Here is a 288,358-nt window from a genome sequence, read left to right on the forward strand (position 1 = left end):
TTCAAGAGTATATAGCAGGAGGGTCTGCAGGAGCTGGCATAGACATAATGCTGAGCCCTTCTCTCTCCATATAGCTTCTTAATCCAGCCAGGGTCAGCTAGTGGAAGCTAGTCCCTGTGAGCCTTAGCCACACTGTGGTTTTTAGCAGGAGAGGAGTTACAAGCCCACTTGGCCCCAGAATCCAAGTGAGGAGGCAGCAGCCTGAATCCAGCAGGGCAGGGACAGCTTAGGGGTGATTTGGATGTACATGGGAACAGTTTCCAGAATGAGAGAGCTGCTAGGCTAAGAGATGCTGAGAGAAAGCACACCAGACACATGCCACCAGCAGCATATCTCTAAGGTTAGGTCACCAACCTGGCCCTCAAACAGACAGGATGAGGGATGCTGAGGTCCAGGAAGAGAAGACAAGACCTTTCCCAACCTGTTCCTGTTTCACAGCAGTGAGAGGTATGAACTCTGTCTCTTCCCCCCTCCCTCTCTCTCTCACACACACACACACATACACATTTATTTGTATTTTACCTGTATGGGTGTTTTGCCTGTGTGTGGGGCTATGCACGGTGGCCACACAGTCCCTGCTGAGGCCAGAAGAGGATGTTGGTTTCCTGGAAGTGGAATTGCAGATGGTTGTGAGCTGTCTTGTGGGTGCTGGAAACAGACCAGAGTCCTCTGTAAGCAACAAGCACTCCTAAATGGCAGAGCGGTCTCTCCGGCCCCAACTTTTCTCTTCCCTATCTTCACTCTGTGTTCTTCATAAGCTCAGATTTGTGACCATCTAGAACATAATGGGTGTCGTGGATGTTTTGCTTTTTTGGTTTTTTGGGGGGTCCACCATCCAGCTCCCAAATAACTCACACATGGAGGCTTATTCTTAGTTAGGAATGCCCAGCCTTAGCTTGGCTTGTTTCTTGCAAGCTTTTCTTAAATTATCCCCAACTACCTTTTGCCTCTGGGCTTTTTCCTTTTCTTACCTCTGTAATCTTATTTTCTTTTTTTTTTTATACTTATTATTTTTTCTTATTTTACATACAGATCCCAGTTCCCTTTCCCTCCCTCTGTCCCATGCCCCCTGAACCCCCTCCCACCCCATTCCCCCCACACTCCACAGGGAGGGTGATGCCCTCCAGGATGGATCATCAAAATCTGTCAAGTCATTTGGAGCAGGGTCTAGGCCCTACCTCTTGCCTCTAGGTTAAGGGAGTATCCCTCCATGGGGAATGTGCTCCCGAAGTCCTTTCATGCACCAGGGATACATCCTGGTTCCACTGTCAGAGGCCCCTTAGACTGCCCAGGCCTTCTAACTGAGGCTCATGTTCAGGGGGTCTGAGTCGGTACAATGCTGGTTTCCCAGCTTTCAGTCTGGGGGTATCTATGAGCTCCCCTTGTTCAGGTCAGCTGTCTCTATGGGTTTCTGTAACCTGGTCTTGACCCCTTTTCTTATCACTCCTCCCTCTCTGCAACTGGATTCCAGGAGTTTGGCTCAGTGTTCAGCTGTGGGTGTCTGTTCCTGTTTCCATCAGCTACTAGATGAGGGCTCTATGATGGCATATAAGTTATTTACCAATCTCATTACCAGAGAAGGGCATTTAAGGTAGCCTTTCCACTGTTGCTCAGACTGTTAGTTGGGGGTCATCCTTGAGGTCTCTGGACACTTCGGACACTTCTCTATAGTCAAATTTCTTTTCAAACCTATAATGGTTCCCTCTATTATGGTATTTCTCTCTCTCTCTCTCTCTCTCTCTTTTTTTTTTTTTTTTTTTTTTTTTTTTTTTGCTCTTGTCTATTTATCCCCCAACTCAATCTTCCTGGCCCTACATGTTCTCCTCTCCTACCCTTCTCTTTCTCCTAACTCCTTCTCTACACACTGCTCCCCCCCATTCCTAATATGTTCAGGACCTCTGTTCCTTTGCCCTTCTGTGAGGGAGCTTGTATGAATCTCTTAGGTTCCTCCTCGTATCATAGTTTTTCTGGTGGTGTGAATTATAGGCTGGTGATCCTTTACTCTAGGTCTAAAATCCATATATGAGTGAGTACATACCATGTTCCTATTTTTGTGACTGGGTTACATCACTCAATATGGTTTCTTCAAGTTCCATCCATTTACTTGTGAATTTCAAGAGTCTATTGTTTTTTTTTCCCACTGAGTAGTATTTCATTGTGTAAATGTACCACATCTTCTTCATCCACCCTTCAGTTGAGGGGCATCTAGGTTGCTTCCTTCCACTCTTACTCTGTAGCTGGTTATTCGGCTGTGTGGCTGGCACCTGTCACCCTCCCCTTGTTCTCTCATTGTGCCTCTCTTTCTCATTTCTCCTTCTATTTATATTCTCTGCCTGCCAGCCTTTCTCCTGCCCTGCTATTGGCCATTCAGCTCTTTATTAGACCATCAGCCTGAGGAACTCCCTAAATCTTGTAGGTTCCTCGACTCAGATCAGCACCCATCCTTGGCCACACTAAACAGGATATCAGTCCAAGCCAGTGTGAGGTTGGATTGGGGTTATAAAAAGATGTTTTAGTGTCGATTTTAGGCCTGAGAGTTCAGAGGGAGAAGTAACCTAAAGGAAGAAAGACATACCCACTAGTGTGGGTTCACTGAGAACAGCTGCCCACCATGCATATACCGTTCGGTGTCTCTGGAGCGACACCTCAAAGAGTTTCTGAGAAGCTGTGTTCCTCTTTTTCAATAAGTCAAGATTATAGAATGTCCCTGGAGATTCTGATAAGATGAAACAGGGCAGGGTGCCAGGGTCTACACGGAAGGACAGCAGAGATTGGGCCCAAGTCAGTGTTGTTTGTGTGTCTCAGTAACATTTGCCGGCCACCCATTGCAGAAGCAGTTTTCAGAAAATTGGTGACTGATGAAAATGTTTCCGATAATTTGGCCATTGGCAGCAGCACTGCTTCTGACTGGAACGTGGGCTGGCCCCCAGACCCAAGAGCTGTCAGCTGCCTAAGAAATGATACATTAGCACAGCCCATAGGCAAGAAAGAGTACTAAAGAAGGCTTTGCCACATTCGATTATATACCATGTATGGATGAAAGCAATCTGAGAGATTTGAATAGGAAAAGTAATCAAGTTAAAAATTACAAAGCAAAAATTGAGCTACTTGGGAGCTAAGATCTGTGGATGTTAGTATCTGTCCTGCCTGTCCTGCAGCCATTCAGTACCAAATAAATAAACAGAGGCTTATATTAAGTATATACTGTTTGGCCTATTGCTCAGGCTTATTACTAACAAACTTTTACAACTTAAATTAACCCGTAATTCTATGTTTAGCCACCTGGCTTGGTGTCTTTTCTCAGTAAGTCATTCTCATCTTGCTTCCGCTGTATCTGGCTGGCAACTGTGTCTCTGCCTTCCTCTTCCCAGAATTCTCCTAGTCTGGTAGCCCTGCCTATACTTCCTGCCTGGCTACTGGCCAATCAGCATTTTATTAAACCACTATGAGTGATAAATCTTTACAGTGAATAAGAGCATTATCCCACATCATTTCCCCTTTTATTCTTTTCAAAACAAGAACTCTGAATCTAACCTCCTTTGTTTAGCTTTTTTTCCTGACCGTTATCCATAGCAACTCTTACCCAACTCAGTAAACAAAGACAAACATCTATAATCCATGTTTTGGGAATGTGGGCATAGTTTTCTAGGCTATTTCCTGCTGATTGGGGGCACTTGTGATCTTATGAGGACACAAAGAAAATTTAGGATTATGGTCAAGTCCTGACTAGAGTATTCTGTGAGGCTGTATCATCTCAGCCATCAGCCTTGAAGCCATTCTGGATGCAGAACTCAGAAGAACCTGCAACAGAGGTGCTCTGAAATGTTGGATTGTCTGGGCCATCCATTCCCTTTGTAGATTTTTCAGGGGGTCTTCCTCCATCAAACCTTATTTTTCTTAATGCAGTATAAATCCACAGCCTCTCATTTCCTCTGGAAACAAAAGCAAAACCTCTTCTCAAAAGTAACATCTTTTGACTTAAATTTTGAAGTCAAGACATTTTCAAAATATATAGGTTGGATTAATCCAGTAGCATTTATAATCAACTCTTTTAGCAGCTGTTTCTCCTTCGTCAGTAGTCAAACAATTTTAAGACAACAAAAAACACAGTATCCAGATTCTCTGTGTATTTTCCATCTCTATGTGGCTTTTATTACTCTATTTCTTTTATTTTTTATTCTTCCAAGACAAGGTTTCTCTGTGTATCTTTGTCTGTTCCCCATCAATGTTCCACAGAAGCAACTCATTATTGAAGATCCTTATTATGGCACTGACTCCAACTTGGAGTTGGTGTACACCAGCAATGCCTCAGGTGCTGCAAGTCTTCCTGGAGAAGACTCACTAGATGGTCCTGCTCATCATCATTGAGCAACTCACTCACCAGAGCCAAGCCCAAGGGTGGTGGCAGTCCTCGGCCCCATGCCCCACCTGTCTTTTCAGCTGACTTACTGAATATCTTTAGAATGTAGGTGGAATTTAGGTGTATGTTCAGAAGGATAAAAATATCTGAGTAAGACAGTTTGAGATATGGCTAAGCATTCTTAGACTAATTGAAATTCTTACCTTGCCCCAATTACAAAATAGTGAACAAGTAAATGTGGAACAAAATAAAACCCAATAAAGTAAGAATGACTTACAAGGTCCAGGTCAGTCTATGATCCCAGCCAGCCTGGGTCATCTGGTCTACCTGGAGTGTTTGCATGCCCAGCACCCAGCGGTACCATTTGCTTGCCTTAAACCTCTCCATCCTAGATCCTTGTGAGAATAACTCCATTCATATCAGCCTTCCATTAACACTGAAAGAGATCAGATTTAGACACACTAAGTGCATTTAAATATTTGAAAGAGAGGAGAAGTTGAATGTGATAATTCAGGCCTGCAATTCCAGCAGAAGCCATCCTGGACTATACAGTGAAGATGGGGCCAACAGATTGATGAAATGAGCATTTTGACTCTTACATAGTTTTTGTCTAATGTTTTTTAGTTTTGTTCCTATTTGTACCACTTTGCCTCTTCACAAAAAAAAAAAAATGTGCTTAAATGGTGGAATGTTTGGGGTGTTTTTTCCACCAGCATTTAAAAAATGTTACAGGCAATCATAAACAATTTTAGTGCATTTTCAGGAAAGTGACCTCAAATTCATATGGCCATATGTCAGAAAAGAATGTAAGTTAAACCAGGAGCTGCAGGCTATACAAGGCAGGCTATGTGTGCCTTTCTACTATAAGGGGTATTTCTGATGAGAGTTTTGGAAAATTGGAGTTTTCCAACTGGGAAGAGGGAAAGGTTGAGCACCCTCAGACAGACCTTAAGCAGGGCTGGCTCAGTGTGTTCTTGTTGGAAATAGTGCTATAGAAAAAGAATCGTACCTCTCTATTGGCATCTTCCAAGCCTTGAGGATGTTAAAATTCTTGACTTTCATCTGGAAATGGCTTCAAACAGACAGTTGGAGTGGGTGGCCTCTTTTCCTTGCCTGTTCCCACAATTTCTCTGTCTTTTTATCCCATCTCAGGCTGGGCCAGTGATGGTGGTAGGAGCATTCTGCATTCTAAAAGAGCAGCCTCAACCTGCCCTACAGGAGATTTGTAGGGGTGGTGTGTGTGTGTGTGTGTGTGTGTGTGTGTGTGAGAGAGAGAGAGAGAGAGAGAGAGAGAGAGAGAGAGAGAGAGAGAGAGAGAGAATGCATGCGTGCATGTGTGCAGGCATTGGGTGCCTTCTCTATTGCACTTCACCTTGTTTTTGAGGCATGGTCTCTCACTGAACCTGGAGGTAGGTCATCTTTTTAGCTAGGCTGACTGACTAGTGAGCCCCAGGGATCCCTCTGTCTTCCAGGAATTAGATTACATGAGCCAAACTGCAACTTCTTTTTATGTAGATGTTGGGAACCAATCTCAGGTACTCTTTCTTGCACAGCAAACACTTTACTGACTGAGCCAGCACTTTTCCTACCCCTACCCCTCACTCCAGGCATCACTCCTCTGCAAATGCTTCCCCTTAGCTGGCTCTGCCCTAGAGCTAGCACCTGCCCTTTCGCTAGGAAAGCTACAATGCCCTCTTGCCACACACATCCTTTCTCTTACCCTGGAGCTGGCAGCCCATGACACTGACTCATGCCTTCTCCCCAGAGCAGCCAAGAGAGGAAACAGAGTCTCCCCAGGCAGTGAGGCCAGACTCAAGGAAACCCCCATCTGGCAGAGGCAGTCTGTCCATCTGGGACAGGTGGAGCCTGCCAAACCCTACGGCAAGTGCCTAATGCAAGTGCAGGAACTCTCAAACATGGTACTCTCCTGAGCAAGGATTCCCCAGGCAAGTGAATTCAGGAAACACTCCTCTGAAGAGTCAAGCCTAGAAGTGCAAAGTGAGGGCTGGGGGCCAAGCTCAACTGTTACAGTGCTTTCCTGGTATATGCAAAGCCTGGGTTCCATTCCCAGCACCACATTAACTGGCCAGGGTGGCACAAGCTTATATTCAAGGACTGAGGAACAGCAGTTCAAGGTTATCCTCAGCTACATGAGTTGAGGCCAGTCTGGGTTATGTGAGACCCTTTTTTTTAATACTACTACTCTAAAGAAAGATAGTAAAATCCCAGGGTGAAAGGCCTTGCCTTTGTTTAAACTGGCATTTTATTTAACCAGTGTCCTCTGTACAACAGTCAAGTCCACCTTGTGAAGGATGTCAAGTATGAGACAGTTGCTTACTCCTAGCAGGCTGAACATGTGAGCATCAGGAGAGAGTGGAGCACTCATTGCAGAGTGGTCCTGGATGGACCCCAGAGGTCTCAGGGAGATTCATCTAACATTATAAATAGCATCCTGTGAAATCATCAAAGCCAGTCCCAGGCTATTCTGGAGCCTTCCTCTAGTAGGAAGGAAGGTGTGGAGCCACCGCTCAACCTATGTGCACTGGAAACAATTTTGCTGTGGACTGTAGGTCTGGGACAGCCTGATTCATACCATGACGTGCCACACTTAAGTGTTGGCACTTGGGGGGAAAGGGCCCTAGGGAGGTGATGGGGTTGGATGAGTTACATGGGGGAGGATTGGTGTTCCTATAAGAAGAGGAAGGAAGCCCACACAGATTTATTCTGTTCTCCTGACTATATCTGTATCTCTTTTTTATGTATTTTATTTGTTTGTGTGTTCATGTAAGCACATCGTATGTGCATGTGTGGGTGCTAGAGGTCAATGTCTAGTGCCTTCACTCTCTAGAGTTTCTGATTCCTTTTGCTCTTTGACTTTTTGGGGATACCAGCCACCCAGCTTCCAAATAAATACACAGAGGCTTATTCTTTCTTATAAATGCCCAGCCTTATCTTGGCTATATCCAGCATTTCTTATCTTCAATTACCCTGTCTATCTTTTGCCTCTGGGCTTTTATCTTTCTCTATTTCTATATACCTTTCTTTATTTCTTTCTGTGACTTGCTGTGTGGCTGCCCTCCTGGAGTCTTCCTCTCCCCCCTCTCCCACTCCTCCATCTCCTCCCATATTTCTCCTTCTATTTATTCTCTTTACCTCCCAGCCCCATCTGTCCTTTTTCCTGCCTTGCTATTGGCTGTTCAGCTCTTTATTAGACTATCAGGTGTTTTAGACAGGCAAAGTAACACAGCTTCACAGAGTTAAACAAATGCAACATAAAAGAATGTAACACATCTTTGCATCATTAAACAAATGTTCCCCAGTATAAACAAATGTAATTTGTTAATACTATTCTACAACAACTCTCCACCTTGTTTTGTTTTGTTTTTTGTTGTTGTTGTTGTTGTTTTTTTTTTTTTTTTAGAAGGGTCTCTCACTGAACCTAGAATTCTGTTGCTCAAGAGTGGAGGCTTAACTTAACTGATCTAGGTCCAGCAGTGTGTGATGGGGATGGGCCTGGAGGCCTGGGAACTGGAGCAGCTTCCAAGCAGAGCCTGGGGAAGCCATTTATCCCAGGCTCATCCACCAGGTAGGTTTCCTCTAGGGTAGAAACTCCTCATGCACTCCCAGGTCATAAATGATGTGATCGGAGATGGCCAGGTACTCATGCAGCAAGGCATGTTGCTGCAGTGTGAATGCAGTCTAAACCTCTGTGAAAAATGGAAAAGACAGTAAGCCGACAGAGTCACCCTCCCTGAGGCTGAGGCTGGAGGGTGAAGTGTGATGAATAGGTTTTCAGGTGGGGCCAAGGCCACCCAACTCTGGAAACTACTTCAGGCTTTGAGTGACATCCAAGCTCAGCATGGAATGAAAGTCATACAACCTGAAGGATGTATAGTGGGGAGGGTTCTGAGTCCCAACTTTAGAAGTACTGGGATCACCCCAGAACTGGGGCACGTTCATGTGATGGCTCCCCCGCCCATCACAAGCCAGAATTTGCACAGTCCTGGCTGGTCTCTGCCTCTCACCCTGGTGAAACCAGTTGGCTTAACATCCTCCTGGCCTGCCTCTTCCACAGCACCTAGACGATCCCCCTAACCTGAAAAGCATATACTTCCCTTGCAATTTGACTCTTGCTGCCATTTTTCTGTCACACCCTAAGTCATGCTGGTCAAGGCACCAGAGTCCTCATCCTCCATCCTTACTTTTATCCTGTTTCTCCAGGCCAACTCACCCTCTCACTTTATTTCCTTCTCCAGCAGACCAGCCTTGCTAGCACCTCAGGGCCTTTGCACATTCTAGCTTGCTGTTCTCTCTGCCTGGAGTAGTCTTTCCCCATAGTCCTCCCAGGGAGCACTTCTTTACACATGTCCTCACTGCTAAATGCCCCTCCTCACAGACACTTTTATCCAACCAGCACCCCCACCTCTCTCTAGACCCCAACCACTTCCCCTTTCTACTGTTCTCAAAGTGCCCACCTGTTGCTACATGCCAGCCTCCAGCAGTGTTGTCTGAACACACTCTGGGACCACAGTCACCAGCCACCTACTGCCACTGTGAAGGGGAACCTGGATTTTTTAAGTTTTTCTTCATTTTGTAGGTTTGATATGAACCTCCCCATACATAGCTGGTGGTTTTCATGGTGATGGTACAGCTATTGTAGTTTCCTCCCCAGAGGATACCAAGGTTGCTAGGGAAAAGATGCCCCTGGGCCCATGACTATAAACTACATAACTGAAAGTGATTTCTGGCACACAGTAGGTGCTGGAAAAGGACTTGTGGTGAGTAACTGTTATCACCCGGTTATATTCATTTCCTCTTTCTCAGATGTTCCCATTAAATAAGCTCCCTCTGCCCCATTCCCACTCTTCTTCCTGGTGACTAGCAGCAGGGGCTCAGCCTGGTGTGTGTGACAGAGGTGACTGACGGAGCTGCTGCCTCTGCTGGAGAGGCTGGGATCCCAGGGCATTTGAGTCACAGGCTGAGCCGCCCAAATTGCTCTGTAGCAGCAAATGGAGCAAAGACAAAGAAAGCCCAGCAGACTGCAGGCCATTAGGGCTTTAAACAAGAATGTTTCCTGGTGTTCCGTGGGTTAGCCTTGGCAAATTGAGGTTCAAGGAAGTCCAACCAGAGGCTTGGTGGGGAGCAGTAACTGCCTCCCAGTGACAGTCAGGGACAGTGAGCAGGAAGCATTATCTTTAACAGAGATGGTAAGAAAGGGCCCCAAGGCAGCTGATTCAGTCAAACAGCAAACATATTAAACCAGAATGCCAGGTCAAAGATGACTTTCAGGCTGTAGTTTCCCAGCTAAAGAGTACAGAGGCCAGGGCATACTAGGCTTTGTTTGTTTTTTGAATAAGTGGTGGAGTTTGTGCTGGAGAGGGTGAGGGATGGGTTAGCTGATGAAACAATTGGCTAGCATTCCATCATTAGCTCTGTATAAACTGGATGTGGGGGTACATGACCATAACCACAGCTATTGAGAGATAGAGGCAGGGGGATCAGGAGGAGTTCAAGGTCATCCTTGGCCACATAGGTAGTTTGAGGTCAGCCTGGGCTACTGGAGATGCTATCTCAAAACAAATAAATAAGCAAAAGTGACCATTGTGTCTGGAATATAAAGGTGGCTGGGCAGTGGTTCACAGGGTCTAACAGATCCAAGCCACCTTCCAGGTTTCCCAGCATCTTGCTACTCCAGAGGCCATGCCTTCACTCTGACTGTGCCTGGGGTTGGAGCGTGTCTCCTCAGTGGCATCCTGGGCCGAATGTTCACTCTCCTGAGAGGCAGTGCCCACCTCCACCCTTGTTTCCTTGCCTCCCAGAGTTCTTTTGTGATGTCAGGGTTTCTCCTCCATCATATGCAGACTTCATTTTACGTCATTTTCTAACTCCAGAATCTGAGTTCGCTCATCATTATGATGAGTCCAGTACCAGCCCTGCCCTGGTAGGTATTGTGTGAGCTATATGAATGAATGAGAGTTAGACCATAAGAGGCAAAGCAGGAAGCACCCTGCAGTCACTCCCATTGCCCCGAGAAAGACAGACGGCTACCCAGCCTGCAGATAGTCCAGAAGCTCATGGGCATGGTGCAAAGAAGGCCTAGAGACCAACATTAGGATCTTGGAGTGACCTCAACTGCTCATTATGGACAATGTCCTCTTAGCTAACCTTAATGTCCTTCCTAGCTCTGCCCCTGTGTAAGAAAGCTCTTCCTGTCTTCCCCGGTAGACTGCCACTGTGTGTAGCCCTGGCAGCCATGTGTGTAGCCCCAGATGGATTTGATAGGCAGGAGGAGAAAGCAAGAGAAAACCAGTAAGTAACCAAAGGCACACCCAGCCACCAGTTCCCACCAACTCCTATAGTGCAGCAGGCGAGGGAAGGGGGTGTCAGCTGGCAGGTGCAGAACCACCAGAATGTGTCTCTGGCACCTAAGCAGGGACCAGATTTCACCCAGCATCCTGGGCGGTTGGCAATGTGTTTGAAAAGAATCCAGGAGGTGAGAATTAGTGCATTTTGTGGAGCAGGATAGAGGCTGGGGAAGGAGTGAGCCAGGCTGCCTACAGCTATGCTCTAGAGAAGAGCGGTCTGTGGCCCTCTCTGCAGCCACCTCGAGGACTCCTGGTGCTCCTACCTCCCAGAAATCCATTCTTCCATCTGATAGCACCACCCTGAACTCCCTTTAGCATCTACTCGACTCCATCCTCAGGTCCCTAGTCCCAGCCTAGACCACTCTCTGAGTGCAGGACCTGGCTAGGCCCTGGGTGGTCAGCCAGTTAGTCCTGAGGCTTTTGCTTGGATCCCTAGGAAAGAGGGGAGCACTCCCAAACTGGGAGAAGAAGTCCTGGCAAATAGACACTGTTATAAAAAGAGACCAAAGCCAGGCCAGAACCGAGCATGGTGACTCGCATCCACAATTCTGGAACTTGGTAGTCTAAGCCAGAAAGGATGGAAAACAAGAGAGACCATAATAGAGCCAAGAAAGCAGAACTGGTTGGGCACCTGTTGGGTAGGTTCAGCACTCAGGAGGTAGAAGCAGGTGTGGTCCAGGAATTCAAGACCAGACTCACCTATGTAGTGAGTTGGAGACCAGAATGGGCTCAAATCAAGACAAAACAGGTAGGAGGCAGAACAAGAAAGATGGGAAAGGAAAAGAATGGCCCCAAATGACATGGGTTAAGTGCCTGGATCCACAGATCCTGGAGCTGAAAGCCTAGCTAACACAAGCAGAGTTCCAGTAGCTTGAGACCCAGAGAACCAATTAATTCTCTTCCATCCCACTCAGTCAGACAAGCCTGGTCAAACCTCAGGACACATGTGACACATCCCACTCTAGATAGTTGCTAAGGCGACAACCTCACCCAGGAAAGCCCCCAATCACAGTTTTCTATTCATCTTTCCCTATACCCTGTGATTGCACCCTAAGTTACTCCCTTCTGCCTCTCCACTGTAGCTTCTGGGCTTTTGTGATGGACCCCTGCCTGGGCAGAACTATGGCTCCCTTTTTTCGTGCAATTAACCTCTTTCTGCACTGCACCCAGGCCAGGCTTGGGGGGGGGGGACTTCTTTTCTGATGCCAGAGTAATTTCCACCTCCATCCAACAGGTGCAGGGCCAGGCTGAGCCCCAGCACTTTCAGTCCAGAGGAATTCCCAGCTGCTGAACAGCTGTCTCGGTTTTGTTAACCCTACCATGATCTTTCTCCACCTTTTGCTGCAATGGTTCATGGGAAAACAGTCAGGATAAAGCAAGTGCATCCCTTAGTCACCCCTTGTGGCTCCCATTTCAGGTTCCCTTCCTGTTACCCTTGGGCAAATTCCCCTCTGAGCTCTTTTTCCCAGTGATAAAGCCACTTAGCACGAAATTTGCCACTTTAAGCGTCTGTAAGTGTCCAGTTCTGTGGCGGTAAGTGCACTTGCTTTGCTTTGCAGCCCGCAGTGCTGTCATCTCCAGAGCTCTTGTCCTCTCACAAAACACAAACTCAGCCATTTGACAAGCCCCTGTTCTCCTCCCACTCCCCCGATCTTTCCCCTTCCAGGCTCTATCTCTATGTACTTGATGGCTGTCATTCCTCCCAGAAGAGGAATCTCACAGCAGTTGTTCCTCTTAAGGTGGTGTTCTCAAGACCTCAAGTCTATTGGTATCATCCCACATACCAGAATCTCGTCCCTTTCAAGGCTGAGTAATATCCCACTGCCCACATTCCACTGTATCCTGTAAGGAAAGGCTGGAGTTGACTTCCACAGCAACTTGAGCCACTAGTATCTGGGTTCTGTGCAACCCAAGCCTCCTGCACTCAAATGTGTTGAGATGAGGGAGGGTAAGTCCATGTTAAACCTCGCATCCACTCTGTCTCCCTCCCAAATGACTGCCTACCAGGGAGAAGATGGGAAGATGGTTCAGTGGTTAAAGTGATTACTGGAATTTGCATCCCCAGATGCAGAATCCACACATATGCAGAAACATGTACACACACACACACACACACACACACACACACACACACACACACTAAAAAAAGAGAAAGGCAATGGAAGAGCCAGCTTAGGCTCAGGGCTGCTGAGTCTCTCTCTGCTAGTTTTCCACTTCAATCCCTCCACCAGCTGCTGAGAGCCAGGAGCTGAGCTGGAAGCCCACACTAGGTCCCCTGCTGTCCTCCTCACTGCCCAGTTGATGCTCACAGGGGGAATAGCAATGTGGGAACAGGAAGAAAGTGACCTAGGTGACAAGGGGAAATAGCACATTCCCAGGGGATCTGTAGTGTCACTTCTATAGGGAATGAAATTAAACACCTGTTTAATTTCCAAAAGCCTCCTGGGCCCCAAGGAATGGATAGGCCCAAGGTTGCTGGGGCCTGAGAAGACAGTGTTTGCAGGTGGCCTGGGTCTCCTTGTGTTTCTGCCCCACCTCTGGGACTCCACGTTCCCTGGCAGGTGTGGGGATGGAGCAGGTACCTGGCTGAGTGCCTTGGAAGGCAGGGCAAAGTGAGGAGGGAGCTTCTCTACCACCAATCTCCCTGGGCTGGTTTGTGAAGCAGGTTGGGGGTGTGGCCTCAGCAGGTGCAGACATTCTGCAAGATTCTGGAAACCCAAGGAGCACTCTGAACACGCCTGCCCTCCTCAGAAACATTCTAAAGAAATCTCACTTCTGGAACCTGCCTGTCTGAGGAGTTGCTGAAGACTAGTGGCTGTGGACAATCATATCAACAATGAGGGACAGAGAAGATGAGCATAAAACTCTTTCAGGCCACCCCAGCAGAGATGAGCAACCTCCAGCTTCACGAGAGATAAGACTGCCTCCACCTCCCCACAACCAGATTCTCAAGCACTCATCCCACTGACCTGGGGCCATGCCTGATGACCTCTTGGACTGATGACTAAACACACACACACACACACACACACACACACACACACAGTAACACACATATATACACATACACACACATGCATACTCACATGTACACACTCCCCTTCCCTCAGACTGAGTTTCTTTCTTAACAGCATATAAACAGGCACTGGTTTCCCTACCTTAACCGGAACCCACAAAAGGCCCACCCCTTCTCCCCCCTACACACCTGTGTCTTCTGCTACCCTTTATAGCAAAGGTCTTGGAAAGCAGCCAGGCTGTCTGAGTGCAGGCCGGTTTGTCCAAGCTTATTCTCATCAGGTTTCATCTTCTCCTTCTCTTCCAGCCTTCCCCTCTCCTCTTCCTCCCCCCTCCCCAGCACTCTCTCATTCCTGGTTTTCTTCCAGCCTCCTATTGTCAGCTTAGGCTTCTAATGCCAGAGTCCTGTGGCCCCTCTCAGTTTTGTCCTTAACATTGCTGGTCAGTGAGTGGCACACGGCAGCCCAGACTGGGCTTGTTATTGGCCCTTTGGTGTATGGTCCCTCCGCCCCATTCAGTCCTTTTACTATACTAGCCCTGTCCCACCACATTCTTTCACAGTACCTTCCTAATCCACACACCTCTGGCTTTCTCTCCTCCCAGTGTCATCTTTATGCCTTCAAAGACCATGATGCCCCAACCCAGGCACAAGCTTCTGTGCTCAGAATCCTTCAGCCCCAATCCCTCTTCATATCTCCAATTCTAGCCCCTCACCCAACTTGCTCTTAACCCCCACAAGGAGTGCCTTGCTCCCCTCAAGGACACACCTCACATAGAGCCTCCTTGGCGCTGTCTGCTTAGCTCTACTGGGGCCTCCTGACCTGTGTGCCAACCTCTTCCTGCTAATGGGGTCTCCACACCCTCCATCCAGGGCTCCCACACCCTGCACCTTCTCAACTTCTCTCTATACAGTAATTATTTTACTCCTGCTAACTCCCAACCTCCACCCTCAGGATGGAGCCTGTGAACGTGTGGGCCATTGGTTCCAGTTTGAGAGAGCTCTATGCAGACCCTGAGTCAGAGATCACACAGCCCAGAGAACCATGACTGAGGACTGCACTGCCACCACCCCTGTTACCTCCTGTGCACAGGGGTTTCCAGGGGCACAGGCCTGGCTCAGGTTTCCAAGACCTGGCGGATAACCACAGATCCGCCCACTTAAATGGGCATCCCTCTATGAAAAATCGGCGCCCCCTACTGTAAGACCCCATACTGCAAGGACAGTCCAGGAAAACCTATGGCCAGGATGGAGTCATTATAACTCTATTAGTTGGTTCAAACTTCCCCCCCTCTGCTTCCATAAACCTGGAAAAATGTGAGCCAGTCGAAAGGAACTGTTCCATTGGATTCTAGAAGAAGCTGTCCTCAGCACACTAGCCCTTGCTCTGTGGCTTTGCCAAGTGCCATTTGAAGACCCAGATATTCTTCTTGCTCTCCTCACCCCACAGAGACAAACCCAGAGAGACTGAAGCCCTGTCCCTGGATGGTGGTGAAGGACAGCTCCCACGGGGCTATTCACACCTTCATTTCCACCCGGTCCACGTCCTGTGCCTCTACACGCCTCCTCCACCCAGCCACTTAATTGAAGCCAATTATTTTCTACAAAAGGACAGAGAAGGATGCGTCTATTCATGTCTTTGTCCCAGCTGAACAAGGAGCTGCTGTCTTTGTCTCTGGAGGTGCTCATTAGGGAGCAGCTGAGAGGAGCCTGGGGTGGGGCAGGACTGGTCAGCCTGGTGTGTCCACAGCCAACTGTTAGAGACTTCGGTGAGGTGGCCTGGAGGAGGGCATAGAGCCTTTGACACGGGGCAGAGCCCCGGGATGTCAGCTGGCTGTGAGCTATAAGAAAATAGGCAGTTGGCATCTCAGGAAAGCCCCGATGTCCTGGCTTATATTCCTATGGCAAAAATGGGACATGTAGGATGATGTATACTGAGTGTTTTTAACACAACACCTGTACTCAGTATATGCGAGCAGCTACTGTTAGGGCTATCCCATTAGCATCATGAAAACAGTACAGTTAGCTGTGGGACAGCAGAAGAGGGTTTGAGCCTGATCTTGTCCTGTCCAGGCTGTTAGCCTCTCAGAGTCTCTTTTCCTCCCTGTAGGGTGGTCGTGTGTGTGTGTGTGTGTGTGTGTGTGAGTGTGTGTGTGTGTGTGTGCTGAAACAAACTGAATGGACTGTGCAGGAGACAGCCAGGTAGAGGCTGGCTCGGGCAAGATTCTGCACCCACAGTCATCCATCAGGGAAGACGAAATGCATGTTTCTACAGGAGACTGCAGCTCTGATCCTGGGTCAGGTGACTCCTTGATGCTCATACCCATTGGGCTTTAGTGCCTGTTGTAGAAGCTGGTCCTCTGAGCAAAACAGTCAACACTTTTATCAGCACCTATTCATGACTGCAAGAGCCCATTACTAGTAGAGAAGAAAGGTGTGGGCAATATGTGTCAGGCTCCCTTCTGTACCTCCCAGCCATGTGTATGCAATTCTGCTCTAATATCATGTGGTCTTTGTTCCTTTGGAAGGTGCTAGAATGCACAGAGTGTGAGAAGTTGGTTGACGAGTGGAAAGAACATCTATGCAACCATGGGAAAGCCATTGTCCATGCTGGGTGAAGATATTCCATGTGACTGCTTTGGGCTCCCACATGATCCTTGCAAGCAACCCATCACCCATGCTCTGTAAACCCAACAAACCCATTGGTTCCCCAGGTTGAACTCTGGAGAAGCTATGGGTTGGTTTGTGTTTGGGGGTGCCCATCACTTATGATTTCCTGTGGAACAAATCCTATAAATAATCCTTCATCTGGAAGGTGGAATAGTGTTGATATCCACAGGAAGGCCTTCAGAGTTGGACTGAGACATGTTTACAAATGCCTAGCGTGGCTTCGCCTTGATAGACAGCTTTCAGCCTTCACCCGATGCTGAGCTTAGCTGACACATTATAAGCATTGAATCTTCCAGTTGCATTTCAGATAGAGAAACATTGTGTTCTCCCAGAAGCAACTGAACTTATCGCAGACTAGTGAAGTCTAAGAGGCACAGTGACAGGATGCCAGCTGCTGTGTCAGGAGCCAGGGTCTGCTTAACCAGTGTATCTCCTCCACACCATCCAACACTGACCCAGTCATCAGGCCATTTCCTGCCTGGTCCAATAAAGGAAAAGAGTGCATTCACACTGAAGAAGTGGAATAAATCAAGGCAGGCTTTCTGCTGGAAGCAGCACTTAAGCCTTTAAGAATGGGTCCCCTCATAAGTAGTAGAATGGAACTGGGAAGAATGGGAAGGCAGGGAATAGCATGCAGCAAGCACAAAGGACAGGAGTGTGGGGCATGTTCACACATTAGGTAGCAGTCTCCATGACCCAGTGGTTTACCCTAAACCAAGAGATTCTAATGAACCTTGGCCTCCAAAGCCTTAATTAGAGTTGGTTTAGAGAGAACATCTATAGTTGCTTCCATGCCCAGTGTCAGCTGTCACCAACAGCACCAGCATGAGAGCTGGGCTGTGTCCTTATCAGGGCCTTTACTACTGCCAGAGCCCCTGAGCCTGTGTCACAGACCTCTAGGACAGGGCTTCTCCATTGTCCCGGGTAGAGTAGCCTTCCATGGAGTGGCTGTCCTGCTCATCCTGGGACTCCAAGTAGCACCCTTGACTTCCCCCTACTAGATGCTAGGAGGACCTTTCTCCAACTGACCTTGTCTCAGACAGTCCCTATGTCCCTCTAGAACTTCAAAATCACCCCCAGTTGAAAGCCAATGCCCTAGGGCCTCATGGACCCTTGGTGTGAAGAACCGTTCCCTCACCTGCTCTGCGGGCAGTTCTCCCAACTCCATGGCTCCCTATACAACCAGCTGAGCTTGCACCCCAGGCGCTCGAGAGCCTGGCTGGCAACAAATGGTCCATAATTGCCTCAGTGCAGTACACCCTGCTAAGATCACCAAGCTTCCCTCCCTGAGCTTCCAAACACCCTCTTCCACAGCTCTGCAGAACATGCACGCACTGGGGGACCTGTGGCATCAATTTTGATAATGATGATAAATATGATGATTTTCCAAGGGTCAGCAGGCCCTTGGCACAGAGGCAACTTAGCCGTTAAACTCTGTTATCATTTCTGTTTCTGTGCCGGGGGAACAAAGCTTTTTTTGTTTCTCTGTCATAAAGGCAGCAAAATTACAAAAAAAGTTTAGGAAGAAAAGGGGACGTGCGCCACCATGTCACTAACTCTGATTCTTCTGCAAGCATCTTAATGTTTATTCATATCTGTCATTGGGAGCCTCATTCTGCACAGCTGATTGTATTTCTGTGTATTTGACTGGGCCACTGATTCTCCTGTTGACACAGACACAAGGCATGCATAATGGGTTATTCTGTCTTTCATTTTTATTTAAATTTTATCTAATAATACCTCTGTGTGTCACTACACAAGCCCCATCACGCCAAAGCTAGTGTTGACACAAAGGGCATCCCAGGCTAATAGAGGACCATCAGCAGGCACAGCCCCTTGCAGGTCTTCAGCTTTAAAGATAACAGGATGTGATCTCATATGAAAGTCAGTTTCCCATGTGATCAGGTCCTTTTGTGGACCTTGAAACTCTGCTGCACTAATCTAAAAGAGGGTTTTGGGGTCAAGAAGGTAGCAATTTCCCTTGAAGTTCTGAGCTTTTGAAATTATAAAGCTATGCAGGATAATTCAGGGTGTGCACTTCAAAATTTAAGAATGCTGAGTTTTCTGACAGGCCTGGTGGTACATACCCCTCCTCCCAGCTACACGAGTCATCCTGGACTGCAGAGTAAGTTCAAGGTAAACACAGGCTAGGACTCTAGTTCAGGGCAGAATACTTGTCCAGTGTGCAAAAGGACCTGGGTTCAATCTCTAGTTACACACACACTCACTCCTGATAAAAACTCTCTTCTTCCAGCCCCCCAAAAGAACTGTAAAAATGTGTGGACACACCACCCTGGAAGCAGGCAGAGCACCTGTGTAGGAAGAGGCTAGGTACTAGGTACAGATGGCCTCTATAGGGTGGGCAGACTGCTGTAGGAGCAGATGAATTTTGGGCCTTCTCACCAGGCCCATTGGCTCAGACCCCTCCTCCTGCAGACACCTCCTCCTGCAGACACCTCCTCCTGCAGACACCTTTCAAGGGGTCAGAATAGTTAGTCAATTTCAATGGGTGCTTCTGATCTGTCAACCAGCCTGGATGGAACTGTGTGGAGCCAAGATGCTGAGCCAGACCACAGAGCTCACAGGCACATGGAGCCAACACTTTGAAGCCCTTGGGGAGGTCACCATCTAAAGCTAATGCAGCTAAGTAATACATAAGGAGTCCTGCATCATGATGCTCAAGAACCAGGAAGGCAGCCCTCTTAGATATATGTCTGCCCCACTGCAGTAGGCCAGGGGGCATTTTACCTTCCTGTTTCCTGCTCTTTCCATATAAGCATAAACCCTTTAACATGCATCATTTCTGAAGAATATTTAATGTCCGATTTTCTAGATGTTTGTGCTTCAGGCTGGTGATTCCCCTGTTTAAAGGAGGACTGAAGGGTCAGAGGTCACCGAGTGTCCTGGCCAGGCTTGTGTTTTCAATGCTGCCAGCCAAGAGTTCACTTTCACGAGAGTGTCTCTGTACAAATGTATAAACAAAAGAAGCTGCGCACAGAGAGACTGGAAACACTGGGCAGGGCTTGAAGGCCCCATTGTACTCTTGCACCATAGATCGGTATAGGTTGAGTCACTGTGTAACAGCAGAAACATTCCTGTAGCCTTCAATCTGGGCTAGATTTAAGGCATGCTTTGGCCAATACAATACCACAGGAAAGCTTTGGGCCAGGGCTAGGGAGATGGTTCTGTGGGTAGAGTATTTGCCATGCAAACCTAAGGATCTGAGCTTGAATACCCATCACCAGTGTGAAACCCGGGTGTCCATGGTGGCCCGTTTGTGATCTCCATGTTCAGAAGGCAGAAACAGAGGATCCTAGGGCAAGCTGACTTGATAGGCAAGCCAAACTGGAGAGCCCCAGGTTCAGCTGGAGACTCTGTCTCAGTAAATGAAGTAGAGAGAAATTGAGGAAGACACCAATATCAATGTCTGGTCTCCACACCCAGGTATACTCACACATGTGTGAACACACACACACATCACATACACATGAAAAAGAAAAAAAAAAAAAAAAAGAAAAGAAGGAGAAAAGAAAAGAAAAAAGAAGGCTGTTCCTGTTCTGAGTTTCTGTTCTTTCTTTCGAGCTTTGCCAACTATCATGTAGGTAGCTGGAGCTACCCATGTAATAGCCTGAGCTAACCCACTGCAAAGTAAGAAACTATGAGGGAAATCTGGCAATCACAGCCAAGTTAGCTCTGTCATATTAGAGAATGCCATCTGTGAGTAGCCAGCCAGTCCACTAACTGCCCAGCACTCAGCAAACCATTCAAAACTCAGCCAGATAGAGTATAGGGAAGCTGAACTGCCTGACCAGACAATAGACTTATGAGTTAACATTCTTTGCTTTAAATGACTATGTTTGGGGTTGCTTGTTATACAGCAAAAGCTAGCTGATACACTGAATTTTTTAGAGCCTAAAGTTGGGCCAGTGACTGCCAGATTTGATTCCAAAAGTGAAACTCTTAGCCATTGCATGCTCTCATTCCTTTCTAGCCTAAGCACTGACACTTAGAGCTCTGAGCTGAGATGGAGAGAACTAGGCTTAATGATGAGGGAAACGTCACCCCCCCCCCGCCAGCAGTATGAATGGCTATCCCATGCTGAGTACCTTCAAATGGACCACCATCTGAGCTGTCAGTGCCAGGATGAAACATTAATGATGAAGCTTGGCAGTGCCTTCCTCATTAGTGTTGATTACCTTCTTGCCTGTGTCTGTCCAAGGTCCCAGGGAGGAGCTGTATGAGGCTCCTCTCAGGCAGTTCTTCCTCATTCCCTCACTCACCAGCAAGCTAGATATGCAAACAGTCTGCTACCTGTCCATCACCCAGATCATTAGCTTTGCTCTGGGGACGAATCTGAAAGCCACCCTGATGACTTCCCCAAGCACATATGCCCACTTTGCACTTAGCGATGTTTACCCAGATCTTTCCTTGCCTCCCTATGAGCTAAGTGGGTAGGAGGCACCAGGCAGAGAGAGGCCAGGCATGGTGACACCTGCCTCTCCACAAGTGAGTCCCACTGTTAGAGGCTAGCTTGCCTACTGCCACCCAGTCACCATTGGTTCAGAGATTTCACCATGAACACAGGCTGTCCCTCTCATGGTTCTGATGTGGTTGGGTCTGTTGGCTCTGTTAGGTTCTTTTCTCCTAGTCCTGACAGATGCCTGATACAAATGATTTAAAGGAGGACAAACTTACTTTGGCTCACAGTTTCAAAGGGTTTGACCCTTGATTCCTGGCCATATATATTTGGCCCCGGCAGTCCTACACTCTTGAAGGTAGGGGCCGAGTTATCCCTGTGGCTCAAGGCTTGGAATCACAGTTTCCTTGTTGCCCCTTTCAGTTCCTTGTAGCTGCCCACCATATGATCATTTCTATATGTCTGTCCCACACCTTGGTGGCTTGCTCACCTAGCTCTTCAAAAACATAAAGAGAGCTACTCCTTTAAAGAGGGCTTTTTAAAAATTACATTTATTTAGTGTGCAAGTGTGTGGTATCTGTGAATCTGTATATGTGCATGTGTGTGTGTGTGTGTGTGTGTGTGTGTGTGTGTGTGTGTGTATGCATGCATACCACAGCAAACATGTAGATGTCAAAGGACAACTAGCTGAAGTCAATTCTCCCATGGAGAATCATGGGTCCCAATAATTGAATTCAGGTTGTCAGATCTGGTAGAAAATGTCATCCCACAATGAGCCATCTTGTTTGTGCTCTTTCTCTTATTCCCTCCTCCTTCCCCTTCTATTCTCAGTCAGGCAAAAGGTTTGTCAATGCAGACAACAGGACATGTAGAGTCTCAAGGAAACACTGAGCTCAGGTAGGGAGACGAAAAGGTGTTTTTAAGGTCCCTTATGGAGAACTAAGGAGGTGCAGAGGGAAGTGGGCATCACCAGGGAGGGCATGTTATTTATGGATGGGCTAAGGCTGTGTTTGGAAATCCCAGGGGCATATCTGAATAATTGGAACAATAGAGCTAGTTAATATACAACCTCTATAACCCTGGAAGTGAGGTCAGGGAGGCCAGGGCGTCCCTACACCATCTGTAGTCTTTTCTGCCTTGGGGCTTGCTACCTGGAAGGCCTGTTTCCAAGAGGTACAGTGCAGAAATCAGAAGATAGATATGTGGTACCCAGGCACAAGCCTTCCTGCCTGAAGACCAGGAAGGAGAGGACCAAGAGGGTTGAAGGCAGGCAGCTCTTTCTGGAGGAGGGAAAGGCACGTTTGGGGAGGGTCAGAAGCTGAGCAGCCTGCAGCTGCTACAGCCTGAGTACACAGGTCAGGTTGAGGGCTGGAGCAGACAGGAAGTGTTGGGTAAAAGTGAGTCCCCAGTCCTGGACGCAGAGAGAATCAAAACTGTGCCATGGGAAGGAGTGCAGAAGGGAGAAGGACAGGGAGGAAGGGGAAGGAGGGCTCGATCCTTTGAGGTCTAGCTCCAGTGCTTCCTCTGCATAGAAGTCCTTAGTAATCCACCAGACAGAGCAATGTCGTCTTGCTATTCCTGCTGAACTGTCTCATGGGTATTGAAATGTTCCGTCTTCTGGGGAAGGCTCCTGAGACTTGGGAAGCTAAGGAAACTTACTAGGCTCAGGAAGATAAGAGAGTTAACAAGATTCACAAGGCCCCTCCTTAAGGTTATAACTGAAGTAACTGATGACTGGGAAGGACAGACTGTTCAGGGAAGCTCTCTACATATGGATAGGAAAGTCTGGGATGCAATGTTGGTGAGTCACATGCAGTGGTGGGTTTTTCTGAGACGCAGCTGCTTGCCTACACTTCCGTAAGTAATCCTAGTAAACCAAACTGGTCATAATGGACTGAGCCAGGCAGTGGTGGTACATGCCTTTAATCCCAGCACTCAGGGGGCAGAGGCAGAAGGATTGTAGCACCCACGAATCGGGTGAAGGCCTAGAGATTGAAATAAGAGACAAGACAGCAGTAAAGGTTATTCATTCAACGCCACTTCCTAGCTGGAAGCAAGCTGGAACTTACAGCTCAGAACCAATGTGATCTGGTGGTATCTGGGTCTAGGCTGAGCTGTGACTTCCAGAGGTGAGAGATGTTGTGCAGAAGGCTGTTGTCCCTGTGTTTGTGGTGGGTCTGTGGGGGGTGGGCACCAGGGACAGCATGCAGTCAGCAGTCTGAGGCACGGAGAAGCTAATAACACATAATCACAGCGACACCCCATCTGGGGCCAGAGGGTGATTACAGCCCAATTATGCGCAGAACAACTAATGACAGCTTGGCTCGCAGGATGGCAGCATCCAGGGGGATTCTCAATGCCCCAGGCCCCAGGCCCAGGACCCTGCCAGTCAAGTTGCCCCCCCACGGTGGGGCCAGGAGGCTCCATGGCCCCCTATGCTCTGGGGCCAGAGCCTCTGCAGCTGTGGAAACACTGGGAGCTGATGATTGGCACAGACCCAAGCTCATCCACTGTAGAGCCAGTCAGCTAGCCAGGCTCCCTGCAACCCAGTGACCTCTTTCCACGCCTGGGCATAGAAGGGGATGAAAGAAGGATCACCTGTTTCCAACAGGAAAATACAGCAGAGAACTGATTTGGTCTGTGACACAATGACCCCAGAACAACTTGACCAATCTCATTTAGGATCAGAAGATGGGGAGAGAGGTTAAGTGACATGCCCAAAGTTATACACAGAGCTAGAGAGTGGGTGAAAGCAGGTTCAAACCCAGGCCTTTCTGAGTCCAAACTCATAGCCTTCGCAGGGTCCCAGATGGCAGTGCCCTGAGGATTAAGGACTTCCTCAGGGACTTAGATGAAACAAGGTCAAAGTGAAGAACCCAACCCTTCCTCTGGATAAGCTCTCAACCAGATAAGGAATGGTGTGCCTGCTGTGATCAGAATAGCCCCTGGCATTGGCACAGGGTAAGGGGGTGGATGTGGGGCTCCTCCACGCTTCCTCCCAGGCCAGGGCAGACTCTGTGTCAGGAGAAACAGGACAGAAATAAAGGGGCCCTGCTCCTTCAGTTAAGAGGCCTTTCCCACCTTCCCCACTATTGGGTTGTGACATCACTTCCAGGTCCCTTAGGACTCAGCTTGTTGACAGTTCCCACTCTGCCCAACCCGCCTCCCCCACATTGTGAGATTATCGTCCTCTTAGGAGCCAATGCCAGGCCTCAGGCTGCTGGTTTGACATGAACTCTTGCTGTGAAGAGAACCCATCCTCTGCGTCAGCTGGGGGCCTCTGGGTTGGAGGTAGGGAAGCCATGGGGTGCTGCATAGAACCATCCCAGGATAGGATTGCCAAAGAAAGGCCACTGTCACTACAGCCTGGACCTTTCTAGGGGCTCTAGAAGAACAATCAGGAGTTCAGGTGGACACTGGGCCAAAAGGAGGTGGCTTCCGCAGGGCCCCAGGCTGGGCTGCTCGGCCAGGGAGGGAAGGAGGGGACAGGAGACAACAGAGTCACTGAAGCTGAGCAAGGGGTTAAGGGACTGAGCGTCTCACTGCGTACAGGATTGGCCTGGGACTAAAAGAGAAAAAGGAAGAAGGGGTATGGAGGGGGCACAGAAGCAGGGGTTCTCTGGCTTTGAAAGAAGGCATTGCTTTCTTTTCTTTTTAGACAGGGTTTATCTATGTAGCCCTGACTGTCCTATTACTCGCTCTGTAGATCAGGCTGACTTTGAACTCAGAGATCTGCTTGCTTCTGCCTCCTGAGTGCTAGAATTAAAGGTATTCACCACAATGCCTGGCTGGAAGAAGGCATTTTAAAAGGACCACAAGAGGAGTCACAGTCTGCACCAGTCCCTGGATGCTGCTAAGATGCACATCTGTGGGCAGCCAGGGTTACAGGATGCTGCTGAAACATCGTTAGGTTACCTTAGCATTAGGAGGGAACAAAAAGACCCACTCTCCAATAACGAGCCATGTCCCTATTCCAACCCCCACTCCAGCCTGCCAGGTCCAACAAGCAATGGGATTAGCCAGGAGTGAGGCCCTGATCCCCTGAGCAGCACATCACAGTGGACGAGGGAGCAGAGGTCCAAGATGCACTATGCATGGTGGCCCAGAGCTGAGCCAGTAAGGTTGGCAACTAGACCACTGCAGCCAGGCAGTGTACCTCCAGCCAATGAAGACATTACTGACACAACCAGGTGCACCAATGAAAAAGCATTCTGGTCACATTATGCAAATGACTAAATGCAGATTGGAGGCAAGGCCATCACAACCCTCCTAGTTATCACTGTGAAGTCTGGGTTTATTAATTTGGAAATGCCAATCACTCATCCCTGAAACATGGGATTCTTGGCCCATAACTGGCTATCCTAGCATGCTGGTTCAAAATAACAATCAGGATGGCTTCAGCACCCTACCCTGAGGTTTCTCAAATATCCATCACTCTGTCAGCAAAAAAGCAAACTGGGTGTGGCAGTGCATGTCTGTAATCAGGACACTTGAGAGGCAGAGCCAGGAGGGTCAAAGTTCAACACCAGCCTGGTCTACCGAGTAAAACTGCTGTCTCCAATAGAAAAAGAGAAAGAGAAAGGAGAGAGAGAGAGAGAGAGAGAGAGAGAGAGAGAGAGAGAGAGAGAGAGAAGCAAGGCAGGGCAGAAAGGGAAGGGAGTGATAGCCCAGTAGCTAAGAGGACTTCCTGTGAAATTGTGAGGACTGGAGTTCAGATCTCAGCATCCCACTCAGACCTGAAACCCCAGGTCTCAGCAGTCCAGAGATCAAAGAACTGCAGGAGCTTGCCAACTTCCAGCCTCGCTGAGAAAATGAGAGCTCTAGGTATAGGGAGAGACCCTACTTCCAAGGAATAGACAGAGGGCAATAGAGGATGATAGAAGGCACTGACACCCTCTTCTGGCCTCCTTAGGTGCAGCCCACACATGTGCACACACACACCGACACACGAAGCTTTGAGCATGGGAGACTGTATGAGGGCCATTTACGAATCTCCTTTAGGATTCTGAACCAGATTCACATGCTCATTTAGGATTTGTGGCAACTTTATTAGTGGTTGCCAGGCCCCCCAAAATGACACAGAAGTTTACTTTGAGTTTAAGCAATTATAACTCAGTTTGGTTTTTTTGTTTGTTTGTTTGTTTGTTTGTTTTTTTAGATGTGTTGTCTTAGTTACTGTTCTATTGCTGTGAAGAGACACCATGACCAAGGCAACTTAGGAATCTTTTAATTGGGACTTGCTTGCAGTTTCACAGGGTTAGTCTGTGTCCGGGAGCATGATGACAGGTAGGCATGGTGCTGGGGCAGTAGCTGAAAGCTTACATCTAGTCCACAAGTTATAGACACACAGAGAGATTGGCCGTGGCCTTGGCATGGTTTTTGAAACCTCGAGCCCACCACACCCTGCAACACATATCCAACAAGGCCATACCTAAACAGTCTACCTGGAAACCAAATATTTAAATATATGAGCCAATGGGAGTCATTCTTAGTTAGACCACTATAAGGGGTCTCATGTAGCCTAGGCTAGCCTGCAACTCAACATGTAACCAAGGATCACTTTGAACTTCTTATCCTTCCACCCCCAGAGCTCATAAACCACCATCAAACATAGTTTTAGTGGTCCTGGGTATAAAACTTGGTGCTTCATGTCTGCTGGGCTGGCATTCTACCAACTGAGCTATATTCCAGGCCTCTGGAGTTCAAGTTATTAAGTAAAACTGCAACCTTGATTCTATCTAAAGCTTTCACATTCACTTACAAATCTTCTTCTGTTTATAGTAAACAGGTTCCCAGCAACCGCTTGGAGGAGGCCTTGGAAGGAGATTTAGTTCTGTCTACAAACGTAATGAATTAAACCCTCCTTTGACAATTTAACTGGAGATTTTCACTTCAGATGTTTTGAGGCAGGGAGCATTGGGAGTTTCCAGTTACTGGCAAGCTTCTTGGGTTCTGGAGGGTCATGACATACCCTTTGTAACCTCAGAACTTTTCTGAGTGTGCAGCCAACCTTGGTATAAATATAAAAGCCTTCTAATAGGTCTTTTTGCCTCATTTGGCTGTTTTAAATAAAATTTCCTCCCATCTAGTAAAGGAACCATCCATGTGCAGTAAAACTTACCTTCTCCCAGCTACTTGGTTAGTGTCTGTGAGTCTCATAGGATTTCAAAGGAAACTCACACATCTAAGTTAATTACTCAATTGCATTTTAAATCAGAATAATTAGGTCTTCTTTGTAATAGGTTAAACCGTCTCGGCATTACCAGTGAGCACATAATGAAAAAAATAAGATCCTCTCGTTTCAACTCCTACACACCCAACTACACAGAGCTAAGCATCTTCCTGGAGTAAGAATGTGCACATGCCACTAGGGAAACCTAGCTGCCCAAGGGGGCTGTGAGATGAGGTGCTGTGTTTGGGGCAGATCAGAACAGTTAGGGTGTGTGTTTGTGGCCTGGGGAGCCAACCTCGAGCCTGTTTGGTGGTTCTGAGTCTTGGGTTCCACAGGGAAGCATCTCCTAGCAGCTGGCTCAGACTCTGGCCACTGGTGAAGGACAGGGGCTTTCATTCCATTCTGTCATGCCCCTGCCCTGGCCTGTGAACTCTGACCTCAGGAACTTGTGTTTGTTTTGGTTTCATGTCTGCGGGGTCAACCCTTAGGACCTATACAAATTAGGCCAGTACTCTACCACTGACCCTCGTGCCCCAGTCTGAGTTGTCACCTTTTGATGGTTTTGAAAGCATACCCTGGCTGGTCTGCAGCTCATGATCTTTCTCTCTCAGCTCTTCCTGTACCAGCTGGTCATAAGAGTGGAGGAGTCCTGTATCCTCAGGAACTTGCAACCCTTTCAGGTTCAGGACCTGCTGTAAGTGCACAGGGTGCTCTTTGCAGTCAATGAACTGGGAGGCCCAGGGAAGAAGCAGAGATTTGCGTGGAAGGCAACAGACTCTGCCTTCTCCCCACTCACCCTCCCTATGGCCCCAAAGGTGTCTTTCAGATGAATTTTCCAAGGGAGGTTTTGTGGGCTCCCAGATGGGTGGGCATCTCAGCTCTTCAATGTTTTTCACAGTAGCCAGGTGCTGGGTATGGTGACCACATCTGCAAACCCAGCACTTGGGAGGCAGAGGCAGGCGGATTTTGAACTTGGGGCTAACCTGAGCTGCATAGAGAGCTCTAGTCTAGCCTGAGTTAAAGAGAAAGACACTTCCTTAAAACTCAACAGTTGGCAATGAAAATGGGGAGGAGGAAGACAGGAGAGGGAGGAAGAAGGAAAAGGAGGTGTGTGACCTCAGGTAATTTGGAACTGGGGAGTGTTCAGGAAGGAGGGCATTTGAATTCCAGGCTAACTTTCAGTGTGAGGTAAATCTATGAGCAGTCCTTAAACAATGACACTGAAGAGCAAGTAGAAACTTCTAGAATTGGGTCTGGGGGGGGATAGAGGTGTTACAGTCAGATAGTATTTTCTCCAGTTCAGCCAGGGCTGGGGAAAGCAGAAAAGCATCTAAGCCTTTCAAGGACTGGATATGTTTACTGTGCTTCCTCCATGCTGGCCAGTGTCCAACTCAACCCGGAGTGGTCTGCAATGGAGACCTGCCCCTTCTAAGGAGCCTTCCCCACTGATCCCCTGCTCCCATTTTCATTGCCCACCTCCACCCCACCCCACCCCACCTTATACCTAGTTCACTCATTGCAACAGGCTCCTGAAGCCCCAGAGTCCCACACACAGAAAATGGCTCAGCCAGCATGGGCAAGTAGCCAAGTCCGTGACAACCTGTGGGCCCAGCACAGCTGAGTACACCCAGGCAGGCTCTCCCTGGCAGCCTCGTCTCTTTCCTTTCCACTGCAGGCAAGGCATGTCTGTTTGGAAGGCACACTCCCAAGGCTCCTCATCATTTGCTCCCACGGTTTCCAGAGACACTAGCCCATGAAGCTAGCAGCCCTGCCAAGGCAGGGAGGGAGACAGAAGGCTGGGGGACTTCCAGCCAGCCTGGCTTTCACTTATACAGCTGCAGTGTGCTCGCTGAGTGCTGAGCACTCACTGTGGGCTCAGTGTTTCCCAGTGTTTGCTCATTTCATCCTAACAGGAGCCCTGGGAAGTGGGCTGGCTAGTCCTTTCTAAAGAGGAGGAAGCTGAAGCACAGAGAAGCAAAGTGACTTCTGCAAGATCACACAGCAGCATGCTGGGGCTGGGGAACAGGCCTCTAGGTGTTGCCAGGCCAGGCCAGTAGCTGCTAGCCCCCCACTGGCCTCCCCCCTACCAGTTTGCAGTCCATTGTACTGCAGATGTGAGTAGGAGCCTCTGCTAGCTAAGTGGAATTGAAAACCAGACTCCAGGCTCATTCTCATTTATTCTGCCAAGCTTTTCTCTTAATTGAAAAGGATTAAAAAGAGAGAGAGAGAGAGAACTGATGCTACCAACTCACAAACAAGGACTTAACATCTCCTGAGTACCAGAAACCCAGAATCTTCTCTCCAGGGCCTTCTCTGCCAACCTGCTTCCTGTGCCAGCCACAGTAGGTGGCATGCCTCTCCTCATGGGCTATGGAACCAACAGATCAGCCAGGTCCCTGGATGTGGAGTCCTTGACAGCCTGGCCTCAAAGGTGGGGTGGGGATGAGACTGTGAAAAATCCCTATAGGTCCCAGCTACAGGGATTTCCAGCTGACAAGCTGACTGAGGGCACAAATGAGCCCCCACCTGCAAGATCTCCTTGGCAGCACAGCCCTGGCCTTGGGATCCCATAGGGAGGAAAGGTCTGGATGGGTCTGACAAGACCACCAGAGAGGACTCTGGCCAGGGACAGTGAGTTCTTCCTTCCCTAGAATGGTTCTCTTCTTTGAGGGGCCTTGTGGCAAGAGTTATGGCTTAGGGAACAGGAAAGAAGGGCTTTTCAGTAGCAGGCTAAGCCGCATCTGGACAGCTGTGCCTGGAGCTCCGAGGTGACTATAGGTGGTTGTCACAGGCTGTACCAGCAGACAGCCTGAATCAGTTACCACAAAGATGGATGGGTGATGGGTGATGAATGGAGCTGGAGCCAGAGGTGGGAGCTGCAGGGGTGGAGTCTCCCTAGGGAAATATCTTGAGCTCTGGCTCTTTGCGCTTGGCATTTGATAATCCCAAGTTGTGTCTTTTCTTTCCTCTCCTCCTACTTCATTTTCCAACCCAGCACGGCACAACACTACACCTCCACATACTCACACACACAGACACACGCCCACATGTACCAGGAACACTCAGACAACTGCACGCTCTCAGACCACATCACTCTCCAGGCATATAATACTGACATACGGTGACATTGTGCCCCTCCCCATACCATAGCACACAACATGCTTATACACACAGGCACACACTTAATATCTATGCTTGCATATGCACAACTGGCCAAGCATCACTAGTAAATACACGCTTACAGACATACAGGCATCCCCCCACCTCAAGAACCCACTCATCAAGCCTCTTGCTTAGCTCTCTTCTTGTCTTTAAGGGTCTGTTTCTCCCCTTCTCTCATTCTTTACAACAAACTAGTGATGACTTGCCTTTGTATACACCTGTGAACTTTCATTTCCTTTTCTGAAACAGCCCAAGCTGGACTTGAACTAGATATGTAATGAAAGATGACCTTGAACACCTGATCTTCCAGCTTCACATCCTGAGTGTTGGGATTGCAGGCTTGCACCACCATGCCTGGTTTATGCAGTGCTGGGATAGAGCCTAGGACCTCGTGCATGCTAGACAAACACTGAGCCACACCACCAGGTCTCTACCTAAGCATCTCTTTTCTTTTTGAGATGGGGCTTTCTCTGTGTAGCTTAGGAGCCTGTCCTGGAACTCCCTCTGTAGACCAGGCTGGCCTCAAACTCACAAATATCTGCCTGCCTCTGTCTTCTGAGTGCTAGGATTAAAGATGTGCACTACCACCACCTGCCTTCCTCCTAAGCATTTAGATAGAGTATGTCTCTTGAGCCAGGTCACACTTATCAAAATGAAGAGGCTGCAGATCTGGCACCAGAGGCTCTTAATCTACTAGAGGAAACATAGAAAGTGACCAATAGGGTCTGGTATTCACCGAACTCAAAACCTGTGCCCAGCACCAGGACTTAGGGACATAGCTAAGTAAGGTCTGGTGGTGACTCTGACCTTTGGGAACTTTCAGACATCATGGGAAAAAAGACAGGTGTAAGATTCAGACCTTATTGAATGTCAACAGAACAGTGAGTGTCCTGATAGTGGGCTTGAGACAAACTGGGCTGAGAGGACCTTCAAAAAACCAGGCTGCTGGTCAAGCAAAACAGCTGGCCAGGTGTGTCCCCAAGAAGGTTCTAATGAATCCTGTGACCCACCCTCACCTGCATTTCCCAGGAGAAGGCTACATGCAGATTATAATGGTATATGTGATGAGGTGGTTGTCTGAGGGAGGAGACAAGCTAAAAAGCCATGGAGGTGGTTGGGGAAACTGAGGTTCAGAAATAAAAGTCAGCGACTATGACCTCTGCTGGTCATTCTCAGGCTCTAGGGCCAGCAAAGCATCCCAGGATATCCCTTGAATAAGGCCAGACTGCTGTCTCCTAACAGGGAAGATGGGAGATCTATGGTGGGACGAGAGTATTCCATGGCACTATGGCTGCACTTTGAAGTCTAGCTCATCAGGGCTTCCACTTTGGGGCCTTTCCTCAGTTGCTGGCCTAGCCTGTCATTCATCTGTGTCATCATACCCCCCAAAAGTGCTAGCTTGGTTGGGGTTGGGCTTCTCCTAGCAAGGACAGCCCAGAGGGCAGGATCCAGCTGGGGCAGCAGCCCTGACCTTGTCATTCTTCACCTTCAGAGCCCAGGTAGAAGGCTGCTCAGGGTAGTTGGGAGAGGCTTCTTGTGAAAATAAACAACAAGCAGGTGTGCTAACCCTATTCTCTCCTACTTGAACCCTCAGCTTACGCTCAGAGTCAGGAAGAGGGATGTCAGCAAATCCAGGCTCACACAGAGGACTCCAACTCCTATCCGCCAAAGTCTTACAGCTGACAAAACTACCAGATGTCGTCCCACATTTCCTGTGGGCAGCCTGCAAACACACACACACACACACACACACACACAGACACCACAAACTTGCTCTCATACATATTCACACACATCTACTCACACACACTCGTGCATGCATACACACACTCGCACTCACACTCTATCAGGTGCACACACTTATACACACACTTACTTCATACACACTCTCACACAAACATTCACACACACCCTGGGAAGGAGATCTGGAGAAGTAGGGATCTCGGAAGCTCACACTCTCCTGAGACCCTGGCACCTCTGCCCTGTGGTTCTGGGGCCACCTCTCTCCCGCAGAGGTACATGTCTCTGCTTCCTTTCTGTTACCCAAGAAGAGTGAGCTGTCCTTCTGCTTCTCTAACTCCCTTTGTTTTTCTCTCCCCCAACCTATCTCCTACCCCCATCCCTTTCTTCTGCTAGGATCTCTGTCTGCTTTCTCTACACTCAGCCTCTGTCTCGAGCTCCTGTGGGCCATGGTGTGTGTGTGTGTGTGTGTGTGTGTGTGTGTGTGTGTGTGTGTGTGTGTGTTGAGGATAGGGTGTGCCTCAGATGAGCAAAAAACCCTCTTTGTAGCTGCAGAAAATGAGTCAATTAAAGCCATAAGGCTGCTCAAGCAACCAAAGAAGAAAGTAAAAGTAGCTGCAGGGGAGGCACCCGGGGAGAGGAAAAGGCAGAAAGTGTAGATCATCCCAGAGTGCAGAGGTCAAAGCTGCAGGCTTCCTGGCCAAGTGGCTGCTAGGCCCAGAGCTCTTGGTTGGACTCTGTTGGCACTTGGCAGGGCATCTGCTTACCCTCTATCCCACTGGAGTCAGCCTCCTCCTGCTAGCAGGACTCCTGCCAGTAGTCCCTTGGTCATTTGCCCTATTTCATGTTGTTCAGAGGTGGAGGTGGGGGCTGCCACACACACACAGGAGTCTCCTCACTGTAGAGTGTAGGGTAATGGCACCTCACTCCACTAAGGCCGGCTGTCAGCCACACTTTGATCTCACATGAACTGGGGACACTAAGGCAGCATCATGGTGAGCTGTGCATTCAACACACTGGTGAGCTGTGCATTCAACACACTGGTGAGCTGTGCAGACATCACAGTGGTGAGCTGTGCAGACACCACAATGGTGAGCTGTGCAGACACCACAATGGTGAGCTGTGCAGACATTGTGCTGGTAAGCTCACAGCCCTGAATAATGTATGGAACAAGAGACAACTACAGCCTGAGTCATCTGGGGCAGGGGCAGGGGGAGATGACAGCTTGGGTATTCAGGATAGTTTCTTGTCAACTTGATACAAGCTTAAGTCATTTTAGATGAGGGAATATGAACTGAGAAAATGTCCCCACCAGACTGTTCTGCAGGCAAGATTGTGGTGCATTTTCTTGACTGATGATTGATGTGAGAGGGCCCAGCTTACTGTGGGTGATGCCACCTGTGAGCTGGATGGTGGTTCTGGGCGCTATGATAAAACAGACTGAATAATAAACAGCATTCTTTCACAGCCTCTGGATCAGCTCCCACCTTCAGGTTCCTGTTGTGACTTCCCTGGATGGACTACAGGATGTAAGATGAAGTAAACCCTTTCCTTCCCAAGTTGCTTTTCTATTGCTTTATCACAGCAATAGAAATCCCAACTAAGGCAGGAGGTGTGGTGGTTTGAATAGGTATGACCCCCATAGACACATGTGTTTGAATGCTTGATCCATATAGACTGGTACTATTAGGAGGTGTAGCCTTGGTGGAGTAGGTGTGGTCTTGGTGGAGTAAGTGTGTCACTGTGTAGGCAGGCTTTGAGGTTTTATGTGATCAAGTTACTCCCAGTGTAACACATAGTCTCAATAAGCTGCCTGCAGATCAAGACATAGAACCATCAGCTCCTTCTCTAGCACTGTCTGCCTGGACATTACCATGCTTCTCGGCATGATGATAACAGAATAAAATTCTGAAACTGTAAGCAAGACCCCAATTAAATGTTTTCCTTTATAGAGTTGCCATGGTCATGGTATCTCTTCATAGCAATAGGAACCCTATGACACCGGAGATCCCAGAAAATGTCACCAGGAGCTAAAATCCATCCTCAATATGAAGTCTTAGGGTAGGCCTGCTTAGAGTAGGACAGAAGAAAACTCAGGACCCTTGAGGACTTAGACAGACCTGCCCCATGAAGCTTTGGGGAAGGAGTATGCATAATGGAGGATCAGAGCCCTGGGAAGCCACAGAAGGTTTTATTCAGAGGAAGGTCCTCACAGTGTACTTCTTTCTGGTGATTCCATTGCCCTTTGGTAGAGGGGGGAGGCTGAGGCTGGGGCAGGGGAGCAGGCTGAGAGCTACTACAGACCTCCAGGGAAGAGGACACAGGCCCAAGGTGATGGCAGCTGTGGAGAAAGAGGGGACCCTGCACATGGAGGTTATGTGAAGTAGGGAATTCAGCCTATGTGCCCAGGCCCCTCCTCAGGCTCAAACCCCTGAAGTGACTCTTACACAGGAGTGATGGCAGCCTTGTTGCCCTCCAGTAACAGATGTCCTTCTTTCTCCTCCAGCACCCCATTTAGAACCAGGAACTGGATCTTGGCTGAATGACTACATTACTAAGTTGTTACACCCACCCTGGCCTTACTCACCCTCTCCATCTCCTCTTGTCCCTTTGTGCCCTGCAGCTGAATTCACCTGGATTCACATTGTCCTGTGTCTTTTGTCCTTTGACAGCATCCTTCTCTAATGTTATCTCCTCATTCTACATATCCAACCCCATCCAACCATCAAGTTCAAATGCCGCCCTTCCTTCCTGAAGTCTTCCTTTTTCTTCCTCAGGGAATCAGAGCCTCTCTGCCTGTTTATCTCCTGGATGCTCTCTGTGCCAGGCCCAGGCTTCCTCTATAAGAAGATAGAGTACAAGTCCTCAGGATAGCACTAGGCCTGGGCCTGGGAGAGGGCTGTGAGAAGACTCCATAGAGGAACAGTATTGAGGGAGGGGAATTGAGAGGAGACACTGTGGGCTGCAGCTTGAAGGGGAGGCTCAAAATGCCTCAGATCCTGCAGATGACTCATCCACCCTCATCTCCATTCCCTGCCTCAGTGCCCACACATGGCTCTGACTTTGGAGATTGATCTATCCCCTCACATCAAATCTGACACTCACACCAGAAATCCTGCTTTCCTTATTCTTCCTAAATATGTGACTTACTATTGCAAGTTCAATCTCATTGTTTCCTCCATGCCACAGAATTGGATGGGCACATGCATGAATAATGGTTGGAGGATGAGTGGGTGGGTGAGTGGGTAGATGGATAGATGTTTAGGAGGATGGATAGTTAAGTAGATGATGGTTGGGGTAGGCAAGAGACAGGGCTGGGCAGGTGAATGAATGAGTGGGTTGATGAGTGTGTGGATATGTGGGTGAGTGGGTAAATAGATGGATAGATGGGTTGGTGGAAAGATGAATGGATGGATAGATGGATGGTCTAGCTAGGTAGATGGATGAGTGTGTGTGTGTGTGTGTGTATGTGAATTGTGGGTGAATGGGTGGATAGATGGATTGAGAAATAAGTGTATTGGTGGATAAATATGATAGCCAGGCAGATGAAAGAGTGGCTGGATGGGTGTGTGGGTGTATATGTGAGTGGAGGGTGGTTAGAAACATGAGTGGGTAGGTAAATTGATGGGCAGGTGAATGGATGGATGGATAACTGGGTAAGTGGATAGACAGGTGGACAGGTAGATAGATAGGGGACTAAATAGCTGACTTGGTGGATGTGTGGATATGTAGGTAAGTGGGAATGTGGCTGGAAAGATGAATGTGTAGGTAAATTTTTCTGTAGGTTGATGGATGGATGGATGGGGTGCATGATTAGATAAATATATGACTTGATGGCTGGCTGGCTAGCTGACTGGGTGGGTGGATGGATGGATGGATGGATGGATGGATGGATGGATGGACAAACAGGTGAGTGGATAGATTGGCAGATAGGTGTGTAGATGAGTAGATGGGCAAATAGGTGAACATATGGCTGGCTGAGTGAGTGGTTAGATGAGTGTGTGACAGATGGATGGGTAAGTGAATGGGTAGAGGAATGAAAGAGTGGATAAATAGATAGATGGATGTGGGAATAGGTAAATGAATGGATGGGTGAGTGGGTGGGTAGATGATGGATAGACAGAAAGATAAATAGATATGTGGATGGAGTGATTGACCAAGATAATGACTAGGAGAAATGCATCCTAGGAGTGGCAATGACAGACCATGAATGACAGACTGTCATATCTCAGTCACATTCAGCCCATGCATTGTTTTGTTCCCTTGGCAGAGTACCTACTACTCTTCTGACCTATGTTGATAACAGGGGCCCCACATCAAGCGAGCACATAATCTCAGCCTAGAGCAGACAGCACTAGGAGAAGACTGATAGGAAGTAGGTTCTCAACTTCCAACTGTGGGCCAAGTCTTCTGACAGACAAAAATAGTGGCCAGCTCCTCAGCTAGAAAGAACTTGTGCTCCTTCAGGAGCACAAGGGAAGGCTTTCTGGAGGAGGAGGCCACATCACAACGAGTCAGTAGAAAAGCAGAAGGAGCCTCGTATAGGCCTTGAAGGGAAGCAAATGACAACTTTCAGGTGGGAAGCAGGAGTCACTGATGGGCCTGGAGCTCCAGCATGAATGTAGGCAGCAGACAGGCTGGGCAGGAGGCAGGAGGCTGACAGTGAAGGACTCAGGCTCCTGCCTCTTCCAGGCTTGGCCCCAGGGCAAGGGTCTCTTGAGAATTTTGAGCAGGGAGAGGACTGATTGCAACCTCAGGGGACATTTTAAGTAATAGCTAAATAAATTTACTCTGGGAATACATAAAAATGCTTTTCTCCTGACATATTTTTGCAAATAGTGTCATGATAAATCTATATATCATCTCAGACATTAAATAGCATGAGGTGTCTTGAACTACTTGGTGATGGCAAAAATAAGCAAGTGGTAGCATTACCCCACCATGCTTGTTCACAGTGACCAAGCTGAGACACCTCTATTTCCACGTCATCTAAAAGTAAATCCAGTTTTATTCATAAGCCCAAAGGTTACAGAGCCCGAACTCAAAGCTCGTGACTGTCAACTATTCTCGAACCTCACCGAGGAAAAGTAAGCAGAGTGTTGAAACTTAGTCTGCTGGGTAAATAACACATTCTCTAGAAAAGTTCTCAAGTGCTCACTGGGGTTTCGGTGAACTCAATGAAAGATGGGTGGTTCACACACTATATAAATGACAGTGGCAAAGAGCTCAGGCCAATATAGCCCAGGAGTCAGAGTTCCCTGTCTGGTGCAGCTATAAAGAAAACAGAGAAGGGACTTCCACATGGAAGGATGATGGTGTGTCCCAGAGTGTGTGCCATGCTGTTACTCTGAGGGTGACCTGGACAACAAGTAGGCATTCACACTGTGGGTTCATCTCTTACCCCAAGGTTAGGAAAAGCCTGGCTTGAAAGGTGAGGAGAATATGGGCTGTTGGTCACCAGAAGAGCTAGGAAAGGTGTTTGTGCCAGACATGGTGGTGCGTGCCTTTAATCCCAGTGCTTGGGAAATAGAATCAGAAAGATCTCTGTGAGTTCAAGGTCATCCTGGTCTACATGGTGAGTTCCAAACCAGAGAGCCTGTCTCAAACAAAACAATGAAAGAATTGAATCCAACAGGTGTCCAGCCCACTCTGTGGATGTTGCCTTGCTACACAATCTTTGTGTTCTGTCACTGTCCACACTGCAACATGCACAGGGTGAAGGGACCCCAGGGCTGGGGATCTGCCTTTCCCAAACCCTCCTGCCCAGTCTGCTCTCTTGCAGCTGTTGGCTCTGGGTATTGGAAAGCCTGAGGGTAGCTCAGGGCAAATATGTTTTTTAAAGCCTTCCATTTAAGGAGATTGTGTCCCTAAACAAACATTTCAAAGCCACTGCCTTTGTCCCCAGGGTGGGAGCATAGAGCTAGGGTCAGAGGCATCCAAAAGGAGGGGACGGGGGGAGGTACCTATCCAGATCATGGACTCTCCAAGGCCTTGTCCCCAGTCCCCAAGTCCCACCCAGGCCATCATGCCTCAGGTTGTTCCTCGGCTGTCTGCCAAGCTGTGCCAGGAAGAAGGCCAGAGTGCCCCTTCTTGACTGGTTGGCAGGAATGCAGCTCCTATTTCCTTCTTGGGTTTCGCTTGTTATTTTTACTTTTTATTAGGAAAGGAACATAAGGAAGAACGTGCTGACATAGGCACATTTTAAAGAATATGTTGATTCCTAAAATAAGTAACAAACGAAGACTTGCCCCCCTCCCCTCAGCATGAGAAATATTATAAGCATCTTCTAAGCTCCTGTGATCTGCCCCAGTCAGACACTGGGTTGAGTGTCCAAATAATGGGAACAGCTGCCCAGAGTCACAGGGATGCCACGCCCATGGGAAGAGAAGCCTGGCTGCACTGGTATATGGCCACCACTGGGAGGAGTTCCCAGCAGAGTCTTGTGAACATAGAGGCCAGCACAAGATTTTCCAGGCATGGGAGACCCAAGGGGCCAGTTCTCTGCATGCTGTCTGGAGTGGGCACTCCAGGTTGATCTGAAGGTCAGAAGGGTAAAGATGCTGAAGCTGTGGCATGGAGGATCAGGGTCTGCTGGGAAAGGGAGTGGAGATGGGGCACTCACCAGTCATGGATAGGGGATGCTGTAGGGTGCCTGCATCTCTTTCTCAGTCTAGGTTGTTTGTCAGTTGGTTACATCTTCCTCAGTGTTAATGGTGTTTCTTACAGCTTGCCTGTGGCATCTGTTTCAGCTGTGTCTACACTATGGGACAGTATGTTGGGAATCACCACCCCATCCTCAAACTGTGTCCCGACCACATCTCTGCCATCTCCTCCGCCTCTACCCAGCATCAACATGTCCATGTCCCCACACCTCCGCAGCCTTGTGGGAGGTCACGTGTGCTCTGGGTGCTCCTCTGTGGGCGAGTGTCTGTGGGTGCAGGGCTGTGGTTGGGGAGCAACAGGAGGCTATTTAAAGAGTGGAGGCCTAGCAGCCTAAGAGCTGAAAAGCTGCAGAACTGGGCTACTGGGGAGCTTGCTGAGGCCTGCCTGCTAGGTCCTGCAGGAACTTCCAGCCTGGGCCACCCGAAGGCAAAGTATACAAAGACCCAAGCACACAGGGGCTTAGAGCCAGAGTAGGACAAGGACAGACAGGAGGACAGCCAGAGGCTGGTCCTTGGCAACTCCCCCAGCCATTTTCAGACAATTCTGCCTCCCCCAGGCTCAGTATCCCCAATGTAAAATGGCAATAAACAGTAGGTGACTCTAGACTGGGAAGAAGACCCAGACCAAATAAAAACAGGTGGTGGCTGTGTGCAGATGGAGCTTGGTAAGCCTCAGTCCCTTAGACCCACTGGGGAGTTCCAGAGCCACAGGTTAGCAGGTGCATGTGGCAGGAGACAGGTGCTGACACCCCAGAGATGTGTCATGACCCCACCTGAACCCTGATGCTGAACAGGAAGTTGGAGAGGCCAAGACCCAGGTGACCTGCCCAGGCTGCCCTCCATCGTCCTCTGACCTAGTGATGTTCCCAGAGAGTAAGGTCTAGACTGTGGCAGGGCAAGCGAATTGGAGGGGGCAGGGAAATGGGTGAGCTGTTCAGGAAAGGAGGGAAAAGGGCAGAAGAATATAGGAGGGAGAGGGGGGAGGCCAAGAGGAAGGAGAGGACAGGAAAGACAGACATTTCAAGGATTTGAAAGATGGGGACAGTGGAGGTAGAGAGGTGGGGAGGGAATGGGGGAGGTTGCGAAGAGGCCTCCCTACTCGGTGCCATCTAAAAGACGATGGCCAAGTCAGACCCACCAGAAACACCGTCCTTGTCTAGCTGACAGTACGGGGCTGGAGGGAGTCTTGGGGAAGAAACTGGACAGGGCTCTCCAGCAGTTGGCATCCCCTACTCTCACTCTCAGCCACAGTGGGATCACACCAACCTGCCATTCATTCCACTGGCACTAGCCCCTGCCCCGGAAGGTTAGTGTACCCTAACCCAGAGCTCAGGACCAACTGCCACCCTCCGTGTCCACTTCCATCCTCTGTTCCCTGTAGTCCTCAACACTTTCAGGCCCTCTCTCCAGGGGCACCCCACATTGGTTCTTTCTACTCCCTGCCATTTGCTGATCACATTGGGAGCAGGCAGAGGGGCTGGGCAGTGAAAAGATCCTGACACATGAATTTTAACCCAGATTTCATCTGCATGGTGGGCATGGCCATGTGTCCCACATTGTCTCTTCTCTCCTTCCTGATGCATGTTGTGCCTGATTTTGGTTGAGGTACGTGGCTTCTCAGACTCAAAACTACATTTCCCAGCCTCCTTTGCAGTATAGGCATGTGACTAAATTCAACCAACACAATATAACTACAACTCTGGGGGCATGTCTCTTCCCAAAGGACAGGCTTGATGGCTATAGCTGGGACAGCCACCTTGGGCCATAAGATTGGTGGTAAGCAAATTAGAAGGAACAAAGGTCCCTGGTGGTTGTGGTACCCTACCTTTCTTTGTATCCTGGAAAGAAAACATTGTTTGTTACACTGTCTCTAGTGCCTCCCATCATTTGGGTATATTCATAATCTTGACTGACAATATCTTAAGCTGGCATACGACTTTGTGTTTGCTATTTTTCTGTCTCCAGATCCCAGCTGACCCTCCGAACAGTGGACAGTCCTCACTGAAGGTACCTCCAAGGGCCCTGAAGGCTTGGCCTGAGGGGACCTGATCCCCTCTGCCACACAGGCAGCTCTCTCCTGATGGCAGTCTCTCTGGCCTCCTTCCCAGGACACCACCAGGCTCATCACCAGCACAGGACTTTCACACCTTCCTTCCCCGGAGAAGAATGATCTTCCCTAACTGCATCCAGGCCCATGACCAGCCCCATTGGAAGGTCCATCCCAGCTCTCTTTGAGCTTTGACTCCTTTCCCCTTTCCACTCCATAAAGCTGAGAGTTGTTTTGTGACAGCCTCTTGTAGCCCAGCCTGGCCCCAAACTCGCTTTTTGAGCGAGACTGACATTGAACTTTGGAACCTTTTGCCTCCAGCCACCATGTTCTGGAATTACAGACATGTGCCACCATGCTCAGACTGTGCATTGCTGGAGATCAAACCTGGGGCTTCACAGATGTTAGGCAATGACTCTACCAACTGATATGCAGCCCTAACCCTAGAAGTTTGCATTTTTTTTTGTTTTATATTACTTGTTGACAACTAAAATTCTCCTGCCAGTTCATTTCTTGTTTTCTGACTTTTCTCAGTAAAATGAAGTGGGTACAGTGAGTTCCCACTTAGCCATTGGTGAATAGATACAGGTGGACTGGGAGGACTGGGAGGGCATGGGAGCTGATTAAGCTAGAGCTGACATTGAAGAAGGCTCACCCCCTCATACTCCCTTCATGTCCTCAGGTCTTAGTGCTCCCAGTCCTAGAATCAAGATGCAGAGTCCTAAGGTCTCAAATCACACCACCACTGAGCCCAGAGCACTGAGCATTGGGGATAAGACCTGAATTCAGGGGCCCTGGATGGAATCCAAAGGATTGTAGTGTTCCAGCCAGACATAGAGATGCTTTGAGATAGCAAAGTGTCCCTCAGGTCCCTAGCACCTGTACTCATTTATTCCTTCCTCACTATACCCCTAAAATCTCATGTGCCTACATGGTCCTTTTCCTGACCCCCCCCCTATCCTCACATCCCCATGGTTCTGCTTTCCCCACACATACACACCCTCATGCCTTCCTTGGCTCTGCTCTCTCCCTATACCTACCCCCTCCCCACTAAGCCTTTCTCCCCGCTCCCACCTTCCCATGGCCCTGCTGTACCCTTCCCCTCCCAAGCAACCAGTTCTCTGGTTTTGGTGTCCAGCCTCACTCATCTTTGCTAGCAGAGACAGTGCTCAAAGTCTGCCAGAATCAGAAGAGTCATGGGGTGAGGAGACTTCTTCAAGAGGAAAAAGAGTACAGTGCCATTTCCCACCATGCCCCTGAGAGGCAGGCTGGGCTTTCGAGTTATCGTTATCTTCTCCTCTCCCATGGCACCTGCCAAGCTAACAGAGAGACCCTCGGGACCATGCCCCAAGCTCCAAGGTCTTTAGAGCATCAATTTCTCATAAAGAAAATGAGATATTGGTAATAGCAACCTATTAGCAAGATATCTTGAATGAGCTCTGTCTCCTTGACTCTAAGCCTCCCCCCCTCCATGTGCTGGCTATGTAGCAGTTAACAAGTCCCTTCTCCTGGCTGGCTTCAATTTCCCTGAACGCAAACTGAGGTGTACACCACATTCTCTCATGGCCTAAAATTCTTCAGCTTTCATTTCTGTCAAAGGAAAAATTTCACTGACCTTTTTTAGTGAACCAGATATTCTCCAACACCAATGCCATAAGGACTTTACCATTAGTCCCATTTACCAGTTGAGAAAACTGAGGTTCAGGTGGAAAAATCACCCAAGCTGATACAGACTTGAATTCAAGCAAGAGTTTGAGCCAGTTAACTCTGATGAATACAGAGCAGAAAGCCACAGATTCTTTCCTCCCCACCCTTTGTTAGCATTCTGCTTGGCCTGAGACGAGGCCACGAAAAAACTTCCAGTGCTGTTTGTAGAGAGTGTGAAGACCCAGACAGTGATGGGCCATGGCCTGTGATATGGTCTCTTCCATCCATAGCTGTAGAGGCATTTAGAAGCATTCAAGTGGTGGTGGTTGTGGGGCACTCACAGAGGTGGAGGGGTGGGGGATTGGCAGGACAGTTGTTCAACGGATTGGGCAGGCAGGGCGAAGAGCTGTACAGACAACGTCACATCACCGGCAGAGGGCCAGGGAAATGTCAGAACAAAATGTGCTGGCTGAGGCTGGAGATGAAAATTCATTCCTGGCTGCCCCAAGCAAATCTTTTTACTTCCCAGCGGCCAGCTCAGGCAGAGGGATTAGTCACTGAAAGCGATATTCAGCACCACGGACAGCACCCACCTCCCTTCCCAGGGCTCACAGCTCCAGCTCAGGGACCAGCACTTCAAGACAAACAAGGCATGGCCCTGTCCGCTCCCCCAGGCTCAGCCTCTAGTTCAACCAGGAAAATTGTCAGGTCAGGGACTCTCACTCATGTGGAAGACTTGTTCTAGCCAGCATTAACCTTAACATTCTTTCTCGCCCTGCGATGAAACAGAGGGGACCATTGTGTGTCTTCCTCCACAAACCACCACAGAAGGAAGGGAACAGACTCTTCATAGTCTTCATAGTCTTTTTGAAAAGCTCTGTTGATGCTGGAGAATAGAAAGCAAAGGTTGGCAATAGCTTGTACTCAATGCTTAGCAGATGTCAAGCACTGAAACTTTTGACACTGCACGGGGTGATGACAGCTACTCCTTTGAGTCTCAGTTTCTTTATGTAGGAGTAACCAGCTCACTGACCTGTCCAAGGTTCTGAATCCAGAAAGCTGAGTAGTTGGGGATTGGGTCTTGCAGTTGGACTCAGGGATTCTGTAACCAGTACCAGGGTGAGGAGGTCAGAGAGGGAGTCCTGAGCCCAGCTCAGATGGGGTTCTGCAGAGGCGGAAAGAAAGGGAATTGGAAAGAGCAAAGAATATCTGAAGCCCAAAGAACTTGGTACCTCATGGCCGGTGTGGGACAATGACAGCAAGGATATGTGACCAGAATAGACAAACACAAGTCCAGGAGGTCTGGAACACCCTTAGGGGTGTTGCATGAAGCTAGGGATTTTGAGCTTGAACCTACAGCCCTACAGAGGAGCACCAAAATGTTTACTTAGGGCTGTGTGTTGAGAAGTGCATGACTGTGCTGGGGAAGGGCCCACAGTGGGTGGGGTGTCCAGCAGGGGACCACTGAAGGAGGACCTGTGACAGGCTGACATGATGGTGTGTAAGGGATAACCATAACACTATAGGATCTGATGTCCCAGGAGTGGGGCTCCTGCCTTGTCCTCGCTTCACAGTGTAAAGATAGAGTAATGAGCCAGGCTGCATGCAGGGATGCATGAGCCAGGCTGCATGCAGGGATGCTTTCCCAGAGCTCAGACCCCATTGCTCTGACTTTGCATATAACTTATACAGAAGGAGCGTCACAATTCTAAAACCTAGCAGACAAAGGCAGCAGCTGCATAGCAGTGCAGATTTGCTAATGGGGGCAGTGAGTTGTCATTGAGAGACCAGGATCTTCTTTGAAAAAAAGACCCAATGAAATGGCATCAATTGGCAGACATTGAAATTATTGACACAGCTTACAGAGTTACCATGCTTAGTAGAGTAAAGGAACTGGTCATCTTTAAACATTATTTCTATTCAAAGTGCAAATGAAGGGCATGGGAAGGACGCTCTCTCTGTGAAGTGCTGGTCTCACAAGCACAAAGGCCCAAGTTTTGGTTACCAGAGCCCATGTAAAAAGCCAGTGTGTGCCTGTAAGCACAGCAATGTCAAGATGGGAGGAGACAGGTGGGTCACTGAAAACTTGTGAGACAGTGAGCTTGGCCTATGTGGCAAAGATGCAGGACAATAAGAGACCCTGTCTCAAAAACCAATGTGCCCTAAGGACCAATACCCCAGGTGTCTTCTGACCTCTTTACCTGTGTATGTAGGTACACATATATGACCACCACATCAGCAACAAATTCCAAGTGAAGTTTGAGAGTCAGTAATCAAGAACCATCAGCTGCCCAGAACTGCTAGTAGCCCTTAAGATTCAGCTTGGCTGAGGGGACCCAGCATGTGTACTCTGTAGGAAGAAGTTGTGGAGAACTTCCTGATAAGGAGAGGTTCAGGCAAGCCACACAGCAGAGACTTGCAAGTCTTGAGGCCTTGGATCTCCTATGGGGCTTTCTGGAACTATGGGCTGAAATGAGAGACACTCTGACCAGGCTGGATGTGAGGCGTGATCCTAGGGGTCTCTTCTGATCCTTGTTCTTCCCCAGGAGTGCTTGCTGGTGACAGCTGCAGGCTGGCGCAGATGAGAGAAAGATCTTGGGACAGAGTAACCAGCCATATCTACTGGACCAGACCCAGACTGAAACTGCTATTTCCTACCTACCACGCCAGAGCCCAGAAAGAAGCCGGGCCTTGATGTGGACTCCAGGGCCTGTATTTCACACTTAGCCCTTTTGCACCATCTGGTGGTTATTCTGTAAATGGCAACTGACCCATAAGAGGAACTATTTAAAGAATTTGAAAATGAGGGATGCACAGAGGTAGAGGAGGGAAAAAACCCTGTTTGTTGATTCTGTGGATTGCTTTGTGTTCTGAGAGATGTTGCATGTCTGGGTCATAGCAGCCATGGGACTGTGGGGCTGTCACTACTTTTCAGCTGAGCAGTGGATAAATAACACTAATCTGAAGCATCAACTCTGGGAGCAGCTGGGGACAATTATGTCCATATCAAACACATCCTCTCAATAGTCCCAGAACGGTACAAAGGGACAACTATTTCCAAAGCACATACATTGTGTCATGGTTTTTGTTATTTTGGTGTGTGTGTGTGTGTGTGTGTGTGTGTGTGTGTGTGTGTGTGTGTGTGTGTTTGAGAGATGGTCTTTTAGCTGGTCCAGAACTTCCTGAGTAGTGGAGGAGGAAGTAGTTCAGGAAGACACTGAACTCCTCATTCTTGCCTTCAAAGTGCTTGGTTTACAGGCATGTGACATCATGTCCAGCCTGCTGTATTGAGACAGACTCAGTCTGTAGCCCAGGCTTCTCTGGAACTCACTGTGTGGCCCAGGATGTCTTTGCACAAGCAGTAACCCTGCCTTAGCCTCATGGATGCAGACTGTCATGTGGCCCAACTTAGCTTTGAACTTCTGATCCTCCTGCCTCCACCTCCCATGTGCTTGGACTCTAATCATAGAAAATTAGCTTGGTATTTTGAGACATAATTCTGCACTGAAGTTCAGGCTGTCCTAGAGCTCCTTTATGTAGCCCAGGCTGGACTTGAACCCTCAGCACGCCTCCTGAATCCATACCCTGAGAGCTGAGATTACTTCTAACTCATATTAGGTACCATAACTAATCCAGGGATTATTAAAAAATCTACAACAGGATTTTCTAGAAAGCACTGAGTATGTATAGACCAGTATTCTGGGGGGGGGATGCCCAAAGACCCCCTCCATTCTGTCACTTATTGAAGATTACAAAAAACAAAACAAATAAACCTAAAATAATGTAGCCCATTACCATGTGTTATGATAGGGTTTGCAAGGAAGGATTCTAGCTCAGAATCTGATACAAAACCATCATACAGAGAAGGTCATGGTTTCCCCAGGGTTGCCCAGCACAACCTCAGAGCCTGTAAGCTGTCTGGCTTTTACAGCAGAGGGATAGGACTCAACAAGAGTTTGCCACTCTTATCTCTTGCACAACCAATAATTTTCCTCCTGGTCCTTGTCTTCTGGACCCTGGGCTGAGCCAGGTCCATGGCATTGGAGCCATTCTGGTGGAGGGCAGCATGGGAGTGTGGGGAAGGGAAGAAGTAAACGGAACTAGGCTTAGGCCCAGACTTCCCTGTGTGACCTGGGACAAGTGCTTCTTACATGTACATCAGTCACCCAGGGCAAGGATCTTTGTCCCTCTTGTCACTCAAGGTTTCCATGGAGATGAGTAAGATATGAAGTGAGGACCCTCCTTCTGCCTTCTGACCTTGAAAGGAGACAAGGACCTCTCCATTTTACAGAAAAGGAAAATCAGGCTCAGATATCACAGGCTAGCTCCTATCTACCTCTCACCCAAGACCTCAGCTCAAAGAAAAAAATAAACATAGCCCAGAAAAGAAGGGACACTGATAAAGAGGGACCCTACAGCCAGACAAGAAACCTAGGGACAAAGAGTAAACAAGTCAGTGGATGTGGCCAAAGACACTCATGGGACAGGGTTTTTGTCCTAGTCCTGAGGATGACTAAACCAGGGTCTAGGATAGACCCTTGGGATTGTGATGACTAAGCCACTTTCTAGGCAGCCCTCCTCCTGGGAAGCCTTGGGCCAGTTCCTTACCTGTCCCCTCACCCATCATGATTGGGTGGGACACCACCATGGGACACTCCCCATGTCCTGGTCTCTTCAGGTGCTACAGTGAGGCTCAAGGGGAGCCTTCCAGATGAACATCCATTTCCCTTCACTTTGGGGACTGAAGACCAAGATCAAGGAGCTTCCCTGTTCTCTCATGGCGCCATCTTGTGGCGCCTTCACAAGCTACACTGGGGAACACTATCTGGGCATGTTTTAGATTAACAAACATTAATCTCAGGCCTCTATTCTCACCATCTAACCCACCCCCAAAGGCCCCACCTCCTGAACCATCGTATTAGTGATTAGGATCCAATGTATTAGTCAGGCCACAGCATTCCATGACCTCCTGAAGCCATCCAGCCACCAGCTATTATATCAACCTCAGGGCCTAACTAATGTAAACCTTGTTTTCCAGAGAAGGAGACTGGATTCTCTGAGGCCACTAGCATTACTTATCCTGACACCAGGCCTCAAGGGCAGGGAATGTGGGTGCTCAGCACTTGTCCCTGTAAACGAGTACAAAGCCTCAGGCTTTATGCCTGCCTCTGAGCCTAATATCTGTCTTCCTAGCTAGGACAGCCACAGGGCTGGAGGAAACTAATGTTCCTGATCCAAGGTCCCTGAGGATGGCCCTTCCAGACAACCAGACATGGCGTGGCCTGACACCTAGGGAACACACTGAGGACTGTCAAGACAAGGCACCCGTCTCTGGCCTCATCCCTCTCCCTGGAGCAGACAAGAGCCAGGGTGGAGCTGGGGAAGGAGGAGGTCATGGCTTTCTCCAGAAGTCCTTTATTCAGAACCTCCTTCAAAGTGGCTGGCATTGAACCCCCAGAGATTCTTGATAGCTTGATAGAGACTTCTTCCAGAGTCAGGATCATTCTAACACAATCTTCTTTGGACATCACTAAACCTGGGGTCCTGGGAAGTCAAATATCCATGGCATCATGTACTTTCAGAGGTCCTTCCAAGCTGTTCAGGGGATGCCCTGGAACTGGGATTGCTCATCTGGAATTGCACAAAATAAAGAAAGTATATCTGACCCATGGGCCTCAGACTCACTGCAGTCCCACTGACCTCAGGTCAAATGTTGGCTGTGTCCACATACTTGTAGGATTCCAGCTTCCTCTGTGTGTCACTTTCAGGCAGTCATTCTCCTTGAAGATCCCCAGCTAGGTAAGGGCTCTCTCCTGGAGCATACGGTCTCAGAAGCCCCTAGTGATGGTGTGGTGTCTAAATATCACAATGGTGGGTCTGCACACAGAGGAGCACATCTGGAAAGGATGGATACACTGACCCAGATGGCTGCCACCATCTTATCTGCATGGCCTTGAATAGGTACTAGTCCCAGACTGCTCCTTTATGACCTGCAAAAGGAGATTGTTTTAGCTGAGAGAGTCCAACTATTTCAATTGTGAAGAAAAGCTCACTACAGACAAAACTTCATCTTGAAACCCCTGTGGGGTACCCCAATATGGAGACCCCAAGACTTTCTGCAAAGCACTATGAAGAGGAAGACTAAGCCATGCTTACAGAGAAGGGACAATGGGGAGGCTGCAGCAGGTGTCTGCCTTTTTAGGACACACCCCCTGCAGCTGGTGGGGGAGTAGGGTAAGAGGTTGAATGAGTAGGGCTTGCCAACTGGCTGTCCAGCACTGTTTAGTATCAGTCCTCTACACTTTCAATAGCACACATGGATTGTGTGCAAATTACCCTCAGGTAGAGGCTCTTGGCACAATTCCCTGCTTTTATTAGCTGCTCAGTAAACATGGTCTGAGTTGGATATTGCTGGATCAGTCCAGATGCATGGCTCATTTTCAGCTGGTATGGCTCTTCATTAAAACGTTAGAATGTGTTAGCTCCAGCTATAAACTTAGTCTCCAACCAGTGCTCCTCGTTGCTCCAGTCTCCTGTGAGTGCTTCTCATTCCCTGATATATTTAGAATGCCGCTCTGTCCCTACGTCCCGAGAGTGCTCCCCACCACTCCATGTCCTGTGAGTGTTCCCCATTGCACTTTCACATCGTGACCATGATCAAGCGCCTTGAGAGCACTCTGATCTAGGACTGTGTGTGGGCCCAGGCTGGGATCTTTTCTTTCTGTTGCCATCAGGGGCATCTGGAGTTCCATATTTCCACAGTCACTCTTGAGCACACACTCGCTGCTCCACAAAGAGATGGAAGAACCAGCATGTGCCTCCTGTTCTCAGTTCACATCTCCTGCAGGGAGGTGGTTCCTTTGTTCATCCTATATCCTTGCCTTGGGCTGGAATCTGGGAAGGTTTCCTTCTTGCTGTGTTCCCACACAGGAGAGGATGTGGCTGCATCCAGGGCAGGGAGGGGCCTTGGTACTTCAGGTCCACCACAGGGGCTGTCTTTGGGATCCCCAGGTCATGGGCGTGCCTGTGATGAGTGGAGACCATCCATCCTGATGCCTCCCTACTATGCTTTCTCACTCTCTCAAGGCACCTGCTAGCACCAAGAGGGGATGAGCTTGCTCACTGCAGGCCACCAGCCTGGAACAGTTGCCACAGGTGTGAGGTTCCTTTGAAGTCTTGTATTCTGTGTCAAAATAGACCCATGTCCTGCCCTGTCTGCCTTCTACTCCACACTTGCTGCTTTGTACAAGCCTTAAAATTACACTTTGAGCCACTGCTACCCACTATGCTGGTGCTCCAGGAAGGTGGGCTCATTCAGTGGCTTCGTCTACACTGCAGGCTTGCACCAGGGCCCACACTTAAGGTGATGAAAGATTCCCCCCCACACACACCATATTTTGAAAGGCAGCTTTAATTCGGTTTCCAGGAAGGATTAGGTTTTGTGTGGCCAGGCTGAAAATGCAGTAGTATTGAAGAGTTACAAGTGTGCTCACAGCCTGAGCAAAATGGACTTCACCAAGTTCAGGTCACTGGTATTAAAATTTAAAGAGTCATGTGGTTTTGTTTGTTTGTTTTCTTTTCTTTTTTTTTTTTTTTTTTTTTTTTTTTTTTTTTTTTTTTTTGAGACAGGGTCTCACTATGTAGTTCTGAATAGCCTGGAGTTCTCTATGTGAACCAGGCTGACCTTGAAGTCATAGAGATCCACCTGCCTTTTCCTCCTGTATCCTGGGTTTAAAGGCATGTGCTGGGTCCAAAGAAGATGTTGAGGAATTTCTTCAAACCATCTTCAGAGAGACCAGGTCGCAAAACACCATAAAATCTATACATATCTGGGTCCCAAGAATATGACCAGATGTTCCCTGATCTACTGGCCGCAGTGCCCAGGAGGATGGACTATCCTGCCCTGGACACAGGTGTAGCTTCCTCACCTAAAGGATATACCACCTGGTACCCTGAATGTTTGGGTAGGCTGTCCTCACAGTTGCAATATTGTTTCATTTGCCCAGAAGGGGGCAGAAAATCATCCAAACAAGTCTATTTATCTATTTGTTCATTCATTCATTTGTATGTTTCTCTGTGTGTGCGCAAGCCAGTGTGTGTTTCTGTCTCTCTGTGTATCTGTGTGTATGCCAGTGAATTTGTGTGAAGACTAGAAAACAATTTACAGGAATCCGTTCTCTCCACCACGCAGATCCAGGAATCAAACTCAGATCATGAGCTGTACTCACAAGCACCTTACCCACTGAGCCATCTCACCATCCCTATACTTTATATTTTGAGATAGGCTCTCAGTAGGTTTCCAAAGATTGCCTTGAATCTCTCTCTTCAGTTCAGGTAGGCCTTGAATGTAAAGTCCTCCCACTTCAAGCCTACTGAGTAGCTAGAATCTGCATTTCTAGGCCCTATGCCTGTGGAAGTTTCTAAAAAGCACAGCTACATACAGCATCTGTCTGGAGGAACGGTTAAACAGTAGTCAGTAAGGCAATAAGAGTGTAGGTAACCTGCGGGTAATGATGCTGATGGGTTCCAAGTCACAGCTGCCAGCATACTCCATTTTGGCTCCAGGTCCAGTAACAGCAAATTGATTTAATTGACTTGAGCTTTCCTATAGGCAATAATTGCTCACTTGGAACACAATATTTTTATACTAATTGAAGACACCAGAGGGGAAATAAAAGTAGCTAAAAACTCAGAAACTGGAGTGGTGTTGAGCAGAGGAGTGAGGGAATGGAGCCTTTTGAGTTCAGCATTGGTGTGTCTCCTGACACCGGTCCCCAGTCTGTGCAGTAGGGAAGGAGAATGGCCACTGAGGTGGGACACTCAAGGAGCCATGGCCTAGAATATGGAGCCAAGAGAACAAGCAGACCACGAGGGCAGAGCCCAGGAAGGTTGGGACCATGAAAATAGGTCTAAACTACAAAATCCATGGCTGACCTCAGAGAGGTCAAGGTAGCCAGCAAGCAGCAAGGGCAGGGGAGGGAAAGAAGGAGGAAGACTGTGGTGGCTGCCCATGGAGAGAAGGCAGCTTGTGGATGGAGTTGGGAGGAATTCACAGATTGCTGCAACAAATGTCAGTACTTCATCAGAAGAGAGGAGGACAGAGAAAACAAAGGCATAGCAACCAGACTGGATGTCAAACACCTTAGAATCGGCACGAAGAGCCTACAGAAGACATTGCGCATGCGTTCAGAGACTTAGAGGAAAAGTGTTCACAATGAGTGAGTGAACAAAAACAGAAGAAAAACAAGAACTCTAAAGAACAATAACAATTTTAGACAAGTACACTGTATAAAACTAAAACGCGTGGATATGCATGGCAGCAGACAGAATGTGACTAAAAGACTGATGGACTTGAAGCTTGGAACATGTGTGCGAGGTTGGAGATAAATGGAACAGGTGTTCAAACATCTGTGGGACAGGATCAGTCGGTCTAACATATATATTAAAGTTGGAGAAAAGAGAAAACGGACATTAGAGAAGAAAAAGACGTTTGGAAAACTACTGACTAAATATTCACCCGTTTTCCCAGTGATAAGATGTATACAAAGGGAAACAGCTGTGCCTGGACTTCAAAACATTATGAGGAGAAAAATCCTAAAAAGCAGCCAGTGAAATACAGTTGAACAGCAGCAAGAATGGCTTCCCAGCACATGTCACACATGAGAAATGCTCATAGAGACAGCTGGGGGATTCCCAGCAGAGATGACAAAGGACAAACTTCAAACATGGGGAAACAAAGACATTTCAAGTTAATGATAGCTGAGGTGGTTCATTGCTTCATTGCTAGTAGATCTGTTGTACAAAAAAGAGAGAGAGAAAGAACGAAAGAAAGAAAGAAAGAGAAAAGAAAATAAGAAAATAGATCCCAGACTGATGGCTCAGCAGCCATTACCAGCACCAGATAAACTCCCAGAGGTCCTAGTTTACTTCCCAGCACCCACAAGACAGCTCATGGCTCATCACTTATTTCCAGAGTATCTGCAGCCTTTTTCTGACCTCCACAGGGCTGCCCGTGGTACATTAACATGCATGTAGGCAAAACACCCATACACACACAATTTTCTTTTTTTCGAGTCAGGGTCTCACTATAGCTCTGGCTGTCCTGGAACTCTCTTTGTAGACCAGGCTGACCTTAAACTCACAGACACCCACCTGCCTCTGCCTTCTGAGTGCTGGGATCAAAGGGATGTTCCATTGCGTGTGACTAAAAACTAGTTATTGTTGTTTTTTTAATAGAAATAAAGTTAAAATATTTAAGAAGGAATAAAAGATAAAAAAAGAAATACCTCAAGTGTGCAGGGAAATTTAGGTCAGAGGAAATTCCAACTTACAGGAAGGAATGAAGAATACTAAAAATAGTAAGTAAATGTGTAAGTAGTCACTAAAGAAAACCTAATTTTTATTCTCTTTATTTAACAGATACATAATTGTTAGAAGCAGAAATTATAACTTGGTATCATGGAGTTTATAAAGCATATGATTAAAGAAATACAAAGGGGGGTGATTATTGCACAGTTTGACAGAATGATAAACTGTAGGTGAAAATTTGCACTCTTATAGCAAATACTATAAAATAATGCACAGAAACTAACCAAAGTGTCAAAAGAGGATTGATTTTTAAGGTTTAACTGAAAGATGGGGGAGGAATAACAGTGGAACAAAAGATAGATGACAGCATAATGTAGATGGGAAAGCTGGTAGACATTTAACTATATCAGCAGTTACATTAAATGTAATCAGATTAAACAATCCATTTAAAAGGCAGGGTTTATCAGATTGCACAAAGGAATAAGAACTGGCTGAAGCGGTGATGTTAGTCTCAGGGTCAATGACTTTAAATCAGACAGTAGGTTTCTAATGAAGAGTGTGCTATGAAGACCAATTTATCAAAAAGTACAGCAATTATGCACATGTATTTTCCCCTACAGCTTTAATTCATGTGAAAATAAACCCAATAAATCTAAAAAGAGAAACTGACAAAATCTACAATGATGCTGTATTTCTTTGTTTATTTTCTGTGGCTCTGATAAAATGCCCTGATAAAAGCAACTTAGAGAAAGGGTTAACTTTGATTCAGTTCAAGGTCCATCACAGCAGCGAAATTGAGACAAGATGGTTTGGGCCAGTTGGTCGCACAGCTTCTGAGGTCAAGACACAGGAAGTGATAAATTCATGTTGCTGCTCAGCTCCCTTTCTCCAGGATCAGAACAGGGGATGATGCCACCCACAGTGGGCAGGTCTTCCCACCTCCATCAAAACTATCCTTCACAGACATGCCCAGAAGTCCATCTTCCAGGTGATTTTAGATTTTTTTCAAGTTGACAATTAATACTAACCATTACAACCACCTTCTCAGAAATGATAGAGCAGACCAAAGATGAACTAACATTCAGAAGATCTGAATGGCACTAGATAGTCTCCATCCATCCACTTGTCACTTACATATGTGTATACTGCATGACTTCATTAGACTATTTGTACATATGTATAGCACATTCTTACTCTTATTTAGTAGCCTTGATGTTTTTAGTTGAAATCTCAGAAATGTTTTGAGTTGTTATGCTATGTTAAATTGAGTTGTCTTATATACTATTAATAAGCAATCAGAAGTTTAAATTTTAAATGTATTATTTATTTGAGAAAATATATTCCTGGGAATGCTGGATTTTAGAATTGTTGAAAATTCTACACATGATCTATTATTTTACATAAAATATTCAATTATTTGCCCAGCCAATTATGAACGGCATTTTCAAATATTCCACATTGATGGTTTACATATTGTGCTATATTATATAACAATTTTCCTTGAAATATTTAAAAAAATTTTCACAAAACAAAAAAAAAGTCAATAACAATTAGAAATCTAGAAAGTCCTACAGATAATTGGAAATTAAACAACTTACATTTAAATAGTTCATCAAAGAAGCAATCAGAGAGACAATTATAAAATCTTTGAGGCTAAACAGTGAAGTCAGGACAACCTTCAAAATGTGAGAGAAGCCACTAAAAGAGAGCTCGGGGCTTTCAGGCCTGTGAAGAAAGACATTGATCTGTTCTCCTGTGTGGAGGTAGGCTTACCATACTGTTACAGATAATGGTCTAATTTAGGATCTTTTGATAGTAAAATGTTGCCAAAGCAGCAGGACTTTAGTGGAAACCACACTTTGAGTCTGGAACTTTGCCTGCTGTGGTGGTTTGGAAGAAAATGGCCCCTAAAGGCAGTAGTGTTACTGGGAGGTGTAGCCTTGTTAGTTGGAGGAGGTGTGGTCTTGTTGGAGGAAGTGTGTCACTGTGGAGGTGGGCTTAGAGGTCTCATATATGCTCAAGATGCCACCCAGTGTCTTAGTTCACTTCCTGTTGCCTTTGGATCAATATGCAAGGAATCTCAGCTCCAACATCTTGTCTGCCTTCATGCTGCCTTGCTTCCCGCCATGATGATTATGGACTGAAACTGAAAGCCACCCCAATTAAATGTTTTCCTTTATTAGAGTTTCCATGGTCATAGTGTCTCTTCACAGCAATAGAAACCCTGACTGGAAACCTGGCTAGCAGTATAAGAGGTAGGACAGCCATGAGCCACAACTCCAGTCAGTCACTTGATTATGGGTGTGAACAACCCACACTTTGTAGTGTACTGTGATGCCAGCAGTTTCTGATGTAGAGAACCAATAACTTATAGGACACACTCTAACTCTTCACTATAAAACAGACTTTGTGTTAGTGTTGTCCAACTGGAGGCCAGTGTGCCCTAAGGATGTATAAGGTAGGCTGAGCTAAGCCCTGGTGTCCAGTAGGGAGGGCTTATTAGACAGACAGACAGATGATATATAGATTGTCAGACAGACAGACAGATGATAGACAGACTCATTGTATAGTTCAGGTTGTTCTTAAACTTGTTATGTAGCCCAGGCTGTCCTCAAACTCTCAGATCTCCTCCCTCTACAAGATTACAATTGAGTACCACCAAGGCAGGCCCTTGAGTATATCTGTCTTATTTACTTTGTTTTGGTCTCTCTCTCTCTTTCTCTCTTTCTCTCTCTCTCTCTACCTCTGTGTGTGTGTGTGTGTGTGTGTGTATGTGTGTCTGTGTCTGTGTGTCTATGTTCTCTCTCTCTCTCTCTCTCTCTCTCTCTCTGTGTGTGTGTGTGTCTGTGTGTCTATGTTCTCTCTTTCTCTCTCTCTCTGTGTGTGTGCGTATGTGTTTGTGTCTGTGTGTCCGTGTTCTCTCTCTCTGTCTCTCTCTCTCTCTGTGTGTGTGTGTGTGTATGTGTGTGTGTGTGTGTGTGTGTGTGTGTGTGTGTGATTGTATGCACACGTGCATATTGAGGCCAGAGGCTGGCATCAAGTGACTTCCTCAGTCTTTCTCTACAACTTTTTTTTTGAGACAGGGTTTCTCACAGAACCTGGTGCTTACCAGTTTGGCTAGACTGGCTGGAATCGAGGCTTCTATCTATGTCTGTGTGCCCCAAGTCACAGTAGCGCTGGAATTACAGATGTGAAGAGCACTTCCTGGCTTGTATGTGGGTGAACACAGCAATCTGAAATCAGCTCTTTACCAAACGAGCTGTCTTCACAGCCACCTTAAATGTTTTCTATTTCAGATTCTTTTTTTGAGATCAAGATCTTATTTTAAGCCAAATCTATCTTCAAGTCAGTAATGTTCTTGCCTCAGCCTACCAAGTGCTGGGATTACAAGCATGTGTCATCACACACAGGGATTTACAATAGTTTCAATTTGTGGTGGGTTTATTTTACACAGCCCAGCTAGAAGTTCATATGTCCTATACAGGGCAACACACTCCAGTAAAGAAATCAGGTTTCTTGATTCTAGGACTGAGGAAGTAAATATAAGATATGAATCCAGAAGAGAGCTTGTAGTTAAAAGAAAAAGTGAAATCTCACAAGTTGAGGAATTAGTCAGAGACTAGGAACCAACTGAAAGAAATATAAATGGTTAAAGCTGGAACAACTCAGCAATAAAATCAATAAGGTGCTACTGGATTAAAATGAAAGCACAAGTGAATATCTTTGGATCCACACCAATATAGTTATTAATGTGATAAGTTAGAAATGAGAGAGAGAGAGAGAGAGAGAGATCTCTTATACAGAATAATCCCAACTTTAGAAGGAGTGTGCCCTACCTGTCGGTGTGGGGTGCACACCCTGATGCTTTCCCAAATGCTCTGTGGGAAATGAGCCCTAGGGTTAATAGGTATTGGCACTATTTTCAGTTCATGATATGACATGATTAACCAGTTTTATCCAGTTGGTATATGGTCACCACCATATGGGATAACTACAGAAGGGGTATCTGCTTGTTGCTCCATGGTACATATATCAACAGACTATATTGACAACTAGCATAGACCATCTTAGTACAGTAGCTAAAGAGCATTTCAAGGGCCTGAAATTCTCTAACTATGCTTCCTTGATGAGGTGGAATGAAATGGTGAAATGTATGAAAAGGTCACAGCGAGATCTCCAAAATGCTTGCAAATTAACTAGCAAATTGCAAAATAGTCCATGGATGCAAGAAGATACCATGCCATAGTAATTCCTAAATATTGTGTATGAAAAGATAGTGGGAATCATGAGATGTGTATAGGAGCAAGTGAGATTGGAAAATTAAGAGTCACCAAAAACAAACAAACAAACAAACAAAAACAAACCATCAGTATGCAGACTGTGTGATCCTGATGACTGACACCAGCCTGCAGCCTGTCACTTGCCAGGACTCTGCTCAGACCTTTATGCATGCAATCTGATTTAATCTGTAACAACTTAAGTTAAATATACACATTCATTGGAAATACAACTTGCCACATGAAATGAAGTTAAAACGTGGCAGTGTGCACTGAGAAACAGAACCTGTATTTTAAATTAAAATCTTTCTGCATGGCGAGTTCCAGAGCCAGCTAGCTGTGCTTGGAGTTTCTAGGGCTAATCTTGCATAAATTCTTTCAGAAAATAGAGAAAGAGGAAATAACTGTTAATTCGTTTTTCAAGGCCAGCTATCCCTTATCTTATGACAAAATATACCTTTTACTATTATATTTTAGAGAAAAAATTACAGACCCATATCTCTTATAAATATAAATATAAATATAAAAATCTTATACAGAATATTTTCATATCAAATCTGAGAAAGAGGATAACATGCTACTACCAAATGTGACTGATTTAAAAAGTATATATGTGCTTATGTGTGCTTGTTTATCTGCATGTACACCAACCCAGGGAATTCAGGGCAGGAATGCAAGGTAAGAGCCTGGAGGTAGGATCTGAAGTAGAGGCTGTGAAGGAACAGTTTACTGTCTTGCTCTACATGGCTTGCTCTACCTGTTTTCTTATACCACCCAGGACCACCAGGCAGAGAGATGATTCCTTCTACATTGGTCACCAACCAAGAAAATGCACTGTAGACTTGATAATAGGCCAATCATATGGAGGCATTTTCTCAATGGAAAGTCCCTCTTCCTAAATGACTGTAGCTTGTTTCAAGTTGACATAAAACTAGGCAGCACAGAGTAGGATAGAATTCTAAAAGACTCACACAAACATAGTTGATTGGTACATATGGGAGGAGGACACATACATAGTGGGTTGATAATATGGAGGGGAGTGGCAGGCACCTGCATGGAGGTCAGAGGACAACTTCCAGGAATTGGTTCTCACTTCCCATCTTCCTTTGTTTTAAGATGAGGTCTTGCTGTGCTGTGTAGCTCTGGTTGGGTTGGACACAGATCCTCTAGCCTCTGCTTGGATTAAAGATGTGCACCAGCACATTCAACTTCGGCTTCCATCTTGTCGAGGCACGCTCTCTGCTGTCCTTGCTGTTGTGTGCCTGTAGGGCGGCTAATCAGTGAGCTTCAGGCTGGTTCTCCTGTCTCCATTTCCCTTCTTGCCATAGGAGGGCTGGGGTTACAGACACAGGCCATCACACCAGTCTTGCAGGGAGGGTATGTGGGCTTCACCAATCAAAAAGTGTTTTTACACACTGAGCCATCTCCATGGCCCTTTGATTGACTTTTGACAAAAGAAAATTAGTGGGGAAATGATTCCCTTTAAATACTTATTCTAATAGTTAGTTTTGAAAGGATAAACTAAGCCAATTATCCTAGAGAGCTGTTTAGAATTTTAAAAGTGAAGTTAACCATACATCTACCCATTACTGAGTAATAAGGAATCTATGTGTATCTAAATACAGTATGAGAAAGTCAACATACATATATCCATCCAAAACCATGTGTCAAGAGCTTATAGTATCTGTTTAAAGGAGCCAGAAATTAGTTACAACTCAAATATTTACAAATGGCAAAATGGGTCACTGTGTGTTCATAAAATGGAATGTTATATAGCAATGAAAGGAACATGTCTGCTCTTCTCAGAATGGCAACTGAACCACACACATAGGCAATGAGCAGAAGCAGCAAACATAGATATCCATGGGCTGTGTGATTTCCTTACAGAAAGTTCAAGATTGCCTGAAGTAGAGGCTAGCCCTGCAGTACTTTCTGGGTAAAGAGCAAGTTGTGAGCCTGGAACTGCTCTGTCCCCCGATTCAGTGTTGACTACAGGGAGGTGTTCAGGCTCTGAGAATCAGATGTTACTTTTCTAGTTAGTGTAGCCTAAATTCCTGGTAAGAATGAATGGAGAAGAGAGGGCTTCGTTTTGGCTCACAGTTTGAGGGGGTGCAGTTCATTGTGGATGGGAAGGCTGGAGGTCAGGCATCAGCTCCTGTCTGTGGCAGTGGGACTGTGAGGATGCTTGTTCACACCTCAGCAGATCGGGAAGCTGACAGAGTGCTCTGCACAGTCGCCAGCTTCCTTTGCCTCTTTTTATTCAGTCCAGGTCCTCAGCCCACTGGATGATGTCACCCACATTCATTAAGGCTGTCTGGAAACCCAAAGGTGTGGCCCAGCATTGCCTTACATATTTCTTAATCCAATCAAGGTCACAAAGTTCACTATTCATCGTTAAAATTGCATGCTCACAAAGCATGTTGGTGACAGTACTGGGAGTACAGGTGCACATGCTCAGACTCTGCTGACATCATTACAGGTCAATGAAAAGTTCTGGAAAGAAACTTAAAGAAAAGTCTTAATGAGGCACAAACGATTTCCCTAGTAACTTCATTCCTAGAAAATTCTCTCTCAAACTAATAAGGATATCATCATGCCACTATTTATAAAGGCAAAAATTAGCAACATCCAAACATGTCATAACATGCTGTGCACAGTGCAGTCATTAAAAATCTTAGAGATAAAAGGTGCTGTTTACAGACTTATAAAGACATTCACAGTGTGTTGTGGAATGAAAGGGCATGCTCAAAATGATGCATGCCACACTGTCCAGTCTGCAACCTTAGAACGCCTCTACAGCAAATCACAAAAAGCAGAATGAAGTTGGTGCTGATGGTAAGGGTGGCTCCTCTACAATCACAGTGTCCTAAGAGAAGGGCAGTCCCCACCCAGTTATCAGAATCGCTTCAGTAGCTTTACCCAGGGCTCAGGACAGTTCTTCCCGGTTATCACCAGGCTTGGCCCACCCTATTTGAGGTGGTAGCATTCCCGCAGCCAGGCTGAGGGCCAGAAAGAGAACCCTTTTCTCTTTTAAGTTGCATTTGTCAGAGTTTTAGCACAGCAACTGGGAAAGATACTAAGACAGAAATTGGTACTGAGAACTGGGACCACTGCTAGACAAACCTGGTCAGGTGTTTAGGTCATTGGAACTGTTCTGTGGCTGGAATTTATTGAAGAATTAAAATTTTGCAAATGTGGGCTAGAAAAGATGTTGAATGCTGGACACAGAGCTTAATGGGCAATTCTGGTGGGAGCCTGGAAAGCAAGAATTCTGAGAGAAATGTGGAGTGTGGGGCCCAGCTCAAGAGGTCTCAAAGGACAAAGCCCTGTCAAGAACTGGGTGATATTTTGTCCAACTATCTGGCTTCATTCTGCCCATACCCCAACAACCTGAATGACATTGAATTGAAAGGTAACAGATTAACTTGTTTGACAAAAAATTTCAAGACAAGAGAGCTTTCAGGCTGTCTTGGGAAGCCATTGTAATTATTAAAGAGATCAGCACTATTGAAGAGAAACTTCCTGACCTGCAATGGGAAAGGTATCCTGAGGGCAAACCCCCATCCATCAAAGTCTCCCTTTTGTGAAGCCCCACTGACTAGATTCCCTTTGGAAAGCAACTTCCTGGATGAGCACACAGGAGTCAATCCAGCTGTGACTCAATGTAGGCAGGCTTCATCCTAAGCAGTGTCATCCATGTAGAGCTGGTTGTGCAGGTATGGAATATACTGGACTGAAAGGGTCTTGGAGTCTTGCTCCATGTTTTCAGAGCACTGCTAAGGCCAGGCAGTGCATTTTGGGTTAGAGTCACAGTAAGGAGGCCATGAGAGGCTACTATAAAGGTGAAGTGGGGACCATAGGGTATTGGAGTTGCCAGGAGAGCAGTGGACAAGGAGAGAACCTTGAGGGCAGTAGAGCTGAATGAAGGGCTGCTGCAATCCTGGTCTTTTAGAGCCCAGCTGATTTTATTACAAGCTCCAGCTGCCAAACTGGAGCTCAGGATTTAATGCATTTCCCGTTCAATTTTGGTTTTTCTTTTGTGTTGATTATTCCTTGTTTTACCCTGGTTCTTCTGTTTTGCAATGGAAATGTGTACTCTGTGCCATTGTATGTTGCATGTATTTAACTCGATTTCATAGTACCACACAGTTAAGAGATTGTAAATTTAAAAAATATTTTATGTGTATGAATACTTGCCTGCAAATATCTATGTGCTCCACATGGATGCTTGGTGCTCACAGAGGCTAGGACACTAGAACCTCTGGAACTAGGATTACGGTGGTCATGAGCCACTGGACATGGATTCTGGGAACCAAGGCTACAAACGAAGCAAGTTCTCTTAACTGCTCTACCCTCCTCTCCAGCCCAGACACTCTGGACTCTGTGTGTGTGTGTGTGTGTGTGTGTGTGTGTGTGTGTGTGTGTGTATCTGTGGCAGTTTTGCAACTTTATGTTCAGCAGGTGAGCTCCCATCCACACTAACTGTCTGTAGCTCTCTGAACATAGTAACAGGCATACAAGCTACCTATGTGTGGAGCATGTTTTCTGAGTCTTCATCTTCATTACGTTTTGTTGTTGTTTTTGTACAAATGTACACAGATATGATATGGAACATTCCTTATTCCTTTGGCCCAGATGGCTTTATGGATCCTGGTGTCTGCATGTGCCTGGAGTCCCCATCTTCGTGGTAAATTTCTGGATTCCTTTGAGTGCCTTGGGGGCACACTTCTTGAAGCCCAGTCCATGGATGCACTCGTGGATGGTGATGGTGTATTTTCAGGTCACTACCTCGTTGATGGCAGGACAGCACTTCTCACTTCTTTTTGCCACCCTTTCTGTGAGGGCCATTCTGCCTGGCCCAATTTGGAAAACAGATGAGACTGAACTCTTAAAGTGTTGGAACTGTTAAAGGCTACATTACACTGGATGCTTTTTTGGGGGAGTAGTGGGGGGTAATTGGGGGGACCTGTCCTGGAACTGTAGACCAGGCTGACCTTGAACTCACAGAGATCTTCCTGCCTCTGCCTCCCAAGTGCTGGGATTAGAGGTGTGTGCCACCACAGTCTGGAGATGCATTTTGAATTATAATAATGCCATAAAACTTTGAGGACAAAGTGTAGAAGGTTATGGCTTAAAAGTGATGTGCTTGGGTATCAAATTGACAAGGGGCTGTAATACTTTAAGTGTCAATTTGACAGAATCTAGACTCCACTGGGAATGGGCTTATATTAGTTGGTGTGGGAAGACACCAATATTAATTATTGGTGAGGCCTTTCCTGGACAAGGGATCCTGGACTGTATAAAACCAAGAAAGCAAGCTGAGCACTAGTGGGTATTTATGCTCCTCTCCCTCTGACTGTGGATTTAATGTGACCCAGGACATCAAGCTCCTGCTACTCTAACTTCTAGCCACAGTGAATTAAACCTTACATCTCAAGCTAAAAGTCACTTCTTTTCAGAATGTTTTCTCACAATAGAAAAGAAACTAAGGCACTATGGCAGCTGGGTGAGCTTGTGCAAACACAAATCAGAGCCTGTGTCTCCCAGCTCTGAGGCTCAATGGTTTGTGCTCTTCAAGTAAATCTAACTGGAAAAGCTGGGCTTGGACCCCACTGCTGCCTCCATCCTCTTCTCTGCTTCCTTCCCGTACTGTGTCCTCTGTCCTTCCTCAGTGTCTTTGCAGTGGCTGTGTCCTCTACAGAGGACGCCGCAATTCTGCTCTTGGCAAGACTGTCTCTTCCATCTAGCATAACAGTCTAAAGCACTACTTCCTCAGAGAGGTCTTCCCTGTCTAAAGACAGTCTCCAGTGCCCTGGTCCTCCCACCCCAATCTCCCACCAGAACTCTATAGCCTCTCCTTACTAGGCACATGGCATGAATCCTGTGATAGTGTCTCCTCCAGAGAGATGGGGCTGTCTCCTGCCATGTCTTAGTGGGATGGACCCTTAGGGAATGTGAGTGCTGAGTTGGGGATGGCTGTTTGTAGTCCTAGGGAGCTAGCAGGAGAGAGGTTGGCTGCTTTCAGTAAGTACAAAATAGCACCGATGACCTGACCCTGGCCGTTTGATCTTAGCCTTTGCCGGCAGCTGTGTGAGCAATCCCTTGGTCTTAAGCCAGTCTCTCTTTCCTTCCAAGAGAGAGATCCCTCAGCTGTTGGGCAAGTGGGCAAGACCAGAATGGAACCATGCCTGGCCAAGTAGATGGCCCATGGGATCCAGGTCACTTCAGAACTCTTCCAAATGTGGATTCATTTGAATGATTTATTTCTTGCCATTAACAAAGGGAGACATCTTTAATGAAAGGCAGAGAAAACAAGACTGAGCCAGTAGGATTAGAAGTGGGAAAGCAGAAATGAGAAGGAAGCAACTGCCAATGCTGTTGGGAATGAGGATGGAATTTGGCTCTGAGCTTCCTGGCAGCCCATGTGAAAAGGGAAGCCTGATCAGTTACAGAGTTCTTCTCATTAGCAAGGAAGATGCTTGCTGTTCCTCAGGGGAGATGTAATTTGTTCCAGTTTTAGTTTTTCCAGGCAATAAATCCTGAATGAAATTTCTCCCTTGAGGTTGTTGGAGATATCGTTAATTGATGGGATAAATAATATGCTTGTCTTACCCTAAGTATAGAAATGACTCTCTAGAGACCTGGGGGTCACCTACCACATAGTTCACCAGGTATGGGTTTTGTTTGGGAATCTTTATTTATTTGTTATTATTGTTGTTGTTAATGGTTTTCATTTTATTTTTTATTTTTGTTTACTTATTTTGAGGCAGAGTCTCTCTCTACAGCCCTGGCTGTCCTGGATGGGCATCTTTTTTATTAACGGATCTCACACTGACTTTTCCTCTGAAGAGCTAAGATCTATTCACAAATCACATTCTGACATATTCATGGGAACATTTTTGCAAGGAGAGGTGAGGACGAACCTGACTTCCCCTCACAAGACACTGGTGAACTCTATGTGCAATATTTATGGAAGAAAGCAAAGGAAATCCTTGGTCGCATTGTGGGAAAGAGCAACTAAGGAGGAGAGGAAAAGATACCCCTCAATGGAGGGAGGCAGATCTGCCTTGGCTCTCCCCCAGTCTTTAACTAGCTGTGTGACTTCAGACAGGATGAACCTCTCTGAGCATGTTTCCTTGCTGGTGAAAAAGACACTTGGTTTGGATGACTGAGAGGGCAAAGGGATGCCATGTACCTTATTCATTTTAGTTCCTGTCCACGAGGAATTCCTCCGGGAATTCCAGTGAGCACCCCTCCCACATTTCTGGGACTCAGGCCCAACTTACCCACAGAGGGAAGCTTGTGATGGGGCTCACCTTGCCTTGACCACTTGTCTCCAAGGGCTGCTCAATCTCTAAAGAGCCTCCAGTTCTGTGGCCACACCTTTTTTTCCCTCTGTCTCTTCCTAAGGTCCTTCATCTCACCCATTCTGCACCAGGCATTCGAGTCACTGCAAGCCATGTATCAAACCCTGGGCACTGCAACACCCCTAGGTTTTCCCAGTTTGCTCTCCAGGCCTGCTGTCCTCTGGATTCCTGGCACACCTTTGATGGTAATTCTTCAGCAGTTCTTTCTAGGCCTGCCCTCTACCATCATGGCATGAACTTGAGGTAGGCTCACTGGAAAACACAGCTCTGGGTTTTCATCTTCATTAGCTGCAGCACCCAGTGCTTGAGAAAGCTACAGTTGTTAACTGCCCAACAGCATAGCATCTAGACGTTTCTGTAGTATTATAGCTGCTTATGTGCTCTTTAGAGACACCCCCAGGGCTCACACTAGAGCTGGCAGCTGGACCTTACAGCTTCACAAGATGAGGAAACAGGGTCGACACTATAGACACTCAAGGTCATACTGCAAATGACAGACCGGGGATTCCAAGAAACATTTTGTGGTATCAAGGTCAAGAGAAACAAGCTGTGATGGTTCCTCCTCTCAGCTTCCATCACATCTCGAGGAGCTACACCATAGGAATAGTTGTCCATCGTTGGATACCCCTCCAGGATCGCTCTGATGGAAGCTCCTTTTCCTAGGTAATTGGCTCGCTCCCCTGAAGTGATACTTTTTTGGGACTTTCTGGACCTTCCTGGACCACCTGGCACTGGGCAGGCCTTCCAAGACCTCTTACTGGGGTAGAATCCTTTTTGGCAACTTCCAACCTGAGGTGAGCCCTCCTATGGCCAGGGAACCTACCCTGGAGAGACTCCCCTTGCAGGGCAGTACCAAGAAGGGGCTGTTTGGGTTTTGTCTGCCCTGATCCTCTGTCTCGCCATTCACATCTTCTTCAAAAGACCCCGGCCTCACCACATGCCTTCAATATCTTTCTTGTTGAGTTCCATTTCACAGATGGAGAAAATGAGGCACCAAGGCATCTTTTCCAAGCCAGATAGAGGGTAGCCAGTCCCAGTTTTCTATTCTGACTCTGTACTGTTCTTAGATCTGGACAACATGTGAGGCTCACCCTTTAAGTCTGCAACCTCACGGAAACAGTTATTCCCCCCTCCCTTCGACTCCCCAGAGCCCTTCTCCTTGATGTTCAGTGGGATGCACATCACCCAACTTCAGTTGATACTTCCTACTGCCAAGCACCCAAAGGGTTAAAGGGGCCTGAAAGGGGACTCAGTAAGGGTTAAAATTATAAACACATTTATCGCCTTCTGACTATTTATTCGGTACCAGACCGACAGAATAGAAGCTGGGCAGAGCCAGTGGGCACCCTCGGATGGGCTTGCGCAAACACCACAACTTTCCAGCACGACCCCCGAAAGTATCCCGGGCGCAAAGTTGGCGCAGCCCGCTCCTCCTCCGCAGCGTCGCCCTCCCCGTGGGGCGCGCGGCGGGGACGCGCGAGCTCCCGCGCGGGGCCGGCTCGGGGGACGCGGGGCTTGGCGAGGCTCGGCTCCGGCCCCCTGAATTGGGGGGTCCGCGTCTGCCCCAAACGCCGCTTTCTTCCGTTTTCCATGTCATTTCCTGTACTAATAAGATGGTGGTCAAAGCAGGGGAGGAGAGCAGCAGCGAGTCGCCGCCGTGCTACTGCCGGCGCTGAAACTTTGCCCGGCCGGGGACCCCGCGCGCGGCTGCTCCGTCCCGCCGCGCCCCGCCGCCCCGGCCCCGGCCCGGCCCGCCGCCCCGCGTGGGAGCCCGCGAAGGTGAGTGGGCCCGGTGGCCACCGTGGCCATGAACGCGAACATGGCTTCGGAAGGCGCTGGGCGGCTCGCCAACCGGCGCGGGGACCGCGGCGACGCGCGCGCGGGGACACTGGACAGCGGGGCGCGTGTGGGAGACGGGGCACGAGCCGGAGCACCGGGAGCGGGCGGGGCCGGTCCCAAGGTGGCCCGGGCCCTCAGGTCGCCGCCGCCGCCCGCCGCGGGCCTCGGGCGGCCCAGCCTCCGCCTCCTTCCTCGCGCACTCGCCCGCCTTGTTCCACTGTAGCCTTTTCCTCGGCTCCGTCGCGCGCTGACGGACGCGGCCGCCGGCCAATGGGAGCGGCTTCCCCGGCCCGGTGTTCAGAAAAAGAACGCGTAGACAGGGGGCAGGGCGGGGCGAGGGCGGGATGCAGCCGCTGGCCTAGATGCCGGGACCTGGTAGCCAGTGCTCCGGGGCTAGGCTAGGGGCTTTAGAGACCGCATCCTTCTCTGTGACCCACTGCGGGCCTGGAGCGGCAGAGGGAGGGCGTGGCTTTCATCTATTATAAGTCTCGGTTCCGGCGTGGACTCTTCAGGAAATCGTTCTTGAGTGTCGTCTCCACCCCCACCTCCCCATTCCTGGTCCCCAAGGTACTATGTGATGCAAAAACTGCAGAAACTTGGTGGCCAATGACCTTCCTCCGTCAAGGCCAGCGTGCCCTAGGCAAGTCGCTGCAGGGACTATGGAGCAGTCTTGGGGGATGACTGCAAAAAGTTGCTGGTGTCTTGAGCACACCAGAGTGGGAGCTCAGACCCTTAGGATGAGTTGGCGACCTAGAGGAGGAAAGCCTTCTGTTTTCTTTCATTTTCTGACCATGGCTTCTTATGGAGAATGGCTATGGTCTATAATTTAGAGTGATCCAGAAAGCACGCCCAGTCCTTTGTGTGTGTGGACTGTGAGCGGTAAAGGGAGGTTGTACATCCTTCATCTTAGGAACCCTATAAACTTTTGGAATTTTGTCCATCCAGAAGCAGACTAATTTTCCATGAAGTGTTATGCCTGTAGCACTATAGCTTGCCTTGCCCGCTTGTCCTTTGCAGAAGAAGGCTGAGACTTTGCTGAGTCTCAGTTTGTTGGTCTAGGGTGTATGGGTCAGAAGCCTCAGTTCATTTGCCTCATCCTTGGGAGTGGGGTATGGTCTTTGCTGGGAACCTTCTGGGCCCATAGCCTGGGTCCCTTGGTTTATTTAGTTTCATGGAAAGGGCATTTTCAGGATCTTTCCCACTGGGCTTTGGACATTGCTGGGCTGCAGTTGACCTCTTCAAGCCGGTTTTCCTTTCTGCAATGGGTCAGGGCAGCCAGTCTGGGAGTCAGCCAGAAGAGCCTTGAGACAGGAGCAATCAAATACTTGGCCCAGGGTCTGGCTCATGGTTTCAGAAGCTAGAGAGCTCTGAAACTGGGCAATGCTCTGTGAACCATCTCTAGTATCACAATTTCTCGTCAGACCCCAGCCTGCTCCACCCAGCCCCTAACTGACAGTGCCCCGAGGAGCAGCCATTCTTAGGGGTACCTTCTGAGTGTCCTTCTCAGGGATGAGGGCTTCTTGTCACAGGAGCCCTTAATCTGTCACCACAGTCATCACCTCCTGCCTGAGTTGTTGGACTTTTCAGATTGGTTCTCTGAGTTGTCTGTCTGGTAAGTGTCTACCATCTGCTTTACTCTTCACTAAGATTCAACATGGGATTATCAGCAAGTGTGAAAGAGGCAAAGACCATGGGAGAAGGAGCTGTAGGGTCAGGCCTGTTTACTAAACTGCCTCTGTGGTCTCTTGCTTGAGGAGCCTCATCTATATATAACCTTCCATCATAAACTTCCTCCACCATTGCTGATCTCACTCAAGGGTGTAAAATGTCACAGGTCTTTATGTGAAGCACACTGGTGTCTCTGCCTCCCTCAGCCACTTCACCCATCTCCAGGTCCAGGAAGCTCTCTTTAGTCCATCCTCCCTGGCTTCCTAACTCTCCTCCCCCCCCCCCACCTTGTTGGTAAATTAATGCTGCCTAACTTCCAGAGCCCCAGGGAGAGAATGCACCTGCTCTTGTCCAGCTCCCTGCTGGAGTGGTGCAGTTAGGGTTACCTCAGGTTCCCCCTCCAGTCTGCCCAGTGCATTTCTAATAAAGGACCAAATTGTCATTACTCCTAGAAGAATGAATGAATGTGACGCCCCTCCCCCTTCCTCACCCTCATTTCCTGCTCTGTCCTTTCTGTGTCCAGCCCACTCTGCCCTGACTAACCTCCTTTGGAATCCTGACCTAGGATTTATGATTGAGTGAAAGACGGTGAGGGGCAGGATGGTGTGGAAATGTCTGGTGGTTTTTATTGGTTTCCCAATGCCAGCGAAACCAGGCATACTACAGGGTGGAGTTCAGGTCCTCTTATACTAGGATGAGGCCATGTGACTAGCTAGTGAGTTGGGACCCACAGAGATGTGTTACTTGAAGTTCAAAACATTTAACTGTCAATGGGAGACTCTCCTTGCATCTCGTTCTTGGTGGTGTGGTGTCTAGAAACAAGGTGGGAGCTGCTTTCAGGTCACTCTGAGCAGTGTCCTTTGATGGTCCATAACTATGCAGGTACAAGTGGGAGACAGACCTTTGTTGTTTTAAACCACTGAGACTCCACTTGCTTATTGTTTATTACAGGATAGCTTTGGTCACCTCCTCTAGGAAGCCTTTGTGAGTTAGGTTAAGCCTTGGGTTACAGGTGCTTCTGGGCTCATCCTCTTCTCCTGGGATTCCTCTTTCTGTAGCAACTCTCCACGTGCTGGCATCTTTAATTGCTGGTGGTCTTACACCATCATCTGGCCATAGGCCCTGTTTCTGGTAGGTGACTTGTGTCTGAGAGCTGCCTTCTGTGAGTCCTTGACCCTGACTGGGAATCACCATCAGCAGAGGCTGAGGACAGGCAGTATGCTCCAAGCCTCCCTGAGCTGCAGTCCCAGCTGGAAGGTTTCAAACACAGCATTTGGTAACTTGTAGAGGGTAAATGCAAAGCTGTTGGTCTTTACAGGTGTCTGGGCCCAGCAGTGCTGAGCTTCAGAGAACTGTGCTAGGTAATTGAAGGAGAGTAAGGGCATAAGATTGGAGACCCCAAGGTCTCCGCTGATGTAAGGGAATGATGATTCAATTCAAGAGCTGATGGCTAGGGGGAGACCTAGGATGCTAAAGGTGAAGAGGATGGTTGACAGCGGCTAGTTTTCCCGAGGCTTACGGATATCAGACACTATCTAAGCAGGTCCATCCAGTATAGGTCACTTTTTCATTATGATAATGAAACACCAGAGGCCATATACGGTCTGAGGCAAGGGCATTCGTTTAGCCAACAGTTTTGGAATCTGAAGGTCCAAACAGCATGGCTCCAGCTCTAGAGAAGGTCCCCTTGACAGTGTCTCATTGTTGTGGATGGCACCATAGGGGGCATGTGACAGGGGAGATCACAAGGTAAGACAGGAAGTCTGGAGGGACTGCCTTCAGAGACCTCATCAGGGTTCCACAGAGAACTATAGTACTTCCTTTCAGGACATGGCCCACAGTGACCCAGACACCTCCTAGTAAGCCCCATGTTTTCAAGTGCTACCAACCCTGTATGTCGTCCTGTCGCAGGGCCTTCACATGAACCACTAGGGATACACTCCATACCACAGTCCCCGTTCTGGAGACACCCACAGGTGTTTCCCAGATGGGGAACTCAAGGCTCTGAGAGGCGGGGTGAGGGATGTGGAGCGAATAGCATGATCAGAATAGGAAAGTGGCAGTCTGATGTCACCTCCTGAGAGTGGTATCTTGGAGCAAAGGCAGGGGCCCTCCTTGAATAGGATGGGCAAGGTGTAGAGGGAGAGGTGAGAGGCATGAATGTGGAGAAGGAGCCTGTGGCCAGCCTCAGAGAGGTAAGAGTGTCTTGGTGGCCAATGAGTGTGTGGGTGTGAGAGAGTAGAATGAGTGTAATAGAGCAAGCTCTGTGAAAACATCATGTGGAGTCAGGTGACCCCTCTGGACACCCCTCCAATATCGAGGTTTGAGCAGAGGAGTGCCTGGCCCAGGAGTACCTGGGAGTGGGGCTTGAGGACTTGTTCTGAAGCTGCCTGGTATTCTCCACCTCTGACTGGAGCCTGCAAGTCCTTGGACGCTCCAGAGCCCTATGTTCTCAAAGTGGGGCCAGGGAGGGGCTTCTTGGCAGCTGGCCAGGGGGCCATGCCAGAAAAACAAGCTGTGCAGAAAGCAAGGGGAGAGAGAGAGAGAGAGAGAGAGAGAGAGAGAGAGAGAGAGAGAGAGAGAGAGGTGTGCTGTTATTTTTAAAAAGCCCATTTCCTATTGCAGATTCGTATCAGCTGATACTGTAAGGGCCAGAGGGCCAGTGTCACACACAGTGCCCCCCCCAGGAGATTGTAGGAGGGGAAGCCTGGGGCCTGGGCCTGGGTGTCATCCTGCCCTTCATTCCCTCACCAAGCTCATGTATTCCTGCTGCCAGGCTTGGGCTTCACAGTCCTTGTCATACTCAGCCCAGTCATGGCACAGTCTCCTCAGAGGAGGAAGCCTTCATGCTGGGCTTTGAAGGATGGGCAGGATGGAGAGAGAGAGAGAGAGAGAGAGAGAGAGAGAGAGAGAGAGAGAGAGAGAGAGAGAGAGAGGAGAGGCACCAGTGTCTGTGGACAGCCTAGGAAAGAGTGGGTCTGTGGTTGGTGAGTGTGTGGGTGCGAGGGGGTGGCATGAGTATAGCAGAGCAATGTCCTCATCCTGCCCTCAGACAGAGCCTCCATCTCCCTGGAGTACTGCACTCCGCTTAGCACTATTGTGCCTTCATCTCCATCACCAGGACTACCAAAACATTGCTTTCTGGGGACACTTTCCTGCTGAGAGTGGTAACATATACAACTCCCTATGCCAGCTTCTTGCTTTCTGTCTCCATAACACATCTTTATGCCTTACTTACCTATTCTCTCTCTCTCTCTCTCTCTCTCTCTCTCTCTCTCTCTCTCTCTTTCTCTCTCTCTCTCTCTGTTCTTAGAGAGAGCTAGAATTTCTGGCCCTTGGCTCACTCCAGTGGAGGAGTGTAGGCTTTAGTGATTGTGGCCTGAATGGTGTGCTGTGTGAAATTGTGAATGAACTGAGTGCTCACTCCTCGAAAAGTGCTTTCTCTGCGTGGCCCCCCTCATCTTTGTTTCTCCATTCTATAGTTTGGGACTCTGAGGATCAGAAAGGGAGAGGGCATCACTGTTGGTAAGCTGTGAAACTGGGAATTAAAGCTGGCCCCTGAGTGTTCCTGCCTAACCCTGACCCCAGTCTCCAACTGGATTGGAAGAATTGCGCTGGCTGAAGGGGAGTTTGCACACCGGTGGGCTGCAGGGAGCCTCAAAGGGTTTTTATAAGACACAGTGACCAGATTCTTGATCCAGATGCTGGATAGAAAATGGTAGAAGAGGAAGGTGAAGCCAGTAAGATGGTTACAGGTCAGAGTGCACAGGTGAAGGCTCAGCTCAAGCAGGCAAAAGAATCCTAGTGTACATGGTTTGGCTTGGGAGTACCTGGATCTGTGCCCTTGCAGGGAGAGGGAAGCAGGGAAGATGCCACTTTGTTGGGGTTGGTGTTGTGCCTTGCAGAGGACATGGGGCTCAGGTTAGGTCCCCTGCCTTGCTACTTGGCAGTATGGGTGTCTTGACAGAAGGAGACCACTTCTCCCAGGATGGCTGTTCCCTGAATGTAGAGTCAGGGTGATAACAGTGCCCAGCTCAGAGCTGTACAGACAGCTCTCAGCAAGCACTGGGCACCAGTGCCTGGGGTCAGGTTCACTTGGAGCTACGTTTCTGTATGTACAGTTACAGTGCACCAGGGACGCATGTCGTGGGCATGGAGATAATCTTGTATCCCTTACTGAGGACAAGTTACCCAAAAAGAGATGGGCAGAGGCCACTGTGTTGCCCGTGATCTTGTCATACCCCAGACACTCATTCCACACCCTGACTGCTGCTATTTGAAGCCATTGAGCCGATCTAGCTACAGTGTCCTCTTCTAGCCCTGAGATGAGGGTATCGATCCTTTCTCATATTCTGCGGAAGAAAACCTTTCCATCTATGTTGTCAGTACCAAACTGAAGACACTGCTCCCTGGGAGGGGTTAGCTGCTGGAAGGGACATTTTTTTTTTTTTGAGTACCAGGGCCCTTGACAACAGTTGCTTTTAACATCCATTTATGGAAGGGAAACTTGGGGCCCAGAGAGGTCCCTTGACTGGATGAAGGATATACAGTTATACTCTTCCCAGTCACCATGCGAAAGCCACTCTCTGTCTTGTTTAATAATTACCAACAGGGTTCTTGTACTTTAAAACAGATTTGATTGGTAGGGTCTTGGATTTGATTGGTAGGGTATTGGCTGACACAGATGTTTCCAAGACTTCCCTCACCCCGGGAACCTCAGAGTCAGAGCATGGAGTCACATTTGACTAAACCAAGAGTCTCAGATGAAGACATGGGGGAGGGGACCAGAGTGGCACTGTGCCTCCTGGCATCAGCCTCAGAGCAGGGTGACTGTGGAGGCGTGCTCTATCCTTTCCGTGAGACACGCCTGGGCCTCTGGAACAGTCTATGGCTTGTGGAACTTTCACTACCCTCTGACACAGAAGGAAACTCAGAATTCCACCTTGCCCTGCCCCTGCCCTGACTCTACTTTCCCCCCAAATCTTTATCCAGATTCCAAAGTCAGGCAGGCCAGCTCACAGGACACCTCATTGTGCCATTGCAGAAACTGGGGCTCAGAGACCAGAAGAGACTTATGGGAAGTCATGTGCTTCCCATGTCCAAATCCCACCTTCTCCTGTGCCCCAGGACCTCACCCCTGGATATATTCGTAGTAAGCAGTGTCCATACTCAGAAAAGGGTTGGAAGTAAGCACAGGGTGATCAGGCTACAGGGGTGGGAGTGGACCTTGAGATATAGTTTGACATAACCCTGAGCAGAGCTTGTGTGGACATCACTGAGAAAGTAAATGCGGAGCCACCGTACACTGTCAGAGCCCACAGACTGTTGTCTCCCATTTTCTCAAACTCCTGAGAAGAAAGAATGAGGTCCAGGAAAGGGTCCCGCTGCCAGCTTCCCTGGGTGATGGAGTACCTGGCTTGAGATACAAGAGAGCTAGGAGCAGTGGCTGAGCAGACCCTCAGTTACTGCAGGGAGAAGGCTTGCTATGAGAGAGCAGCACACAGGAACACACACAGTGGATCCGACCTTGTCATGGCCTGAGGTGGATGAGACTCTGGAGGGTGGTGGAACCTGGCTCAAACCTCACAGCACAGTGCACTCAGGGTGACTTACCCTATCTGTGTCCAAGTGTATCTATGTGCCTGTAAAGCCCCTCTGCAGGCCAGCTGGGTTCCATCCAGAAGGCAAGTAAGTCTAGCTAGAGGGCTCGGTGTCTGAGTGAGTGGCTCTGGGGAGGAGAGACAAGCCTGTTGCCTTGGGAAGGGGAAGAGGAGTGTGCCAGAGACTAGTGGCTTAGCAGCTGGAACAGGACGTAGCCCAAAGGTGTAGGACTAAATCCCAAGAAATGGTGGTATGCTCCAATGTCAGCCATGCCTGAGGAAGGCACATGTGTGTACACAGTCCTGCTAACTTCAGCTGTCCCATGATGCTTTGCTATTGGATCCAGTTTGTAAAGGGGAAATGCAGGTCCAAAGAAGTGAAGTGACTTCCCCAAGGTCACACGGCTGAGAAAGGCTGAGCCAAGATAGTTTACTGTGTTACTGCTGCTGGTGGGCTGGACTGCAGGATCTTTGCACTGGGTGACTGGTGGTGTCCTCATTTCTCCCCTTGGCTGCTGGGCAGTGCAGTGAAAACGTAGGACACAAAGAGCCATGGCTCAAGCCAGTGTGGGAAATGAGGGCTCTTGGCACAAGTGACGCTGTTTTATCTTCCCGGTGTTTGGATCTTCCCGCCCAATGTTTTGTCGTCAGGTATTTGAACAGTACTCCTTTGGAGTCTGGAAATGCAAATGCTACTGGATTTCCTTGAAATGCTAGGCTAACAGCAGCCTGGCCAGTGTTATCCACTGGCCTAGGTGAGCAGCTGTGAGTTATTGTTCTGTTACAGGTTTGTACAGACTTGGAGGACAAACTTGAGAAACTCTTACTGTAGTATGTGGTCCCCATGCCATTTTGTTTATAGTTTACAAATGCAACCATGTGCCACTGTTTGGAAGCTGAAACAAACAAACAAAAAAATATCACAGTTTGAGCATTTCTGGCTCCCATCCTATGAGTGAAAGGCAGGAAGTGTGAGGATTGGTCTTGGGCAGTGGGGAAGGGAGTGAGGGTTCACTTCCCAGAGGTAGGGGAGCAGCTGAATATGCTTCCTCCCCCCCAAAATCGGCAGAAATGTGTCAGGCTAAGGGAGGAAGAGCATTTGGGCACTGAGAACTATAAGCAAAGGTGAACAGTGGGAGGGCATGTGCTCCATTGAGTGACAGGTGGTCTTGGCATTTGGGAAAAGGGAGGAGATGACTGTAGACTTGAAGGAGTTACCCTGGAAGTTCTGGGGAGCTCTTGATAGTTCATTAGGAGAGGTGAGATGCCTTTAGCTTTTAGGTTGAGAACTTCTGCCCCTGTGTTGGGAGGCTTGGAGTGGAGATACCGTCATGGTAATTTAGAGGAGGAACAAGACCTCCCTGGTACATTCCTTCTTTTCCCTTGTCAGGAAGGTGTCCTTGGGTCCAGGGAGTTACCAGGGAGGAGCTATCTGCCCATTCTATGAGGTAGTCCTGACTGGTGAACCAGCAGGCCACAGCCTTCCTAGGCTGCCCTGGTCATGGCTGACATCTGTAGTAGTTGCTGGTGGTGGGTGAAGCTTCCTTTCCCCCACCTCTAACACCAGAGCTGCAGGGCTGTGGCCTGGAGAGTAGCCAGTGGGGTGTCCAGATTCTTTGGGGCTCTGTGGGGTCATATGCAAGGAGGAGGGAAGTTAGGGCTTGCTGTAGGGGCTGGAGTCACCAGGGTTTGTGGCCTGCCATCTGGACACCTGGAGTCTGCGGGTAAGAAGGGACAGTGATCTGAAGTTGCTTCCCATGAGGATCCTCTAAGGGCCAAGTCTGGGGCCTGCATTCCTGCCACACCTGCAAGCTCATCCCAGCCTGGGCCAGTCCAGGGGCGCATTGCATAGTATTTAGAAATTACTCCCTCAGCTCTTTCCCAGCCTCTTTTCCTAGTTGAGGGACCCACCTTGTCCTTGGGTTTCTGGGAACAACCCAAGGTGTGCCTGGGCCTGCATGTGGCCACAAGCCCAAGGAGGGGGGCTGCCCAGGAGCACCCCTCCCACGAGCACCAGCCTCACCCTTCTCCGTGGGGCCCTGTTAAGGGTGCCCCTGGCTCACTCTCTCTCTCTCTTAGGCTTTCAGATCAGCCGGGTTCTGCAGCAGCCGCAGGCTGGGCAGCTGCTTTCAGAGTCTGCACTCCTGCAGAACCGGGTGGGACAGGGCAGGCCTTCCTCACTGACCCAACTTGGGCTTTAGGCCAACCATTCCAGAGTCACTGAGGTGCCTTGGTTTTGACAGTGTCTCTGGTCACACTGGGAGAGTGGCAGCCTGGGTGGGCACTTGGTGGAGTAGGCAGGTTCTAGGTCAGTGGCCCCCGGCCCCGCCCTCCCTGAAGCTGGCACTTTTCCTGGTGAATGTCATGCAGGACATGCAGGACTGCCTTGCTTCTCCCATGTTCCTGTTTCTCATAGGACACCGTCCCCTGGGTCTGCTTGGCAGCCTGCCATCCCCCCACCCCCATGTAATCCTCTAAGGCTGCACCCAGGAGTCAGGGCACAGTCAGGCTCTTGTCTTGTCTCAGGCAAAGCAGTTAGTACCTCCCGGTAACAGGCCCCTCTTGCTCACTTCTCTGGCTGTTTTAGTTGTTTGTTTTGAGGCAGGGTATCACTGTGTAGTTCTGACTGGCCTGGAACTCTCTATGTAGATCAGGCGACCTCAAATTCACATGAATCTGCCTTCCTCTATCTCCCAAGTGCTGGAGTTAAAGGCATTTGTGACCATGTCCAGTAGGCCTGGCAATCTTGGAGCCCAGGCATTGCCCATTTACTTTCTTGGCATCTTGGGTCCACCTGGAGTGTGGCTGTGACCATTTGTGTTAATGGATTCACTGTTTTTCACAAAAAGGTAGGTTGACATTAACTCATCTTGGGAGATGCCCATCATTGGCCCAATTGGCAGATGGACTAACTGAGGCTCCCAGGAATTCAGTGAAGTTGGTAGGGTTTTGTGTAGGCAGAGCCAGGACTCAGATCTGTTCTTCCTGGCTCTTCTCTACACACTGCAGCTAGCTGACTTGCAATAGCAATGTCATCAGCATTTGATTGTCACATGGTCCGATCTTGGGGTTTAGCTGGAGCTACCAGGTTCAGCCTGTTTGGGGTTAGTGTTCACCGAGCAGTCAGGACTCTTGCCTGGGTGCAGTGTCACAGTTGGGTACTTGGCCCCATGAGCACTTGGTATGCGTGCCTGCTTTCTCCTCTGTCCTTTCTGGACTTCACCTCTGTGCAAAGTCCTCCCAGATGGACCCTTCACCCTGAAGCATCTGAGAAGCTGGTCAGGAGCTAGACAGCGTCCTCAGCTGGAAGGTGCTGAGGAAGCTGGGTGGTACGGGAAGAGACGGTTGCTCTTTGTAGCCAGGCTGTTCACGTCTGCCTAAGTCACATGGGTACCCCCATTACCCAACCTCCCTCTTCCCAGGGTCATACATGTACGGTGCCTCTTTATAATGACCCCATGTGTGGGTAGACACACCTTGGTCTTGACCTACACTTCCATAAACAGACTCAGCAGAGTTGTCCAAACCACCTGTCTCCATTGGATATTAGAATTTCTTCTGGTGCCCCCAATCCTATTGCGAGTGATTATATCACTCAGGGGGGCCTGGTGGCTGTTTTCCAAGGCAGATCTTTATGTCTTTTAAATTTTGTTGCTCTGAGTTTTAATCCTTTAGATAACATATAAATATATATTTACTGTAAAAGTGGAATGTTGACAAAGTTTTCCTTAGCAGCCTCTACATTCCAGACTCCTCCTCAGGGCTAGTTAGTGGTTACTGTTGCCCTACAGCATTTTTTCTGAACACAGACTCATAGCCTATAGCACACAGACTGCAGTAGTTAGTTGCCTGTAGTACTGAGTACCGAGTACATTAATTCTCACTTAACATTCTGCCTAGAAAAACTGGCTTTTGTGGTGTGTATGCCCCTGTGTACATGTATGGTAGGTGTGTATATACATGTAGAAACAAGAGGTCAGTGTCAGATGTCCTCTTCAGTCACTCACCACCTTGTGACTGTTATGTCACTGAACCTGGAGCACACTGATTGGCTAGACTATCAACCAGCAAGCCCAGGACACTATCTGTTTCTCCAGGTTGCAGGTATATATTAGCATGCCTGGCTTTTTTACATACATGGAGGGGCTTTGAACTTAGGTCCTCATGTTTGCACAGCAAGAACTCTCTCCTGTGTGGACTCTCTTCCTGGCCTTCCCCACCAGCCCCTCTGCTAAGTAGCCCAGTTTGGCTTCTAACTTGGTGATCCTTCTGCCTCAGTGTTCTGAGTACTAAGATTATGGACCTGAGACATCAGAGACAGTTTGGTTGTGTCTTCACATGGAGAACTACCATCATTTCGCCCCCCTGGATTTTCAAGACAGGGTACCTCTGTGTAGCTTTGGCTGTCTTGGAACTCATTCTGTAGAACAGGCTGGCCTCGAACTCACAGACATCTTCCTGCCTTTGCCCCCCCCCCAAATGCTGGGATTAAAAGTGTGTGCCACCACTACCTGGCTGGACCATTAAAAACCACTGATATACAGTATTTGGAAGTCACTATTTAGCCATTCCCCTACTGTCAGACATTTCAGTTAGCTATCATTTTATTCTAGAGCTTCCTTGGGCCTCTCTAGATTTGCTGTTGCTGGATTATGGAGACCTGCTGTGGTTTAAAAGTGTATTATCCGATAGTTAAATTTTTTTCCATTGAGGGTTTGTGAAGAATCAAACACCTTACATGGATTCCAGCTATCCTTTCCTATCTTCTTTTCATCTGGGTAGAAAATCTGCTTCCCTGGCTTCTTCCCTGAATCTCCTCTCCTTCACAGTCTCCTTTCCTGCCCTTATTCCAGTGGCATGGTTCTGATGATCTGGGGGCAGGGCAGTGGTGCTGGTAGTTCAAAAGGTTGTAGCCTCTGGAATCAGATTGCCTTCTTTGGAATCCTGACATGGCTCCCCCTGAGCCACCATTTCTAGGATGGTGGCACCTCTCTCCATGGCTTGAGTTTATCCACTATGAACCAGAAATAACAGCACTCACGTCACCAAGCAGCCTTAAGGGCTAAGGGCTGGCCAGGCAAAGGGCAGGTCCCTGGCAGTGTCCTTATCATGGAGTCCTTAGCTCATCATTGCCTTACTGGGTGCTGAGCCTGCATCTCTGGTGGGCGGCCTGAGTTGGCTCTGACACTGTGACACCTCCATTCCCTGGTCAATGGGTGTCCCAGAGGATACTGCTGCCTGGAAATGCTCTGGGTTATCAGATTTCTACCCTCTTTGGCCCCAAAGGTTCTGGAGAGGGGCCTGCAGAGAGGGAAAGAGGCGGTCCTGGTCATTTGCTCTGAGGAGATGGCCAGGGTCCTACTACCCAATGTAACCCCACACCTTGGACACATTTAGGGATTTTCAATGGGTCCGTCGTGGATGTGGATTTGATCTCCGCTGGCCTGCATGGGCAGGAGAAGAAAGCAGCTTGGGGCCAAGCTGTTCCCTGGGAGCTGGGTGTCTTAGAATCATATTGGCCCAGGCAAGGGTTTGCCTCAGTCTCTGGGGCACATTGTTCTCCTGGTTCCATGTTGGCTGGAAGAATGGCTTCTGGTTTTTTCATACAGCCCTTACAAACAGCAAAGCACTTGTGTGCCCCACCTGACCAGCTTGCCTCGAAAAACATACCTGGCTGTTGCCATTGCCCAGGTTGAGAAACCAAGGTTATGGGTTCCTAAATGACATTCTCAAGGCCACCCACATGGTTGGCCCCTGGCAGAGCTGGGAGTGGTACTCATGCCATCTGGCTGGCCATCCATTCTTTCTCACAAGGCCACCCAATGTGATCATTTTGGCAGAGGCTGCCCACTTGGCCTTGACTCTCTGGGCAGTGGCGTGTGGTCAGAGTGTGCAGACATCTGGGATTACATTCTAAAAGCAGAGGAGTGTGTGGCTGGCCCTGGACCAGTCCTCCCCAGCACCAAGCCACACTCCCTCCCAGTAGTTGAAGTGTCCAGCTGGAAAGTCACTGCTCCAAGGTCCCTCTGCCTGGTTGGAGAGAGGACCCTGGGTCCTGTCTTATGGGAAGGAAGCTGTGGCAATACTGGGGACTCCCAGGGAAGCAGAGACCAGTCCCTGTTGGTTCAATTTTCAACGGTGAAAGTAGTCTCTGAAATACCAAGTGGCTTGTGGGTGCTGGTGGGTGGCAAGGCACCTGTCAGCCCCTCTATTCTAGCTGAAAGCTCCCGCTGTTCTGATGTGGCCTCACTCTGAAGGTGCCAGCCTGGCCCCGAGTAGGTGAAGGCTGTGAGTATAGTGTCAGAGGAATTTGCACAGGGGTCAGGTTTCACATCTGTAGTGTGTACTGCGCTAGATGCTGTTCAGGGCCTCGTGAGGAGCCTTAACACTCCAACCAAGGTGGCTGCCATTGCCAGTTACTACGTACAGCTGGGGAAGCTGGGGTATGGGGAGACAGCCTCACCACGTAGCCTGGAGTGGCCTCAAACTCATAGGGATCCTCCTGCCTCAGCCTCCCAGGTGCTGGAGTTACAGGTGTGCCTGCCTAACCCCATAACTGTCTTACCTCTAGCACAGGCTACGTGAGGGAATCCACCAGACTGTGGAATAAGGGTTTTTCTGGGAGGCATTAAAGACTGGGAAGTCCTGAGTGAGCCACTCTGTCTCTTGGCACACCAGTTTTGAAGGGAAGAGGCCCACACAGTACAGTTGAGAATTTCTGTACCCAGGCCCTGGCCATGGGCAGCTCTCACTCCCGGAGAACTGCAGCTGAGCTGACTTGAACTACATCCTAGGAAGTAGGCGGTGCTCCTCCCAGCAGACCACACAGCAGCTCAGCTGCCAGCCCCCGAGGATGGAAGTACATTCTCTCTGCATGGATGGCTGTGGGGTATTACTGATGCTGGCTTTGGCTTCCTCTGGAGCCAGAGGGCCTGAGGACAGACAGTATGCCTACTTTATGCAGGACTCTTGAGTTACCATTAAACTCTACAGCCTCTTCTACCCGGCCTACAATGCTGCCCCCGTCCTGGCTGCTCATAAGCCCATCCTTAATGAGGCTCAGGAAGGTGAGGTAACTTGCCTGTTTCACCTGCCTTCAGATGATCCTCCCACCAGCAGCCTGTTGCTGGAGTTTCTTTCCCACCAGGTCCCACCACCCTCAGCCCCAAATAAGCACACAGAATGCTATATTAAACTGTTGGCCAATGGCTAGGGCTTCTTATTTGCTAGCTCTGACTTAATTATTGACTCATTTCTCTAAATCTTTGTGTTTCCATGTGGTCTTGGCTTACCAGAGAATATCTGGAGCTGTTACTCCTTTTGCGGCTACATGGCATCTCCTTGTGGTCTCTCTCTGCCTACCTTTCCCAGAATTCTCATAGTCCCACCTGTATTGGACAAATAGTGTTTTATTCATCAACCAATAAGAGAAACATATCCAGAAGAACATCCCCTATCAGTAGCCTGTGCTCTCCGTGGGTCCCACAAATAGGAACAGCTACCTAGATGAGACCTAGAGCCAGGGTCCATGTTAGGCTTACAAGTGACCCTGCTACATAGTCCCTACCCAAAGGGAGTCCCTCACTCACACCCAGACTTACTTTCCACACAAAGCCCAGCAGCAGGTTCTCTGTAATGGTACTCACACTTGCTGTGTGTCTCCCTGAAAGCCCCTCCTCCTGGGTTAGTAAGGAACCCCCGCCTAGCCAGGGGTTAGAACAGGGCTTGGAGTCCAGAGCCTAAGACAGGAAAACGCATAGATGGTACGGAGGAGGGGCTGCCAGTGTCCCCTTGTCACACTCACCCGAGGGCTGGAGACCAGAAGTGCCAAGTGTGGGAAAACATACAACCTTATGGAAAGCAGGGGTCTGGGTGCAAATCCAGTTTTGTTACTTCTCTGCAGTTGCCCAAGCAACCTCTCTGGGCCTGATTCTCCTCACCTATGAAATGGGGGCAATAAGATGAAAGGATGGGCACCTAGCAGAAACCCAGGCATGTGTCCCGTTTGCTGAGGGTTTGCTGCCAGGGAGGGGACAAGGAGAGACTTAAGAGAGCTCTAGAGTCTGTGCCAAAAGCCCAGGAAGCTGAGGCCAGAAATAGACAAGTCCGGAGACAGGGGCTCCAGATGGCCAGGCTGCCCTCTGCCAACCCCAAGCCTGCGTACAGTCGTCCCTCCTGAGGCTTGCCATTGCATGAATTACCTCTTGGCAGAGCAGATTAATTTTACCTTCCTGGTTTTTGTGATTCATTTCTCATCTGGGAACCTGTGAGAGGAATAGAAAGAGCTCTGCTTGTTGGATGCTAGGTGCCAGCTGCAGTGTAATGCCATGTCCTCGCGGGGCGCCATTGGGTTATCATAATGTGGTGTAAATGAGCGAGTGGGCAGTGGATCCCAGGGCTGGAATCCAGCGGTTTTACCACAGTCTATTTTGGCCTCTGTGGTGGAGTAGGTTGGCAGGAAGATGTTTGTCACCTGCTGGTCTAGTGCTGGGAGTTTGTATAATGCTGATTCCCGCCCCCTCCCCCAACTGTGATCATTAGAGCAAATGGGTGCTAAAGAAAGTCAAGCCTGACTGCCTCCTTGTTACAGACACATAAACTGAGGCTGCGTGCCTAAGTGGAAGAGGTTGAGCTCACGGGCTCACAACGGCCCAGCTCGACAGTCTTTTCATTTCATAGGGGGACAGTGGGAAGCTTCCCTAACTGTGATCATACCAGGTGCCTGTCCTCCCAGCTCCTGCCTGAGCCCCTTGTAGGGATCTGGCTGCCTGTGTTCTGCTCCCATGCTTTTCTCTTGCACCGTGGAAGCACGTGATTGCACCCACGTCACCTCAGTCTCTGCAGGGTTCAGTGTGGGGGAGCAGTCCAAACAAAGCAAGATGAGCAGGTAGGCGGGAAGGTTCACAAGTCATCATCTGGAACTTGTCCTCAGTCTCCCATACAGATCCCCGGCTTAGATGCCTCACACAGGGGATACAGGAGGTTAACTGGCTGCCTCCAGAGCTGGGGAGCCATGCTGGCCCATCTGAGCAGGGTTCCCACTTACCCCTGCACACAGCCACCATGTGGGGCCTCCTGCACAGTGTGACCAGCCCTTGTGACAGTAGGGGAGCAGACTGTCCATGCCTTCCTATGGAATCTTCCCTTTCTCTAAAGCTGGAAGAAGTAAAAGTCGAGAAAGCAGCAGCAGCTGCCAGTTTGCCACCTGCACTTCCTTCCTTCTTGTCGCCTCTGGGTGGAGCAGGTTCCATGGCAATTATCTTGTGGGATCCTCTCAGGGACCCCTGCCTTCCCTGTGCAGGATCCCTTCTTCTCTGCTGAAATTTGTCACCTGCCCTACAACATTGCCACCTGGGAATAGTGGCTTTCATCTGGTTAGACTCCACACAGCTACTGTACAGCTTTGCTCAAGACATTTAACCTCTCTGAACTTCTTCCATCTGAAAAGCAAAAAACCAACTAAACAAACAAACAAAAACTGCTTACAAGGTTAAGAACTTTATGAAATACAACCTGCTGGAAACTCAGCCGCCATGGAGAAATGGGATACATGTGGCTCAGTGTAAGGTCCAAGAGGATCCTGAGAGCCTCAGGCCACCGTTGGGTCCAGGGGATCACACAATGTCTTGAGGACTCCTCCCAGCCTTCTCTGTTCCATTCATAGGCAGATGCTGGGGTGGGGTGGGGGTGGGGGTGGGGCACAAGCCTGGCAGCAGGCACCTCTGTTCTGCATCCATTTCCCACTGGATTCCTGTGAAGCTCCATCGCTTCATCCATTGGCTGGGCCTCCTACTCTTCCTTGTACCAACTTTTGGATATTGCTGATCCAGTATGCTGATCCATGCTGGATCCAGGCTCCGATTGGTTGGTCTTCACAATCACACACCCATCTGGAGAAGGGACAGGACAAGACATTCCCACAGGCATGGCTGCTGACCCTTGCGGATGGGAACCTTGTTCTCGGGATATCCAGCACATAGGACAGGGCTAGCATTCAGTACCGGTACTGCAGGAGCACAGGTCAAGAGGGAATGAATGGGCGCCCTCCACTGGGTTTGGAAGACACCTGCCAGGGCACTGATGTGTTATAGCTTCTCCTGCCTTCTTCCTGGAGGCCTGTCAGGAAGGTCACCTTCCTGGCTGTGTCACAGCTCCGCAGAGCCTCTTCCCTCTAAACTTCTCAGCTCACCAGAGCAGCCCAACAACCCCCGTTTGTCCCACAGGTGTGACAGTCATCACAAGTGTTAGTGACCGTGTCATCATGCATACTTAAGCATCTTACCCGACATTGGTCTCCTTCATCTGTGAGCTTCAGTAGCTCTCACTGCTTGTCCTCCTTTCAAAGCAGAGCTACTGTCCCATCATCCATAGGAAGGGCACAGTGAGAAGTGAGATTATGCACACAGTAGGTGCTTGTGAAAGTCAGGGTCTCTCTGCCTCCCTCCAAGGCAAGATCTATGCCAGCACACCGTCTGTGCATGAGCCCTTTGACCTATATGAAAAAGTATTTATTCAGTTCTTCATTCATGGCTGCCATAGGTGCATATGCGCACGCACACGCACACACACACACACAGAGAGTCATGGAAGTAAGCCCGGATCCATAGTGTTAGTACTAAAGTACAAAGGATCAGAACAACTTTTCACCAACACCTTAGTGCACATACAGTAGGATCACCTGCATGGTAGACTAGTCACCTGGCCCTCAAATCACATGGGAAGATGGGATGAGGCAGCAGCTCTGTATGCCGTACAGAGAAGCCTGTCTTCAGGAAGCCATCAGGTGCATGCTCACAGCCCCCTTGACCTACTTTGTTATTATGTGACCAGTGGCAGAAACAGTTTTGGGGTCAGAGGACAGGAAGTCCTTACAGCAGAGATGCTCAAAGGAGATGTTACAATATGTCCAGAACTCAAGCAGGCAGCCCTCTCCCACCTTGAGCATGCCCTTATATAGTCCCCTAAACAAGTCATATTAGGCAGATTTTGGCTCAGGAAGTCAGGAGTTGAGCCCAGGGTTCTGTTTTACCAACAAGCTCCATGTGATGCCAACACTTGAGGGTTGTGGGCTCATCCATTGGAAAAGAGGATGGAGACACACTGGAGGTGTGGTGTTTTTAATTATAAGATTCTAGGTCATGGCAATAAATACAGAGCCAATGAGAATGGTGAAGATGGGAGGGATGGACATAGAGGAGGAGACTGGGGAAGTGCTGGCAAGGCTGGGCCTCCAGTGGTCTGTATGTACCTGTCCTTTCTTCTCCCACGGTGTGCAAGAGGCAGGGGTATGTTTGAGAATTCTCTGTTAGCCAGGGTTCCAGTTTCAACACTGCCAGGTGAAGGCCCTATGCATGACTTAGGGGGTGCTTGCCCAGATTTCCTGGGACTCTTCAGCAGTGGGAGGGAAAGAGTTAGTGAGACCAGAGACCATGGTGTGGCCCTGGCACTTGTCCAGCATAGGCAGGTTAGTGGTCTATGTGGGAAGCCCTTGGTTATCCTCCAGAGAGCCCCATGTCCAGGCCTGGGCCCATCCTGGCCTGCCTACCTTCCTGCTTTGCCACCAGTGACTGTGGATTTCCTGGGCCCTAGACAGCCAGGCCCAGATACTTCTTCCTCCTTCCCTCCTGCCCCTGGCTCCTCAGCCTTTACTGGGCTCTGGATGGCCCATATGTGGGATTCTGGAGCCCTGAGAGTTCTTGGGGAATTTATTTGGACCTCAGGGCTCTCCCCTACAGAGTAGTTGGGGGAGCCCCCACTACCTTCTCTCTGAATTCTGGGATAGCCAAGGGGGAGAAGCCTGGGATTTATTTTTAAAACTCTTTTTAAAATTTTACTTTTATTTTATGTGCAGTGGTGTTTTTGCCTGCATGCATGTCTGTGTGAGGGTGTTGAATCCTCTGGAACTGGAGTTACAGACAGCTGTGAGCTGCCCTGTGGGTGCTAGGAATTGAACCTGGATCCTTTGGAAGAGCAGTCAATGCTCTAAACAATGCTGAGCCATCTCTCCAGCCCCCTTTTTAAAACTCTTAGTATCAACAAATATTTTATTACCTTTCAAAGAATGAATATGAATGTCTGTGTATTTGTCACCCAACCTTAGTTAATAATGCCTGTGCATTGCTGGTCTGTTTTAAATTAAGAATGTATCCTGCTGGTCTCAAATACAGTCAGAAGTACCTCCTCTCTGGCTATTAATCTGCCACTGGCAACTATCATTGCTCAGAGCCACCAGTACATAAGAATACATCTAAGTTTCAGATACATTCTGTGTATGCTACCAATGCTGTCGTGTATTTGAAGAAATATTTTCTCCTATGTGTATGTGTGTGTGGGCGCACGTGTGCCATGGTGCACGAGTGGAGGTCAGAAGATAACTTTAAGACGTCAGTCCACTCCTTCCATTGTGTGGGCCCAGGGTTTGAACCCACCAAGCTTGGCAACAATGTCTTTTACTCACTGAGCTCCACATATATTTTTGCATAACAACCTTACCAGGTAGAGGCTTCCTGTATCCACAGGCCCACAGAGGTTCAGGCACTCTCCCCCCCCCCCCCAGTTACACAACTCGAAGCATCATGGCAAGCACTTCTCATCAGCCTTTCTGTTTCTTACTCAGACCCTGCTGTCACCACGGAGGAGGTCATGCATCCGAGAGTCTGTTGTGTGTCCACTTTGCACCAGGCCCTGTTCTGGCTGCACAGGACACAGCAAGAAACAGAATAGATAAGCATCTTCACTTCCTGGAGTCTGCATTCTAGCTGGAGAGACCGGGGCCAATCTTATAAATAAATACTATGCAAGTTGGACGGTGGTGAGGTCTACAGAAAGTACAGCAGGAAGGAGAGAAGGAGCAAAGGCTGCTGCTATTTCATATAGGCTGCCCAGAGATTTAACATCAGTCAAAGCCTGGAGGGTGGGGCAAGCCATGTGGATGGATCTGCTGGAAAGAACACTCCTTGCAGAGAACAGCCAATGCAAAGACTCGTGCAGAGACTGGGGTAGTGGGAGAACCATGACAGACAGGTCTCAGGAAGTGGGGACAGTGTCCTGTTTTTATTTGTTGTGCATGAGATGGCCACCCTGCAGGGTTTGAAGCAAGGGGCCCTTTGTGATAGGTTCTCCTAGGCTGTGGGGGTAGGGAATGGATAGTAGGGAGCCACTCAGGAGAGGGAGTCTGGAGGCTGAGGTCAGGAAGAGTGCCTTCCTCCTTTAGGACAGTTGCCTGATGTGTAGATGTGTTACTGTGTTATGGAACTCACAAACCTTGTATAGACTCAGGGAAAAGAACAGGGACGGTGGAATTGAAGGTTAATTGAAACTTTAAAACTTTCATTTTGTGAGATCAGATCTTTAGGAGGCTGTTGTTGAATTCAAGATCTGGATTACAGGGGTGAGGCAGCATAGCCAGCTTCTGTACATCTTGTAAAGGCCCCAGGACCATGTCCCTCTCCACAGAGGGCTCAGCGCTAACAGAGAGGATGCATCAGAGCAGGGGGTGGTTTACAAGGCTCAGGTAGAGTGCTGGAGCCATTAGGCTAAGCCTAGCCAGAGGGGGGCCCCATACCTGCAATGGGGCGGGGCAGGGCAGGGTGGGTGACAGCTGCTCAGCACAGAAACCCTGTCTGGACAGGCTTGAGAGACTAAAGCAGGGTTCCAGGAAATGAAGAGGCAGCTGGCTTCCCAACCTGCTGACAGGCACTCTGGCCTTGCCCATTGAATTACCCCTCGAGTGTGTCCAGCATCCGCTAGTTCTCCCATCCTTCAGCCGCAATTGTGTCCACTAGTCCACCCACCTCTGACACTGGCTTCCCAGACTTGGCACAGACCGCAGAGGAGAGCCACCTCAGACTCCTCTTTCAGATCCTAGGTGTCTAGGCCTCTCACCTCTGTAGAGCAGAGGCTCCAAGACCCTTCTTCAGTTTCCATCATCCACTAGGTTGACCCACGGAACTCAGGAAATGGTGTTTCCCACAATTCCTGGATTATAGAAAGGCCCGGCCCAGACGGTGCCAGGTGGAAGAGCTGAATAGGGAATGGTGTCGGGGAGGCCAAGGAGCTACTGAGTCCTCTCTGGGGACATCCCCCAAGTCGTGAACCCCAGTGTGTTCGCGCGCGCGCATGCGCACGCGCTGTGCCCAAACAATGGAAAGCTGGAAAGCTCAAGTGAAGGCTGGAGACTGACTTCTGGTGTTTTCCTCTGTTTCTCTTATTCATTCATTCATTTATTTATTTATTGAGTAGGGTCTCTTACTGAACCTGAAGTTCGGTGTTTCAGCTAATCTGGGTAGCCAGCAAGTCCCCAGAATCCATCTGTCCCCTTCCTGTCTGCAACACTGGCATTATAGACGGGCACATGATCCCATGCCCAGATTTCATGAGTGCTGGGAACTGAACTCAGTTCCTTATGCTTGCACAGCAAACACTTTCCCCAGTCCCACATTTTAAATTGTATTTAAATTTTCTGGTTCTGGTCATGGGATCCAGTGCCCAGTGCATGCTAAGCAAGCATTCTGCCCTGGAAGCACAACCCAGCCCTGCTGAGGTTTTATAGGGCTTAATCTCCAGCCCCCTTCCTCCTCTTCCAGAGGTCAGTGGATGAGGCCGAAAGCTCTTGTCTTCTAAAGAGCTTTTTGGAGACCAGCTCCACCCTGTAGCTCTCCAGAGTCCCCACAAGTCACCTCATTAGCATAAACTCAGGTGCTAGCCAAAGAACTTCTTATGAATAGCAAGACATTCAAGTTAGTGAATGTGCCAGAAACCAAGGACAAGGCCAAATGTGTTTCCTATTGTACCCCATGTCCTTCTGCTCTGGCAGCTGGCTTCATGGTAAGAATGTGCCCTGCAAAGTCTTCTTCAGGGCTTGGCTGCCTTAGCAACAGTGGCTGGGGGCTTTCTTGCCACAAAATAAACACCTTTCATTCCCTTTGAAGGCCCACCTCATGTGGGTCAGGTTACTCCTCCAGGTGAGAATGTCCTGGGTGATAACATTCCTTAAAGGCCAGGCCAGGCTCTGGCTGGGAGTGATGGCAGACACTCAGGAACAGAGGCCAGCCTGGTCTACAGAGCTAATTCTGGGACAGCCAGGACTATACAGAGAAACTTGAAAGACAAACAAAACTGGAGGTCTGACTAGAGAGATGGCTCAGCAGTTAAGAGGAATGGCTGCTCTTCCAAAGGACATGGGTTCAATTCCCAGTACCCACAGTCACTGAAGAGACCATAGAGTTGCACCATTAGTTGACATGGGCAGCCCCTGCTTCTGGGACTGAGAGTGGGCCAGATGCTCCTGAAGGGAGGTGTGACACCTGGGCATGTCAAGCACGATGGGAAGCAAGCCAACAAAAAACAGTGCCACTCTAAACCACCTTCTCTAGGCTTCCTCCAACCTCTGCCTCTCCAAGTCCTACCAACTGAGGAGTACACATAGTACATCTTAGAAGTCCTGCAGGAGGGACCACCCTGGAAGGACCACAGTGTTCTACCAGACCCACCCAGCTATGCTCCCCTGATGCTCCTTGAAGGAAGCCCTGATCTGGCCAGAGCTCAGTTCCACAGCTGTCTATGGAGTTTCTTGCCTTGAGGCTCTGGCAGATGTTTTGCCTTTGTTTTATTAGCATACTAGTTAGTTCATACAAAAAAAAATACACATCCTGAAAAAGCATGGCCCAAGATATTTCCACAAACATACCCATAGAACTAGCATCCAGGCCAAGAAATCAAGCCTGGTTTTAGCACCCTAGGATGCTGCTTTTACCTACTGGTTCCAAGAACAGTTCTGACTTGAGCTTTGTATCATTTACTATTCATGTAGATGTGACTACATACCTGACAGAAAGAATCCGAGGGAGGAAGGCTTTATTTTGGCTCATTGTTCAGGAGACACAGGCCATCGTGGTGGGGAAGGTATGGCGGCTGGTGCTCCATCTGTGGTAGCTGGAGTGAGGCCTGCTTACATCTCAGTGACAGATCATGTTGCAGAGAGACCTCAGTGGGAACTGGTAAGCCCCTGGCTTTAGGCTCTCCCCTACCTCCTGGAGCCCCCTACAAAAGGGTCCACACTTTCTCCAAACAGCAAACAGCTGGAACAACCGCCCAAACCTGTGAGCCTTCGAGGGGGCAGGGCTCAGGGGCATTGAAAGTTAAACCGTAACTGCCTCACACCACAGCTGGACCTGGTTGTTTAGTTTCTTAGCTTTATATACATCAGACAGCACAGAAAATTCCACCTGGTGTCTAGTGTGCATGTGCCCATGGTTAGATTACTCTCCTTTCTGTGTGGTATTCTTCTCACTATTTTATTTCATACACTGGCACATGCCTGTCACCTCAGCTTTCAGGGGGCCGAGGCAGGAGGACCAGGAATTCAGGGCAGACCCTGTCTCTAAAACAAAAAGCAAGCAAGCTCAGTGAGCAGCATGCACTCCAGGAGGAAGCAGGGCAGTCCTTTAAGGTCTTTGCTTAGGATGCTGACAGCTAGCCAGTCTGTTGATCTGATTGGCATAGGACAATGTGAAGGGAGAGGACGGATGTAACAGGCAGGCAAGTCTTCAGAAGTAGGATCATGAAGAAAAAGTCAGGCGTGTTTCATGACAGAAATACCAGCATGCATTGCTCCATTGGTAGGTCTCTCATCCATCAAGCATGTACTGAGCACCACTTTTGTGTTCAGCTTCTAATCTGGATCCCTTCTTTTGCCAGCAGGGATTGAATCTAAGAGTCCAATGATAAATGGAAAGAATTCCTTTAAAGCAGCAGTTCTCAACCCCTTTGAGGGTTACATATCAGATATCCCTGATATTAGATATTTACATTACAATTCACTACAGTAGCAAAAGTACAGTTGTAAAATAGCAACAAAATAATTTTATGGTTGGGGGCCAGCACAACATAAGGAACTGTATTAAAGGGTCGCAGCATTAGGAAGGTTGAGAACTGCTGCTTTAAAGGTTTCATTCTCCTGACCCTTCTTTCCCTCCTCTTTACCCCTCTCCCTCTTCCTCTTCTTTTTTTCTCCTCCCCTTTCTTCTCTCTCTCTCTCTCTTTGTCCTCCTCTTGTTCTTCTTCTTGCTGAAGCCGAATCCATATCCTTATCCAGATCTTGAAATGGCATTACTTTGCATGTATCTTCTCATATTGCTCCTGGGCTTATTCCCCACCCCACAGCAGTTTTAGACTCACCCCAAAACTGAGTGCAAAGTGCAGAGTTCCCATATGTCTCTGCTCCTTACTCACCACAAGGGCATGAGTATTTGTTTCACTTAATGACCTCACAGTGACATCATTGACATGAGAGTTCCTTCTTGGTATTGGCGATCTACAGATACGGACATGTATCTGCTGTAGAGTCACTAGTGTTCTGCTACTTTGTCCCTTCCTGTCTCCACAGATTCCCTTTCTCAGAAAGTCACATTGTGGCAAACATAATATGTAGCTTTTCCTCAGTGACCTTTTCTCTTAGTGATAACTCCCATTTTCCTTTCATATGTAGAACATGTGCTTCCTGTCAGTTATCACCCAGCAGGACTGTAAATTGCCATCCAATGTTCCATCCCATGCTCTGTGTCAGCTTCTCTCTGCTCTTGGAGGTTTAAATCACTTTTGTGTCTTGCTGTTATGGATCACAGTGTATAGGATAGCTCTGCAGATCCATGTTTGCTGGAGGCTTGGTTGTATCCTCACAATGGAATCCTAGGTGGGGGATTTCTGATGCGGAGAGCTGGTCTTTGGGTTACTGAACTGCCCTCTGGGAACACTGTCCCTTATCATATCCCATAACATTTGCGTAACTGTTTCTTCTCATTCTTGGCAATCCTCAGTATCACTGAGATTTAAGATTTTGTCAGTTTATTAATGGAGAAATTATATTGGAAGGGGCTGCCTGGTACCGAGAAAGATCCTAATCAGAGGCCAAGTTCAAGCCCAGAAGGGAAGATAACTCTGATCGATTAGTGATATTTGCCATGGGTACCACATCAGAGTATGGGAGATGTATGCTTGTCATCTCTGACACCCAAAGCCTGCGTGTTAATAGCTTTTACACTTTTTCATTGAGCATTTTAGCCACCTATCACTTCTTTTACAAATTGTTCTTGATTTTTCTATTGAGCCGAATATCATTATAAACTGATGAGAAGTGTTTTCCTACTACGTATAGTAACTGCTGTGAAGGTCCTCCCCCAAGTGCTAAAGACACAATTTAGGGCTTTACACATGACTGACAAATGATCTGCCTCTGACATATATCCCCAGCTCATCCCATTTTTATTTTAAACTTAATAAGCTAACATAAAGAGTTTTTTAGCTTTTTATTGATGTTTTTGTGTGAATTTCACATCATGCACCCAAATCTCACTCATCTCCCTGTCCCCCCCATATCTGCTTTCTCCCTCAAAAGAAAACAAAATATTGAAAAAAATTAGAATTGAAAAAATTCTTCCATGATAGCTGTGGTGAGTCACACAGTACACCCTTTTGCCCAAACAGCTTCACTTCAAATGTTCATTGCAATGAGTCATTGGTCTAGTTCAAGGTCTCTGGCTTCTGCTACACCATCAATACTGGATCCTCGCTGGTACTCCTTATGGATATCCTGTTGTTGCCCTGTGTCTTGGAAATCCTACAGCTTTGAATCTGCTGGACGACGGGCTGTTTCACAGCTCCAACAGGTCATAGATGGGGTAGGTGTGAGGGTGGGACAACTCAAAGCCCTAGATCTGGGCCTGGGTGGTAGCTGAGTTGGTCAGCTCCATTTCTAAATGTCAGAAAATTTTCACCAACTTCCCTTTAATGTCTAATACGCATGTATGCATGTATGTATGTATATTCAGAGAGACATGCTCTGTTTCCTTGAACTCATGATTCGCCTATCAACCTCCCAAATTGCTGGGTTAACCCAGTTTATTATACTTTTAAATGATACTAACATTTAAATGGTAACAACTAATGTAGTAAAGTTAATATTATGGGCCAAACATTGTATGTGTAAACATGACCCGTGAAGCAGAAATGTGTGGATAACCAGTCATTTGTCATTTGTCAGTTACGCAGCCTAGGTGTGGCCATGCTGGTATCAAGCGACAGGATGTAATCTAGTATAAAACATCCATGAATTTAGCCAGGTACAGTGAGTGGCACACACCTTTAATCCTAGCACTTGGGAGGCAGAGGCAGATGGGTCTCAGTGAGTGTGAGGCCAGCCTGACTTACACAGTAAATTTCTGGAGAGCCAGGACTATGTAGAGAAACCTTGTCTTAAAACAAAAACAAATAAACAAAACAAACAAACAAACAAAAACTTCCACAAATTCAATAACATCTTTTAATAAATTTATATTATAGTGTTATTCTCTAGTAATCCTGGCATACAGAGACAGGAGGATTGTAAATTGGAAGCTAACCTGTGTTACATAGCCAGACTCTATTTTGTTTGATTATTTGTGTTTTGAGACAGCGTCTCACTGTAGCTCTGGAACTCACCATGTAGACCAGGCTGGCCTAGAACTCACAGAGATCCTCTGTGACACCTCTGCCTCCCCAGTGCTGGGATTAAAAGTGTAATCCATCACACTTGGCTCAGACTCTCTCTCTTTCTCTCTCTCCTAGGTAAATAGGTTAAAAATGCCTTTTGCATGTCATAGGAGCAGCTACCTACATTTTCAGGCTTATCTCACATGTAAATTCAAAGATTATCAATCATTCTCCCACAGATGGTGTTTGCTGAGCCTATAAACTCAACTCTTCAGGGGTTGGAGTATCCGAGTGTGGTTCCCAGGATCCACATCAGGTAACTCACACCTGTAACTCCAGCTCCAGGGAATTTGATGCTTTCTTCTGGCCTCCATAGACACATGTATATGTGTGCACATACCCAGGTGTGTATGTATACACAAACATACAAATAAATTTTTTTAATTCAACTATTCTCTTTAATAATTCCAAACTGTCTCCATTCCCATTCCTTTGATCTACCATTTACTACCAATAGTTGATGGGTTGTGGTGGTCCGCCCCAGTGAATGGGAGAGCTAATCAAGGGGATTGCCATTGTTTGAGGCCAGCATGGTCTACACAGCAAATACTAGTTCAGCTAGACTACATAGGGAAACCCTGTCTCAAAAAAGCAAACAACCTGCTGGGTGTTGGTGACACACGTCTTTAATCCCAGCACTTGGGAGGCAAAGGAAAGTGGATCTCTGTGAGTTTAAGGCCAGCCTGGTCTACAGAGTGAGTTCCAGGACAGCCAAGACTACACAGGGAAATCCTGTCTCAAAAAAACAAACAAAACCCAAACAACTTAGGTTAGAGAGTTGACTCAACTGTTAAGAGCACTTGTTGCTCTTATTAGAGAACCAGGGTTCAAGTCCCAGCACCCACATGGTGGCTCACAACCTCCTGTAACTCCAATCCCAGAGGATCTGACACCTTCTTCTGGCCTTCACGAGCACTGCACACACATGGTATGCATGTATTCATACAGCCAAAACACCCATACACATAAATTAATGAAGTAAAGTAAGAATTTAACTCCCTACAAAACAACATCGAAAAAGATAACCATTAATCAGATCTTTTCAAGAAAAGGAAACTGAGGCTTAAAGCATAGGCAAAAATTACCTCCGTTTATGCAAAAACAAGCCCAAGCCCCCAAGGCTTAGGGTCCCTAGCCCAGGTATATGTCTGACCTTAAGTCCTTTTGTTATTCAAGGGGACATCAGAAGATGCAGGGTGTATACCAAACAGAACTGCGGACTCTCCTGGTGCCAGGCTTGAAGGAAGCCAAATGGGCACAGCCTTCCTGATGCTCCATCCTCCTGACTGCCAAGCATTCTGGGATCCTGGCTCTCTGCCAAGGGTGAAAATGAGCTGCAGGCCCCTGGCCACTCTCTGCCCCTCCTTTTGGGTTTGCATCTCATTGCTGAAGGTTGCACCAGGCTTAATCTCTGTAAGTGCAGACTCCAAGGAGCCAGGCTACAGGGAGCAGTGCCAGCAGTTTGGAGTGCTCCATGAGGCTGCCCTCTGCTTGAGCAAGGAGGCCAGAGAAATATGCAGAAATGGCTTTTAGAGCTTCACCTGGCCGGCATCTTCTGGTGCCTACTGAGATTAATATGAAAGACCTGGTGAAGGTCACCAGCCTGTGTTCTCTGTCTCCAAGTATAGGTTCACTTAGTCACATCCTGTTCTCACCCATGTCCCTTCAATTGAGACAGTCTTTTTCAAAGTAAAGGTGCCAGTGACCCACTTCAGGCTTTAAATCAAGTTGGCTTGATCATGGCCTCTAAGCAGCTGGGCTTTTCCAAGAATGGAGAGGACCAATAGCCTGTAATTAGATGTTAAGAATAATGAGAACAGGGGCACCATTTTTGATTTGCTTACCAGGAAGCTTAGAACTGAATGGATGCTTCATCACTTACCATCTAACCACAGATTCTTGAAATTGGTGCCTTATGGGTGCAAATGGGAGAGCATGGTAGACATAGGACATGCTTATCAGCTCCGACACCCAGAACCTGAGACCTGACACTCTGTTTCCTAACCATCCTATTTTGTACAAGTTGAATATTCCTAGTCTGAAGATCCCAAATCCAATGTAAGTCAAAATCTGACATGTTCAACAAATGATCAAATTTTGGAGCTCTGGGATTTGGTAAAGAGCATTCAAGTGTTGGGACCACACCACTCCCAAGTTTGAAACACTTTTGGCCAAGCATATGATTCTGCAAGGAAATGTGGAGTACCACATGCAAGCAAAAACCACAGGCTTCTCTATTGAGGGGGTGAGGATGCTGCCTGAAACCATTTGAGCTGGACTATATGTGAATTTCTTGTCCTAAGCAGTCATTATGTCTCTTTCCCCTCCACCGGAACCCTGCCTGTATCTCTGAGCAGCCAGTGAAATACAGCCCTTTTAAAGTTGTGGTGGTAGTCTCTTTCAAAGGCCTCCCCCCACCCCCCACCCCCGTCTGTATCCTATTTTATCCCTGTGGGATGCCCTGGCAGTTATGATTACTACTGGCTTGCCTACGAAGACTCCTGGATCGATGGCTCAGTGGCTCCCACAGCACTCTCAAGGGACTGGTTCACTTCCCAGCATCCACATCAGGTGGCTCACACCACCTGGAATTCTAACTCCAGGAGACCTGTGGAGCAGAAGCATTACTGGGGTCAGAGGGCGGTGAGGAGATGGATGAGTACACATCTAGTTCCCAGCCAGGCATTGTGGCTGGTGGAGTACCCAGGAGCCAGAGTAGGGGAGCACTGTGCAAAATGGTCCTAGACTGTGTGCTTTCAGAAAGCACCAGAGTCTGTCAGTGATTGGCTAAAAAGAAAAGCCAACCTAGTGGAGACTATTGCAAGCTGCCCCTGTTGGTGTTGCCTGGTTATGTTCCTGATCAGCCTGCTTTTCCCTCTTTCCTTCCTTTTTTCCTTCCTTTCTTCCTTCCTTCTTTCCTTCCTTCCTTCCTCCCTTCCTTCTTTCTTTTCTTCCTTCCTATTGTTTTTTGTTGTTGTTCTTGTTTCCAGTTAGGGTTTCACTATCTAACACTGCCTGTCCTGGTACTCACTTTGTAGACCAGGTTGGCCTCGAACTCACACAGATCTGCCTTCCTCTGCCTCCTGAGTTCTGGGATCAAAGGCATGCATCACTTTTGTTCGTCTCCTGATCAGCTTTCTATTCCTGGATTGTAACCTCCTCCAAACTTATTTGTTCCTGTCACCTAATACATGGGTGATGGAAATCTGTCATTAGCCACATTTTGGTGGAAGGAGAGAACCGATTTCCTGCAAGTTGTCCTCTGACATCCACACACGTTCTGAGTGAGGTATGGCCCCACTCCACATGAATAAATAGATTTACTGAGAGAAATGGGAAAGTAGAGAAGTCAGATAACCTTAGTTATCAGTCAGTTTGGCAGCCATGGCCAAGTACCACAAACACACCATGTAGCTTCAGCCTCTCGGTTCTGAAGGTTGAGAGGTCAAAGATCAAGGTGCACTCAATCAGTTCCATTGAGATGAGGACACCATACCTTCTGCTTCAGTTCCATTGAGATGAGGACACCACACCTTCTGCTGTATCCTCACAGGCATAGAGCCCCATGTCAGCACTCCCTTATGAGGGCACCTGGCCCTAACACCTTGTCCAGGCCGTGTCCTCTCCAAATAGTCACATTGGGATTTAGGACTTGAACATACTGGAGTGTCAAAGGGCAAATGTTTAGCCCCTAACACCTGCCCTGTGGCTGCACAGTGTGTTACTGAGACTTGAACTCAGTTGGCGGAGTTCAGGCTGCTTCCAAATGCTGGGCTTGTGGGACTCCTGCGGGTGCAACTGCATCCCGGTCAGCCTTCGTGACCTTGGGCAAGTCCCTTCTCAGCTTCCAGCCCTCAGCACCCTCTTTTTCCACGGGTGGCTGGGGAACCATCTTCTGGGCCAGGAGGTGGAGCAAGACCCGGTGCTCGCACCCTGGGCGATGCAGGTGGTGCAGGGAGCGGGCTGCGGTGGCCGAGGTGGGTGTCGGCGGTGGCGCTGCGGAGGCTGCTGCGGGCCGCGCGCGACCGTCCGCGCGTGAACCTGGGACTGTCCCCTCGGCGGCCACCCCTCCCGCCGCTCGTGTCCTGCGTGCCCCGCGCCCCTCCCGGCCGCCAGCCAACTGCGTGCCCCCGGGGCCGGCAAGAAGCCACATGCCCCCGCAAGGAATGCCGGGCTGCAGGGAGGGCTGGGGGCGGGCCGGGCCGCGGCGCCCCGCCGCGAAGGTGGGTGACGGCCGGGGCGCCGCCCCCGTGCACACTTTCCCCGCGGGCCACGCGAGCGGCCGAACCGCGGCCCCCGGGCTGGGGGCAGGGAGCCCTGTCCCCTGCGGTCCCCTGCGCGAGCCCCCCGAGTCCCGGCTCGCAGGAGGGGCAGGCCGTGCCGCTCCCCCACCCCTCCCGCCGCCGCGGGCTTTGGGGCCCCCGGTGGGGAGCAGGGGGCTGGTGAGCCGAGGAGCAGGGGTGTGGCCAGCGGGGGCCCCGGGGAGTGAGTCACACACACACTCTGCTCGCCCAGTCCCCGGGCCCTGCACGGTCCCAAGGCCGAGCTACTGCACAGCCCGCCGAAGAAGAGTGTCCCGGGGTCTGGCATGAGGACCTTGGGGAGGGGCTGCAGCCGGGTTCTGTGGTGAGGGCGGTAAGCATGCTTTGGGGACACTCCCCCCCCCCCCGGAGAGAGGGGTGGGTTTGGAGTTAGGGCTAGTCCTGGCTGGCACATAACCAGCTCCCCAGCCCCGCCTGTACCTGCTATGAGCTGCCCAAGGGGCCTGGCTTCTTCCTCCTGGCAGCCCCTCACTTGGGGCCTCACAGCCAGCCATGCAGGGCACATTTCAGCTTTCCACTCCCTCGGGCCCCCCTTGGCAGAGTTTGCCAGGTTCTTGGGGGTTCCTTGTGTCCTTTGGATTTAATGTCCATGCTGTGCTTCCCAGGCCTGCCTCCTGGCCTGAGCTGCCCCTGGGCCCTGACCCCATGGGGCTGGTGGCTCCAGTCGTCCCCAGGACCAGCCCGGGATAGAAATGGCATTTCCTCTTGGCCAGGCTACAGCTGTTTTTGTTGTCTGAGTTCTCAAGCGCTTCCTCTGGGGATGGCAGGGAGGGTAACCAGACTCCTAGGGACCCCTGCTCTTGCTCCCAGCTACTCACCGCTCTCCCCCTGTCTCTTTGATCTTCTTCCTGTGCTGGTCCGGCCTCCCTTGCCTGTCCCCAGGACAGAATGACTGAGAACATGAAGGAGTGCTTGGCCCACCCCAAGGCGGCTGTAGGGGACATGGTGACAGTAGTGAAGACAGAGGTCTGCTCACCACTCCGGGACCAGGAGTATGGCCAGCCCTGGTGAGGCTTGGTGGTGACTTGAGGAGGGGAGGATGGGTCGTGGGACTGGATTGGTTGGGGATCCAGGGGATGGCCACCTTCCTTACTGAGCAGCTCCTGGGGTCAGAGGTGAGCAGGCACTAGAACTTGGACAGAGTTTCTCAGGGCCCAACTCTTAGGAATGCAGGCGCTCCACCACTCCTGCAGCCAAAGACCAGCCTGTTGGAGTTCTTTGCCCATCTTGCCTCCTGGACAGGTGTCTAGCCTGCCTTCCCCCTGGGATGTCTCTGATGGCTTCCTTGCTTTTCTTTTGTGGGCCCTTGCCCTGGCCAGCTCTCGGAGACCAGAGCCCTCTTCCATGGAAGTTGAACCCAAGAAGCTGAAGGGAAAGCGTGACCTCATCGTGACCAAAAGCTTCCAGCAAGTAGACTTCTGGTGTAAGTGGAGTTGAGGCTCTGGGTGACTCCTCCCTTCATCCCACACCCCACCTGCCCTTGACTTGGGAATATTGGGCCAGGGTTCAGTGACAGGCATTCACCCAGGCACATCCAGCAGCCTCTCTTAGTTTTTATAGTCCTCAGATGTGCAGTGGCAATTCCAGATCAGCCCTGTGGCCCCAAAGCCATTTTTTTACTTGAGACAAAAGCCTTGGCATTAGCAGCATGTCCTTCAACCTCCCAGGGAGGATCATGGGTTATTGCTGCTGATGGCCCTGGGCCTGCAGCTGTCTGGGCAGATCTAGGGCTGGGAAGCATAATCCACACTCAGTGTGTTTTCTATTGCACTGAGTGGTCCTTGGTGTGGCCCTTAGTCATTCCCTCAGCCACTGTGGGGAGTATGCTGTCATACCACCACTAAACTTTCCCTTTTCTTCACATCCTTCCAGTCTGTGAGTCCTGCCAAGAGTACTTCGTGGATGAGTGCCCGAACCACGGTCCCCCCGTGTTTGTGTCTGACACGCCAGTGCCAGTGGGCATCCCAGATCGGGCAGCCCTCACCATTCCACAGGGCATGGAGGTGGTAAAGGAAGCTGGTGGGGAGAGCGATGTGCGGTGTATAAATGAGGTCGTCCCCAAGGGCCACATCTTTGGCCCCTATGAGGGGCAGATCTCTACCCAGGACAAGTCAGCTGGCTTCTTCTCATGGTTGGTGAGTGTCCCCTGTACTATTCCTTGGGAAAGGTTGATAAGGGACTTGGAAGGAAACCAGCACGGGATAATTTATGCCCGTACAAGTTCTCTTCTGTGGTTTACCTATGGCTATATGGATGATGGATCTTGCCATCCTCCTGCTCCATCCATGTGGTCTTTGTCCTTTGGTGTCCAAAGGCCATGCTAAGGGATCCCACCTCAGTAGCAAGCAAGTTAGTCATCACCAGATAGAACGTAAAAGGCTGATTTTCCCAAGTATCCTTGTGTGTGTGTGTGTGTGTGTGTGTGTGTGTGTGTGTATGCGTGTGTGAGCACACGCTCACTCCCATGCATGTGTGCATGTGTGTGCATCTGGCTGTCCAGTAGTATTTACAAAGACCTCAGCCAACCCCTCTTTCAAAGTGGAAGATTTGTAGTTGTGGGCTGCAGGGCCATAGAACATGATATCTGGCTTCGAAAAAGGGCATGCCAGGTGCTGGAAGTAAGGCTTTCCACATGACAGACATGGTTCCCATTCTTGGGAGCAAATGGTCTCATGGGAAGACAATCATTGAACAAGCATATACAAGTGATTGCTGCCACTCGAGGAGGAGCACAGCACACTCTGGGACACTGCTTGTGGTACCTGGATCCTGCATTGGGAATGTCAGCAAGTTTTGCTGTTCACTGTCTAATGACTTGGAATGTGTCACTTTCTTCTCTGGGCCTGTTGTGACACAAGGCTATGAGAGCTGCTGGTGAAGATTCCTGTTAGCCCTTGTTTCTGGGAGTGTGATTGCTAAGCCATTAAAGCAATTGTCATTACTTGATATTGCTGCTGTTGGCCTGTGTGGTATTGTGAACAGGAACGGCCCCCACAGACTAACGTGTTTGCATGCTTGGCCCATAGCTAGTGGCAATATTAGGGGGTGTGGCTTTGTTGGAGGAGGTGTGTCACTGTGCAGGTAGGCCTTGAGGTCTCCTGTGCTTAAACTACACCCTGTGTGGCACAGTCTCCTGCTGCTTGGGGATCAAGATGCGGAACTCTCAGCTCCTTCTCCAGCACCATATCTGTTTGCATGTTACCATGCTTCTCGACATGATAACAGATAGACTAAGCTTCTGAAACTGTAAGCCCACCCCAACTAAGTATTTCCCTTTATAAGAATTGTGCTGGTCGTGGTGTCTCTTCACAATAGAAACCCTAACTAAGGCAGCCTGGTTGGGTTCCTTCAGTCTAAGGCTTGGAGAATGAGTCACAGCTGGTCTTGGAAGAGGGCTAGAACTTCAGTCCACGAAGACAAAAGATGGGGAAAAAGTGTGCTATGGTGACAATGGAGGTTAGCAGAGAGGATGGCAGTGGCAGCGTGTGATGCATTTCCCAAGCCTGAGGACTGAGGGAAGCTGGTGATGCGGCCAAGCAGAAGTATGGCTAGGTCAGGTTGTGGCGCAGAAAGTTTTGGCCTTGGGGAGGCTGGGGCAAGGGTTCATGTCAGTTGAGTACAGTGATGGCTTGAATTGAGGCGAATCTGAGAGATTCTGGAGCAAGAGCCTTGAAGTTAGTAAGATGGGCAGAATGCCAAAGTGAGGAGTAGGGGCTTTCAAAAACACAAGGAAGGGTTCCTAGGACTGCTCGTGGGACAGGCAGACAGTGGGGGAGGGGGACATTGGACAGTAGAGGAAAGCAGCAGGGCCATTCATACCACATCCACTCCTCTCTCTGAGCATCTCCTTGGTGCCAGGCCCAGAGGCAGGCTAAATCAGATGTGAATCTTACCTGAATGGCAAGAAGATAGAACTAACCAAAGAATAATGAAAACACACATAAAACTTGGCAGGTATTGTTGTTGAGATAAGAAGCTGGGAGAAAGTAAAGAAGCAAGGTAACCCCTGTGTCCAGAGGTCAGGAGAGGTCTCCTGACACTGAGCTGGGGTTGAAGGAGCATGACCACCTGTGTTAGTCAAGGTTCTCCAGAGTTACAGAATTTATAGAATGACTCTCTCTCTCTCTCTTTCTCTCTCTCTCTCTCTCTCTTTCTCTCTCTCTCTCTCTGTGTGCATGCATGTGTGTCTCTGTGTGTGTATGCATGTATACACACCCACACCCACACACAGGATTGATATATATGAGGCTGACTGTTTTAGCCGTCTTCCATATATGCCAGAATCCTGAAAGAGTAGGCTCTAATGCCAGTGACTTGCTAGCAAGGCAAGAGCAAGCAGGCAAAGAGCAAAAGTTTCCTTCTTCCACATTCTTATGCAGGCTTCCAGCCAGCAGAAGGCATGGCCCAGATTAGCGGTGGGGTTTCCCACCTCAAAGATTCAGATTAAATCTATGTCTTCCCACTTCAAACATCCAGATTAGAGGTGGATCTTCCCACTTCAAATTAAGCAAAAACCCCTCACAGGTGTGCCCTTCCGTATTTCTGTTTTAGTCAATTCCAAACGTAGTCAAGTTGACAATCAAGACTAGCCATCTGAAGTACAGATGGGTGAAGGGTATCAGATGGGTGGACTTGCATGAGCAAAGGCCCTGTGCAGGAAGTGGTACACACCATGCCCAAGCAGCAAACATGGGCTGGAGAAGGGATGGGAGGGTACCATGTGGGGTCCAGTGCTGACTTCATTTTTTGAAGGGCTGTGGGAAGTTTCCAAACTGTTTCAAGTAATGAGGAATGTCCAGAACATATTAATTTGTTTACTTATTCAGGGTTGTGGTGGTGTATGTTTATGTGTGTGTCTGTGTGGAGGTGTGAAGCCAGAGGTCAGTGCCAAGTGTCTTCCTAACTATTCTACACTTTTTTGTTTGTTTGTTTTCTGAGACAGGGTTTCTCTGTGGTTTTGGAGCCTTTCCTGGAACTGGCTCTTGTAGACCTGGCTGGCCTCGAACTCACAAAGATCCACCTGCCTCTGCCTCCCAAGTGCTGGGATTAAAGGCATTGGCTACTACCCAGCTCTCCACCTTAGTTTTGAAACTTTCTCTCTAACTTGGATCTCACCAATTCAGCTAGGTTGGGTGGCCAGTAAACCCCCAAGGGTCCTCCTGTCACTGCCTCCCCAGCACTGGGACTACAGGTACATGCCACAGCATTGGGCTTTTATCTGGGTCCTGGAGATCAGCTCAGGTCTCCATGCTTGTACAGCGGACACTATCCACTGAGCCCTGTTCTCAATCCCAGTTAATGTTTTGAAAGGACAACTTTTGCTGCAGCCTACAGAACTGATTGGGGCAGAGACGTGGCATTGGTTAAGAAGCAGGTAGAGAGTATGATTTCAAACCTACAATGGAGGTGGCATGGGTGGAGACAGGAAAGCGACATGGTGAAGAGAAGACCAGTTTAGGAACGGATGAGGGATAAGGGCCAGTCAGGATGGGGTGGCTGCAGCAAGGGAGCCAAGTGTCAAGGACATCTTCAGTCCTCTCTGCCTCTCCTGTAGCAGGTGGGTGGAGCTAAGTGAAGACTTTCAGGAGGAGAGAAGTTTGAGAATGCTTGGGATTCCAGTGTTGGTCTTGTTGAATGGTGAGGTCAGCAGGCAGGTGGATGTACAGTTCTGGAACCTGCAGAGGAAGTATAGAGATCCTATTTGTAGATAGCAGTAGAGGTGGATGGGACCTAGTCTCAGTACCAAGGGACTTTAACAGTTGACAGTCCAAAAGGGGTCATGGGACAGAGTGTCACTGGAATAGAAGCAGGCCAGGAGAATGGCATAGCAAGAAGAAAGCTCTACAAAGGCTGTTGGGCCAATGGGTCTCATGCTTCTGGGAAGCTCAGGGTGAGCAGGCTTAGCAGTGTCCGATGGGTCTTATGCCTGAAAGAGCATTGTAACATTAGCAGGAGTGGTAGGCCTCAACCTGGGATGTTTGTACCCACATGGTATTTGGCAATATTGACAGCTCAGGGAGGGAGTGTGCTACTGATGCCTAGAAACAGAGGCCAGGGTTAGTGCTAAATGGTTTGTACTACCTAGGACTGCAGCCTACAGCAAAGCTTATCAGTTGCCCCTGCAGGAGAGTGCTGGAGCTGGGCACCTGATTAGCATAGAGGTGGCCAGTAGAACAGCTTCTCAGAAATTTGGTCAGAGCTCAGAAGTGGAAGTGAGAGATAAGAGAGGAAATGGTGATTGGAGGAAGCCACTAGGGTCAGTGGAGCTGTTACTAGAGAGAAGTTAGCTTTACTGTCCTTAGGGCCAACAGGAGTACTTGGAGAAGAAATGGGAGGATGAGGTAAGAACACCAGCCATATGCATTTGTAGCACCTCTAGAAGGTTCTGAAGAAGCAACTGGTTATGGAAAGGGCTAGGTCAGCAGTATTTTCCACCACCTAAGGGACAGCCCAGGGTAGGTGGGTGTGGTAGGCCCAATAATGTCTCTGGGAAGATTAGTGTTAATTGCCAACTTGGCAGGATCTGGGGTCACCTAGGAGACAAGCTTCGAGGGGATTGTTTAGCCTCTGGCATGACTATGTGCGTTGTGTGTGTGTGTGTGTGTGTGTGTGTGTGTGTGTGTGTGTGTGTGTGTGTGTATGTGTGGGGGGGTTATCTTGATAGGTTGACTGATGTGATGTGGGAAGAAGCATCTTAATTGTGGGTGGCAACATCCCCTAGGCAGGGATTCTGGACTGTGTAAAATGGAATGAGTTGAGCACAGGTGTTCATTCCTCTTTGCTTCTAGACTGTGGATGTAATGCAACTAGCTGCCTCGAGCTCTTGACCACTGGGCTTCCCCATCACGATAGACTCAGGATTGTAAGCCGAAGTTACCCTTCCTTCCTTAAGTTGGCTTTGTCAGAGTATTTTATGACAGGAATGAGATTAAGATATAAGTTCCATGGAGCTCTCATTCTCATCTCCAGAACTCGTGACTGTCTTTTGGTGGTAGAAGGTGCTAGCATGTGTGATTACAGCAAGGATCTGGAGACAGGGAGATAATGGCTGGGTTAAAGTAATTACAAAATATTTTCATGGAGTTGAGACAAGAGGGTTAGGGTCAAATCAGAAGTAGGAAAGTGGTACCTGCTGGCCTCCCAAAAGTGGAGGAGGCTGGAGGTGTTCAGACAAACAGCTAACTTAGGTGCCTATTAACGTATCAAAGCAGACTCTGGCCACCAATCTCCTGCAGTCCCCACCCATTACTGGATCCTCCTGGCTGGCATACCCTTCACCCTACCTCCTACCTTGAACTCTCCAGCCCAGGGGCGGGGCTGGGTCCCTTTACTCAGCTTCTCTTCCTTGTATAACCCAGACATTTTGACTAAGTGGTTCTTTTGGTTTCTGGTCTCCTGACTCACTTCTGGCCTCTTGGCTCCTGGTTCCTCTTTCTTCCTCCTACCCTCTCTCATCTCCCAGTTCAGTCTGCACTCTTCCAGATGCATCTGCCTGTGATCTCCCTTGTATCTATAATAAAATCTCAACCCCTTAGGAGCAGTCATGTATTCCTTTTATTTCTTTTTCTTTTTCCATTCAGGAGGCTGGAATGCTGGTGGCCTATAAATGTGGAGAAATAGGTGGTAAAGACAGGTTCTTGATTGAAGGAGTTCTGACCCTCAAAACTGTAAAAAGTATATTTGCTTTGTTTAACATGTAAGCGTGTGTGTGTGTGTGTGTGTGTGTGTGTGTGTGTGTGTATTCCACATATGTCAGAGGCGGCTGTTTGGACCTCACTGGGTATCCCAGGGAGCAGCTTGGCCTACTTAGATGATAAATGAGAAAGGAAAGGAAAGATCTGAACCAATGATACAGATTTGGGGCTGGAATCTGGAAACCCTGCATCATAAATACACTGCACTCATTCGTCAATTCCTGTCCTCAAGCTTTTCTTGCTATTATCTTGTTCTTCATCTTTTTTCTGGTTTCAGAAGCCCTGGTCTCATCCAAGAAAACATGTTTGCAGTTACAGAGATGGCTCTATTGCTAAATGCTTGCTGTACAGGCATGAACACCTGAGTTTGAGCCCCATAACTCATGTAAAAAAAAAAAAAGCATGCTATGGTGGCTAACTCTTTTAATCCCAGCATTGGGGAGGTGGAGGCAGGGGAATTCCTGGATTTCCCTGGCCAGCTGCTCTAGCCACAGTGAGCTCTGGGTCAGAGAGGGCCCCTGTTTCAAAAAAGGGTGGGTGGTCTTGGGGAAATCACCCACTGTTGACCCCAGGCTTTGAAAGCCACTCATATTCATACACACACGTGCGCGCGCACGCGCGCGCACACACACACACACACACACACACACACCTGTTTTGTGCACAACAGCTCAATGATATGTGCATACAGCACTCTAATGGGAAGGGAGCCTGGGCATAGCAAACACAACCCTTAGTGTTTATTGATCCACTTACACCTGGCCAGTTGTGGATTCAGCATTAACAACATTACTCATGCTTCGGCAGTGCTCCTCCTGTGGTACAATGTGGTGTCATTGTGCTGGGAGTGGGATACGAGCCACTCCAACCAAAACTAAGCAGCTAGATGGAGCTACACTGGGTTTTAAGCTACACTGGGTTTTAGACCTGTTGCTGTCTGGCTGCAGAACCGGCCTCATGTCTCGCCTCTTGGTCCTCTCCATCTCCCTTCGGTGCCTTTTCCTTTCTGCTTCTCTTGATTGGATCTTTTCTCTTTCTCGCCTAGCATCAGTTCTCTCTCCGATTCTACTCACCAGGAGGAGAGCTGGCCCCACTGTGTGCTGAGTGCAAGTGAGGCCCTGGGTTCACGGAGATGGAAAGCCACCCTCCACTGCCCAGCTGCCCTGGCATGACTTGTACAGTCAGTTCTGACTGCTTTGACAAGATACGCCCCTTCCTCTGCTCTCTCAGCCTAATGGAATTTATCCTGCTGTAAATCATGGATCAAACCCCCGCCCCCACCCCATGCTGCAGGCCAGGAAGGTGCTTAGAGTCACTGTATAGCCCTGTGGTTTGGAAAAGAGGCAGAAGAAAGAGGAGCCAGCAAAGGTTTCTATTTTAAGTTTTTTGGCCAGTCCATGTTTTGTTCCAGAGAAGATTTAGGGCAGCCTAGCAAGGTCTATAAAATAGACCACAGTGGGGATTACAACCGAGAGAGAAGAAAGAAAAAGGGGGGGGGTGGTCTCACGATGGTGCTAGGAGTTAGCAGGCTGGGTCTCAGAGAAGCACAGAACCTCAGGCTTGTCCAGCAAGAAAGGAGGGGACACTTGAGACAGATTGGAGTGTGTGTGCTTGGTGTGTACAGGCCAACAAGTGCTTTGCATGTGGTCATGTGTGTGTGCATTCGTGTTTGTGCCTGTAGAGGCCAGAGCTTGACATTGGGTGTCTTCCTCGGTCTTATGTTTTGAGACAGTGTTTTCTCTTCCTGAACCTGGGGTTCTCTGGTTGCCTAGATTGTCTCCTCAGTGAGCCCTAGAATCCTCCTTCCTGGTTTCCCAGCCCTACCATGTACAGCTTTTCCGTGGGTTCTGGGGATTCAAACTGAGGTCCTAAAGCTTGTGTGACAACCACTTTACCAACTGTGTGTCCTCATCCGAAACAAGTGCTTTTTTTTTTGGACTTGTTTATTTAATGTCTGCCAATCCTTAACAATGAAAAATTCAAAGAGCCTGGTGTGGTGATGCACACCTGCAGTGTCAACACCCAGGAGGCTAAGGCAAAGACGAGGACCAGGATCTGAGGCCAGCCGGGGTTACATATTGTGATGTTGTCTGACAAAACCCAAAACCAAACCAAAAAAGCTTTGCAGAAAGATGTAAGAATAAAGCAACAAACTCCTTGTTCTTGGGATCACCTGCTGCTACATCTTACAACATTTATGCTTGTATTTATAGTGACACGGGTGCGTGTGTATATGCGTGAGCGTGAGTGCTTGCGTGTGTGCATGTGTCCGGTCCAAAATCTTTTAATGAAGTAGTTTAGAGGGCTGGAGAGATGGTGTAGTAGTTAGGAGCATTTGCTGCTTTTTCCAGAAGACCTAAAATTAGTTCCCAGCACTTGTCTAGCAGCAGCTCACAACTGTCCATCATTCTAACTCCAGGAGCTCCAGCGCCCTCTTCTAGCTCTGCAGGCAACCTCATACGCATGGCATACACATGTGTCAATATAGGGGTTTTTTGTTGGCTTGTTTTATTTTTAAGTAGTCAGAACCCATGGAATGCCCAGTCTCCGTCCCATTGTAGCACAGCAGCCCCCAGGTGACTTGGGAATCACTGACTGTAAATTGTGTTCCAATAAAATTTTATTGAGGCCTAAGAAAATCTGATTTGTATGTGAATTCAAATAATTTGAATTTCATATGAATGTAAAAATCAGATAAGTGAAGTTACATGAAGAAAAAAAAGTTTCATTTTTTTTTTGTTTTTTTTTGTTTTTTTGCTTTTTGTTTTGTTTTTTTAAGGTGCATAAACCATTCTTAGTTCACAGGTGTATATGAAAATGGAGTGGCGGCATGCCAGATGTGACCTGCCATCAGAAGTTGCCTGGCTTCTGCCATATACCACTCTGGATTATTACCCCAGGCATGCCTCATGTGTGCAATTCTGACTTGTCACCACTTCATACTCAGATTTTTCCAGCTGCATGAGTGATGCCCCTTAGTGCAGGCCCTTGCCTGGAGCCTTTCAATGGCACAAGCAACCATGGTGGTCATGCTTCTTAGACTCCTCTCGCTCCTTCCTGATGGTGATGCTCACTAAAGCCTGTGGGCCAAGGGAATGTTTATAGGATGCTCCACAGTTCCCACTGATCTCGTTCTTCACTTCTGGCCAGCTCAGACCATGCACTTTGCCAAAGCAGCATTGCATCTTTCTCATCGCAGGGTTTTTGGGAAGAAGGCAGCATTGAAAATAAATTCACCAGTAGAGTGACTAGAACGAGGAACCCTTGACCCGCACAGTTGAGACTTGCAACATCATTTGAACTGTAACACGCCATAGCTTCATATAGGAAGTTGGTAGAGTCTTTAGACACCAGGCTCTCTGGGGTGCAACCTTTGTGTGCCATGCTTGAGTGCACGCGCACGCTCTCTCTCTCCCCCTCCCCCCTCTGTGTGTGTATGTGTAATGTGCATGTGTATATGTGCACATATGTGTACGTGCCTGTAGAGGCCTGAATCAGATATCCAATGCCTTCTTCAATAGCTCTCCACTTCATTTACTGAGGCAGCATCTGTTGCTGAATCTCTAGCTAGCTTCTGTCTGGAATTCCCTGTGTCGGCTTCCTGAGTTCTGCTACACCTTTTTACATGGAGTCTGGGCAAGTGAAATCCATTCTTCAAATCTGTGCAGCAAGCATTTATTCACTGAGCCACTTCCCTAGCCCCAGTGATCGCCTTATTTTCCTCATGTTTGTCTCCAGCTTTGAGGGGACATCTTTGGTTACTATTAATTTTTGGTGCTTTGCCAGAAAGGAGTATTTATTTACTTAGACGGAGGGTATGTGTCCTTTGGTCACTGTCTAGTGACAAGTAATAGTAATTGATGGTGTAAAATCAAGACTTCTGTGACACCATCTGCATCGGTGTCATGAAACATGGGTAATTAGTATTTTCTGTAAAGGGCCAGATGGGTAGCTCTCCCATTTTGTGAATCACAGTGTCTCTTACAAGGACAGATGTCCTTAGGATGGTGCTATGTCCCGATAAACCCAGAATGTACTCAGGTTACCTCCTCTCCCCAGCATCTCAGCTTGGTGACACAGTACTCTGTGCAGGATTGGTTGTCTTCTGTGACTGCAGAAGTGCCAGTGTGGGACTCACTGTTTGGAAAAACACCTCTAAACAGTGGCATGTACTTCACATTCACTTTTGCTTTTTCCTTTAAGGCAGACAGGTTCTTCTAGGTTTCTTTCCCATCCTTGCTCAAGGCCCTTCCTGCTCCATCTTTGCCAGTCCTCATATACTTTCTGAGGTCCACCGCAGGACAAGAAGATGCTCTTTGCTTCCCCAGGAGCCCATTCCTCACTCTGAGGAAGGGGTGGGTGGTTGGTCCTGAGACTGACTGGTTCAGTGGGGTCAGGTGCCCTTCCCTGGCAGAATAATGGGACTCTCAAGAAGAGTGGAGTGGCCAAAGGGCTCTGTGCAGTTCAGATTCTGACTCTTCGACTGGATGGAAGCATGGCTTTGAGTCTATCATCTGTTCTGTCTGTACTTCAGTTTCCATGTATGAAACAAGCTCACTGACTCTGGAAGACACCTGGAGTTATGAGTGCTGATGCTCAGCGGGAAGGGTGCCTGTGCAGACAGGTAATAGGCTGTTTTGATTGTCCTGGCCAACTTCACATGGCTTCAGGGAGGGCTAGAGAATGTGGATCTGTCAGACTTGGATGTAAGATCTAGGTTCAAATAGGCCTCATTTACCACATCTCCAGGGCTTTTATTATTGTTGTTATTATTTATTTTTCTCATATATTACATCACAATTGCAGTTTCCCCAGTCTCTTCCCCCCAGATCTGCCCTTCCTCTTTCTTCCCTCAGAAAAGAGCGGTCCTCCCAAAGACATCAATCAAATTCAGCATAATATGCTACAATAAGACCAGGCATATACCATCACATCAGGGCTGGACAAGACTGGAGGGAAAGGGTCCCATAAGTAGGCAAAAGAATTAGCAACTACCCTTACCCCCACTGTTAGGAACCCACAAGAACACCAAGCTACTCAGCCATAACATATATGCAGAGGACCTATGTCAGATCCCTACACGGTCTCTGATCTCTGCGAGCCCCTGTGAGTCCTGGTCAATTGATTCTGTGGATTGTGTTCTTGTGGTGTCCCTGGCCGTCTGATTCCTCAGATCCTTCCTCCTCCTCTACAGGACTGACTGAAGGCCACCTAATGTTTGGTTGTGGGTCTCTGCATCTGCTCCCATCAATTGCTGGACGAAGTCTCTCTGGTCTCTTTGATGGTGACTCTGCTAGGCTCTGGTCACAGAACACTCTGCAGGAAGGACAAACTGTAGTTCGAAGGTTTTGTGGCTGGGTTGGTGTCCCAGTCACTCCACTAAAGGCCTTCTAGTTACAGAAGATGGCCAATTCAGGCTCTATGTCCCTCGTTACTAGGAGTCTTTGCTAGGGTTACTCTCATAGAGTCCATGGAGTTTCTAGTGTACTAGGTTTCCACCTCACCCCCCAAATACCTTCCCAATTTCAGTAGTTTCTCCCAGTATTTTCTCTTCCCCGAACAGTTGATCCCTCCTGTTCCCAACCCCACACACAAAAACTATTTTATTTCCTCTTCCAAAGGAGATCCTTGTGTCCTCCTTTAATCCTTCCTTGTTACTTAGCCTCTCTGAGTCTGGGAACCATAGCATGATTATCTTTGACTTTACAGCTAATATCCACTTATAAGTGAGTACATATGCTGTTTGTCTTTCTAGGTCTGGGTTACCTCACTCAGGATGATTTTTTTTTCTAGTTCCATCCATTTGTCTACAAATTTCATGATGTCATTATTTTGTTTGTTTGTTTGTTTTGTTTTGTTTTTTTATAGCTGAGTAATACTCCATTGTGTAAATGTACCACATTTCCTTTACTCATTCTTTGGTTGAGGAACATCTAGGTTGTTTCCAGTTTCTGGATGTTATGAATAAAGCTACTATGGACATAGTTGAGCAAGTGCCCTTGTGATAGGATGGAGTATCCTTTGGGTATATGCCCAGAAGTGATATAGCTGGGTAAGACACATTGTTGTTTATGGCAATAAATTCACAGAATTAAAGAAACCCACCCTGATGGCAGTCCTAGGAAGAATCTGAAACCGCCAAACTCCAAGAGGCAGACAGAAAGGTGGGCTGTTGCAGGGAAGCAAAACACCATCAGAAAGTGCCAAGTGTTTATCGTGTGAGACAACAGGTACCTGAGTTATCATAGAGCCTGAATTTCACAGTGCTGCATCAGAACTGCTGAGGGCAGTGCTGACACTTGGTGGACTCACAGTAACAATGGCCATTAAGGCAGTAGCAGCAAGAACCCCAGGACACAATGGGCGCAGGCTGTGCTGATGTCTCATAGTGTGTGCTTCTTCCCAGATGCACCACGGGCTGTCTGTTACACATGCACAACAATGGTGTCCAGTCAGACCTCAATAAGCTCTTCTTACAAAAAGAAATGTGATAAACAGTAGTTTCAGAGCAATCAAAGGAGGTGATTATTGCTTTGTTGGAATGATGATAATGGACTAAACTTCTGAAACTGTAAGCAAGGCTCCCAGTTAAATGCTTTCTTTTATATGAATTGCCATGGTCATTGTGTCTCTTCACAGCCATAGCACAGTGACTAAGACAGAAGTTTGTACCAGAGACTGGGGTACTGCTGTGACAGGCCTGATGATACTGTTTGTTGGAGAAATAGAAAACTTTGGGTCTTTAGACTAGGAAAAGTAGTTGGTTGCTTTAAGAGGGGCAGGAGGCTTAATGGGCCATCCTAGTAGGAGCATGGAAGACAGTGCTGGAGACAGTTTTACTGTGGAGTCACAGATCAAGAAATTTCAGATAGGAAGAACATTAGTAAGTGGCCTGGAGACTGTGGCTGCTTTTTATGTTTGTCCTGAAAATCTGCCTGAGGCTAAATCGAAGAGTTTTGGATTAATGGACCTGGCAGAGGATGTTTTAAGACAGCCCAGTCTTGATTGTGTCCTGTGGTTATTAGTAGTCACTTGTTCAGACCTATCATGAAAAGAAGCAAGCTGGACAAAAAGAAATACAAATGTAGTGTAGGAGCCAATTCCTGTGCTCAGGCAGACAAAAAGTTTAAAGAAAAGCTTGATGCTAAAAGTAGTAAAGGGTGTGGTAACCTCAGTAGTCAACCTGAGAATAAGACTCCACCCAGTGAAGGTTCTAACATTTGAAAAGGATTAAAGGAAAGCTTAAGCAGTGAAGTAAACCATTGGCAACAGACCCCAAGATGTTGGAGATGCCAGAGTCACAGGATACCTGCCTAGGAAAACTGCAGCCCAAGAGAGAGAAGTGTGTTGTAGTCAACCACGCTGGAAGGAGTTGGGTATCTGAAGAGTGCTTAAACATTAGATGTGGAGACAAAGAATTTGGAGTTTGCCCTGCTGGGTTTTGGTCTTGCTTTGGTCCTCACTGTGCTCCCTTTCCTCTCTTTTGGAATGGTAATGTATATCGTGTGCCATTGTATGTTGCAAGTTCATGATCTGCCTTTTGATTTAATTTTATGGGGCTTTTGATTTAATTTTATGGGGGATTACAATGAAGAGATTGCCATGAGTCTCAGAAGAGACTTGGAAATTTGGAGTTTTAAATAGTGTTGAGATGGATAGACTATAGGGACTTCTGAAGTTGGACTGAATGCATTTCTGCATTATGATGAGGCTACAAAACATATGGGAGCTAGGGAGTGGAATGAGGTGGTTTGAAAGAGAATGGTCCCCATAGGCTCTTACATTTGAATGCTTGTCACCCAGGAGTGGCACTATTTGAAAGGACTAGAATGATTAGGAAGTATGTCTTGTTGGAGGAATGGGGTGGGCTTTAAAACTTCAAAAGCCCATGCCAAGCCCAGTCCCTCTCTTTCCCTCTCTCTCCATATGGATCAGGAAGTAGCGCTTGGCTACTGCTCTAGCACCTGTCTGCATCCCACCATGTTTCCCTACCATTGGTGATAACAGACAAAACCTCTGAAACTGTAAGCCCCCAATTAAATGCTTTCTTTTATAAGAATTGCCTTTGTCATGGTAGCTCTTCATATCAGTAGAACAGTGATTAAGACAACTGTTTTTACCACTTTGTCCCTAGAGTTTGTCACTCTAGCTGTTCCCCTGATGGCATTTACTGAATGATTGAGAGCTTGAATCATGAAAATCCTGAACTGTAGTAAAGCTAAGCCAAGGAACATTCCCGCAGAAAACCTTGAGGCCTGAATCAGCCTTGGAGGCTTCAGGCAGCTTCCTTGTCAGCCCCAGCCCAGCTAGAAAGGTAATTAGTACCCCTCAGGTGTTGACTGGCAGATACCACCCCCTTGTCGTTAATTCCTTGTTGAATTAACAACAAGAACCATTTAGCCTGCCTTTCCTCAATGGCAGTCACAGTCACGATGCTGATAGCCACAGCTAACCTCTGCTGTGGTCAAGGCTGCAAGGCTGCAAGGCTGCAGGGTTGATTCTCACTGGTTTTACAGAGAAAATCAAGATCTGCTCAAGGCCACACATGCAGCTCCTAAACTGAGCTGAAATTTCGGCCCGTTGGGAGCTACAACATAAGTGTACAGTATTGGTACAAGGACCAGACTCTGTGCCACTCCATGGAGGTTCCTGTATGCTAGGACATCTGCCCTCTGGAGAGGAAGAAGCCTGAGCTGCAGCATGTCTGGCCTTTTTTTCTTGAACTGTGTGTGTGTGTTGGTACTTGTCCATGTGTTATGCAGGTACATGTGTTCACGTGTGTAGAGGCCAGTATTCAACCTTAGGTGTCATTTCTCAGAGGTCCACTTTATTTTTTGTTTGTTTACTTTTGAAACAAGGTTTGTCACTGTCCTGAGGCTTGTGGATTGGCTAGACTGGCTGGCCAGCAAGCCCCAGAGATACTCCTGTGTCCATCTCCCCAGTGTCAGGACTGCAAGGTAACATCACTATGCCCCGATTTTTTATTTGTATTCTGAAGATTGAACTCAAGTCTTCATGTCTGAACAACAAGCACTTTGCCAACTGGGTCACCTTCCCAGAGTCCTGTGTCTGAGATTGTTAAAGCACAATGGCTAGTTAAGGCTCATGCACAGACAAAGGAGGAGAAACACCCTCACATCTCTCTCTTCCTCTAGCGGTAAAGCAAGTTGAATGCTTTCAGAGTGCCGCCCAGGTGCTCTGAACCTGTAAGCACAGCCATGGCTGTGTGCTGGTGTGTGACCAGCTACTGATGATGGTGGGGCTGCATACTGGTTTCCCTAGTGACAAAGCTTCTGACCTGCCTTGCTCCCAGCTCATCTTTCCACCTGGATTCCCTAAATACTGCATTGGGAAGGATGCCTTGAATGTGGTACTTCATTGCTCAGAGAGTATGTGCCAGCTAGTTTTGATTACTCCAGCAACCTCCAAGTGTATGAGTGTGTAGTACTGAGAATGGAACCCATTCCCATGCATGCATGTGTTAGCTAAGGAATCCACTGTAGTGTTGTGTTCCCAGTGTCCGTTGCTATAACATAATGTGTGGGTTGAGAACTGGGCTCCTAGTTTCAGTTGTTTAAATCCCTAACCACTTGACTGTTTTGCTTTGCAGCTTACTGGGAGGCATGGGGAAGCAGGCTGTGAAGCCATCCGCCCCTAAGAGGAGTCCCATAAGCACCTTATATGACTTGTGTTCAGGACCTAAGACCTCCTACCAAGTCCCACCTCTTAAAGCTGAGCTGAGGACTAAGTTACTAACCCAAGGGCTTGGCGAAGGCAGGGTGCAGTGTGTATGTGGTGGTGGGAGGGCATCCAGGTCCAGGCAGTAGCCACACAGGTAACAGTCAAATGCTGGGTAGTGGTAAATTCTGAGTGTCACTTTTTACAAATGTGTTGTGAGTTTTAATGGCTGTGTCTCACAGCTGGTTTAGGGAAGTCCATTAAGCTAACAGCTGGCCTGGTTAGTGAAGGCTGACTCAGTGAACCTACTCATTATTAACGTATCAACATCATCAGTTTTTTTTTGTTGTTGTTTTTGTTTGTTTGTTTGTTTGTTTTTGTCTTAACTTGCTTTTTACTTAAAAGATTCTTTGTTCCACCATTCACCAGGGTTCTACCATGTATGTTCTCTAAGTAAGGGCACAGGGCTGCTGCTGGGGATGGCAGTACTCTGGGCTTTGTCTCCATTCCTTAGACCTGGGGAGGGTTCCTCTCCCTCGTCAGAGTCAAAACTTTCAGACTTACGGACATACCATCAACAGAAATGATTTTTGTTACTAGGGTCTTGAAAAGAGTAAAGGGATACCATGGAGCTAATGCGGGTTGGGGTGGGAGGTATGGGGGGACCAGGGCTGTGGCAGGAGAGAGTCTACTCAGATCAGGAAGGAAGGGTGACATAGTCTAAGACTCACAGGTCACAGGGGAGCAGGTATCACAGCACAGTGAGGAGAATTCTTGCCATTATTACTGCTTCTAGCATTAGTTACTGTAACCAATACCCAACAGAAAAGAGGAAAGGAAGAAGTGCTTATTTTAGCTCAGGGTTTCAGGGGGATTTCAGACCACCCTAGTAGGAAGGGGCTGCCAGAGTTGGTGGTGGTGGGAGCATGTGATGAAGATGCCTCCCATATAAAGTAGAGTAAGGGGTCAGAGTGAGGGAACCAGAGTCTGCCAGCCAGACCCGGCCTCCTAAAGTCTTCACATCTTTTAAAATAATGCCACCAGCAGGGGGCCACACCATCAAACCACGAGCCTGAAGGAAACATTCCAGACTAGACTATTGCATTTTCCAGATGTTTGCAAACCAGTGTTGTATGATGTTCTTAGAAGAGGAACATGTGTGTGGCAAAAATGGGGAGAGGGGTCCCTGCCAGCTTCAGGAGGCTGGATATGAGGAAGGGAGTTGGAGGCAAACGTGGTCTTTACTTGAGATCTATAATTTTTATTTATTTGGTGTGTGGGTTGTATGTGTGTGTGTGCATGCATGTGTGTACATATATGTATGCGTTCATGTTTGTATGTGTGCATGCCTGTGTGTGTGCATGAATGCAGGCATTTGGTCAGAGGACAGCTCTCAGGAGCTGGTTCTTCCCTATCTCCATATGTGATATGGGGACCTAACTCAGAGTCATCTTTCTATCCCAGCTCCAGATGTTTCCGAAGCGAAGGGAAAGATCTGAGATGAACATGATTAGTGTGCATTCTGTTGGTCCTTGCTATCAGCTATATTATCCTCTTATCATTTCTGAATGTTTGAAATACTCCATGAGTGTCATTCTTGTAAGAGTATGGAAAAGAGGTTCTGGGCATAGGCGAAAGCTGGGCTGACTGCCCCTCAGAACAGGCTGCAGCAAAGTGAGGGACAGAGTGACAAAATACCAGTCATGAACAGCTAAACAAAGGAGAGTTTATTTGGGCTCACAGTCTTGAAGGTTCCAGTCCATAGTTTTTGTTTTGTTTTTGTTTTTTTTTTTCCTCCATTAATCCTGGGCCTGTGGTGAGGCAGAACTTGGCAGTGGGAGCCTGAGGAGGAGGATGTTCTCCTCATGGTAGACAGGAAGTGGCTAGCAAGGAAGGGAAAACCTGGCATATCATTCACAGCACTCTCCAAGTACATCTTCCTCCTGAAGTTCTCATTACCTCCTAAAATAGCATCACCAGCCAGAGACCATGTGCCCAGCACAGGAGCCTGATGTGCATGCACACTTTATGTTGAAACCATAACAGGCCAAGGGCAGTCAGACAGGTGGGCAGGACTCAGGTGCACAGGCCTGAACGGTAATAACCATAAATGCGAATGTCATCAGAAGCTCAGTGGGGGAAACCTTGAGATGGAGAGCAACATGGTCTGATTTCAGTTGGCAAACACTTGGCCTTCTGTTTTGAGGACAATGGGTAGAGTGTGAACTCTGGTGCCAAGGGGCTTGTGAGGTCACTCTGCTTCACCACATCCTCAGGGAACTGGCCCTGACCTAGCATATTTTTCCACAATTAGGAAATTTTGTGTTATATGTTAATTATACCTCATCTAAGCTGTGGAAACAAGAAAGAAGGAACATGTCACTGTGAAATCCAAAGAGACAATAAAAAAAGGACAGATCTTCAAAAGAATATCAAAAGATATTGAAAGTAAAACATATTTGTTAAACAAAAGATACTCATTAAAATGGAAGTGAACAAACTGGGCATGGTGGTGAATGCCTGTGATTCCAGTACTCAGGAGGCTGAGTAGGAGGTTTGAGAGTTCAAAATCAGCTCTGGCCCAAAAATGTTACAAATCAAAATGAAAACCAAACTTCAAAAGCTCAAGTGGCTTAAGAAGGGAAAACTCTGAGAGATGGAAGAAACTGGAATAGGGTCAGAGAGACGATTAGTGAATTGGGATAGAGTTCTGAGAATTTTTTCTTGACACACATGAAGAGGTAGTTAAAAAAACATAGAGGATTGAGTGAGCTAGTCTATGTTTATTTAAAGAAATTCTATCAGGAGAGTTTGGAGAAAATGAAAGGTTGTACTAAAAAACATAAAAGAATTTTATAATCTCTGTTTCAAACAAATCAAAACAAAAAACGCAATACAGAACAGTAGCAAGTACTGAGCAAAGGGAAAGATCACGGACTGTAGAAGATCCATAGTGGACTAACAGTAGGTTGCTTATAACTTGGGTCAAGAAAGAACCAGAAACATTATTAGAGAGGCCAATACCCATGCTCTCAGGCGTATCTTCCTTTCTGAGTGCCTTTCTTTCTGTCTTAACCTTCAAGCTTCAAATCTATATTAGAAATGTCTTTTAATGGCCCCTGCCCTCCAAAAGGAAAGTCAGAGACAGCCTAGAATCCCAGGCCTCAAGAGATCTTGATACGCAGAATGATTGTAGACTGTAGATGTTTGAATACAACCCCACCCCGCAGACACTGAAGAGAGAGAAGGGCTGTGTTAGTCTTTTGTGGGGAGTAGTGCTCCTGGGCCGTGTTGCCCAGGATTTCATTACAGGTGAGAGGGCTGTGGCCCTTTCCCCTCAGGTCTTCTCTGGGGTCTCTAAGAGGATGGAAGTGGGTGAAGAGAAGATAACCAGGATTCTTAAGCCCAGTTGGGGTGATAGTGGGGACAGTATAGGAGGACAGGGGAAGAGGTGAGGCTGAGGATAGAACTAGGCCCTGACCTTAGTGACAAGGAGCCCAGGCATGTGAGAGAGAGCATCTTCCCTAACGGCCCATTCTAGACAGTCTTTCTGTTTTCCAGATTGTGGACAAGAACAACCGCTACAAATCCATAGATGGGTCAGATGAGACCAAGGCCAACTGGATGAGGTGAGTCCCATCCCTGCTGGCTCCAGTGGGCCTCACCTGCCTTGCCTCTGGGATGAGCTGAGGGAGTGTCTCGGCTTCCAGGCTCCCAGAGCTCTCCAGGCTGCTCCAGAACTGCTGCTGGCAGGGTTTGAGAGGACTGCCCTGCCCTCCCCCAGGATTCCATCGCAGAGGAGAATGTCCCCAGACCTAGGATGGACCAGAGGCATTTTCCCAAGGCAGCTTCCTGCTGTGTGGGTGGCATCACTCAGGGAAGACCTCAGGGAAGATCTAGAAGCCATCCCATGGTTGTATGGGCCTGGAGGCTCCTGACACCTCCAGTTCCCTTTCCCATAGGGCTCACACTAGGCTTGACTGCTGACAAGAGTGGTTCTATTCTAGCCCCAGGCTGTGGCCCATAAGTTTATATCAGAAGGGTCCTAAAAGTCTAGACAGAAAGAGCAGAAAATTTAACAAGGGTCATTCCTCAGGTGGCCACACTGAGTTGGGATCAGAGCTGGCCTGTGTGCTATGTGTGGGTCCTACTAGTGGGTATGTGTTAGGAGAAGGGACAGTCTGGCCTCAGTACCAGTTGGTGGTCTCTGAGACCTAGAGGTGGTGACAGGGAATTTAGAACTGGTTAGGAGAAAAAGGAAGCCTTCCCAGACCCAGGGGTTCAGCCACATCATGGGTCGGAAGTCCTTGTTACTACTGTGTAGTTCTGAGAGTCTCAGATGGGTGACCCTTGGGGACTGATGGGGTACAAGAGGTGGGGACAGCCAGGGATGTCTCAGGGAGTCTGAGCACATGAGGAGGAGCTGGTTCGAAGTAAAGGGTCATGAGGAGGTCCCCTGTGTCCCTCTTGGTCACTGCCACCTGTATGTCCTTAGAGCTGCAGCTGGCTTGCAAGGCAGTTTAGGTTCATCCTCTTATGGAGGATGCAGCTGTTCCCACTGCCCCTGAACAGGTGCAGATCAGCACCCACACATCGCCTCCTCCTATGCATGCTGGTCAGCTATCCCTGAAAAGTGGCACAGGAAGTTGGCTTGACACTCTTAGCCACCTCCTTCTCCCTTTGCCCAAAGGTTCAGGTCAGCCTGGCAGTGTCTTGTATCCCTTATGCTGAACACTGCTTCTGCTCCCATATAGGTTGGGCAGTTGAGAGTAGGCCAGTGGAGCCTTGCCCAACACTGCCCTCCGCATCCCTACAAGGCTCACACCTGCCACTGCATAAGTGACAGAGAAGCACAGGCTTGTGCTGTGAGGGTCCAGATGGAACAGGAATGAGTCTTTGTCATGAGCCTTCAGAGGAGCCAGAGCTTTGTTGAGAGCACCTGGAGCAAGTGGGCACAAGCCTCGCAGAGATTCTGCTAATGGACAGCACAAACCAGACCCGAGTCAGCACAGTCAGGTCCAGGCCAGCTGAAAGAGCGTGTCTGTTGCAGCCTGGTGTCAGGCTTTTACACTGTCACTTGCAGGGCTCCAGGACCTATGGCCAAGAGAGCTGTCCTGTCCCATGTTTCCTCCCATTTCTGAGCCTTTGCTTTCCCACTGCCCCTTAGAAGACATTGCCTCATCTCAACCAACTAAGCCATTGTTTAGCACTCCAGGGCTGCTGATGTAACTTGATTGAGGATGGATCTGGGACATCACAATTTTGCAAGCTCTTTATAGCGAGTCTGATGTGGCCACTCAAGCTGACAGCCATTGCTCTGTGCTGGTGGCCATGCCCGGGGATGAACTGAGACCAGAGCAGGGAAGAGTTTTGTCAAGTTTATGTCATCCATGGCAAAATGAGGGCTGTGGCCCCGTGTCTCTGGACCTACAAGCCAGGGTTCTCGGCCTGCAAACCAGGGTGCTTTCTACTAACACACAAGGGACCAGGCAGAGAACGGCTTCTTGTGACTCTGGACGGGTGCAGTGGGCTGGAGTCTGCTTCTCCCACCTTGTTAACATGACTCTGCCCTGACGTCCCTAGCCTGTCCAGACTCCAAGTGGTTTCTTGGTGGTCTTGGCTGATATGTCCTGGTTTGGAAAGGTTCCAGGATCCAGTGGTTGTGTTTGGGTGTGGCTTTTCTTTTGGTAGCTCTTGTTAATTTCAGACACTCTTAGTTGTGCTATCACAGACCAGGGGCTTGGGGATGATGTAATGGATAGATAACTTAAGAAGTTAGTGATGGGCCAGGCAAGGGATAGGTATTCATGTTTTGAGTGTTAACCTATACAAGCTCTATGTTAGGTGCTTTGCCTGCAGTAATTCTCAACCAAGGGCTATTTTGTGCTTTCGGGGGGCACTTGAGACACGCTTTCAAACATTCTAGATGGGCAGAGAGCTTCATGCATGGGTGCTCCTGGTTTGCACTGGGGTAAAAGGTAAGCGTGTTATTGGACATTCCACATTGTATCGTAATCTCCTCATCTCCTAACAGACTCTGTTAGTGCCCACAGGGGCATAACTAGGGCCCTGCAGGGTTCACCCTAGTTTTACAGAGGCCCTGTGGTCCCCAAGAATGGCCTCAAGTCTGTCTGAGTGCAATGCCTTGTCCTGAGCTGGGTACCCATATCCTCAGCTTTCCTTTATCTGCTTACATTCTATTGGCTGGGAGGAGAGAAAGAAGGCTGGAGGAACTGAGGACTGCTGATCTCCTGCTGTGGTTTTGGACGCATCCATAGGTATGGGTTGAGATCCGAGTTCCCCTCAGCACCCTGGCCCCTCCAGGGTGGAACTTGCAAAGCTATAGTGAAAGTTAGATAGAAAAGATTGGGTTCCAAAGCCAGAATAGTTGCAAGGTATGTTTAAAAGCCTCAGCAAAATTGAAGCTATCCTAGTGTCCTTCCAAGGGTAACATGTCTCTTGGTGGATGTTCATGGGAGCCTCACATCTTAACCGGAATGCCACAGCAGCCACCCATGAGGAGCCACTGGTGGCCCCTGAGAAGAGCTTGTTTTCCCCTGCACATACACAGAGACATGGGGACATGAGGGACACTGGGAAAGGGAAATGAGCCACAAGTGACAGAATAAGTTTAATGTGATTGCAACATGATGGACACTAGCAGCCAATGCCATATGCCCCTGCGGACCACTGTAGTGCTATTTTTTTTTTATTTTCAAAATTTTTATATTTATATGTGTGTGTGGGTGTGTGTGTGTGCACATGTGTGCAGATCCCTATAAAGGCCAAAAGGGGGCCCTTTGGAGCTTGAATGACAGGCATTTGTGAACTCCTGATGTAGTAGCTGGGATATGAACTCTAATCCACTGTCAATGTTAACTACTGAGCCTTTTCTCTAGCCCCTTAAGTTGTTAAGGCTCTTATGTGTAGATGGAACCCTCAGAAACTACTGTGGTTGGCATCCCTACTCTGGATGGGGAGAATGAGGCAGCAAAGTTCGAATGAACTTGAATGAACTGGTGCTCAAGGCAGATGAGAGGTATGGTGGCTCTATGGATTCCTTCTGCCTCTTCTTCCTGCCTTCCCTCCGAGGAGGAGGGAGGGAGAGGCATTACTGTAAGAGGAGGGTGTAGTGGATCCTAGGTGGCCGCAAGTGTTTCCCGGCTTCCCAAATGGGGCCTGTGATTAGGAAGGAGGACCACCCTCACTGATGGTCATTTACCCAATTATGCTTTGTGGGATATTCAACCCAAGGAACATGCTGCCCCTGGCGGAACGTAAGAGGAAGCCTAAATTCTCCAAGGAGGAGCTGGACATTCTGGTCACAGAGGTGACCCGTCATGAAGCAGTTCTCTTTGGGAGAGAGACCATGCGACCGTCCCATGCCGACAGGGACAAGATTTGGGAAGGCATAGCTCGGAAAGTCACCTCTGCCAGCCAGGTCCCCCGCTCCATCAAGGACATTAAGCACAGATGGGATGACATGAAGCGCAGGACCAAGGACAAGCTGGCCTTCATGCAGCAGTCACTGTCGGGCCCAGGGATCGGGGGCCACACCCATCCCATCATGCTCACTGCCCACGAGAGGGCCATCAAGTCAGCACTGCTTACTGCCCAGGCTGGGCACAGCTTCCCCAGGGCAGAATTGGATGGTATCGACAGCCCTCCTACCAGCTGTGAGTATCACTGCCTGTCCATGGCCTGAGTGTGGGGACTTGCTTCCTCATGTGCACCCCTTCCCTTTCTAGCTCCCCCACCCCCATCTCCCCAACTCTTGCCACGCCTACATCCTACTTGTGTGCTGTCTCCACTTCTTGTATCCATTCTGTGCTAGAAGCTGGCTTGGGAGCAGAAAGGACAGAGCTGCATCTAAAACCTACACAGACACTTTCAGGACTAAAAAGCTTCAGATGTGTCCAACTTCGGGCCTGAGGGCTGCATGCACATAGCTATGAATGTGGCCTGACCTAAAGCATAAGTTTACTTAAAACATTACACGCTATTTATTTGTTTATTTATTTGTGCCTTGAGCAGGAGCTTTATAGGTGTTGCAGTGTCAAAAGTTTAGACATGCCTGCTTGAACTAGATTATTGCTCATCCTTAGAGGGAGGATAAGGGCTGACCCAGTCCAGGACATCCCAGGTTGTCAGCCTAAGACTGTGTGATACCCAGGGCCCACATGGGGTCTGCTATTCTGCAGCCAGTGGGGCCCAGTGTTTTCAATCTGTTTTGGGTCTGCAAACCACATGACAGGAGGTGCTGAAGCTGTAAAAAGGATCAGGCTAAGCCTGACTGAGGAAGGCGTTTGAAGGGTGAGGAAGAGTTAACCAGGCCTGGTGCAAGGCACAGAGGAGGGGAGGGGAAGGCGAGCAGGCTGGGAACAGCATGTACAAGGCCCACATCAGGAAGGCGCTTGGCACGTTCCAGGAACTGCAGAAGCCAGGGAAGCCCCAGCATAGCCGGCCGGGGGAGGGGCATCACCACAGCAGCCAAGTTGCAGGGGTGGGCCAGGGAAAGACCTTCCTCCGTGGTTGCCTGGTCACTTTGTCTGCCTTGTCCTCTGCACTCCAATCATCTGCCTTTGATCTACCTTTCTTCAGCCCATGCCTCTAAGTGCTCCGTGGAGACTGGCTAGGCTCCCACCCTGCTTGCTTCTGTCTGCCCTGGTCCATCCCTTCTGTTTCCCTGTTGGCCCACCTTCTTGCTTCCCCGGGGACTTCAGGACAGCCTTTCTAGTTCACCAGAAGGGGGAGCCATTGGAATCCCTCCCTGAAGAATTCCACCCCTTCCCACCCACCTCTTAGCCCTCCCTCACCCACTCTCATCTGCTGTTCTCACTGGAGGCGTGAGTAGGGCTGGAGAAGCCAAGGAGGCTGTGGAGACCAGCACTCAGCCAGCAGGAAGGTGGCTCACAGAGTAGCCTTCCTCCCTGGCCCCTTGCCATGGAGATCTGCTTATTTCCTGTTTGGCTGAGGCCTCTGACAGGTGGCCCACTCACAGAGCCTCAGGAGTAGAAAAGAGTGTTCATGATGAGGCGGACTTCCTTGTTAGCCAGCAGAGGAAAACAGTCTTGCAGAAAATGGAGGTGCCCCTGAGACTTCAGAACCAGACTTCAGCCCAGGTCTGGGGCACGGGGGTGCAACATCCAGAAAAGCGTTTCCTGAATCCTGCCCTGCTCACCCCTCCATCTCCTAGAGATCAAAGATGATGAGGTTAGCAGAGGTAACCTGGGTAGACACCCCCACACACCCTATGTCTAGCAATAGTCACCAGTTTCAGGCTGAGGGCTTGGAAGGGGGGTAACAGCAGCTCAGAGTGCTCCTTCCCACCCTTTCTGCCATCTGCTTACTGAGCATACTCAGGAAGCACTAGGCTCTCACTGTGCCAGCCCCATGAGATCCCAGGGAACTTAGGAAGGAGGAAGCCACATAATGGAGTAACTTCTTGGGAGGTAACTCTGACTATTAGCCCCACACCACAGGCAGGGAGGCTGTCCTTTACAGCAAGATGAGTCTGTCATAGTTTTTATTTTTGCTTTGGGAATCTACCCATACCATGGCTACCTGAAAGTAGAGACATCTAAAATCAGGGTCTAGGGCCCTTCCCTATAGCTCTTATCAAGGTGGTATAGCAATCGGCCTTACAGGCACTCATGGGTAGGTCATAATGTGCCTGGCCTGGCAGCCTACCTTGGGGGACAGCAGAGTTGTCCCACATAATCCCACTGATTCCTGTATCAGTCCATCTACAGCCATGTGGCATCACCCAGCAGTGATCTTCAGGTTAGGATTCTAGCAAGGCCACAAAGTGGCCCCAGGCAACTTTGAAAGCCTCCCTTGTGGAGGCTGGGGCGCAGAGAGTGGCTTAGAACTAAGGGTAGTACTTTCAGCTCCTCAATGCACTGTAAAGTCTAGGATGTCATAGCCCAACTAACTGCCCAGCCAGGGGCCCCAGGGGTTCAGCAGAGCAGTTGCTATTGTTCCTTTGAATGAAGTGAACAGTAGGGTTGCAATGACACCGTCAAGGTCATGAGACTTTGGAGTGGTGTGTCTGACATTGCGATGGGGCCTCGGGGTCCTTGGACTGGACTCCTTCCCTGGAATGTAGCTGCTTCTGGGGGAAGAAGGGAACCAGCTCACGCTCACCCTTCTCTTGGTGCCTGGCCCACACACCCCAGAGACTTAGGAGCTGGCATTTCTCCATGGGTGGTGCCAGTGTAGGCTGAGGAGTGGCAGGGGTGTGCAGTAGAGAGGTTTCAGAGGTGGGCCCATGACCCGGGCTGCCCTAGCCTCCCTGTTGTAATCATTTGTCCTTCTCTCCTTGTATGCCCCAAGATGATGAAGATGAGGAGGCTCCTGGGCCCTCACAGCAGCCTCTTCAGATGCCCCTACTACATCCTCCAGAAGAAGAGGCCTACCTGGCCAGGCCCACGCTGCTCTGTTCATCTTCTTCCTCAAACCAGACCCAGATGTTGGGCTCTAAGCCAGAGGTCCTGCCCCATCCCTCACCCCAGGCCCAGGTCTGCAGGACCCCAGAGTTTCATCCCAACTCACCCACCATGGGCGTGGACTGGCATCTCCTCCATACCCATGCCCAACAGATGGAAATGTTCCAGCAGTTGTGCCAGGAGCTGGTGACTGTGCACCAGGACATGGCCGACAGCATGCATGTCATCAGCCAGGCTATGACTGAGCTGAACAGCCGAGTTGGTGAGATGTGTCAGGCGCTGATTGAGATCCGGGATGCAGTCCAGGCATCTCCGCGGGGGCCAGAAAGGGCAACCCCCATGGACTCCACTTCCCAGGCTCAGGCACCCCTGCTGGGCCCTACAGCAGATCCCCCAGAACCAACCCCCACACGGACTACCAGGTCTCGGAAGAGAAAGCACAATTTCTAACCTGGCCAGTTTGTACGAGGAGGAGCTCTGGCGGTGGTGTCTGGCTTTAAGATGGGGGAGTCTCTTGGGTCCAGAAACAAGACTGATGATCCTGGGCATAGTGACCTCCTCACCTGGTGCAGTCCAGCTTCCTGTGCTGTAACAGAGCAACAGAGCCGTGTACGGGTCCACCCCCTTAACTCAGGAAGATACTCAAGATACAAGAGAAGCTACCTGCTTGATGCTTGCTTGGCCTAGAGGGTTGCTCTCCTCACGACCTGTATCCTGTGGAGCAGGCCATGCTGGGGCAGGGGGCAGCATCCCAAAGAATCTTGCTTCCAACTCAGGGCTACAGCAGAGCTGACCTCCCAGGTCTGGATTCTGCACTTTCCCAGGTGGTTCAGCCCGTGTGTGGGTGGAGCTAGCTGAGCCGGGTGGGTGGGGCCTGGCCTTGGCCCTGTGCTTGCCCTGCTGCTGCTCAGCTGCTGTGCTTGCCTTTTGTGGAGGGAAGGAGAGTGGGGCGTGCTGATGAGGGGAAGGAGATGATCTTGCATTTTTAGTGCACTGTAAGCTTTTCCCCAAGCCTGTACATGGCAGGCCATCTCAGGGGGCTCCCCAATCAGTGAGGAGGCAGCCAAGTCAGTCTTAAAATCGCTGAATGCTGGTCATTCCAATCATTGTCATGCATCTCAGGGGTCAAAAATGACAGGGCCATTTGAGAGGCCAGTTCTAGAGTGCTAATAGATGCTCTGCCTCTGCCTCAGCTTCTGCACTTGAAAGAGGGAACAAAACCAGCATGGAGATAGATGAGTCTACTAGCCTGCCATGGCTCCAATTCTCACAGCCAGTGGTGGGGAGATTCAGAGCCCAGGCCTCTGGAGCCAGCAGGCAGACTGCCCACTCACCGGCTCCTAATAAGGCCAAACCCAATAAGGCTGTGTCCAGCCCACCTCCCAGCATGCCTTGCCTCTGCTTGCTTGGGCTGTGTAGTCACTTAGCCATACACACTTCTAGCTTTGTGTTTTGTTTAGGGGACATAGTCAGAGAGCTGGGTTCTTACAGTTAGGAGGGAGACCAAGCTGAAAGCTTAGCTCTGATGTAGATGCAGCTTTGTCCTTGCTCCTGCTCCTTGGCCTGAGGCTGATCCCAGCAGATCTTTTGCACCCTTCCCCATCCCCCTAAGAGACTAAGTGATACTGGACCCAGTGCCTGCAGAGGCTGTTGCTAGAGCTGTTGATAAATACACACCATACTTTGTCCTAAGTGAGGCAAACGGACAGATGGCACCTGCCGTGTCCCTGGGCCCTGGGCTCCATCGCCCCAATTTGTGGTTCTTTGGGGGTTTCTGCCTCCTCAAACTGAACATTGTCTTGTACAGTAGTAGCCCAGTGCCTGGAGTTGCCCTGCCTACCCGTGTTGGAACCCAAGATAGCCCTCTCAAATATTTTTGTTAAGATGGCAATAAAACAAAATGGATGTCACACTTTGAACACAGCCAGGCTCCAGAATCTTTTTTTTTTTTTTTTTCTTTTTGGTGTGTATTTTCTTTCTTCACATCCCAAGGAAACCTACAAGCCCCCAGAGCAGGGATTAGATGTTTAAGGGAAAGTGTATGGGGAAAAGGGCTCTGTGACCCTTGCATTTCTGGATTCTATAAGCTTCCTGGGGCATGCCCAAACCCATGCTTGGCCCTCCAAAGGAAAGACAGGTACTTGTAGGCTAATGGCAGCTAAGCATCCATGGATGCTAGATCAGCTGTACTTCATTTCCTGCACATCAAAAGTGACATAGTATTCAGTGAATTTAACCTTAGGGTTTCCAGGGAGAGGAATAATTTCTGGATAGAGACTTGAGAGGCTCCTGGCTGTCTAGTAGGGGCCATCCTGAATGAGACACACCACCGATCTTGGTAGTTGTCTGTGAAGGGCAGGGCCCTGCCTGCCAAGGCCCAAGAGTTCCCAGAGGATCAAGAATGGGTTCCTCTGGCTTCAGGCACATCAGGAGTGTGCTCACCACAGAGCAGTCTTCTCACTTGTCATCAGCCTGGCTTATCTCCAATTACAGAGAAAGCTTCCTTGAAGCAGGAACACCCAAACTGCAACCTATAATATCTTTTCTGGATAGTTCTTAGCTACATTTGGCCTTGGAATCTAGACCATTCTCTAAATTCTGGCCAAAATGTATAACCTTGGAAATCAAGATAGCAATTTGCAGGAGATACAAGAGACACTGTGCAACTGGCCTGGATGTCCTCTGACTCCCAAGATCTGTGTGACTGGTTAACCTCTACTTCTGGTCTTGGGGCCAGAAACAAGGCCCAAGGGACAGTGGTCAGTTTGGTCAATGCTTTCTGCTTTGATGTCTTGATGGCAGTGGGGACCAAGAAGCCAGAATTTTCAATAGGAAGAGGAAATACATGTGCCATCCCCAAAGGGAAGCCTTGACAGAGCCCTTAGCACATAAGAACAGTGTTTTATGGAGGCTGGATGACCACCTGGATAGTGGGTACCAGAGACCTAATCCAGTGACATCATAGAGCCAGGCTCTTTTCAGCCAATCTTACTATTTCTGTCTCCCTGGGTAACTTCCTCTCTTCTGGAAAGCTATGTTGGCCTAGCCTGGCCTCTGTCGATCCTACTAAACAAAGTGGACGCCTCCATGGTCCATTTTATTTCTTAAGTCGGAACCCATAGTCATTTCCTGGCCCAGCTAGAAAATATGGTACACTTGATAAGACCCACTGGGTGAGGCCTGAGAATTGTCTCCCCATGCTTATCTGTCCAGTACCTACGGCCAGTAAGGAGACAGGACTGAAAACAATGTGTTATCTTCTGGAAAGATTCAGTTTAGAACCCTTGCCCTGCCACCACTGTCACCTTCCAGTTACTTCTAGGGTGCCTAAGTCTAATCAGACAGCAGTGAACTCTGTTGCTACAGGACAGCCTGGGCCAGGCATTTCCAACTCTGCTCTGTTATCCCAACAAAGCAGTGAGACCCTCTTGCAGCCACAGGGAGGAGATGGTTCCTAGAAACCTTGGGGTCCTCAGCCATATGACCAGGACAATAACTTCATAAAGAATGAGGACAACAGAATCCTGAGAGTGGGCCAAGCCATTGAGCATTGTCACTTTAAAGCGAAGGGACCTAATTAGGGGTGATAGGGGTGAGAGTCTTAGCGGGATGAAGTTAACTTTCTCTTGAAAGTTCTGTCATGTAAACATGTCTTGTCAGGGGACTGGATGGCTGTGATTCACCCACAGTTGCCATATGTATCTCATTTCAAAAGCCAAGTTTTAAAACAACCCAATGCAAGATGCTCAACACATTTTGATCTGATGTTGAAAATACTTTGTGATCTGTATCAAGACTGAGGGTGTTCTTCCTAAATGCTGGCTCTTGGGTAGAGCACTTCAGGAGGTGGGGTGGTGGGGCGTGCAAAGGGAAATGGACACAAATAGTTTGAAATGTTTAGACCCATTCTAGACATTACTGTTTTGATTCAACAGACCTTGAAGGTGACTTATTACTCATTTACCAAATTTTCCTCTAGCATTTCTGTCCAGCTGTCCAGAAACGAAAAGGGGAAAGGGAGATGGCACTGTTAATGTGTGTGTGAGCCCAGTGATTCTTGAGAGAACACATAAATGGGATTTCTGCCTTCCAGATATATCTAGGTGGCTAGGAGCTACCTCCATTCTGTGTCCTGCTGACCATTAAGCTGGTTGCTTTTGGACGCCAATCTCAGACTCTTGCTAGAATGGAAACTTGGAAATGTTTTGCACACGTAGAACTCTCAGGAGTGGAGTCGAGGCAGGTCCTTTGAGTGGAGCACTGAGGCTGACTGGCATTGCTGCAGTCTTGGGGGCCTGTCTCTTGCCTTGGCTAACATGTTGTGCCTAGGTGCATAGAGATCTCCTGAGATTTTCACAGCTCAGGGGAGCTCTCTGGTGCTCATATAAGATACTGATGTGAATACATGTGTACAAGATGTCTGACCCAGGCCTATAAGTACCATTGACTTTGTCCAGATCTGAGCTTGGTGTTAGCTCTTTCATTGCTTTGGTCTTTACCCCTCCAAACTATCATATGTTCTGTCACCAGAATGGATTGTTTCCTGGGCTTCAGGGGATGTGTTGGTAAGGTGCCAGCCTCCTCCAAGGCTAAGTCAAACTGACTCTGCAGGTACCTGTGCAGATAAGAGCAGGGTGAATATGAGGACTACAGGCACTGCCCTGGGGATGGAGGGTTCTTCTTGGAGCTGCTGCCCCTCATTGTCACCTTGCAAAGGAGCTGAATCTGTGTGAGTACTTTGATAAGTAGCACAGATTTTATTGAGCAAACATGGAAGATATATAGACTTCCAGAGATGATCCACTCAGAATGATGGTCATGGTTAAAACATGGGTGTGTTTATGTCAAGCTAGTCTTGCTAGAGAGAAGCATTGTTGAACACAGTGTAAACAGCTTTCTCTGACACATCCCACTTTCCATCATAGCATGTTTTGGAGATTGTTAAGGTGATGCCAGGATGTTGGAAGTGTCATTTGAAGGAAACTGGGTGAGGGATGTGGATCCTGAATTGGATGGAACTTCAGTGGTGTCTTGAGCATTGCTGAGTTGCTGCTTTCAATGCCCACACGGAAGCCATGAGTTGTAGTAGGGGGAAGTATAGGCTGCAAAACTGCATCACCCGTCAATTAGCTGGGTCTTCGGGCAAGTTGTTCAGCCTCTCTGAGCCTGTCTGTCCTTATATTAATCTATTTAGATTAAGCAGATGTTGCAATCTTCTGTTGTCTCCCATTTATCTTCCTCCTTTGTCTTCATTGGACCAACTGTAAAGATGCTGCTCTTTAACCCTGATTGAGTTGTCATTAACCACTTTTAGAGGATGGGTTATTTCTGATAGACCTAGTGGAATATGAAAATGATCCAAAGCTTCCCCTGCCCCAGCTGCCATTAGAGGCCTGAGGCTAAAAGTCAGTGAAGATGGAGCAATGGCTCAGTGCTTAAGAGTATTGACTGCTCTTCCATAGGACCCAGGTTTAATCCCCAGCACCTGCACGGTGGCTTACAAACCTCTGCAATCCAGTTCTGGGGGAACTAACATCTTCTTCTGGCCTATGGGAGCAATACACACATACGGTACATAGACATACATGCAGACAAAATATCCCTCACACAAAATATTAAAACAATACATTAAAAAAAACAGTCAATGAAGAGAGACAGGGATGGCCACCTGCTGTTGAGTCTGGTGTTGACTCATGAGGTTGGCAGGACAGATACCATCTCCAGTCAGATAAACAGATTCTTAAGGTTCAGAGAACTTGCTAGGCACAATGCAGAATAAAGATGTACGTAGGAGGACCAGCTCTAGTTAGCTGTCTCTAGGTGGGATGGCAGCTTTGCTTACATGTCCACCTTCCTTAACAAGTTGTGCCCTGCACTGGAGGCACCAACCAGGTGTGACCCATGGTTGTCACCTTTCCCCTCCCCACCAGGTACGTGGTCATTTCCCGGGAGGAGAGAGAGCAGAACCTTCTGGCATTTCAGCACAGTGAGCGCATTTACTTCCGGGCATGCCGAGACATCCGGCCTGGAGAGTGGCTGCGGGTCTGGTACAGCGAAGACTACATGAAGCGCCTGCATAGCATGTCCCAGGAAACCATCCACCGCAATCTGACCTATGGTGAGTATGGGCAAGGGAAGGAGCGGTCTCTCAGGGCCAGGGCCATGCCTATAAAGCTAATTCCATAGGGCTAGATTGGTACTTGTTGTGAAAGGGCACATCCGCAAAGCTAAGGTCATGCCCACAGGGTTAAGGCCACTGTAAGCCACTAAAGTCCAGAAAGCTCCTGGGAATCTTCCAAGCAAACCACCAAAGAATGCAGTATCCAACAGGCAGGCCAGACCTCAGCACAGTAAGTTAGCGGCTTCCACAGGGAACTGTCTTCCCTAGGAGGCAATCCTGAGAAGATCAACAAATACTGATAGAACACCAGTCCTGTTCCCCCAACTCTTAACTGGTGAAAAGACATTTCCCACTCAATACCTCAATAGATACTTCCTGTGTGCTAGTTTTAGGTTTCTTATGCATTGCCACAAGATCATGGTAATGGGGACTAACTCATGCGCTAAGAATCTGTGGAGCCATGTACTTTGTATCGTTAATGCAATCTCCGCCTTGATCATTACTAAGTACTTGGTTGTGAAATTCTAGTCTGATGATTCCTGTGGCATCAGCCCCATCATTGTACAGATGACCACACTGATCATTACAGAAGTGAGGTGGTTTTCTCAGGGACACATGACTAATGAGGGCAGAGCTAGGTTTCCAACTTGAAGCAGCTGAAGTGAGGATCTAAGTTCTAACCGAGTGGTCACCAGACAAAGCCTGCCTCAATATGGTATTGCTGGACTTGTTCCTGTCAATCTAAATGATATATACAGCATGAAAGAATGGTTTCTATGAGAAAAAGGCCTAAGGACACGAGAAGATGACCTCAGGCAGGGAGGCCCGGATGGGTTGGGTTGTTCATTCAGGCTCCATGGAAATGAACCATTTGACAGGAGCTTGAATCACTCCCTGCCTCTGAATCTTTACCACTGATGCCATCTTCAGCCTGGTTGGGGTAAACTAGTGCACCCAGGTCCTTTCAAGAGGAACTTCTTTGCACAGAAGCCGCACACCCACATGCCCAGAGTCCATTTGGTCCTCAGAGGCAAAGCCAGGCCCAAGACCTACTCTATCATATGTTTAACTAACCTCTTGGCTGGAACCATCTTGGAAGATGAGTGGAGGACACAGAAGCAGGTGACTCGTTGAAATGAATCTGACTTGGAAGAAAAATCAAAACAGGCCTTTGAGTGTCCAGAAGCCATCTGGTTTAGTCAAAAGCATCTGGCAATTTTGAAAGAGATGAGAATCCTATGGGTAAACTCATCTCCTGTCTCCTTTGGATCTGAGCTTGGGCTGTGCTGCTGTCATTGGGATGCATGCTTTTGTGATGAGGTGGCTGCCATTTGACCTGAAACTTCAGAAGTGTTCAGTGGACCTTGTCTCCATGGATAAAAGCAGAAGTGAATGAAAATGGCCAGGGGGGTTTCCAGAAGAATCACACACCCCAAAGAAAAGAAAACTGGGTGAAGTCTCAGCTGTGGCACTGATTTCTCCTGGAACTTGGTTTCTTCTGGAACATTTCTTGTGGTGTCTTCTCCAAAGCACCTGCATAATCCTTGTAAAGTCCTGAGACCCAGGGACAGCTCAGAGAAAGGAGTTAGTTTGGGGGAGTGGAGGCTCTTAAGAGGCCTGGTACACAGACTTGAGATAAAGCAAGCCTTAGAAGATAGAGAAGGATGTGATGACCAGGCTGAACTGTAGGAGCTGTGATGAAATTGTCCTCAAGAGCAACCATGTGACTGACTGATGTATGTTAGATGTTAGGTATAGAGTTCAGGTCCTTTAAGTGTGTCTTCAGGCATGCTCTGGAAAATGCCCTTTGCTCAGCCACCTAAGGTATTACAGAGTTAGGGGTGTGTGTGTGTGTGTGTGTGTGTGTGTGTGTGTGTGTGTGTGTGTGTGTGTGTGTGTGTTCCTATGCAGGTGCATGCATACCTGAGTACATTTGTTTATTTGCTTTTTGATACAACTCTCACTGACCTGGAACTTGCCAAATTGGCTTGGCTGGCTAGTGAACCCCAGAGAGTCACCTGTCTCTGCCTTCCCAGCACTGGAATTACAAGTACCTGTCACCAAACCTGGCTTTTGGTTTTTTGTTGTTGGGTTTGGTTTTGTTGTTGTTGTTGTTGTTGTTTTTGTATTTATCTTTTTGTTTTTACATCCCAACCTCAGTTAGTTTCCCCTTCCTTCTCTCCTCCTAGCTCCTCCCCACCCCCTTTTCTCACCTCATCCATTCCTGTTTCTCTTCAGAAAAGGTCAGGCCTCCTGTGGATATCAGCCAGCTATGGTATATAAAGTTGCAGTGAAACTAGGTACCTCTTCTCCTATTAAGGCTGGGTGAGTCCACCTGTAGGAGGAAAGCAGGCAATGGAGTCAGAGAGAGCCACTGCTCTCTATGTTAGGAGTCCCACAGGAACATTAAGCTACACAACTGTAATATATATGTAGAAGGCCTAAGTCAATCCCATGCAGGCTCCCTGATAGTTGATTCAGTCTCTGTGAGCTTCTATGAGCCCAGGATAGTTGATTCTATGGGGTTTCTTGTAGTGTCCTTTACCCCCTGGCTCCTACAATCCTTTCTTCCCCTCTTTGGCAGGATTCCTTGAGCTCTACCTAATATTTGCTGTGGGTCTCTGCATCTGTTCCCATCAGCTGCTGGCTGAAGCCTCTCTGATGACCATTGGGAACCTAGCTATTTTTTTTTTAACAGGAATTCTGGGGATTGAACTCAGGTCTTCATACTTGGAAAACAAACACTTTACCAGCTGAGCTATCTCCCCAGTCCCCACCCTGCTTTGTAAGATGAGTATATCCCGTCTTGAATTCAATTTTTAGCTGAGGCTGGCTTTGAACTCCAGAGCCTCCTGCTTCTACCTCCCAAGCAGTGGGATTACTGGAGCACCATTGTTGTGTCTGGCTTTTAGAGAAATGGGCATCTTCATAGTTCTCCAGTTATGGAGATCTGCTTAACCAGATCATAGTTAGCTCTAGTTATGGAAGAGTGTTGTTTGGAGCCTAGACCCTCCAGAGAGGACATTAGTTATTCATCTGTGATTATCTTTGAAGGATAGGAATCAACACATTTAGGTGACCTACATGATTTATATGAGGTATTTTTAGGGGGTCTGTTTTTACCCCTGAATGTTGTAGAGGATGAGGATTTGGAATATAATTCATGGTTACCCATATTAAAGGTCATCTCCAGGCCAGGGGTTTTACATAGAAGCCATGAGAATACAAAGGTTTCCTGCTTGTTCTAGGAAACATGGTCAACTTTTATCTTTAAACACAAAGACATTGGCATCCAAAGCTGCCTGATGTCTGAAGAGTCCATGAGAAACTGAAAGAACACCCTTGATTTTCAGAGGTTCAGCTTGGTGAATGCCTCACCTGCTCTGTGACACAAACACATTACATTAAATGTTTAAATTTCATTTTATTTATGTATTTTGTGTGTATGGGTGTTCTGTCTGCGTGTATGTCTGTGTATCATATACATGTGCGCCTGGTGCCCTCTGAGGCCTGAACTGGGCATCTTCTGGGTACCCTGGAACTAGAGTCTCAGAGTGTTATGGGCTGCCATATGGGTACTGGTAATTGAGCCCTGGTCCTTTGGAAGAGCTGCCAGTGCTCCAAACCTTTGAGCCATTTCACCAGCCCCATTGCATTTTTAAAGGGTTCTCATTTCATCATCACTGAGCTTTCTGTGGTTCTGCTGGTATTGAAACTGGAGCTCCTAGAAGCTGAGTGCCAGGGAGCCTAGGATGAGGTTTTTACTTAAGCAGCTCCTGTGAGGACAGAATAGAGACCTGAGTGGCTTAGCCCTGCTGTAGACTTGAGGAAAGCAGCTAAGGGAAGCCAAGCATGGAACCTCCTGGCCTTCACCCAGGGCCTATGATATAAATCCTTCCACCAGAAGCCTGGACACCATACATTCAGAGCAAGCCTCTGCTCAAGGTTAAAGAGCCAGGGCCCTGACCCTGACCCTGATTCAGGAAGCCTTTGAGATTGCCCAACCCCACGGCTTTCTGAGAATTGAAAGATCCCTCTGCTTTCTCGGCATGTCTCCCCTGGGCATACCAGCACCCAGTAGCAGTCTGTGATATTCTGCCGGCCTTGTTAAAGACTCTAAAATGGCTTATTATTGGTGAGCTCACCAACATTTCAAGGTAATGGAAAAATGATAGAAAAAGAGACATCTTTTGTCAGGTGGGGAAACAACATTTTGGGTCTTGTGGCCACCTTGTCTTTATCTTGAGGGAAGCTGACATTCGGGCAGTTTTAGGAATGTCTTTCTGTTTTCCAACCTTGGCCATGACTGTGTATTTCCTGTCTTCACACTGCTGGGAGAACAGAAGAACAGCAGCTGTAGAGAGGCTGTTTCTCCCAGTTCTCCAGAACCATGAGCATGAGTAAGGTGGGGACTATGCACTCCCATGCCGTTTACTAAGGCCCAGCAACCATCCTGTAGAGTCTACATCTACAGGGCAGTTTGTCCCATGGTGGGTGGACATTTACTCAGTTCCGAAGTTGGTTGCTTCAGTCAGATGGGGAGGGAGGCTGTCTCCTAGGGTCACAGTATGGCAATCCCACAGTAGGATGGTATCTTCTTTTTATTCTCCCCTTCAGACACACCCCAACTCACAGGTGTAGTATTTATCCATGTGAGGTTTCTTCAGAACTGCCTTTTTGTAAAGGTCATGTGCTGTGACTCTGGCTCCCATGATATGCTCCTCTCTCCATATGGATCTCACTTGACCCAGGCAGTCAGAAGCAGGAGGATGTGTAAGGCGAGTCCCTAGCAGAAGACCCATTCTGTTTCCTGTTGATTTCTCCATTTGGGGCTTTTCCCCACATCCTCACACCCTGGTTTTCCTTCCTAGGAGAGAAGAGGTTGCAGAGGGAGAAGGCTGAACAAGCCCTGGATAATCCAGAAGACCTAAGGGGTCCCACTCAGTTCCCTGTGTTGAAACAGAGCAGAAGTCCCTACAAGCGCAGCTTTGATGAGGGGGACATACACCCTCATGCCAAGAAGAAGAAAATAGACCTCATCTTCAAGGATGTACTAGAAGCCTCACTGGAGTCCTCTAACGTGGAAGCCCGCCAGCTGGCACTGAGCACCTCTCTGGTCATCCGGAAAGTCCCCAAGTACCAGGATGATGACTATGGTCGTAGTGCAGCTGCCATGACACAAGGCATTCAGAATATCCGCCGGACCCAGGGGGAAGGGGACTGGAAGATGCCCCAAAGGGTGGCCAAAGAACTAGGCCCTTTGGAGGATGAAGAGGAAGAGCCTGCATCATTCAAGGCGGACAGTCCTGCCGAGGCCTCTTTGGCATCTGACCCCCATGAGCTACCCACCACCTCCTTTTGCCCTAATTGCATTCGCCTGAAGAAGAAAGTGCGGGAATTGCAGGCAGAGCTAGCTATGCTTAAGTCTGGAAAGCTGTCTGAGCCCCCCATTCTGCCACCGCAGGTACTGGAGCTCCCTGAGTTCTCAGATCCTGCAGGTAAGTTGCTGTTAGGGGGAACAGTCCATGGTGCGCTGTGTGGAGGGGGGCCCAGAGCTCTCTGTCGCAGCCACCTGCCTGGAGAACCAAGAGTGCAACACATTGGCAGCCACCTCCAGGGGTTGGAACCCACCCCCTCAGGTACCAGAGGCAGGCTGGCTTAAAACTCTGGGGGCATTGCATGTGCCAACCTGTATCCTCCTTGTCAATAAAGGTTGTCCCATTGCAGGAGGGTTGTGTGCTGTTTTCTCTGGGGCGGGGGAGTCCCACTGTTCTCTCCCTGGCCCGACTTCTCTCTCCCCAGTCCAAAACAGGGTATCTGCTGGGAGCTCTCATAGCTCCCGAGCTCAGACCAGGAGCACAACCTAGTCCACTTCTTCTAGATTGTCCTGCCTACATGGTGCTTGGTTCCCAGCCCAGAGTTCTAGAAGGATGAGAACCAGATGACCTGGGGCCAACAGCAGTGCACCTTTGTCCTGTTTTGCTGGCTTCCTGGGTCTCTTCAGGGGGACCTGGGGATTGATTCCACACACATCTGCAGCTAAGCTAGGTTGTTTCCCTCAGCTTTCCATCTCAGCTGCCCTCAGAATGGGATGGAGCTGACATAAAAATGCATTTGCCTCAGTATCCAGGCCACCTTCAGTTAAAAGCCACACACATACTCTGACCATATCAGTGGTGGGCATTTCAGTGCTGGGTCCTCCAGTATAACCTGACTGTGTGACATCAAACATTCTGCCTCTAAAACATTCCATCCTAGAAGCACCCACAAGACAAGACTGAGCTCACGTGCAGGGAGCTTGGAGCCTGGGTAGTGTCTAAAGGCCACCATGGGCAATCCATGGGGAAGAAACCTCAGTGTGGAGAGCAAGAGTACCCTTGAATCAACTCCGGGCTGGAGTTTCATCCCCATGGGGCCTGTCCTCCAGCAGTGTACCTTGTCAAATCTGTCGCCAACAGCACGTGTGAATGTTTTCTTTCCCTCTTGTCTTCCAGCCTCAGAGAGCATGGTCTCTGGCCCTGCCATCATGGAGGATGACGACCAGGAAGTGGATTCTGCAGATGAGTCTGTCTCCAATGATGTGATGACAGCAGCCGACGAACCCAACAAGATGTCCTCTGCCACTGGACGCCGCATCCGTCGCTTCAAGCAGGAGTGGCTGAAGAAATTCTGGTTCCTACGATATTCCCCGACCCTCAATGAGATGTGGTGCCACGTGTGCCGCCAGTACACGGTGCAGTCCTCACGCACTTCTGCCTTCATCATCGGCTCCAAGCAGTTTAAGATCCACACCATCAAGCTGCACAGCCAGAGCAACCTGCACAAAAAGTGTCTGCAGCTGTACAAGCTGCGCATGCACCCAGAGAAGACGGAGGAGATGTGCCGCAACATGACTCTGCTCTTCAACACCGCCTACCACCTGGCACTGGAGGGCAGGCCCTACCTGGACTTCCGGCCGCTGGCGGAGCTGCTACGGAAATGTGAACTCAAAGTAGTAGACCAGTACATGAATGAGGGCGACTGCCAAATCCTCATCCATCACATCGCCCGAGCACTGAGGGAGGACCTGGTAGAACGCATCCGTCAGTCACCCTGCCTCAGCATCATCCTGGATGGGCAGAGTGACGACCTTCTGGCTGACACGGTGGCTGTCTACGTGCAGTACACCAGCAGTGATGGGCCTCCAGCCACAGAATTCCTATCCCTTCAGGAGCTAGGCTTCTCCAGTACAGAAAGCTATCTCCAGGCGCTTGACAGGGCCTTTGCTGGTCTGGGCATCCGCTTACAGGACGAGAAGCCTACTGTCGGCCTGGGAGTGGATGGGGCCAATATCACTGCCAGCTTGCGTGCCAGCATGTTCATGACTATTCGCAAGACGCTGCCCTGGCTGCTGTGCTTGCCTTTCATGGTGCACAGGCCCCACCTTGAGATCCTAGATGCCATCAGTGGGAAGGAGCTGCCGTGCCTGGAGGAGCTGGAGAACAACCTGAAGCAGCTGCTCAGTTTCTACCGCTACTCACCACGTCTCATGTGTGAGCTGCGCTCCACAGCCTCCACCCTGTGCGAGGAGACTGAATTCCTGGGGGACATCCGTGCCGTGAGGTGGATCATTGGTGAGCAGAATGTCCTGAATGCCCTCATCAAGGACTACCTGGAAGTGGTGGCCCACCTCAAGGATGTCAGCAGCCAGACGCAGAGGGCAGATGCTTCAGCCATTGCCCTGGCCCTGCTGCAGTTCCTCATGGACTATCAGTCCATCAAGCTCATCTACTTCCTGCTGGACGTGATTGCCGTGCTCTCACGCCTGGCCTACATCTTCCAGGGAGAGTATCTCCTGGTGTCACAGGTGGACGACAAGATTGAGGAGGCCATCCAGGAGATCAGCCGGCTTGCAGATTCCCCGGGGGAGTACCTGCAGGAGTTCGAGGAAAATTTCCGAGAGAGCTTCAATGGGATCGCCGTGAAGAACCTCAGGGTGGCTGAGGCCAAATTCCAGTCCATCAGGGAGAAGATCTGCCAGAAGACACAGGTCATTCTGGCACAGAGGTTTGATTCCCGAAGTCGGGTCTTCGTGAAGGCCTGCCAAGTGTTCGACCTAGCCGCATGGCCCAGGAATAGCGAAGAGCTCCTGAGCTTTGGCAAGGAAGACATGGTTCAGATCTTTGACCACTTGGAAGCCATTCCTACCTTCTCCAGGGATGTGTGCCGGGAAGGGGTGGATCCCCGGGGGAGCCTGCTGATGGAGTGGAGAGACCTCAAGGCTGATTACTACACCAAAAATGGCTTCAAAGACCTCATCAGTCACATCTGCAAGTACAAGCAAAGATTTCCGCTCTTGAACAAGATCATTCAGGTCCTTAAAGTCCTCCCCACCTCCACTGCCTGCTGTGAGAAAGGCCGCAGCGCCCTCCAGCGGGTCCGCAAAAACCACCGCTCCCGCCTGACCCTGGAGCAGCTCAGTGACCTGTTGACAATTGCTGTGAATGGACCACCCATTGCCAACTTTGATGCCAAGCGAGCCCTGGACAGCTGGTTTGAGGAGAAGTCTGGCAACAGCTACACACTGTCAGCCGAGGTCCTCAGTAGGATGTCTTCCCTGGAGCAGAAGCCCATGCTGCAGGCTGTGGACCATGGCTCTGAGTTCTACCCAGACATGTAGGGGGCCTGCACTGCAGAGGTCACAAAGCCGGTGAATATTTTTTTAATCCATACTCATGAGCTTTGATATATTATATAAATATATATTATATTATATTATATTATATATATATATATAAACCCACACTGAAAATTTTTTAAAAACTAAGGTGATGTGTCCACCAGAAGCTACTGACAGCTTTTTGAAAGGAGCAATGTCAGCAACTGACTCTCGTCTCCACACTTGGCAGCTGCAGCCTACGCGGCAGATCATCCTCACTCACACAAGCGTGTTCTGGGGCCACACATGTTCCCACCAAACATAAAAGCAGCATAAGCTAAACGGCGATTCTCCTCGTCACACTTAGGTGGCTTGTTCTGTTTCTGTCCCCATGTATTCGTTTCTGTTGTCATGTAGGGGTTGGGGTGATGCTCTTGCCTTCTTTTTGGTATGATGACTGCAGGGTGGGGGTTGTGGTCTCCTCGTTGGCATTCTGTTTCTGTTCAGTTACATTGTGTCCAGGTTTCCATGGGGTGAGTTGGATTTCTGGATTGGACTACCTGGTCTTTCTCCCTACCTGACTTCAGCTAGGGAGATCTTTCTTTGTTCATTTTCTGAGTGATTCCTTCACTTGTCTCACCAACAAATGTGCCAGTCCCCCTCAACTGTGAACCCGCCATACTCTCCCATGCCACCCCTCCCATCCCTAGGATGTCAGTTCCCTTCTTCAGGCCTCTGAAGGTTAAAGGTATTAGGTGTTACACTGAAGGTAACTTCCTTTTTTTTTTTTTTTTTTTTTTTTTTTTTCACTTTTGAAGAGCTTGAAATCTGGTGAACAGGAAGAGAGGTGGTCTTTGTGCCCTGGCAGAGGATAAAACATTATACTTCCCATTCATATCTAGGGCTGTTGAGGAGACAGTGAGCAAAGAAATTTAAACCCCAGCAGGATGGCAATTTTGGCTAAAAACAAGTGAAATGAAAAGTGTATACTCAGCTTCCACAAATTTCTTGTATTTTCTTTATAGTTATGAAATGTGGTGGGGGATTTGGGTTTCTTTTAGTAATCAAAGAGCAGTTGTTTTGTAGTTCAAGGGCAGAATCAGTCAATGCAAGTCATGTCCTAGGTTGTACAGGACTCGGGTGAGAGTTCTTAGAGAGATTGTTCCTTTTGCAACAGGCTGATAATATGCTCTGCAGCCTGGAAGGAAAGGCACAGGACACAGGGCAGTTCCTCTGCCTATGAACTCCTCCTGTTTTGAATAGGGTTGAGATATCCTAAAGAAAAGGAGAAAACAGGAGGTGAGGCAGGATTCTCAAGGTACAAACATGCATGCACAACTACACACACACACACACACACACACACACACACACACACACACACACACACTGCAGCCACAGTATAAGCTTTAGAAATGGCCGCTTGTCTCCCTTCACCCAGGGGGAAAACAGTGGTTTAAGCTAGAGGAGTCTAACCAATGTTCATTTCTCTACCAGTATACCTCACAAAAAGTTCTCAGAAATGTGCATGAGCTGTTAATAACTTCCCTCCTGTTTCCACATTCAATCTATGCAGTCTGTGCAGATCCCAGAATGTGGATACAGGTTGTTGATGGGGAAGGAAGGAAGATCTGAAATACCCTGCCCCTGGTCAGTTCTGCAAGGAACTGTCCCTCTTCTTTAGTGGGGATATTAGAGATCCAACCACAGGCAAGGCCCCCATGCCCTCAACCTGCTTAGTTGAACCTACAACTTCATGGTGGCTTCCTTCCTCCTGAGTTCGTCTCATCTCTGAGGCCTCATGGAAATGTCATTAACACTGAACATGTTGCTACCCTTCCCTGGTTCTGCAGTCTGTCTGTCCTCCCTCAGATCCTCCCTTTGCCTCCATGGTCTTGGTGCTAAGATAACTTTAGAATCATTGCTGCTAGCCAATAGCTTTTCATGATATAAATATATTATATATATTATATATTATTTTTGAAATGTTTTTGTTTTCAAGAGTGATGTAGCATGTTAAAACAAGAAACTAAACTAAACAAACAAACAAAAAGCTGGGTTTTTCAAACTGTCCCACTGCCAGGCTTCTTATGCTGCCTTTTTCAACAAGGATACACCCTGCCTGGCGACTTTTCATCCCTCACCTCACTCTGGTCCCCATCTTTACTCCCTGCCCTATAAGCAGGGAGAGGTCGCAGGAACTAAAGAAGGAAATCCCAAAGCCCTTTCAGAGGCTTGGGAGTCCCCAGTGTCACCCCACTGAGCTGGTGACTCCCTCCAGCTGCCCCTCCCACCGCAGGCCAACGCCTGGTTGGAGTCACATGGTCTGCTGTTGTGAAGCACAAGGTCTCCCACTGGCCCAGGTTCTGACCTGGGACCTTGTTTCCTCACAGACACAGACTGGTCTGGGAAGCTTTCATTGAAAATTGAATGAACCAAGGTGGGTTCAGAGTAAGGATGGCTAGCAAGGCAGGTCTCTCATGGACAGCCTGCAGGCATAAAATGGTGGCCTGGGTCTTTCCTTCTTGCCAACAGTTGCCTTACACCTGTCCTCCCCAGTGCAGGGGGCTTCCTTATCTGGGAAAGGCCCTCTCTGGGATGACCCTGGGCTAGACATGAAACCAGGACTGACTGTTGCCTCTCCAGAGGTTGTGGCTGAGCAAACTCAAGTCCTCAGCCATAGAGATAAGTCCTGCCAACTCAAGCCAATGTTACCTGTATCTCCTTAAGACACCCAGGAGCAGTGGACCTGCCCTGAAGCCTAAAAGAATGAACTGTTCTGGCAGAATGTGGCTGCAAACAGTCACCCATTCCCTGGTCCTCTGTCTTCTTGACCCCCACACCTGTTCTCTGCTGCAATGGCCTCTGCCTCAGCCACTGAGAAGCTGATCTCTCATGCTGTCTTACATCCAGCTAGGTGCCTCTGGTTCAGTCAAGCACGGCTATGACAGATGCCCTATAGGCCACTTTGCCTCAGGACGATGCGTGACTAAGGAATGGTGTGGATGAACCCCACATACAGTGTTTTCTCAGCTTGTATACTCCCTGGGAGGGTCAGGGCTTCTGACCAGTGAATTTCTCTTTTGATCTCAGGCTTAGGGCCTTTCTTGTGCTCCCCTTGGAGAAGGACTTGGGTTGATCTACACTTCAGTCTGGCCAGGGAACCATATGCCTGGTTCCCTTCATATGTTGCCTGGTTTCACAGATTGTGGAGAGGTAGACCTTGCAGTATAAATGCAGTTCCTGATGGGACAGGGCTCTGTAACTCAGTCTGTGGTGTAGAAGTGGTAGTCATGGGCATAGAATGAATGTGTCTGTGGGGCTGGGATCACTAATGGTGAATTTTCATTAGCGCCTGGTGAGAGTAGAAGTGAGATGGTGCTGAAGACTGATGCTTAAGTCTGTTGTGCCAACCAGATACCTTGCAGAACCATATGGTTGAAATGTTCTCCTGAGGAAATGGAAACAATGACCACTTGGCATGGGTGAGACAGGAGGACTACTCAGCCCCATGGGCGGTCCTGCCCAGTTAGAATCCCTGCAGGGACAGCAGAATCCAGGCATCAGAAGTGGCAGTGCTTTTGTTTTGTAATATCTGCCTGTGGCGTCTCATGAGGCCAGGTACAGCTGCCTTGCCCTATCCTCACTGGGGAAATGAGAGCCCATTGAGCTCCAGGACCCTCAGTGGCCATGTTCTGCCTGGAGCCCTGAATCCGAGATGCCTGGAACCCCTCAGGCTGTGTGTTCCCAACTTGTGTTGTTTTGCTGAGGTTTCTCGTTGACTTGTTCATACCAGACCTTTGATTTTATGCAAGGACCTTGGAGTGATGTAAAACACCCTTTTAAGTGTTTTTCATTTGTTTGGAGGAAGAGAAACAGAGGAAGGTGTAAAGGTGGACATGGCTGTAGAGAGATAGAAATGGACTTCATATGTTACCCGGCCTGTGCTTGAAGACTGAATCCCATTACTGCCTATCTGGAGTTAGAAGGGGACCAGGAGAGCCCCCCCTCCCCGGGCTGAAGTCTAATTTCTGTCTTCTAGAACATTCCTTTGCTTTTCACTTCTTCCTCCCTGGAAATAGGAATTCAACAACCTAACCTGGTCTGTGTTAAATTATAAGTCAGATTTGTGCTTTTGTTTTGTGGCCCATGCACCCATCATCAGGGCATAGGCCCCAAGTTCACTGGAGCTCATGTATGCCCTGGGTGCCCTTTAAGAGGCAGCCCAGTCAGACTGGGCTAGCAACTGAAGCAGGGAGAGTGGTCCCCCCAAAGTGAGGAAAGGAGAGCACAGTAGGCAGTTTAGGTGGGATCACTCCTTTATACACTACCCTGGATTCTAATTTGACCACTCCTCCAATCCTTGAGGGAGAAAGTGCATCAGATGTGCATGGTCCTTCTCTGAGGAACACCCTTCTCTAGTCCTCTGTCAGCCAGGGCAGTTGTAAGTCTTTGAGGTAGTGAGAGTCTTTGCATGTTAGTCAGAGGGAAAAAAGGTGCCCTTTGAAGAGGAAAATAGTTTGGCTCTCCTCTTCCATCTAGCACGCTCTCCCCTTCCCCAATCCCTTCAAATGGTATCACCCTAGAAATACCTATGCAATCCAGCCTCCCTGGGAGGCTGTGCATGGAGGCAGGGGTATGTGCAGTGTATCATACTGATGCTAAGGCATATCAATTGTATATAGGGACATATACAATACGTATACACGCAGAGTAAGAGTAAATCACGTCTATATATCTATAAATAATATCCTATATATTTATACATTTCTATGTTTTAAATAGATATAAAAATAGTCTATAGAGCTGGAAAGGTGGTGGGGGCAATTGGTTCTGGGTTGGGTAACAGGGAGGAGACAGAGCTCTGGAGGGGAGGTAGGGATGCTCATTAGGCTGGATTGCTGGCCACTGTGGGGGCATCTTCCTTGGGGTGTTGGAGAGGAGGGTGGCTGGGTCCCAACTCCTTCCATGCACTTTTTCTCCTTTCTGGCCAGCTCAGGCTGAGGTCGGAAGGAGACACCCCTGAGGTCCAGCTGCAGTAGCCCCTACCTCTCCCTACCATTGGCCTGCACTTGTCTGGTCATTGCTGCTTGGCAGTAGGGGGTTGGACTTGGTCCATGATCCCTAGTGGAGGGGTCTCTGCACAAACTCCCCAATACCCTCTCCTATCAGCACTGATGGCAGTAGAAAAGGAGTAACTGGGATGAACATTTGTCTGCAATGATGTCATCCCCACTTCCCAGATGCTTGTGTCCACCCAGGGAGGCCAAGCCTCTGAAGTACAGCCGTCCTGGCCTCCTTCACCCATCCAACCACTGTCTCTAGAGCACCAGGAGTTGAGGAAGGCAGCATGAGCTTTAGGTCGTACTGCCTCTCCCCATCCAGAGGCCCCACCTGGTGGAAGAGATATATCTGCACACTGACATTTTCAATGGCAACTCAAGTTCGGGAGCTGGGCCTTGGCCCAGCCCACTCTGCGCAGCCACAGCTGCTGGCTGTACTCAGGACAATGCTGTCCCCTCTTCCCAAACCAACCAAGCAGCCCAACCCACCTCTGCTGTGACAGCAGGTTTAGGTTTTAGCTCACAAACACTGTTCTCATTCTGTCACTGGATGCCCAAGCCCACTCTCTCTGGTGAGGGTATCTTCTTCAGCTTGTCCCCAGACAACCCCCTCACAAGCTGGGTGGGGATGCCCGGGACCCCAGGGAGTCCAGCCAGCTGGCAGCATAGCAGCAGAGGGCTTGAGCAGTCTAGATGGGAGTAAGAAGCTTATTGCTCCCAGCGTCCTCAATTCCCTTTTTTCTCCTGGAAGCAGAAAGGGTCTGACCACAGGTACCCTCTCTGCTCTCCTGACCAGCCTGCCTTTGGGCTCCACAAACACACTCATTTCCCATACCGAGCCTTCGCAGGTATCCCCCTGCTTTCCTCACCATCCTACCAACGGACCTCAGTCTTCAGCAGACCAGTCCTGTACCACAGTTGAGACCAGGTCTGCTCTGCCAATGCCCACTTCCTTGAGCCACAGCTAGCTGCCAACTGGGCTGAACACTCTAGTGCCTGGCTCAATGGAGTTCAGGACCAATGACCTGAGCCTTCCTCCTACTAAGGTGGGTCAGAGCCTGGCCAGGGGATAGGCATTCCCAGTAGCAATCCCACAATGCACTGTACCTCAGAGAGAGAGAACATGCCACAGGGCATCGAGGGGATCAGCCTCCATGCAGAGGGGGCAACCACTCACAATACTGCTCATAAGAAGACAAAGGCCAGGATGTCCTAGGGGCATCCCTCAGTCTACCCTTTGGCCTCTCTGGAAGAACCAGTAGTCTTTATCAGCCCTGGTCTCTCTCTTCCTCTCCACCCCCAAGCTGCTGATCCATTTTCATGTCAATCACAAAGAAAAATTTAAGTGGGGGTGGGGGGAATTCCTAGGAGCCTATTACCACATACATATTAATATGTTAATACTTTCTTTCTTAAGAACAACTCTCAATGTTATTATTTGGCAGACTGTGCTTTATAGTACCTGTGTGTCGGGGGCTAGAACACTGGATACAAATAGAGCTATGCTGGTTTATAATCTGTATGCAGAGTTTTTCCTTTTGCCACATTATCCTCGTAATGTAAGGAGATTATTAATAAAAGCATTTAAATTGACGCACCAAGCTTGTCTCCTTGCCTCTGTGACAGGACATGGAGACTCCATTGAAGGCTCAGGTGTGGGGTTGGAAAGAACTCGAGTTCTCTTTACCTGTTCTCTGCAGCTTCCCATTGCAGACCACTCTGGCAGGAAGCCCCTGCATGTATCCATCATGTGTGATGTTGGCCCCACCAGAATCTGGGGAAGAAAGCATTCACAGCCTCAGCAGATCAACTGGCTCTGGCTCTCCTGCGTTAAGCACCAGTCAATGCCCCTGGTGGCTCTCCACTTGCAGGCTTGGCCCCCACTTAGAAAGGCCTTTTCTGAGTGCTTTGCTGATGACACTGGTGGGAGTTATTTTTACCACACTTTTTGAAGAAGGAGTTCGGCATATCGTCAATAATGGCATTGCTCTACATGCAGGGTTTTCCTCTTGTGATGCTGAGGCCCCCACTCTTGGCCCCTCTCCCCATCCAACATCCTCACAGTGCTCTTCTCTCTTCCTCTCTCCTAACTTCCGCCTTCTTAGCATTAGACATTTTCCTTTCTGCCCAGAAGCACAATTACCTTCATACCAGTCACCTAGCAACTGTTATGTGACACCATTTCTGGGGAGATGTGGACAAAATCTTCTCAATCCAGTGACAGACCAAAGTAAGGATTCCACTGAAATCCATATTGGTGAGCCAGTGTGTTTATTGGGGTTACTCAAGGAAATGTGTGTGAGGGCTTACTTAGACGAGCAGATAATTCACAGCTACATTACCAAAAGCCTGTTCCAACATGAGTGATGACTCATGAATGCTGGGACCCTAGCAATATCTTGGCAGTTTGCAACAACCTAACAAGTAGGTGATTCTGCCCTTATTACTTATACAACACTGGAGAGGACCCAGTCTTGGGAGTCTGATTAAGTTTCAGGAACTTCCTGAGACTTGTGAGTTATTTTCAGAGTCTTAAGAAGCCTCTCTTTAGGACCTGCCAAGCCCTAATGAATATCCATCCAGGATGCAATGTTTCAATTTAGAGAAAATCACTACACAGCACTCAACCCCTTTCTCTAGTTCTCTCAATCTTTCTATTCCCTGTGGGTGGTGTCTTTGAACCTTGGAAGAGTGATGTAGATGTCTAAGCCTGGGGCTACTCTGCCACAGCAACAGCCTCTTGTTCTTGGGCCTTCACTGGTTGTTATTAGGCTCTGCCAGTCCACCATCACTTGTAAAGGAAACATCCTTTTATGACCAATTGCAGCTGGCAGGAGTGCCCTATGACTTACGCTAAGCACACACAGTGTTTAGAGAAAAGTTCAACAAAGTCATATCACATCCACGTAACAAAACCCAGCAGCAATTGTTTCCCTACTGGGTCCTGGGACCTTCCCAGCCATAGGTATTTGTCCTAGATTGCTGTATCAGACATGAATTCCTTCCCGTGGTGTGGGCCTTAAATCCAAACAGAAGGTTCATGCCACTGCTGCACCTGCAGTCACATCTTAGTGTTACTATGATAGTGTAGGTTCAGGGTCCACAGCCAAGTAAGACCATTGCTAGCAATTGTCCCCTAGCAGGCTACACAATACCTTCCAACATTATAAAAACAAGCCAACAGGGAGTGAATATTCAGGTCAATGCCAGCCTTATCTCTCCATGTCTTATAATCAGACAATGCATTGTCTTCACCCATAGGGTCATTTTATCCAGTTCTGGCATACAACCAACAGCAATGGCAATGGCATTATTTTGAGGGCCTCTGGGGCCTCCCTGGCCAACAACTCCCCACTCTGAGCTTTTTATCCAACTCAATCCTGTGTGTTCTCATTCCCGTTATATGACATGTCTGTGTCTTTGTTGCTGCTACTGATCTTTTACACATCTTCACAAATCCAAAAATGCTCAAGGGTTGGTATTATGCAACAAAAGCCTTCATTACAGAGAGTGGGCAGGGTCTCTAAAGGCCCACTGTCATCCATCCTAGATAAGAAGGCCTAGTTGGTCTTGGACAGCTAAGAGAGTGATAGAAATAAACGTTAGTAAGGCCCAATATAGTATAAAAAGATCCCATGATTTTTGATCAGTTCTTTAGTCAAAAGAGCAGTGTTGGGTATGGTGACATGAATGAGAGGCACTGTACCTTTTAGCCTTCTATGATCCTCAGACATTTTCCTTGATCCATCTGCCTCCTCATCCTGGCGTCATGCTGTTGACATGGGGGCACTGTGCATCTCCCACCCCTAATGGTCTTGGTGGGGCTGGATTGTGTTCCTTGGCTCAGTTCAAACCCAAGGCCTTCAGTCAGTCTAGCCTGCCAAGCCCATTGCTAGAGCCAGCCCCTGGGTTCTGACAGGCTCCAGACTAGCACTACGGTGCTTGCTTTCCATCAGTCGTGTCTGGCTGACAAAGGGCTGTAACGAGTATTGTTTTTCAGCCCGCTGCCTGGTATTGTCCTGCCGCCACGCCACCAGCCCCAAATAATGCACACCGGGACTCTGTATTTGATATAATCTGTTGGCCCATTACTAGTTGCTTATCGGCTAGCTCTGTCTTAATTATTAACCCATTTCTATGTATTTCCACGTGGTCTTACCAGCGAGAGGCGGCTAGCAGTTCTATTCTCTCCAGATTCTCCATCTTGACCCTCCTTCCTACTTCCTATTTCCTCCTTGTCTCCTAGTCCCTCCTATCTTCCTTTCCTATTGGCCAACAGTGCTTTATTGTTAACCAGTATGAGAAACATATACAGAATGACATCTCCCATCAAAGGGCCCCAGTCTAGGTGAACAATCTAACTTGGGTGTACTTTATAGTACATAATCTGGGGTGGGGGAGGGAAGGTAAGGTGACCCCATTCATTGAAGAGAAGTGTCACTCCATATCATGCAGAGGAAGATGGCCACCCTGGGATTTCCTTCCCACGATTCTCCACTCATAGGCAGTTCAGCCTTGTTGTGTATTCTTTTGACCATCTCATGAACCTTGCAACCACCACTACATAAGGAGGCGCAGCATTCCAGTCCTCGTGGGGGAAGGGCCACCATATAGAGGACTTCCTCACAGGTGTTCCACCTTCGAACCGTCAGCCTCAGTTTTATGTCACAGCATCTGCTGCAGGGGCCATGCAGCCACCACCACCACTACTGCCATAAACCCCTGCTCACCCATGGTTTTGTCAGTCCCTGTTTGGGTACCAATTGTGTTGTGTGATACTATTTTGGGGGGAGACATTAATAAATATTTTCTCATCTTAGAAAGGGAACCAATGACAGACCAAAGTAACAACAGTCCAACGTGGTGTAACAATTTTATTGGGGTTCCTTACAGGGGTATGGGTGAAGGCTTACTTACAGAAGCATGGATAACTTGAAGGCAAGTTGTATCACTAGAAGCCTATCCCAGCACAGATGACAACTTATGAAAGCTGGAACCCTGGAACTTTATGTGCAACTTGCAGAGTCCAGTCAACAACTACTGTTTAAATAGCCTGGGCAGGGAGGGGCCTCGTGAGTCTAGTCAGTTTCAGGAACTTCATGAACAATTGTTTATTTCCTGAATCTTAAGGAGCCTCTGGCTAGGATGGAATGTTTCAAATAGGAGGAAAGTATTATATAACACCTCCAGATTTAACCAACCCAGGATTGCAGAAGTTTCTGGAACATGATGATTTTGTCACCAGAAAGCAAGGAAGGAAAGACACCTCCTCCACCTGCCCTTGCCTATGAAGTCCGGCCGCACAAAGTGACTCTTGGAAGATATGGTAAACTCTGTTCCCATCCCTCTTCCCTCTTCCTCCTAACTTTTCTCTCCAAGCTCCAAAGGACAAGTTGAAATCACCCCAGAGAGAAGACTCAGGAGCCTGGCTAGTGGCCTGAAGGCCAGAAGAGCTTCCTATGACAGCATCTAGGGTAGTCTTTCAAACGTAGATCTAGCCATGGTGATCTCTTAGCATGGCACATGCTTTTCCTAATGGAAATCATCCCCATGTGCTCCAGCCCCTGCCTGCCTCCTTGTCTCATCTCATCCTCACTTAGTGGTCACACAGTCCTCCAATCCCTGCCAATGTTTTTTTTTTAATCTATCTAGGAACCCCAGTTGATAGCCTGAGTCCTACGCTTTGGGACAGCTGTTCCCAGCATGGCAGCAGCTTGTGGCAAAATGCCACTTTCTTAATAGGTGACATTCATGGCTACTTATATCTCTCTCCCTCTCTCTCTCTCTCTCTCTCTCTCTCTCTCTCTCTCTCTCTCTCTGTGTGTGTGTGTGTGTGTGTGTGTGTGTGTGTGTGTGTGTACCCTTAGTAATGCCCATAAGGGAAAAGTAGAAGCATTTAATTCTGCAGTGGGTAGTGCCTGTCACCAAGTGGTCAGGTGACAGTGCATGCTGTAGGGATGAAGGCCTGTGAGCAGCTCCTCAGAGGAGCCCAATTCCAGCGCCTGTACTGACCACAGCTGGAATCTTAGCTTCCCCCTCATTGTCTGTTTGTCTTGGTTTCTTCATGCAATCAGAATGGCCCTGTATTTGATCTCTGTCTGTATCTGGCCTTGACCCAGTCCCTTTCCTGCAAAGCAAGAGGTTGTGCACAGTTGGCAAATTTGCCTATGCTCCTTGTTCCTGGCCTTGGACAGGGTCCCAGCCAAATCACCAAGCATCTCATATACCCTTTGGGGAAAAAGATCTTCCCAGCTCTTTCTGGGTTAGCCATGTTTGGACTCTGTAGTTCCAGGTAACACTTAGGGACTATGGCCTACAAGTGGGGACACATGGCTACTGGATGTATCTTATGAGTCTTGACTTTAGGGATAGACAGTACCATACTAAAATTCCCCAGTCTTTAGAAGCACACAACCTTGAGCAAATCACAAAGCCCAGTCTACTTCAGTTGCTTCAAACAGAGTACTGAACAGTTTCATTGTTGTGTCCTTTTTGATCAGGTTGAAGTGGGTGACAGGAAGAATTGGTTCTCATCTCCTAGTATTACTGAGAAATGGATAGCCTATACCTTAGCCTGAGTGGGAACTACCATTCCTTCCTCAGAAAGAGCACTGGACTTTCTTCATCAGCTTGCATCTGCTCATCTTTGCCCGAATCCTTGGGGGTAGGGCTGGAGAGAAATTTGATTTGTTACTTTGGGCAAGTTCTCCTCACTAGATGGCATCCGAGTTTCTGAAGTAGGGCTTTTGCCACCCACATTTGCCAAAAAGCTGTCTGGAAGGAGTGCCAGGGTATTGGAGACCACTCTGACAAGGGACAAAGCTCAGCTAAAGACCAGAAGCCATTGGAGCTCTGCTTTAATCACAGCAGTCACCACTAGACTGGTTTCCACAATATCTGTTTCCCAATACTAACATTGGCTTGACTCCTTCACCTTGGGCTGGGGAAAACTGGTCAGGTCCTTCTAAGGACCATCTGTACTGATTCACCTGCAAAAGAAAAGGACAAGGAGTGTGTGTGGGAGTGGGAGATTCTCCAGCACGAAGGTAGTACCCAACCTCTCCATCTCTCAGCTTTATCCCTGGCAGATGCCTGCTATGGAGGGAAATGAAAATGTACTCTAAATTGGATCTCCCAAATGGCGACATCCAACTGGCTCTAAAAAGTATGAACTCTTGGGTGGTTAAGTACCAGTGCCCAGCAGCAATCAAACAGATGAGCCCCACTCCCTCTGAGCCTCGGGTACCATGCTATTGTTCAGGGGAGCACCAGTAGCCTTCAGAGGGATAGTCAGCAATTGACAAAGCTTTATCCAATGCAGAGCAAAGTGGTCAGGCACCCACCTGTGTATGTTTCCTTTTATTTTTACATGAGATATGTGAAAACAAAGTTGTTACTGGTCTGTGTTGGCTAGTTTTAAGCCAGCTTGACACAGCTAAAATCATCTGAGAGGAGGGAACCTCAATCGAGAAAATGCCTCCAGAAGATCAATCTGTAGGCTATAGGCAAGCCTGTAGGGAATTTTCTTAATTAGTGATTAATGGAGAGGGCCCAGGCCATTGTATGTAGTGCCACCCCCTGACTGGTGATCCTGGGTTCTATATAAAAGCAGGCTGAGCAAGCCATGGGACCCAGCAAGTAAGCAGCATCCTCCATGGGCTCTGCACAAGTTCCTGCCTCTGGGTTCCTGCCTTGTCTTTCCTCAATGGACCATGACTTCAGATATGTAAGCCAATTATAAACCCTTTGCTCCCTAAGTTGCTTTCGGTTATTGATGTTTCATCATAGTAATAGCCCTAGCTAAGACACAGTCTAAACCATGGAAGGAGCCTTGGGGTCATGAAGTCCAAGTTTATTTTATAGATATGGGCACTGAGGCCCAGAGGCAATTGACTAGTTTGGGGAAGTAATGGTGTCCAGAGACAGTGTCCCACAGGGTTACAGGGTCTCAGCTCTGACTCAGCGCTGCAGATAGAGGCTAATTTCCCTGTCACAGCGTGGTTTATTTTGAAGGCACCCCAATGGAAAGCCCTTGATTCAGTAACCAAGGATCTCCACTTCTCTTTCATATATAGTCATCACCAAATGTTAGTTTGCAGCTTAGGTGGACTGTCTTCATAGTTACCTGTGAATTATGATGTATAATATTTGGCTCTATGGAATAAAGCCCCCTTAACCCATTTTATTACCGAAATACAAATGTGTCCCCATTGCCATTAGCATGTAATAATGGGTGTAGAAAGTATAAAGTAAGGAGTCACATGTGAAAATATCACATGACTGTTTTAGAGGCTATTTATCCTGGTTAAGAACCTTCCATTTTGAGAAAGTTGTGGTGGTGCACCCATTTAATCCCAGCACTCTAGGAGCAGAAGCAGGCAGATATCTGTGATTTCAAAGCCAGTCCCTACACAGTGAGTTCTAGGACTCAGAGCCAGGACTACATAGAGAGACCCTGTCTCAAAAATAAGATAAAACCTCAAAAACAAAACAAAACAAACCTAAACAAATAAAATTCAGGCTTGATCCTTTGCTTAATCTCAAGATACCCCCTCCAGATGCCATCACTGAGGTCACCTAGAAGACCTAGGGCAGCAGGATCCCATAAGGCCCTTTGCTCCTTGCTGCCCTCTCCTTCCTCAGTCCTCCACTGATGGGGTACTGGATAGAATCTTAAAGAGTAACAAGAGCCCACCTGATATTTCATCCCAGATATGTAATGCATGAGTGTGTGTGTGTGTGTGTGTGCGCGCGCGTGCACTCTTCTAAGCATAGGGCACAAGAGGGGAATTCAACTGTAATTGTCAAGGTTCATTGAAGCTGGTGGTGGTTCATGGGTCTTAATTCACAATATTTTTTCCTGAATCTTATTTATCTAAAATATTAAAGAAAAGGAACAAAGAAAAGCACCAGGCTGCTAACCCCTTTGAAAATGATTTATTTCCCACTGCCAAGATCTATGTTCCAAAGTGTGACCAGACATGTGACCACAATGTCTCATGCGTCTTTTTGTGCTTTTATTTGGGACTGCATAATGAACACGCAGCATGTAACAACAGGAAACACCAAGGGCAGAAACACCCCACAGGACTAACTTTCCCCTCCAAAGATTCCCACTTCAGTTCAGTTCGGAGACTGCCGTCTTCCCCCAGAGCGGCAGCTGAGAGCAGCTCGACAGAGCTACTCTCCCGACTCCTGCTATCTGTTGTTTCCATTAAGGTGATGGATTATTCACCACTTGTCCCTAGAGTCATCTCAATCAGAATGGACAGACATATGCAAGGTCTTGGTGGGCAAACACTCAACAGATAGATACCTAGTTAACATTAGGAAGGAACTCAAGGAGAACTGAGGGTGAACTCCTATCTGCTCAGCAACAGCCCAGCCTGAAATGGCCTCTCGCTTTATTTTCGCCTCAGCTTGAGTCTCTTGCCAGAAAGTGTTCCCTGGCAAAGACTTAGTTTCCTTCCCACTGATCCCAACTGTTCACAAATTTCAGCTGATTCAGAGGCAACTTACAAGCATGGCTGGAAACAAGCAAAGCCGTTTTAAAGGGTGATGGAAGGTTCTTGATTCATCCATCTGATACCTCTGAGTAATTTACAGAAGTTTTAGAGAGAGACCACAGTCATGAGAGGAGTTAGGAAGTGCCATCAGGTGAGCAGGGACAACTGCTTGTCTTCTGAAATTAGTCTAGCAGGCTCCCATCATATCAGTGCTGTGCTACAGATGGCCACACTAGGGCGCTGCAGAGCAAGGAAGTAACTGGCAACCTGAATTTTGCTCACAGGTAGCTAAGCCTGCAGCCACTTACATTTAATTCCCAGGAGGGGCATCTATTGGAAATACCAACTGAGGCAGATATTTCCAAACTTAGCTTCTTATTATTTTCCAGTTGAAGAGACGTGTCCCCTAAACTGGAGAGAGGCCACATTTCCTCTTTAAGTTGTCATTCCACCCTGTCATTCACTCAGCCAGATGGAACAGACCAAGCTCAGAGCTGCTTCTTCCTGAAGTACAGGCACACTGAGAAGGACGGGTCTGTCCCACAGAGTCAGCTGAGGGTGAGGGGGACACTGGTGGACATGTCAGCTACCCCTCAGAATGTGGCAACCACCCCAGACTTGTCAGGGAAAGGGTTCCTTAGGTATGTTAAAAAGCAAACAAAAACCCACCCTGATTTCTTAAATAAAAGAGTCAAAGCACACAATACATTTCCAGAGTGGGATACAAATAGTAAAAATAGAAAAGGGGGGAATTAAAGTAAGCAGAGAGTTCCTTTCTTCACACTGCCCTGGTGTGGGGCTCCTGGAGGACAAGGTTGGAACAACTGTCTGAATAGTGTAGAAGGAATCTCATCAGGCACAGCCCCTCCTACTCTACTACAGGTGTCCAATACTTGTTAAGGATAGATGGCCCATGTATTCCACTCAGAGCATCAATGTGGCATGACCCCCAGTGGCCTAAGGACTGACTGGCCAGCCATTGGTTCTCAACCTCCTTAATGGTGAGACTCTTTAACATAACTCATGTTATGGTGACCTCCAACCATAAAATCATGTTCATTTCTACTTCGTAACTAATTTTGCTACTGTTGTGAATCATAATGTAAAGATTTTTGGAGATAGAGGTTTACCAAAGGGGTCAGGACTCACAGGTTGAGAACTAATGCTTTAGACTAAAGTGAGCCAGGACTGCCCACAGAGTGTACCTGACACACATCTTTTTCCATAATACAGATGATCAAGACACAGTCTTCTGAGTGACCCTGATGTGCCAGTCCCGCTCACTGCCTGGTGACTCTGCTGGCTTTTTAGTATTGGGAATATTGAAAGAGAGGAATGAGGGCCTGGATTCAGCCAACAGGGCTACATGTCTTTGGGTGTAGGCATGTGGACCGGGACTTGAGAGGATGACTGACATCTGAGCCTGGAGGATGACTATGCCCAAGAAGGTCAAGGTTGGTGGCCAGCAGCTGACTACATGTGCAGTTGGTGCCACATGGCAATCTGGCGGCGTGGGTTTTTTAGCATCTCCTCCCAGTGGCTGCGCTCAGAGCCAGAGGCATGCAGACCTAGGCTGCAATGGCCCAGCTCACAGCTCGGGCCCTCCTCTCCCTGGCCCAGCACCTCCAGCTCCACACTGGATGCCCGCAGCAGGTCATCTGGTAGCTCAAACATGATCATCTCATTCCACACAGGGTTGATCTTGTGCTTGGCCCGTTTTGTCTGTTTCTTCTTCAGCTTCTGAGCCTGGTGCTTCAAGGTTACCTTGACAGAGACATCTGGGGAAGGGTAAAGAGGAAAGAAAGTCTGTGTATGGTGGGGTGTGAGCTGCTAGGGTCTGATGGCACCTGGAATATACCTCCACTGGATCATGCCTGATGAGTGATCATCAGGTATTAAGTATCTACTAAAGGGCAGGCACTGGTCTAGATTTAGGAATCTGACTACAAGTGCCGACAAAGTTGTCACATCTGTAACTTACACTAGAATGTGAGAGACTGTGCATACAGGTTGAGTACATGTAAGGTTTGGGACCATAAACCTTACAGATTTGGGGTGTTTTTCAGACTTGGGGAATATTTGCATATATATTTTAGAAAATACCTTGGGGATGGGACTCAAATGCAAGTATAAAATTCATTTAATGATTATTTTTTTCTTGAACCTAGGGCCTTACACACACTAAGCAAGCATTCTACCACTGAGCAAAATCTCCAGCTTTCTTTTTCTTTTTGATTTTGGAACAGAGTTGCACTATATCATTCCAGCTGGTCTTAAACTTCCTCTGCAACCCAGGCAGGCCTGGAACTTGAGGTCTTCCTGCCTTCACAGTAGCTAGGATTCCAGACCTACAGCCCTAGTTTCACAAGCATCTTATGCACACAGCTTGAAAATTCTTTTACACAACATAAATCCAAGTGTTTAGGAGTAGAATTCTCCACTAGTGGTCAGGAGCATTCAGATGTTGGCATTTATTGGATTTGGGACATTTCGATTAGAGATACATAATCTGTCACAAAACAATGGAAGTCAGTGGGTGACTCAGACATGGGCATGTCAGAGGGCTTCTGGGGAACCATCTTGGCCATAAGCCCTTCTAAGTGACTTGCCAAACCAAGTCAGGGACACGGCTTAGGTGTCCTCCAGTTCAATTTCCAATCAGACCAGAAAAAAAATCAGTGTTCTCCCTCCTCATCTTCTTCATTCTCTATTCAAGCCTTTGTGTCCGTTTTTAAAATGGTGAGTGACCCCTCCCCACCAGCTGGCTGAGTTCTGGTCACTTGTGTCTTATTCTAAGTTTTACTTGAGGACCTGGATTTCCTAGGGTGAAGGCAGGCTCCCTGGGCTCAAGTCCCCAGGAAATCCCAAGTCAGCAGGCAAGCTTCCACAGCTTAGGACATTTTGTTTTCATTAGTCAAGGTTGCCCAAACTAATGTGAGAATAATTGTTACTTTGTATTTATTGCTATCGTTATCGCCCCTGGGTGGTTAGTTTGTTATTTCTACAGAGATATTTCAAACACAAAGTGCTCTTCTGTAATGGTCCTAATGGGATCTATTTACAAAAAAAAAAAAAAAAAAAAAAAAAAAAGCAAGACAGAATTGACTGGAAGGGATGAAGCGCAAGGCATCCACCTCTGACCTATGGCTCAGGACTGCAACAGTCCTTCTGCTTTAATTTGCCCAAGACCTGTTAGGAATGCACAGGTGAAGCTGTTTTGTAACACATATATATGTACATATATATATATATATGTGTGTGTGTGTGTGTGTGTGTGTGTGTGTGTGTGTGGTTTCTGGGTTATTGAGATCTTGCTTTGTGTGCAATTATGGCCCAGCTCATCCTTGCTGCTTTCTTGCTTTGTTAGGAGTGTCTGCTTGGTCCCCATGGCTAGGGACCTGTGCCCAGGTATCAGAAGGCAACCCAAAACCTACAGCCTTTTATGAAGAAGCTTATGTAGGCATCCATGCTATAGGCTCCTTAGGCCTTAGACTTTACCCCCATAGCCACACATCAGCTGCTGTCACCCATGCTCAGCAGGTGTGTATGGGAGCATTTGGTCAAGGCTTGGGGCAGAGAAAAAGTGGGCGCATGTAGCAGAGATGTGAGAGAATTTAAAAGCATCAGTGTGTCTGTCAGAACTGACTAGTGTATCCTGGGCAACAGATGCTGACAGTGACTCCACAACTGGACTCCTATCATCCCCTTGTTCTCCCATCTCCATTTTATCCCAGGTACCACTGCCTTCTGCATGCATCCTAGAGCTGGGGCACCCTGCCTGTCCCCTTGCAGCCTCACTTACCCTTGCCCAGAAGTTCCTTTGATTGATTGGAGTGGAGGTTCTTGGCTTTAATCAGCACCACCAGGAGGCGATTGGCAGCTGGGAGATAGCTGATTGACAGAAGGACCTCCCCAGTCCCTGCAGATGGCTCCTGAAAGCAGGAAGGCAGGGGATTGCACTGGAGTCTGGCTTCTGACCCATCAGCTGAAGCTGAGACTTGAGTCACACTGCCCTCATAACCCACAAATATTGCAGGATCCATTCACCTAAGGTTAGTTTATCTACCATTGCACAAGGCAGCAGGGTCCAGAGGAAGGGGACTGACATGTGTGTCATCAGGAATCTTGGACGACCATATGTTATTTTTCTGTGTTTTTTTTTTTTTTTTGTTTCTTTTCTTTTCTTTCTTATTTATTTATTCGTTTATTTATTTATTTATTTATAGTGTCTCACTACATAACCCTGGCTGGCCCAAAACTCACTATGAACATCAAGCTGACCTCAAACTCACAGAGGTTCACCTGCCGCTCCTTCTAGAGTCCTGGAATTAGGCATGAGCTACCACACTCTGGCACATGCTATCCCTTTAAATCTAATTTATAAACAGAAAATAGCCTCCAATGCAGGCTACATTGAGGGCAGAAATCAGGGGCTCCTCTCTTTTTCTTAGACTCTGGGGGTACCTTAGTAGAACTCTAGGGTCCTAGGAACCCCAGTTTTAGATTCAGGCTCCTGGGTGAGTAGAGAGTTATTTCTTTTTCACCTTGATTTTACTTATTTTTAAGCATATGTTTATATGTATGTCTCTGTGTGAGTATGTGCATGTGTGAGTGCAGGTCAACAGATCCCTCGAAGCTGGGGTTACAGGTAGCTGTGTGTCACCTAATGTGCGTGATGGAACTTGGATCCTCTTTAGGAGTGGTAGGAGCTCTCAATTGCTGAGCCATTTCCCCAGCCCCAAGTTGTCAATTTCTTTGCTTGAAGAGGTAACTCCAGCTTTGCAGGCCAACATCACCAAGAAAGTGGCTGTCCTCATGCTCACAAGGACTGGATTCACCAACAGGAGCCAGGGGGTGTAGTCCAAGGAGATACGGATCCTCTAGGAAGCTCCTCTAGGTGCTCCACCCACCCCCTATGCTGATTTACAGTGTCCCCTAGCAACCTCCTGCTGGAGTGTAAAATGTTGCCATGTCCTTTGAGGAACCTTTCCCTGCTCTGTGGCACAGCTTTAGTAGCCTGTCCTTTCTTGCTGCACAGTGAAGGGATTCAGGGAGCCCTTTCCCCACCCAAATACTGAGGTCACTGTGAGTGGTCACAGAGCCCTTTACCTCCTTCAGTCACACTTGCACAGGACTCAGCTATGGTTAGTGGAAGCCTGCTGTGTGTTCAAAGCACACCCTCTGTCTCAGAGCACGTCTGTCATCCAGGACAAGAGTCTCTACCATGACCCCCAATGGCTCATTCTTCCCCAGGGACTCTTTTGAAATTGTCCTTTGCTCTTGAGGGAGGAGCCAGTTCTCCATCCTAATTGACTGTCGTTTGTTCCTGTAATCTTTTCTCCGTTTTTGAGTTGTTTCAGGTTCTAAGAATTGGGGAACCTGCAGGCCATTACCTTATGTTGGGAACTGAACCCCACAAAGCAGTAGTGATAGAAGCAAGAAAATGCCACCCACACCTTCATCCCCACAAGTGCCATTATTGTGTCATCTTGGAGCTCCTGTCAGGACAGGGAGGCAGACAGCATTCTAGAGTGTTGCTAGACATGCCACATTCCTGATGTAGTGTGGGCAACAAGATTCCTGCTCTGCCCCTTCATGCCTTTGCTAATTGGACCCTTGAGGCAGCCGGTGGTCAAGCCTGGTCTGCTGAGATGCCCAGAGGCAGGCCTTGCACTTGAGATTCCAGCAGAATTTAATCAGCTATAGGTGGCTAGTCACATGACAAACTGATCAGGAAGTCTCAGGGAATCTTGGGATGACACATGTGCAGTTCTATTTGACAAGCACACTGAATCCATGCAAGTATGTTTCCTGTCCCACTAGACTGCAGGTTCATTGCACACCCCTGGTACCAGGCATGCTCTGAACACAAAATAAATGTTTGCCAGAAAAATTGCAGACATCTCTCTTCATCTTGGCAATGACCTTGAGAAAGGCACTGAATTCTCATTCTAGCAGGAGAGCCAAGTGGGACTTGTTACCACCAGGGTCAGTAGCTATGGCAGCAAATCTGAGACTCCTGTGAAGTCTGCTCTAAGGGAGCCCAAGTCCCAGGTCACTGCTCTAGCTTCCTAGGCGGACAGTATCTCCTAGTGCTCTCATTTTACAATAGAGGTCTGGAACAGGTGCTAAAATCATAGCCCTGGACAGCGCTCCAAAGCTGGTCTGGGCTGTGGTTATGGATGACCAGCCTGAGCCCTCTGCTCCTCATAGAGCAGGCCGGCATCTTTGCAGAGCTTTCTCTCATGTGTGTGAGTGAAAGCCAGGACCAGCCTTGTGGATGCTGTCATACAAGAGAACCACAGTAACACCTGACCAGGTTCAGATGCTCAGAGACCCCCAAGTGAAAGCAGCCCCTTTCTTCTCCTTTCTCCTGTCTCTCTCCACCCCCTTTTCTCTCAGATGCCCAATGAATCACTCCAAGCTGCCCTCAGAGTGGGGTGCTCTGTTGTCTGTAATGACGCACATGCCACTTTTGGCTAAATGTCTTCCGGCTGGAACTAGGGCACTGCTGCCACCTCTGTTAACCCATTCAATCCCAGAAAAGAAAAAAAAATCTGAATTGCAATAACTGCAGATCTTTTCACCAGCTTCAAATCAGCCTTCATTCTCCATCTGGGTGGGGCTTCCTGACCTGGCCTGGAGCTTGATGCTGCCCCCGACACTGCCCGGAGGGAAAGAGATGCGCCTGGCTATCTGTGGAGTGGTGACAGCTGCAGCAAGAGTGATGACATTAAGATGGATGAGCCTGACGACAGGACTCCGCTGCAGCTGTGGCATGCTGCCTGGGACACAGTAGGGGTTAGGTGAGGTGCTTGTGAATGAGTGATTGCTGTCTTCTGGGGAATGGACAGAAACAGGCAAGACACCCAGGATTTCTGTCTCTGTGAGGTGTGTTTCAGCCCTTCTTGGGTGTTACTGAAACACCCATGCCTGGTAGGGGAACCTCCTAAATTCCAGAAAAGGCCAGCTCATCAGTTTAATAAGCCTACATGTCTTCTTTCCCATCAGGGGCCCTGTCTGTGACCCCACATGCATCCCAAATCACATACCAATTAGAAAGTAGACATTGGGACAGCAGGTCTCAAAGGATGGCTGTAGCTTTTCCTACCAATTTACTAAGCTAAGGGAAAAAGGTGGGGGGGGGGCAAACAACAACAAAAACCAAACAAACAGGAAAATGGGGCCCAGAAGAAATGATGACCCAAAGAGAAGCTCTCTCTGTCCTGTAGTCCAGGCTTGCAGAGGAAAGACCCCTGCCTGTCACCTCCTCTGGCAGGTGCGTGGCAGTTGAGAAAAGCACCCAGGATGAGTCAGGAGATTATGCCATTGAGGCTGAGCTATCTGCCCTGTCTGGTCTGCCAATGCTGTGTAGATTCCAAATCAGATCAGCCTCAGTTTCCCCTGTGTGTAGAGAAGGTGGTCACAGTGCTGCCCTCACCTGCCTGGGTTGGGCAGCAAAGACTAGAAGGAAGATGTCTCCCTGAGCTGAGCCACTGAGATGGGTGCACAGAAATGGTGTCTCCGTGGGCAGGTTGGCAACTTGCTTTATCCAGAAAGGGTTGTGGGAAAGGCTTACAACTTTGTGGGCCCTGACAGCAGATCCAGACTGGTTTAGCCTGGGTTCCATGACTGTATGTAGCCTCATGGTCCAAAGATTGTTGTGCATGTTGCCCAGTGCAAAACCATAGACTTACTTAAAACACTCTAAGATTATTTTGTAACTTTCTTTTTTATAAAACTTGATTTCATGGTTCTTGATAATGACCTTTGTAAACGAAAACATCATGTCCCAATGTCAAAAGGTTGGAAACATCTTAGTGCTATACAACAGCTAATTGACAGGTCATTATCAGAAGTTCCCTGGAGGCTGCTCCGGGGCAGGCTCTTGGATGGACACTGAGGACTTATACACAATCCCTGTCCCGCCTTGACCCTATGCTGTCATGGCCTGTGGGTGAACATGGCTTCCTCCCCAAAGAGCCCAGGGTCTCAGCAACCTCCACAGCAGACACCAGCCAAGAACAGTATCTGTGCAGACCACTGACTTTGCTCTGGTCCTCATAGAACCGAGGTACCTCATTTAGAGTCAGTGTCGGCTCCCCTGCCTCCCAGGCCTCCCTGAACTCTCCATCCGAGCACGCATAGGCTCTGCTCTGCTATCTCAGGCTGTAACACCTGTCTCACACCAGCTGCCGGCAGTCAGCTGTATCAGTTTGCCTTGGGTCTGCATACTGTGAGGGCAGAGGGGCTCTGTGCTTCCTTCCTCTGCTCACTTCCACAGGGCAAAGCTTGAGAGAAGCATAAGAACCATGACTGGATTTAGGTGAGGGCAACTCTGCCATAGATAGCATGGAAGTGGTGGCAGGGGTAAGAGGCACCGCTTGGAACAGGTGCCAGGAATCCCAAGTTCTGGGCCACAAATCTGCCGTAGACTCTGATCAGGAGCCCACGTTGCCCTTTGTCTGAGATGAGAATGTCTCTGAGCCTTGTTTCTCCATCTCAGTGTTCTGCTCCCACCCTCTGCCAGCCAGCTTTCCCTCGATGGTCTATAAAGCCCTACCTTTGCTGTGGTCTTCAGCTCACCCCACTGTGCTGCCCCCAGGGGCACAGATGCTCCATCTAGGCTCAGGCGGAGTTCCCCAATCACACTATGGCGGGAGAAGCGGTCACAGGTGCGCAGGGTGAGTGTTAGGGTGGCTGTGGGCAGCTCATCCTCACCCAGGGGCAGGGCTAGGCCCTCCTCCCAGGTGGTGTGCAGCTGCCGTTTCTTCAGAGCTGTCTGTGCCTCCACAGAGCCGGTCTTAATGGTCACACTGCCTTGGATGTAACAGTCACAGCCTCCTTCATGGTCACTGGTGACAGCTGCAGGCAAGCACAGAACAAGACAGACCTGGGACTTCCCGGGGATGGGAGGTGTAGGTCCCTAGACAGGGCTGCAGGACACAGGTGACCTTGGGTGTCTTCAGGGCCCTGGAGTGACCACTATATTCCATCACTGTGCAACTATCTTGTAGGGAAAGTTCTCAAAATAGGACATCATGGGGCAGGGGTGAGTTTTCACTGGATAACAGGGACAAGAGGAGGCACTTTCTAGACCTCAAGATTCAGAGATGCCCCCACGGGTGTCAAGGCCCCAAAGAGCTTTTGTTAGGATAGCTACCAATGCTGTGACTCATTTGTTTCTGCTTTTTAAATATTTACCACACAGCCACAGCCACTTGTGATCTGAATCACCCGGCTGCTGCCTCATGAATGTTGCTTCCGATTCTCGACCTTGATGTTCTGAATGTGTCACACTGTGGATTGTGTTAGTCAGCTTTCTGACATTATAACAGATAACTGAGAGAATCAACTCATAAAGTAAAAAGGTTTACTTGGGCCCATAGTTCCAGAAACTCTAGCCTATGAGATCAGTGGCTACATCATTAGTGCAGCAGCATGTCATGGAGGAATCCCATGACTGAGCAGAACAATTCTTGTCATGGCAAGGAAGCAAATGAGGGTGAGAGAAAGAGGCCAGGAGCTTGGGGAGCAAGTGCTAGCCACATGCACCTTTGGGGACAGTTAGGAATCCAACCATAGCACTTTGTGAATCCCTTAGCCGGCGTTTGGCTAGTCTGATTGGCTTTGGTCTTTAACCTCACCAGGAAAGAGATCTGGGTCTCCCACACAGTGTGCCCACTCTGTACCACTGAGCTCCTCCCCTGATGACAAGTGTTTCTGTGGTGTCATGGCATGGCTGCAGATCTTCCTCCAAGACACTCTGGTGACAGTCTCTTCAGTGAGGACACTGACATTCCACAGAGAGAGATGTGATGAACCCTGTGTCTACAAATGAGGCCTGAAGACCTGACATCCCAACAGACCATAGCTTCCTCCTGAGCTTCAAGGATATGTTTATTCCTGGCTCAGTCACTGGTTACCAAAGTAACCTGGACCCCTCATAGAAGAGACTAGAACTCAGTTTCCTAATCTGTCAAACGGTACTTCCCTGGGGGCCAGATGGACTATAAAGTACATGGAAGTCATTAAACATCTTAAACAACTGTAAAATGGGGAAACTCTCACTCAAGTTAGGAAACCAGGGGCTGAGGGAAAGCTTAGAGGTAGAACACTTACTATTGTGTTTGAAGCTCTGATTTTCATCCCCAGGACCAAGCACAACTCAAGACTGATACGCGGTATATGATAGTTAGCTTTGTCAACTTGGCAACAAATCTCCAGGCATGTCCAGGAGGGAGCTTTTAGACTTGGAAGACCCACTGTCATTGAGGAAGGCACCTCAGGGCTGAGGTCCTAGGCTGAACTAAAAATGGAGCCCTAGAGCTCATCACTCTCTGCTTCCTGACTGTAGACACAATTTGATTGGCTGCCGTGACTTCTGCACCATGGGATGTGATGGACACGTACCTCAAACTGTTAGCCAAATGAATCCTTCCTCTTTAAATTGCCCTTGTCAGGGTATTTTACCACAACAAGTAGACAACTAACTAATGCAAGTTGGGCTCTTAAAATGTACTGCAAAGGCTGTGGCTGAAGGCTCGGCCCTTGGCTGATGGTGCTCTAGGGAGGTGAGACTAGAAGGAAATCAGTCACTGGGCATATTCTTCAATAGGATATCGGGACTTCACCACCCCCTGCTTCCTTGCCACTGTAAGGTCAGTGGCTTTGCTCAGTGTGCCCTCTTTGCCTCGGTGTTCTGCCTACTGTGATGTTCTGCCTACCACAAGCCCAAAGGCAACAGGGCCAACCAGAGACTAAATGAAACCTCTGGAAGTGGTTTCTCGCCTCCTTTTAAGTCCCCCTCCTCAGGTATTTTGTTACAGCAATAGAAAGTTGGCTAACACAGAAACAAAAGAAATTAGGAACAAGCACACAGCACAGCTGACTCCATCACTGAGCCCTCCTTTCTTTGCAGTTTTAACTTTGTTGCCAGTAAGGTGTACCTGTCAGTGCATCTGTTCCCAGGACAAACTACCAGATTCTGAGAAAGTTCTCAGAACTTTGAAAGACTCTTTGCCCGGCATAAACCCCTGTTCAATGTCAAAGGCACTGCTGGCATTGGCTGCTAGCTGCTCATCAGTTACTCATCTCTTCTCCCCATCCTCTTGGGCAGCCTGCCAGACCACAGTTCCTAGGATCCCTGGCAACAAAGTGTGGCCAAGTGATGAGGTTCCAACCAATGGGATGTGAGCAGAAGTGGCTCATGCTGTGTCCATTAAGACTATTGGAAAATGACTGTGTCTTCTTCTAGTTCTTGTCTTATTAGCTAGAAGCAGCCAGCAGGACTCCCGAGGAGCTTAGGGAACTACAGGTGGAAGGGATTGGTCCTTGAGTCACCATGAAGAGGAAAGGTGTCCACCAGCCAGAAACCCCTTCTTTGCAAGGTTATAGGAGGGAGGTGGAAGAATCTCTGTGTCTGAGCATCATGCATGAGGAGCTGTTTGTCAGAATGCTAACCCTTGCTCTCTCACCCACCCATCCCACCAGTAGGGCATACACAAGTCCCTGCCAATCACACAAAGCAGTACCTTCCAGGCTAGTCACAAATAACTCAGCCTTCTTCTGATCGTAGTCCAGGCGAAAGTGGAGTTTGGGGGCCTGGTTCCAGCTAGCAGCCTTCTCTGGGTTCCAGGTCTCCATGACACAGACATCCTCCACCACACCTGGGAGATAGAAAGAGTGGCTGTGGCTATCATGTTGGGGTTCTGGTTCCCTGATCATATCATGTTATCTCTGCCGTTTAAGCCATGGGCCCAAAACCATCTCAAAAGGAGGCTATGGGATTGTTGGGGTCCACTGGTCAATATGTGGGCTTTGGTGCCATACTGACACTGCCACATAGTATCTGGGCATTATTTAGGGGATGCTTTCAGCTCTGTACTTGGTCCCACAAGGAAAGCTGTCACAGCCTCTTTGGCGGTTCTGGTGGAGCATGGAATTGTGGGCAAATCTCACAGGAATGAACTGGTGGAGATAATAGCAAAGAATTATTCCAGAGTAGATGCCACTGGCAAGGATGGTGGCTTTGACTTTAACTTATGTGCTTTCAACATTTGCTGAGTGAATCTTATCTTTAACCAAGAAGGTCCTGGGAGCTAGAGAGATGGCTTAGTGGTTAAGAGCACTAACTGTTCTTCCAGAGGACCCAGGTTCAAGTCCCAGCACCCACATGGCAGCTCACGAAGGTCTGTAACCTCAGTTTCAGGGGATCTGACATCCTCACAAAGACATACATGCAGACAAAACATCATTACACATAAAATATAAGTTAATTGATTAATTAATAAAGGAAGGTCCTAACACTGCCAAGAAAACTCAGCATTGCTGGCTCCACTCTTCTCTTGATTCAGAACCTAACATGTGAAAGATCTCAGGAGTCAAGCCTAGAACGAGAACTAAGAAGCCACAGTGGCTGCCTCAGATAACCAGAACTGAACCAAAGGTCCTCAGAATGAATCAGAAGGCAGGACTCTAGATGACTGTTAATGTCCCCAAGGGCTCATTATTACATTCCTGCTACAAAGGGCCCTCTAGGGAGCAGATTGACCGAGACACACGTGTGCAGGATGCACTTGGCTCCCAAAGCCCTCCTGAGGACACTGAAGCAGACTGGGTGAGAAGAGACTTAGTGGTACCCAGAGCTCTTAGTGCTCGCTCAGGCAGCCTCAGCCTGAAAACCCAGACCCAAACCCCACTCATCTGATATCTCTTATCCCTGGCTGTGACATCTATAAGCTCACTCTGCAGCCGCCTTTCCCAAGTGACCAAGAGACAGTGCCATGTGAGTGGCAGAATATGGATTACTATAGTGAGGGGAGCAGTGGGGCTGGCGGGGGTGAGAGGTGTCAAACACATTCAGTGCATCAATGGGCGTGTTGGCTGAAGTGGCCAATGCTGCCAACTGTCTGTGGATCAGAACCAGGCTGCTGTCCTATGGGATGGGAAAGAAAAGGAAGAAAGGAGTGGGTGTGTGCTGCATTCTTTGCAGCCAGGCACTGCTTCCCCTGGGGGAGGGTTCCATCCAAACATGGAGCCATCAGGGACTCCTGAGAGAGGCTCTGACTGCGGGAACCACCCCCAAGAGTACTCATCCCCATCAGTCTTGCCTGACTTTCTACTCTCAACTCTTCAAGTTTGAATCTATTTAAAATGTGGGCGGGGAAGAGCCTGGATGCTGACAGCCAAGAGGATCGGCCCATTTGCAGATTGAAGTGGTCTTTAAAAAGCCCCTGCAGCAGGCCACCTGCCCACTGGCCACCAGGAATCCACATGAACCTGGGTACTGTCAAAGCTCCTGCTTCCTGCATTGCCACATACAGCCAACCTAGACCACAGAACTGGCCACCTTCTTAGTCTTAGGATTGTCTGTCTCAGAATCTTCTGTGTTCCTGCTGGTAAAGGCCGGTGCCTCAGCTACCCTGTTATCCCCCTGGCTGCACCATGCTGGCCAGCTATGATGCTGCCTTCTGAAGGCTGATGCTCATAGAGAGAACAGGGCAATAGCAATAGTTAGTTTGAGCTGATCCCTGCTTCGGGCATTTTATTTTAGTCATTATAGGGATAATACGATCCCACTTCATTGAGGAGGAGGAGGATGTCCTAGAGAGACTTGGCAGCATGTCCAATGTCACACAGCAAGCATGTAAAAAGGCAGAGAATTAGGCACAAATCAGAAGCTTGTTTCTAACCTTGATTTAAAAAAAATCCCTTATGTAATCACACACTAAGATCTGAAGGAGACTCCTCAGTTCTCACAGGAAGGCTGGGTGCCAAACAATGGGGTGCACCCACGGCACCATGCCAGGGCTCCTAGCAGCCTTGGCAGGTCACACACTGTATCAGAAGACACTGGCAAGCCCCTCCCTACCCCCATGCTGCCCTCCAGGGGCAGGGAACCCTACCATTCTGAGGAAGAATGAACAGCTCCTCTGTGACCTGCCTCTTAAGGCGACTGTCACTCTGGGCCTGGGGACTGGCAGGTGCAGCAGACTCCTCTGTGGACCCCAGAGTGTAGTCTACGTAGTTGATGACTTCTGGGGCTGTCACTGCTGGCCGGGGACCATAGATGTCTGGGAACTTGAGAAGAGGTCGGGGCTGGACAGGCTCCGTTGACTTTTTAACGTTGAACTACAAATGTGAATAGAACTGATTAGTTGGTGTGTGCAGAAAGGCATGGGACCATCTCAACCTCAAGAAGAAGTGGGGGGCCCTGACTTCTTGTAGGAGGTTTGCTTCCATCCTGCCCCAGAGAGCATGGCCTGGGAAGGAAAAATGTCACTTCTAACCCCTTGAGAAAACATGTTGAAGGATGCCATACTCCATCATTCACCTTCCCCATCCCTCCCTATCCATCCCTGGGTGCCATCATGCTTATCCCGTGCACCCTCCTTTGCCCCCTCTCCATCTATTCATCCCCTTTCACTGGCTGAGATGTCAATGGTTGGTCCTCACCACACCTACAAAATCCAAACTCCCTGCAGTGACCTGTAAGAGCCTGCCTTATCTGGTCCACTGGGCTCTCACACTGCCCAAATCTGTCTACCCCCTTTTAAGACCCCAAAGGCCATCTCTGATCCACCCCATCACCCATCTAAACTATACCTACCTCTCCTCACCACCACATCTGGTCTTTGGCTCATAGTACTAGCCTCCCTGATATGTTTTAGCTAGAGCTGGGCCACTTTGATCAGGACGTTTTGCCTCTCTGGGCTGTTGCCCTAAATGACACAGCTGAGCTGTGCTTCAGATTGTAAAGAGGTAGGTGACACTGTCCTTTGGAGAGATATCTCAAACAGGGGAAGTAAGGATGAGCCCAGCTGACTGGTGAGGAAATGTCACAGCAGCAGGTCAAGGGCAGAGCATGTGATCCACTGGTTTGACCTTAACCTTGAGGGAGGGAGGCGGGTAGAAGGCAGAAGGACCATGTCCCTGACATCTAGTAATACGGAGCCACCTCCTCTATCTCACTTAAGTGTGGGTTCCATTTGTTTTACTATTTCACAGTGGGGAAACTGAGACTCAGACATACTCAGAGCCATCCAGAGTCACTACAACAGTGGTTCTCAACCATCCTAGTACCGCAATCCTTTAATACAGTTCCTCATGTTGAGGGGATCCTAACCATGAAGTTATTTTTGTTTCCACTTAATAACTTTAATTTTGTTACTGTTATGAATTTCAATTTAAATACCTGTGTTTTATGATAGCCTTAGGCAACCCCTGTGAAAAGTCATTCAATAGCCTCCCCACAAAGGGTTGTGACCCACAGGTTGAGAATCATTGCACTAGAGACTTAGACCAGATTCCATACCAGTTACCTGTTGGTATCAGCTGTCTTGACCACTGCCAGTGACCAAATGGCAATTGCAGCACCCTGGTCCAGCCTCAGATGCTCTACCTTGTTCCTTAGCCCCAAAGAACTCCTAGAGGCTGCCCAGCCACCCTTGACTCAGAGCCACTCTGTCTGTCACATATTTGGCACTACAAGTGAGTCTCTGCAGGTGGCTTGGGGAACACGTTCATGTTTGATTTGATTTCATTCTAGTACAATTGTTTTATAGACTGGCTGGCTTTAATTCTTGGGTGAGACTCATGGCTGGCTGAACTTGTGGTTTTGATAGGGAACTCATCACTGGCTCCAGGAATAAATGAGGTCCTCCATGGGGCCCTTCACAGGCCCAGGGCATGCTTTCCTGCTTACTCTAAAGCAAAATGACAGAGGCCCCTCCACCCACATTCCCACCATATTACCTGGTTGTCTAGGGCCATCTTCAGCCCTTAGACTGTGATTGCTTGCTCTGATACTCCTATCCATGGAATTACCTTGGTGACTTTTCCTGCTCTGGGGTTGGAGGACACCTGTCCTAGGAATGCCAGCCCAGATGCTATTGTGGGCATGTTCTCCACTAGATAGAATACATCTCCACTAGGCAGATAGTACATGGCCCGGTCTTGTGACTGCAAGATGAGTCAGAGTTAGGACAAAGCCAGCACCATGCATTAAGGATGGAAGGACATAGAGGCGGCACCTCTGATGTTAGTATAACTTGGCCACCAAGTCCACTTATCCTGTGTCCAGCTCAGGTAGCTCACAAATGGTGCTATTCCTACTCTTGGAGTTGGTTTGAGCTGGAAATTTCTGCCTTGCAACCCAGAGCATGACAAATGGATGCCTAACACAGCAGAAAAGCCCCCCCCCCCCAGAGGTCAATCATCCTTGGGTAGGACTCAGTCTCCCAGGGATCCCAGTGTGCCCAGCCTACAGTTTCCACACTTGGTGTTGATGTTTATCCTGGGGGCAAACTGGCTTTTTGCAAGAATGATTAGTGGTCCAAGCTGGGAGAAGAGCTGCTGTGGGTAACTCAGGTCTTCAGGACACAAAAACACCAATCACCTTGTTCTACATTTCAGAACCCTGTTTCAGGGACATTAAGACAGCTCACTACATAAAGCTGTTTGCTGCCAAGCCTGACAACCCGAGTTCAATCCTCAGCACCCACATGATGGAAGGAAAGGCTTGACTCCCATGGGCTGTCTTCTGACCTCCACACATGCACCATGGTGTGTGTGTCCCCTACACACACGCAATAAGTAAATAAATATAAAAAAAAAAAAAAACGTCATCTTCACGTTGCTTGTCAAATAGTTGAAACCTCAGTGCAAAGTCATAGAAAAGAGGCTGAGGGCAAACAAAGGAAGCCTGGGAGAGGGGTCTGTGAAGGGAAGGACGATGTCTGGGAGGAAGGAGATGTTGAGAAGCAGGCCCTGCAGGCACACTTGCACCCGGGTGGAGGTAGAGAGGTGACACTCAGAACCAGGACCTCTGGTCTCCCTGTCCCTATAGCCCAGGACAGAGACTTGAGACAGGGGTACCAGTAAGTCAGGAAAGGTATTCAGAGGGGCTTCCATTCAGTAACAGGCATGGATATCTGTCTGTCTATGTGGAGCCAGGCAAGAGAGACACACATTCAGGACAGACCCCACAGAGGAGCCCTTTGGAGTCTCAAAGCCTTACCTAAATCCTGGGTTGTTAGCCTCCAACTCCCTGCACCATGGCCAGCTATGCAGTTTCAGGCTTGGGGTGGGGAGATGTACCCCAGTGCCCAGAAACATGCCAACATGCCAAGTCTCATCCAGCCTATCTTCCGCCTCAGGGCTGAATTATCCACTCAAAAACAACCAGGGTGTGCAGAGAGCTGAAACTCCATGGGAAAGTCATTGTCAAAAGCCCAAACCACTCCATCCAAAAGCAAGGAAAGGACCTCTGTGGTCATTCTCCAAAGATGAAACATAATGACCACCTAAACAAGGCATGCTGGGTAGTTTCTGTCAACTTGACATGAACTGAATCATCTTGGCAGAGAGAACCTCAACTGAGAAATTGCCTTTATAGGTTTCATAAGACCGGCCTGTAGGCAAGTCAGTAAGGGACTTTTCTTGATTAATGATGGATGAGGGAGTGGCCAGACCACTGTGGGTGGTGCCACCCCTGGGTAGGTGGTTCTGAGCTATATAAGAAAGCAAGCTGAGCAAGCCATGGGGAGCCAGCCAGTAATCAGCATCCTCCATGACCTTTGCTTAAGTTCTTGCCTCCAGGTTCCTGCCTAAAGAACAGAGAAGAGAAAAAGAAAGCAGCAGCACATGCACTACTCAGCCTTAAAAGAGAAGGCATTCTGATGTGCTACTCAAAAATCTGGAGACCACCACCGTAACTGAAAGACACTAGCTACTAGACAAACCTCAGAGGCTTTGGCTTTGGATAGTCAGAATACCATGAGGAGGATACAGAATGGTGGTAGCTGGGCACAGAGAGAGGGGATGGAGGTCCTGTTGAAAGGGGACAGAGTTCCAGCTTTACAGAAGCAAAGTGGTATGGAGATGCTGGGATGTGGTTCACCATTCTGAGGGAATCTAACATCATAGACAACACCACACATGGCAGATTTCATGTCATGTGTATTTATCACAATAAAACAAAGTGAGCCTGGTGTGGTGGTCAGGCATGATGGCACCCTATGCACCTGTAATCACAACAGTTGCAAGGCAGAGGCAGGAGTGCCTTGAGTTTGAGGCAAGCCTGATCTACATAATGAGTTCCAGGCTGGCCAAGACTATGTAGTGAAACTGTTTCAAAGAACCCACTACAGCCAGATGGTAGTAGCCCACACCTTTAATCCAAGCACTTGAGAGGCAGAGGTTTGTGTGTGTGGAAATCTCTGTGAGTTCAAAACCAGCCTAGTCTACAGAATGAGTTCCAGGACAACCAAATTTACACAGAGAAACCCTGTCTCAAAAACAAAACACACAAAAACAAAACAAAACAAAACCTCAAAACCTCTAAACAACCCAATACATATATACATTCATACACACATATATACAACACACACACACATACACACACACACACACACACACACACACACACTAAACACACATATATAATTTGAACCTGGCATGGTTGTTCACACCTGTAACTCTAGCACTCAGGAGGTGGAGGCAGGAGGATCACAAGTTGGACGACAGCCAAGGGTAAATAGTAAGATTCTTCCACAAATGATATTTTTATTTTTAGGAAAAAAAATGTGAAAAGTCAGTAACTCTAGGTGGCAGGGGTGGTGGTGGTGGTGGTGTCCTGAGCCCTGGGCAAGAAGCCTGATGTGACTTTCTGTTTTTCTTCCTCTGGTTTCCCCTACAGTGTCTTTGGAGCTTTGGGGTTGAAGGTGACCCCAAAGCCCCAGCTGGCACCCTGGATGCTCAGTGGAGGCAGTTCTGCCTTGCCTCCCTCCTCCCATCTCAGCCCTGCCTTCCTGACTCCTGCACCCTAAGGAAGTGCAGTCTGGAAGCCTCAGGCTCTGTCTGTATCAGCTGTCACCAGCTGACAGATGGCTTGGGGGCAGGGAGGGAGGACCTGGACCTTCATCTAATGAGCAAATATTGATGGAGCCTCCCCTCCGGCCAGGCCTCACCTGAGCGTGAGGGTTCTGGGATGAAAGAGACAGATGTTCTCCCAGGTAAGGTTTATGCTGGGAAAGCAGAAGCTAATCATGGAGCTAGTGGTCTGTGACAGACAGGGGCTCAGCAGCCCCGCTGGTTATTAATTTGGGGTTTTGTGCTGGGACATCTTTTTTAAAGTAACATTTCAGGAGGCTGGAGAGATGGCTCTTTCAGTAAAGGGCTTAGTAAAGGGCACAAGAACCTGAGTTCAGATCTCCAGAGTCCACATAAATAGCAGGGTGTGATGGCACACATCTGTGACCCTGGCATTCAGGGGGTGGGAACACACAGATTCCCTGGCCAAAAGGTTTAGTTGAATCAGTGAACTCTAGACTCAGAGAGAGACCCTGGCTCAAAAAAAAAAAAAATAAGAGCGAAGACACCTAAGGTTGATTTCTGGCCTCTGCATTCACACCTGCATAAGTATATACATGCACACACATACACATGCACACACAATACATGTGCACACACATGCACGCACACATATACATGCACTCACATACATGTGCACACTTGAACACAGATGTCCATTCATATAATCACCATCTCCCCAGGGGAAGGCTACCTCCCACAGGCTAAGTTTGTAGTCAGCATGGCCTCACTCTCCTGGGAACCTAATTTGGTCAGGGAAGACTAAGGACATGCTCTGTAGCAAATAGACACCCCCCTCGGTTTGGCAACTAAGCACTGTGAGAGCAAATTATTCCAGTCAGAGGAGGATCTTGGTCTCTCTTTTTTAAACTCAGGCTTCCAGCCTTTTCCAACCCATGGTTCTGCCTGCCTGTGCCCTGCACTACCCCATGCAACTCCCTGAGGCCTCTGAATCTCTGTGAGATCAATGCCTACTGATGCTAGTTCCTAGTTCAAAAATCATGGTCAGTAGAGAGCAGAGGGGGTTCCTTTCAACCTAGACCAGCACTTACTCCACTGCTCTCTACTGCCTGCTGCACAGCCTGCAGTTAGGGGGACAAGAATGTTGGAGGAGCTTCAGGCAGACATCACTCACAAACTGGGATATACAATTCAGCTTCCCAGGCCCGGGTTCAGGTGGAGTCTGGGGAACCTGCATGTCTAAGAAGCCTCCCAGGGTGCCACCGCTGTGAATGGTACTTGCACCACATGGGGACCTACCCAGGTTAAGGGGTAAGGTAGATGAGCTTGACTGATCAGGGGTGAGTCCACAGGATCCCAGAAAGAGGTATGTATTTCAAATTACTGAGCAGGGCATCACTTTGAAGAAACAGCTGGTCTTCCCATCCTGGCGCCAAGCAGTGTTTCCATGGCGACCCTATAGTCAGCACCACCTCCTCTTCTGTGTATTCCAAGCCAGTGTCCCAAATCCCCTTCTCTCGGGACTCACCTCTTCCTACTCTATTTTTCCTTGGAGTTTATTTTTAAGCCTAAAAGGGCTAGTTTTTGGGACTGTGAATGTGGCTCAGTTGGTGGAGGGTTTGTCTAACATGCAGAAACCCTGAGTCCAGTCAACACTACATGAACCAGTGATGGCACACACCTGTGATCCTAACACTTGGGAGGTGGAGGTGGCAGGATCAGGATTTCAAGGTCATCTTTGGCCATATAGTATGTCTGAGAACAGTATAGGCCAGTGTTTCTCAACCTGTGGGTCATGACCCCTTTGGGGTCACCTATCAGATATCCCGCATATCTGATATTTACATTATGATTCATAACAATAGCAAAATTAATTATGAAATAGCAATGAAATAATCCTATGGTTGGAGGTCACCACATTATGAGGAACTGTATTAAAGTGTCAGCATTTAGGAAGGTTGTAAACCACTGGTCTAGACTTATTGAAACCTTGCCTAGATAGACAGACACACAGACAGATACCAGATAGATAGTCTACTGTGTACTGCACTTAGCCCCTAGCCGGTACCTAACACAACAGATTAGGAGCAGGATGGGGGTGGGATAGGTAGCCCTATGTCAGTGCCTCAAGAAGTCTGTCAGCAGTGAGCATGTGACACAACTGAGGGCAAACTCTGTCTCTGTCCCTGGCCATTCACTCAGCATTGACCACAAGTCTGGGGGCCAAGGAGCTGTAGTAACAATATCTTAAAGTCAGAGTTCTCACAGAGAGGGCAATCTCAGTAGACACCAATCTAGACTACTTACTAGTCTCCAAAGGTAATTTTGGTTAGAAAGAAAAAGTATTAAGGCCATGTCAGGGAGTTACCAAGTGAGAATTTGAATCAATCAATCAATCAATCAATCAATCAATCAGTGTGTGCAGCACTCATGTATCACACACAGGTCTAAACATTCTGCCAGAGGGAGTTTCCTCAAATCTCATTACCTTATAAGGAAAGTGCCACTATCCTGCCTGCTTTTCAAAGGGGGAAACTGAGGCACAAAGCGTTAAGTCTGAAGTCATGTGGTTGATGAGATATGGAGCTAGGATTTGGACCCAGATATGTGACTATAGAGTCTGTAGCTAGCCTGGCCACGTGCTTCTCTGATGGCAGTGGACTGGCACCTTCCCAAGTCCAGCCGGTGGGGAGGGGGAATGTCCTACTCTGTGTTCCTAGTCGGGCCATTCACTCATTCATCTGGTCATTCATCATTCACTATCAAGGACATTTTCCAGCCATGGCAGCTGCCTGTCTCTGTCCTCACACATGGTCTGCACCTGTGTGATGACAGGGAGGTGGGAAGGGGGTCTATCAAGTGAAGCAAGCATCAGAGGGAGATCACATCTCCCCAGGGGAAGGCTACCTCCTACAGGCTAAATTTGTAGTCAGAATAATCTCACTCTCCTGAGAACCTTTTGGCCAGGAAGGACTACAGACATGCTCTGTAACAAGTAGACACACCTCCACCCCACCCCACACCCGTTTTAAGGGAAGCAGACTATTCCAGTCTGAGGAGGATCTTGGTTTCTCTAAACTCAGGCATCCAGCCTTTTCCACCCCCTGCCCCCTGTGGTTCTGCCTACCTGTGCCCTGCACTGCCCCAAGCAACTCCCTGAGTCCTCTAAATCTCCATGAAGGAAGTTCTGTGAGGTCAATGATATTCTACAGATATTATAAAGGAAACCACTGTGACAGAGCCCAATAAAAATCCCAGCTAGACCATGTGGCTGGAATCACACAGCACCCAGAGAAGGGGAGGTGTGGGATAAAGGAGCCATGCATGAAGACGCTTGCTCAGAGAACCTGACTTTGGACTAGGCACCCCAAAGCACGAGTGGCAACTTGGCAGACAGAGACGCTGGAGAGGAACATTCTGGGGCAAGACAGTTACTGAAAGTTCTTGTCCAGAGAGCAGTTGAGTCCACCAGTGAGGGATGGCGAGGCCCAAGAGGACAAGGAGGGTGAGGAGGGCTAGACCACCAGCATTCTGAGAAGAGACGGACCTAAAATAGAGCCAAGCATGGCCTTGCATGTCAGGAATCCCAGCACTAATTGGAACTCATTCAGAGCAGAGAAGGCAATAAGGCTGCCTCCTCCTTAACAATCCCTGTGTATGGGACACTGCAAAATGGAATACAAGCTTCAATATATTGGATTTCCATCTACCCCTCAGGTAGTATTTTCTCTATCCTGTGCTTTTTAAGTTTTACAGTCACATTTATGTATTTATTTATGTAGTGTTGAGGGAGTACACACGGAGGTGAGGGGACCACTCTGAGTCAGTTCTTTGGTCCGTAGGATGGAATTTAAATCTTACCAGGCATGACGGCAATGCCATGCATCTACTTGGCCATCTTACCATCCCAATGCTATATTTTAGTATTAATAAGTAAACACAGGGGCCAGAGAAATAGTTCAGCAGTTAAGAGCACTGGCTGCTTTACCAGAGGATCTGGGTTCAATTTCTAGCACCACTTCAGTTTCAGGGGCTCTAACACCCTCTTCTGACCTCCACAAAGGCATGAAAGTAGTAGACAGACATCTATGCAGGTGAAACACTCACACAGAAGAATAAAATTAAAAATCTAAAGTAAGTAAAAATCAAGGCAGCATGACTACTTTCTCTACTGAGGAGGAAGTGGGGTATCAGGGAGACTGAAGCTCACCCAAAGCCTCATAGCTTATGTGCAGCTCGGACAGACTTAGAATCCAAATCCCCCCAAAGCCATGCTGCTCTGCACTTGTGTGGCTCCTTGGTGCAATGTCTGGACATGCACAGTACCAGTTGAGAAAGGAAGTGCCCACACCTGGCTCTTGACTTTCCCTTAGATGTCAAATATGTCCCATGGGCCTCCTCCTCCAGACCAAGTAGTCAGTTGGTTTTAATGAACTGCCTGGATATTTGCACATCACCTCCTTTACTATTTGGTTTCCATTTGAGTCTCAGTTTGGCATTCCTTGTGCCTTAGTGACTTTTGACTCCAGAGCTTTCTCTCCATTGGCCGCTGACCTTCAAAGTTTCCATGTGAGCCCCTCCCTCAGCCCTGTATTGCCTCTGCAGGGCCTGAACGTCTCTCTGTTAAACTGAGTCCATCTGGGGGCCAGAAGCTCAGCCAGGGCTGTGAGTGGCTTCTGTAAGACAGAAAGAAGTACATGAGGCGAGCCTGGTCTACAGATCGAGTTCCAGGACAGCCAGGACAGTTACACAGAGAAACCTTGTCTCAAAAACCAAGGGGGAAAAGACAGCAGTACATGCACTTTATACAGCCCATGATCTACTTTACCCCTTTACACACGTTTACTTCCATTCTTAAAAAAGACTTATTTATTATGTGTACAGGTATACTTGTGTGCCAGAAGAGGGCACCAGATCTCATTATAGATGGTTGTGAGCCACCATGTGGTTGCTGGGAATTGAACTGAGGACCTCTGCAAGAGCAGCCAGTATTCTTAACCACTAAGCCAACTCCCCAGCCCTGCTTCTATCTCTTATTTGTAGTGGCCATACTTGTTGGGTTTTGTGTGTGTGTGTGTGTGTGTGTGTGTGTGTGTGTGTGTGTGTGTGTGTGTGCGTGCATGTGCATTCTCAAGTGCATTTGGCACTCAGGTACACAGGTGTGTGCAGGCATGAGGGGGCCAGAAGACATGACTTAGCTGTTGTTTCTCAAGTGACACATCTATTTTGTTCTTTTGAGGCAGAATGTCACTGGCCTACAACTTACCAAGTAGCCTGGGCTAGCCAGCAAGCCTGTGTCTGGCTCCTCATCACCAGGTTACAAGTGTATCCATGCCTGACTTTTATTACATGGACCCTGCTCACTTTCCTTGACATCGAACCTAGAATCTCCCTCCAGAGCAGCCAGAGGAATTGTTTATTCTATAATCCTTGAACAATTTATGAAGCCACAGGCCAGGACAACAGTTTTCAAGCCTGCTATTATGCCAATTTGTTGAAAATCACATGTTACTGGAACAGGATTGTTTTTACCCATGAAATGATGAGTACACGCAAGATTATCCTTCTAACAATGCCTGCTGCTCACATTTGCATCCCCAAAGCTTTTCTCCGTGGCAGGGGAGGAAGTACATTTGCTGAGGCTGTCAAGCGTATAAATCATCCATCAAGGGTGGCATGGGGTGGAAAAAGTGCAGAGAGGTGCAAGTCTCTGGGAACGGCTGTCCTCTTTGCCTAGTCATGTGGAAGGCACAGCAGTCTCTACCCTGGAGGTGTGAGAACAGCCAGGATGGTAAAGTGTGGTGCAAACAGGTATGCATTCTCCTTAGATTTTGAGCCTAAGCCCAGATCCTCCTCATTTGGTTAGGGTCCAGCAAGTTAGCCTCACTTGTTTCCTAGCTGTGTATTCACCCAACCTCTGCAGCAAACATGAGCAAGGCCCTGCTCACAGGGAGTGGACTGAGGGGTTGGATGACTGTCTCCATAATTAGGAGCAAGGAAGTACTTAGGCTACAACTCCCCAGCCTGAGCTCATGGCAGACACAGCTAATCAATTAAAGGGTTCTTTCTTGCTGAGCTCAGGCATCCTTGAGGTGTACTAATGGATAAGGACTAATACTCAAGATGGAAGGTATTTGCTACCCTGGGCACATCTGCATAAAAAGAATTTTTTGGTAGTTGTGGGGGATGGGGCCCATGACCTAATGTGTGTGGACAAGCCCTGTATGTCTGAGTTACTCTCCCAGCCTGCTGAATGTGGTCTTTTATAAGTAATGGTAATATTTATTTATGTGTCTGTGTCTGTGTGAATGTGAGCCATGTGCATAATGTGCCCGAGAATGCCAGAAGAGAATGCTGGGCCACCTGGAAGCGAAGTCACATAGGTGCTTGGAACTGAACTCATCACCTGCCAAGACCAGCAAGTGCTCTTAACAGCTGAGCCATCTCATCTCTCCAGTTCCCTGAATGTGGGTGTAAAAGGTCCAGTGTCTGGTCTGTGTGCTGCTGAAGGCCAAAGGAACACCCCCTCACTGATGGGGGATGCCCTTCTCTGTTTCTCCTAGTGGTTGATGAATAAGGTTGTTTTGGCCAATTGATGGGCAGAATTTAGCTAGGCGGCAATTTTGAACAAACAGGCAGGGAAAGAAAAAGGATAGTCACCATATAGCTTTCGGGGAGGCAGGATCCCAGAACATCACCAAGATAAGCCATAGCCACATGGAGATACCAGTAAGAAGCCTAAGCCAATGGCCAAACAATTATAAACTGAGTAGTTATTTCTTAAGTGGCTGTGGAACACAGTGGGCAGAGGAAAACTGGTCCTGTGGGACCAAGATATAAGGAGAAAATCTCCTTCTACACGTCACCATCAGTGTAATCAGAAGAAGGAAGACTTCAACCTAGGATAAAGAGGGGATGCTAAGTGGGCCAAGGAGGAAGGTGAGGCTGGAATAAGAGTATGAGGTCTGGCCATAAAGGGTCTTGAACACTGAACAAAAGGTTTAGAATTCCGTTTTCTATAGTGAGAGCTTTGGATAGTCATAGATCAGAGAGTGGCCTGAACAAAACTGATTCTGGTAACTCACACCAGCAGGTTTGTACAAAAGGACAGAAACAGAAGGGAGAGGAGGAAGAAGGAAGCTATGTGGTAGGTGGGAGAGGTCTAGGGGGGAGGAATCTGGGGTAACTATAACCAAGATAAAGAAAGGAGAGTCAGCTGAGAGCTCCAAGGAGATGGGAAACTTAGGGTGGACCAGGTTCCAGGGGAAGGGAAGAGGTCAGCACTTGGTTGAGCACTTCCAGTTTTTTAATTTGTAAGCTTTCCAGAGAGAACTGTTTGGGTAGGTGCTGCATGACTACCCATAGTAGGACTCTAGGACGAACTGGTTTCTTCCTTGACCCTCCTGTCTAGCCAACAAGGGGCAGATACTGGAAAAGCAAGAAGTTGGAGACGAGGTAGCCAAGAATACTGGCATCTTGGCAGCTGTGTTTCCTCCTGGTTCGAATGTCCCTTTGTGGTCACAGTAAGGTTGTTGTCGTGAGATTAGAAATTAGAGCACCTCGTCCAGTTCCCACATCTGTGCCAAATGAAGGGTGTGTGTGTGTGTGTGTGTGTGTGTGTGTGTGAAGCTCTGCTTTATGATGTACGTCATTCACATTGTGGTTTTGACTTCTTACTCTTGGGGATTTTCTAGAGAGCCATGGGAAGAAATACCCTAAAAGGGAGATCTGGCCTGCCATAATCCATTTGGGAGTGAAATCCCTTACCTTAGCCCATGAATATGTCACCAATCTCATAGTCATAACATTTCTTTCAAATCCACAATGCAGAACCCACTGGGGTGCTTGTCCCCTTCAGGAAAGCCCATTCCAGTCTCTCTTTGGAGTGTCTGCTTTGCTTAGCTTTGCTAAAACAGCAACAACCACAAATACAAGGCAGCGAGTAGACAAACCCCCACAGCCTGTCTCTCTTACTAGTTCTCTCCTTTGAGAAAACATGAACCAGGAGATATCCCCATCCTCAACACCTATAACAGAACCACTTTTAGCATCTCCAGTCCAACTGCCATTTGGATACAGCTGTTGTTCCTTTTAAACCAAATACAAGCCTACTGCATCTCCCCCACCAATGAGCCTGCAAAATATTGCAAAAATATGATTAGACCATGGACAGTTGGAAACATCAGAACAGCTGGATCCTGTTTACTACAAACTTGGGTGTTTGTTCTCAGGTACTTGAAAGCTTCTTGAAATGGGAACCACCCGGAAATGTCCTGCTCCCAGATGTTGGTTGGCAACCGGTATTAAAAGCTGTGAGATGCACAGGTACCATCTGGACACTGGATCTGAAGGGAAAATGAAAGTCTGTGCTAAAGGTTGGGGTCTTGTGTGAACAGAAGTATCTTCACTGTTGGTCCCCCTTGCCAGTTGCATTGGTTCTTTCTCTTGACCATCTGCTCTGCTTTCTACTGGCTGGTTATCGGGGTCTGTGGTGATGGTAACTCTGACTGAGTACCCATTGTGAGATTTGGGCAGGAGCACGTGGTGCATTCATGCTGGATGTTGGAGTGGGGGACTGAATAGGGGTACTTTCATTAAACATTTACACTAGTGGAGGGTCAAGGCATCAACGTGAAACATGACTGGTGGGTTTCTCAGGAGCAGCAAGATGATTGCCATTTTTAGGTATAAAGGAGCTATGTGTAAGGGAGGTCAGAAGACCCAGGGTAGATGTCTGAGTGAAGACAGCCCCCTGAAAGGACATGAATCCTTCTGTAATGGGTATAGCACCCCACCTTCAGCAACCTGGCAGAGAGGAGTCAAGGGCAGGTGGTCTTCAGGATCCCCTTGGGTCAACACTACCTTGTTCTACCCGTGTAGCTGACAGGAAGGCACCTCTAGGGCAAAGCATGAAGGAACAGAAAATAGAGGTTTCTCAGGCAGGGACAGGGATGGGATAAGATTGGAACTGAGCCAGGAGGGCTCAGAAAGAGGCTTTGGGGGCAAAAAGAGACAGTTCCCACCCCAGCACTTACTGCATTCTGGGCACCATGCTTTGTGTGGGATTTGTTACTTGTACTTTTGTGATAAAATGCCTGCAAAAGCAACTCTCAGAAGGGTTTGTTTTGAACAACAATTTGAAGGTACGATCCATTGTGGAGGGAAAGGTGTGGCCACAGGAGGTTAAGGCAGTTGACTGAATTGTCTCCCCAGTCAGAAAACAGAGGGAGAGGGAGCTGATGCTTAGCTAGTTTTCTCCTTTTTAACCAGTCTGGGACCCATCCCTTGGAATAAATGGTCTCACCCACAATTAAGGTGGGTCTTCTCTCCCCAATTAACCTAATATATAGATAATTCCTACAGGCAGACCCAGGGGCTCATCTCTTTTATAATTCTACATCCTGTCAAGTAGATGATCTATACTGTCACAGCATGCTATTTAATTTCCATGATGACCTAGTAATGAGAATGCAGCTAACAGGTGACCAAAGCATAGGAGTAAAGCTTAGGTCACTGGCTGGTGTCAAAGCAGAGAGAAGGATAGATCTACTCAGATGCCTCCTCCGTCCGTCCCTTCACTCATTCAAAGACTGTAGCAAAACCACTCGGAGAAGGGCCTTTGAAGTCAGCTTAATTATTCATACTATTTATTAGCCCAATTACCATTTCGTTTACTGTTGCAATTAGCACGGCCTCCCAAGGCAGCCTGTTAGAGTCCCTAAGCAGAGCTTCTTCCAGCTTAGCCAGCCTCAGCCAGAGCTGGCTTTCTGTGCTCCTGAGGTAATGACCCTAAGATGCCTTTCCCAGGGACAATCTGCAAGGCTGTCTGGATCCCTGGAAGTAGCCCTGGACTTCAGGATTCCAAGGTTCGGGTATAAACAGATACAGAGAGCCAGTGTGAGGGCCCTGTAGCACTCTCCTATGGGCTTCTGTGGCTACACAGCCAAGGAGTTCCCTCTGCAGAGGGATTCTGGAACTTCCTAAAATGAAGGAAGGTTCTGGAAATGCCACAGGGGAAGTTTAACAGGCGTTTGCTTCTGCTGCTGCTGGCAGCTCACTCTCCTTTGTACGGCCCACAAGTATACCAGTTGTCCCCTAACACTTCCCCGACTAAAGCCCCCACTTGCCTCCTAGGGATGTAAGGATGCTTTGTCCATTTAAGACTCTGCAGGGCATGATGCTCTCAGGGAACCTTGAGACATGGTGCCCTCACTCCAGTTACATGCTGAACTCTCCTGCCTCATCCAGGAAGCCTCCCAGCTTCACCTCCCAGCTTCCCTATTTGACTCTGTGACCTATTGTTTCAAGTGTTGTAGAGTCTAAAGATGCCCTTGTTCCTCATCCTTGTCCTGATGTCATCTGACAAGCTCTGGCCTTGAGGCAACTACTCCTAACACTCTTGCATGTCTTGTTCTTACACGTTTTTCACAAAGGGTACCCATCACATGGTTGCTTCTAGAATCCACTTGTGCAGAAGGGGATGAGCTCTTCAGGGGACACACCTGCACAGCGAGAGGAGAGCCCTGCAATTTGGGTTGGATTTTGTCTACAAATAGCATCACTGCCTCTCTCTGATGGCCTTGCCCATTCCTTCCAGATGGAGGGAGGTGCTGGAAATGGAAGCATGTCTGATGCTGCTGCAAGACACTGAGAGAAAGGATGCTACAAAACCAGGGAAGGTAGGGACAGCAAACACGAAGGAAGGCACATGGCTTGTGACTGTCTCCATCAGTTCCGCTGCTCTTCCCTAAAGTGTTCTCCCCTTCTCTGAATACTTTCCAGAACATTCTTCTTTAAAATTTTAGTAATCACTATTTTGGACTTTTGAGATAGGATCTCCTGTAGCTTAAGTCAGTCTTGAACTTGCTCTGTACTCAAGGATGTCCTTGAACTCCTGACAGTCCCCCGCCTCTATCACCCCAGTGCTAAAATTACAAGCTTGCACTATGTCCTACTTTTTTTTTTAGTTAGTATTTTAGTTGAGATTCATATAACAGTTTCATGCGTGTGTGTCACCTTTGTGGCTTGCTCATATTTGCCCTTCTAGCTAGCCTCCCCCCTCTCACCCAATCTTCTGGTCCTCTCTTTTTTCCCAATGCATCCCTTTTTCTTTCACATGTAGATGGAAATCTCCTTGGCAAAGGAGAAAAGACAGTTTGTCATGGTCAGTCCATTGATCTTCCAGTCATGTCATCTTCTTCCTCTTCCTTTTGTGACAGTTGGGGATAGACCCAAGGACTTTACACAGGCTAGATAAGCGTTCTACCTCTAAGTTATATTCCCAGCCTGAAAGTTGGTCTTTCTTCCCATTCTCATACCCTGCTTTGGTTATCCCTTCCTTCCTTCCTTCCTTCCTTTCTTCCTTCCTTCCTTCTTTCCTTCCTTCCTTCCTTTCTTTCTTTTTTTCCTTCCTAGACAATGTTTCTCTGTAGCTTTGGAGCTTGTCCTGGCACTTGCTCTGTAGACCAGACTGGCCTTGAACTTACAGAGACCCACCTGCCTCTGCCTCCTGAGTGCTGGGAATAAAGACGTGTGCCACCAACACCCCAATGGTTCTTTTCTTTAGAGAGCTTTCTCCCTTGTCATAGTCTCCATTCTACTTTCCTGTCATAAACATAGGCATACACACACACACACACACACACACACACACACACACACACACTCAAGCACGCAGTCATGCACAAACATACTTTTCTCTCTACCTCAGCTCTCCCCCATCCCCTCCATGATACCTCAGCAGCAAAATCACCCTAAGCAGTTTGAACCCATTTTAAAGCACAATATGAACTTCCTGGGTGTTGGAGCCTGGTCCTCACAGGTGAAGATCTAGGTGTGTGTGTGCATATGTTCATGTGTGTGTGCAAACACACTTGTGATTGGGTGCATGTGCACATGAAGATCAGAGGTTGATATCTGGTTCTGTGGCTCCCTGGTGCTGGGATTATTAACACTCAGCACCATGCCAGGCTTTTACATTGCTGCCAATGATTTGAACATAGATCATTACACTTGCACAACCTACACTTTACAGACTGAGATGGCTCCCCATGCCCACAGGTGAAGATTTTTATTTTGTCCTATGCTAACCAAGTGATAGAAGGCCTAAAGGAAGGGAAACCAACCTGGAATGAGACCACCCACCCTCCACATCTCTCACTGCTCCCTGTTGTATTAAAAGGCAAATGCAGCGATTGCCCAGTAAACCTGGAGCGCTCCTGCCTTCCTGTGCCTATGCTGTGAATATGCTGTGGCTGCAGGCAGCTGCTCATCCATCACCCCTCCAGTCTCCCATCCATCTATTCACTTGACCTTCTTCACTTCTTGCTAAGCAAAGCTCTGTGCCTGTTTCTAGGAAAGTAAAGTACACTTTGGCTTTAATGAGCAGAATCGAGGGTGAAGAAAATCAATGAAATATATCAAAATGTCCCGGGTCTTTGCCAGGTGGACTTAATCACACAGAATTCCCACAGGGCCTTTCCCTGATTTTGTTCATTCACACTCACATGGTAAGTACCCCTCATGACTTGGTCTTGACTTGTTCTGGTAGAGCAAGTTTCAGAAGGCAAGCGATACTCCATCATTTTAATGGGAAAAATCATAAGGCATTCCTTGTCCACCCTAAAACCCCAACCGATCTCTCCAAATACCTCTGTAATTATCCTTCAATGCTGTGTGAAATAATCCAAGACTTTTTGTACTACAGAGGCATGAAAGCCCTTTAGCCAAGGGATTAGCACTTGGTGAAGGTTGTGGTGGGAAGGCTTATGTGCAGGCAATACCAGCCCCACAGGGGATGTCAAAGCTCCTCCTGACACTGCTTTGGCCTGTCAGTATCAAGACATAAGGGAATTATATACAAAATGGAGCCAAGCTTAGAGGACACCAGAGTGTCTGGGTAAAGCATCTTGGGATTCATGAGGGGCTAAAGCTTGGTGGGGTTTGGGGACTGAGGAAGAGGACAGTGACAACATGCAATATATTCAAGCAAGAGAATGGTGGGCATAGACTTCTCATGGAGAGAAACGTGCATGCCTCCGGTGCACCCGTATAGGTCCACTTCAATAAACATTTAGTGCAGACAGAAAATGGTTGTTAAAAACCAATTAAAGAATTTAGGAATGTAAATCAGAATACATGTACAAGAACAATTTTAAAATGTGTGTTTCCACGAAAGACTTAGTAAATTCTGAAATAAGACACATTTGTGTATTAGTTTCTTTTCTTACTGCCCTGACCAAACCAGACAGGAAACAACCTAAGAGAAGAGGGGCTTATTTTGTCTCACAGTTTTAGGGGACACAAGCCATCATGTGGGAAAAGGCAGCCTGAGGTGAGGCAGTTGGTCAGATTGCTTCTGCAGTCAGGAAACAGAGAGCAGACAGGAGGTGGAGCAGGCTGTAAAACCCCAAAGCCCACCCCTAATGACTCAATTCCCCTGGCAAGGATTCACTTCTTCAACCTTCCAAAGCAGCGCCACCATCTGGGGGTACCAGGTGTTAGAGCATTTGAGCCTGGGCAGGGTGTGTGTATGGAGGGGTACAGTTTACACTCAAAGCACAGCTTCATACAGTTGCTAGGGTGGCTATTTCAAAAGGAGTGGGAGGAGGGGAAGAGGAGGATAAGGGGAAAAAGGATGGGAGGGAAGGAGGGAGGGAGGGAAGGAGGGAGAAAGAAAGGAAGAAAATCAGAACTGATACCCAAAGAGTTACTGAATATTGCTAGGGGAATAGAAAATGGTGGAATGTCCATGGAAAGCAGTTTGGCCGATCCTCCAAAAGTTAAAAATAGAATTGTCCGATGACCATGTATATTGTGTACCCAAAAGAGCTGCAGGTAGAAACTTAAGCATATGGCACTGGAAGGTCCAAGGCACTAGGACAAAGGAAAGGACAACACCTTAGAAATGTTCTAAGTGATGGAGCTAGAGAGCTGGTTCAGCAATTACCACCATTTGCTGTCCTGCAGATGGCCAAAGCAGGGCTCACACTGCCCACACCAGACAGCTCACAACCATCTGTAACTTCCGATCCTGGGGGAAATCAGACAGTCACCTGCCTCCAAGTATACCTGCAAGCACACGCTCAGACACACACTCATACACACAACTAAAAATATAACAAACCTCTTTTAAACACAGAGACATTATGCTAATTGCAAGATGCCAGACACAGAAGGTCACTTGTTAAATTATTCTGTTTATACGAAATGTCCAGAACAGGCAAATCTGTGGAGACAGACAGCAGATGGGTGGTTACTAGAGCCTGGGGAGGAAGGACAAGAGGCTGACTGCTCAATGGGCACCAGGTTTTTTTGCTGAGGTGATGGAAATGTTCTGGAACTTGGTGGGGGTGGCAGTTGCTTAACAATGTGAATGTACTAAATGGCTGATTCATGACTCATACACTTCAAAACGGTTAGTTGTATGTGTGAATTTTACCCCAATACAAAACACATTGGAACTAAATAGAATCTACACACACTCCACAGAGCCATTAGAACATACTGAGCATGCTCGAGAGGAGGAACCTGACCATGGGCTACTTGCCTGAGCTTCACTGATCCTACAGCTTTCTCTTCATGTCACACACATGGCCCTTCTGTTGACTCTGATCCTGATCACAGCACCCTATGTTTCATGAAGATAGAGAACAGGTCACCGTGTCACTGGTGAGGGAGCAGCCACTACTGTATACCGATTCCCTAGCACTGAGCCTGGTACACAGTATGTGCTCAATAAATGTAATTAAAGGGTAAGAAAAGGAATAGAGGGCCAGTGTGGTAGTACATACCTTTAATCCCAGCACTTGGGAAGCAAGGCAGGAAGATCTCTAAGTTCCAGACCAACTTGGTCTATATAACAAGGCTAGCCTGGGCTACTTAGTTAGAACAATGAGACCCTGTCTGAACCCTCCCCTCCTCCAAGGAGGAAGGAGGAAGGGAGGAATAGAGAGATAGCAGAAGGGAGGAGGAGCGAGGAAGGGAGGATAGGAGTGAAGAACATGCCTCTTCCTTCTGTTTTTCTTTTTCCTCTGCTGACATGTTAGTTCCTATAACTTGGTTATGGGACATTTTGGGTGCTGGGGTGTGTTGGTTCTGATCCCCATACAGAGAATTCCTTAGTTGTTAAAAACTGAACTCTACTTGGGTTAGTGAGATGGCTCAGTGGTTAAGAACACTTTGTTGTCCTTGAGGAGGACTTGGGTTTAGTTCCCAGCACTCGAATGGCAGTTCATAAATGTTTGTAGCTTCTGCAGACACTTGCATGCATGCACGTGGTGTACATATACTCATACAGACACACAATGCACATATAAAGACAAACAAACAAAAACCCTTGCTTCTATGAAGCTCTTCTCATCCTCAAATCAGGTTTTTCCAAGGCTAGCAAGAAATAAGCACTGTGGGTTCTGAACACAGAGGCAGGATGGCCAAGCTGGAGGTGAACTGCCCTTCAGGAGAGACTTGCAGAGCTGATGTACTCACAGCAGCCAAGAGAGAGCCTTGGCCCCAATGCCCCTGTGGGATACAGCAGGTGCCCAGGAAAAAGCTCCTGTCTGTGCATTCTGATAGTTCCTGGCCCTGGCTCAGGTGCAGCCTTTGTCTTCCCTTGTCTTTCTGGGCCTGTGGTCTCTTCTTTCCCTTCTCCCTTTCCTGGCTTCTTCAGCCTGTTTCCCCACTGAGTCCTTCTCCTGCATCCCCAGTAGCTGATAATCTGTTCAGCTGTTTTCTGTATGGGTTCTGCTAGGGGACAAGTCATGAACCCAACTTGTAGCTGCTTTTCCTGTTGCTGTGATAACATGCCTGGCAGAAACACAGTTCATGCCATAGCAGGGCAGTCAAGGCGGCAGGTGCTTGGAGCAGTTGATCACATCACATTCATAGCATACTGCTGCTCAGCTCCCTTTCTCTGTGTAGTTAGTCTGGCATCTCAGCCAGGGAAGGGTACCACCTCCAGTGGACAGATCTTTCCATCTTAGTTAACAAATCAAAATATTCCCCACAGGCATGCCCAGAGGCCCATTGCCCAGGTGATTCTAAATTCTGTCAATTGATAATTAACACTAATCATCACACTAACTAATCTATATGCCATATCAAAAAGAAACTAGGGGAGAAACCAGGAATGTGATGGGTCAGAACCTGCCATTGAGAAGTGACTAATGGGACCAGATACAGATATTCATTCACCTGTGAGTACTTTGAAGGGGTTAGCACTTCTTGAGGCTGTGTGCTCATCTCCCTGAAATAATTTATGCTAATCTTGTGATGAAAAATTCATACTGTCTTTGTTGTTGCTAAGCAACCAGCCCAAACATGTTTACTGTTTAAAATCTCTCAGGCTGTACTCAGTGCCTGGAGCTGATGGGTGTACAGAGCAGAGAATAACCCCAAGCATCGGGGGAGGTTTTGGGAAGCTGACCGTCAAAGACACAGATTCCCAGACACCTGTTCACCTGTCTGGGGAAACAGTAGCCTGAACAGAATTTTGACTAGCTTTTTTCGTATTAAGCTATAGCCAAGTGATCAAACATGTGACTCTAGAGCCAGGCTTCTTAAGTGTGGGTCCTAGCTCTGCCTCTGAATATGTTACTTAAGCTCTCTGGATTCACATTCCTCACCTGTAAAATGCAAGTGTCTGGTACATATAAAGAACATATGTATATGGAAGTGCCAGCCCTGATGTTTATTACTCTGTGGAAATGGATCTTTCATTGTTGTGGTACAGATGGAAGGGATTTACTAACAAAAATTTTGGCGTTGAATCCTTTAAAAAGCTGAGAACTATACTGGGGTAGTAGCTCAGTAGTACATGTACTTAGCATGTAGGAAGCATTGGATTCATGCCTCCCCCTGCCCTCACCAACAGCTAACAACAACAATAAGCTAAAGGCAGAGTATCTATAGAGGTCAACCCTTAAAGCAGCCAGAGTCCAATCAGTTCCAGGAGTGGGGTTAGTAATAATTCATAAGCCCTCCAAGCATTAAGAATCAACAAGAAGGATATCCAGAGAATGGCCACCCAGAATGGAGAAGAATGTACTTTGGACTGTGGGTGGCATTGCTTATTCTTAGGATTTCTCATGGCTCCTGAGTGTTGCCCATTATGTAGCATCATAACATGCTCTGTGACAATTGCTGGCTGTACCTTCTGTCTCCTTGGGAGGACCATGCCTGCTTTTCACTGTATGCTATGCCTAGGATGCACTCATTAACCTTTAATGAATGATGTGATTAATATGAGTGCAACAGCTGTGCCTGCCCCATCTCATTCCTGGGTGAAATGAAAACAAGCAGCATGGAGTGCTGCTCTAAGGTCATGGGAAGGAGAACAATTAAAAGGTCCTAGAATCCCATTGAAGGCATTGAGATCCTGGTCCCTAGAGTGAGTCTTTCATGTTGCAGGTGGAGAAACAGCAGCAAATGGATAAAGCCAGGAGGAGGCTTGTGATGGATAGGATGTACAGGAGAATCTCAGGTCTAAAAGCCCCCATCATGAGGGTACTGGCCTGGTCCTCATAATGTTCACAAACACTATGTCACAGTGAAATGGCTTAATAGGGACCATGTTGATACACAGTTACTTACAGGAAAGCACACAAACCATAACCATAAGGCTAGATGGATTTTAAAGGAAACAAACCATGTAGCCAGCACTTACATCAAGAAGCAGAGCAGGGATCAAAGTCTAAAGACTCCCCACTCCCTAATCAGCCAGATTCACCCCGTCCCTTATTTGCCTTGTAGGGTAGCACCATGTATGTCTCAATCCTGGCTTCAGGTCTCCTGATCCGACATATGTTGTTGTTTGTCCCTCTTAATCCAGGTTGGATACAAAATGTTCTCATTCAATATATACATCCAGGGTGATCACATGCCTGCTTTCCAGCAGACATTGTTAGTTAGGGTCATGGGAAAGGTGAAGGACACATCTCTGATCTTGGGGGAAAGATCTTGACTATGCATATATTATTTGACATAAAATCAGTGTTAATTCATCCCATAAAAATTTGGAACTAAGCTTCCATTGAAAACCATTGCATTTCGGCTCTGCTGGGGGAGAACTGACTAAGCTGGGTGCTTGTGGCATTGGGATCAGGGGTGTGAACAGGGAAGTAGGGTGACTACTGCTGAAGCCAAGCAAGTCCACTAAAGTCTCTGGCTACGTGTTGCCTTTGGGAAGACAGCACCAGGTCCCTCAGGGAACATAAAATATATTTGAGAAGATTCACTTAAGGTCATGGCCAAGTGCATGCCTCAGAAGAGGAAATAGGACCCTATAATGAAAGTTTTTGACCCCTTAGGGTCATGCTAGGAGGAGACTTTAGGATGCTCAATGGGGAGCACAGGTTTTCTGTTCACCCAGGGATGCCAAAAGGAACACTGTAACCTGAACCCTAGGAAGAAGAAGTTCCAGGGAAGGAGGCCAGGGGGTCTGAAGGCAGCTTACAAATAAATTCAGAGACACTTATGAGGGAGAGGGAATGGCCATCAAGACACCACCTGAGGACCACCTGCCTAACCATGCTTCAAGTCACAGGCCACTTGTAACCAAACTTCTTGGTGGACTGAGGTGTTCCCAGTGATCTCACCAGACTGTGAATGGAATGGTCTGTGTGGGAAGACTGAATTCTCCACACATACCACAAAGGCTGAACACACTTGTGTGGGGGGGAGCATTGTCCAAGTAGATGGGACAAAGGCACCTGAGTCTAGGACCTGTGACCTGAAGCCAGCAGGGCACTAGAGGGGATGCTGTGGAGAGCTTCCAACTCCGCCACCTGGCCCTCAGCAGGAGCTCCTGATCATTTGTGACTGGATCCCTTCCCTGTCTAAAAAAGCCCTCACATCTGTCTCCAAGATGCTTAAAAAGCAGAAAGTAAAGCATATGGGCTGTAAAGGAATAGTCAATAGCTTATATCCAGTAATGTGTAGTCTTTTATTAATGTAGTAAATCACAGGATGGATCAGGGACTTAATAAACACCATAACTTAAAATGGGGCTGTGTGTGTGTGGGGGGGGAGGTGAACGGCAAAGGAGAAGTGTCTGCAACCCGGCAGCATATTTTAGAAAAGGTATGATTGTCCTTGAGGACAAAGTCTCGGGGATCAGGAACACTCCTGCTCTTTCTTGTTTATAGTCCCACTTACAGAAAATGCCAAGTTTCAATTTGAGTTAATGATGACAAAAACAGGATCGTTTCCTCCCTACTCCCCTTAAACTCCATCTGCAGGCTCTTGGCAGATATTTAATCCCTCAGAAGACCTTCAAGCTCTTTTTCAATACAAACCTCAATTTTTGTTTATCCATTTGGGTCATACACCAGATTCCAAGGCCTGCCCTGTGACACCAAAGGCATTTCCCAGCTACACAGCCAATGAGATTTGGAGGCAAAGGCTGGGATGTTGCACCCTACAAATACACCAGACCTCTGTTGGAGATAAAAATTAACAGTCCCCTCCCTTCTCCAGCACTCTTCCTCTCTTTGAGGAACATCTTCAATGAGCCCTGCTGGCTGTCCCTCAGCCATCTCCCACGCTGTGCCTGTCTCCTTGGCTTCCTTGAAATCAACTATGTCGTCTTTGTCAGTTATTTTATCTGGGTCAATGGCTGAATCAGAACATAGTGGCCACCAAGACACCTTGAGCTCTCAGATCATCATTCTCACACCTATTGATTTAGCCTCTGTTGCCAAATTTCCTGGCACTAAGGAAGCAGGAGAAGAAATGTACATGGGTGAGCATCACATATCAACAGATATTCATGGGCAGACATCACTAGGTCTTCAGAGAACTGGATCTGGGCTGCAAAAAACACATCCCCTTGGGACAGAAGGCTGGATGCCTTTGTTTGTCAGTGGTTTCTTATTGCACAAATGCCAGTTTCCAGGTACGAGGAATAAAAGTTATGCAGGTGGCTAATATGAATGACAGCCAGTGTAGGGAGTGCTGTAAACAGCTTTAGAAGGAATGGTATGGAATACGGTCATTGGGATGTTTGTTTCATGGGCTAGTAAGTGAAACCCTCCCTGGGAAGAGAACAGGAAGAAATGCCATCTGTGTGGAATATGAGTGGGAGACAAGAAGGAGAAGAATCACCAAGCCAGAGAGGCAAAGACTGAAGAAGGGGTCACTGAGGTGAGCCTGGCTGGAGAGACAAGCTCCTTCCAGACAAAGTGGGTAGGGGATGGCTGGAGGGGCTACAAGCAAGGACTCTAAAGTCAGACCAGCTCAGGGACAGCTGGCTCTGGAAACTCTGTGGCCTTGGGCAAGTCACTTGCCCTCCCTGAACTTGTGTTTCCTAATTTGTGAGTTGGGCTATTCTGATGTACCTTTGTTGGGCTGTTAAAAGCACAGATATGTAAGGTAGTATGGTGGTGATTAAGCCATGGATGGTTTGCTGGTTTGTTTATTCTAATGAGATGTTTGGGTTTTTAAGTTGCTGAGAAATAACCTGGCAGCTCTTTGGCAGATGATCAGCATTATATAGGCTACTGGGGGTCAGTAGGACAGTAGGAAGGGAGCCTGGAGGCTGTTTACACTAACTGCTTCACAGTTAGGGGCAGGGCTGGAGGGCCACCATGGAAAGACAGCAGAATGGCCATCTGTCTCTCAGGTGTTTTCTCAGCCATGCCAGATGGGAGGGAAAAGCAGCCAGCCACACCCTCACCACTGAGGAGTCCACTGCTCCCAATTCCTGATCATTCCAGTCTGACATCCCACCAACCAGCTTCTGCTTACCAGTGACAATGTCACTTTCATGGGATTCTAAGTGCCTCAAGGACAGCAGCCATTTCCTTTCATTCTTAGTACAGTGACCAACAACACAGTCTCACTCTGGGACCTAGGGGGCTTCTGAATAATTTATTTACTAGGAAAAGAAGGACTGGCTTAAAGCTCCCAGAAGGTTAAAATCAGGGAATCTATATGGTCCTGGGAGATCCTTGATGCATCCCTGACCCAGGGCCAGCCCTTCCTCTGGCTCTCCAAGGAGCACTGTCCTCCACCTGAGAAACATTCTGGAGGTCACAGATCATGAATGCTCCTTCCCCCAGATCTCTCAGATCCTGCTGGGGATACACAACCCATAGCCAGTTTCCAGCTCGAGGGGACTTTGAGGATCACAGATGAAGGGGACAAAAGCCTTCTAGTCTCCAGAGACTCACAGAGATGCTGAGGCTCAGCTGCTAGGAGTTGGGGTCTTGCATACTCCTCCTCACTGGCCACCCTTAGACCCCAGGCATTTCTACTGCTCCTGCTGTCCAGCTTGGGGGGGGGGACACATAGGGAAGAGATGCCTCCCCTCTGGTTATTTCTCAGCTATTTGCACTAAGGTCTTTCCTCTGCCAAACCCACTACCCTTGGCCCCGATTCTGCAGGCTTTTCCCCAAAGGGTGCCCTAACCCTGCGGTCCCCCATCCCTTCCCAAAGCTCACAAGCCTGTCTTCCCTATACACCGTCCGTCCCCCACCCCATTCCTTTCCCAGCTCTTGCAAACCTTCATCCCCCCCATTCTCCTTCAAGTCCCTCCCCCATCCCTCGGGGCCACCAAGACCCCTGCTGCAGGTCTGCTGTCCCCCCTCCTGGTATGGTTAAGAGTAAGGTGGCGGGGCCACCACACCTGGCCCACACTCACCTGTTGGGCCGGCTGGAGCACGCCTGGCCTCGCCTTCTCAGGGTCGGGCTCGCAGTCCCGAGGAAGCAACCCCTTCTTGGGGTGCATGTGTCGGCACAGGCAGGTGACCCCGCACAGCGCAAGGATGCTGGTAGCTGTGCCCAGCGTGGCGCCCAGCGCGATCACAGGCACCGAGAGCACCATGGTGCCTGCTTCCCGCGGCTCGCCCGCTTCCCGCCGGCCTCCTTCACCTAGCGCTCCCGCAGGGCTCCAGCCGCTCTCCAGACTCTGAGGGCGGGGATGCAGCCAGAGGAGGGAGGACCGATATAAGGACGTCAGAGGCGGAGGCTGACCCGGAGGCGCGTCAACCGCAACCCCCTCCCCGCCACCATGTGACCCTCCCCCCTATCGCCAGGAGGGCCCAGGCAATCGCCTCAGGGCCTTGCAGGACTGTGACTAATGCTCTATGTACTCTACACACACACACACACACACACACACACACACACACACACACACACACACACCACACACACACACACACACACACACCACACTCCAGCAGGTGATAGCCTCAGGATTGTATGGTCAATCCTAGTTGCCACCCCTCCCCATACTGTAGGTGATAACTTCCAGGTTGTATGGTGCAATTCCTAGAACACACACACACATACGCACGCACGCACGCACGCACATACATATACATGCATGGGCACATGCATACATTGGCATGTGATAACCTCAGAGTTGTTTGGGGCCATTTCTAGTGCTCTATGTAAACACATGCACACACATATACATAAAGACAAGCACACACAAACACTCCCTGGCAGGTGGGTAATCTCAGTGTTATCTAGATGCTCTGTGCACAAACATATACATACATACAGGCAGTTGGACCTAAGAATGACTGGAGATTACTGAAGTCACAGTGTTAATCAACTCAATGAACCAGGACTTCAACCCAGACCTGAAGCTCACTCTGGGTAGCTGGTCACCTCATCCGACTACTACTAACCCTTTGCTTGTCACTCCACCCCTCACCTTATCCCAGGGCTGATAAGGAGGCTGTAAAGTAGATGATGCTCCAAGCTTTGCAAGCACTCACATGCAGGAATAGAGGTGTCTCATGTCCTGGGTTCACAGTGGCTTCTCACCAAGGACAGGCACCAGCAGAAGCTAGGAGAGGGAATGTGGTAGGAACAAGGAGGGAGATAGGGCAGACTGGGGTGTGGCAGAGGATTGACAGATGCAGTGTGGTGTCTGGCTGGAAGGTCCTGTGATCAGGTAGTTATCTTTGGGCTGCATTGTAGCTTACATTTATTACCTGATGTGATCGGCAAGGACCTTACCTTCCATGTAGCTGAAGATACTGAGGCCCAGATACAGGGTCACTAGAAACAGTGGCACCATCCTGAACCCACACTCATTGTTTGCTGGCTCCAATTCCTATCTTTGGAGGGCAGAGGTTGCCTCTGGAACAGAGGGCTCACAATGTAGAGATTATGTGTGCTTAAGAATGAGGGAAAATGAGAATTTCTGCAGGATGATAACTATTTTGGCTGTACTGAGCTTTTGGGTTTTTTTTTGTTTGCTTGTTTTTGTTGTGTGGAAGGTTTGATTTATTGAGGACAAGGTGTGGTTTGTGGGTTCTAGGTGTGCCTGGCACATAGGAGAAAAGACCTGGCAGAATTTAATCCATAGCTTCCAGGTAGCTGATGACTCCAGAGCTGGAGTGTATGTCTGTCTGGCTTCAGGTGTGATCATTGCCTGGGTCCTCCCTTGTCTCCCCTAATTTATGACTTAGCAACTGCACAGGGCTCCACCCCAGACTCAGTGGCTTAGAACAGTTGCTTTTCTACATAGTGTGATTCTGTAGGCTGGCTAGCCTAAACTGGCTGGTTTCTGCTCAGCAGTCTTCTGGAACTGAAGTAGTCTAGGATCCGGCTAGGCTGGGCTGTGCAATGGCACACTCAACACAGGTAGCAGCTGATGCCCGGTCACCACAGGACTCAATCTGAAGCCTCAGCAGGCACCCTTGGTTCTCCTCCACATGCTCTCTCCCTGTAGCTAGAGCTCCCAGGATGGCAGCCAGGTTCCCAGAGAAAGGAAGACACAACTGCCAGTTCTCTAAGGCATGGGTACAGAAGAAAATCGGTTCTTTGCCCAAAGTAGTTAGCTTCCTTCTCTCTTCTTTTTGACATCTACTAGAATGGATGTTTCTGAAGCCTATGGTTGATTCTATTACAACCTATATAACCTTTCAAAGGCTCTCCATGGATAGATCTCAGGGGTAACTCAGATGGGAACACTTTGCTTGATGGTTGGTCCTGTTAATCCATCTATACTTCTCTCCAGTCATCCCCCAGTGCACTGGAGATTCATTCAACACACAAACAACCTTAGAGGCTCTACAGCACCCATGACTGCACACATCAGGCACTCAATAATTAGTAACTTACATGATCATCTCTCTAGAGACTTCTGGCAGCTTGGAGGGAGTTCCATTTTCTATATCAAGTCAATTTTATTGCAGTGATCTTTCCACAGTTATTAGTTAGATGCCTGCTGTATGTCAGGTATATTTTTCTACTAAGCCCTATTTGTTCACAATTGTGAACTGCAACCGCACCCCCACCCCCACCCCCATCTCCTGTGATCTATTTAGCTGACCTTGGAGGTTCTTTTGGATCCTGAGTCTGTCAGGCCTGAGCTGCTCCCCTGGGAGACTCTTAATGCCACCAGTCAGAATAGAATCTAAGGGAGGCATGGATGGAAGGATGAAGAGCACTTAACACCAGAAAATGTCTGATGGACTTCAAACACCTGCCATGTGGTCCATTGTTGCTATGGTTACTGGAATGCTAGTAGCTGCAGTGGCCCCCAGCCTACAAAGAAGAGCCCACCTCTCATCTCTTTCATATGCAATGAACCTACTACAGAACCAGGAGTGGAGCCCAAGGCAGCTGAACCCCAAGGCTTGTCAGTATGCAGGGATACCTTTGCTAGCCAACCAGACAGCCTCACACATCCCATCAAAGGGGGTAACTTATGATTCCTATGACTGATATCTAGGAAGTGGCCTTTAATGAAAAGGCCTGGCTGGGTTTCTTTGACAAATGAAATCATGTGGTCAGATAAAAGCAGTTGACAGAGTCAGCCTGGAAGAATGGAAGAAAAGGCCAGTGGATAATTGGGCATGTTTGGGCTGCCAGGCTGCCAAGGTCGGACAAGGGCAAGATTCTGGGGGAGCATCTCAAGCAGAAGGAGGCTCTCTAAGGGCTATCCCCCAGCCTCTGGATGAAATGCCATCATTGTTATTTTGATGGCTGCTTGGATGTCTAAATAGTGAGAGGAATCACTCATAGTCTCTAAGATCCTGAAATACTTTCATCCTGGAGAAAAAATTTCAAATGCAATCACATGGCTGCTCACCATGAGGTATCTTCTGAGAACTTTTCAGACCACAATCCAATCATAGGATGCACTTACACAGAACAAGAGCATTCAGGTCAGCCGAACCTTATGGTTCCTGTGTGCAATTAAGGGACACCATCACCACAGGCTGCACAGAGGCTGCATCCAACATAATACAAATACTCTTTCACCGTAATAATTTTTAATTAGTATAAGAAGTACATTAGAAAATACCAATCAGAGTAAGTGCAGTAAATACATAAATAGTAACAGTAGGTTGTTGTCATGACCAAGTATTGTGCTCTGTATGCAACTGTATGAACTGTACTTTTCTATAACTAGCTGTGTAGCACATCTGTTCTCACAAGCCACAGACAAGTGAGAAATCACAGCAATACCAGGTCATTCCCATTGTCATCTCATGGGCCCAACACAGGATGTGCTGCCTGTCATTGGCCACAACATGTCTATAATAAAACAAACAACAGTGCAGGGAGTCAAATATGAGTAACCAAAGCTCAGGAACTTGGATTCAGGTTGTCCTCAAAATGCACTAATTATTTCATGATTTCTTTTTAAGCTAACAAAAGAAAATAAAGTCAAAAGTCAAGACACTTTGAGAACCCTGTGGGAGCAGCAGCTGTGTGGGTTTTAGCAAAGCAGGTATGGTGGTTTGAGTGGGAAATGTGTTATGATAAAGCTTGAAGGGAACCTTGCATGGGAGACCATGGAGGACACCATGGCAAGTGAGGGTGACCGAGGTGGGCGAACAAACACGCCAGGCAGACAGAGCTTAAGTGAGAAGTTTTATTAGAAGGGGGAAGGAGGGAGAAGGAAAGAGAAAAAAGGCAAAGAGACACAGAAAGAAGACAGAAAAGAAGAGGGAGATAGGAAAACTCCTATCTGCCCCAGGGACAGGAAAGAGAAGAGAGCGCGGAAAGCTAGGAAAGAGAGTGTAAGTAGGTGGTGGGTGGGGGGATCTGTCTTTTAAAGGGGTCCTTTGCACCTGTGTATAGACTATACAATCATGGAACCCTGGGCTGACCAGGGTACTGCCTCAGTGCATTCTGCCAGATGACATGGGCAGACCAGAATAATGCCTGAATTCTTACAAAATGTCCTCCAGGAACTCAAGTATCTGAACACTTAGTCCCCAGATGGTGGTGCCTTATTGGAGGAAGTATGTCACAGCGCTGGCCTTGCCCCACTCCTGTTCTTATCCCGTTGTTTCCCTGCGGCCATGTCATGCCATGGCATGCCACACTGTGCCTTCCCAACCATATGGACTCTAAGCCTCTGAAACCATATGCCAAACCAGGGCTTTCCTCGAGTTCTTTTGATCATGACAGAGAACTCTTTAGCATGGACCTCAGACTCTATCTGAAGGCATGCTTAGCTTTTGGGTTGTCAGCAGAAGATAGTAGTTTGTTAGTCTTTCACAAAAATTTTTTTTTGCCAGATAGTCACCAGGATGTCAGAGCAGGCACAGTAATGGGCAACAAAAATGACTTTTAAGAAAGATGAAGATAGCTCAAGATAATTGTCTTTGGGCCTGCAATGTCCCAGGTCTCAGCAGCCATAGTTCTAGTCAGTCAATCCACTTTGCAGATGCTGTAATGCTGGTTTGATGGTTTCCTTAAATTTGGTTTGGATCTTGTTTCTGTTTTTCTGGGAACTTCAGTTCACAAGTTCCCAGCTGATCAAGTGTCTCATCTTTTGTATAGAGGCCAACCCCCTCCCCTTTTTTTTTTATCATGTGGCACTAGAAAGGCTTAGTCCTACCTAGAATCTGATAAAGATGAAGCTGGAGTGACAGGAAGATAGTCTGAGAGAGAGAGAGAGCCAGTAAAATCACTAAGGAAGAAATCCCTAGCCCACATCGAATGTTAACAGCTATTTTGACTCAGATCTTGGTCTTTCTCCACCCCCTCCCCTCCTCTATGACTGACATAACATTTACAAGCGACTATACTCATAAGAGGAGTATTATGCCCTCAGAGAAAACAATCAAGAACACGGTATGGACTAAGGATGTAATGGCAGAAGGTGAGGGAATGAGGGAAATTTTAACCAACTAAAGTCCATCCTTTACAATAGATTGACCATGTGTTTCTGTGTCCACAGCTCCTTGTACTTTATAAAAAAGAAAAACAATTACTTAATGTTTAGACTATTCAAAATAATTTATTATCTTTTAATTTTAGATTTTCTAAAATTTAAACTTTGATGCTGGAGATAACTTTATGACAAGTGCTTAGTTTTAGTTTTGAAATGATTATTCTTCAATGTGTAAATTGAATTGTAACTCTTATTTGTGACTACAATTTCATTTGCACTATTATTTTGATATTACATCAGATTTCAGTTTGGGAAGGTAAATAGAAATTCATATTAAAGAAGAATCCAGATGACTGACAACATGACATCATTTTTTATTTTTTTTAGCAAAATATATTTTTAGCTTTTATATTTCCTTTTCTCCCTTGAAAGCTCATTTCTTCACATTTCTTTTCCTTATAAAATTTAGAAAATGTTTGTTTTTTGTTCCTAAAATTGACTGTAGTTCATTGAAACCCAATGTTTGTGTCTAAAACACAAAAATATGTGGACATTTTGTATTCACTGTCTAACAGTTATAAAACATGGCACATTTCTGTGTTGTCTTAGCACAGGTAACTCTTTTTACCATAAAGTCTTGGTATGATGGACATTTAGGAACTGCCTTTGCTAAAGCATTCACTTCTTGTTTGAGACAGAAGGCAACCAAAGGGCTTGGGCAGGGTCGGACATTTCTGTTTCCACCCTGCTTTTCATTTCTTTTACATTTGGGTTGTCAGTTTAATCATTTAATAGGAATCTATTTAAGCCATTTTATTCCTCTTCAAAGCTGAAGGCTCAGAGATGAGTTATTATCTCAAATGTACTGTGGAAGAGTGATTCTAAGTTATATTTAGGATTTAATGTAAGATATTAGTATCATTTGTACATATGACTCTTGTTTATTTTGTTTGTTTGATTGTTTTTTGTTTGTTTGTTTTTAAATCTGTAAGTCCCAAGCAGGCAATCTTGGGGTAACAGTTTAGTCTTATAATGATCTTTAAGACAAATCAGTTCTAAACTTTTTGAGTTGTATTTTACCTAGACTTGAGCAAAATAAGGACTCAGACAACATTGTTTTCCAAAGAAGGTTAGAAGTAAGAATTATCCTCAAAATGTTTATATTCATCTGCATGTCTGCACGTCTGCACACACAGATGTACAGATGCATGAATGCACACATGCATGCACACACACATAAGCATGAACACATATGTGCATACAAGTACATATATGCACTAACACACAATGAACACATGCACAAACACAATTAATTAAAAATGTAAGATGAATTGGTCACAGAGTTTGTTTCTCAGTTATCAGTTAATTTTAGAGGCAGAATGAGTTTTGTCTCACTATGTCTTAGATACAAAAGGGACCCATGAAAAAATGATCATGCAAACAGTGATCATGAACACACATGACATGATATCAATAAAACAGCACTGTCTTGAAAAGGTGGAGTGGAGAGTCTCACCACTCTGGGATGAAATAAAGATTCACAGGGAAGCATACCACGCAGGCTCAGGGAGGCAATTTTCCCTACTCCATAGTCAGACAGCAAAGGGGGAGATACATCCAGGTGCAAAGTCTATTCTAGAGCTGACAGCCAGTATCTTTTCCTTTGACTCAGAATTTATTCTGTTGAAGATAAAGAGGGAAGAGATATGGTCAGGAAAGACTATGTGAGGGGAAGGCGTCAAGAAACTAGATTACTCAGAGTTTAGTTCTGGTACAGACTCTAGAATTGTTTTTATTAATTTTATTTTCATCTTTAATATCTCGTATTAACTTAAATGTAGTTCTCTAGGCACCCTGAGAGCCTTCCACAGTCCCTCACTGAACAACAAAGGACAATGAAAGCTCAAGTGAGCTGCTTATTCCTATGACCCCAGCCTACAGCAGGCCCACTCATGAAGCCAAGCTGCCCAGGTGACTGGTTACCTACTTCAGACACATGATTGAGCTGAGAGCAGAATCTGGAAGAACCAACCCACTGAGCCCAGCTGCATCATTAGCCCCCTTAAACAGTACGCTTTGGAGTATTTGTTACACATCAAGAGCTAACTGATACAAATAAAGAGATGATACTGTATCTTTCTTGGGTTCATGGTAAAATAGATAATACTCTCTCTCTCTCTGATTGTGTACCTTTTATTTTATGGATGCTTTGCCTTGTTTGTCTGTTTGACATGTTTGTGCCTAGTCCTTGTGGAGATCAGAAGAGGGCACCAGTCTTTTCTGATCTCAACATTCAGGAAGTGGACAGCTTCACTTCTCTGAACTGACCTCCATTGGACCAGCTTTGTAGATTAGTCTCTGTTCATCATAGCTTCTGGGGCAGCTGGTACCTGACATCCTCATCCTAATCCAATGATGCTCATAGCCCACATAGCTCTATCTGTCCCTCAGTGCAGTCTTCCACCTACTTAGGGATAGCTGTTTTTTATATCAAACCCTTTTTATATCTGTAGATCTCATTATCGAACCATATGCCTTAATTAAGAAGCCAGCCATTGAACTAGAAGTCTAGAGAGAGTTTGCTTTATGGAAACTGAGATGGGTGCTTTGCCCACTTAGTAATTGGCGCCTTTAGAATTGCTAGTGAAATAGGGTGAGTTTTCCATAAAAGAAAGAGGTAGGAAATATGGTCCAACAGCTAAGAGCACTTATTGCTCTTCCAGAGGCTCAGTTCCCAGTATCCATCCCAGGTGTCTCACAATTGCCTGTAACTCCAGGCCTGGAGCTTCCTGATACCTTTGGCCTCTTTGTGCACCCACACTGGCACACACAACACACACATAATAAAATAATAATAGCCCTAAACCTTAACAGGCTGGGGTGGGGGAAATTCCACATTCTAGGATTCTGCCATCAGACCCCAGGCAAATCTTCAGGTTCTCCCTTTAGTGTAAACAACCTACCCACCAGGAATCGCAAAGACAAAGAGGGTTCTGTGGGTGTGCGCCAGAGGCGGGGCTGACAGTCGTTAAGTGCTTCCTACCTGTCAGGTACACTATGAACTTCCTGTCTCTACTAATCTATTACATAAACTCTGAGGGGAATGACAGCTCTTGCCAATGGGGATGGAGGCAAAACAAGGCAACTATGATTTAGATTAAAATAAAAGTTCAGGGCAGGTGTCATTGTGACCTATTTTTGCTGTGTGATGCACACATGATGCATAGTCCTAAGCATGCTATAGCGGATTCCAGAAGTTTGGGTACCTCTGTTTGCCAGATCAGAGAACAAAATTCATTCACCCCAGTGGCTTTTCTGGTATTGTTTCTAAGATGCCCCTATTTTAGGAACAATTTTAGATGGACCTTTTTCCTTGAACGGGGACGTGCTGCCACCTAGAGGCCATATTCAAAACTGTGCCCTCCCTGGGTCTGCAGCAAAGCTTGCCTTTTCTATATAGCCTTCTTTGGGACTTGGTACAGCTGACATCACCAACTCTCTGTGCCTTGCTTCATCACCTCCTGTTCCTCTTCCTTGATTTACTTTTCCAAACCTTAGCACATGCACTATTAAACCTTCCCAACATGCTGCTTATCCATCTCATCTATCTTGCTGAGTATCCTTGGGAAATAAGGGTTTTGGAATGCAGGGGATCAACAGGGGTCTGTGTATTCTCATTAATGTATTCTCGGCCCCAGAATAGAGCCAGCCACACTACAGCTCTCTATAATGACACCAACTGGTGCTGAGAACGCCTGTCCCTACCCCGAAGTCCTGCCAGGCTTTCATTCAAGTCCCCAAGTTCTACCTACCTCTATGCACAACTCTTTGCAAGGTATTTCTTCTGCTTGGGGGGGGGGGGTTCTGTGAACTCCCAATTCTATTAAGCTTCTCTGGGGCTTGACTGGCCAGGAGGAGCCTTGGCCAGAGCCCCTGGCCTCTCTGGCTTGTGTCATAGTGGCCAAGCAGGCTGGAAGAAAGAGGTCTCAGTCCTCCCAAGTGAACCTGAGTACCACAGGGAAGCCAGCTGGGAAGCTTTGGATAAACACTGTCTCTAAAGTTAGACTCAATGTATGAAAATGGTGAGAATGAGACCATGTAACAGGAGTGGAGGTTACACTTAACACGTGCACGTGATGGGCACTAGACTTAGAATGACTGCTCTCATTCAAGACATTATTGTTGAATGTGAGCGGGCCTTCTCAGGATGCAGACATGTGGAGTAAGAAGGAAAGGACAGCCTGCTTTGGGGAAGAATGAAAGCAGAATCTCCCCAGCTCTCTGTGTCCCTCAGCATCATTTCCCATGCACCTCTGGGAAGCACCAAAGCCATGCTGTGCTGAAGTATGTATGAAGTCCCTGGTGGTGGTTTGTGCCCTCATTTTACAGATGGGGACACAGGGATGCTTGCTGGAGTACACAGATACCTTCTCCCAAGGGAGTTGTCCTCAGAGCTTTGTCTGCATCCCTGGTCCCATCTGCACCCTCCACTAGACTGTGTGTTATGCTGATTAGATGTCCTGCTGAGAAGTCCCTGTTATGTGGAATCCAATGGCCTCCTGGGAATCCTGTTCCAGCAGACACTGGGGGAAGCTTCCACCCTAGTAGCCACTGTCTGAGTGCTTTCTGATGGCTTCCTCAGAATCATTTGCCAGCTGTGGACAATGGCAGCCTGCCATATAGCCCTCAGAACCCACCCTGAACCACCCAGTCTTTGGACCCCTCCTTTAAGATTTAGTGACAGACTTCATACTGACCCAGCTTCTCAGACATTTATGCCTTTACCAATCTAGACTGTCAGTCATGTGAGCCCCACATTCACTCAGCAAGGCTATACTTCAGTTTGGGGATATATCAGAAAACAAAAGAGCCAGTAGAGGCTATGGAGATGGCTTAGTGGATAAAAGGCCTGCTTCTCAAGCATGAGGACCTGAGTTCAGATCCCTGGGAGTTATGTAAAGGTCAGGCACAGAGGTGAACACCTGTAACTCCATCACTTCAGGGCAGAGAGGCAGACAAATTGTTGCAGCCATTCTAGCCAATCAATGAGTTCCAGGTTCAGGGAGAGATCATGTCCCAAGAAACAAGGTGGAGTGCAATAGAGAAAGACACCTGACACAACCTCTGGATTTTATACACACGCACACACGCTCACACACATGCACACATGCACTCACATGTGTGCATGCATGTACACTTAAGAAAAGAGAGTGGATCCTCACAGGGCTTATTTTCTTGCCTGTGCTTGTTATTTTGTGCTGGACAACACTGTTGGTATAGGAGGTTTCCTGTGCTCTGTGGACTAGAACTCCACCCCTGGGGAAAATTCAGTATCCTGACCAGGTGCTAGCTAGATTTCCAGCATCCAGAATGCGGAGAAGTAAATTCCTGTTTTTCAAAAGTTACTCTGTCTCAGGTGCTTTGCCACAGCACACAGACTAAGGCAAGGCATTTCCAGGTGAGGCTTGCATGTAAGTCAGTTGACTCACTGGAGACAAGCTTCCTTCTCCTAGTGTGAGTGGATGCTGTCCAGTCAAGTGAGGGCCCAGATGGAACAACAAGGCCTAAGGAAGGAAATTCCTCCTCCACCACCTCCTCCTCTTCCTCTTCCTCTTTTCCTCCTTCTCCTTCACCTTAGACTCTCCCTTCCCACCCTTGGGACCCGAGGCATTACACCAGGTGCTCTCCAAGTCTCTCAGGCTTTGGCCTCAGACAGATCCACACCAATAGCTTCCCCCATTCTGAGGCTTTTGAGTTTGCACTGAGCATCCTACTTACTCCCCTGGTGTTCCAGTTTACATATGGTTTCCTGTGGGACTTCTCAGCCTCCATAATCATAGGAGTCAATTCCCCTATTGACCCCTGCTCCTGTCTGTTGGCCTGTCTACCTATCTATATACTTATCATCTATCTGTATACCTATCTGTGCATCTGTCATCTGTCTGACTATATCTATGTATTTATCTATCACCTATCTATTAACCATCTGTCTATTATCTATCTATTGTCTATTATCAGTCTATCTACATATCTATTATCTATGTATATATGTACCTACCATCTGTTTGTCTACCTGCCTATTTTCTATATATCTATGAATCTGTCATCTATCTTCTTGTCTATCTACCCATCTACTCATCACCTATTTATGTATCAATTTACATGCATATTTATGTACATATGCATGTATGGATGCATCTATCTATCTATCTATCTATCATCTATCCCGTTGTCTGTGTCTTTCTGAGAACCCTGAGTAGTACAGCAGTATACACGATTTACTAAGTGGTACCTAGAGCTTACCAAGAATAGGGATAAGCTTTTTCTTAGAAGTCCCTCAAGTGTCAGGCTGCAGGACTAGTCCACTTCAGCAGCTTCTGCAGCCCCAACAAATGGAATCACCAGATGTGTACTGACCTTTAGCCAGTGCCTCTCCCTGTAAAGGTCCCTTTCTTCTCCCATGAATGAAGGGGGGGCGGAGTGCCTGCTTCAAGGACTGTTCAAATGAGTCAGTGAATGCCATTACCCAGGAGACCAGAGCCTGCTGTGACACTCACACAATTAATATTATAGGGGCTCCACCTTTTATTTAATCTATTTGGAAGGGAGTTCTCTCTCTCTCTCTCTCTCTCTCTCTCTCTCTCTGTGTGTGTGTGTGTGTGTGTGTGTGTGTGTGTGTGTGTGTGTGTGTATGTGTGTATCTGTCTGTCTGTTTTTTTCTCTCTCTCCCCCTCCTTTTATGAGAAAACGGTCACTAAACCTTTGCTTCTTTGGAAAACAAAACTAAGGGAAGTAAACTAAGCTGAGCCACACCTCCTCCCCTGCCACAGGAAGAAGACTTGGCAGAGTTTGGGCTTCTCTGGGAGGGCCGAGGAACAGGCAGCTTTCTTTGTTTAGTGCTTTGCACCAACAGCAGACCATGCCATCTCCAACTGAGTTTAATTATTATTACCGTTTAGGGGCCCATAAAACCCCAATTTCCTGGCTGCACCCCTAGCTATAAATGACCCATTTGCAGCAACCTATAAACACCGCTGGTCCCAGTTTTCATTCCCAAAGCCTGGGGGCTATTCAAACACCAAAGTCTCTCCCTATCTTTTGCTTTGTTGGTTTCTCCAGCCTGCCCCATCCCAGGGCCTCCTAGCCTAGCTTCTCTACTGGGCAGTGACCACGACAGCAGTACTGTGACCCAGAAAAGATTGAGAGTCCATGCTGGGAGCCTGTGTCTCAGGGGCCTGATATGTGCGGCCTTGGAAATGCAGCACTCCCTTTCTTACCCACACAAACTTCCAGGGGGCCTGTCTGAGAGCAAGGGGACATCAGCGACCCCTGACAGCAATAGTCACCTCCACTGACCAGGCCTGGCTGAGGCTGCTCCCTACACCCATACTTTCTGTCTGTGCACATGCCTTTTACATCTGTGGCCTGCAAAGCCTCCGTGACGGTCAGCCTGTCTCATCTTTATCCAACAGGTAGGACACTAGGGGTCACTTCAAAGAATGCTGGTTTAGACTCCTCATGCTCTAACTGTTCAGGTGACAGACACCCCAAGAGGAGGACACTGTCCCTCCATAAACACAACTAGGCCTGAGCCAGGTGCTCCATGACTGGCCCTCCCCCGCCCCTCTTCTGGGCCTCACTATGAAGCCCAGGCTGGTCTCGAACTCTCAGTTCTCCTGCCTCAGCCTCCTGAGTGCTAGGATCACAGGTGTGCACCACCACACCCTGCTGTTCCACATCTTCCTGAGGAGATAAATTAAAGAAGACAACCAGACAAGGGATAGCTAAGTCAGAGAGAGCCCAGTGACTGGAGCACAGTCTGGTGGCCTGAATCCTCTTCACTTCCTGTGCTCTATGTCCCTAGGGACACAACAGAGAAAGTCCAGCAGCAGGAAGTCTCAGGGTAAGCCTTGTCTGTCTGTCTGTCTGACTGTTTTCCTTCCTTCCTTTCCCCTTTTCATGGTAATTTATTTATTTGGGTGTGTGTGCATATGGGTGTTATGCACACACACCCAAATAAATATAGCTGTGGGTCCTGTGGATTGAACCAAAATTGTCAGGCTTGGACAACTGAAGCCCCTTCACACACTGAGTAAACTCACTGGCCCTTAGACAAACCTGGTCAGAGCTTCAGGTTCCACCTCTTGTCAAAGAAGGGTAGCATTTCCAGTGTCTAGGACACTAACAAAGAACCCACGGGGACATAAGCTGGGCTTTAACTGTTCACAATTTGGGCTGCTAATGGTTATTAGGGGGTCTAAGGCTGTAGCTCACACCTCCAGGTCTTGAGAGCCCTGTTTCTGGCCATGGTAAATACCAGATATGCATCTACAACCGGCAGAGTGGAGGGCCTGCTCCCAGTGCTGTCCACAGCAAGAGGAGCTCCCCGAGCCTTTGAGAATCTCCACCCTGGTAAGCCAGAATGTCAGCATGTTCTGAACTCCCTTCTCCTCCTCCTTCTTTTCCTCTTTCTCCTTCCCCCCCCCCTTCTTACTATCATTATCCCATATACAGTGTTCTCCATGCTGGGATACCTGTAGGCCAGAAGAGGGCACCAGATCTCTTTATAGGTGGTTGTGAGCCATCATGTGGTTGCTGGGAATTGAACTCAGGGCCTCTGGAAGAGCAGAAGTCCAGTCCCTGTTCTGAACTTCTTGACCCTGGACAAGAGAGACTTCCCTTTCCTTCCATGTCCCCATAACTTCCTGTCCTTCTATTCTTCCTCACGAAGGGCAAAGGATGTAAATAAATATCATGAAGAGCCTCTCACCTGGGCAGCTGGAGTAAGCATTTTTGTGTCTAATTTCTTGCAGGCTCTCAGCCTCTGTCACTGTGTCCTTTGGCACCTTAGACACCAGCAGCCAGAGACAGTTATGGGTAGCCACCTTCCCCACCTGCCTAGGGAGGGTGCTGACATTAGTGGCTATGTCCGTCCTTCTACATCAATCCTTAATCAAGACAGTTTCTTACAGACATGGACACAGGGTACCTAAGGCAAACCAGAAACTTGGCATCTGAATTTGAAGGGGGACAGCTGGAGGTCCAGACAGAGCAGTGGGACCTCTGATGTCAGAGTCCACAGGACAGCTGTCTGCAGATGTTTCTGGAGATTGGAGAGGAGACCAGTTCTATTCACCTCTGTAGGATCAGGAGGAAGTGGGGAGGCCATGCTGTTCCTCCAAGCCCAGCCACTGTATAGTAGGACTCATGCTATTTTATGGGCAATGAGCTCCATTTTGCTTTAAGAGACAAGGGACAGAAAGCCATCCCAATACAGTTTAATCAAACCAGGAGCTCTTACCTTAGCCACCCAGGCAAGAGAGACCCAGGTAGAATTGGCCTGAGGGTCTGTTAGGTTTGAGGACTCGTTGGGACTGAGGTCTTTTCTTTCCTTCTCCCTACATTTCCTCCCAGATCCTGAGGCCCACACTGAACTGTGTGGTTTTAAAGAAGGATGAAACCCTTTGATAACAGGCTTGTATGAAGTTTCAGAGAAAACAGCTGATCGGCGTAACTTGGATGAAGATAGCCACTCTTAGGGTTGGAGACAGAGGTGAGGTTGGTCTGCTGGGGATGTGGTACTCAGTATAAAGGCAAAAGGTAGCTGGAGAGGAGAGCTGGCAACAGGGTAAGGGCCCTCCAGCGGCTCTCCAGAACAAGGCTGATCTGGCCACCACTGAGCCCCTCCCAGTTCTCAGAGCACAGTCTGTAGGACAGGGAAGAAGAGCAGTGGTCCAGCCACTCACCCAATGGCTCTTTGGCTCTGTAAGTGGCCCTCCTGTCTTGGCCCTGCATCTGCCTGACTGCAAGGACCAATGGCAAAAGCAGGAGGTCACTGGAGTCTTGCAGGGAGTTAGATGACCTGGGGACAGGAAGAAAGAGCCCCAGGGCTGAAGTGGGCACTTCACTTGAACCCTCAGTGTTTCCAAGCAGTGAAGTGTGCCAAGTCCTCAAGGCTGAGATTGTACATGCCCACATCCTACATGGAGACCAATGGAGCCAGAAACTTCTGCAGAAGGAAAGGCGGTTCATGCCAACACTGAGCCCCACTGAGGTGACACAGAAAGGGTCATCACACAGAAGAAGTCCCTGGGGCAGAGCAGGGGGCTCAGAGCCCACTTACTCCATTGTGTGCTGATGGGGATAATTTCCATCTATAGATAAGCAAGCAGCTGCATCAGAAACCACTCTCCTTCCCATGTCAACAAGGGCACATAGTACCTTTGAAGTGACCTGTGGGCATCTCAAGAATTGGTAAGTGGCGGCTCTGTGCCCCAATGCCACACCCACATCTGACTCAGTTTCCTGGCATCTCACCATGTCATCCCCGTGGTTTTGTTCCGTCTCTGCTCTGGCAGTTTGCTTTCTACAAGCACTCTCTCCTCAACCACTCACTGAATGACCTGGAACTCACAATGTAGCTCAGGCTATCATTGAATTGGTGGTAATCTCCCTGCTTTAGCCTCTGGAATGCTGGCATTGAGCCACCATGAGTCGCCATGCCAGCTCATTCAAAAAGTTTAAAAGTTCTTATTTCCCCCACTTAGGCCAATAGCTCACTCAGGACACTGTTTCTGTGTGTTGCCTGGAGGTGGTGAGCACATCACATCTTTCTGCAAGGAACACAAGGTGTCAACACAACATGGACTGGCCACCAAACCCTTCCACATTGACTTGCAATGCTCTCTCTGACAGAAATGAAGACTCCTCACTCATTTGAGGATGCGAGATTTTCCTCTGGTTTTGGACTTTGTTCTGTCCTGTTAACTCATGTATCTGTCCTTGCTCAGCTGCACAAAATGCATCTTGATTGCATTGGCTTTAAATTAGGTCTTTCTACCAGAGGAGACAAGAACCACTAACTTCCACATACATTGACCATATCGAGATTTAGAATCCAATTGTCAAATTCAATGAAAAACCTTTTGGAGACTTTGCTTGGAATTAAATTAAATTTATAAATGGATTTGAGAGAAATAGACATAACTAAGAGCTCAGATTTTCCCATTTATGAACACAGCTTATCTCTCTATTACTGGGGACTTCAATGCCTTGCAGTAAAACTTTACTCTTGGCTACATCAAAATCTCCCATCATCTTTTGCTAGATTTATTCTTGGCTTATTTATTTTTATTGCTATATTTAAATGGAATGTTGCAATTTACTTTTCTTGCTCTGGGATGCTTTGGTATAGGCATGCATTTTATCTTTGTTTACTGACCTTGAATGTAGCAGCTTGCTCACTTCTCTTAGGTCTGATAATTTGTTTGCAATGGAGGTAATTTTGTTTCTTTCTATTCAGTTCCCCTCCCCATTTTAGTACTCAATATTAAGTGAAAACACAGCGGAAATTTTCTACAGATGTCATTTCTTTTACGGTAAAGGTTTAGGCTTTCCATTCCTTTCCCTTTCTTTCAGTTTTATTTTATAATTTTCTATAAGTGCGGTGTTTTAGATTTTCCCTTTTGGTTTCTGTCCTTATCTTTGATTTTCTTGGGGCGGGGGGGAATAAGTTTCTAGAAACATTGGAAGAGTGATGGGTGAACACTATATACCTCCTCATTTACATTATTGATATGTTTTCTTCAATTTATTTTAGATTCTTTTATTTTATGCATGTGAGTGTTTTGTCTGCAGGAATGTATGTACATAATGCACTGCATGTATGTGTGCCTAGTGTTCTCGAAGGTCAGAAGTGGACACTGGATCCCCTGGACTATGGTTGCAGATGGTTGTGAGCCCTGGGAATGAACCCCATTTTCTCTGTAAAAGCAATACGTGCTCTTAACTGCTGAGCCATCTCTTCAGACTGTTGCTGATCTTTAACACTGTGCCACGTGCTTCCATATTTCTTTAACTACACACAGTTCCTCTTCATCAAAAAAAAAAAAAAAAAAAAAAGCAAGAGACAAGTACCTAGGGCCTTCAGCCAGAAGCTTCCAGGACTAGGGCATTCTCCCACACAGCCTCCTCATTGTAACCTAAGAACAGTGATATTAATTCAGTAACTCCTACCATACAACCTATGTACTCCATCCAGCTGCTGCCAGTCAGCCTGGAAATGTAGCCTTTAGCTTTCACAAAGAAATCTGGAATTCAATCAAGTATGCTGGCGACATTTGGCTAATATGTCTCTTCAGTCTAGAAAAGCCACCCTCATCTCTCTTGGCTCTTTACTAAAGGAGCATTGGATTGTGAATTCCATCAAGGCTGTTGCACGCAGCAGGAATTCATTTGGTCTCACTGCAGAGCAGTATTCCATAGTGTGCAACTCCATCACTATTATCTCCCAGAACAATGTTCCATAGTGTGTAACTCCATCACTATTATTATCTCCCCACCTTCCTGCTGCTGAGCAATGGCCACTCTCCAGGGTTTTGCCCCTGTTAGTTGAGCCAGTAATAACAGCCTTGTATGTGTCTCTTGGGAAATGGATGCTCATGCCTTGAAAAGGTGTCACTAGGTCACTGGTTAAATTGGTGCTCAGCTTTAGCAGACAAGAAGTTTTCCAAAGTAGCTTTTCACTAATTCTCCCACTAGCAATGGATTAGTGTTCTGTTTGCTCCAGCATGGATGGCTTACCTTGAGAGATCCTGGATTTATTGGATCACCTTCGCAATTGAAGGCTGGGTAATCAAACAGTGGCCATCTTTGGTTCAACAGTGGAAGGGCGGAGAACTAGGAAGCAGTTCAGTTCAAAAATCTGGAAGCCTCAGAGCCAGGCTGTCTTAAGGTTTCTATTGCTGTCATGAAACACCGTGACCATGAGCAGTTTGGAGAGGAAAGAATTTATTTTACTTATACCACCATGTGAAAGAAGTCAGGACAGGAACACAAACAAGGCAAGGACCTGGAGGCAGAGGCTGGCACAGAGGCTATGGAGAAGTGCTGCTTACTGGCTTGCTTCTCATGGATTGCTCAGTTTGCTTTCTTATAGCACCTGCCATCATCTACCCAAGGATAGCATTGCCCACAATAGGCTAGGCCCTTCCACATCAATTATTGTATTTTTTCAGGGTTCTCTAGAGGAATATAACTGGTAGAACACACACACACACATATACACACGATATCATGCACAAGCATACACACACACCTGGCATTTTATTAGAGTGAATTGAAGACTGTAGTCCATTGAGTCCAACAATGACTGTCTACCAACAGAAGGTCCAAGAATCCAACAGTTGTTCAGTCCATAAGTAGATCTCTCAACTGATCTTCAATATATGTCAGAATCTCAAAGAAGTAAGGCTCTACCAAAGGGTGTAACCCATAGTAAAGGTGGATCTTCCCCCTTGAAAGATCCTGGTTTAGGGTGAGTATTCCCACTTGAAATAATTTAATCAAGAAAAATCTCTCACAGGTGTTCCCAGGCACTTGTAGCTAACTCCAGATGTAATCAAGTTGACAATCAAGAACAGCCATCACAGGTATCAGTTGTGAAACTGCACCACAGGCTTGCCAGTGCGCCAGTCCTGTGGTGGAATTTTCCAAAATCAAGTTCCCTCATCTCAAATGACTCTGGCTCTGGCTCGTGTCAATAAGAACATAAAGTGAGCCAGCACACAGGGCAACCAGTTACAGGGCTCCAGTCGGAGGCTGAAAGCCGGGAATTCCATGGAGTCACTGGTGTAAGTTTGTGTGGAAAGGCTAAAGAATCCTTGAGTGCTTGCACTCAAGAAGAATGGAGCTTGAGAGAGCTGGCTGGCTGCCTCCTTCTTCTTTCCTTCTTCCTAGAGGATGGTACTCCCCACACCAGGGCAGAGCCATTCTCTCAGTTACTGTGTCTCCTGTCAGCATTATCTGGACATGCCACCCAGAGGAGTTAATCCAGTCAAACAAATGATGATCCATCACACTTACTAAGATTCAGCACCTTTTCATATGCCCAAGGACCAGGCTGGGGGAAACTTGCATCCTGTTAGTTTTTATTGTCAACTTAACATAACTAAAGCCATCTAGGAAGAGTGAACGTCGGTGGAGAAATGGCCTCTTCAGATCAGCTTGTGTCTGTGTCTATGTCTGTGAGTGACTGTTTTGATGGATTGTTGCGGGAGGGCTCAGACCATAGTGGGCGGTGCCATCTCTAGAAAGCTAGGTTTGGGCTGTGTAAGAAATCCAGGTGAGCACGAGCAGAGAGTGGGCCAGGAAGCAGTGTTGTTCCCCAGCTTCTGCTTCAGCTCCTGCTTAAGGTCCTCTCCCCCTTGCCCCAGCTCACCCCAGTGGTGGACTGAGAACTGGAAGTATATGCTGAAATAAATCTCTTCTCCTAAGTTCTTTTTGGTTGTGGTGTTATCACAGCAACAGAAAGCAAACTAAGACAACTTTATTAAGCCATATTACTAAGCTGTCATTATTGCCTAACTGCTAAGCTGTTGATAGTCTATTTATCGTTGATGACTAGCTCGACTCCACAGCTGTGCGAAGATAGGCTCTGAATGCTTCTAATATTTTACATTTTTGAAGTTTCTTTAAATAGCCCAACATATGGTATTTGAGTAAATATTCTATGTGCACTTGGAAAATATGTGGATTTTGTCACTGTGTTACTGTGATAGACATGAACAATATATGTGTGTGTGTGTGTGTGTGTGTGTGTGTGTGTGTATGTGTGTGTCTTTACCCCAGTTTCTGGCAGAGAGCTCCTAAAATCTTTGTAAGTTCTCAAACAACAGAAGTACTAGGAGAATCTTTGGTTTTGATATTAAGCCTCTGACCCAGTTCCAGGCACAGAGCTCAAACCCTCTCAGACTTTCCTGGGTGCTAAAAGCTATCTTTGTTTTGATAAGGTGACCCTTTCTGGTCGGTCTCCTGAGTAGGGCTGTGCTGGCAATACTGTCTTAGTTACTGCTGTATTGCTGTGAAGTACACTGTGACTAAACAACTTATAAAAGAAAGCACTTTGTTGGGGCCTTGCTTACAGTTTCAAAGGGGAAGCCCGTTATTGTCGTGGCAGGAAGCTTGGCAGCAGACAGGCCTGGCACTGGAGAAGCTGCTAAGGGCTCGCATCTAATCTGAAAGTTGCAGAGAGAGAGAGAAAGAGATTGCAGAGAGAGAGAGAGAGAGAGAGAGAGAGAGAGAGAGAGAGAGAGAGAGGGAGGGAGAGGGAGAGAGAAGCCTGTTGTGGACTTTTGAAATATGAAAGTCCACCCCTGGTGACACACATCTTAATCCTTCCCAAATAGTTCCACTAAGTGGGACCAAGTATTCATGCATATGAGGCTATGGGGGCCACTCTCATCCATACCACCAGCACAAAGACTAAAGCATGATCAAAGGCTTGAGACCCTCCACCTAACTCTCCACCCTAGCCCTTCACACCTATCTGATGGAGATACCACACACACACACACACACACACACACACACACACACACACAAACACACAAACCCAGGACTTAAGTCCAAAGAGCCTTAGGTGGAATAATGTGTTCCTCACATCATAGAAGGGTGACACACCCTAACCACATGGGAATAGAAGGTCGTGTGCTCAGGACGCCATGGGACCTTGCCCTATGTGATGATTTGAACTGTTTGGGAATGATTAGGAGGTGGGGCTTGTTGGAGGAGGTGTCAGTGGGGGTGGGTTTTAAGGTTTCAAAAGACTCACACCCCCTCCCCTCTCTGCTTCCTACTCACAGATCAGTTGTGAGCTCCAGCTGTTCCCGCCAACAGCCTTTGCTCTAGCATCATAGACTGTAGCCCTCTGAAACCCTAATTAAATACTTTCTTTCATGCGTTGTCTTGTCACAGCAATAGACAATAACTAAGACACCCTATGTAGCTCTTCACCTAGCTGCTCACTGTATCCAGTACCAGCCCCCAGCCCCACCCATAGTTAGCCAGTGCGTGCGTTTCCCTGATTTGTTGAGCCAGTCTAGCTAACTAAATTCAAAAGGGGCTTCATGGGAGACTCCAGTTTTAGTCACATTTGGGAGAGGTTGGAATGACTTATTCCTTGTAACTCAAGTTTGAGGAGAGGGTAGATTTCTGCAGTTGCTTGGGAGATCTGACTTTAACTCCAGGTAGAGCATTAGAATTAAATTGCAGGATGCCCTGTTAGTGACTGCTGGAAAAAACCTTGGTTTGTGGGGAAGTGTTGTCTATTTTGGTATCTAGAATATTTTTTCCTCTTTTAATTTTGTGTGCAAAAGCAGAAAAAAAAAGATGTTTTATGTTTTCTTTATCATGTGGTTACTGTCAGTTGTTTATATGTACATACATATATACATTCATTACATATATAAAGTCTCCATATAGCTATGTCTGGAGGAGTCGATCCTCCCTGCTTAGGAGACTGGGATGGGGAAGTCACACGTTTAAGGCCTGCCTGAGCTGTGAGTATGTTCCTGGCCAATCTGGGCAACTCCAAGAGACCAAGTTTCTAACTAAGAAGTAAAAAGGGTTGGGTTCTGTGGTAGGCCGCTCTCCTGACATGCACAGGGCTCTGGATTTGTCTTTCGTGCTGCAGGTCTTTAAGCATGAAGGGACTTCTATTGACCCAGGAACTCCATGCTAGGCTCTCAATGACCACCAAAAGGCACCCTGAGACAGGGCCCATGAATTCTTTATTCCACTGCAGTGAGACATAAAGGCGTGGACACACGAGGAGGGAGTGAAGCAAAAGCAGGTTTTGTTAAGGAAAACTGAGAAGTTATAGAAAAGTGAGAAAACCCTCCCTCAGGGAGTGGGAGGGCTTGAGAGAGGGAGACACTGCAGCCAGACTTTTAGAGGCTTTGTATGGGACTTAAGGCAGAAACTGAACAAAATCTGAGGCAACCTTTTAAAGACTGGTTGACTATCTGGGCATATTGTGAGCTGAACAACAGGGGCCACACACGTTCTGTGCATGTCCTTCTGACCCATCTGAGGAGGCAACCACAGGTGCTGTGTGCTGCCTGCCTGGATAAGGTGGTGGTGTGTTTATACCCTACTCTGCTCACTTACTCCATTAGACACTGGCCCTGGCTGATCTACTGGTTACTGTCCCTGGCTTATCTACCGGTCACTGTCCCTGCTTGGTCACTGGCCCTGACTGATCTACGGGCCACTGTCTCTGCCTGGTCACTATCCCTGGCTGGAGTCACCAGTCATTTAGTTGGGCTCTTTGTTCTTGTGACTATGTGGCCAGCTTGTGGTTTTCCTGTAGGTATTTCCCCCTTTACTGCTTGTGGAATTCCTGCCTTGTTAACAATACAAAAAGCAATTAGTAATAACATGTATACTTGACTAATGTTTGTATACTTCACATATACACATTTGCACATGTATTTATACTTACAGTTCTTTTCATTCTCTTTTCTTATTTTTGAGACAAAGTCTCAAGGAGCCCAAGCTAGACTCGGACTTGCTAGGTTTGTGGGGGTGACCCTGACCTTGTGTTCTTCAGGCTTCTTCTCAACTTTACAGAGGAGACAAACAGTTGCAAGGGGAGGAGACTCTGGCCAGCCAAGCAGCTGTGAGCAGAGCCGCAGATCTGAAAATTGTGCAGAGAGCTAGCTCCAGGACTGCAACTTTTGTGAGGTGCCCTTGCTGTTGGGGCGAGCTTGTCGGTGATGCATCTGCTTTTGTGAATCCTTCCTTCTCCTGTAGGTAACCCCTCACCGTACTCCTGTTAGAACCCCAGTGAAAACTCAGTTCACCTCGTTGGAATTTGGCTCAGTCACTACATTGATGTGTCCTAGATTCCCTTTCTATGTGTGTCTCCCCAGGAAAAGCCTGCCGCACCACCGTGTGTGGTACTTGGGCTCATATGTAAGTGGGTAGAGCCAGGGGTACTCCACATATCTTTCTGAGGCAGGGTCTCTAAACATGGGGCAAGCCCCAGCAACCCTCCTGTCTATGATCCCCACAGTGCTGTGCTTACAGCTGTGCACACAGCTGTGCACAGCAGTGCCTGACCTTTCATGTGGCAACTCTGGTCCTCATGCTTCCATAGCAAGCACGTTACCCTCAGCCATTCCTCCAGCCTGTAGACCTTATCCAGGTGCAGCCTTTACCCAACAGAAGTGCTGCAGAGGGGCTTTGGACTCTGCCGCCGTCTTGTTTTACAGCATCATTTTTTGGAGGCAGGATCTCAGAAAAGCTGACCTCAACTTTGTCGCAATCTTCCTGTCTCAGACTCCAGAATGTTGGGATTACAGGCATGAGCCAGCATAACCATGCTCCCTGGTGTCTTTTTTTTTTTTTTTTTTTTTTTTTTTTTGAGAGTATTGATGAAACTGACTCTCCCATGTATGTTTTTCTGCAGCATCTGTGTGCCTACACCTTACCTAAGGAAGCCTGTAGTGATTAGAATGTGAAACATTTCCCACAAGCTCATGTGCTTAAGTGTCCTGTTGGCAATGCTATTTCTGGAGGTGTGGAACTTTTCGACGTAGAGTCTGGCTGGTGGATGTAGGTCACTTGTGTTAACTCGAGATTGATAAAAGGAAGGAGACAGGCCTCTCCAGAAGCAGAATTGTCCTTCAATCAGAACATCTGAAGGACACTAGACTCTCCGTAGGAGTGGAGACTGCACACATGACACAAAGAGCTTGGGGTTTTACAGGGCAGAAAAGGGGACTATGAGGATGGAAGATTCCACCTGAAGGTTAGTTCCCTGCAGTCTTAAAGGGGTAGACTCCAGCAGAGGCTGGTGTGTTGGCCTTCCTATCAGACGCTTCCTGGATTCTAACAGCCCACAGGTGTCACCAGTCAGCCATTACCAGACAATTTCTCTGCCCACCTGAGGCTTTAAGGCATTAGCCTTCAGCTGGAACCGGCAATGAGGGTTGTCTCTGGCTTGCTTCTGACCACACCCTGACCTGCCCAGATGTGAACAAGCTACACGGAAAGCTTGAACTGCCAGGGAATTGTGCCTTCCCAACCATTATGGACTCTGTTCCTGGAAGCTGTGAGCCAAGTCAAACCTTCTTCCCTGAAGCTGAAATAGGGATAGGAAAAGTCACTGATACAGGGCATTTTATTCTCCTCAGAGTCTAACTGTCACCGGTGCCCTGAGCTCCGGTGGCACACCTCTCAAATGTATGCCAGTTTATTTGGGGGCTGCCTTATAGGCCTGTGATGTACTTGTTTTGGCTTCTAGAAAGGCAGGCTTGTTTTGAAGCAGTACCTTTGAAATCTTAGCTTGAGCATTTGCTCAGTCAAAGTCCTCCTCAGTGTGGCTTCTCCACAGTTTGGTTTAGTTTTTATTTTTTGAGACGGGGTTTCTCTGTGTAGCTGTGGATGCTCTAGAATTAGCTCTGCAGACCAGGCTGGCCTCAAACTTATAAAGACCTGTTTGCCTCTGCCTCCAGAGTGCTGGGATTAAAGGCGTGTAACATCATGCCTTCCCCAATTATTTTTTTTTCTTGGCAGTTCTTGAATATTTAATCTCCTGTCTGAAATTTAAAATTGTTTCTCCTCTAACAAATGAAGTTACATCCTTATGCAATTTATTTTGTTAACCTAGAAACATCTTTCTTTCCACTCTCTTCCTTATATACCCCCCCACCCTGTCTCTCATCCCCCTGTGGCATGGAGTTGCAGAATTAGGATGCTCTGTGTTTGCAATAGCAGACCCTTTATAGAGCAGTTCACACAATTGTCATTTTAGGCAAAGGTAACAGAAGTCATTTCTTTCAAGATCACCATGCAAGAGCAGCCAGGGCTTTGAGTCCTTGTCTTTTATACCAAAGAGTGATGTGGACACCCATGTACTCATTTCCAATGGCTTCAGATCCCTTCTTGGCCTGGAATTTCCTTGTTTGAGCACTTGCTCAGTTAATGGCCAGTGGAGAGGATAAAACACCAGCTTTAACACCTGTTGGGGCATAAACTTCATCTCAAAGCCTGGATCAGCTGCCTCCTGAGGTCTGGCATCCATAAATTCTTTCCTTTGTTCAGCAGCTGTATGTGGGGGTATCCTGTTCATGTGAGTACTGGTCCCTCATGTCACAGTGGGGACCTTCAGAGATCAAAGCAGAGCTGGGCTTTGCCCTTATGAATTGGTGACATATTTCCAGAGTCTTGGAATCCTGCTGAGATCTGTGTCCAAGGCACAACAGGTACAGCATCGACTTATAGCAAGAAGAGGGGAGTGGAGTCAACAATATGGGAGGCGAAAGTTGTTGCACAGATGAGGGAGGACCACTTCGAACATCAGTGAAAACCCTTTCTCTCAGCTGGGTAAAGAAAGCTGATGGAGAAAGCATCCAGCTGAGGCAAGCTCTCCCGAACTGCCCTGGCAGTAAAGCCGGGCAGGACCGGGTGCTCTGGGGCACTGGGCAGAGACAAAGGCAGCTCCTTCTCCATCCCTTTGATTGCCTGAGAAGAGGACATTGTTCTGGGGCAGGCACTGGGAAAGGAGCGCAGACGTGTGAGCTTGCTCTTGCCAGGTGCCAGCAGGGCAGGGCCTCTCCCATCTGCTGGCCTGCTTCCTCCAGCTCCCCCACACCCATGTGTTTGTCACTTATCTGGGATTGGATTTCCCAATCCAGGCCCCCATTTTCCCTCAAATGGGGGGTGAGTTTAAAAAGCTTGACTAGAACATAAGTCATTTCATTTATTATTTCCCCAATTCACCCATTAAAGATTTCATACCTCAGGGCTGGAGAGATGGCTCAGCAGGGAAGAGCAGTGGCTGCTCTTCCAGAGGACCAATTCAGTTCCCAGCACCCATGTTGCGTGGCTCACAGCCATCTGTGACTCCAGCTCCAAGAGATCTAATGCCCTTTCTGGCCTCTGTGGACACCCACACATAAACACCTAAATAAAATAACAATAACTTTCTTTTACAAAAAGATTTACATTCCTCAAGGTCTTGGTCAACTTTCCACCCAAACAAACAACAAAGCAAAATTGGAAGTCACAAAGGTCTGTGGTCACAAAGGTCATCCCAGATACTCAGGAGGTGAGGAAGGAAGATGGCCAGCTCAAAGCCAGCCTTGACTGCAGAATGAGTTCGAGGTCAGCCTGGGTAACTAGTGAAGGTGTTCAGTGGTGTAAACACCTGCTTGGCATGCGTGAGGCCTGGAGTTTGGTCCCCCATGAGATGGAGAGAACATAAGATTACTATTCATCAGGAAGGGCATGTTCAAAGTCACTCTGAGCCGATGGGAAAACAGAGTCTCAAAATTGCCCCCTCTTGTTGACTTGAGGTCTTTTGTTAGTCAGGTATAGCTCCTTTATTATTTATTTATTGTCTATGTGTGCACATGTGTGTGTGGGAGTCAGAGGACCCCTCTGGAGACTCAGCTCTTTCTCCATTCCATGGTAGGCCCATTCCGGCCATCATGCTTAGGCACTAAGCTTGCTTACCTGATGGCTCACCTCTCCAGCCCATAGTTCCCTTTAAAATAATCTCTGACCAGTCAGAGCTAGCCCCAAGGGGACACGAGCCCCAAAAGCTGACACAGCACTGGCTTCTGAGCTGGAGAAAGCCTGGAACTTTCCTGCTTTGTTAGTCTTGTCCATACTGGAGATGCTAGGAAGGAGTGCTTTTCACAGACTCAGTTCCAGCCGCCTGGAGATGAGGTGAAACAGCCTCCTCAGATTTGTCCACACAAAAACCGCAGCTCCCACCATAAAGGGAGTAAGAGATAGCTTATTTTAGAGCCATTCTGAGTGACCTTGGCCTGGGAGCAAAGCTTTAGGTACCTCAAATCCCATGTTCCAATGTGGAAGCAGTTTTTCAGAGTTTTTATAGTTTATGGAAAGTCATAAGGCAAGTTTAAAACACATTCGTGGGTCCATCAGAGACACAGATGCAGGGAGATGGGGAGGCTTTGCTGTGGTCTCAAGATGCTATCTGCTGGTATTCTTAGCTTTTGGATTGGGAGAAGCTAGTTGCCTACATTAATAGATTCTAAAAGTTTTTTGTGTTTTTTAATCTATTGTCACAAGATGTTAGCTTCTACACATCTACAGGGCTTCTACAGGGCAAGAATGACTCTCCTGGAGGGCTAGAACTTAGGCCAAGATAGGTAATTAACCTCTGGACAGACATCCTTCTAGTCTTTACACAGTACTGTAATTCTAAGCAGCCACAGATTCCTTTGAGGAGTTTTTGTTGAGAGCCTTCTCAGCCTCCCTCAGCATCCCTATCTTCTCCATTAACCTCCTATTCTACCTCACCTGCCCTCTGCTCCCTTTAGCCTCCTCAGCCTCCCTCAGCTCTCTCTCTCTCTCTCTCTCTCTCTCTCTCTCTCTCTCTCTCTCTGTCCCGTTAGTCTCCCTCACTCTTTTCAGCCTCCCTCACTGTCCCTTAGCCTCTCAGCCTCCCCTTGACCTCATTATTTTCCTTCAACCCTCTCCATCACACTTGGCCTCCTCAGCCTCCTCAGTCTCATTTGATTTCTCTTGGCCTTCTCAGGCTCCCCCAGCCTCTGCTTCCCACAGCTTCCTTTGTTCCCTCATCTTTTCTTTGGCTTCCCTGGGCCTCCTCTCAGCCCATTTGGACTTCCTCATCCTCCAGCCCAATCCATTCTTTTTTCTGTTCTCCCCCCCAGCCAGACATCTCTACCCCTGACTTTTGTGCATACCCAACACAACTCATCCTGGAACTGACTTTGTATGGTGAAAGCAGCCTCCTTCTCTTCCAGAAAAACAAAAACAAAACAAAAAAAAAAAACCTACCTTAACTTTGTATTCTCACTTTGTATGCTCACACATGGCTGAGGCCAAGCTGGCCTTGAGGTCCAGCAAGATGCTGATACAGCAAGAGGTCTCTGGGAGCGCAGCCTCCTCTTCCCAGGTGGGCTTGCTTCCTGCTCCTTCCCCCAGCAGCCAGTCTGAGCCTGTTTTTAATGGAGCAAATACAGGTTTTACCGCAGCTGCTAGTTTCTGCATAAAGCTTGTCTAAGGCCGAGCAAGAATGTGGCACATCTCAAAGCTGTAACAAGTTTGGTCAAGTTGGGAAATGCAGCCCAACAGGTCCTGGTGCCCACCACGGGGACCCATGGGGAGAGGGTGACCAATTCACCTGGTTCCTGCTCTTGTGTCATGGAAGTTACCATGACTGGATCTCAGATGCAGACTGTGGGTCTGTGCGGTCAGCTCATGGTTGTGTGCCTGGCCTAGTGCTAGCTAGGTATCTGGCTCATATCAATGTCTGTGGTGAGCCGAATGGTGGCCACCACAGCTTGGTTCATGTCCCAGGCTATGGAACCCACGAACGTGACAGTATAGTTAGCCTTCTGTATACACAAATCCTACTTCAAAGACTCAACAAACACAAACTAAAAACATTAAAAAAAAAAAAAAAAGACTGTACTGAACTGAACATGCACAGGCTTTTATTCTTTATCATTCTTAAACAGTAGAATATTAGAAATGTTTACATGATAATCGGGGTCATAAGAAATCAGAGATGTTTTCAAATATGCAGGAGGCAGGATGTGTGTGGGCCATATGCAGGCTATATCTTAAATAAGGTATATCTCAGATTTGGGAGTCTGAGGGCTACCCAAAACAGCCCCCACCCCAGGTCACGAGAGACACTGGCACTTGGGGAAAGGGCCTTTTTGGTGTAATACACATCTGAAATTGAGATTACCCTGGATTATCTAGGTGGATCCTGTATCAAGCGACAAGTGTCCTTACAGAAGCCATAGAAGTCAGTGGCCCTGTGAGGTGGAGAGGGGGGAGGGGGAAGAGACTGGAATTCGAATCCTGCAGTCACGAGCAGCCAAGAGGCAAGGAAGAACTCCCAAAGAGAATGCGGCCCCATGAAGGGTCTTCTAGTCTTAGCCTTCTGCCCTTGTTGGGGTAGTAATGACAAACTTGTTAAAGTCACCCTTTCCAGACCCTGTAGTCTTGGCCAAGAAGTTTTAGTCCCCCTTGAAGTAGGAATACTAGCAGTGTATGGTAAGGATGATGAGAGATCACATCCCTGCCCAGGATGTGGAAGATGTGGTCCAGGCACAGCTGTTCTCCTGCCTCTGGCCCCTCAAATCTCTTTCCGTCTCAATCCAGCCCCTCATGCCGCTCCTTAGTTTGGAGTTCTCATCCCAGCTCAGTGAAAGCCGGGATGCCTTTCATCCTTAGACCCAAGGGGAATCGTTAATATTTAGCTTCTTCCTGCGCCCTCCTCTCCACAGTTGCTTTCTATTGTCCCACTCTTTACCAGACTGCGAGCTCTGTGGGGTGCAACCACATCTGAGCTGGAATCTGTTTAATGAATATCCAATTAGCATTTGTTGATGTAATGATTCCCCAGGACTGGCTGTGAGTAAGAAACCCGATCCTTGTGGCATTCTGGGTTGGTTTTGTTTTATTAGAAAAATAAGGATGTTGGAAAAAGGGTGAACGCTGTTCTTCCTCTAAATCTCCATTCCTGTGCAGCAGACCTAGGAATCAATAGAGGTTCGGCTCCACAGATGTGGCCCCTTGCTGCCCTCTAGTGGGCAAGAGGATGAACGGCCCCCTCATCGCTTTCTCTGGTCTGCTCAGGAAGGAACGCGTATAAACCTACCCACTGAAGCGGAATAAAGCCAAAGCAAGGAAAATATTCAGCAGCCAAAGGCCATGCATTCTTCACTGTGGCATGCTGTGAGTCACAGGAGTAGTTCAATATATAGGGAATGATGACCTTCAAACTCCCTGGATGAACTTGGTCTTAGGGCAGCTCCTCACAGCCTGTGCCCTTGTCTGTGGAGTGGACATTATAACACCTGTCTCACAGCTGTGGAGAATTAAATAATGTAAGATGCTTGACTGTGGAGGCCCTCAGCAAAGATTGGGACCCTTCTGGGCTTTCAGTACATTTTGCAAGAGTAGACTGCAGCCACAGATAGGAGGGGGTGGGCTTGTACTCAGTTCTAGTTTCTGTGGGGAATTATTTTGATTACATTAGTTGGTGTGTGCCAGCCTACTCTGGGTGGCACCATTCCCTAGGCAAGGAAGCCAGAATTGTGTGACTACAGAAAGAAGCTGAATATGAACAGGCATACAGGAATCATCTCTCTCTGTTGTTGACCCTGGAGAGAACTAGTGACTTCAAGTTCCTGTCTTGAATCCCTGCTGTGATCATCTGCATCCTGCAATTGTGAGCTAAAATCCTCCCCATTCTTCCAGGTTACTTTATGATGCTCTGGAGGACATTTCCAACCCCTAAATGTAATGTACAGATGGCTTCATTCACAACTTTCCAGTTCACCTTCCCACATCAAAGAACTTGGAACATGAGGTCAGGTACCTCCTCCTCTCTGGATGTACCCATGACCCAGTTCCATAACCCCCTTCTTCAAGAATCTCTTTCTGGAACATACCAAGGCAGAGGTGTTGGGCCCTCCTGGGAAGCTGGGAGGAGCCTGAAGCACCCAGTCCTGTCATGGCTTGGGTTGGGAATGTCCCTCACAGGCTCATGTGCTTGCACTCTTGGTCCCCAGGTACCTTGGAAGTTACGGAAGTTTTGGGACATGGGCTGTACCGGGAGGATGGAGGCCAAAAGCGTGAGCTTTCTTTGGAAGGCTTCACTGGCCTCTGAATCTGGCCCTGAGTTTCCTGTTTCCCATGTCACCAGGATGTGACATGGCTGTTCTCAAGTTCCTGCTTCTATGGTCATCATGCCTTCCCCACCACGATGGACTGATATCCCTGAAACTGTGAGACAAAATGAATGTCTCTACTCTCAAGCTGGTTCTGTCAGGTATCCCGTCGCAGCAGTAAGAAAATGGGTCAGAAGCAGGGACTTCAAGAAAAGGGTACGTTAATGACCTGGGACAGGCAATGGCCCTGATAGACTTGGCCATTTTGGGCCTGTAGCCCATCCAAGCCTGCTTCACTGGTCCTCTCAGAAGCCATAAGGCACTTAAACTCCAACAGGCCTCCTTCAGTGTGAACTTGCTGGTGGGGCCTCTGCTGTCCATAGCCAAGGGCCTTGGCCTGCATCAGCTGCAGCTGCAGTACATTAGACTGGAACATGGCATGTGAGTGATCTTCACTTTACACTAGCAGTAACTTCATTGGCTGATATTATATGAAAGGAATGATGTGTCTCCTCAAGGTCAATGTGCATAGGTTTCAGAGTCTATCAATTGCTCTCCACGGGACTTGCTCAGGGGACACGAATTCATAAGCCTGCTCCTGAGAAGAAAACATAAAATTCTGCCAAGTCCAATAAACTATTGCCAGGCTTCCCAAAGCTCGGTCAATTACAGCTTCTTCCCCTCTCCCCGTTGGCATCAATGGCATCAAAGGCACTCATTTTGCCTTTTGTCTCATCTACAGGGCATCCAAGGATTATGGGTTTGCTTAGCTTGTGTCTTGATCCCTGACGTTCAGTTCTGCACCTCCTGTTGCCTTACCTGCTGCCATTCTCCTCCATCATCAGATTCTCAAGTGTCTCCTCACATCCTCTCCCCAAGATTCTGTGCCTCATCAGTTTCTCTAAACATCTCTCTGACCCTTGTCTCCCTCCCAGGAGTCTCTAGAGTGAGGGTTTGGAGAAGGGACTATCTCAGACCCTCTCAAGTGGCAGCTCCATCACAGGTGACCTCATCAGTTGCAGCGGCCATCATGGCTTTGCCTGAGCAGGAAGGAACAGATCTCTTCTGCCTCGAGCCTATCACACATTCTAGTCCTCACCCCTCTATTCTGCTTGCTGTCACTCACATCTGAGGTGGCAACTCAGGACTCTCTCTCTGAGCTTTTGATTTTTTTTTCTTTCTATTCTGTGACTCTTTGTCTTACTAAATATGTGGGGCACTTATACAAATATCCAGTGGGATGGGAAAGTAGGATGGACAGACAGACATTTGCACTCAGGTGGAGAATAATCACACTGCAAGTACATTTCAAAATAATTTACAACTGTACTATGGCTTTGTGAAAACCAGAAAGCCAGGGGACATGGGACATAGCAGCTGACCAATGGGGCAGTGGTCTGTAATGCAGCCTCACAGGGCTCAGGCCTCCTCTGGAGTCCAGTGTGTTTTGAGCTGCCCAAGTCCAGCCAGATGGGAGAGTCACAGCACCTAATCCCAAGTGAGCTGAAGAGAGTTTGTACCAGTGGGGTGACAGCAGCTTGGGAGGCACAATTTTTCCCAAAAGATGGAGTCTCATCTGTCTGGGTCCACTTGCAATGCAGCCCAGGAACCCCAGGGAGCCAGACCTAGGGAGGACACACCAGGAGGATTAGGATTTTCAGGACAAAGGCTGTTTCCAGGAAAGACCACCAGCAGGAGAACTGGGTGGGCCCAAGGGTCCTTGGAGAACTTTCTGTGATGTTGTGGCATCATATGAGATGTACAGGAAGCCTAGCATGTATCAAACCTGGATCTACAGACCATGGAGTGAATTTGCCCATGGGCAAGAATAAGAAGGAAGGTCAATGGGCTTGTTGAACAGCAGCAGGAGAGTGGCCAACTCTGAACTCAGTGGTCATCGGGCTGTATTCCATGGGACCTCGTGTGAAGGCATAGAAGCTGTGGATTGTCCATTAAACATCGGAAGGTTTAAGTAGAGAAGCAGTTTGCATTCTAAGTCTATTCTAATTGCAGTGAGAAAATGATTGATTTTTAACAGAGTTGAGAGTGAGCAGGGCAGCAGGGAGCAAAACCAGTGCTAGAGGCCACATGAGCCAAGAGGACAACTTGGCCTCTGAGGATGGAGCTGGCTATGAATACATTCTTCAGCATACATCCTCAGAACTGGTGGTTGCAGGATGCATAGGAAGAGCAGGATGGTAATGGTGCTTGCATTAGTTAACTCCCGAGTGGACCCTGGGAAGTCTGCATCAGCTTCATAGCAGAGGTAGTGCTTAGATGTTAGGCCACACACACCACCCACACTGGATTGTGTGTGTGTGTGTGTGTGTGTGTGTGTGTGTGTGTGTGTGTGTGTATGACTGATGTTGTCATACTCACTCCTCTCTCCATCCATAGAATGCTGTTGAGCACCATGGTGTCACACCACCAGCAAGATCGGCACAGGCTTACCTAAGGCACCAATTTACAAACACCCGCACTTACACAGCCTGCAGCATGCTGTGCACTCAACATGCTCTGTCCTCTTTAAGGAGTTTGAGCCTCAGAACTGTAAGGGACAGTCACTTTATGAACTCTCAGTTTACAGGAAGGGTAAAGTGTGGAGGCAGAGGCAAGATCCCATCACAGTCTAGACTTAGCAGTACCTGTTCCAGAGTGGTCCGGAGAAGCAAGCCCTGGCTCATTTTCTTTTTCCTGACTCTAGATGCGGAGCCCCTGCACAAAGGCTAGGCTACACAGTAAACAACCACCCATAATAATACTTTGCATCAATACCCATCCTGAGAAACCCAGCAGACAGGACTCTTCTGCATTTGAGACATGATGAATCTACACCAGATGCTGATGGCTGAGGTCACTGGCACCAAGCAGGAGGCAGGCAGGTGTAGGTCTCATTCCTTCACTTGTCACACTGTGGTTGGTCCAGCAATCCCTCAAGCTTGAGCTTTTCCTTGTCTTGCATCTGCCATCCTTCCTCTGACGGGAAGGGAGGCAGGGGAAAAGAAGAGTGAATGTTAACTATGGAGAAAAAAACCTCAAACAGCAAGATACAGAAGCAGGAAGAGCAGCTCCCTGGAAGCTGAAAATGGTAAATGATGTGGTGCCTAGGAGATGACATCCCTGGCTGGAGAAGGGCACTGTTGAGAGGAGGCAAAAGGAATAGGAGGAGAATCAACCCCAAGCATTGAAATGAGAGGAGACCTGGATCTGTGGAATGCAAACCTGCACACCCTTGGGAGGGAAGGCCTATCCATTGGTTTCTCTAGAGTTGATACTTCTTAAGGATAGGGATGATAAGTTTGATGAGCCTCCAGCAGAGGGAATATGTGGTCCTCCTGTGGGAAGGTAAGAAGTAAGCTGCACATCCCTAGATGGAGGAAAGAGAAGGGAGGTACCTGAGCAAGACAGCCCCATTCCTGCCCGGTGTGTCCCAGCCCAGCCTGTTCTAGCCATATTCTCTTCACTCAGTGGGACTAGAGCAATACCAGATGGAGTCAATATCTAGCCACCCCAATGCAATGGTGCAAAAGGAAAAAGAGTGAGTCTGGGCTTGAATTAGACATACAGCTCAGCCACACTGGAAGGGGATTTGATCAGCTGTTGCCGACCATGGAAATTGCTTTTCTGTGAAAGATAGGCTGCTGAAGAATCAAGTAGAGGCCAAGCCTTAAATCAGGGGTCAGCAAGCTTAGCTCTAAAGGACCCCTAGTAAATACTTAGGCTCTCCACTCTGAGGCTCTGGCTGTCTCTGATGATGTACTGATCAAATAGCCAGGCAACCTGTACATGAGTCATTGTGTTTGTGCTTCAGTAGAAGTTTGTTTAGGGACAATAAAATGTGAATTTGTCTCTGAAAAAAAGAAAGACAAGATCTAGAGTGGGAAAAAATAATTGTAAGACACATGTTACCAAGACAGGTATCCCAGTACACAGATATCCAGAGCACACAAACAGGTCTGGTGTAGAGGCATAGCCTTCCTAGCATGGAAGGAAGAGGCAGACAGGTCTCTCTGAGTTCAAGGCCAGCCTGGTCTGAATAGTGTTTTCAACCTTCCTAATGCTGTGACCCTTTAATACAGTTCTTCAAGTTGGCTGGCAGGACAGAAATTTACACCTACATTCTACTGTTATGAATCATAATGTAAATATTTGATATACAGGGTACCTGATGCTTGAGCCCTGTGAAATGGCCATTCAATCCCATACAAGAGATCATAAACTACAGATTGAAAACCATTGACACAGAGAGCTCCAGGCCAGTCAGAGCTACATGGTGAGACTCTGTTTCAAAAACAAAACAAAAACATGGATTTACCAAAGCACAAAAAGACAAGCAGGGACTGGAATGCAGGTTACTCCATGAACAAATCCCACGAGGGAAAACTGCCTCCGTGTCATTCCAGCTGTGTTTTGGGAAAGAGCCCTTTGGAGTCAGTGAAAAGATCAGTGATTGCCAGGAGGGAGGGAGAATGAGAGATGGCTGAGTGACTTCATAGCAGTGAATCTATTCTATGCAATACTTAATGGGGGCCACAGATCATTACACACATGTCAAAACTTACAGGATGTGCTGCTCGGTGGGTTAGCCCTACAGTGAGCTCTAGACTGTGGTTAACAGCTGTGACTCAGCATTGGCTCTGTGTGACCAGTGTTCCTCACTAATGCGAGATGATAATGATAAGAGCAGGGCTGGGGTAGGGGGGTGCATTTTGGAATTTCCCATTATTTCTGTACAAGATTTTGGTAAACTTGTACCCCCAAAGTCTGTGAATTTTTTTTTTTAAAGCTGGATGTGGTGGCTCACAGTATTCATAGTATTTAAGAGGTTAATGCAAGAGGATTGCTATAAGTTCAAGATCAGTCTGGGAAACAAAGTGAAATTTTGCCCTTAAAATAACAGCAAAGCAAGCAAACAAACAAACACAAACACCAGGCATTGAAGAAATGTATCAGTGGCTAAAAGCACTTATGAGCAGTTTTCCCATCAGCCTGGTCCCAGAGCTGCATCAGCCCCAAATAACACACAGAGACACTGTATTTGATATAAAGCTATTGGCCAGATACTAGCATTTCTTATTGGATAGTTCTGTCTTAAATATTAACTAATTTCTATTAATCTAGGTGGCCTTATCTTACTGGAGAGAGGGTCCGAACTGCTTCTCTCTAAAGTCTCTACATCTTGAATCTCCTCTACTACCTCCCCCAGAATCCTCCTTGTTTCCTAGTCCCGGCTATCTTGCCTTCCTATTTGCCAACAATGCTTTATTCATTAACCAACAAGAGAAGCATATTTACAGAATGACATCTCCCATCATTTCCTCTTTTCTGTCTAGATAAAAAGAAGGGTTTTTACTTTAACATAGCAAAATATATAACAAAACACTTATCAAATAAGAACCATAGTTAATAATATTTAGTCCTTTGACATTATCAAGAATTAAAGAAAGTATTTTATCATCTGTCTTGTCTTTGTGAGTCTAAAGTCTTACATGTAACTTATCTTTAATCCTAACTAAGGAAAACCATAACCCTGACTATCTGTCTTTAACTCCATTAAAGACCACATAAAAATAGTATATAAACTCTAGAATTAACAGAGACAACTCACTGTCTGGTCAGTCCCTGGAAGTTCTTTTGTAATCTTCCATCTTCAGCCTATAGGTCATAGTGCATCTGGAAGACTCAGCAAAGCAGGAAATTTTAAACTGTCTCACCTGTATTGGCAGTTTATCAGTCTGTGTCCTATAGAATGTCTGACAGACTCTTCTATAAAGCAGGAGCCCTATAGCAATGTCCATCTTGTTTCAGCAGTCATTTTTCTGTGGGTCTTGCATGTCCAGTTTATACAGCATAAAATCAAGGCAAGAGCAGTATCTTGCCCAAATGGCTAGTCTTGCCATTGAAAACAATTCCATAATGAGTTTCTTTGATGTCCATCTTCCTTTTTGACACAGGTGGTGTTCCCAGGAGCAGTTGTGCCTCACTGTCAAGAAAAAAACCTAAACCATTTTAAATGTCATATTTTGTAGGTCTTTGAAAGGTTTGAAGAATATTTATCTATCTCAAATATATTTCTGAATATCTAGAAATCCTAACATTATAAGTTTTGACTATTATAGGTAACTATGTATAATCTGTACTAAATTATAGATTATGCTTTTAAATGAGCTATATAAACACAATACCTAAACAAGAGGCGAGATATACGTATCACAAAATTGACCTTAAATTTGTAACAATAAATGAAAATCCATTTCAAAACAAAGTATTCATTTCTATATCATAATCCCCTTTTATCTTTTAGAAGAGATTGGTTGTGGTCATTAACCATTTATAACCAACCCCATTCAAATGAAAACAGACATTTTATAGGCAATATTTGGGAATTTAGGTGTCATTCTTTTCAAACTATTGATAGAGGGTGCTGTCCTGGGGAATCCTAAGACACAGAAATCCTGGCTGTAGTGATCTGCAAGGCTGCCTTGTCCCAGCTGTTTTGAATGTTGGATTACCTGGGACACTGTTTCAGGGGGTCTTGCTTGATCAAACCATGTTAGTCTAGAAGGAATCTACAGGTTTTTATTTTCTGTGGAAACAAACATAGAAATCTTTCCCCTAGTAACCTGTCCTTAGACTTAAATTTTGAAGTCAAAGCATTTTTTAAATACATAAATTGGATTAATCCAGCAACATCTCTTTTAACAGTTGTTGCTGTTTTCTCAGCAGTTAAAACAAGACAAAGACAACACCATAGCATACAGCATCCAGACTCTCTGTGTGCTTTTTATCTTTACATGGCTTTTTATTACTCTATTTCTTCTACTTTTATTTTTTTCATTTTTTGAGACAGGGTTTCTCTGTGTAACTTTTTCCTGTCCTGGAATTAACTCTGTATACTGGGTTTACTTTTAAATCACAGAGATCTGTTTGTCTCTGTCTCCCAAGTGCTGAAAATAAAGGCATATGCCATCACATCCAGCTACTCTCTTTTTTAAAAAAAAATATTTTATCCTGTTTCTTTTTCTCTCCCAAATCTACGTATATTTTAAAACACATTGTAAACCTTTAGAGGTTTTTCTTAATCTAAATCTGTTGTTACTGTAAATCTTTATCTTTTTTTCTGACCATGAGTCTTTTATCTGCTAAACAACATCATTGCTAAAATGAAAGCCATGACTATATTATCTGTCGTCTATCCAAGAGGGCTAGGGTAAGTTACCACCAGCACTGACAGCTGTGCTCACTGGCTTGTTCTACATTGCCATCCAGCAGCATGCTGCTGGCTTGGAGATGTGGTCATTGCCAGCTCTTGTACACACCCTTTAGTTGTTAGCAGGGCTTCTTAAAAACCTTGCGGTTTTTTGTCACCTATGTTGAGTCAGAAAACCTTCCCTTAAAGGAAATCTTTGCATGTCTCTAGCAAAACAGAGCACACCCGAGAAAAATGCTGCTACCAAGAAGACTTGTTTGTTTCTGTTCTTTTGTTTCTAAAACCCCCTTTTAAGCTTTTGTCAAGTTTTAAGTGAAAGTTCTCAGACCCCCACATTGGGCGCCATTTTGTTACAAGCCTTAACATTACTCAGGAGTCAGGATGTGTGTGCGAAGGTCCGCTAAGAGCTGGAGGTCATGGTTGACATACATGTTAGCCATATTTAGTCTAGATGGGAGGGAGAGTGGCATTCTAGTTCCCTTCTGTTATTATGAACACTCTGATCAAAAGCAATTTGGGGGAAGAAAAGGTTTGTTTGGTATACACTTCTAGGTCACAGACCACATCAACAAAGAAATCAGGCCAGGAACTTAGAGTCAGGAACTGGAGAGAGAAACACAGAGGGATGCTTCCCGCCCCACCTCGCCCATATTCCATTGGCTTTCTTACATATCCCAGGCCCACCTGCATAGGGATGATCCACCTTAGTGTTCTGGACCCTCCCACATCAGTTATCAATCAAGATAATTATTCAGAGACATGGCCACAGGCCAATATGACCTAGCCAGTCCCTCATTGAGATTATAAACTGTGTCGAGTTGTCAGAGGACACTATCAAGGACAGGTGTGTTTATAGGCGAGGCAGTACATGACCAAGTTATGAATCCCGAGTCTATCTGAGGAGCAGCAAGAGGAGCAGTGTTGATAACACAGCCAAGGCTCACATTTGATGGCTATGCACATTGACAGCATCTCTGTCCCTGAGGCTCTGAGCCCCTAGGGTTCAGAACCATCCACCCCTTTTTCTTGGGTCCTGTCTAGAGGCCATTTTACCCTATGGCCAGGTATGGGGAGTCAGAACCAAGTACCAAGGTAGTAAGAGGTAAACAATCCTAGATGATTTGAACCATAGTTCACACAGGGCAAATGAAAGCCATGGGTTTCTGAAACCAGGTACATAGGTAGGGTTGGCAAAGTTCAAAGAAGGAGGCCAGAGGATCTCAGCCACACCCAAGCAGGCACCTGGACCCAGCTCAGGCATTGGGAGGGTCCACCACGTCAGAGGAAAGACACTCTAAATTATTTGTTATTGAAATTGTTCTCATAGAACATGCAATTCCAAAAGTAATACCTTATCAATGAAGAAATATTAGAATATTCAGAAAAGTAAGGAAATATGAGGGGAATTTTTAAATCTATGCCCCAGGTCTGATCTTTTAGAAGTGGTGGTCTCACAGCATCCTGCTGCCAGCCAGAGTCAACCTCAGAGCGCTGGACCTTGCTGTCAGCTTTGAGCCCCTGGGCTTCACATCCTTGGGGCTACTCCAATGTTAGGAAGATAGCAGAAGAACTTTGTCCTTTGAGTTTGGAGAGAAAGGACTTTCTTTCCCAGAAGTATCCCATCCACAGAGAGATATTTAATGGTAGAGAATTTCATCTGAAAAAAGACAGGTCTTGTCATCTTGTCCATAGAAAATGCTGGACTAAACACAAATCCCTCCCAGATTTTTATCTGCACTGTTAAGACCCAGAGATGGGATGGCAAGCCTGTGGTCTTTGGGTCCCAGAGCCTCAAAACCAGCAAGAAGATTATGGTTGCCAACTACAGACAACTCTAGTATGTTTGACTTGTGCGCATCTTAACCACCAGACCAGAGCAGCTGCAGCTCAGGAGCCCCTCCCTCACCACGCTCAAAACCCACCACCACCCTAGTGTTCTCCCTGGATTTCCTTGCCTCCTATACTTCCAGTTCCCCTCCAGTCATTGTAGAATTCCATTTATGATCGTGAATCAAAACTATAAACAGCAGGGCTGGGAGGTGGCTCTGTGGTCACAGTGCTTACCACACAAGTCTGAGGACCTGAGGTTCAATTCCCAGGACCCACGTAGAGCCAGATGCAGTAGACTGGGTCTGTAAGTTCAGAGACCCCACACTGTAGGGCCTACAAGGAAAAGTGAGGCAAAGAGAGGGGAGTCCCTGGAAGCTGGACAGCCTGGTTTATGCAGCAACATGTCTCAAAGAAAACAGAAGGCAGGGACTGACACTGAGGTCTGTCATCTGACCTCCACACGTGTCCCACAGCATTAGTGTCTGCATTCACATGCATGAACACACATACATATGACACACACTGTGAAAGCAAAAAACTAAACTAAGAACATGTTTCTACTGCCCACATAAAATCTTTTACACTAAATACCACCTGCCTTTCCCCTCAAACTGCAACGTGTTCATTTATGCATACACCTTTGAAAATCAAATTTCTGTACCACACACCACTGTAACTTTTTTTCTCATTTGGCATTATATCATCAATATACTTTCCTGTCAATCATTAATGTTTGTATAACATTCCATCAAATAGACATACAGGGAATAATTTATCAGTTCCTACTCTTAGCTATTTAGGATGTTTTCCAATTCTTGTTATCCTGAACCACTGGGTGAATTCCATCCCTGAAAGCATTTATACCCACACCCTCATTGACTTACTGGGGTTATACTACTAAAGGCAGAAGTAGCTGATAAATGGGTGTTAACTCAGCTCAGGGAAAATAGTGAATTATATCCCAGAGACACTGGATGGAGCTTTAAAGGGACATGCTGGTTAAGAGTTAAAGACGATGCATAAGGCAACTGCAGTTCTATGGGGCTCCTAAGAGTTCCTTCTAGGGCATCACACTGCCTTCAATAGCTAACAGGAACATCTTAGGGAACTCACTTCACACAAGTGAGGGTGTGGAAGCAGAGGGGCACTCAGCTGCCATTCAAATCCACCCTGAGCTTTGATTTCTTTCTTTGTGTGTGTGTGTGTGTACTTTGGGGTTTTGCCTTCATGTATATCTGTGTGAGGATGCCACATCCCCTGAAACTGGAGTTACAGACAGTTGTGAACTGCCATGTGGGTGCTGGGAATTGAACCCAGGTCCTTTGGCAGAGCAGCGAGAGTGGCCAGTGCTCTTAACCACTGAGTCATCTCTTCAGCCCCCATATTATTCTTTTTAAAAGCTTTTTTAAAAGTGTTTGAGCATGTAAAAGCAGGTGCCCAGGAGGCCAGAGGCATCAGGTCTTGGGGGAACTGGAGTTATAGGTATTGTGAGTTGCCTGATGTGGGTGCTAGGAATTGAACCCGGGTCCTCTGCAAGAGCAGCAAGTGCTTCTAACCACTGAGCAATCTCTCCAGGTCCCTGAGCTTTGATTTCTAACTTTTTAAAAAATACCTATTTGTTTAAAATCTTTGAACTTGGTTCATTGTGACAGGGCAGGATCATTGCTGAAAACCAGAAGGAGGTTTGAGTTGAGCCCTACAATGGTTTCTGCATTAAGCCTCACAAATGAAAGCCAGATTTAACTGGATTTACTCAACCTTGACATCAAAGAAAGGAGAAGGAAGGGGAAATACATATTAAAACACACAAAATCATCTTTCTATAAAGCCTGACATTTATGAACATAATTCAGAGAAATACCTTAGAATTAATCTGGGGATTACAGCAATTTCAACACAGAATGGGCTATGAGAAACAAACAAAGTGAAATGTATTGACATCTGAAGTCTATTTTCATTGAACAACAAACAGCTTCAGAGAACACAGGGTTCTCTTAGCTATTAGCAATTCATTTTCTCCCCACAGGCTCCGAGCAATTTTAATCACATACAATATATTAAAAAGTCCGCTTTAGGATTTACCTGCACAAGATTGCAAAGCAAGAAATATTATAAGATTCTATGACAGTCTCAAAGCAGAATTACAGATGTGTGCATCCGGCACCGGACAGGAAAGGGTGGGGGGAGGAATGATTCAGTCAGCAATCTCCCTCCAAGGACTTGATGTTAATTTCAATTCACTGCCAAGCAGCTTTGTAAAGGATTATTCAGGAAAACAAATAACCAGGCTGTTTGATAAGAAGGGAGGAGGGGGATTATTTTCCTGGGATTTTCATTTAGAAGGCCGGGAGTTTCTGCTCACCCACAGCCTCAGCTTCTCCTCTGGAAACTGGAAATGGCAGCACCCCTCAGTATGGACAGTGTGCGCTGGTCTCTTCTCCAGTGCAGGGCACACAAGGGGCACTCACTTAAAGGATAGTTGCTTTTTAGCTGTATGTGGTGGCGTCCACCTACCCTCACAACAGTGGGGTCTGAGGCAGGAGGAGCCTGAGTTGGTGGCTAGCCTGGCCTGCATAGTTAATTCAAGGTAGCTTAGGTTACATTTTTATTAACATGGTTCATGGCAAAAGCTGATTGATTTTTAATGTAGCTGTAATAAATGCCACCAATAGGTATAACATACCTTTCTAAAATTGGTCTTTTTTCTTTATTTCTTCCACCTCTATAGAGTAACCTGGCTAAAAGCCATGTTGGGTGTTTTCAGATGGAAGACATCAAAAAATAGCCTCTTATATTGAGTGCTTCCCACACATCGGATGCTTTGTATTAGTAAGCCAACCCTTCCAGGCAAATTTACCATTGATAAAATTGAGATCGATAGACATTAAATGGTTCTTCAATTGGCAGGAAGCAGTAGAGAAGGGCTGAGATGAGAAAAGTGGTAATTTGGGCAATGATATCTAAAGAGAGAGAAGCGTGTGTGTGTGTGTGTGTGTGTGTGTGTGTGTGTGTGTGTGTGTGTGTGTGTGTGCGTGCGTGAGAGAGAGAGAGAGAGAGAGAGAGAGAGAGAGAGGGAGAGAGAGGGAGGGAGAGAGGGAGAGGGAGAGTCTATTTGAAGCACATACACTGGTCCATATACCTGTGTGGCTGGTGATTCCAACAGAAGTTGATGCTATAGTCTTCCTTTGAGGAGACCTCAGTCTCATCTCTTAAGGCCTTCAACTGACCAGATGATGCTTGCTTACATTCAGAGGACAACATAATTCATTCAAAGTCTACTGACTCAAATGTCAATCATACATGAAAAGCATAACTTCACAGCAACAACTACGTAGGTGTTCAAGCAACTGAGCACAGCAGTCTTCAAGGTTAGCATATGGAGGGGACCAGCGCTGAGGGGCTGGGGATATTGCCTATGTTGCCTGGTTGGGGAAGGATTAAATGGGGGCACTGAACATATAGTACTTGGAATACTTTCAGCACACAATATATTTTAGTTCTTAGGGACAGATCCAGCTGAGGATAAAACACTCTGTAATGACATGATATGTATTGTTATTAAGGGACAGAGCCCAAGTCATGTGTCAGTTTCTTTTTTTTAATTAAATTTTTAAAATTTATTTTGTAACCAACCACAGTTTCCCCTCCTTCCTCTCCTCCCATTCCCTCCCCCACTTCCTTTCTACCCCATCATCCATTCCTCAGAAAGTGTAAGTAAGGCCTCCCATGGGAGTCAACAAAGCTTGGCACTAAAGTTGAGGCAGGACCAAGCTCCTCCCCTCTGCATCAAGGCTGAGTGAGGCACCCCACCACAGGGAATAGGTTCCAAAAAGCCAGCTCAAGCACTAGGAATAGATTCTGGTCCCACTGCTAGGGGCCCCATGAACATACCAAGCTACATAACTGTCACCCACACGCAGAAGACCTAGGTCAGTCCCATGCAGGCTCCCTAGTTGCTGGTCTAGACTCCTTGAGTTCCCATGATCTCGGGTCATCTGTTTCTGTGGGTTTTCCATCATGATCTTGACCCCCTCTTGCTCATATATTCCCTCCTCCCTCTCTTCAACTGGACTCCCAGAGATCAGTCCAGTGCTTGACCATATATCTCTGCACCCTCTCCACTATTGCTTGGAATCCTAGCTGGGGTCATCCTTGTAAATTCCTGGGAGTTTCTCTGGCACCAGATTTCCCCCTAAGCTCATAATGGTCCCCTCTATCAAGATACCTCTGTCATTGAAGAAAAATATAGGACACTTCACAAATTTGTGTCATCCTTACTCAAGGGCCATGCTAATTCTCTCTGTATTGTTCCAATTTTAGAATATGTGTTGCCAAAGCACATATATAAGCGTCTAAGCCTGTACTGTCTAAGGTGGCCATCAAACAGAGCAGCTACAAGTATTTTTATATGACTAGGGTGACTAGAAATTAAATGTAAATATAAAACCTAAAGCAGCAAAAAGTTATAAACACTGATATGATCCGGGTACCAGCATATATCTGGATGAATAAGAGATAACCACAGTTATTTCACTGTTACTTTTCACTTGTCTTAAATGTGGCCACCAGGGAATTTTAAAGACACACATAGATGGTTTGCATGAAATTTCACCAGACAGTGCTGCTCCAAATGTGAACACAAGCCCTGTACAGAACATGCTAAACAGGGAAATACAGCCTCCATGTGTCTTGGTTTTAGGATCATTTGAAGATTTATTTATTTGTTGTTGTTTGTGTGTATGCATGCTCAAGTGTACACATGTACACCACACACACGCTGGTGTCTTTGGAGGCCAGAAGAGAATGTCTTTTGGAGGTGCAATTACAGGTGACTGTGAGCACTCAATGGGGGTCCTCTGTAAGAGCATCAAATGCTCTTCACCAGTAAGCCTGGAGATGAGATCTTCATTTATCAGGGATACCATTAAAAGAGGGGAAAGGCACAGGGCTGGTGTGATGGTAAGTTCCTGTCAACATGAAACAAGCTATAGTTACTTGGGAAGAGTGATGGTAATTGAGGGATTTTCTCCATCAGCTTGGCTGTATACAAGTCTGTGGGACATTTTCTTCATTGATTGATGTGAGAGGCTGCTTCCCATGCAGGTGGTGGTGCCACGCTTGGGCAGGTGGTCCTGGATGCTTCAGTTCCCACACCAGGTTTCTGCCCTGAGTTCCTGCCCTGACTTCCTAGATGATACAGAATGTATGTGAAAATAAACTGTTTTCTCCTCAAGCTGCTTTGGTCATGGCAGTTATCACAGCAACAGAAAGCAAATTAGGACAACAGATTTTAAAAAGATAATCACGATTCATCTGACAAGGGTTTGGTATCCAGGATAGAGCTTTTAAAATTCTGAAAGTCAAGAAGAAAGAGGTATGTAACCCAAAGGTCTGTGAACAAATAGTCACCAAGTGACACCCAGGGAGACAGGGTTGAGTTCTTCTGCACGTGCACATCAGGGTGCCTGGAACTGACAGGGGTCATATACCCTGAAATAGTGGGGAGAGATATTTGTTGATGCTCTCTCCACAAGGACATACCCTATGGATAGAGCGATGGTGTCTTGGCTTCTTTCCCTGTTGCAGCGATAAAACACACTGGCAGAAGAAATTAAATTAGCTCATGGTAAGGTACAGTCCATCATGGCGGAGAACATCAAGGCAGCAGTAGCTTCCTGAAGCAGCTGTTAATTGCACCCACAATCAAGAAGCAGCAAGCAATGAATACATGCTAGCCCTCAGCTCCTGTTCTCCACTTTACACAGTCCAAGACTCCCTGCTTATGGAGTGAAGATGGGTCTTCCCACACCAACTAATGACACAAGATAATCCCTCATAGGCACTCCCAGAGGCCCGTGTCCCAGGTGATTCTAGGTCCAGTCAAGTTGACAAATAACACAGATGGATATGCTAGTAACAGCATCACAGACAGATCTGCTAATTATCCCACCTCATCATTAGCTGGGTCATCGTTGTACATCACCCAACACATAACAATAATTTATTTTAAAAACAGGAATCTGAAAACTATGAACTATATAGTTCTAGAAAACATGATGTTCAAATAGCCAAAAAGCATGAAATGAAAATACGATGGGTGAACTTACAATGATCAGAAGTCCCAAATGCAGTCAAGATAGGGAGTGGCTAAAATCCTCAATGGTGTTGGGGGAGGCATATTGATGTAACCACATTAAGGATGTGTTTCCTTTCCTGAAGGTTCTGGAGCTTTCTTCCTTTCTCCCTTTCCTACTAACAAGGATGGAAATTTAGCTTTAAAGCCCTCCTTTCAAAATGGGTAAAATAATGAGTTATAGAGAAGAGGACCTCGGGCTGTGCCACCCCAGAAAGAGCGATGGGCTGTTAATTGAGCCAGGGGGAGACAATAGGATGAAAACACGGTGAGCTTCAAAAATGACAAACACAGCGACTGAGCTTTTGTAAGCAGACCGTTGGGTTCCTTGCAAGCCCTAGGGTGGTCTTTTGGAAGCAGAAAGCCCCTGCAGCGGTGTTTGTAAAAAATGGGTTTAAGTTAGCCAGGAGTTGCTTTCACACTAAGGCATGAAACAATTTTCTTTGGAAAAAAAAAAGTGGGTCTGTAACAAACGCTCCTGAGGAATTAGACTAGATCATGGGAAAATGGAAATTTGCAAAGCTTTGTTTGGGCCTTTGATATCCTGTTCTGCCCCAAATCTAAGAGATAAGCGCTATTCTAGTCTGTTTTTGAAGTTTCTCTGTGAATCACAGCCTGTGTGAAGCTCTGCTTCTGATTAGGGAAACTCAGGGGTGCCTGTTGTTAGCATAAAACAGGAAGCAGTGGATGGGCTTTCTTTCTGTCTCCCTCCAAGGCTAGCTGCTGTTCCCTCTTTGCCAACTCTGCATCCTGATGATTTTGTTCTTTTTCTCATAAAGTGTGTGTGTGTGTGTGTGTGTGTGTGTGTGTGTGTGTGTGTGTGTGTTTGCATGCCTGTGCCTGTGCAGAGACCCGAGGCCAAACTCGGGTTTTTTGAGACAGTTTCCCATTTCCCAGGGGCTCACTGAGTCAGCTAAACTGGCTGCCCAGGGAGCCCCCAGGAGTCATCTTGTCTCTGCCTCACCAGGCTGATATTATCAGTACATTACCACACTTGGCATCATTATGGAGTTTGGAGTATCAAATGCAGATTGCCCAGCAAGGACTTCCCAAACTGAGTCATCTGCCAGCCCTCCCTAGTGTTTGGTGGCATCCTGTTTACATTTATGAATTATTTCAAATTCATTCATAAGTGACTATGAGACCCGAGTTCCTTAAATTTTAGTGTGTGTGTGTGTGTGTGTGTGTGTGTGTGTGTGTGTGTACCTGTGTAAGTTTATGTGTATCACATATGTGGAGCTGCCCTTGGAAGCCAGAAGGTCAGTCACTTGGCATGTGTGCTAGGGATCAAACCCAGGTCCTTTGCAAGAGCTTTAAGTTCTCTTAACTGCAGAGCCATCTCTCCAGCCTCTTAAGTAATTTTCATTTAAATTCTTTCAAGTTTAAGAACTTCTTTCTTTTTCTCTTTCTTCCTTCCTTTCTTTCTCTATTCTTCCCATTCTTTCTTTCATCCATTCTTTCTTTCTCTTCCTATCTGTGAAAGCCACCATCATTCTAGTATGTTTGGCTGAAAGGACTACCTTTGCTTTTGTATCTTGCTCAGAAATCGGCTTGCCTCCAGACACTCCATTGTCTTCCCACTGATCAAGTTCACTGACTTTTCCCATATTTTTCTCCTTTCTCAAAATATATTAGCTACTCCAGTTTCTTTATCTTGTTATACACTTTAAAATAATCTTATTCATGTCTACAAAAATACTTCAGGGATTTGGGCAAGAAGTTTATTAATACACACACAATCAATTTGTGGTAGAAATGTCATCTTTTCTGAACTTTTCAGGGTCATGTTCCCCATTTTCTTAACTTCTTTCACCAATATTTTGTAGTTTCCAACATATGAATACCCCCCGATTTATTGCATTTCTGACTGAGCATTTTGTGTGTCAGACTCACACATTCAGCCCATGTCCTCCCCCCACCCAAAGTTTCTTGAGATTTTCAGTGCAGGTAATGATGTAAAAATAGAGAAAAGCTTTTTGTTTTTGTTTGGGATCTTCATGGCTTTTTCCCCCTCCTTTCTTATTTTATTGCTTTGTATAAAATTCTAGACTCATGTTGAATAAGAATAGTGAGAATGGACATCCTTTACAGGCTCTGTTAGGGAGAAAGCAGCCTCTCTTGTCATTGAGTATGTTATTGCAGGGGCTGGTGAGATGGCTTAGCAGTTAAACTGCAATCATGAGGGAGAGTTCAGAAGTTAGTACTGAGATGACAAGCTGGGGATCTTGTAAGTGCCTGTAACCCCAACTCCAAGGAACAAAGAGGTAGGAAAATGGCTTAGACTTACTGGATACCAAACTAGCTAAGAAACTTGAGCCCCAAATTCATGGAGAGAGTCTGCTTCAAATGAATAGACAGAATGGCAGAGGAGGACACCCAGTGCCCTCTTCTGGCATGTACTCTGACACACTCACACATGTGTGAGTGCACACGCACGCGCGCGTGTGCACACACACACACACAAGTAAATAGATAAATAAGTAATAAAACATGTTACTATGAGATCACCCATCTGTAGCCATTGGATTGTCTTTAGAAAGGGACACTACAGAAGATGGATCAAGGGTACTCTAGTTCAATAAACGGTACTCAGCTAGCTACCCACATGGCAAAATAAACTCTGTACTACACAAAACATTACTTCCATTTGCACTGTAACTATAAACTAGAAAACAATAAAAATTATTTTAAAAATCAAAAGAAGGATGCTACTATGTGTTTTTTGTAAATGTTCCTTTTTAAGCTAAAGAAGTTCCCTTTTATTCCTATTTTTCTACACATTTTAAATATCATGAATGGATGTTGAATCTTACCACATTTTCTGCATGGATTTATAGGATCATGTGACTCTTTTTTAACCTACTACATATGGTTCGTGTTGATTTTACTATTCAGAACTGGATTTGATTTCCTGGAATAAACCCCCAACCCTGCTTATGGCTTTATAACTCTTCAGTGTTGCTGGATTCCATTTGCTAACATTTTGTTAAGTAAGGGTTTGCATGTCAGTATTCATACAGGAGTATGCTTTTGTTGTTTTTTGTTTTTGTTTTAAAATCTTTGTCTGTGGGAGAAAGAAGAGAGCACATTTGCTTCACCCTCTTAAAAGTAGAGATCCTTGTGTTCTTATTGTGGAATGTGCTGGAGATCTGGAGATGGAACCCAGAGCTCACTACCCTGTTAAATTATATTCCAACCCCATGATGAACATCTAAGGGCAAACCTCTTATTTGTCTTTCATAAAAGACTTTCCCTATGAAGCAGGCTCACACCCAAAGGCCCTTCAAACTCAAAAGAGTTGCATTGGAAGATTAGCAAGTTTGGACTATCCCAATCTGTCCACTTAGATACTGTACTAGTAGCAGAGATCTAGCTCAGCGTGGTAGAACCGACTCTAGAAAATTACATAATATGAAAGCTGATGATTTTGTCTTCCACGGGGATTTCTGAGGTCCTGTCACTCAGTGGTTGATGCTAACAGAGGACTCTTGATATGTACCTGTTCCATCCCTGGTGTCTCACTGTCCATCTACACCAACCATTCTCAATGTTTATAGTGTAAAAGAAGGACCCGGGGAAGGCCTGTTCAAATTCAGACTCCAGAGTCTTGGTCTGCAGGCCTTAGGTGGGCCTGGAACTATTAGCATCTTAGTCTTCAGTAAGTTGGGCTGTGTCAGCATCAGAATTCACTGATATATAGGCACTTAGCACTAGGGAAGGCCACATATTAATAGAAAGTACTAGATTTTCATGAAAAGAAAATACTTTAAAAGCAGAGCTGTGAAAGTAATGACAAGATATGGGAAATAGAGGTTTCAGTGTCAGGCCTGAGGGGCAAGGTGGCTGTCATGTGATACACTTTCATCTGCTTTCTCTTGACCTCTAAGTACAAAAGGCCACTCTACCACTGTCTTGTTTCCCAAGATTTTAGGTATTTTGATGTTATTGACAAGTTATATTGACATGGCTAAAGTCTGCCTGCTTTTTCTTCTTCCCTGCACCAATCCCAACAAGTGTATACATCTATTCCACTATTCTCAAACCTCTGAGACTTTGTCTTTTATCAGGGATCACACCTCCTTTCTATAGGCAGATTGTATGTTCTTAGATAAGACATATCTCACCTTATAACACTAATTTCACCTATGTTCAATTGGTACTTTCTTTTATTGTTTTATTAATAAATGGCACTCATGAGTCAAATATTAGGGAATAAACTTGATTGATCCACAGAGTGACAGAGAAATCATCACCTGCCCTCTTCTCCACCTTCCCCAATTGAAAAAGTTGCACATCTCTTTAGACCCCTCCTTATTCCTTCTGTATGTCTCTCTGTCTTCCTCTGAGTTGGCCAGAAAACTCTATGGTCCAGTCTAGTCAGGTGAATGTGGATTCTGGCCTCTGAACCAAGGTCTGACTCCATTGGTGGTCTCAGAGGAACAACACAAACAAATCTCCCAAAACAATGGTCTCTATGACCATTTTGTATGAGTCAGAAAGAAGCTCAATCACAGGTTAGTTTTAATTGTCAACCTGACATGCACTTGAAGAAAGGCTTAATAAGGAATTATTTACAGCAAGTTGGCCTGTAGGCATGTCTGGTGGGGAGGGTGATTGTTAGCTGAAGTGGGAAGACCCAACCCATTGTGGGTGGCATCATTTTCTAGGCAAGGGGAAGTGATAGTAGAAAGCTATCCAAATGCAAGCAAGGATGTGTTTGTTCTTGACTGGATGTGATATGACTAGCTGCTTGAGTTCCTGCCTTGACTTACCTGAAATGATGGACTATAACTGGAATTATTAAGTCAAACAAATTCTTGCTCCTTCCAGTTGCTTTTTGTCAGGGTATTTTATCATAGCAACAGAAATGAAACTAGAACAGCAGCCTTTCCTCAAGCTCTTTGCCATCATTTATCAGGAAGAAACTGTGGTTACTATCCAAAGCTAAAATGACATTGAAGTCAATAATAAACTCCTAGACTTGTAAGACACACAACTTGGGCAGCAGCTAGTTTTAAAATGCTCTTCTCCCATGGTAATCATACAAGGTTTGTACCTCTACCTTCACTCTGCATCCATCCTACTAACCCCAGTTTCTTTAAAAAAAAAAAAATCATCCCTGAACTATGCTTGAATACAGAGCAATTTGGTTATCAACTAATTCACATCTCTGATTCTTTCCCACCAATATTTAAGCAAACATATGTCTCTGTACTTTATATTTTTATGAGACAGGGTCTCATATACCCAAGCTGGCCTCCAACTTGCTATATAACAACGTATTGGATTCTTGATCCTTCTGCCTCCATTTCCCAAATGCTGAGACTATAGGTGTGTAACACTGTCTTGGTTTGTGTGGTACTTGGAATTGAACCCATGACTTCATGCATAATGGACAAGCACTCAACCCACTGAGCAGCATCCCCAGAACCTCTCTACTCTTACAACAAAACAAAAAATAATCAATGAAGTCATGCATCACATACACATAGCTTTTATCAAAGAAGCATAAATGCAAGGGAGCCAGAGCAGCTTCATGAAGCTCCTGTTTACTGCATCTCTCAGTTGCATCATTCTCTCTTGTGCTTGGTTTAATTTTGTGGGCTTCTTCCTCCTTCACTCCTCACAATGGATTCCAAGAATACAAAAATCCATAGCTAATGATGCCAAGAAGAGGCCATATTGAGTGACTGAGGAGAAAACAAAATGAAAAGAGATCTAGGACTTCAAAGGTGGAAACTAGTCAGCTCATTACTGACTAGTCGGGCATGTCACACTCCATCATAGCATCAATCCTGCAAAACAAAGTGTCAGAAGCCATTAAAGGATCTGCCTCATGGAAGACAATGAGACTCAGAAAAACTTGGGAGGGGCTTGTATCAGATAATGGAGAAGTTTCTAGTAATTTGGATTGAAGAGCATACCCACTGACCACAGGCCCTCTCCCTCATCTCTCCCCACAATGAAAATATCCAAAGTGAAAAAGTTTGTATGCAATGTTTCAGGAGAACCTGTTCCCAATGAAGACACTAAATTCAGGGCTACCTCTGCAGGGATAATAGTCAGCAATTGTTACCTACTACATTTTGTGGAATCAAGGAGTGCATGTGAGTGGCAGTGTGGAAGACACTAATAGTAAGCTAATTGTAGAGGAGAATCACGGTCACAGTGCTCAGGCCACGCAGGCCTTTGCAAGCCGTCTATCCCTGTTGAGACAATCATGAAATTGCCCAAGGGCATGTTTCTTAGAACCATCTCTGTTCTTAGCTCCACAGGATTTTAATTTAAGTAAACGTTAGCACCTTCCTTCCCTACAACTCTCATTCTTTCACAGACAATTTCTTGGAAGATTTTTACATGTTCATTTGTCACCCTTCCTCAGTGGTCAGCACACTCAAGGCAGCTCTTCTTCATAGTTCCAGAGAGCAAGCTCTGGCTGATGTATCCATGCCTGTGTTTCCATGACATTTCCTTGTCTTCATCTCTATGATTTCTCAGCAAACTGGCCCAGGAGCCTACTCATCCTTTTCTTGTCTTCTCTTAGTCATGCAATGTCCTTTTTCTTCTGGGTTTGCTCCTAAGGCAGCCTGCTCTTTCTTTTCTTTTATATTGATTTGTCATTTTTATCTTATGTATGTGGGTATTTTGCCTGGATGCATGTCTATGGATGATGTGCATATCTGGTGTCTGCACAGGGAGGTCAGAAGAGAGTGCCAGATTGCTGCTCTTCTCCCGCCTTAGAAGGCAGACACAAGGTGTTGCAGTTAACAAAGCTTAAAGGATTTGGAGATCTAAAGAAGGCTTGGACATCAGACATGGAGATAGAGTTTAGAGTTTGCCCTGCTGCTTTTAGGTCTAGTTTTAGTCCAGTATTTCCTCATATTTTAATGCTTTGTCACCAAAGAGTGGCAATACTTTACAGGAATTAGGAGGTGTGGCCTTGAAGTGGGTGCGGCCTTGTTGGAGGAAGTGTGCCACTGGCGTTGTCTTTGAGGTTTCAAAAGCCCAAGCCAAGCCCAGTATCTTTTTCTTCCTGTTGCCTACCATCTGGATATAGAACTCTGAGATCTTTCTCTAGCACCATGTCTGCCAAATGCCTCCATGCTCCCTGCCATGATGGTAATGGACTAAAGCAAGCCCCAGTTAAATGCTTTCTTTTACAAGAGTTGGGTTATGGTGTCTGTTCATGGCAATAGAACACTGGCTAAGACACAAGGATCTCCAGAGCCACCAGGCTAACAAAACTAGTTGCATCAGTAAGCGCTGGGTTTGCCTGAAATTAAGAAATCCTGGTCAATGAATAAAGTGGAAGAACAATTCCTGATACCTGCCTTAACCTCCACATGCATGTGTACACATGCAAGTGGGCTCATACACACATGCAAAGGAATATCCTTATGGACATAATCAGCATAAGTTCAGTGTCTTCTACCTAAGCATTGGATTCAGCAGCAAAACTTAGTCCTGCTGGAAAAGAAAATTCTAGGTACTGCACAAAGAGACACACAAAGTGGAAGTAACCCAACAAAGCAGATTTTTTTTTTGGTGTGTCACACACAACCCAAACCAGATGATCACACACAGTGGGGTGGAGAGGTCATTTAGCTTTTATTCTAAGTGACTGTATCTCACACCATTGGTAGAAACTTGATCTCATAATTGACTCAGTTAATTCATAATTCATCAACAGTGAGATTGCTATAGAAGCAAGTCTTGGGATTGTTCAGGGACTGGGCAAACAGACACATGTAGAAGAGTTTCACATTATTGAGGGTATTGGTTATGAAACATTGGCCCTCATGGGGCTAGCCACTTTTATTTAATAGGAGAAAAGTTTCTTCAGACTCCTCACTAGGTTCTGCTTAATGGTTGTATATGGTTAGAACCTGGGGTTTTTGTTTTTGTTTTGTTTTTTTTTTTGTTGTTGTTTTTGATTTTTATTTTATTTGTGTGTGTGTGTTTTATTTTTGAGGTGGAGTAGGGAGGTCAAGGACTAGAAATCTCCAGATACCTGAAAAGTTCATGCAATCTTCTCACTTGGTTAAGCTCCCATTCCTGCTGTTAGAGGCCAGCAAACACATGAGGACATCTGGTAACTACTGCACAACACAACACCCTGTGAGACCTGACCACTGACAGTCAAGAGAAACTGACCCAAACCATTGTTCTGCCTTAAAGAATAAGGGATCTCATTTGATAACAGGGTTATGGCTCTGTGATAATAATGTGCATTAGAAATTAGTCTGTAGTTCTAAGTAATTAGCATACAAATTTTAGTTATCATTGGTTCATAACAAATAGACTCACTAGGTGCCCTGCTCAGCAATCTATCTAAATGAAGAGTTCTGCTAAATTATATTTGTGAGCATTGATCAAAACTAATAGGAAAACGAGATCAAGATGAAAATCATGGGATTAAATTTTTAATTAGTCTCTTGAACAATTGACTTGCTGACTGATTATTTGCTTATGCCTTCCTGGAAACATGTGGCTCCCCTACCAAGCCTGCGAACTTGAATCTTGTGTTCTGTTATCCTGCAGGAATAAAAGGGGATGGTGACATCTGGGACCACATAGTCCACTGTTGATCAGTAACCACTGAAGCTTCCTATGTGTGGAGTAGATCTGTCCACCTTTCTCTCCAGCCTCTTCATGCCCAAGATTTCTTAGGTCAACCACATGGAGTGCTATACAACAATGGCCCAGAAGTGATCTTGATTTCTTCTTTATCTCCTTCCCTAAACCACATCCATCAAATCCTGCCAGCGTCCCTGTCACTTCCATCCTTCCCCTGGACACCTACTTGCCCTGTTTTTTGTTTTTTGTTTTTGTTTTTTTTTTGTTTTGTTTTGTTTTGTTTTTGCTCCTGTGTGCTGGGAATATAAGAGTCGCCTTACTTTAAGTGGGTGCTGGGGACACAAACATTGGTCTTCATGTTTGTGTGGTTAGTGTTTTTATCCACAGAGTAATGTACCCATCCTAAACCACCTGATGTTATGCACTTTAATATCCAATCAGATAAGCTACAGTGGGACCTTGGGCAGACTCGGACTTGCTCTAGGATCAGGAATGAGTGGGGAAGGTCCCATTGATACTCATTCAGGACAGGAGAAGCAGGGGAGGTAAATGTACCTTTTAAACAAATTTTTCTTAGCCTGTTGATAATAAACTTCCACACACCATTCACTTGGACCTTTATGAATCTTCTGCCCCCTTTTGACCAGCCTTGGAATTTCTTCCAATTGAACTGCAGACTTTATTCAAGTTCAAGGCAGGGTCCCATATCTCTTCTAGACTGGGATAGTTCTCAGAATTCCCATGATTTCTACAACCTTGGCTTTAAGACTAGACAATGATTTGGGAATGGTCCCACGTCTTGGGTATCTGTGAACCTATCTTGTAGTTGGACTTGGTCTTTGAGTGGTTTGTAAGAACACCACAGAGGTGCCACAGCCTTTTTGGTATTCCATGGCAAGTTGTATGATGCCAATATGGCTTCCTGGTTTTGTTATAGAAGTTAGAGGACAACTTATGGGAGTCAGTTCTCTCCTTTGACCATATGGGTCCCAGGGCTTGAATGCAGGTCTTCAGGTCTAACAGCAAACACCTTTACCCAGCAAGCCATCTTGCTGGCTTGGTAATCCTGTTTTTATTGATATTTGAGGGTAGATGATGTGAGAGTCTTCCTTTTGCAGGAGCTGGGATGAAGATGGGGGCAGGTAGGGACTTGTTTACACCATGCTGCCCAAGTGCAGAGAGCTGCAGGAGATGCTTGTCAGTGTAAGAAATGGCTGGGGATGTTTTGTGACAGGGTTTCACTGTGTAGCACAGGGTGGCTGGGAACCTGTGACCCTGCCTTGGCCTCTGGAGAACTGCTCTCCTTGCTTAGCTGGGGCTACCTCTTTTTGCTATTATTGAGTTTTTTGCTTTTGGGTCTTTTGTTTGTTTGTTTTTGGTTTTTTTTGGGGTTTTTTTGGTGTGTTTGTTTGTTTTATTGAGACAGGATTTCTCTGTATAGCCTTTCCAATCCTGAGACTAGCTCTGTAGATCAGGCTACCTTGCAATTCAGAGCTTTGCCTGCTTTTGCCTTGGATTAAAGGTGCGTGCCACCATGCTCTGTTGGGCCTACCACTTGAGAACTGGATGTGACATGCTTTCATCCTGGCATGAGTATCTGGACTAGACAGAGTGTTTCCATCTGCAGGTGTTCAACACAAACACTCCTTATTTTAAGGGTCTATGTGACTATGTCCCTGACATCTTTTTGTCCATAGGAAGATAGGTTGCATTTCTGTTAGTTAATGCTCAGGACAACTTAGAGTATGTTTTTTTCTTTTTTTGGGGGGGGTAGTTTTAGTGTTTTAGTTTTGAGATAGAGTCTTTGGATGTAGCTCAGACTGGTCTGGTATTTATAGCAATCCTCCTGTCTCAGTCTCCGGAGTGCTGGCATTACAGGTATAAGTCACCGTGCCATCATCCTGGAAGGGAGTTGACATGCCTGTACACTAGTTTCCCTGTGTAGTAATGGGTTGCTCACAGAACAGGGCTGGGAAGAAAGCTTTGGGAAGACTTCTGGTAATGGCAACAAAGGCAAGCAGGATACACTGTGGTGCTGGGGCCTTAGGGCAGGTCTGGGAACTGACAGCTTCCCCTCCTACCATTGTCTTACTCCTTTCTCCTACCAATCATAGCCTTGGGACCTTCCTTCATGTTTTCTCTGCTGTTCTGGCTGTAAATTCTTCCTGCCTTCAAACCCCATCTTTAAAGCATTAGTGTTTGTTTGTTTGTTTGTTTGTTTGAAACAAGGACACCTCTGCAGTCAAGGCTGGCCTTGAACTCAGGATACCCCTGCTGTCTCAAGTGCTGGGCTTCCAGGCATGCACACTGCACAGGGCACAAACTATGTCTTGAATTTTGCTTTTTCTCTCCCCACCCCACCCCCAACATCATCCTTCACTGACTTCAGCCCCTAGCCCCAACTCCACAATAGCTTCCTAGCCCCAACTCCCTTTTATACTTTTCCCCTCCAGATGGTGGCCCTGTCCAGCCATCTTTACAACCCTAAATCGGATCACTTAACTTTTTAGCTCAGGAATATGTGGTGGTGTCTTGCCACCCTTAGGATAAGATCCGAAGATCTTGCTATACACTAAAAAACCCTCTGGCTGCCATCTGTCCTCTCTGACCTCAATTCCCTCAGTCTTCCCTTTGCTTTCCGAGCTCTGCTATCACAGATTTGTTTCCTTGCCATGCGATTGCCCCTGGGCCTTTGCACCTGTTCTTTCAGCCTTCACTTCAGATAGTATCATCACTCAGTTCATTTATCCAGTTCTCTGCTCAGCTTTAACCTTCTTAAGAAGGGTTTCTCAGTACACTGTTGAAAAAAAAAAAAAAGAGCCTTCTCTTCCTTTGGTCTGCTTTTATTTTTCTTCCATAGCAACGACCTGAATCGTTTGACTTCTATTTTTCTCTGTATGGGGCCTGCTTCCTGCTCTGGAATACATGCTCCACCAGTGAGAGGACCCTGACTCAATCCCTGCACCACCCCCAGCTCCTGGAAGAGGGCAACATGCAGGAGATAGTGATGGAATGGATGGGCTTAGAACTGTTTCCTGGCCCCAGAGAAAGCACCCATTAACCAAGGCCTTTCAGGACAGACAGGACAAATCACAGACCTCAATTTGATACCTGCCAGGCTGAGGCTTCTCAGCTGACTGGGAAGAGAAGGAAAATTAGGGCAATCAATGTCACATACCATACAATGATGGGGACAAATAGAGTCTTTGTTGTTGTTGTTGTTTTTAAATAAACTATAAGACAAAGCTGATCATTTTGCCTGCTTCCTGGCATACAGTAAGTACACAATGAACACTGAGTGTTTTGACAATATCGTCTATTTGAGGCAATGAAACTTCTGTGTGTGCTTGCTGTTCTATAGGCCTCATATAAAATGGTCGACCCTCTAAGGATACCAAGAGAGGAGGGGATTGTCTCCATCTCTGCTCCCTTTCTCATCCTCCCTACTCTCCCTCTCTCTCTAAATCTCCCTGCCACGCGGCTGTATGGAGGCCATTGTCTAACCTCCATGCCAGCTTAAACTGCATGGTTCTCCATCCCCACTTCTCCATTTTCCAGGTAGATATAGAGATTTGTAGCTTGCCTGCCCTGGGAGGTTTTTGTTTTAAACTCGAGTAGAATTGTCCTTAGGCTCCCATTTAGGCCCATTCTTAAACTCTTTTATTAATGAGAAATAGAACCCCACTTCCCAATATCACCCTTATCCTTACTCCACCCACCCCTTCACACCCACCCCTCTCACACCCCCCCTCACACCCCCCACCCTCTTATAATCCCCACCCCTCTCATACCCACCCACCCCTACTACCATGCCATGGCTCTGAAAAGAATAGAATCAATTCTCTCTTTGTACTTGGTTTAATTTAATCTACTATAAAATCAATGCGGGATTATTTGTTTTAGGAAAATCTTAAATTACAAAAACAAAACAAAAGAGAAGAAGAGAAATAATCCTGTGTGTTTTTACCACCCACCCAGAGACGTTTACCTTTAGCATGCTGGGGTATGGGCCTCCTTGAGTTTTCTTTGTGTATTTTCATGAGGTTTTAACACAGAGTTTTATACCCCTCTTTTTAAAACTCAGTATCATAATATTAGCACCTCTGCTTGCTGTTCACAGCTCAGTGAACACCCTTTCAATAGCTGAGCGCCATCTCATCTCATCACCCTGTTGCAGACCCGTTACCTCCTTTCTTATTTTTTTAAGACCATGAGTAACAGCACTCAGCTTCCTCCCATCCTCACCTGTTCTGCCTCTGCTGATGGTTTCTCAGGAGTCCCTGCAATGCGATAACTAGTTCTCAGAGATACAGACTCTTAATGTGTTTTGTGAGATTTCATTTTGATTTCTAAAACTGCTTGAATGTGACTTCCATAAAAGAGCTCCAGCAAAGCAGATTGCCTGGAAGAATTTACTTCCAGTTTGGAGACATTCAGACCCACAGTGTTTTAGCACCCAGTTTAAATGAGCAGATTCCAGCCTGTCTCCTCTTCCGGCCTCTTCTCTCGCTAATAAAATGCAGCAGCAGAGCTGTAAAATCTTTCTTTGGTAAACAGCGACTTTTCCTGTTCTTGAGGATTGTTTTTGTAAGTCTTTCTGGCAGATACCGGGTTTATGCTGAGAATTGCGCATTGTATTTTTGCACGCCTGTTTAGGTTGTCTTAAAGGGTTAGTTCTGCTTTATAATTTTTTTCTTTTACTTTCTTTCTTTGCTCAGCATGGAGAGATGACTCAGAAGGTAAGAGTGCTTGCTCTGAAAACATGAGGACCTACCTGAGTTCCAATCCCCAGCACATACATAAAAAATTGGGTGTTTGTGGGGGTGTGGCTGCAGCCCTCACTGGGGGGTGTGTAAGGACAGGTGGATCTTGAGAGCTTGTTGTTCTGGAAAGGTGAGCTTCAAGACCATAAGCAGAGTGATGGAGGATGACACCCACTATAGTGTTCTGGCCTCCACATGCACACACATAGTCATACATGCCTGTATACTCATGTGCAGGTAACACACACACATACACTCCTCACATGAATACACACAGATAAGTTTAAAAGACTTTTAAGGGGGCTCTAGTCTTTGCAGCAACAAAACATATACTGTCAAGTCTGCCTTAGTCTTGTCCAAAGGACCAGGACCACCTTGCAAAGTTCACTTTTCAGAACATCATGTGGGCATCGTGTCTCTTTGCAAAGCTGGCCAGCCTGGAGAGGGCCTTGCTAAAGATGAACAGTTTTATAAAATGAGGAAACCATGTAATGACAGGCCGGGGAAGGACTGAACCTACTAGCATCTAGAAAGACTTGGAGGATACAGGGTTGCTTGGAAAAGTGTCATCTCATTCTGTTTGTTGGCAAGCATGGGATAATGCTAGAAAGGATGTCAGTGTCTCGATTTGTCCTGAAAAGATGTCAATTCTGAATATCGAGTTGTAAAGAAACCCAGACAGTTTGATGACACATTTGTTAAAGAGATAAAACTTATATTTAAAAGAACTTTAGGTTTTTATGCAAACGAAAGAAACATAGAGGAATCAGCAGAGCTCTGGACCTGGGAGGAGAGCAAGGGTCTGTTGGCCTCTTGTAACTCAGTTGAATAACGGGCTACAACAAACGTATTTCCTTTTGCAACTTGAGCAAAGGAAGAGAGCTGGAAAAGGTATGCGGGAGGAGTTTGGATAAGGAAGTGGATAAGGAAGTGGTAGGGCGGGTACCTCTCTTGAGGAGGCTGGGATTCAGTCATCGTAAGATCAGGCTGCATGAGAGTGACTGCCTAGGCTGCACATACTCCTTAATTCTGAATCCCACTCCAAGCTGTTGGAAACTTATGTGTTGCTGTATAAACTTCCTGGCAAGAATGAAGGCCCCTCAGGAATTAGGAGTTTTCCCAAAAGTCCCACTCTGAGAGAAGGAAAAAAGCCAAAGCTTGGTGTCTCCAGGAAAGATACTTTACATGTTGGTTCTGCGAAGTTGTCAGAACATCTTTCAGGAGAGCCTGGAGCCCAGAAAATGATAAAGACAGGACCATACCTGAACCAGGACTGTTTGATTCCACTTATCTCTTTCTCCCCATTTAAACATGAACCTTGTGTAAGGATCCCAAAGATGGACTGGGAGGGACACTAGACCTCTGTGTTCCTCTTCCCAGTGAGTTCACATTCAATACTTTTCTGTTTTCTGCTTTTCACTGTGGCTTAGCTAGCCTATTGAGAACTGGTATTTAAACCTAGCTTGTTGGGCTTGCTGAAGCCCAGTCTCCAACTCTAGCAATCGGAGGGACAGACTTTCCACCTTTGGAAAGTTTTTGATGGGGATGGTGAGATCATTAAATGATCTCTGCTTTTCTTCTTCCAAGAGGGTGGGAGAGTATGGCCATGAGGGCAGGATGGAGCCACTTTAAAAGGCTCTACATGTAAATGGTTGGTTGGGCATCGGTACCAGTGTGCACTTGGTACACAAGCATCAGGCCTTGAACTAGGCCTTCCATTAACCTTCCCTTAGGAGAGAGGGCTGAGGTATGGGTCTCGGAGGAGGGGAGGCTCTGAAGCTGTTCCATATCAAAATGATTTGCTTTATGGTCCGTTTGTGAATTAGGGTGTGTTTATGGTGAATGGATGATTTAGACAAGGGTGAGCCTGCTGCTAATAAAAAGACATAATTGAATCTCAAAGTCTATTAGAGACTGTTGTCCTACATCTTGTGGGATGACATTTTATTACTCGGCTGACACTTGCATTTGGCTTTGTATTGCGATACTTCTCTTCCCTTCTCCCCCTTCCTCTCTCTCTCTCTCTCTGCTTCAAATATTATATTTCTATTCCCCATAACCAAAGTTGTCAAAAAGCCTTTAAGATAGGCAAGATAGCAGAGAGAGGCATCCAGACACAGCAGCATGTGTGTCTCTGACCCCACACCTCTAGGCTGGTTGTTCCCTGTGAGGCCTTCAGCAAGAAGTGTATTATTTCTGTAATCCTCCTTTAAGGTATGGTAGGCACTGTCCATTTCTTTGTGTGCATATGCATTCCTGTAAGAGGTATATGTATGCACATGTGTGTTGGTTATGGGTGCATGCTTGTACAAGTGTGTGTGTGTGTGTGTGTGTGTGTGTGTGTGTGTGTGTGTGTGTAGGCTAGATGTTGACATCAGGGACATTTTCCCCCTTTCTTTTTATTTATTCAATGTGTCTTTCACACCATGCATCTTGATCTACTCATTTCCCTATCCCTTCATATCTGCCCTCTGCCCCTGCAGCCTCTCCCCCCCCCAAAAAAAACCCCAAAATTTAAGAGGCAAAAAAGAAAAAATAAATGAAAATCATCATGGAAGTTGCAGTGTGACACAATGAGTCACATAGTAAACCCTTTGTCCATATATTTTTACTTGCAAGTGTTTATTGCAAACAGTCATTGGTCTGGTTCAAGGTCTTTGGTTTCTACTACAATATCAGTGCTGGGCCCTCACTAGAACCCCTCCTGGCTATCCTGTTGGTGCCCTGTGCCATAGAGCTCCTACAGCTTTGGGTCTGAAGGTCAGGTCCCTTCACATGCTCCAGCAGATCATAGGCCGGGGTGGGTGTTAGGGTGGGCCAAGTCATGCCCCTGATTCTGGGCCTGGGCAGCTGCAGGGTTGGTCAGTCTGCCAGCTCTTCCCTGTCCTCACCTCTAGAGTGAGCTCTCCAGGATTGCCCCCCCAAGTGCACCCTTGCAGCAATGAGTGAGGGGTGGGGCCAGTTCTCCGACTTTCACACCTTTAGGGTGGGCTCTCTCACACCTACACCATCAGGGCCAGTTGCCCAGGAGAGGCGCAGAGGCTGCTCTCCAAAGTGCTGCAGCTGATGAAGGACGGGAACAGCTCTTCTGCTCTTATGCCCTCAGGGCCAGCTCCTCCACCTGTCTCAGATGTTGATGGGCAGGGGGTGGACGGGCATCTCTTTTGCCCATGCCATCACATGTCAGATGATTAATGGGGACAGTTCTCCCTGGCTCACAATATTGGAGCTGGGTCACCCACATCTCCAGACAACAGGGTCAGCTCTGCTGTGCTGCTTAGGCGAGAAGGAAGGCTGCTTCCCTGCTGCTGCTGCAGCTGGTGATGGGGAGGGTCTACTCACTTGTCTGCTGCAGGCAGTAAGGGGGACCATCTTTCCCCATCTACACCGCTGCATGACAGACAAGTAGTGGGACCAGCTCTCCTATGCTACAACTCACCCACACCTCCAACAAGAATGGCTCTGTTGTGTGGCCCAGGGCTTGCTCTCCTGAGTATGGCAGCTGGTGGGAGGCAGGGACAGCTCTCCCACTAAGGCCAATTCTTCCACCTGCCTCAGGTGTGGCTGGGTCGATGGGGGTGATGACATCAAGGTCTTAACAATTCTTCTTCACCTTATTGTTTGAGATGGGTCTCTCACCAAGTCCATAGCTCAGCAATAGGCTAGACTGTCTGGTCAGAAAGCCCTTTGATGACTGAGCCATCTCCCGGTCTGGGCCCCATTCATTTCTTAGTTGTTATGCCCCAATCAACCATTACTGTTAGAGCTTCGATGTTCCCTCGTCAGCCTCAAACATTGCTGGCTCCATGGTTCATTTCCAGGGTCCCTGATCTTCAGAGGCCACTCTAGACAGTAACTCAAGAAATCTCCAAATACAACAAATGTGGCTTAACTGCAATAATTCTCATCAAAAAGCCACCCTACTGCCTCTGGGAGGGCAGGCCAGCACCACTCCACTAGGGACTGGCCCCAGAGAGTGAGAGCAGTACTTTCTCTCCAGAGCCTGGAATCTGGCCTTCAGGTTGTTGAAAGTCATGTTGTTCTGTGGTTTAGTTCACTGGTGACTCCTGTCCAGGCACTACTGGAAGCAGCTGGAGGCCTGGCCCATACATACTGCCCAGCTCACCATATTGATGGCCCTTTCTTTGAGCAAATCATTTGCCATCTCGAAAATGAAAGCATTCTCAGTGGCAGGATGCCCAGCTTCCCCCTGTGGTCTCTGGAAAAGATTTTGTGAGAGAGAATGGTGCGAGGCCTTTCCATCTGATCCTCCCTCCAGGCTAGCAGCGTGGGGCTGTGGGGAGCCCCTCACCTCTCCCTGGCATCCCACAGCTTGCTATTGTCCCATTGGTCTCCTCTTTGAGTTGGACAAGGCGATCAGACAGGCTAAGGGATCTATTTCAACTGCCCTTGGCTGTGTCTATAATCACAGACATGAAAGAAAGGGAAGGAGATTGAGTTTACAGGACTAGTTCTTTGTGTGGAGCTCATTTATCTCTCTCAGGCAGCAGTGGGCTGAGTGAGCTTCCTTTTTGTTTCCAATTCGGGAAACTGAAATATGAATCTATGCTGATGAGAGAAGAAAGGAATTGAAAGAGGCATAAATCTTATTATCCGAGCCCTCCATCGGCTTCTGTGAAGAAGGGGCTTGAGTCTGCTAATTAACTGCTTTGTGGCTCCTGAGACTGTTCCAAGCTGAAGAATAGCACCCAGCCACATCAGATAAAAGGCTGGGCGTGGTATGGAGCTCACCATGAACAATGTATCCTGGCCTGATTTGTCACCTAGGACCTAGCTGTCAGAACGAGCCTCTGAGATGTTTGGTGCCTGTCTGTTACCACCTGCAGAGGGAATTACTCAGCTGGTAACTGCACAAACAGATGCATCCTAAAGGCCATGTTGGGTTTTTTCTCCTGCTATAGTGCAGTTCATGCCCAGAACATACTAGGTACTTAGGTGGTGCTGAAGGGTAGTGCTTTATTTCTCTGATTATCTTTGTGGTAGAATTGTATGAGTATAGACAAGTTGGTTATTACTACGCCTAGCACATGGCAGGGAATCAGTCCATTTAGCTGTTGACTGTACTGTAGAGTGCCAGTTCTTGGAGGACACAGGGTTATGATAGTTTCCAGTGACACACCCTGCACCTTAGCTCTTGAAAACCTCACACACCCCTGTCCTGTGGGCCATTCCTTCTGTATTAGCACCAGGGGAGTAACTGCCCGCCTCCTGTCCTTCCCACACATGTCACTTTACTTTCCCATCATTATTTTCTTGGCATCTGAGGCCCTGAGCTGTGTCTCCCTTCTGGACACAGTCAGATCCCCTGAACAGCTGGCATTCCTCTGTCTCCCTCAGACAGGAACCCTTCAGTCCCTCTGAGGTCCAGTGAATCACACACCTTTGAGAAAGACAGCTGCCTGCAGGTACCCCTTCGGTACCTGTGGAGAAGGTCACAGAGCCATGGGACATGGTCACCACCTCCCTCCCCCTCTTACTCATTGCATACACAGAGCCTGAAGGCCAAAGAACCTCTAGGGTATTGGAGGAAGCCTCATGTGAGTCAGCTACAGAACTGAATCTCAAAATTGGGCCTTCTAACTTAGAGTCAGAGCTCCTTACATCAGCCCGACAGGCCATGTCACCCTTAGGATGGCTGGTTTATCAGAAGTGAAGGACCAGTATGGTTCACCAAAGCACAGCCTGAGAGTCCTCTGAGGGAGAAGACTAGAATGGCACAGGGGCAGGTTGCAATGGGTATGTTGGAGGAAACAGTCGTGGAGGTTGGTGTTATGGATTGAGATTTGGAGGTGTTATGGATGTCAAAAAACTGTGAAGTAGTGAGGAATGAGGCTGAACACTGTCCAAGCAATTACCATGGAAACACAGTCGGAAACTATGAGGGGTGGGGGATGGGGGATGGGACTTGAAGGTTTGGTGGAGAGGTGGCCTGTGTCTTGGGTCTAACGAACCAAAGAGACTAGGCTTGCAGCTCCTGATGCAGGGTGTTTGGGATGGCGGGAACAGCACTGCTAGAGGAAGGGACCAGTAACCTCAGCTACATGGGAGGATGAGGCAGAAGTTCAAGGCCAGCCTAGACTGCAGAGTGAGACCTTGTCTCAAAATAAAAAGTAAAATGGGGGGGGGCAAGGGGTGGATTTCAGTGGTAGAGGTCTATCTTCAGGACCTCAAACACAAACAGACAAGCAAGAACTCCAACCATGTGTGGTCTAAGCAGGGTCTAGGTGACACTTCTCTGTACCTACCTTACTTGTGTCGTGGCTATAATTGACACCACCTGTCTGCTGGAGTTATTGGGTGCTCTAATTTAAAAGGTACTTGTGAGGATTAACCAAAACAAAAAGACACCAAATGTGGAGGCTGGCACATAGTAGGTATGCACAAAATATAGTGTTCATCTCGGAGTGGTGGCGCACACACACACCTTTTAACCCAGGATTCGGGAGCCAGAGGCAGGTGGATCTCTGGGAGTTAGAAGCCAGCCTGGCTTCAGAGTGAGTTTCAGGACAGCCAGGGCTACATAGAGAGACTGTATTTGTTTGCTTGTTTGTTTTTGTTTCACAAGATAGAGTCCAGCTGGGGAAACAGCTTGGTTGGTAAATTGCCTCACAAACATAAAGAACTGACTTTAAACTCTAGGGCCCCTGTAAAAAGGCAGACATGGTGCCTGGAGAAGGTTCAGAGGTTAAGAACTCCTACTGCTCTTCCAGAGGACTGGGGTTCCATTCCGAGCACCTATGTTTCAATTTACAACCACCTGTAACTCCAGCTCCAGGGGATCTCATGCTGTCTTCTGGCCTCTGTGGGTATTACACCCACTTGTCTGGCGTGTGCGCATGCATGCGTGTATGCATGCATGCATATGACTATAAAGCAAAACACATAAGATAAAAATAAATCCTTTTAAAAAGCCAATGATTGTAACATACATTTGTCATCCCACTACTGGGGAAGTACAGAAAGGAGAATCCCTGGGCCTGGTTAGGCAGCCAGTCTAGCCTAATCTGTGAGCACAGATCCCAGATCCCAGGGAGAAACTCTGAGAAAACAAGAAAACACACGGACAGCAACCAAACAAGGGCTTACAAAGTGCTTGTTCTGAAAGCCTGGTAACCTGAGCTCCACCTCCAAGACCCAAGCAAAGGAGGGAGAAGTGACTCTACTAACTTGTCATCTTATATGTGCACACACATACACATACACACAAATGATAACACACTAAACAAACAAGGTAAAAGCTTGTCCTACTGCACCTACACACAGGAGTCACAGGAACACACACACACACACACACACACACCTCCCTGTGGACTTTTTGCTTCCTCCCAGAAGCCTAAGAGGGCTGTGCTGGCTCAGTCCAGGAGAATTTTAAGGCCCCCTTTTCATCCTTGAGCTCTTTCCACTCTGCACATGGTGGAGGCTGGGCTCCAGGTCTAAAAACATTGCTAACAGAGCCCATGTTTGGGAATGGCAGCTGTGTCTGGTCAAAGCAGAAAACAGCCACTGGCTCTCCAGTGGCAGACCTGGTTAGATGGAGAGTCAACCTTGAAGTTGTATAGAGCCAGGCCTTCTTTCCACTTGGGCTAGGTGTGTGGAGTTGGAAGCCTCTGCCTCCCTTGGAGCTGCAGATGCTGGAGGACTCCACGGATGCTTTTGGGTATGAGTCAGTTCTTTAGCCTCTTTGGATGGCCAGTCAGCCAAGGCAAGATGTAGCATTACCCCTTAGGCTGCTCCTCAGTGAATGGCTGACCAAATCCCCCACCCACCAGACTCATTGGAATGGTACTGACTGAAAGAACTCAGATGCTCAGCCCCAGTCAGGGACTGTGGGTTGGGAGTTATGTGACCTTTCCACATGTTCTATGCAGGAACCCAGGAAAAGGCACCCTGAGAACTCCTGTCTGCTCTATAACAGGCAGTCTGAGGGGACAGGGGATGAAGTAGTGAGGAGTGTGGTGATCATACAACTGTCCTTGGGATGTACACCTTGACTATGTTTTTCGTTTCTGACTTGGGAATGAACATCATTAGATGTGTCTCCTTAAGAAACAGTTGTAACTCCTAGCCTAGGACAGTAAGAGTGAATCTCTACCTATCCTACATTTACCCACTTGCTGTCCATCATCCACCTGCTCACCCCATCTGTCATCCATCTCCCCATCCATTCACCTACCCACACATCCATTGTCCATTTGCTCACCCATCATCCATCTACTCCCTACCCATCTATCTATTCATAAATACACACATTATTCACCTACTTACCATGTACCCATCTGTCCACCTGTTCAGCCCTATCAACCCATCCATGGATCACTTACTATTATCCATTTATCTCTCCACCCATCGATCTACTCATTGTTTTCAAGCCTGGCTCTGGCCCAGGTTTTAGCGAGATCAGGAAGGGGGAAAAATCTGATCCCAGGCAAGAGCTCTCCATGTAAATGAATCATTAGCACATCCAGTAATAAATACCTCAAAGGTATGCTGGTATGAAGAGTTAAAAGAAAGTCTTCCAAGGAAGAAATGTGTGAGTGGGTTGTGAAGGGTGGGTAGGAGTTTTCCATATGGAAGGGCTAAGTGTGTGTAGGAAGGAAGATGAGCCTGTGCATAAACCCTTTTCCCACTCACAGTGAGGGCAGATGTTTCTCCTCCCATAGGAGTTGAGGCCTGATGATCACCTGCAGCTGTCATCTCAGAGTTTGGCCCCATCTCCTTACAGCTGTGTGGAAAGGTACCATGACTTTGTAGGTGCACTGCAGGCTAACAGTTGCTGCCCCTGGTACAGTGCGGTTATTGTGATCACCAGGCAAGCTGAGAAGTGTGGCTACTTCACAGGCCTGGGTTCAGACCTGGCTCTGCCTGCAGCTTCTTTTAACTGTTGTCAGGTCTTCGAGCCTCAGTTACCCCATGTTTAGACTAGAGAGTTGGCTTTCAGTTCTGCTGGTTTCCTGCTTGTGTAAGGCCCCAGCAGTCTGACTGTAATACACTTGTTAGCAATGACCTTGCTTCCCCTGGTTGGCTCACACAATGGTGACACAACATTCACAGACTTGGCCTATTTACCAGCAGAGGATCTGCTGGTGTTTGGGAGGGAAACTGTAGAGCAGAAATATGACTGTAGGTGGCGCTATAGCTCTAATAGTGTGTGTGTGTGTGTGTGTGTGTGTGTGTGTGTGTGTGTGTGTGTGGTGTGTTTTAGTGTGTGTCCTATGGTGTGCGTGTGGTGTGTGATGTGTGTGTGTGGTGTGTGATGTGTGTGTGGTGTGTGTGTGTGTATGTGTGTGTGTGTGGTGTGTATGTGTGTGCTGTGGTGTGTGTATGTGTGTGGTGGTGGTGGTGGTTTCCCAGTTTCTTTGAGAATCCAGGCAGGGCCTGATCCTTGGTGCTCACAGTCCAGTAGAGCTAGAGGATTTGCTATGAAACCAGGTCTGTCCTTTTTTACCTCCTGCCTTCTCAACCCCTTCCTGCTTTTTCTGAGCTATTCCCCTCTGGGGCCTCCCCTTTATGGAAAGAGGAAAAGAGAAGGGGCTCACGGAAGGGATGGAGAAGAGGAGGGGTCGGAGAGAAGGGAGGAAGAAGGAAGATAGCAGCAGAAAAGGAGGGGAGGAAGAGAAGAGGGAGGGGAAGGTGAGCAAGAGGGAAAGGAGAAGGGAGAGGAGGCGGGAGGTGAAGGGGGAGGAAAGCCTGTTTGCTGAAGGGTTCCTATACCCCCAGTCCTCAGCAGCTGGCACCTTGTGCTCTACACCTATGCTGACTCACTTGGTATTTCCTTGGCCCCCTCCACTCCTGCCAGGGTGTGGTTTTCAGCTGAGCCATCTAGTCAAGAATCCAGGGGGAGAGAGTGATAGGAGCAAGCAGCAGGATGAGGAGAGGAAAGTGCTAACATTTGTTAGATGCTCACTGGGCACCAGCACACCCGTGGTAGAGGGAGGAAGGAGTAGCTTGCTCTCCGTTGGACTTGCCCTGACCCTCACCAAACAGACACCAGAACCCAGTCATGTCAGACCCCAGAACCTACACATCCCTAACCCCACCATGAATGCTGCAAGCACCCTGCTTCCTGTGGGAGGCCTATCCCCTCCAGCCACATGGAAGACTCCACAGACCAACAGCAACCACTGGTGCTGGACTGTCTATAACTCACTTGCCAAGAAGGAAACTAGATAGACAAGAGGACCAGAGAACAGAGTGGCTTCTGAGTCACCAGCAAGAGACTTTTTGAGCGCCTTGGGGCTCTACCTTGACTTCAGAAGAAATCAACCTGCCATGCCATGCTTACTAGCTATTCAGATCCAAGCCTTCTAAGTTTGAATGTGACTGTTTTCTTCCAAGACAGCGGGGGCTTGGTGCTGTAATATACAAACCAGATCTCAGTGCTCACTTTGCCCCTGAGCAGGGAACTGTGGGGGTTGAAAAGCAAGATGCTTTAAAAGAAAAAAAAGAGGAGCTGACTTTGCACGCTGCTTGCTCTCCATTTGATATGCATAGGTTTGAAGCTTCAGACACTGGAGGTCAGAGGTGGTTTTCCTGCTAAGGCCCTTCCTCTCTGTGTCTGTTCTCTTCTCTGTAAATTGGCATCAGCATCAGTCCCTTGTCACTGGCAGCCAGGAGGATGGAGGGAATTCTTTGTAGACACAGTAAGCTTGGGATCTGGGTGGGCTCTCTCCTCACTCCCCCAACATGGCTCAACAAAGCATACACAATCAGTGATGTGTCCAAAAGGGACTCACTAGTGACCCAGCGCCACTCAGACAATGGACACATTCATTAAAATCGGCTGAGCATGACAGTCACTTTTGAACTTCATAGGTGAAGAGTTCTAACATTCTCAGATAAGTGTGGTGGCTCAGGCCTAGGTGCAGAAGTTAGGAGGCTGAGAGAGGAAAAGTTGTCATGAGTTCTGGGCCTGCCTGGGCTACAGAGTAAAACCTAGTTTAAACAAACAAATCCTAAATAAATCAAGTATTCATTAAAGATAAGAACCCCTTAGAAGTCCTGTAAAGATGATTCAGCTGGCAAAACATCTGCCTCAAAAGTGTGAGGAGCTGAGTTTGTACCCCCAGAACCCATGAAAAACATTTGGGTGCAGTGGTACAAGCCTGTAACCCCAGCTTCCAGATAAGGAGCTTCGGCTCGCTGGCCAGCTTGTCTGCCCTGTGGTGAAGTTCCAGGCCAATGAGAGGCCCCGTCTCAAACAAACATCAGAAGGTATGGGGACCACCACCTGCAGTTGCCCAGACTGCTTCATTTACACACCTACATGCACAGGTGCGTATATGTGTGTATATGTGTACATGTGTGTGCTTGTAAGTGAATGTGAGTGTACACACACATAATCATGCACCTATGCAAGTGCACACGCATGCATGCATGCTCACAAGAGCACAAACACAGCTGCTGCGAACACAGCGCTCTCATCTTTAAGATGGGGGTTCAATACAGAGTTGGTTTTGGAATACCAAGCCCATTGCTCTATCTGTCATTCCATGTGGGAAGGACATTGGTCACCATTTCTTTGATGTGAGGTGGATGTGCTGTTCCACTGGGGGGTAGGAGAAGTTCAGGAGGATTCAGCACAGAAGAGGGACATGCAATAAGAGTCCTCCAAAGTGTGTTTGCTTGGCCCTTGCTGTTTAAAACAGTCAGAAGTGGACTCTGGGTGTGAATTGCATCCCCCTACTTTGTCCCACTGTAAGGAAGTTTACTACCACCCTCGAACCCTGTCTGTAATGTGGAGTGGTACTGATGCCTCCTTCTTACACTGCAGTGTGTGTTCAGTAGACAAGCACATGATACTTGAAGGCTCTTAACTTAATACCTGACACCCATGAAGTGCTCAAAAAGCTGGTAAGGATGGCTTAGCAGTGGCAGTGCACAACTTTAATCCCAGCACTGGGGAGGCAGAGACAGGTGGATCTCTGTGAGTTCAAGGCCAGGCTAGTCTGCAGAGTGAGTTCCCGAATAGGCTCCAAAGCTAGGAGAAACCCTATCTCAAAAAACGAACAAAGGCTGGAATGTACAAGCTTACCAGGGGTCCTTCTTTCCTCTCTCCTCCTTTCCTTTGTTCCCCTCTAAATCCTCTTTCCTCTCCCCCTTCACCTCCCTCTGCCCCTTCCCAGCTCTCTGTGTGAATACCCTGGCCAAGATATGGTGTCCAGCGTGGAATAGAAGATGGGGCTGTGTTACCCAGGTCTGTTGGAGCCAGGAAGGCTTAAGAAATTTGTCTTCCCTGTCTGACTCACTGTGATTTGAGGGCTGTGGTCTGAGGATCTCTGTCCTCTTTAGCTTTCCCAGGTCTCTGCTGGCCTGTCCCTATACCTTGTGCCCTGCATACCCCCTGGGTCTCATGGGTTGGATCATGCTCTTATAGTCAGCTGTTCCAGCCCACCCCAAAGCTCACTGATTAGTAGCTTTCAGACTTGACTTCTTTCAGCATCTCCCAGGAATGTTCTGAGGTGCCTCCCCACCAGGGTGCCTGGTGCTTCCGAAGCTGACTTTAGAGCAAAGAGGGGGCCTTGGCGGGATGAGTGCTTGTGTCCTGTGAGTTTCCTTTATGCCTAGCAGATGTCTGTGTGCAGCCGCTTGCCTTTTGTGCTTTCTCTATTCGTGGTGCAGCCTGTCTCCCTGTGCACTGGTGGGAGTTCTCCAGAGAGACGGAGCCAGTGCATTCTGCATGTATAGGAAAGGGTCTATTTTAAGAGAGTGACTCACACAGTCCCGGAGGCTGCCAGGCATCACATCTGTATGGTGGGCTGGCAGCCTGCAGGCCTAAGGCACAGCTGGGATGCAGTTCAAGTCCAAAAGCTGCCAGCTGCAGATTTCCCACCTGCTCGGGAAGGCCAGGCTTCTTTTTTGTGGAGGTCTTCAGTGGGCTAGATGAAGCCTACCTATGGCAGGAGGGCAACCTGCTTTCTTCAAAGCCCACCTAGTATTAGTTTCTTCCAAAAATATCCTCACAAACCAAACATGATGTCTCATGACTCTAATCCCAGCATTAGATGCTGAAGCAGGAGGATTACTGAGAGCTTGAGGCCAGCTGGGGCTACATACTGAGACTACCTAAAACAACAACAAAGACATCCCCACAGAAACATCTAAAGTAGTGCTCGACAGCATTTCTGGGCCCATGGCTTGGCCAAATGAACACAAAATGCTAACCATCACACTGTTAATAGCAAACATGCCAGAGGACTGAGTCAGGTCACGGAGACACTGCTCTATAGCTGAGTTCCAGGCCATCCTGATCAGGATGGAGGTAGGCTTTGCTGTAGGTCAAGACCTGTTGGCCTACAGCAATGTGGGATGGGGCCTGGGACTGAGAGGCTAGGGAGCCTGAGGGACTGAGGGGCTGAGAAATGAGGGTCTGGAGGCTAAAGGATTGACAGTGGGACACTGAGCATGTCTCTAATGGGCTCGACGTGAGAGTGAGGGCAGAGAACGCTGTCGATGGTCTTATAGAGGGTAGTCTTCAAGCCTAGCATGCACACCAGAATCATTTTGAAATTCAGATTCCCAGATCCCGCTCCCAGGAAAATTTCCGGACTTGAAAAAAATAAATGCATTTGTGGTTTTAGGAGGCAAGGAATGAATGTAGCACTATAGAAAAATCTGGGCTGGCAGGAGCACTGTCTGAGAGCACCACCAGAACAAGGTAAAGCAGGCACCTTTCGGTGAGTCACCTTTCGACAGCCTCAGTTGAATGCCTCCTGGAACAGCAGGCTTGCTCTCCTCCCCCGCCCCCCACCCAGGCAGCCCCTTGTGTTTTAAGAGGGACAAAGGAGGCCCATCTCACCGTATCATCTGGCTGCTGGTCCTCACATAGCTCTTAGATGAGGAGGAATCTGTCTAATTGCTCATCCACTGAAGAGCCCTTGAGGGATTGATGACAGTTTCCAATTCCTGCTGTGTCTTCTCTGGGTTAAAATTCCCCAGCCCCTCACGAGGCAGTGCATCTCTCTGGGTGGGGACCCCCAGGTGGACTTGCTCGTTTTTTTTGTTTTTTTTTTTTTTGTGTACCTCCTGCCAGGCCTGGCAAAGCAATCGGCTCCCTCTGGCTGGGTATTACACTCTTATTAATTTGGCCAAAGGTCACACAGCCTCTTGTGTTAGCATGATCGTTCTGGTAATAGAGCCTTGAGGACAGAGCTGTAGCCTGGAGTCTAGTCCTTCTCAACTTTGCTTTAGGCTTCACCTAGAGGAGAGGGGAATTTTCTTCATGTTAATCCCATCTCCCCTGCCTTTTCTTGTGTGTGTGTGTGCGTGTGCACGCGCGTGTGTATGTGTGTGCCTTTCTTGTGTGTGTGCACGTACGTGTGTGTGCATGTGCTGTGCTGCATGTGTGGAGGTCAGAGGACAACCTCAGGTGCTGGGCCTCTCTTTCGACCTTGGCTGAGACAGGAACTCCTGTTTGCAGCTGTGTGTGATTCTCCTGTCTCCACTCCCCCTCTCACTGTAGGATCACTGTGCTTACAAGCTTCTGCTAATACATCTGGCTTTTGTGGAGGTTCTGGAATTCAGACTCAGGTCCTCGTGTTTGTAAGGCGTTTATCACCGAGCCATCCCTGGCTCCGCTGGAATAATTTTCATAGTGCAGTACAAGGGATCCAACTGGGGACCTTCTGTGTACTAGGGAAGCCCCACTGCTCTAGGTAAGAAACTGACTATAGGGTTCCTTCAGCACTGAGAAACTGTACAGGTTGGTGCCAGCCGCCTCTGAGGTCAGGTACAGTTAAGTCAAACCTGAGTTCTGCTGTTCTTCCCAGAACCCTCTGAAATGCATGGATAGCCCAGAGTCTCTGAGCAAGGCAGAACTGGGTTCGAATCCCACCTCTACCCATGGATCTTGGGGCAACTGATCTTCAGGGCTCTCATCTGCCCACAGTTACCCTGTCTCAGGGCTGCTAAGTCTGTTTCAAATGTCACAGCATGTATTCACTTATCATAGCTGTGACCCATCACCTGATGGAAGCAATCTAAGGGGGGAAACGTTGTACACTGTTTCCTAGTATCAGGGGGTTCATTCCACAGTTGCCTGGCCTCACAAATTTGAACAGAACATCCTGGTGGGAATGTGTTGCAGTAGGACTGCTCACTTCCTGGAATAACAGAGGAAGAGATCGGCATAAGATATGTCCAAAGGACAGGACTCAGTGACCACCACCAAAACCATCCAGAAACCAGATGAGCCTGTGGGATGAACCACATTTGAGCCCTTGCAGTTGCCAGTACGGGGCCATGCAGAGCAGGTGCACTGAAATTGGAACCTTCCTCCATCCTTCTCTCCCATTAGATCACTCCAGGCCAGCCCCTAAAGTTGAAGACTGTCTTCAGTAAATGAATTGAGGCTCTGACCAAATCTCAAGGCTATGGGAGAGCATGCCCCCACAGGCTGTATGACCTGTAACAGGCTCTTTCCTCTGACCTTGGGTCTGCCACTCTGATGGGAGCATAGTCAGGGATTGTCCCAGTATTCCTTTCAGCTCTGCTTCTCTCATCATCATAGGGACCCACCCCTAGGCGTTAGGGACGCTGGGCCCTGGAAGGGACTTAGGCAGGTGTGAAACCATCTTCTAAGCTCCCAGAGATGAGGCTGGGACATCCCCACCCCCCAGCTCCTCATTTGTGCCTCAGTCACCCAGGGGTGCTTCAGACAACCTGTGGAAGAAAATGAAGGGTCTTTCACCTCAGGGTACCAACAGCCAGGAAAGTGGTCAGACAAGTCCAGAGAAGAGCATAACCCAGAGTGCTGGGGTGGTCTCTGCTGTACAGTGTGGGCGAGCATAGAGAAAGGATGGGAGGGCTGGCAGGGAGGGACGTGATAGGCCAGGGCCCAGTGAGTACATTGGCCTGTTCCGAATGGCTGAGTTCACAAAGCTTGAGGATGTGGCTGGGAGGTGATGATGGAGGCAGGGAGACCCCCCTGGAGATCAAGGATGGAGGCCAAAGGAGGTGAGTGAGGACAGTGCCCTGGTTCTTGTTGGCAATAGAGTGGTGCAGCAACCAGACAGATATGGCTCCTCTTTTCCAAGGACCAACAATGGAGCCAGCATTCACTCACAAATAAATGTCTGTTGAGCACCTGTGCTGGGTCCAGCCAAACTAGGGAGTACTCAGAAGAGGAATCAAAGACCTACATGTTCCAGTGTTCTCTCCCAGGGCTGCTGTAAGAATGCACTGTGAACTGGGGGCTTAACACAATGGTAGCCTACTTCCTCTCAGATCAGTGGAGGAGGTAGCAGTAGATGCTCTTGGAGAGACACCCAGCTCCCAGCTTCCTCTGGCAACATCTCTGCCTCCTCATTAGTCCCTAGCTTAAATTGCCTCAGTCCATTTTTTGCCTCCATGAATCATCATATCATCTCTCATATCATACCCCCTTTCTCTCTCTCTTCCTCTCTCTCTCCCTCTCTCCCTCTGTATGTGTGTGTGGTGTGTGTGTTCTGTGTGTTGTATGAGTCCAGGCATATGGTGTGTCGAGGTCAGAGGTCAATTTGGGTGTTATTGTCAGGAACTTTCCAAGACTTTTGACTTTGAGACAGTCTCTCAGTGAACCCAGAGCTCACCAAATGGAGCTCACCCCAGGGACACTTGGTGAGGTTTGGAAGAAAATATCTGCCCCTCAGCATCTTCCTCACCCCTGTTCATGTCCAGACCTGGGTTTGTTTATCTTGAGCTGCAGTTTAGAAAAGAATCATCATAATAATAAACTCCGTATTCGTCAAGGAGCAAATCAGTAGGAAATTATAACCTTTTCAAATAAATCTGTTTCTAATTGTAGACACACTCACTTTACTTTTGCAGCCCTAGCAGGATTTCCTGGGCAAACAGGGTGTGCAGACACTTTCAAACTGACCACCCCTGCTCTTTCTGGGCGTTCACCTCCAAGATGCCCTAGCTCAGCAGACAGCGGTCAGCCATGCCACAAGCAGGCTGAGGAGGGACTCAGCCTCAGGCTTTTCTTTCAGTGCTAGAGGCCCAATCCCTTGATTACCCCTAACATCAAAGCCACAACCCCCAGACTGTCTGACCCACCCTGTACCTGTTGCCCTTGGCTTCCTCTCTTATAGAAGAGTCAGCAGTTTCAGAAGAAGGATAATATAGTATAGCTATCCTCTAGGAGGAGCCCAAGTGGAAGCCTATAGTCCTGAGTAAGGAAGGTCTCATCCACACTCATTATGAAGAAAGAGAAAAGAACTGGAGGAAAGTTCCTTGTGTGCCAACAGGGCCCCTGGCATGTGGTAGGAGCTCATAAATGATGCCTTTGTTAATATCTACCAAGTAGGTCCTGCTCAGTCCCATCTCTCACAAGCATTTGTTGAGCACCTACAATATATGTGATGAGCCACTGTACTGGCTAGTTTTATGTCAACATGACATAAGCTAGAGTCATTAGAGAGGAGGGAACCTCAAATGAGAAAATCTTCCCATAGAACTGTGCTGTAGGCAAGCCTGTAGGGCATTTTGTTAGTTAGTGATTGATAGGTGAGGGCCCAGCCCATGTGGGTAGTTCCATCCCTGGGCTGGTGGTCCTGGGTTCCATAAGAAAGCAGACTGAGCAAGTCATGGGGAGTAATCCAGTAAGCAGCATTCCTCCATGGCCTCTGCATCAGCTCCTACTTCCAGGTTCCTGCCCTGATTTCCTGTTCTGACTTCCTCTGATGATGAACAGTGCTGTGAAGGCATGAGCTGAATAAACTCTTCCCCCCTCCCAAATGCTGTGGTTGGGGTTTTGTCAAAGCAATGGTAACCCTAATTATGTTGCTCACCTGCTCATTCCTCACCTCCTGCAAGTCTTTGATCAAACACTACCTTAGCATCAAGGCCTCTGAGCCCAGGAATGTAACTCATCTGCCAGAATGCTTGCCTAAAACATGAATGAGGCCCTGGTTCAATCCTCAGGACTGTATAAAGCAGTTATGGTGCTGCATATCTGAAATCCCTGCACTTGGGAAGTGGAGGCAGGAGGATTAGAAATTAAAGGTCACCCTCAGCTACACAACAAGTTCAAGACCAGCCTAGAATACCTAAGACTGTGTCTGAAGAAATAAAAACAAACAAACAAACACAATTAAAAGAGTACTCTAGTCATAGTCAAGCTATAAGAAGCTATCTATACCTTAGGGAACAATGGCTACAGGAGTAGGCATCCAGCATGCTGGCTCTTCCTCTCCCTCCTGAGGGGCTCTGAGGAGCAGGGCCAGGATCTGTGAAGGTTCAGAGCCTGGGGCAGGGTGGTCTCCTTTTCCTCTGCCATCAGCCCCTCCTGCAGTAACCCAACCTGGAAAACCTTGGCTATCCATGCTCACCTTCCACCTTGCTTGAACAGGAGCTCTTCCATTGTTTGCTACAGAACACTACAGATGAGCTAACCCACAAGCTCCCAAGGATCTCCTGTCATCATCCCTCTCCCAACTCACTGTGGGGTGCTGGGATTGCGGGCTTGTGCTGCTGCGTCCACCTTCATGCTGGTTCAGGGAACTGGACATTTAGTCCTCAGGCTTACACAGCAAGTGCTTTAGAGACAGCCCTGGGTGTCTCTCCAGCTTCTCCTTTCCTCATTATGTAGCTCAGGCTCACCTCATACTTGATAAGTAGCCCAGTCTAGCCCCAGACTCATGATACTCCTACCTCAGTCTTAGGAGTGTTAGAATTATAGGCACTGACCACTGCAACCAGCTTCAGTCAAAAATGCTGCATGTGTTATTTTATTTTTAAATCATTTCACAATTTATTCTTTGAGAATTTTATTCACACATGTATTGTGATATTTCACCCCCTTCTCTCTCCAACCCCTGCACCTTTTAAACCTCCCACACACCTGACATATCCACCTTCCAGCTTCTTGTCCCCTTGTTATGTTTCTTAACACCCCACCATGTCTAATTAGAGCTGATGGTATGGGCATGGGTGTAGGGCCATCCACTGGAGCATGGGCAACCTACCAGTGGTCACACCTCCAAAGAAAAATTGTTATCCCTCCCCCAGCAGCAGTCAAATGCCAATAGCTCCTCGGGGATGGAGCCTGTGAGCCCCTCCCTGATCTTGGCTGGTTCTTGTGCAGGTTCTGTGTAGGTCAACGCAGCTGCGGTGAGTTCAGGAGTGCAGCAGCCTTGTCATGTCCGGAGGGCTCTTACCTTCCTCTGACCCTTCCTCAGCAACACTGTCTGAACCGTAGGGAGTACGGGTTGATGCTGCTGTCCTATCTGGGGCTGAGCACTCATAGTCATTACTCTCAGCACTTGGGCCAGTTTACGAGTTTCTGCATTAACTGTGCTCACTTCATGTATTTTGAACACTGTTATGAAAACAATCCATGGTATCCACAAGGAGGTCACAGGGCTCATGATGCAGAAAACAGCAAGGGCCCCACCTCCCAAGTCTATATCCTGTCTCCCAGAAGCTGAGCCTCTGGGAGCCTCTATAACACCTCCTGATCTAGGCAGGCTTATCAGCTCAGGATGCCCCACATGTGGGTTACTCGTGCCTTTCTGCCCTCTCTGTACTGTACCCACTCTATGCTATCTCTGAGACATGGCAGAGCTAAAATAATGCCCCATTCTCTGTAGAACCCAATTGTCTCTTTCATTGCCAAGCCAAACCAGCTTTGTTCGCATTTCCAGGCACCAATTATGGGGCAGCTCACTTGGGCCAATTAAAATGTACAGGTGTGGTAATGTTGACATCAACAGGCTGGCATTATCGCGGCAGATATTTTTCATGAAATACTTACAAGTGATTCTAGAAACTTTAACCATTTGGTGGCAAGCTTTCCTCACCAGCAGAACAAGAGCCAGCCAGGAAGAGGACAGAGAGGTACAGGGGTCAGCAGGGCACAGAAGAGGGAGTGGGTCTGTGAAGCCTGTGGGGGGGGGGTTAGGGAGATTGATAGCATCTCCTTGAAGCTCTTGGGGATAGACAGAATCTGTTGCCTGTTAAATGACATGAGTCAGGTGGTAGGTGTTCTGAAGAATAGGAGGTTTCAGAAGATGGGGATTTTAGGCAGGATTTAATGTTTGCTGTGTGATCCCAAGCAGGTGAGTTGAATGATTCATCTTGGTGTTGGGTCTTCATGCATTTAAGGATGGAAATGACTCTCATTGTGCCCCACTTCCCAGGGAAGGGAAATGTCAGATGAGACAGGAAGAGCTTTGGAAAGGGCTCAACACTGGCCAAATGGAAGGTTCTCACAAATGGGTGTTGGCCTGCAAAGCAGAGCACACAGGCTAGAATGAGGATCTGTCTAGAGTGAGAATCTGCCTGTCCCATGGAATTAGCACCTGGCACTGCCTGCCTCCCCATGATCTTATGTTTGCTGCTTCCTGGTCTTCACTGCCTAGAGAAGGTCCAGGTTGGAAGCAGTGTGCGAGGGCAGCACTCAGGAACAAAGGCCCAGGGAGGCCAGAAACTACAGCAGACAGGTTCTAGCATCAAGAAACCACAGCCAAGTTGAGTGAACTCTCCAGCCTAGCTTTGACCAGCTCTAACTGTGAGCTTCTTCTACACCAGCCTCTCAGGCTCATGCAAAGCATGTGTCAGGACACTGGCTCCACTCTTGATGGCTTTGTGAGACTGGGCTGGGGCTTCTTGATGTAGTGATTGATGGGCCAGGATTTTCACAGCTACCTGTGTCATTGCCCTTCTCACACTGACCCTGGTATGGTCTGGATCTGGCCTCTGAAACAGCAACCAACAAGGTGTAAACAGAGTTTGAGAAAGCACTGGAAAGTCTTCCTGTCCTTGCTCCTCTGTTTTTGTCATGAAATACGCCCAGGCTAACTTCCCAGGACTTCAGAGCCTGTGGAAAAAGCACAATCACCCCAGACTGGTCTACAGGCAAGATCAGTGGAGTCATACTCCACACACCTCCATACAGAACCAGCCTATCAACCTTGTTGGAATCTCATGGAGAATAGTTTGTTACACAGCAGATGCCGACTGATGCAGTGTTTATGCTCACCTCACAGTCTCCCTGAATGTGTTCTCAATGAAGAGGAAAAGCAACCCCTAGTATCTTTTCTCAGTGGGCCACAGCGCTTCTAGCCAAACAGAGCAACCAGCCCAGTGGTAGAGAGTGTAAACTTCAGAGTCAGTCCTGGAATTCCATTCTACCTGCGTGACCTTCAGGTAGTCACACTCGGTATCTCGGTTTTCCCATTTGCAAAAGGTAGCAGTTGTGCCACAGGGCTGTAGTGAGGTTAGAAATGACAGTGGCTGTACTGTAAAGTGCACAGGAGAATGGCTCCTGTGACACATTTTGCAGCTATTTATTTGTGGCAGTTGTTCAGACCCTGCCCCAAAGCCTCTGTTGATAACCCTTAGCTTACACAATGGCAGCCTAGGCTCATGGCGGGCACACAAGCTACTGACATTGACTGTTGCAGACTTCATGTGTCCTGGGATTTAGGGAGCAAGTCAGGACTGCCAGATGCACAGCTACAAGCCCTCCTGAAAACCCCTGGCTGAGCTCCCCAACAGGCCCTCATCCACAGTCCCATGTAAGAGGCTCATGGGGATTTTGAGAAGGGTTGGTACTCACAGCCCCATTTTATAGAGGATGACTCTGAGGTTCAGGGAGGGCCTCTGACTACAAGAGTGAGGTCATCAGATCTCAGACTGCCCACCCTGTCCTTCAAAACCCTCACCTCCTCTACAGCCCACCAGATGTGAGCAGGTGAGAGTCCCTGCGGTTAGTCTTCCCTTGTTCCTACTCCTGCACTGCAGGCTAACTCGGTGAACTTTGAACCTCGTTACTGCATCTTCCTAGAAGCCACTTGTAGTTTGCAAAGGAGGCTGGAAGGATATTGTGGCATTAAGAAAATTCAAAACACAACTCCCAAAGCAAATCTGAGGTAGGGGTGCTTTGGCTGGAGCAGTGCTTTCTGTGCTTTCATGAGGACCTGAGTTGGATCCCCAGCACTCAAGTGAAACTCCAGGTGAGATGGTGCATGGTTGTAATCCCAGAATCTGGGAGGGAAAGACAGGAGGACCGAAGCTGCCTAGCATCTTGGTCTGCTCCAGGCCAGTGAGAGACCCTGTCTAAACAAACAAGACGATATTCAATTAAGGAAGACTCCACTTTAACTTCTGACTTCCACACATGTACACACACACACACACACACACACACACACACACACACACCTAGGAACCATAGTGCAGCAGCAATATTAAAGAGCATTGTGGGAAAGAGCTACTCTGTAAACAGCTTTCATCTGGCTGGTTCCCTCCACAGCAGGCAGACTAATAATAGATGTTATAATAATGGGTTATTTTCCTGTCTGTCCGTCCCTGGGTAGGCCCCTGCCCTGTTGCAGCAAACTCATCAATAGCGTGTGGTCCTCCCAGGCAGTCATAGCAAACACGATCGCTACAAAGACCAGATTGTTTCTTGAAATGAACCATCCCAGTGAGATGATGTATTTCTTCCTCTGTGGTCTGAGAAACTGAAAACTGGCTTCCTTGCCCCAATGGCCTGAGCTCCCTGCGTGAGGGCAGTGAGGGGTACAGATGTTCCAAAGAGACCCAGGGTGCAGAGGGGCCCAGCCAGGGATTTGTGTGTCCCACCCTTTGCAGAGAAAGGCTCTGTGAGGAACCTTTCCTTGCATTATCTGTAAGGTCTGTTTTTATTTCTGAAATGTCTCTTCGCTGGATCATAAGAGCCTTGAGGGAAGCAAGCCAGTTGCCAGAACCTTCCCTTTCCCTTCCACAATGTTTGCATGAAAGTTAAGAGCAGTGGTAGTCAGGGAGGAGGTAAGAGAGAAAGCATATGTCAGGAAAAGCATGTAAGATTCACAGACAGATGTTATAGTCCCAGGTTCCACACTGCTTGTTTGCCTTTGGTTTTAATCTGACTTACACATCTACCATCTCATTGGAGTCTCATCACTACCTTGAGACAGTGGAATTCCTATCACGGGCCCGACTTTGAAGCTGAAGAAACAAGCACAGGTTGGTAGGAATGAGAGACAAGGCTCTTCCTCCTCCTGAGGATCTGACATTGGCTAGTTGAGCAGCTGCTCTGAGGCCAATAACTTCAGTCATCCCATAGTACCTATGGACTCTGACGGTTACTGGCTGCTAGAATAGACACACTATTAGGCAGAAGCTGCTCAGCTGGGGATGAGGTACAGCTGAGTCATTTCAGGGCAATTTGGACTAGATGGGCCCTCCTGCCAGGACACACCTCTAAGGTTCCACCAGCATCCTCCAGCTCCTCTTCTCTGGCTTTACCCTAGTCCCACTCTGACATGGAAGAACAAGCCCACTTTCCTGCCTCATGTGTCCTCCTGAGTACTGCGCCGACCCCGGGCTTCTGCACCCATTACCATCCCCTGCTCCAAACAGATTGTCTGTAGAATGTGAACCCTCTGCCATCCTTTCCAGGAGACCCAGACTGGATGAGGTGACCCTTGAGGAGCCCTGGGTGGGCAGTTCTCAGGAGGGAGATGAGATTGTCTGGGAAAGGAGAGAAGGTGTGAAGGAGAGGGGGAGAAGGGACAGCCTGGGTGCTGAGGAGAGAGAATCCGCAGAGCAGAGAGTGGAGGGAGGGAAGCGCTTGTGAGGACCTCCAGGCCCAAGTACCCAGCCCATGCAGAATGGGCATGAGTGGAGACAGTGCTTTTATTTTCCTTCATGAAGTAGGGAGGTATAGGAGGCACAGGCTAGCAGGCAGGCGGGAAAGGCTGGTGTGCCAGCTCTGACCCTTGCAAATCTTGGCAATGGTAGTGATGGGAAGCGCCTGGTTTCAAGAGGGGAAGACAGGACAGCAGGGCTGGAGTACTGCTTGCAACCCCCTATTCTGTCCTCTTGCCCCTTCAAGTGGCTCCTGCTGTCTGGTTCCAGCAGGATGCTAAAACTCACCACCCAATGAAAAAGTCTCAGGCCTTCACCTCTCAGCCACTCAGCCAGAGATGTGTGCTGTTTATCCATCCCACCCTCCCACCCATCAAAGGCAAAATATTTAGTGTTTGGAAATGGTCTGTTTGCTTTTCTGCTTCCTGGGGTAGGCAGAGCTTAAAGAGGTTTATCCAGATGTGAGTTTTAGCAACCAGGCTCTGAGCCTGAGGACTGAGCCTTTATGGCTCGAGGCCATAGCTCCCAGGGGCCTGGGAGCCCATCCTATCATGGCAGGGAAAGCAAGGTAGCTCCCAGGACCGGAGATCCTGACCTACTGGCAGCATGAGGGAGGTGGGATCCTGGACTCTGTCCTTAGGGTCAGGATCAGGGGCCGCTGCAGATCACTCCCATCACAGCTTGGAGTGCTTGGGTGCTGGGGTGCAGAGAAGCAGAAGCCCGGACAGGCCTGCTGTGTCTCTGTCAGCCACCATCAGTTGACAGATTTGCTGAATTTAGTCATCGTATATTTTTGGAGCAATTCCAGGTGGCAGGAAATCTCTAGGTACAGGGTGCACGGCAGGAACCAGGAGCTGCCCCTTTGGAGCTTTGGTGGGGGGGGGGGGAGAACACAGGCACTGTGCTGCTGCCTGCTGCCTAAGACAGTGATCTCACCCAGATCCCTTTGTCTATGGAAGAGAAAATCAGCAGAGGGAAAGGACTGGCCCAGGGTCTCAGGGCAATGTTTCTGCACCCAGGACTCACTCTTCCTAGTGGGGCTCCATTGCCAGAGGTGATTCTCAGAAGTCAGCTGTGATGGGAAGCAGAAGCAATGAGTGCCCAGAGGGCGCCAGGACTCTGCCAGTCCCTTTGTGTGGTGGCCACTTTCCCTTGAGCCTGGCACCAAGCTGCTGGCCTTGACACTGGTGTATGGGCCCAAAAGGTCCTGAAGGCACTGGAGATCAGAGTGGGTAAAAATCATCTTTTGGGACCCTTTATTGGGAGGTGGAGGCAGACTTTGAGGGTCACTTTACTGGTCTGTCTGTGAGCCTGGGCCTCTCTGTTCAGGTCCCAGGAAGTGACTCCAGAAGCCTGTCTATAGCATTTACAAGAGACCATTAGTAGCATACCCCCCCACCAAGGATTGCATTTTTACAGCCCATGGCTTCTGTGGATGTGTTTTTCTAGTAAAATCAGATGTTTTGCAAAAAAGAAGAAGAAAAGTGAAGAAAAAAACCTTGTAATCATCATCGTAAATTCCGAATGTCCTTATGGAGAGTGGGTGGCATCCTGGCTCACTGGAATCTGTGAGTGGAGGGGAGTATGGGAAAGCTCGAAGTAATAAGTAAGGAGGTCAGGTCTTCCCTGAGGGGGTATCCTCCATGCACCAGGCACTTTGTAGAACTCAGCTCTGATGGCTTCCACCCCAGGGAGGACGGAACATGTGTTAGGAAGGAAGGAGCATGTGTGGGGAGACTGAGAGAGAGAGGTGGGGGGGTCACAAGGAAAAGCAGATGTTTCTATGAGGGGTGGGTTACTACCCACACCCCAGCTGGGCTCCAGAGTCCTTGGCCAGGTTGCCTCACAGTGAGTTTCCATGGCTCATCATGCATGCCTGGGAGCTCCCAAGCGCATGCACTGGGGGACTCAGCCATGCCTCTGAGATTCAACCCACTCCTTGCAGAAGGACATGGGCAAATCTAAAAGGGACAGGGATTGTTGACAGGCTCAGAGAGAGCATAAAACAAGTGATGGAGGACTGGAAAGAGGACTTAGGCTCCCAGGAGGAGGAAGAGAGACTGTTAAACATGAGCAAGAGGCAGATCTCAAGACTGTGCTCACCTCTCTTTCTTTAAGTGGTATGACCAAAGCTCAGGGCAGACCAAGCAGATTCCTCTCACCTGTGTGTGGGTGAGGGGCACACTCATTCTGAGGGAAGATAAATTGGTCTTCCTGGGGACCATGCCTAGCCATGAGACTATTCCTCAGCCTTTCAGATGCTCATGGGATGCCATTATGACATCAGGTAAGAGCAGCATGGAGACATTCCCACTTGTTCTGGCTCATTCTCTGTGGAGCAAGAGCAAAGATTATGGGAAGGATGACCACAGGAGGTTGGCCTTGTTTGTCAGGGGCAGGGAGAGAGTTGGAAGGGGCACATGGAGACCTCCCAATAGTTGGGCTTGATGTTGGAAGGTCAGCAATTACAAGGTGTTTGGACTCAGAAAGGCAGTCCAGGGACAAGAAAGTCTGTGCAAAGGCCCTGAGGTGGGAAGTCACAGTCACGTGGTAGCTACAGTACTCAACAGCAAATTGCACATGGCCACAGGGAGGTCAGCAGAAGTCAGCTGGGGAGAACCCAATGGCTGAGATTTTGTTTGTTTTTGTTTTTTCCCATAGGCAGTATGGAGGCAGACACAAATTATAGGAAGGGGAGATATGAGAGTAAAATGGGTATTCTAGAAATATCTCTTCCAGTGCAATGAGTAGGCCACAGGAACCTTTGTCATGATCACAGTGGCGGGGGGGGGGGCACAAGATCTGACCCAATATCCTGGTCATGGGGACAGAGGGCAGAGAGAAGTTTTTGATGTGGACATTTCTAAGGACAGGCTTGATATGGCTTTTAAAGCGTCATGGCTGAGGGAAGAGAGGAAGGCAGGTCCCTATGCCTCTGTATTCCAGCTTGAGGAGGACACAGGTGGCAGGAAGTGTTCTAGGCCTTCTAGGTCTGGAAGCCCTTCTCAATGGTACATTGCACTATTACTGATCCCAGCATCTCTTTTAAGAAACATATTAATGCAGTGACTCAGCAGAGGAGGGTTCTAGACCCACCTCCACCCTCACCACCTATGATCATCTGTGTCACAGTTTCCTTTTCTGGAGATAGAATCACCCAGAAGCAAAGCTGATGTGAGATTATAAATTCTGTGCTTATTTCAAGTGAATCCTGGAGCCATCACTGGGAGAATCTCTGTATACTAGGTAGCTTGCTACATCCTCACCCTTCCATCACCCATGGGCTCATGGGGACACCCCACTTGTAAGTAGCAGGGCATCCAGATTCACAGAGGTCTGGGAAAAAAACGGGGGACTTTGATGGTCTACTTAGTGACCCAGGGCTGGGAACAAGTGTTCCAGGGGCTTCCCCGAGTCTGTAAGGGGAGGAAGCCCAGATAGGATGACTCCCCTCACCATGGAAGTCAGGACTAGAGCTCACTTGGGAATCTGAAAGGATAACTTATTGACCAGATGTGCCACCAAGGCTTGGAGAGAAGTGGTTCCCCAGAGCCACTTGTCAGTCTGTCTGCCTGCTACCTATTGATGTTACTCCCTAGGGGCACCCACTGTACTTCTAGGCTCCACCTGCTGGAAGCTGGTTTTATGCTCCACTTACATAATTAAACTTCAAAATACCAAAACCAGGTCATTATCCTTCCAAGGTTTCAAGGCAAGATTACTATCTGAAACACAAGCAATTAGCTACCTTCTGACATTCCCTGACTTTTCTCTACTCATAAGGCTCTGTTTTGTGTTAGATAGAAAGGTCTGGACCATGAGAGGTTGTGGCCACAGCTGGGGCAGAAGAGGATGCTTCAGACTTATCAGCTGGGAATACCGGAGGTTGGGAGGGGATGGGGGCTGAGGGTGGTATTGATGTTTGTACCATGTGGAGAGTTACTCCTCACTGGGCTTGCTTGGCAACTTAGGGCCATCTGAGTCTCTATGGTTTTCTAGAACATGTCACAGCTCTATGTTGTGTGAGCCAACTGACAACATATATGCATGGACCCAGAAAGGATCTTAGAGTGGTCTGTTAGCATTCTACATTCCAGTGTCTAGGAGAGTTTTAATTGTTCTAGAAGCAAAGTTTATAGATTTCAACATATTTTTCTAATGGTCAAAGGAAGGGAAAATGGTTTTCTTTTTGCTTGATTTTTCCTTTTTTTTTTTTTTTTTAAAATATCCTTGTGTATAGATGTTTTGCCTGCATGTGTATGAAGTACCCAAAGAGGCCTGAAGAGGGCCTCGGATCCCCTGGGACTGGAGTTTAAAAAAGGTCAGCTACCATTTAGGTATTAGGAATGGAACCTAGGTTGTTTGGAAGAGCAGCTAGTGCTCTTTACCTCTGAGCCATCTCTCCAGTCTGAGATTAGACTGTTATGTGTTTCCTTTGTTGTGAATACAGACAAAGTGCATACCTAAGGTCTGTGGGTTGTGTGAAGAATAATGAAATGGGATGAAGGGATGCTTTATCCATAACATGTTTACCTGGCATGCATGAAGACCTGAGTTTCATCCCCAGAACATACATGAAAAAGCTGGCTGTGATGGCATGCTCTTGTAACCCAGTGCTAGGAGGAGCAGACGAGAGATCCCTAGGGCTTTCTAGCTAGACAATCTAGCTGAGTCGGTAACTTACAGGCCAGCATCTCAATGAACAAGGTACATGGTTAACAACTGAGGATTGAGAAAATGCTTGCCCATGGAGGCCACAAGAGAGCATAGGAGTCCCTAGAGCTGGAGTTACAGGCTATAGTGACCCTCCCAACATGGGTGCTGGGAACTTAACTCAGGTCTCCTGGAAGAGAAAGCAAGTGCTTAGCAGCCTAGCCATCTTTATTGCTTTCTGTATAATTCTCCCACGTATTGATCTCTTCCCAAACAACACACTGCTCACTCTCACTTGCTTCTGCCCGTTCCGCAACCATCTGGCTTTTGCACTGCATACACAACTCCTTCAGGGAAGGGAGCAGAGCCTGTGGCTGGTTCTCTTTCTTGGCTCTCAAGCCTTCCACCATGAGGCTATATATAACTATAATATATATATTGTGTATGTATGTGTATGTTATGTTATATTTATATCACAGGGCCTATGCACAGCCAGTGTGGGACCTGAGATCACAGGACCTATGCACACCCAGTTTTACCCGATAAACTTAAACAATGAAGCTTTAGTACTGCCAAGTTGGCTTTTTATTCATATGGCTTAAAAAGTAAAGGTACTATTAGCAATCAAACTATATTATTATTATTATTATTATTATTATTATTATTATTACAGATTGTTCTTACCTGTGTGCAGAACCCCAGTATAACAAGAGAGCTGGGGAGTGGCCATATCCTCTCAGCAGTGTTGCTCTGATGAGGGCTCCTCCTTTTTTGCCACTATGGTGTGATGAGGATCAGCAATGGCATTGTCACTTTGCATGTATTCGATGAGGGACAGAGCGCTTAGCTTTGTCTAAGTTTTTGCCCTGGAGGGCATCCTTTCTGCAGGAGGATAAGTCAACTGCTTGTTATTCTGCCAAGTTGATGGGTAGTTTTTAAAGTTTGTCCATTCATATTGCATTTTTGTTGTTGTTTCTCAAAAGTATGTTCTAGAAATCAATTGTCCACAGTTGTATGATTTGTGAACATCTTCTCACACTTTGTGGATGCATTCATTGCATTTTCAAAGCATCCATGGCTCCAGGGAAGTCTGAGAACTTTTCATTTGTATTATATTATAGGCTCATTTAATTTATATTATAGGTTGTGTAAACAGGAGGCCTGTGGGCCAGAAACCTCATACTTTCATTAAGCTCACCAGTGTTAGAGCCAGAAATCAAGGGTGTGTCCCATACAGGCTGCAGATGTGACTCAGACAGGAGAATGCTTGCCTAGCATGTGTAAACCCTGGGTTCCATCCCCAACACTGCATCAAGTAGGTAAGATGGTACAAGCCTATGGCCCCAGCTTTTGGGAGGTAGAGGCATGAGAGCCAAACTTTCAAGGCCATCCTTGGATATATAATGAATCTGAGCCAGGCTGGGAAACAGACCCTGTCCCAGAAAATTAGTGTCATGTTCAAAGTCAAGATGCTTAGCTTCTCTCTAAATTTCAGACTTCTGGGCCTGCTTTGTCACTCCAGATACCCAATGCCTTTGGGTCTTTTCTTGTTGCTGTGGTTAAAAACCCTGGCAAATGCATTAAGGCAGAAGGCTTTTACTTTAGCTCATAGTTCAAGGAACAGTCCATCACAACAAGGAAATTGAGGCCATAGGAGCTTTAAAGCTGGTCACATTCCATGCACACCCAGGAGGGAGAGAGATGGACACAAGCTTTAAGCTCCCTTTCTTCATCCTACAGTCCATGGTCCCCAGGCAGGTGAAATGGGCTGCCCATAATTAGAGGGTCTCCCACATCAATCAACAAGGTCAAGATAATCTGCCACATGCATGTCCATAGGCCTATGTCCCAGGTGACTTTAGGCCCTGTCAAGTGGACAATTAACATTAAAAACCACACTGGGAGTCCAATACCCTGTGTTCTCCTTTGTGATGACTATTATAAGAGTCAGAAAAACCAATAGTTTTTGCTGTTCACTGGCAGAGCTCATTGTAGATCATTCCACACACCGACAGCCAGGGGCTCCAGGGAACACCAACTTTACAACTTCTACGTTATAGCAGAAACAACATAAAAGAGATTCATCTTGACTCACAGTCCATGGTTGCTTGGCTCCTGGTGTTTGGGCAGATCATCATGGCAGTGGGAGCGTGTGGAAAGAGGCTTCTCACTTCACAGTGGACCAAACAAAGAAGAGGGAGAAAAGCTCGGGGGATTCTACCCTTCTGAGAAATTCTCCCAGGGACCTTCTTCCTCCAGGTAGGTCTCACCTCCTAAGGTTTCCACAAGATGGGACCAAGCATTCAGCACTCAAGTCTGTGGCTGCCAGTCCCTATTCCAATCACAACACCAAGTGAGTGTCTTTAACCCAGCCCATTTGTGACACATCTCTCTAAAGACAGTGATGGCTTTGAAAGCAAAGGGCTCGGTCTCCTAAGGCTTCCTCCCCCCAGATCCAGGTGCCTGTAGCAAGTCCCTGACCATGCACTGTGCTTCTGTGCCACTGGCTTTACTTGGGGTTGTCACATGACTCCCCCTAAGTTCAATTAATTTGCTAGAGTGGCTCACAGGAACAGGGGAATCACTGCACCATACTAGCTGGTACATTACACATACATTTCAAAAGTTATGGATGTAGAACCTGTTGGAAAGGATACGCAGGGTACAATGAAAGACAAGGGCATGGAGCCTTCCCAACCCTGCTGCCCAGGGATTTGTATAGAAGCTGTATGTACGACACTGCCAAGATAGATCACTAACTTCATTTCTAGCTACTGCCTTTTCTGAAAAAATTCCCAAGCTTCCTACTGGCAACTAGCTTCTCCAGCTGTATAGGAGCCCACCAAGAGTCACTCCTTAGAGTTAAAGATGCTGCTAGCATCCAGGGAACTCAAGGGAACCCTGTGTCCTGAGCTACAAGTGGAGACCTACCTTCAAAAGATGCTCCCAGCGCTGACATTGCATTGGAAATGACAGCAGTCTCAGGAGCTCTATGCTAGGACCAGGAGTCAAAGACACAATCCATATTTCTCATCAGATTACAATATCCCAGTTGTAATTGTGTGGTCCTGCAGATACTCATACTATACTGCAGACACAGACTATTTCATCTTAGCTTCTGACCTGAAGATGAAGGCCTGGGAGACTTAACTCTAAAGAGAACAGAGAGAAAAGGGTCCCAGGAAGGACATGGCCTTATCTCTGGCTGACTCAGTTGTGAGATTTGGACAGTCTTCAGAGTATGTGGGTCTCCTTGATCTGCTGGGAGAGAGAGGAGAGAATGGTTAACCAGACATATTTGGTTTCCCATTTAATGCAGGGACAACTTGATTTGCATCTCATTTACATCTATTTGTAGGCTGAATCTTGATGGGCCAAACTCAGAGATAAAATAAAATCATACAGCCTGCTATAGCTAGTTTATACAGGATATGGAGGTCTTTATAGGCCTTGAAGCTCAGTGAGGCTCAGAACTGCCTTCTGGAAGTGCTGGCTCTTTTGCGAGGCTTGTTACTTGAGCACTTACTGAGAGTCAGCTGCTGTCCTAGGAACCCTATGGGGATGTGACTCAAGCAGCAGTAACTCAAGCTTGTGTGACAGAGCAATAGAGTCTAATTCTCTAAGTTAGAAATACTGTGTGGTGCAACACCTTTGCGGTTAACATGATGGCTTTAAAGCCTAGCTCTGGCTTTGCTACCTGGGTGTTCTTGGACAAGGTACTCACTGTGCTTGGAGTTTCAAACACCCTGTCAACAGAATGAGAATAATAACATGCTTAGGTCTAAAGCTTATGTGAAGATAAAGGTGTAGCTGTGTGGTCATGCTCAGGGCACAGGGTACTAACAAACAGCAGGCAGAGAGCCATGCGTAAGGCCAGCCTAATGTTCCCATCTCTGGCTGATAAACTGGTCACCCATTGAAGTAAAGCTATTAGTTAATCCTATAGCCTACTGTGCCAGCTTCCACCCCAACCAAGCAGGGACATGCAGGCAGCTGCAGTCAGGGAGGGCTCAGGTGTCCACATCATAATGATTTCATGTGAGGGGCACCAACCAGGTTGGAGTTTTTTTTTTCTTGCTGACATTATTTGTCATCATATGAGAAGTGCTAGATAACTCTGAGCACTTTTCTGGTTTTCTTCCTGTCCCATAAGTCTGAGTTCAACAAGGAAGATGGAGACATTCCTGTTCCCACAAGTAGGTGGAGTGTACAGAACCTGCACTCGGGGCCCTCTGAAATGTGTTTCACAGAGTCCTGCAGCAGTGACTTTGACCAGCCTAGAAACTAATCACATAAAGAACATTCTGGGCCTGGGGAGATGGCTCGCCTCATAAGCAGCCATCCCCATCACCCCTGTGAAAAAGCTTGCTGTAGTGGCACACACTTGTAATCTGTAATCCCAGAGATGGCAAGATGTGAAACAGAGACTGGTGGATCACTGGAGCTCACTGGCCAGCGAGCCTATCTTACTTGGTGAAGTTCCAAGCCAAGGAGACACTGTTTCCAGAATTCCCTCCTCAGGGAGATGTAAACAACATCTGTCTCCTCCTTATAAGGTCCAAACAAACAAAGTAACCTTTCACCCAAGTTCATCCTGTGAACTAGGAGTTTATTCTGCTTAACTACAGAGCATGGGTGAGGAGCTCCTTACAGAGGCATGGGGACCCAAAGCAGTCACACTGGAAAGCCCTCTCCCAGTATAACTGACAGCTCTGCCATAGCCACATAGGCAGATCCCCTTCTGTGTATGATCCAGCACCTCCTGAGACCGGGTGGAATTGCATACAAATGGCTGGGAAGAATGGCTAGAATCTCAAATTAGGATCCTCCTAACACCCATCTTCTGCTAGGAGGTGTTAGCAGTTAACAAACTCTGTGGCAATGGACTCTTGCTTTGTTTTCTCCGAGAGGACCATGTTCTACAGCACTCTTGTCTCAAACAAGCGGAAGACAGCTGAGGAAGAACACCTGAGGTCACCTTATGACCTCACACACACCTGCACACACGTCTACTTAGACTTGTATCTGCACACATGTATACTTTACTTATACACACACACACACACACACACACACACACACACACACACACACACACACCCCTTTCTACCCCTTCCTTCTCTGTCCCCATGTTTAATTCATCAACTCTGGCTGGGTTGGTTTTGACCCTCTGAACACACCTCACAGATGAATTGCCTAGGGCTGGATCATATTTTACCATTCACTAGCTGTGTTACCTGGAGGGTAACTTTCCCCATGTTATCTCCTTCTTATAAAACAGCAATGAACCAGGTGTTGGTTAATTCTTGGGAGGCAGAGGCAGGTGGATCTCTGTGAGTTTGAGGCCAACCTGCTTTACAGAGTGAGTTCTGGGACAGCCTGGACTGTTTCACAGAGAAACCCTGTCTCAAAAAACCTAATTAATTAATTAAAAAACAAAACAAAACAAACGAAAAAAAGCGATGACCTTCCAGGCATGCCTGTGCATGAAATGATTGCACTAAGATCCACATGTGACTTGAAGAGAGACACATTGCCATTATTAGGGCGTGCTGTGTGTGAGAAGTACAGATTTGACTTGGCTCCCATCTGGGTTTCCTGTAACCTTGGCCATCTCCTTGAACCTCAGTCTCAGTAGCCACAAAGGCCAGTGGTACAGGGCAGCCATGCCCACTCCTTTCCCCTCTCTTAGCCTCCTCTGAGCTCTTAGCATCTGCTCTTGTCCACAGCTCTCACCTGGTGTCTCTTCCTGCCCTCAAGGGGACACTTGTCTCCTTCCCTGGGGTGCTATCTCCCCAGGACACTTGTGCTTTGTCTCTCTCCTTCCCTGGAAGACTGAAGCTCTCAGGAGGCATAGCCCCTGTGCTTGTCTTCCATCTCCTTCCTCAG

The 288,358-nt window shown here is 47.6% G+C and overlaps 2 protein-coding genes and 2 pseudogenes across 6 annotated transcripts; 2 read left to right on the plus strand and 2 right to left on the minus strand.

Moving 5' to 3' along the window:
- The window catches only part of LOC127221812 (low molecular weight phosphotyrosine protein phosphatase-like), an 11,902-nt pseudogene extending 7,456 nt beyond the window's left edge, over positions 1-4,446 (plus strand).
- Positions 4,447-65,535: 61,089 nt separating this feature from the next.
- Positions 65,536-140,106, plus strand: Prdm11 (PR/SET domain 11). 5 transcript variants are annotated; one of them, XM_051184128.1, is made up of 8 exons: positions 65,536-65,986; positions 98,046-98,170; positions 98,483-98,586; positions 99,036-99,298; positions 118,097-118,164; positions 130,914-131,101; positions 135,976-136,602; positions 137,599-140,106. In XM_051184128.1, the coding sequence occupies exons 1-8, from the start codon at positions 65,798-65,800 to the stop codon at positions 139,761-139,763; spliced, it is 3,729 nt and encodes a 1,242-aa protein (XP_051040085.1). In that variant the 5' UTR covers positions 65,536-65,797; the 3' UTR covers positions 139,764-140,106. The 5 variants fall into 5 exon arrangements, with proteins under 5 accessions (XP_051040085.1, XP_051040089.1, XP_051040088.1 ...); XM_051184131.1 differs by having other exon boundaries at positions 65,854-65,986; positions 98,051-98,170; XM_051184129.1 differs by lacking the exon at positions 65,536-65,986 and adding an exon at positions 96,861-97,064.
- A 15,633-nt stretch (positions 140,107-155,739) lies between these two features.
- On the minus strand, positions 155,740-195,130 carry Syt13 (synaptotagmin 13). The gene is made up of 6 exons (XM_051184150.1): positions 194,786-195,130; positions 168,219-168,444; positions 165,846-165,980; positions 162,875-163,176; positions 158,114-158,243; positions 155,740-156,089 (listed from the first exon to the last, which is right to left on the minus strand). The coding sequence occupies exons 1-6, from the start codon at positions 194,966-194,968 to the stop codon at positions 155,785-155,787; spliced, it is 1,281 nt and encodes a 426-aa protein (XP_051040107.1). The 5' UTR covers positions 194,969-195,130; the 3' UTR covers positions 155,740-155,784.
- Positions 195,131-238,987: 43,857 nt separating this feature from the next.
- LOC127222891 (uncharacterized) lies at positions 238,988-239,088 on the minus strand (annotated as a pseudogene).
- Between the last annotated feature and the right edge of the window lie 49,270 nt (positions 239,089-288,358).

The sequence above is a fragment of the Phodopus roborovskii genome, unplaced genomic scaffold (genome assembly GCF_943737965.1).
Source record: "Phodopus roborovskii unplaced genomic scaffold, PHOROB, whole genome shotgun sequence".
NCBI lineage: Eukaryota > Metazoa > Chordata > Mammalia > Rodentia > Cricetidae > Phodopus > Phodopus roborovskii.

What these genes read in the sequence shown, in the direction of transcription:
- Prdm11 (XM_051184128.1), top strand. Translation starts at nt 65,798, where the DNA reads ATGTCATTTCCTGTACTAATAAGATGGTGGTCAAAGCAGGGGAGGAGA. An exon ending in CCGCGTGGGAGCCCGCGAAG is followed by an intron (nt 65,987 to 98,045) that starts GTGAGTGGGCCC and finishes GCCTGTCCCCAG; the next exon opens with GACAGAATGACTGAGAACAT. An exon ending in ACCAAGGCCAACTGGATGAG is followed by an intron (nt 118,165 to 130,913) that starts GTGAGTCCCATC and finishes CCTCCCCACCAG; the next exon opens with GTACGTGGTCATTTCCCGGG.
- Syt13 (XM_051184150.1), bottom strand. Translation starts at nt 194,968, where the DNA reads ATGGTGCTCTCGGTGCCTGTGATCGCGCTGGGCGCCACGCTGGGCACA. An exon ending in TGCTCCAGCCGGCCCAACAG is followed by an intron (nt 168,445 to 194,785) that starts GTGAGTGTGGGC and finishes TCACATTTGTAG; the next exon opens with TTCAACGTTAAAAAGTCAAC. An exon ending in AGCTGAAGACCACAGCAAAG is followed by an intron (nt 158,244 to 162,874) that starts GTAGGGCTTTAT and finishes TCCTGCTTTCAG; the next exon opens with GAGCCATCTGCAGGGACTGG.